General features: G+C 35.8%; 5 protein-coding genes across 11 annotated transcripts in view; 3 read left to right on the top strand and 2 right to left on the bottom strand.

The window, feature by feature from the left end:
- The first annotated feature begins 69,730 nt into the window (after positions 1–69,730).
- Positions 69,731–266,157, top strand: LOC128859051 (uncharacterized). 5 transcript variants are annotated; one of them, XM_054095734.1, is made up of 19 exons: positions 69,731–70,237; positions 72,954–73,059; positions 73,157–73,247; positions 73,335–73,717; positions 73,915–74,816; positions 74,881–74,984; positions 150,712–150,821; positions 154,808–154,973; positions 237,731–237,950; positions 238,303–238,566; positions 238,639–238,750; positions 238,860–239,052; positions 239,157–239,365; positions 239,455–239,585; positions 239,774–239,955; positions 262,868–263,091; positions 263,231–263,537; positions 265,269–265,481; positions 265,544–266,157. In XM_054095734.1, the coding sequence occupies exons 1-19, from the start codon at positions 70,215–70,217 to the stop codon at positions 266,140–266,142; spliced, it is 4,539 nt and encodes a 1,512-aa protein (XP_053951709.1). In that variant the 5' UTR covers positions 69,731–70,214; the 3' UTR covers positions 266,143–266,157. The 5 variants fall into 5 exon arrangements, with proteins under 5 accessions (XP_053951709.1, XP_053951710.1, XP_053951707.1 ...); XM_054095735.1 differs by having other exon boundaries at positions 69,731–70,279; positions 74,143–74,816; XM_054095732.1 differs by having other exon boundaries at positions 69,731–70,279; positions 238,309–238,566.
- LOC128857722 (uncharacterized) lies at positions 266,149–266,481 on the top strand (the record flags this gene model as incomplete). The annotated part of the gene is made up of 1 exon (XM_054093465.1): positions 266,149–266,481. A coding segment is annotated over one exon (333 nt), but the record flags the coding sequence as incomplete, so codon positions are not given.
- Positions 266,482–275,636: 9,155 nt separating this feature from the next.
- On the top strand, positions 275,637–279,591 carry LOC128859050 (zinc finger protein 341-like). Of its 2 annotated transcripts, XR_008454099.1 has the most exons (7): positions 275,637–276,089; positions 276,151–276,201; positions 276,267–276,749; positions 276,815–277,150; positions 277,217–277,279; positions 278,379–279,424; positions 279,497–279,591. XR_008454099.1 is itself a non-coding variant. In XM_054095730.1 (6 exons), the coding sequence occupies exons 1-6, from the start codon at positions 275,931–275,933 to the stop codon at positions 279,240–279,242; spliced, it is 1,956 nt and encodes a 651-aa protein (XP_053951705.1). In that variant the 5' UTR covers positions 275,637–275,930; the 3' UTR covers positions 279,243–279,591. The 2 variants fall into 2 exon arrangements, 1 of the variants encoding a protein (XP_053951705.1); XM_054095730.1 differs by having other exon boundaries at positions 278,379–279,591.
- LOC128857721 (protein starmaker-like) lies at positions 279,582–281,246 on the bottom strand. The gene is made up of 2 exons (XM_054093463.1): positions 280,973–281,246; positions 279,582–280,637 (listed from the first exon to the last, which is right to left on the bottom strand). Exons 1-2 carry the CDS (start codon positions 281,244–281,246, stop codon positions 279,592–279,594), a joined length of 1,320 nt encoding a protein of 439 aa, XP_053949438.1. The 3' UTR covers positions 279,582–279,591.
- A 6,972-nt stretch (positions 281,247–288,218) lies between these two features.
- The window catches only part of LOC128859049 (protein new-glue 1-like), a 6,925-nt gene continuing 6,785 nt past the window's right edge, over positions 288,219–288,358 (bottom strand). For both annotated transcript variants that reach the window (XM_054095729.1, XM_054095728.1), the window contains exon 3: positions 288,219–288,329. In XM_054095729.1, coding sequence (XP_053951704.1) covers positions 288,286–288,329 — 44 coding nt within the window. In that variant the 3' untranslated portion in view covers positions 288,219–288,285. The remainder of the gene's footprint in view (positions 288,330–288,358) is intronic.

The following is a 288,358-nucleotide window of genomic DNA, read 5'->3' as shown; positions in this document are numbered from 1 at the left end:
TTTTCAAGTTGAAGGTCATTAAATTTTATTAAATGTAGCTTAACTAGTTTTAAAATAATTGAATTTAAATGCCCCCCATGCTCGTTGACACAAGTGCGGCATCTTAGTAAAAAGTTGTTCATTGCTGCTTTGAGAGTTGCGACAGGAATAGCCGCAATTGTTGCCCGAATGGATTGTTTTAGTTCATCCAAATTTATTGGCTTTGTTTTATAAACTTCTTGTTTACATAAACCCCACAAGAAAAAGTTAGGTGCAGTAAGGTCAGGCGACCTGGGGGGCCAACGAAATTCGGAGTTTCTTGAAATCAGTTTATTGGGAAATTTTCGTCGCAACTCTGTCATAACAGTCTGGGCTATGTGAGACGTTGCCCCATCTTGTTGAAACCACACAGAGTTGAAAGGAATTCTCTTTCGGCGTAGTTCTGGATAGAAAAATTCTTTCAGCATTTTCAAATAACGGTCTCCAGTAACCGTAACGGTGTGACCATTTTCTTCAAAAAAATAAGGCCCGACAATACAGCGTGAAGAAACCGCACACCACACTGTCACGCGAAGAGGATGCAATTCCGTCTCGTGGAGTATCTGTGGGTTAGAAGTACTCCATATTCGACAATTTTGTTTGTTCACATTGCCGTTTAAATCGAAATGGGCCTCATCAGACATGAAAAGGCAGTTTAACATGTTTTGGTCTTCTTCTACCATTTGCAGGATCTTCTGGCAAAATTCCAAGCGAATCGGCAAGTCTGCTGCATTCACTTTGTTAACCATTTGAATTTTGTAGGGAAATAAGTCTAAATCTTTGTGCATTATTGTTTGCAAAGACTGTCGGCTGACACCAAGTTGAGCAGATAAGCTTCTTGTTGAAACCCTTGGATTGCTTTGTATAGCTGCAGCTACAGCAGCGATCGTTTCCTCCGTCCGAACTGGTGAGTTTCGATGATAAGGCCTTCTTGCGACTGTTCCTTGCTCAGCAAAATTATTCACCAGTCTCATTATGGTCCATCTGCTCGGGGGATCGCCGCCAAACATCCGCCTGTACTCTCTGTACCAAAACTACGGACTCCAGCGCGTGATAGCGGCGGACTATCCAAATTCTTGTCTGCGTGTCCCAGTTATCCATTTTAATAAATTTTAAAGATCAATCTGCAAATCAAAACAAAAATGGAACAGATAACTTAAAAAGAAAAAAAGTTATTCAATTTTTTTTTGGTAGCGGCTTTCATCAGCCACCCTGTAGTTCTGGAATGCCTTGATAAGATGAATATCTTAGATCAGAACAGGAAGGTACCGAAGGGTTACAAGGCACGTACGAATTACTGGGAATGAAATGGAATATTTAAGAGGTTAGAGCCTTTTTGCAGCCAGGAAAGGGTAGGTTCTACTCTCTTATTATGAATTTAGAGAAAGACAAACAAGATTATTTTGAGACAATCTATCGGGTTTATTGTTATCAAAATCAAGATGATTCAAAAATTGTATGGAACTAAACGAGGAGCTCGAGGGTCGTGCCAGGGTAATCTTTTCAAGTAGGCAGGTTGAAAACGAGGAGAAAATACAGACCGATGGTGGATCTCTCCCAGCTGATACCATCTTTCCAAACTGCTTCAAGATGGACTCGAAAGTCGGAGCAGGGGTTTTCCCTACATCAGCCAATTTATCTATTTCCTTAAAAGTGCCGAATGTCGCTAGCGTTTTTCAGGCAGAAGTTTTTGCGATACTGCAGGCATGCAACATGCTTCGGTAACTTTGGGAGCGAGGGAAACATTAACATTTTTTCCGATAGTCAAGCCGCGATCAAGACTCTGACGACGTCATGGTGCAGATCAATACGGGTCAGCTCCTGTAAGGAGGAGATTATATATATGGGATGTGCGGGCAACATTTTTCTGATCGGAGTTTCAGGACATGGGAAAATAGAAGGAAATGAGAAGGGGGTCGACGGAATTGGTCTTGCAGATCTCAAGTCCGGTCACCGGCTTCCCTATATCAGTTGTTAAAGTGGAATTGTACAACTTATTTCTGAGAAAAACGCAGAAATGATCGTGCTCCATTTATTCGTGTGCTATTTTGAAAACCATTAGGCTCCAGTACAATAGACATAGTACTTAGAAAGTCTTGACGATTCCACGCAATTTCCAAACTTAAAGCGGTATTTACCGGTCATTGGACGATTGGTGTACACGCAAAAAACCTTAGTCCCCTTTGTAGCAGCTGTGGGGACCTTGTAGAGAAGGATACTGTTTAGCACTTTCTCTGTTAATGTGGGAATTTGGCTGCTAGACAATTAGGGTCACTGGGTGGTCCTTTCTTCAACAGCAGTGCAGTGCTCCAACCTAAATTCCATCAATCAGCAGCTGTGGCTGGCTATAGATTTTTGGCTGTTGGAAGTCTCACATCTTAGAATGCATTGTAGATTGAATTACCATCTTACGAACCTTGGGAATATGAAATACGAAACCACCGAACATGTGCTGGCATCGTGCAAAGTACTGCTGTAAAAGCGGCGCAAATACCTAAACTATGTAAAGGACTCTCTCTCATATACGATTACTTATTTGCGAAGAGATCAATAGTCGAGTGAAGGTCTGTGGTAATAGATTTATTTTGTGCGCAGTGACTTAGTCACTTCCTCCTCTTCTCAAAATAATGTGATCTAATTTGATTTGATATTCGCAACTATTTCTGATCCAGAAAAATTGTTATTACATTTATTATATTTTATTTATTATAAAAAATAATTCGTAGGAATTATTAGCAGAAATAGAGCAGTGCCAACTCAATATCTATTGCGCTTAAGAATTTTGGTTTTGAGGAATTAAGTATTTTCTTAATCATGTTAATTATTTTTTCCGAGTGAAAAACAATGTGTGGATTTGTTCACGCACCAAGTAAAAGAGGGTACAATGTATTTTCTCAACCTTATTTATAGCATCAAATCTGCAAAGCAGGCACTGTTAGCTTAACGAAAAATACAGATAGAAAAACAAATATGACTACAATATAATATGTATGTACATGAAATGCTTATTTTTGGTATGGTTACAGAGATCGGATGTTTCTACTGTTATTTTATAAAGAATGCCTGTAGGAATAATAAAAAGTATTTTCTATAACTTAAACTAAATGGGGGTTTATGCAGATTCCTGCTGCCTACAAATCTGTTTTATTTATAAAATATTAAAAATTTACTTAATTATTGTAATTTTTCTGTAACTCCGAGAAAAATCTATGTAGAATACACCTAACTGACATGACATGAAAACTGTCCACAGTGAATCACTTCGAACTACATTAATTGAATACAAATAGTTTTATTGTCAGAGATTTTTAAGCACTTCATCCCATCCGTTTTTCCAACCATTTCTACTTTCGAATAAAAAATATATGAAATAAGACATTTAGGCAATGTAATCCATACTCATACACATCCAAAAACCCCTATACGAACTGATGACTTGACTAGAGCTGCCATGTACTTACTATTCAATATGTAAACCCTCATTTACTGCCACATTTAACGGCAATTTTACACACTCGCTTCTAAAGTGTGTCAGTGCCAGCCAATGCGGCTTGTTGATATGCGGGTAAATTCTGTTGACTACGCACATCTTGCTGCCTTGTACACATATGACAACCGTTATTGTTGCCAATTTGTATTCAAATAGGGTAATTTCCGCTGCGTGCGCGTGAGTTTGCCACACTTTGACAGGCGGAAGGGGCAAGGTTGTTAGCCCTAAGGAGTTAGTGAGCTCGAATTTCATACTTGCTCTCAACCTGTTACTCAAATGCCTTTCAGCCGTTATGCTGGCATATGCAAATAATGTTTTTTTATGCGACGAAATAAAATAAAACTACTTTTGGCTACATTTATTTTTAAATATGGCTTTTTCCACTTACGACGACGACAGCTCGTATTGGGGAGTTGTGGATTGTCATTTTCATTAGAGTTGCTTGAGTTTAATTTTAAATATATTTTATACTTGTGCTAATATGTACATACATAGTAAATATTATGACTGCTGTGCGAGTGTGTAGGCGTGGGATTTTTTGTAGTTAATGTTCACATCAACATTCATGGAATGAAATGTTGACTGCAACGAATTGAAGCGCTTGGAAAGAGTAATTATAAGTACACATGCAGCAATTGGAGGGCAATGCTGAAAGGCACATTTGTGTTCGTGTGTACACACACACATGCACAAATAGACGTGTGCGATTTCTATTATTAATATTTTTAAATATGTCATTGCATTTCGAATAAAAGTGATAAAAGTAGCTTTTCGTAACATTATATGAAAAGTGATTTCAAATGACAGAATTTTTAAATATTTAATTAATAATAATTTAAGAAAAATATTATTAAATTATATACGTAAACTAGCAAACCCGGCCCGCTTCGCTGGGCACACTAAAATAGAATAGATATGGTTTTCATATTATTTATTTCTTTATTCTTTATTCAAGCGCTTTGGGATAAACAATATTTTTTGTTTTTCTATTTGTTTTTGAGTAAATATAAAATATAAATTGAAAATCAGGAAAAAAGAAGATTGTTTTTAAATTTCAAATCAACGCAAATGAATAACTAAGAAACAGTCGTCTTTTTTCCTGATCATCCATGAATTTTTCGTTTCAATTTATATGTTTTATTAAGCATTGGAGCTTTTTTAACCCTTATCGATTTAAATTTTTCAAAAAACAAAAAACGAAAATTTTTTTTTTTTCACGAACACATAATTTCATTTGAACATTCGGATTTCACATTAAATTCTCAAATTTCGTAAGAAATTATTCACTGTTCCAAAATCCACTCCAAAAAAATTCACAAAACATTTTTACACTTTGCACTTACGTCTTCTACTTATGGCATCCAAATCAGAAAGAAATATTGACACATTGTAACTCACACTGTCAATTTGACAGTTCAGTTCCGCCCCAAGCGTTAAAAAAGTAAACGACATTATGGCTGGTTCAAAAGAACGCTGTACGCGTTGCCAGTGTTCCGAATTACAACCAAACTTTACGAAACCCATTTTCAATACTTACTTAACAATGTGTGTAAGTTTGGTTTAATTCGGTGCAAAGACACGGCGGGTCCACGTTTTGGTCTCTATCTCGAGACGCTAGTCACGGAGCGGCATGAAAAATACTCTGTACTAATTGTGCATACGAATCCGAAGGTTACCCGGGTCCACGTTTTGACCTATATCTCGAACCCTATCCACCAATAGGTATCCAAACTATACGGAAACCATCTTCAATACCTTCTTAACAATGTGTGTAAGTTTGGTTTAATTCGGTGCAAAGACACGGCCGGTTAGCGAACACACACAAAAAGTTGACATTATTTTATATATAAGATATACAGCACTAAATCTTCCCTTCTTATATATCTGATATGCATGTATCCCTTCAAAGTAAGCATTCATAATATTTTTTATTTTACTCTAAGAATAATGAACCTGGTCGAATATTACTAAGGAAGGTTTCGGCAAAGGAACATGAAAATACTGACTCTGCAGCTCGCTCAGCTCCCCACGGACGATATCAGTGAAAACATTACCTCCGAAAATAAGCTCAGAATTGAATGACAAGGTAAACTGAAGTCCGCCATCATTTTAAAAGAAATTCTAGTAGTGTACCCTGCACTGGTACACAGATGGCTCGAAGACACCAGAGGGTAAAGACGCTGGAATATATGTCCACAGAACCAAGCATTATGTGCCGATGGGTAGCTTTCCAACCGTTTTTCAAACGGAGGTGTATGTCGTCTGTCTATGTGCTGAGATCAACTGAAGCAGGAATGTGCGAATGGCGATTCCAACCGACAGTCAAGTGGCACTCAAGGCTCTAGCATTTTGTGAGAATAAGTTTTCACTAATCCTTGAGTGTGTCGAGAAACTGAATTTGTTAGGAATGTACAATCGCATCCGGCTAATTTGGGTCCCAAAACACAGGGATATAATTGGCAACGAAGTAGTCGATGCATTGGCAAGCGAGGTTGTGGCCTCGCCTTTAATAAGTCCTGATCCCTTCCTTGCCATGGGACAACAGAACAACACACCATCAAGGATTACCTTAGGAGTGAAGAGCTAGGACTAAGGGAGGTTAGCTGGCACTAAACTATGAGACTACGTCAGGTCACATGGTCCAAGTGTAAACCTCATATCAAAGCTAGCTATTCATCTAGTGCAACATGTTGCAGATACATTACTTTTTTTTTTTTTTTTTTTTTTTTTTTTTTTTTTTTATTAGAAAATTGAAAAAGTAATAAATTACAATCACAATGAAATTAAAAAGCATTAGCGACTAGGCCATCAGCTTTACGTAACATACGTATTTATATAATAATATTCGTGTATAATTTAGATTTCAAAATACAAATTAATTTTGTAAATAAAGTGTATAAAACTTTTAATGTTTTCTGCGTTAACTTCGGACAGAAGTTCTTCTATTGTGTGGCTTGATATTGATTGTCTTATTGAATGTAATGCTTCACAATTTGTAACGATGTGTTGGATAGAAAGAGTCTCTTCGTTGCAGAACTGACAAACGTGGTTTTGTAGGTTGTTGTTTTGAAAGAGGTGGCTGTGGGTCAGGCGTGTATGTCCAAGCCGAAAACGGGTATAAATAATCGTGTTTCGCCTTGTGGTTGTTGCTGGGAAGATTGGAGGGTTGAAGCTTGGATTAATGCATTTATAATAATGGTTTATGTTTTGCCATCGTTGTAACATTTGTTGTCGATTTGCTTTGTTAGTTGCGTTTTTTAGGTCGACCTTGTTAAAACTGTATATTGTGTGTAACGGCGACTTAGTGGCAAGTTTTGCTGCTGCGTCTGCTAAGGAGTTACCACGTATTCCAATATGGCTAGGGATCCAAAACAACTTTATTTTTTCAGGATTTGAAATTAGCGTATCTCTGATTTGAAGATACATTTCTTATTAGTATTATTTTCTATAATTTGTTTTTCTGTTTTAATTACATCTAAGGTAATGCCCCGGTTGCCCCTTAGCAGGTTATGGCAAACTTTCGGATAATTTCTGTCATGAAAGTACTCTTCATAAAAACCTTTTATCGTTCCGAGGCGGCATACAATGTGGGTCCTTCCATTTGTGGAAAAACATCCAAGCGCACACCAAAATTTGGGCGAAAAGATCGGCCAAAGACCAAATAAAGGGTCTAAGCGCCAATTATAAATATGTATAAACATATAAAATTACTTTTAAGTACTTTGTAATATTATTTACTTTTACTTGCTGTGTTCTTCACTTGCTAAATTGACTTAACTCTTGCTGATAGCTGCTGTGGGATTATTCCATAATTCCCTAAGCCACTTTATGACATTGCACAACTTTCGTTTCTAACAAAACCAAACACAGAATATGAAAGAAACAGAGACATTTTCACAATTTACTAACTAATATCCCACAACTATTACTGAAACACAAAAAAATCCAAAAAAACCCCTACGAAAGCTTGTTTATGTGCAAATAATTGCAGCTTAAGCATTCAAAGCTCCCAACAGCATTTTAATTCTTCAACAACTTGTTGCAAGGATGTGGCAACATATACCTAACAGCCATTGAAAATCAAACGACAAGCTCTCCTGTGGCAAGGACATTAGGATAGCAATGAAGAAGAGTAATCAAAAGTATATAGCAGTTACTATGCACCAAGGTAAAGAGTTGTTGTTTGCGTTACGCACACACTTACCTATGTAAGCTATTTATTGTATAAACATAAACAATGTCCATGCTGCCCTACATGTGCAGAAATTCACCAGTGTATTATTAAATAACATTGTCAATTACCAAAGTTATGCGTTCTTGCAACCAGCAAGCGGAGGAGCAAACGCAGGAAATGCGTTCAAAGTGTGAGTGCAGGAAAAGTTTGGTGACTATCTGAAAACAGGCAAACACGCACAATTTCCCTTAAACATCGACGTTTTACAACTATTTCAACAATGTTTTTTGCTATTTTCTGGCTTTGTATGCTAAAATATGCTCCATTACAAAAATATGCGGCAAATATTTTTCGCTAAATAAACTCAGAAATAGTGACGTTCTCACACGCTTACCGGTGCAAAAAACATTAAATATTTTATGGAAAAATATTAATAATGGAAGTGTAAGAAGAAAGCCCGAACAACATGTTTGATAGTGTCGCAAACATTCCAAGCAGCCGTACGAAGCAATAGCATTCCTTGCCAGTTTGCCCCTGTGAGGCGTGCGTAGTGCTTTGATGCTTATCCGCCATGCGCTTCTTGCTCGAAAGGCATGCAAGTTTTATTTGTCCTTATCTGCTTTACTGCGTGGATGCATGCGCGTGGCTATTCGCTGCTGGAGTTGCTTCCTAGGTTTTTAGTTGTATCTGCGCTCAGTTCAGGTAAAGGCAAGTCTTACAGACTAGATTACCAATTATTTAACTAACAAGAAAATTAAGTGAGACCCAATGATCCAATGGACGATAAAGAAAACAATGATGATGATGAAGATATTGCTTTGATCTCAGCGGAAGCAACCCACTGTGGATGGCTTATAAAGCTCCATGAATAAATCAATGGAATCTCTATTACTAAACTAGGAAGCAGGTGAGCTAGGCACACAGCAGCTTTATACATCAGACGTGACATAGCAACAGTGCAACGGAGAATAGGTAAACGTAGTGCAAAAGAGGGGCTCAAAAAGAAAAATAAGCAGGGGTTAGAAAAAGGAAAAAAACACTGCTAAGGCTAAGGTTGAGTATGCAATAGTGCTTGCTATGTAGAACTCATACACCCAGCTGCTCTCAATAGGCGTTTATGAAAGTATTTGCTGCCTGACATATTGGATCAACTGTCCCGGTTCGACAGGTTGTGATTGTGGAGGCAGAATGGAAGGATGAAGAGTATATATATACTTAACCTTTTTGAGGGCTTGGCCGAGCTACTCCTTCAATTTATAGTGAACGTGTTGTTCCACAAATCAGGAGGCCTACCTTTTATGCCGCCTCTGAATGACAAATGTTTTTTCATGGCAGAAATTCCTTTGGATGTTTTCCATTACCTTCTGAAAAAACTTTTCTTATCAGACAAAACTTAGTCATTATGCCGGGTGATTCGAGCTCGGACATTACCGAATAGTAGTCTCGCAACAACCCTTTCAGCTACGGCGGCCGCCCAAGAATAGGATATGTAAATTTCTGATGTACTCAGAACTCACCGACTTTAGGGACATTCGCTTGTGAGTTCTTTACACGGGGACGCTTGCGAATAGTTCTATGGGAGCTAAGTAAATAGAGCGTCTATTTATACCTCACCACCGATAAAGCTATTATGAATAGCTTAGAAGATAATTTGGATTGATGTATGTTAAAATATAAATTAGGTGCGTTCTCTCAACCAATCTCAGTACAGAGATTTGAGAGCAGATCACACAAAAATCCTCAAAGGATTGTGGAAGGCACCATGTGTCAAGAAGTGGGGGTAAATGGGCAGATGACCACCTGACTTAACTCTGGTATCATGACGAGCAGTTATTCTTAGAGCTCGCTTCAGCCAGTTGCAGTAAGCAGTTTGTTATAGCTTTAGTTAAACATATAAATATGTGTAGAGTTTGGCTCAACTCAATGTATGTGTGCTTAAATTGCAACGCCCATTGTCGTAAAGCAAATCGTTAGTCTTCGTTCGATCTCAAGCCTTTCTAATGTAGTTTGTATCTTCTTTCCACGCTGCTAGTTGATACCCAAAAATGGTTGCATTTCGTCGTGACAATCAATGCATTGATTTCATCTGCTGTAGTATTGAGCACCGTGTGGTTAAGCTAATGCCAGTAAGTGCGGCTGTAAAACACACTGGATACTGCCTGTTTTATATACCCGTCCCACTCGCCTGTCTTATTTACCCACCCACCTGCATTTTTGACTAGTCTGGTTTGGTCTGCTTATTTATCCAGCCATAATCCTTTTATTCGTTTTCTTATCGACAAATTCCAAACTGGCTTTCATCTTCACCCATTTGCCTGCCTCGTTGCTCTTAGTTTTTAGCCCAGCTCAAATCCTCAAACTCCCTTGGATATTTTGCATATTTGATCCCATGTTGAAATGATGATAGACTTGTTGGCTTCTTCATGTCCCATTGCCTGCTCTGCTACCATCCCTCGCCTGTTTGAGCTAAGCTGATCCTTTGCTTGACTGGAATTCTTTTACTTTTTTCCTATGCATTTTTTCTTTTCATTTTTCGATATCTCAGTTTTGTTTATTTCTTCGAACTTCTACCACTGTTGACTTCCTGCTGCTGCACGCCTTTACTCAATCACATATCTTTGCTATGATTTGCATACCCATACAAGCATACATATCTGCATAGTTGGCGTATTTCTTGTCCTTCCACGCCGGCAAGAGTTAGGCTATTGCAAAGGAATGTCAACAGCTCGCTTGACCCCAGCTCAAAATAGCTTAATCCTTATTTACCTCCTTCTTCCCACAAAGCGTACTAGATATTTACAGTTTTGCCCACCTTTTAGCTTAAAAAGGACAGGCACTTCTCTGCGCAGCCCACATTCTTTCTGTCAACTATTTCAACATTCTGTTTTGCATATGCCAGCGTTTAAATGGAAATAAGTTTTAACAATATTTTCTGTTCTTTTTTTCTTTTCTTTTCCTCTGACCGCATCTCATTGCTGTCGTGCAAAAAGTGTCATTGATAGTCTGTCCACCCCATCGTGGGTACATATGGGTGAGATAGAGCCGGCAAGTAATAGTGCAGCAGGCAGTATTGGCAGTCCCCTGACGCCGCTTATTGTAAACTTATCCCTGGCAGCTCCTCAAGCATTAATACCATTGTCGATGTGGTAAAAAATGCAAAAACGAAAACAAAAAAAAAAACGTAGAAAATGGAAAACGGGATAAAGAGGAGAAAAATTCCTAAGCAACAGAATGAGAGCCATGTGCCATGTGACAAGTGGCTTGCTTGTTGTGCTTGGGCATGCCGATAAATATGGTAAGAAGCGCGCAGCTACAACAACGATTGCCTGGGAAAAAATGCCAAAGTAGCAACAACAAACCAAGCGCAAGTACGGATAATAATTGGAATTTAAACTTTTGACTCAATTTGAGTTTATGCAGTATCTATTTCCTTTTCTTCCTATTCCTCTTCATTTTTTTATTCCAACTGCTCTACACATAATTCGCATTGCTCGGCTGCTTTGGAAAAATGCAAATTTTGCTAGAAAATATAGTTGTAGAGATAGGAAAATATAGTCAGCAGGTTGTGGTGCAACATGAAAAGGGCGTAGTGCACACTTTTTGACGCTTTCAGCAGTGCAAGATGATGCAGTTCGTTAAGGCCTTAAAGCGGCGGCGCAGAAATTGCAGTCAGCCGTTGATAAGAGGGAATGAAGTGTGGCAGAAACTTTTTAGAATAATGTAAAATTATTGAGTTAAGTGTAGCATTCTTTTAGGGTGTTGCTGATGCAGTGAATTATGGCATACTTTTGAGAGTTAACTAACAGCAAATGAATCTAGCAACGCACTGATAGCGCCATACTTTTGGCGAAAGTAATGTTAAAGCGTGAATAATTTTATTGCAATTTGTAGTATACTTTTGTGCGCTACAGAAGTAATGAATAATGATGGAATTTACTGAGCAGACTTTAAGGCTATTGAGGAAATTCTGCTGGAATTTAAGAAAAAATAGATTTCAAAAATGTGTATGTACAGCAGCTTAAGTAAGGAAGGCATATCAAACTCTGGCTATGTGAAATGACTGGATTTTATTTAAGTAGGTCTTAAACGGTTAGCACGAGTAAGAAACGACTAGCGCGTTTTGTTATACTCGGCCAAAATCAAGAAGAAGAAGAAGAAGAAGAGAAGGTCTTAAACTGTCTGCAAAGTCTTAGTTACCTTATAAAATCTTATCGAAGTAAACAGAGGTTTTTATTTTTGTTCTCCAAAGCAAGTGTTTTGTTGCTGAAAAGAGCTCCTTTTACAAAATCTCTGTAATGTATCCACCTTCTTACGCACTTACAGAGTTCAATTTATTTTCTCAAAGCAAAAACTAATTTTTTTATACCAAGAACTCAGTAGCTCAATATTCGCAAGGTTTTGAAGCGAAGAATTTAAAAAAAAAAATGTATTTAATTTCTTTTTTAAATGTATTATCTATTAAAACTAAAATAAAACTAATTTTGTAGTTGCTAAACATGTAATTGAAGTATATTCTTCGCTTTTGTCACATTATTGCCGCTTAGAAAAACTAACCAAGTTTTCCATATAAAAAAATGTTGCCGCTACATGTTGCTATTTATTTTAAAAATTTATTCAATTTTAACTTTGCTACAAAATGTACATAAAGTTACAGCTTGTGGCTTACAAAGCCAGATATTTCTTGTTTCAGCAACATGTTGCTTCAAAAACAGCACTCTGTTCCACGAACATTCTATTAATTTATAATTACTGATGCCTACAAGATGGACATCTATCTATATATAATATATAAAAATTCAGCCGTTTTTCGCGTTGTGATGAACTTTACGGAGAATGGCTCAACCGATTTTAATCAAACTTTGCCACATTGAAGAGACACATGTAGAAAAGGTTTGTGTTTTGAAATTTTAAGAATCGGATACTACCAAAATGTGGACCCGGGTAACCCTAGGATGTGTTTGTACAATATGGGTGGCAAATGGAAGATGTTGATAATTTCTATAGTATATAGTATTTTTCATACCGTTCCGTGACTAGGGTCTCGAGATATAGGCCAAAACGTGGACCCGGGTAACCCTGGGATGTGTTTGTACAATATGGATATCAAATGGAAGCTGTTGGCGAATGCTTTAGTACAGAGTATTTTTCATGCCGCTCCGTGACTGGGGTCTCGAGATATAGGTCAAAACGTGGACCCGGGTAACCTTTGGTTGTGTATGTACAATATGGGTATCAAATGAAAGCTGTTGATAAGTGCTTTAATTTGGGGTAATTTTCATACCTATTGATGACAAGGGTCTCGAAATATATGCCAACACGTGGACCCGCCGTGTCTTTGCACCGAATTAAACCAAACTTACACACATTGTTAAGTAAGTATTGAAAATGGGTTTCGTAAAGTTTGGTTGTAATTCTTAACACCGGCAACGCGGACAGCGTTCTTTTGAACCAGCCATAATGTCGTTTACTTTTTTAACGCTTGGGGCGGAACTGAACTGTCAAATTGACAGTGTGAGTTACAATGTGTCAATATTTCTTTCTGATTTGAACGCCATAAGTAGAAGACGTAAGTGCAAAGTGTAAACATTTTTTGTGATTTTTTTTGGAGTGGATTTTGGAACAGTGAATAATTTCTTACGAAATTTGAGATCTTAATGTGAAATCCGTATGTTCAAATGAAATTATGTTTTGTGGATTTATTTTTTCGGTTCATATGCGATAAGCTACGATACACCATGAGTGAAAAAAATGAAAAAACAAAAGAAATTGTTAAAGGATGCAAAAGAAGAGCAAGAAAAATCCGTAACTTTGTCGAAAAAAGTAATAGTCTTATCATGCAAATTGTCAACAATTTTCAGAAGAAAAGAGATGATTTAAGAAAATCACAACAAAATAAAATAATCCTGACCATGTGGACTTGGGCTTTTAAACACATATGCATCCATAATATAATTCACAAAACTGAAAAAACATGTTTTAAAATCTCAGAATACCATAATTATAATCATGTTTATTACAGTACAAATTCCAAAACAATCACGTAATCATATTGGTCGTTCGACTAATAATAATAGACGCATGAGAAATGCCCGGAATAACGCGACATCAGAAGAACGTCAAGAACAAAATAAAGTAGTCAAACCATTGATGAATAATGTTATCCAAGCAACTATTTTAATTGGCAAATTCAAGAATGAAGACGTTCTAATACCAAGAATTCCAATGAGTCCACCTGAATTGCCATTTGAATTCAAGCGTTTGCAACTGCCCATTCGTTTAGCATTTGCAGTAACTATCAATAAATCACAAGGGCAAACTTTAGAAATATGCGGGATGAATTTAGAAGAACCAGTATTCACCCATGGTCAACTATACGTTGGCTGTTCACGTGTTGGGAGGCCAACAACATTATATATTTTCTCAAAAACAAATAGAAAAACAAAAAATATTAATTATGCCAAAGCGCTTGAATAAAGAAATAAATAATATGAAAATCATATCTTTTCTGTTCTAAACCATATCTATTCTATTTTAGTGTGCCCAGCGAAGCGGGCCGGGTTTGCTAGTTTTTTTATAAAATCTTATATTAGTAATTTCGCGCTTTTATGTTTCTGCAACATGTTGCCGAAACCACATGCTGATTTCTTCTTAAAATCAGGGTGCATGGGCGTACCGGCTTTCATATCTACTATAAACGAGTTAAGCATCACAGATAACAGGGCAGCTTGACCAGGCAAGAAAAATCAAATGCGACATTAGAGATATTACCAGACAGTAAATCAGAAGACCTTTTGAGTACTTTTTGTAATGTGATTTGTGAATTATGCGTGAATTATGCCACGTTTTCGGAAAAACCAAATTTTTGATCAATAGGCCGATGCGAGTGATTCAATCATAATTTTGACGTGATAACGTATTATAATTCGATTTAGCCGGCTGCACGCACGAAAAAATGTGTCGTGACCTTGCTCATTAGTGTTACCTTGCTCATTTGTCGTTACCTTGCTCATTTGTCGTTACCTTGCTCATTGTCTTTACCTTGAATGAACTGCAAGCGAAAGCGCGGAACGAACAAAGCAAACGAACGGCAACGTTCGACATCTTGCTCTCTCCTACTTAAGTGAGCGTATATATGTGTGCATATGCGCATATGTACACATATAAATTCACGTATTTGTATTTGCATATGCCTTCTTATTGATTATTATTAATTTGATTTACTTGAAGAATTTAAAATAAAACCAAGTTTGTTAATAATACCTGTTGTTTTAATGTTATTATTATTAATTTTTTTATTATATATGAAGGAAAAAATGTATGGTAATATTTACCACATACCTTATAAGATATGTTGTATACTAATATATGTATATAAACATGCATATACATATACAATTTCGCGCAATTTTCAAAAAGAAAAAATCTATATGTAAAGATGCATACAAATCATATGGACATATCAAATATACGAATCTATTCCGTACGCAAGCAAATGTAAGCTAATGTGCTTGAACTGCAAGCGAGAGCGCGGAACGAACGACAAAGAGCACAATCGGCCCCCGCGTTCGGCAACGTTCGACATCTGGCTCTGTCCTACTTGAGTGAGCATATATATGTATGTATATGTATGTATATGCGCATTTGTATATAAATTTGTATTTGCATATGTCTTCTTCCTGTGTGCATGGTAATGAACCATTTCTCTGTTGAGAATAAGACGATGTTAGAAAAAGTAGGAAATGAAAGGGAGTGTTTCGAGTGTAATGTGCCTTGAAAAAGTTAAATCGCTGATGGTGCCTCTTAGTGTTGTTGACTTATTAACGTCTGATGCACAACCGAAATTGAAGATATCTTTCATGAATTTGATAAATGTTTCGTCATTTTTCACGTTTGTGTAAATGTAACTTGACCTATTCCATTGCAATTCCATTTACCTCCTCCTCTATATCCATACTAAATATCTATCAAACAAATAAAATTAAAATTTTGTTTTGAAAATTGCAACCCTTACATCAGTATTTTCTTATGACGTTGTCACGTTAAACTATCGTCAGTAAACCGACTTTACAGACAACCTCTTTTTATTTATTTTCAATTTTATTAAAATTCCGGCTATTTAATTGGCTTTTCATTAGTTTTAAACCCATGCCTATATTACAAAATGTTACCGCAGGATGTCGCTAAATTGATAGTATTGATGTCACTAATACTCCCTTAAATAACATCCAAGGCAGGCTTTTGCATGTTAATGACTGCATTTGTATTAAAATATCTTAAGCACCAGTGCAGCCTTGACATGTTGCTTACTTACCTGTCTTAAGCGAATCACATTATGTACACATTTAAATCAAAAGCCGTCGCAACTTTCATTATTTAAACGCGCTTAATGCTCAATTTGGCCAACTTAATCACTATTTCAACGCATCTTCCACCGCAGCTTGCCGCTACTTACTAATTGAACAATTCAATGAACCCTTTTTAATTTGTTTGCTTGGTCGCTTTGCCCTTTCATTTCACTCATTTGCTGTCAGAGGTCGATTTCAATTGAAATTTCATGCTCGCTCTTGCCAAAAGCTGAACTTTGTTTTATTTTCTTGAATTACGGCATTTCTGCTTTTTGGTTTTTTTTGTTTTCTGTTGTCGGTTAACAATATAAAGTCATGTCAGCGCCAGTGACTGGCTGATTGGTTGGTTAGCAGGCTGTCGGCAATGTTCGCGCGCTTAAAACTCTTTTTTGTAGATTTTTTTAATTTGTATAATTCCTTTTCAATTGCATTTTCTTCTGCTGCGCTTGCCGTAAAGAGAATTCAATTATGAATCAATGGAATAGCAATGATGCGGTTTATTTCGGGTGACGGAGGGAAAGCAGGACCAACGGAAAGGTTGAAAGTGAGAATATGGCAATGAGAATTTAAAGGGAATGAGAAACCAACTGCATATGAAGAAGTAATGAGACTCGGCCTGAGCAACTTAACTCAAAAGAAACCTCAAGTCATATGGGAGGAAAATTGCAGAAATTAAGAATGTATGTAGCAACACACACAACACAAAATACACAGCAACCGCGATATAATAATTCTCTGTAGTCAAAAAGTCAACATGCACTCCTACCACTGATATAAGTTGTCTGCGGTAAGTGATAATCAAAATATGCAGAATTGAGAAACGCAAGCTATGGTCAATAAAATGAGGAGAGACACGCCAAAGCCACAACAATGTTTCACAATACAACAAGTTTCAATGTCATAGGAAGTAAGTTGGTTGCAAAAATTTGCTGCTGCAAGCAACTTCAAAGAGTTTATCGCTTTTTGGCTGCTCATACGCCATGCTGATCAGCAAGAATTGTCAATATTCATTCACTTAAACTGGCCCGATATGCTTAGAGAGTTCGAAAGTGACAGATATTTTATTAAAATGTGAACCTTAAGCATCAAAAATACGGTCACGTTCAACACCCAATCCCCAAAACTAGAGTAAGAGCTCGGCCAAAAAACCAATAGGAAGTAAGCACAACAGGATATAAACAGGTGATTTTTTAAGAGCTATAGAAAAGTTTTTCAAAAAAACACAAGGAAAATTCAGAAAAATACATGACTTTTTTATTTAAACCGATAGTACAGTCCATATAATTTAATGTTTGAGGATTATTTCATGCAAATGTTGACCGCGACTGCGCTTTAAATGGTCCATCCGGTTAGTCCAATTTTGACATACTCTTTCCAATGTTTCGGCCGGTATCTCACATATAAATGCTTTAATGTTGTCTTCCAATGCGTTAATTGAAGCAGGCTTGTTTGAATAGGCATAAGCTTTAACATAGCCCCACAAAAAATAATCTAAGGCGTTATATCTCACGATCTAGGTGGCCAATTGACAGGTCCCGAACGTGAAATAAAATGTTTACCGAACTCGCCTCTCAACAAGTCCATTGTTACGCGTGCTGTGTATCATGTGGCACCGTCCTGCTGAAACTACATGTCATGCAAGTAAAGCTCTTGCACTTTGGGCAAAAAAAAGTTGGATATCATTTCACGGTAGCGCTCACCATTCACAGTTACGTTACGATTCGCAGCATCTTTGAAGAAGTACATTGGTAGCTCTTGCAATTCTTTTGGCTAATCTTCCCTCCAAAATCGACAATTCTGCTTATTTACGTACCCATTGATCCAAAACTAAGCTTCGTCGCTGAAAACAATTTTTCGATAAAAAAAGTGGGTCTCGGTCAACTTTCCAAGAGCCCATTCACCAAAAATTCTGCGTTGTGGTAGGACGTTCGGCTTCAGTTCTTGCACCAGCTGTATTTTGAAGGGCTTCACACCTAAATTCTTTCGCAAAATTTTCCACGTTGTTGAGTAACAGAGGCCCAATTGCTGCGAACGGCGACGAATCGATAATTGATGGTCATCATTAACACTGGCCGATATAGCTGCGATGTTTTCTTCAATTCTCACTCTATGTAAGCGTGTTGGTGGTTAAATGTCCAATAATGTAAATTTGGTTCTAAATTTAGTCACAATAGCTCGACTAGCCGCTTCAGTGGATCGATTAAACTGATCATAAAATGGAAGAAGCACTCAATAAACTTTCTAAACAGAACACTCATTTTTATAATAAAATTCAATGGTTTGCAAGCGTTGTTCGTTTGTAAGACGATTCATGGTTAAATTATAGACCAAACTAAAGATGTTTGACAGTGAAACAAAACACGAAACGTGTGTCAGCTGTTTAAAAAGATAATAGTTAATATAAAAAATCACACGTTAGATGAAGTGTACTTTAAAGTTAAGAGTAGTTTGTCGGCATGCTAATAAAACCTTCTTTAGAGATTGTTTGAGAAAATTTAACCGTGATTAAAATTATCTATTACATCGTATTTTTTTATTTATTTTTTCTCCTGGTTACCCTTTGGGGAGCATATGGCCTCTACAACGTACGCGGTTAGATGCTATCGTCTTAGCATTGTCCCTGCTTGTATTTATTGAGGATAAGTTATGCAGGATGAATATTTTCTAGATGTTCTTTGGCCGGCTAAGCTTCCAAGAGCGTGGCCTTTCAAACTCCATTTCCTGCATATTAGCTGGCGTAAAGCATACACGTATTTTTGTAGCTCTTCAAAACTCATAACCATAAATTTAGAAAAAAAAATCTTCTATTTAATTAAGCATTATGGGTGTCTTGGAGTAATTATTTTGGAATTTGTGGCCCGTTTTAGAAATTTCTTTCAATAAAAAGTGTTCTATGTTTTTAATTTTTATTTATACTCATATGACTTCTAACTCTTTTGGAGAATTTCAAATACTAATTGTTCCAAACTACACACAAATCACACCCACCTGTGTACAGCATGAGAAATGCTCTCTTTGCAGTTATAAGATGTAGCATTAAATGCAAAATTTTCTTTTCATCTCAACTTGCGTCCAATTATCAACATATTTGCAAATCAGAAAATTTTCTTTTGTAGAAAATCCACATCCGGTAAAAATCTTTGAAATATAATACGTGAAAATTATTGCATCAGCTAGAAAACAATTTATTTTGTCATGCAAAAATATTTCTATTACTTTCGCATGTGCTAACAAAGCTAACAAAATGAAATCTTAATTGCTTTCTATGCAAATAGTTTCTGTGCTGGAAAATCATTGAAACTTAAAACTTTGTCCATGATTTTATTAATTGACAATTTATTACGGTTTTAACCTCACACAAAATACTTACGAACAAATAACTTGAAATCAAATATCCAAATTTCATATTTAAATAATAAATTCTTCGCATTTAATTTACTTACTTGCTAAAATGCCCTGAGCAATTATGAAATCAAAGTAATCCTGTTTGTTGCATGCAATATTATATTCATGTAAATATTGTTTTAACGATACCGCTTACATGAAGAAATACTTTCATTTAAAGTCGTTTCTCCCAGTAAACATCCAAAATTTTTTTTTTCAAATTATACTTTTCCACTTGGATACAAACACAAATATTTAATTCCCAGATATTTTATACCTCTAAGCAAGTGACTCTCTAAAGAAAGCAGAAAGCCACAGTTATGCCTTGTGAGTGAGCTCTCATTTTTTTACCAAACAAAATGCCTCAACATTTCTCACGTAAAATTTATTGCGCTCTAAGAGTAAAGATGACTGTCCCATTTATAATATCGAAAACAAAGCAGACTGAAAGTATATTTTTTCTATTTTGTACACTTCTTCTAAATTAGTAACGCACACCTTGCATTGTACTTGTATGAAGGAAGCGGTTCAGTGAAGCAAAGTTTTTCCAACTTAAATCCCATCAATCTTCTCTATTACTTCAACAGCTCTGGCTGGCTGTAGATATACACGGCGCTTTAGTGCTACTTGCGGAGTGTCAGTCCAGTACTTCAACCAGTACACCTACCTACCTACCTATACTAAAAGAGCCTTGAAACCCTTGCAAATTTGGAAATAAGCCGGTAGCTCGCGATGTCGTTTTTATTTCCATCACTTATCTATAAAATATGTGATACAAATAACTTTCGAAGCATTTACGAATTGTCCGCAAGGTAACGATTTATTAAAGATTAGCAAGAGTTTATTGGCAAGACCAGAACATTTTTTGGCAAAATAAAGCTTGCTAGCAACCTTATATTCTCTAATGAGAAAAAACGTCAAATTCATGAGCATCTCTTCAGAAACGGTTAGCAAATTTTGGTAAGAAAATTATTTTTTACAAACTAATTTGATATGTGTGGACACAAAAAAATATGAAAAAGATTTACCTACACTTTTTGCTGAGAAATTTCGGTTGAAAATGTCATATTTTCAGGGTATTCGAACTAAGGATATTCTCCCGCGAATGAACTGTTCGTTTTTGCGCAATTTTAAATGAGATGTGCATTTTAAATAGGTGTGAAAAATTTTCCTGCCATCATGTTGCTGTGCGGTGTTTTCTCGGCGTGAACGAAGTACTCCTCTGCCATGAGATACATAGAAAATTTCACGCATATTTCACTGCAATGCAATACGTATGAGTTTTGACAGCCATTTCACGTGAAACGTGAACGTAGTGCTATGATTTACTCAAAAAAATATATACACAAATTAATGGTGTCCTTTTTTGTGTGATAACGGATTGTTTTGGTGTTTCTCCTCACCTATTAAAATATTAATTCAATCCTCTATCGACTCTATTAAATGATTAAATGGTTCACATGGGTGAAAAATAGTGGGATAAGTTGTTGTACAAAAATATGCGCCATTAAATTTTATGATATACGCCTAAAGACAATATTAATGGTAAATGAAGTTTTATGCGAGTTTTTCCCAAATAATTATTTATGATATGATAATTTGATATGAAGTCAGGTTAATAAACTGCAAAAAAAATGCTGATGTTCAGGGATTGAACGGCAGGTGGTTCAATATTCTACATTTCCTTTCCTTCCAAGTTACTATATCACATTCTTGTATTTTTTTTATCCCAGTTTGTCGCAGAATATACTTACAAATACAAAGTGGCGTAAAATTAGTCATCAATTTTGTTTTGGAATATTTGTTTACCAAATAAAAACAAATATTTTGAGCAATGGACATCTTTTTTTATGCTTGTCTATTCGTTTATTGCAGCTGTCTCAAATATGATTGACGTCATTTGCAAAAGTAATAGATCTTCCGATAGGGTGATTGATTTTGCGCCACCGTGTATAAACCATACCGTCAACAACATGTCACTGCATTCTTTTCAAACAGAAATACATTTCAATAGTCTAGGTCGCATTAGCTACCACCTGTGGCGCACTTAGGCCAAAAGTAAAGGAGCTCTTCAACTTTATTGAAAATTAAATTTATTTACGGAGATATTATTATCTTTAAAACTTCTATCCAAAAAATGTTACCAGTATTTAGCCATAACACTTGAGAAGAGGTTTGCAAACTATTGCCTCACGAAAAAAATGCTCTCATACTTATGTATATAAATATGTACATTAAAATCTTCAAATTTCCTTTAGAAAAAAATGTTAGCAACATTTGAAGCGATCCATTATAATACTTTGATGAAATTTTAATGGGAAATAATAAAAAATATTTATTGATATTATTGTAGATATGAAGCAACATTTTAAAACTTGGCATGTTCAGCAACAAATCTTTGCAGCATGTTGCTGCAACATTTTAGCAAAAACTGGAAGTAGACTTTGATGATGTTTTCGTTAACAAAAAAATCAACAGCAGCAGTTTTAGCGAAAGCGTGAAAAATTCACATATTGTGATATTATTCATTACACCCTTAGCAACATGGGGATGAAATATTTTATAAGTAAATCATAACATGATGAGAGAGTTTCAGCTTTGTTTAAAAACTATTCCATTGAAGTAACTACTGAAGTAACTACTCGTAGTGTAAATTCAAATGAAAATTCAAAGTAACAGACATATTTCGTCAAACTGTTTATTAGTTTTTGCTCTAAAGGGTGTCCGAAATCAGGCTATAGCTATCTGTGAGACAAATTTAGCCGCGCTACAATTTCATTTTCATCTTCATTAAGTTAGGTCCCCTCTTTCGGGAAAGAAACGCTTTTTAATTAAACAAATTTACACACTTGTGTACTTTTTCGTATATAAAAACTGAGTAAGTCAAAGGATTAAAAGCGCAAGTGAAAGAAAGAATTTTGTGAGACAAAGTCGACATCAAAGCGGAAAAAGTGTAATGCTTAATACGGCAGTAATACCATCATGAGGAAAGTTTGTGCTAAGTGAGACAGCGAGAAAAAAGGGTTCAAAAAGTTTGTGATTACAAAGTAGTTAGTGAGGATAAAGAGGGAAAAGATGAGCAACAGCAAAAGATTAAGGATAAGTGTGTAAAAACAGAGTGAGTGAAAACGGCAGAAAATGTATAAAAGAACAAATATGAGTGTTAGATGAAGATAATTAGGGAGATTAGGGAGATCACATTAAGCACAGTTTTTATATGCTGAGAGTGTTTATTAGCATTAATTTAATAAAAGTTAACACGAAAGGAACCAGCATTAACACCGATAACAATGTCAGCCTTGAAATCCAACGTAGAATCTCTCTTGCCAACAAGTGCTACTTTGGACTAAGTAGGCAACTGAGCAGTAAAGTCCTCTCTCGACGAACAAAACTAACACTCTACAAGACTATCATCATGCCCGTCCTAACGTATGGCGCAGAAGCTTGGACGATGACAACATCCGATGAAGCGACGCTTGGAGTGTTCGAGAGAAAGATTCTGCGTAAGATTTTTGGACCTTTGCACGTTGGCAACGGCGAATATCGCAGACGATGGAACGATGAGCTGTATGAGCTTTACGACGACATAGACATAGCGCAGCGAATAAAGATCCAGCGGCTACGTTGGCTGGGTCATGTCGTCCGAATGGATACAAACGCTCCGGCTTTGAAAGTATTCGATGCGGTACCAGCTGGTGGTAGCAGAGGAAGAGGGCGGCCTCCTCTGCGTTGGAAAGATCAGGTGCAGAAGGACTTGGCTTCACTTGGTGTGTCCAACTGGCGCCGGTTAGCACGAGAAAGAAACGACTGGCGCGCTTTGTTAAACTCGGCCAAAATCGCGTAAGCGGTTATAGCGCCAATTAAGAAGAAGAACACGAAAGGACTTGTATTTACTACACTGACGTATTTACGAAAGTACCCTATTTAAAAACCAGTAAAATGCGATAAATTGCCATTCAAAGTATACAAGAAAAAAAAAAAATTCACACAAAACACTTTTAACAATTTACGGCGACATAGTCCATCTTTTCCACAACTTAAAATAGAACTCATAAATATTGCCTTAAGTTAAAACATTCTATCACCCACTCAACACCTCGTTAAACTCAAACATCTTACACTTGACTCAAACCGCAATGCCACGAGTTATCTACATATATTACATTTTGAATTTTTCATGAATATATTTCAATATTGACCCTCGCCCTCTTTTCACTCCAGTAGACGTCTCAGTTGTTGCGTGTGCGCTGCTCGCTACTCTCCAGCTCTTTACGCGATATGCAAATTCGTTTCGCAGCGCGTCTCTGCGCTTACTTTTTGCCTTGTTTTGCAATGCCAAGTAGTGGCAAAAATTTGCGGTTGTCAATATTGTATTGACGTTTTTGCGACACGTAAGTGGCACACAGAGAGGTTAATAGGGATAGTCGACAGATGCTAAACGCACACAAACACGCGGAGCAGAAATGCCTAGGAACTTATATATATATATATAGAAAAAGTATGTATATAAAAGAAAAAATAATAATTACAAATGTATAAATTAAGTTTACGTATGCACAGCAAATAATGAAATTACTACTTTTGAATATCATCCACAAAAAGTTTAGGATCAGTGGGTCTATTTTGCATTTAACAACATATTCGAATAGATTACATTCCACATATGTTCCATATAAAACTTTACATTTAACAACGTTAGGCTTGAAAACCTCTTATTTCTGCATATATCGTTAACGCTCCACATACATTCCACATATGCTCCATATATTATATAAAACTTTACATTTAACAACGCTAGGCTTGTAAATTCTTTATTTCTAAAATCTTCTTCTCTGTAACCACCTAAACTTCGCTAACATTTTAAACCGAAGAGATTTTCCTACTGGGCTAATTTTACGCGCCCCTCATCTAGGTAGGTAGACATGCTTCGCTACAGTTACGCAGCTGTAAAACGCGAATTTCAATTATTTTGAGGATTTTTGCATGCCATACACAATACACAGTTACATATTTTGATGTACTTTACAAACATATTAATTCGTAGCACAGAAGTTCGATAGACACATATTTTTCCATTGAAGTGAAAAAGGATAACATTGGCAAGTAAGGGCGGGTAAAGGAAAATTGATGCACAAACATCAGCATGCTGCAGAGTGATCGTCCCGTAGATATTCATATACATATGTATGGTTGTATATGTGAAGATAGAAAATGGGTCTGTTCAAAAAATAAGCTGATGGGAAATTCGTTAAAAAGTGTATCATAAATATTTTTGCATAGCAATAGGTAACATTCAGAGGAGTATAGTCGGGGGCATATTACAATAGTTGAAGTATACGTTTATATATTTATATAGTTTCTAAACTAGCGAATTTAGCACACCCATTTTGTGAATTCAGTTCAGGTAATATTTCCGAAATTTCGCATTTTCTCTTTATTCCGATTGCGCAGATCGAAGTGTTTGTTTTACCCATTTAGCACAAAAAGCACTGCATGAAAAATTTTGCAATTTTTGTTTACGAGCCACATAGGATCCACACTTTTTTCTTGTTAGATCTACGTTTAAGTGTTGTATAGCACTCCAAGACTGTTTATCGAGTTTTACAGTCCCAATCCACACACCATCCACAAATTATTTTATATCAATCTGCCTCAAGTAGTTTTTTTTAATACTTAGCACAGTTAGAAGCACTCATGTGTAAGCTGGATAAAATTTGGTGCTCTTCTTTAATTTCGTTGGTGTGCAAATCATTTCGTGCTTAAAATGGAATAAAAGTTATAAAAAACAAGCAGAATGATGGCTAATATGTATAACTATTTACGCATACATATGCGTACAAAAAGCAGTAACCTTCAAACAAAACTATTTGAATATACAACATACACATATTATATCTATTAAAAAGAGCAGTCAGTCTTCTGTCGAATAAATTATGCCCGAAAAATTGCTAATCCATACAAATTTTTGCTTTGTAAAAACCCGCTTAAACTTAAGCAGCCTGAGTGGTGAAAGTGAAGGGTGCAGTGAACTGCAAATGCTTCCCATTTTAATGCATTTGCTTTTAATTTTTTAAACTGCTCTTATCATTGGTCTCTGCCTCCATCCTTTATGATTTAAGTAAACAAACTTAAAATATGCGATAAATGTATGTACATATGTTTGTATATATGTAAATCAAAGAAACAAAAGGCTACAACCTCGAGGTCGTAAAATGCATATGCATACAGGCAAAACGAAGTTGAAAGGACCATTATAAAAAGGTCGTCAAGGACAGACAACGCAAAAAACTCACATATTGAAAACGTATGCGGATATGGCAAACGAAAAGCAAAAGTGTGTAAGCAACGCATGCATTCAGGCAGGAAGGAAGGAAGGAGAGTAAGTTTTGTGAATGAAAACAAAAATATGCTGCTACTTAATTCAGTTTCATAACTTCCGGCGTTTTAAACTCGATTTTGTGCTACAGCCTGAGGGATGGATGATGAAAAAAGAAAGGTCGAAGAACATAAACCAAGGTGTGCTATATAAATATATTTTAAAGGATTTATATTTTGTATTTTTCGCCTGCGGCATTAAAAGCAAGCAACACAGCTACTTGCGTGGCATACTTGCTTGCCAGTATGCTTTATCCTTTCGAATACCAGTATGTATTTGGCATGCTTTCAACATCACTTAAACGTATACAGAAGTGAGTGAGTTAGTATGTTATATTGTGTATGTAGTGAGGCACGTTTTCGTGGCCGTAAATGTGTCTTGTTTACAAATCGGAAGTGAAGAATTATGTTAAAGCGTAAAGCAGCTGCTTTAGTTTTTATTCATGAACGCATGCAAAATATAAAGAAAATATTATTTTTAACTTACACAAATACATGCACGCATGTGTAAATGCATATACTCGCAGTACAACTCAGCTTTAGAGGGGAGGTAGAATTTCTGCTATTAAATTTTACGTGATCTTCTCTGAGTGCGTACTTGAGCTTTAGCAAGTACTTAACATGTACGAGTATAGTGCATATGTATATGCACAATTTTACAAAAGGAAACAACGGTAAAAATGGGAATTCGACGTACAATTAGCAGCATTAGGTTCCCTTGAAAGGTACTTATGGAGAAAAGTAAGTCAAATATAATAATAATAAATTATGTTCCGCATGCAGTCCACATGCGTTCCACACATGTTGTTATATATTTGAAATCTGTGGCGTACACTCAGTGTCCTCCTACTTTTGACAGGAACTTTTGCGTTCATTCCACATAATTCTAATTGGACAGTTATCGTATTCATAGCATTTAGATTGCGGAAGAAGTGCTTCCGGAACTCTCGTATGTCTCGTTAATATTCCACACCAAAATAAATTCAACTACAACTTACGAAATTGTACCTTGGTTTATTTAACAAAATCTTAATGTACTGGAAGAAGCAATCTAATATAATTAAGCGTGAAAGTTTTTATATTACAATTTTGGAGGTTTTTATTTCTCTGTTTTTTTCAGCACAAGTTTGTTATGCTTTTTACATTGCTTTTTTATAGTTTGCTGGTTTACCTTGCATATTTTTTTATTTTAATTTTTTCCTGTACATACATTTCAGCTGTACAAATAGAAATAAAGTTATAAATTCACTTTCATTTCGACAGATTTCCTATTTCTTTACATTATTCTTCTTTCTTTTATAATAAAGTATTTGGCTGTTATCTATGGCTAAGCGCTCACGGGCGCAAATGCACATCGGATGATTACTTTCTGGGGCAAAATTCGCGCTAAAAGTGTAGAAAAGCAGCGGAAAAGCAAGGAAAAATCAAACGCAGTGTTTTTTGTACCTAATTCAATTTAGTGTATATTTTCAATTAATACTCATTAAATTTTTTTAATTTTCTGTTTTCTTGCTTGAAGATTTCTCGATACTATAAAAAAACCCTTTTTCTATCAAAATGTATCACCTCCATTCCACGTAAAACTCTCAATTTAAGCGATAAACCATGCTACAGAAAGATACAGTTGTTTTGCAAACACAATACACATGCATTCCACATATTTCTAAACCCATTAATTATTTTATATGGTTAAAAACTCAAAAGACGCAGTTTTGAGAAATATTCGCAGCTAATGCCGTTCCACAATTACAAAGTATTTTCTTAATTATAGCCAATATTTATAATTTCTGCCATAAGCTGGGCACCTTAAAATGTTGTGTTATATTATTTATTATTTTTATATTGTACATTCCTTACTATATTCTCTTTTGCTTAACGACATAAAGCATACGAAGGATACGCATGCATTTGCTTAGCAAAACATATGTATACATAACATTGCTTCTCTTTTCGCTAGTCTAATGCAGTTACATATGCACATATATATGTGCATATATTCGCGAATTGACATTAGCAGTTCAACTTTTTGTAAACGCGGCCATGCAAAATTAAAGTAAATTGTAAAATATAAGTTTAAAAAACAAAACCTAGTTTTTCTTACTATTGCGGAACATAGCTACCAAAAAATATTGGAAGCTCAACAAAGCGTATACCTAGCTTTTTGACCCACAGTTGGCGTACCATCCAGTTTCAAAGGAAGTAATTGTTTATACAAATTGCCTACCATCGCGCTTCAAAGTAACTTGGACCCAAGATTAAAAAAATAATGTGATCAATACCTTATTAAATATTGCTTTTACTCAAAATATAGATTTTTTAGTAGCCGCTAATTGGCAAAATCAAAATGCTTACAAGCAAGTATCAGTTTTTTTTGCTGTTTTGTTTCAAATATTTTGTCAGCACTGAAAACTGACTTCTGGCTAAATGCCCTGCTTATGCTGTATTTCATAAAATCAGTCAGCAATAAAAACATTGCGTACTTATTTTCATTTTTTGCTAAGTTACTTTTCCCACTCAACTAACCATTTAATGGGTCAAATAGCGCACAATATTGGCAGCTTACGGTAATGCTGGCGGACGTCTACGAGCAGGTGCAAGGATTAAAGTACACAAGTGGAGGGAGGCGTACATCGACAGAACCCCAGTAATGCACGCTTGTAAGTGCATCAAGCAGAAAACCCAAAACAGCAATATTCTCCATTCTCCCAGCTGCTCAACTACTATTTTATGCGCCTCAAAGTATGCTTACGAAAAGTGTAAAATAAAACGAAAAAGGAAACAAATTTTATGAGCCATAAAATTCTGTTATATTATAAGTTGTAAACATTTTCGATAACCATTAACTTGTCATGAGATTTCTGTTCATTTTCAGTTGGTTTTTTTGTTTTTTGTTTTGATTTCTCAATTGATCCGCCGTTTACTCGCAATTTCATCCGCTCCGTTGTCTACTTATATACGTTTAAAAAGCTTGAAAGCTTCAATTCAGTTTACGACCTCCACCAGCGCTTATTGAACTGTGGAGACTTTCGACTATAAATAGCAATCTTGTTTTACTTTCGTTTATTTAACATTTTAGTAATATTTAGATCACACGCGTATCACATAGTTATTTTAGAGTTAGGATGGATTTCGTAGTCTAGTTCTTGGAACACATAGATTTCTAATTTCACCAGTTTGAAATGTGTCTGTTTCTAGGCAGACCGAGGAGTGTATTTCTACCAGAAAAAAGCTTCTCATAAAAAACAATATGTGTGGTTCGAAGTTAACTTAAAACTGTAGGTCCCACCATTTGCAGGAAAACATCGAGACGAACTCCAGAAATACGAGAAGAAGCTCGGCCAAAAACCCAAAAAAATGTGTTAGCGCCAACGCCAATATATAGTTATACATTGTGTAAAATAAGTACCCGGAATTAAAAAAAAAACACATTTTTTCATATTATTCATCATTATTTGTTGGATCGCCTTCAAAATAGGCTCCTTTTGAGCCGATACAAATATTCCAACGAACAACCCAGTCATCCATGGCCCGCTGGTAGGCCGGCGCCGGGATGGCCTTCAGCTCCTTTAGCGAATTTTTTTTAATGTCTTCAATCGACTCAAAACGCCTTCCCTGAAGACGATTGCTGACTGGTTTGCATATCGTACTCGTAGACCCATGTCTCATCACCAGTTATTATGCATTTCATGAACGTAGGGTCCGTATTAGCTCGGGAAACCATGTCTTCAGAGACCTCCTTCCGATGCTCTTTTTGCAAAAAATTAAGCTCTTTCGGAACAAGCCGAGCGGCGACGCGGCGCATGCCCAACACACCAGTCAAAATGTTCTGAGCGGTCATGTGAGAGATGTTAAGCTCACGACCGATCTCTCTGGTACTCAAACGACGATTTTCAAATATAATTTTCTTAATTTCTTCGACGTTTTCGTCGGTCGTAACGATCGATGGTCGTCCGGAGCGAGGCAAATCTTCTACCACTTCACGGCCCTCTTTGAACGTCTTGTACCACTCGTAGGTTTGTGTTTTGGATAAACACGAGTCACCATAGGCTTCCCGCAACATATTTAATGTATTGGCACACGTAATTTTGTTCGCAACGCAAAATTTAATGCAAACCCTCTGCTCCACAAGTTTATCCATAGTAAAATTCGGCAAGTAAACAAAAGATCAACTCACTTTGACTGCAGAATAAAACACACTAAGTAATAGATCCCGTTCTAATAAGGCTTGTGCATTCAAGGACATGTGTACCAACATGACAAAAACCAAATTTGAAGTGTCAGGTATTCCCGGGAGAGTTTAAATTATAAATTCCGGGTACTTATTTTACACAATGTACAAATGTAGTTTGAAAAATGTAGTCAGATCATAATAAAATCCACATATGTTCCACACAAGTTCCACATACGTTCCCCACCGGTTTTTGCCTCCTATTGAGATTTTCTAAGAATCCTACTTGCACGTTTATATAGTATACACATATACACACTTTCTACACCACTACTTGGATTTTCTATTCCACCTAATTCAGGTAGCATAAGTCTCAGCGCCTGAGTTTTATTATCTACAATGGAACAGTTTATTTAAAATATCTAAAATACTACTTGCAGCCACCTTCGAGCGCCTGCTTTTTACATTGAAGATCACTGTTTCCTCACCACTGCAATAACCACCCCGCCATTTGGCTTCCTTTCTTTCAAAATCACTACTACCTTCCATCACTCTTCCAGACACAAATACTCGCCATTTCTACTCGCCTCCGCCAGCTCACGGAAAAATATGTACCAACAACAAAACTATTGTAGTTTACTTTCATTGCTAACCCGTGTTGTTAACCTCAATTGAACACGTCAGCAAATTAGTTTAAAAAAGGTTAAATAATGAAAATGAAGGTAAGGTTGTGGGCTGATTACGTTTTGTAAATGATTTCAACTCTTTCTCTGCTCAGGTTTCAACAAGTCAAGGTGAGTGTACGTGAAAAGCTTTCTGGCGAACTTAATATGCCAATTTGTTTGCCTAATTTTAGATGCTAGATTTTCTATTAAAAAAGTCGAGAAAGCATTATTTGGTAGGTATTAAAGTAAATAGTAAATTCATAGCAAGGTGGCGATTTCCTTTATTACACGATTAGGCCGAAAAGTGTGCAATGCAAAAGGAAACAAGTGAAAATATTCAATACTAAAAGTGCTAAAGAGAAAAGGCGAGGGAAATAAAAATTTAAGTGATTATAGGGAAATAATAAAGTTGCACGAAACTCAATTTAAATTACTTATACATAAAACTAAATTACCGGTAAGTTTTGCAAACTATGTAATTAAACCGAAAAGTAGTCTTACAAATAATTGCTAAATAGTTTCGTGATTAAGGAATTTTTTAAATTTCAAGTAAGCTGAGAACAAAATATTCACAAAGTAAACTTTAGCAACATAATCTAAGCAAGTAAAACAAATGCAAGTGCATAACAGCCAAAAGTTTATAGCCACCATTAAGATTTTAAAATATGCAATTAAAATCTATAAGCTTCCGTTCACCTTAGACCGAAACTTATACCTGTGTACTGAGTTTGCCGCTAGAAGTCTATTAGCCAAACTTTCTCTTTTATATGACCGAACTTATTATTATTGCTATTTATTAGAGTTATAGTAAATTTAAAGCCTCGTGTAATATAAAAGAGCAGTGCTGGCCATCAGCACGTGGAGAAACTATCTTTTGTGGTAAAGCATTTGAGCGCCTACAACCGAAACGGTTTATGGCTGTTGAACCGGCAGTTATTTATTTCGTTATTTTTGGAGAATTCTGTATCCTCGTTTTTTTTAATAAGCGTCTTCAACTTGATGCTGTGTACACTGATTTCTTGAAAATATTCGACAAAGACAGTCATTCACTTTTAATGTCCAAGCTAAATAGCCTGGGATTTCATTAAGTTCACTTAGACACCTTCGGAGTATCGATTATTTCTTTCCAGAGTGCGTTAGAACTACTAAAGCATCTTTGGATCCTTCAAAATAAATTATATCCTTCTCAATTTATCGGCTTTTGACCTTTCATTCAACAGGCTTAATTTTAAATTACTCTTAAATGAAATTCATGTGAAACTCTTAGCAATACGATGCTTTGTAGTTCTGGGTAGTAATCTGTATACAATTTTGTGCTTTCTGTATTGCTATTTGAATAAAAAAAAAGAGGTTGTCTGTAAAGTCGGTTTACTGACGATAGTTTAACGTGATAACGCCATAAGAAAATACTGATTGAATGGTTGCATTTTTCAAAAGAAAATTTTAATTTTATTTGTTTGATAGATATTTTGTATGGATATAGAGAATGAGTTAACATTAACATAACATAATATGCTTTAACATAACATAACATAACATAACATAACATAACACAACATAACATAACATAACATAACATAACATAACATAACATAACATAACATAACATAACATAACATAACATAACATAACATAACATAACATAACATAACATAACATAACATAACATAACATAACATAACATAACATAACATAACATAACATAACATAACATAACATAACATAACATAACATAACATAACATAACATAACATAACATAACATAACATAACATAACATAACATAACATAACATAACATAACATAACATAACATAACATAACATAACATAACATAACATAACATAACATAACATAACATAACATAACATAACATAACATAACATAACATAACATAACATAACATAACATAACATAACATAACATAACATAACATAACATAACATAACATAACATAACATAACATAACATAACATAACATAACATAACATAACATAACATAACATAACATAACATAACATAACATAACATAACATAACATAACATAACATAACATAACATAACATAACATAACATAACATAACATAACATAACATAACATAACATAACATAACATAACATAACATAACATAACATAACATAACAAAACATAACATAACATAACATAACATAACATAACATAACATAACATAACATAACATAACATAACATAACATAACATAACATAACATAACATAACATAACATAACATAACATAACATAACATAACATAACATAACATAACATAAGATAACATAACATAACATAACATAACATAACATAACATAACATAACATAACATAACATAACATAACATAACATAACATAACATAACATAACATAACATAACATAACATAACATAACATAACATAACATAACATAACATAACATAACATAACATAACATAACATAACATAACATAACATAACATAACATAACATAACATAACATAACATAACATAACATAACATAACATAACATAACATAACATAACATAACATAACATAACATAACATAACATAACATAACATAACATAACATAACATAACATAACATAACATAACATAACATAACATAACATAACATAACATAACATAACATAACATAACATAACATAACATAACATAACATAACATAACATAACATAACATAACATAACATAACATAACATAACATAACATAACATAACATAACATAACATAACATAACATAACATAACATAACATAAAATAACATAACATAACATAACAAATTACCCCGTATTAAAGCACTTATCAGCAGCTTTCATTTGATACCCATATTGTACATACACAACCAAAGGTTACCCGGGTCTACTTTTTGACCTATATCTCGAGACCCCAGTCACGGAGCGGCATGAAAAATACTCTGTACTAAAGTATTCACCAACAGCTTTCATTTGATACCCATATTGTACATACACGTCCGAAGGTTACCCGGGTCCACGTTTTGACCTATATCTTGAGACCCTATCTACCAATAGGTATTCAAACTATACGGAAATCATCTTCAATACCTACTTAACAATGTGTGTAAGTTTGGTTTAATTCGGTGCAAAGACACGGCGGGTCCACGTTTTGGCATATATTTCGAGACCCTAGTCATCAATAGGTATGCAAATTACCCCGTGTTAAAGCACTTATGAACAGCTTTCATTTGATATCCATATTATACAAACACATTCTAGGGTCCACGTTTTGGTCTCTATCTCGAGACCCTAGTCACGGAGCGGATGGAAATACTCTGAACTAAAGCATTCACCAACAGCTTCCATTTGATACCCATATTGTACATACACATCCGAAGGTTACCCGGGTCCACGTTTTGACCTATATCTTCAGACCCTGTCTACCAATAGGTATCCAAACTATGCGGAAATCATCTTCAATACCTCCTTAACAATGTGTGTAAGTTTGGTTTAATTCGGTGCAAAGACACGGCGGGTCCACGTTTTGGCATATATTTCCAGACCCTAGTCATCAATAGGTATGAAAATTACCCCGTATTAAAGCACTTATCAACAGCTTTCATTTGATACCCATATTGTACATACACAGCCAAAGGATACCCGAGTCCACGTTTTGACCTATATCTCGAGACCCCAGTCACGGAGCGGCATGAAAAATACTCTGTACTAAAGCATTCACCAACAGCTTCAATTTGATATCCATATTGTACAAACACATTCTAGGGTCCACGTTTTGGTCTCTATCTCGAGACCCTAGTCACGGAGCGGCATGAAAAATACTCTGGACTAAAACATTCACCAGCAGCTTCCATTTGATACCCATATTGTACATACACATCCGAAGGTTACCCGGGTCCACGTTTTGACCTATATCTCGAGCCCTATTTCCAAAATAAAATATAATCCATGTTACTCGTGGAGGATGTAGCTTTCGAATGGTGAAAGAATTTGCAGTTCATTCAATGCAATGAGCAAGGTAACTACATATGAGCAAGGTAACACTAATGAGCAAGGTAACACTAAAGAGCAAGGTAACTACATATGAGTAAGGTAACACTAAAGTGCAAGGTAACACTAATGAGCAAGGTAACTACATATGAGTAAGGTAACACTAAAGAGCAAGGTAACACTAATGAGCAAGGTAACGACACATTTTTTCGTGCGTGCAGCCTGTTAAATCGAATTATAAGACGTTATCACGTCAAAAATACGAGTGCCAGCAAAAGTGAGCATCCTTTCCTGAGTGATAATTGCTGGTAAAGGCTTTTCAAGATATACTGCTAAACAGCAAGTCAAATTCATCTCAGAAGCAGGAAATCTCAAATTTGAATAAATTAGAAATCGACAGTAATTTTTGAGTCAAAAAGTATGTAGGCGAAGGTAAGTGAAATGGTTGAAGTACCAGGCTGGCACTCCCACAATAACATTAAAGCGACGTTTTAAAACCTCCAGCGGGCAGATACCTACAGACAACCAGAAGAGAAGGTTTTGGTTAGCGCACTGCACAGACTGTTGAAGACAGGGTAGAAAATGGCTTTCGAAGTAGCATACGAAAAAAGTAAAATAAAAAGAGGTTGTCTGTAAGGTCGGTTTACTGACGATAGTTTAACGTGATAACGTCATAAGAAAATACTGATTGAATGGTTGCATTTTTCAAAAGAAAATTTTAATTTTATTTGTTTGATATTTATTTGTTTGATAGATATTTTGTATGGATATAGAGAATGAGTTAACATTAACATAACATAATATACTTTAACATAACATAACATAACATAACATAACATAACATAACATAACATAACATAACACAACATAACACAACATAACACAACACAACACAACACAACACAACACAACACAACACAACACAACACAACACAACACAACACAACATAACATAACATAACATAACATAACATAACATAACATAACATAACATAACATAACATAACATAACATAACATAACATAACATAACATAACATAACATAACATAACATAACATAACATAACATAACATAACATAACATAACATAACATAACATAACATAACATAACATAACATAACATAACATAACATAACATAACATAACATAACATAACATAACATAACATAACATAACATAACATAACAAATTACCCCGTATTAAAGCACTTATCAACAGCTTTCATTTGATACCCATATTGTACATACACGTCCGAAGGTTACCCGGGTCCACGTTTTGACCTATATCTTCAGACCCTATCTACCAATAGGTATTCAAACTATACGGAAATCATCTTCAATACCTACTTAACAATGTGTGTAAGTTTGGTTTAATTCGGTTCAAAGACACGGCGGGTCCACGTTTTGGCATATATTTCGAGACCCTAGTCATCAATAGGTATGAAAATTACCCCGTATTAAAGCACTTATCAACAGCTTTCATTTGATACCCATATTGTACATACACAGCCAAAGGTTACCCGAGTCCACGTTTTGACCTATATCTCGAGACCCCAGTCACGGAGCGGCATAAAAAATACTCTGTACTAAAGCATTCACCAACAGCTTCAATTTGATATCCATATTGTACAAACACATTCTAGGGTCCACGTTTTGGTCTCTATCTCGAGACCCTAGTTACGGAGCGGCATGAAAAATACTCTGGACTAAAGCATTCACCAACAGCTTCCACTTGATACCCATATTGTACATACACATCCGAAGGTTACCCGGGTCCACGTTTTGACCTATATCTCGAGCCCTATTTCCAAAATAAAATATAATCCATGTTACTCGTGGAGGATGTAGCTTTCGAATGGTGAAAGAATTTGCAGTTCATTCAATGCAATGAGCAAGGTAACTACATATGAGCAAGGTAACACTAAAGAGCAAGGTAACACTAATGAGCAAGGTAACACTAAAGAGCAAGGTAACACTAAAGAGCAAGGTAACACTAATGAGCAAGGTAACTACATATGAGCAAGGTAACACTAAAGAGCAAGGTAACACTAATGAGCAAGGTAACTACATATGAGCAAGGTAACACTAATGAGCAAGGTAACGACACATTTTTTCGTGCGTGCAGCCTGTTAAATCGAATTATAAGACGTTATCACGTCAAAAATATTCCTGAATACATTTTTCTTTTTTAAATTTAGACTCAAACTTATATTCTTTTAATATCTGATCTCTTGATCTTCATTTGAATTTTTTCATCGTATCATATCATATTTTTACCACTGTATTGCTCATGTTAAAATCAGTCCCTTTTGAAATGAATTTTTCCAGTACGGAAGCTGGTTTGTAGCAAGTATAAAAAATTGTAGCCCATAAGTTACTATGAAAATTCGACTAACTAAGAACTAATTATAATATTCCTCTACATTTTGTTTATATGCGTCCGTGCTAGTTGAAATTTGCAATCGGAAAAAAATAAAAAGTTACTCTAAGCCAAAGTAGACCGTAATTTTAAACCCAAAACTTGCTATGCTACACTCTTCCACCCGTTTTCTGCTAGAATTTATTATCCATTTTTTTAACAAAAGTTTTATTCTAAATTCTGAAAGCTTCTAGTAATTCAGTTTTAACAAGAACCAATTAAAATTAGATTCGTGGCATCTACAAAGTGAGCACTCATACCAAAGTTACGCTTTTCGATTTTAACGAACCGTTGAGTGAATTATGGCAAAGTAAGCGCCTCATTTGGTGCGCTTACACTAGAGTCCTTCATATTCAAATATTTTTTGAAGTATTTTATTTTTGATTTTTTTATTTCTCCGAATTTATTTTTGTTTACCTTGATTAAAGCAATCAGGTTGTTTAATTTTTCATTCTTTGTTCGATCAAGCGAAAATTTCCCGTCACCCCAAATGCGTACTGCTTTTATTCGTTGTATATGTTGCAGAATCTTTTTTGTGAGTTTTTAATTTTCATCAAATCGAATATTTTTAATTAACCCAAACGTGGCGTACACAAAACGAAACCAATTTTACGCAGGAAACGTGTCGATGGCATCTTGTCGCGACGCATATCCTGCTGTGATGCGAAAGAAAGGATGTTTCAATGTCGAAATATTTTAGAGAATTGCAAATCGCATTGAAATGCGTAGAAGGATACGAGAATAAAAAAAATCGTGGTAAATCAGGCCAAAAATAATTGAAAGCAAAGGGCGAGGCAGCTGTTAGTGAAAGCGTGCGAGCACTGAAACGAGACTTTAAAAAGGTTAAAGGAACAAAAGGGACAAGATACATACTTTTCATTTATTTTATGTTTAAGAAATAGACGTAAAAATATACCTGAATATTTTTATTTAAACGTTAAAACGTTAAAAACAACTACAAAAAATTAAAAAAAAATTCTAAACTCTATGCTTTTGCTTCCAACACAGAGAAGTTAAAATAAATGCGCAAAAAGCAAATGCAAATAAAGATTGGAAAATTGAACAAAGCAAAAATAATTAGAAATAGATGTTTACAAAAATGCTAAAAGTCAGGGATTTTGGCGTGGAAAAAATAAAAATTAAAAAAAAATGTAGATCAAAATGTTTAAAAACACAACTTAAAATACATAACAAAAATTCTAAAAATATAGGTTGTTAAAATAAATAAAATTAAAAAAAAGAAATAAATCTTCAATATTAAAAAAAAATAAATAATTGGCGCGTACACTTCTGTTAGGTGTTTGGCCGAGCTCCTCCTCCTATTTGTGGTGTGCGTCTTGGTGTTGTTCCACACATGGAGGGACCTACAGTTTCAAGCCGACTCCGAACGGCAGATATTTTTATGAGGAGCTTTTTCATGGCAGAAATACACTCGGGGGTTTGCCATTGCCTGCCGAGGGGCGACCGCTATTAGAAAAATGTTTTTTTTTTTTATTAATTTTTCTTTCACCGAGATTCGAACCAACGACCTCTCTGTGAATTCCGAATGGTAATCACGCACCAACCCATTCGGCTACTGCGGCCGCCTCTTCTTCAATATTAGGTTCGCAAATAAGTGCTCGCTGTTTTTAATGAAAATACAACTTTATTCTGAAAAAATGGTTACAAGTGAATCCTTGAAAGTATTGCAAATCGCTGGCTACTACTTTTTTCCACCTTTCTGATAGATCTCGTATGCCGTCGCGGTAAAACTGTTCATCTTTTGAGGCTATCCACGGATCAAGCCATTTTCCGATGTCTTCGTATGAATGGAACTGCTGGTCAGCTAGACCATGTGCCATCGATCGGAACAGGTGATAATCGGACGGCGCAATATCTGCAGAATATGGCGGTCGAGGTAGGTTTTCCCCATTTTAGTATTTCCAGGTAGGTTTTAGGTTTGGCAACGCGAGGCCGAGCGTTGCCATGCTGTAGAATCACTTCTTCATGCCTCTCCGTGTATTGCGGGCGCTTCTCGCGCAGTGCTCGGCTCAATCGCATCAATTGAAGTCGATACCGATCTCCAGTGATGGTTTGGCTTGGTTTTAATAGTTCATAATAAGTAACACCACCACCAAATACATAGCATAACCCACCACATACATAGGATATCATTCGCAGCGTGAATATTCGGCAGAGGCGACGATGTAGAAGCATGACCAGGCAGTCTCCATGACTTTCTTGACTAAATATTAAATACTAAGAAAACTAAAAAATAAATTTAAATAAAATAAAAAAATTGAAACAAATTTTAAGAAGAATAAAAGAAATGTTTACTTCCATCTAATTTTTTAAATTGTTTTATCTTTCTGAATTTTATAAACTTAAAATTTTTTTTATTTTTTTGTATTCTTTATTACGACATTTTCACTTATTCAACTTAATTAAAAAATACTACATCGCTTCAATAAAAATCTAAACCATATATTCTTGAATATAAAAAGCAATTCTTAAAATATGCCTTTTTACGAATAATTTTTTCTAAAAGAAAACAAAAATCTTATTTTTTATAAATATAATCAAATTTTTCACTTTAAATAAATGTAGCCAAATGTGCGAAGGTTATAGAGAAATTAAAAAGAAAACTCGATTTAAGAATAATATTGGGTCAACAGATAGGAACAAGAAAATAAAAATTTAGTTTCCATTTTTTTTTATATTTTTAATATAGCAAATGAATAAATTTAAAAAATCGTTATACTACTTTTTAGTTCTTCCAATATTAGGCATTAGCTATAAAAAATTGTATTTGCCTGTAAAAATGCACGTAACCGAGAAGCGAGTTTCAAGTGTGTTGAAGACAATCTCCTTTGAAGCTGTAAAAAATCAGGAATTTTCACAAAGCCATTAAAAACAATAAGAATGGTTTCACCCCTATTACATGGTTTAACGTTTTCTCATTTTAAATCATTTGGTTTAAGAAAAACACTCAGGTATGAAAGCGGAAAAAGTAAGTTTTTTTTTTAAGAGCAGATGAAGGTTCTGAAAATATTATAATTAGGGAAAATATAAAAAGCAAAAAAATTACTTTTAGAAAATAAATCAATCTCATACATTTAAAGTTTCTTTGGCATAAAGATATCCTAGTCAAAATCCTTCGGTTCAAGTTGTGTACCTCCCCCAGTTTTTCTCTGATTTGCTTGAAATTTGGCCGAACATATAGAAGTATTTAACTTTAGACAAATGTAAGAAAAACAATCAAATTTGAGAAAATAAATCAGCTGCACGTGTGTAAAGTTGCCATATCGTAAAGTTTCTCTGGCTATAGTCGTGTTAGTTTATCTCTCATTTGAAATGAAATTTTACCAGTAGGAAGGAAGTGTATGCTGTAGAGCAATACAAAAAAAAAAAATGTTTACAAATTTTCTATCGCGAGACTCTTCAGACTAAAGTTTTATATCTCCGTGATTTTGTCTCAAATTGGTTTGAAATGTGAAACATGAAAAAAAAAAATAAAATAAAATAAAAAATCGATTTTTAGAAAATTAATTTCCTATGGCCAAACTCTTTCCGTTAAACTTCTAAAACTACGCCAGTTCATCTCAGATTTGCTTGAAATTCGGACACAGTATTAAGTAAAGTAATCCCAATAATCAGTAGGTGGCATAGCTACTTGGGCATAGCGTTTCGTAATCATTTACACGTTTCACAATTTATTTCCTACGCGTATTTTGCCTTACCAAAATAATGCAGAATGTATGCCATGCTCTTTCAGAATAAATGAAAAAATATATTAAGTAACAATTATTTTACACACATCTATGAACTATTTTCCAGCCACAATCCAATCTCTGGCATAAGTCATTACCTTTTGCTTAAGGAACTCTCCGCAAATCATTTTCACGCACATAAAATTGAGGCTGCTCTGATTTTCTAGTACAACAATGATTATTAAAATGAAATGTATCCACATCAACAGAGTAAAATTCAAACACACTTGCGTTGCCCCTAGAAATATGCCAGCTCGTGCATGAATCCTCTTTTGCGCCATTCATTAGCCGTGTGACTGGTTGGGTGACTAGTGTGCAAGTGTGGGTTATCGAGTTTTGAAAATCGCAAAACGACTTAGGCATTTAGTGGTTAGTGCCAATATGACTGACTAATTGCATAATAAAGGATTGGAAGCACAAGGTGGCCAAATGAATGACTAAGTAAGTAGTTTAATTACTAGAACACCAACTCATTTAATGGCTGAAGAACTGAAGTACGGCATAGATTTAATAAATGACTATATGGAAGACTAAGCGAATAGTCTAGCCCAGTGGTCGCCAACCTTTTCAATGTGCTACTTTCAAGATTTTGAAATAAACAGCGAGCTACTTGCACAAGCCAACATAAATTAAATAATACACAGTTATATTCGACATCCAATACATGTATTTATTTTACTAATATACGTTCTATATATAATAAACTTATGACTTATAGTGCTTATACTTAGGCATAACTACATCCATGTTCACACCTATCAATCGTAACAAAATTTTTTGCAGTCATAATGGTAAATCACAAGCGACTTAAAAAAACAACAAAACAGTAATAGTACATTATTATATAAATAAAATATGGGCAGATAAAAAGAGCATATTTAATGAGAAGGTTGACATTCTGACTCATCCATAATTTTTTTAATATTTGCAGTATAATTTGATACAGTCATTCGAATACAGTTATCCAAATGTATATCTGTAAGCCGATTGCGGTATTTATTTTTAATAAATTTCATATTGGAAAAAGAAGATTCACACAAATAAGTTGAACTGAATAACGCTTTCACTTTCAACGCAACACGACATAAAACTGAATACTTATCTTTACTTACTAGAGTCCATATACATTTTGTATTTGAACCTAAAGATTTTAAAGTTAAGTCACTTTGAAAAGCAATCAGTTCCATTTCTGTCACAGCAATGTCTTCACCAAAATTGTTCATAACACAAGTTGCAAACTGTTGTATATCAATGTCCATGAAGGGTGAAACAACAAATTGCGTCACTAAAGCAATTTTGCTGAAATCCTTGAAGCGATTTTTGAAGTTTTCCTTCAAGTTAGAAACTATTTCCATATGATATTTACTGTCATAGGGCTCTAACAGATTTTTGGATATCTTTTCGGAAAGAATAGGAAAATGCTTAGTATCGCGGTTTTTTAGGTTTTGTTCCCAAAATTCAAGTTTTGTAATAAATGCATTTATATCAGAAATCATTTCCGCTAATGCTTTATCCCTGCCTTGAAGCTGCAAGTTAAGCTCATTTAATTTCTCTGTAATGTCCACAAGAATACCAAAATCTCTGAGCCAAGTCGAATTTTCCAGTTCAGGAATCGGTTCATCGCGTTCTTTGAAAAATTGGAGTATAGCAGGCAGGACATCATTCAAACTCTTGAGCACTCCTCCTCTGCTTAATCATCGCACTTCAGAGTGAAGAAGTGACAGTCCGTATTGACAGTCAATTTCATCAGCCAAGGATTTAAATAATCTTCTTTGCAACGCTTGAGCTCTAATCTTGTTCACAATTTTCACCACCAGTTTCATAACGTTGTTCAAGTTTAGAAAATTTCCACATAATGCTTGCTGATGTATAATACAGTGGTAACTAAGAAATTGTGGAAAACTTTCATCCTTATGACATAGCGCCACGAGCCCCTTATCACAACCCGCCATAGCTGGAGCACCGTCAGTTGTCAGGCCTACCATTTTTGATATTGGAATTTTCTCAGAAGAGATGAGATTTTTTAAATGAGAAAACAGCTCTAGCCCAGTAGTATGTCCTTTGAGTGGAATAAACTTCAAAAGATCTTCTTTAATTGTAAAATCACTAAAAGCCATCCTGACAAATATGACCATCTGTGAGGTGTCAACTACATCTGTTGATTCATCCAGTTGCAGTGAAAAATAAATACAGTTATCTAAGTCACTTCTTAACTGTAAAAAAATATCATTGCTCGTTACTTCTACTCGCCTCATTACTGTATTAGCAGAAAGGTGCATAGATTTTATAGCAGACACTATTTCGACTTTATTTCTAAAGTTGGCGAATAAAGAATCTGCAGCTTCCAAAAACGCTTGTTTTATGATTTCCCCGTCTTCATAAGGTTATTTCTTTTGTGCAATTATCTGGGAAACACGATAAGATGCTTCATTTGCAGCCTTATTTTTGTCGATTGGTTTCAAAAATATTGACTGTTGTCCAATTAACTGGATTTTTAAATGTTTCAGTTTTTCTTTTCTGGTGGCATAATTTAACGGGAATGCCTTCTCAAAATTCGAATGTACAGTTTTATGATGCCTCTCAATATTTCTTTTTTAGGAACTGACACAGATGTATTACATAACAAACAAACACTTTTGCCTTTAACTTCTGTGAAGAAGTATTGTTCTTCCCATTCCGAATGGAAATGGTATGTATTCGCCTTCTTACTACTGCTTGCCATAATGTTTCGAACTCTAACCCAACCGCTGCACGCAGAACGTTGATAATGCCGTTCAGTATTAAACTGAGCGCAATGTCGACGTGCATTGCGTATATATAAAGCCAAAAAATTCTCGAACACGCTAATCGGTTCCAGCCGATCCTAGAACGGAGACGCGACTTCGCGTCGTGTTTGTCGGCGCGAAATCGCTTACCGCAGTGTTGCCGCTGTTTATCTATTTATTATGAAAATTTCTGAAATTTGCTAATACTGGTATGATTTTCAGACTTTTGGATTTTTTGCAACGTGAGCACCGCGAGCTACCAGAATTGCCTTTGCGAGCTACCGGTAGCTCGCGATCGACGGGTTGGCGACCACTGGTCTAGCCTATTCACTTATTAATTGAACTAAGAACTATAAATTTCAATATTTAAGAAACAATCATATTAAAAACTCATTCCCTCTTCACACTGAACCCTACTCACACGTTCGAGCCTTTATAAATGAATTGTAGCATAACTGACGGCACACCAGCGCACCCTACTTAGTATACCACTTTCGGTTGCTAGGAAAACTCATCGGCGCTCTGACTACTGGTTGTTTTGTGGCTGCGGAAATTTTATGTATACCTATAATAAACTCTCATTGATTCCCTCCATAAGCTGACAGCTTTTTCATTGCCCTTAGTGTTGCTATATCGTTACGCATCATCGGCAGGTAAACAAATTGTTTTAAATGATAAATTTGTATTTAACTGAGCATTAAAGAATGGGTTGCGTCGGGTAAAGATAGTTGCGAAGGCGTTGGATGGCAAGTGGCACGAAAGTATGCATACACAAATATATTTTTAATATTACATAATAAATATTTTTAACAAATATATCTGTTCTGGTTTACTTGCTGAGAAATTGGTATCAACAGACCTGCCCATTTTTATATTTCTTACCAAGTATTTGCATCCCACACTGTCTACTCGAATTCCACCAGCGTCACGCTTCGTAGGCTACATTTATGAACTGCTTATACAAGCTAAAAAGTTCACACATCTACATACATATATACATATACATGTGTATGTGTATGTATATATGCATACTTATGCTTTGTTCTTCTACGTTCGTTCATTTGCTTGCCTGCCTACTGCGTCACACCTGAAGTGTGTGCAGTATCTGAATTTATTGACACTTGAGCACCTACTTCACTGCTTGACTGTTCATTTGTGCGCTTTTTAATATTCATGAAACATGTCACCAAATCACTTACACATTTTTAATGACCACTTTGGTTCATGTGAGTGATATTTTTGCAATTTTCGCAATGAAAGTTTCATGAGAGCAAAAAGAAACTCAAAAGTAAACACAAATCCAAATATTTCACTTTTCTACTGTAAACAGATCAATTAGCAGATGATTAGCAGTTACTCCATCATCAGGGGCAGCTAAAAAGCTTTAACAAATAATAAAGAAATTTCGAAATTTCTTTATTCTGTAACACATCGGAAAAATTTGAAAATATTACTGGACAAAATATTTTTGACCGAATTTTTTTCCGGCAAATTACCGAATTTTTACACCTTCAAGCAGTTGAAGTGGTTTGAAGTGGACTAGCAGCGCCGTTTTTACCATCATATTTCATATCATATTATCACTGTTCTCGTGTGATGCCTTACTGTTTTGTTTTAGAAAAATTTTATGAAATATAACAAAAATTGCTGCTCTCTCCAATAAAATTAAAAATGTTGTTTTATTTGTTGCCGCTTTTAATTTTTCTGATACCTTTTAAGGGTTAAAAATGTTTTTGGTTGGGTTGTAGCTTTTAATTTTTGTGCTATTTTTTATATCAAACGAGTCCGAAATTTTTTTGAAAAATGTGTAAATTTTTGAAATCACCGTTTCTGGGTTTTTTCTATAAATTATACCAAAACAATTTATTTAAAAAAATTACACATTTTTTTTTTAATTCTCCGACGCCTTTAGTCCACTTTTATTAAAATGTCTAAATAAAAAAAGGAAACAATGTTTTTTGAGAAGGTTTCCGACTATTCTGGTGTAATTCATATCAAAACCCCAGAAACGGGTTAAAAAATTCACTTGAATAATTTGAATATTAAAAAGAAAAAATTGCAAAATTTCTTTCTGGAAGCTTCTATAAAAATTAAGCAAAAAAATATTTATTTTATTACTGTGGGCTTTCGCTGATTTTTTGCAGTTTTTCTGATATATTTTACATCATGAGTCCCGAGAAGCGAACTACTTAATGTTGATGCAATTTATTTATTTTTTCCCAACCATTCATCTTTTACACTTTTCTCCAGTTGATTAAATCATTGAGTTTAAATTCAATGTAACCGACAGCTACAGAAGAGAAGAGTTTTTTTTTTTAATTTTTTCCAATCATTTTCTCTGATAATTTCTATTACTTCTTTCACACGTGGAAACGAATTAAAAGGAATTGTGTAGTAGTTTTCTATGCAGATAAATTAAATTTTCTTTTGTGAAAATACTAAATTCACGGCTGTACCCAACAGGTGCCAGTATTCAAAACAATAAAAAAGAACACCAGCATTCAAAAATTGAAACTAAGATTTACTACACCTGCTCCTTGGCTGCCAGCAGGGAATCATAGCAATTATTTTGAGAAATTCATTTTGCTTTACACTTTTGCGTCCCAAAATGCATGCCTTTTTGCTGTTCAATTGTAGTTAATTAAAGCACATCGGCGACATAGAGATCCTTAGAATTTTTCCAAGCACTACAATTCAGCCTTACACATTCGCCTGTTAATATGTACTGAAATTTGTTTGCCTACTTCTTTGAATAGCATATCAAATTTCATCTACACCATTCGCTTGAATGCAGTCACATAACTCCTCGATACTCAGGCACCCTCAACCGCCTTAGCAACGCTGTAAAGCTGCCGATTTCTCACCTCCACCAAGTCAAAGGCAATGTATTGGATTACTGAATGAAATACTAATGAGTTTTTGCCAATTTCAATTAAAAATTTTCAAAATTTAAGCAAATGAATATGCCAAATAGCAATTCGAAAAGTTGTTTAAAACAGTGCAGTAGCAAACAGATTAAGCCACAGCAATAACAAAGCAAATATTCACATGCAGAGTTTGCTTGTATGAGGAATTTGTATTTCGAATTGTACTATTACTTTATTTGCTTGGAGCTTATTTGTTGCATGCAACATTCACGTTGCTCGTTTATTTATCTTTATGTTTTCCGCTCTACACTCATAAGTTCCAGACACTTTCATGATAGTTTGCACACACACACATGCGTCTGCTTCATGGGCGCAACCCAGAGGGGGAGGCTTTTAATGCCATTCAAGGTACCACTTTTCATTATACTCGTCACGACAATAAAAAAATAAATTCAATCATTGGTGAAAAATTATATAAAAAAATTAAAAATATTAAATAGTGCCATCCAAAACATGAAAGTTATGCAGTTGGGCTTCGTGCTTTTACATCAACGATAGCGATGCCAAAGCGGATGTAAAAGTTTAATTTAAAAAAAAAAGTATACAAAAAAGATGAAAGTCGAAATTAATGGATTTATTAAAAAAAAACAACCAAGCCAATGATTTCACAAATACTAATCGTTAAAGTGCATTATAGTAAAGCGTCTTTCAAACGATGCACCTAGATGTTGTCTTGAAATAAAATAATTAAAGATTTAGATTCTTTCAAATTTGAATATTTGTATTAATGCCACCATGAGGCTAGGCATCTGCAGGCTGTCATACAAGAATTAAAATTTTCAAATACTCGCTCATACATTAACACATTTAGTTCAGCAATCGGGATCCAAATGCAATGTTTCAGCTCTGGAATCATCATTAACATATACTTTCCTTTTCAAACAAATATCCCACCAGCCCAAAAACCATACCAAACAGTATATTTTAATGGATGTAATGGTTTTTCTGAACTAACTCGAGTGTTTGCTTCTCCGCAGATGCGGCAATTTTGTTTGTTGACAATTCCATGCTGTGCGAAAATGAGCTTCATCACTCAAGGTAATTTTGCGTGAAGAAACCGGCATTATGTACAAAAAACCAATTCGATGCTCTTATGCCTTCAATTCATGTGTTCATAAAATTTTGTAAGGATGCCAATGTTTTTGTAAAATCCACCAAGCAGTCGATTCACGAATGCTGAGAATTGACTAATTGTTCAGAGCGTCAAGATATCGATGTTGAAGGTGCTTCAGCAACACTTTGCGCTACGGCAACTATATTCTGAATAGAAAGTTCAATTTTATATCCTATTACTCCTTTTTTAACCGCCGACAGAACCAGTTTACTGAAACGTTTTCATCACCCACTGAATTACCGACGCATTCAGCCGCTTATTTCCACCAAACAAAAACAAAAGTTTTGCTGTTCTAAAGATCGGACGGCTCTGAAAAAAAATGTTGATACAAAAACTAATGAAAAATAGTTTGCCCTAATCAAATGAAAGGAAATATTTTTCAGAAGTACGAACGGTTGAATGAGAAAGGACATCTTCATATCAATAGAGACCCAGGCTTTCCAAGTGGAAAGAATTTTAGAAAAATTTGCTGAAAACAAATCGAAATCTACAGCTATTTATTTATTTTCATGGGACTTAAGATGCTGGCCGAGTGTACGCTTACTTTCCTTGCAATTTTTTTTTTTTTTTTGTTTTGTCTTTTTTGATTTGCTTTACTTAATATTTTTTGTCTCTTTTTGCTTAATTTGTTTGTCTCTTTTTGCTTTGCTTTGCTTAACATTTTTTTGTCCCTTTCGCTTTGCTTTGCTTAACGTTTTTTGTCTCTTTTTGCTTTACTTTACTATGGCCAAATATCAGTTCTGAACGCTGACGGAATAATAGACACAACTAAAGAGACAAGTGCGATTGAAATGCGAAAGGCCGGAAGAGCGCTTCCAAATGAAGATTGAGCTATTCGCAACTTTAAAGCGCTTCAAGCGAGCGAAACAAATGCAGCCAACTTTCATACATTACAGTACACTTCTATTCTTTTTTAACAATTGTCGAAGCAAAGCAGGCAAAAAAAGCGTACTTTGGGCACATTCAATGCATTTGTTTGTACCAATGTGATTCGGATATACATTCTTTTAATCACTTTTTTTTCTCCTATTTATTTTGTTATTAATTGATTAAGCAAAACCCCCCGAAACAAATTTTGTTTGCGCGCCTGATCTACTTGCACACCTGGTGTAAGCACACACCTACAGTCCAGCACTTCGTTTATGGCGTATGCAATTTCTTTGATAAATAAAAATCGAAACTCATTTATACAAGTAAAAATCTCTGCAACTGAACACAAGTAATAAATGCATATCAAAAACAAAAGCAACAAGTTAAGCTAAAAGCTAACAATGGAGTGCATTTTCAAATTTCAGCAATGCCAATGGATTAATAAACGAAATGCATAACAAACTAAACGAAAAGTCAATATGAGATATTTCAGAAATATATATTTCTCTAAGTCTTGCTGATGGCTCAGTGAGCGTAAATGTGTACGGGTGCAAGTGTGTGTGACTGTGACAGAAAAAAGCAACAAGCAAATATCAATACAAGCGGCCAGGCATGGACATTTAAAAATAACTTCTATACCACAATCGGCTTTCGTACGGTGAAAAGCTGAAAAAAAAAACTAAGCAATAAATGTGCGCAAATATTACAAACTAAACAAAGAGCCTTAAAAGTATTGCTGGCATGAAACAGGCCAAAAATCTAAGGAATACTGAATCCTGACAGCAAAAAGATTCAAGTTGTACTAAGCAAATTTTTGCTTTGATCTAAAATACAGTGAGCCCAAATAGCTGCCCTGCAGGCACCAAATTTCTTCACCACAGCCGAAAGCTGAAAACCGAAAGTCAAGAGTGAAATTAACACAAAACAAAGTAGTAATCAACAGGAGTACCAAAGGCAAAAACAAAAACAAAAAAAAACAAAACCGATGAAACCAAATCAAAAGCGCAGCAAATACAAAGAAACACTGGCCTCAAATCAAAAGTAATGGCGGTGTGTCTCTTCCTATACTGACTAGGCATCAAGACAGCCATACCAAGAAGAAAAAAAAAAACAAAAATCACTCAACCAAACTCACGCTTTATAAAGACGTAAAAAACGCGAAAAATATGCTTTTAATCCGAGATGAAAGCGCGCAAGCACGCAGTCTCACTCACACTTATATAAACAAAACGAGTGTAATGAATTTTTGTGCGCAAACAAGTCTATCGGAATTTATGAAGCGTGCATATTTTTAATATCATTTAACTGTGAAAGAACTTCAAGGTCATTTAAGGGTGTTCGAATAAACTATTTGCCTGCTTGCCAAGAGATGTTCGCTGACAGGTCTTGCAGGGTGCCCATATTTTATTGAAAATGTAAAAGAGAAACTATTTTACTGTCAGAATGAACTTTTGGCCTGCGGGGCTAGAAGACTTGTTCGCTGGCAAGTCTTGCGGGGTGTCCATACTTCACCAAAAATATGGAAAAAAATAGCTTTTAGAATCAACTTTTTGCCTGCCATGCAAGACGTGTTAGCTGATAAGTCTTGCAGCGTATCCATACTTAACTGAGAAAAAAAAATTGAATTAAGAAGAGACAATAAAATGTTTCTCTAATCTCATTTGATTTAAATCAAGTACAAGACATGTCTTGCAGGTAGTGCGTAATACTCATTTGGACACGCCTCGCTCTATGCAGGTCGCGTGCTGAACTCGTGAAAAAGAGGAATTGGTAATCCTACGACCAGCAGAGGTAGTGGTTGGAGGCAAATGATGGCCATTTTTTTAACTCACAAGCATGACATATTCACTGACCAGTCCAGCAGTGTGTCTATGTGTTATTCGAAAAACAAGATTGCATATTATAAATATTATACCCATAAATATTTGCAAATCATGAATTCGTGAGCAAAAGAAAACCAAGAGGAGAGCTTAAAGGAAAGTGGATTTTTTTTTTTTTCATTAAAACCACCTAAGTCAGGTTTTCCGACTTATCCATCTAGAAATCTCTCCATTAGAGGAAAATCAGCAATACTTGACAATACCAAGACTTGGTTTTCCACTTCAGCTGATAGCTTCAACCTCTTTCCATCACATACCAGTTTTTATGTCGTTCACTCTTGGCGGTGTAAGACGCGCTGCTGATTATTTCCTAAAGGGTGCATTACGTATAGGCATTTAGCCTGTAAGTATGCAATGAATTTTTGACAGCGCGTAAAACATCGAAAAGTAAAGTGAAAGCAAACAACCCGCAGGCGTGAAATGTACGGAGTAAAAGCAAAGCGGCGGAAGAATAAAATAACAGACGCAGGGAAGAAAATCAGTCGTCAGCAGCAAGAGCGTAAGTGAACGTAAAGCAGATGGCGTTACATAGCTCTGGAGCTGAGGGAAAAACGTGCGAACCCGTAGTGTGGCGCATGAAGAGATTCAACTTAAGCGCATTTTCTGGTGAGGTAAACAATCAACTCCATCAGCACCATTGCTGCCATCACCAACCAACAAACGAGCGAACAAAATGAAAGTAAAGTCAGGCATTCGCAATCAGCAACTGAATCGCATTCACATTTTTACTTCATTATCGCCAACCTCATTGACATGAACGCTGATGTAGTAGGCGACGGTGCCAACGCAATATACTGACTGAGTCGTCGTACTCATCCTTAGCAACAAATTATCCTCTTCTTCATTATACGCCCTTCAGTTGTGGTAGTGGCATTCATGCTGCCATAGCCGTTGGTCGGCTTAGTCATTGCGCCTTGTGGGCAACTTAAGGTCACCATTTCATTTGATCATCCCCAACCATACCTCCTCCCACCCGCCTCATACTTATACTTCACTTTGCTTATCATGCCATTATACCGTTAGTATTATTTCCTTTATGTAAATACATCTCTGCCCTTTTCGCCCCTTAAATTTCCATATGCTGCATCCTGGCGTTGAAGATCATAAAACTTTCGACATGAGAAGTCACTTAGCTACGGCGCGTAGTTATGTGCAAGTGCAGTTGCTCTAATTATTTAGAGAAGTTGTTAGAAAATGTTGCCCCTTCAAGGAGCACGTTTATGTTGAATTGAGATGAAATACTCGTTAATCTTTCGGCTATGATTTGGCTGCCAACATGTTGACTAAGAAGTAAAGTAATTGGCTAAAACACCTAGGCTAAAATTTTGGAGAGGATTTAGAAAAAAATTGTGAAAATAGTTTTCGTTGCATTGGAAGATTCAACACTGGGAAAACTTAATCTTAAATCTTCGAGAAAATCGACTTAAATTAAATACTATGAAAAAATTATTCTAAGAAAATAACTGCTTTCTAATTGCATTACTGCCAAATATAACCTTAAAGTTTTCCCCATAAAGAATTTGAATGTTTGTTTCTATTTTGTGTCCTAATTTTAGAAAATTAGCCATTTGTACGTTTAAAGACATCTTTATAATACATCTATTAGAGAATTTTTTATTTCAATTTCCATGACTTACTGTAAGTCCTGAACTATTTATTTGTTTTTCGGTGGAACTGCGAAATATACATATCTGCACATAACTATCCCACACACGTACACTTACGAGTACATACAAAGCAATAAAGTTTAAACGAAATAAATTCTAATTTGACTGCAATTTACGGGTAATGAAAAAGTAATACCCTAGTAAAGCGAAATGAAAATAAAAAACCCGTAAACTCATATAGCATTGCGTGTGCGTGTGCGTGCGCTTGTCTTTGTTATGGCAATAGCATATGTTGGCTTCGAAGTCAACAAACAACATGTGCACACATACGAAGGGAAACAGGTGCGTGTGCATGCAAACACAACTATTCCTACACATCCACAAATATTTGCTCTCATTGCACGCACTGTAGGTACCACTATAAATAGCGGCTCTCAAAAGGTCACTCAATCTCGCAAATGTTGCTTTTTTCATTTTTTTTTTTTTTCAAACAAGCGTAACGGCTATTTGTTGTTATTGCAGCTGTTGTGCTATATATATTTGTTATTGCGGTGGTTTGCTGTTTATTTATTTGTTCTTCTTTTTTAGTGTTCATTTCTTTTTTGCTTTGAAAAATCGTAATCATTTGTGCGCCGCGCTTGCAACTGCCACTTCCGTGTCGACGCCTGTTTATATGTTGTTATGCTTTGCCGCAATTTCCGGCAGCTTTTGTAGCATTTTTCATTTTATGCTTAGTAGTCAGGCGTTTTAACTGGAATGGGAGAAGTTTATTGGTGCGGTTGGCGATTTCCGGGTGGAAATATTTAAATGAATAAAGCGACGAACGGTTGGGGCAAACAAAATAATTTGCGCGCTCAGTATGGTTCTTTAATACAATTGAAATGATAGCAACAAAAAGAGCAAATAAATATTAAAATGGAGAAATGAACAAACAAATTTATATTTGCTGTGAAGTGTGGCGGTAAATGGATGAGAAAACCAGTGCATAAGAGCGCTGAAAAAAAAAGACAAATAGTAAAAGTATGAAAATAAGGAAATTAACTATGAAAACAACAGAAAAAAACTAACTTGTTAAATTCTATGAAGAATGAAAATTAGCTTAAGAGACCGTTTATTTGCCAACTTATTAAGAGGCAGCAGCCTTTGTTTTCCTAAATGCAAGCATACCCTGGGAAGAATTCAGATTTGGGCAAACAATTCTAGTATAGAAGTAATATTTCCAATATATTCCCAAATGCATTTAACTGGAATAATGTTAGGTACATTGTCCAGGATCACTGACTATTTTCACTGATGGCTCAAAGCCAAATAAGCGTCAGTGGCATTCACTCAGAAGTACTGCAGCTGAACTTAATCCTATGGCTCTCCAACCAATGCAGTGTATTTCAAGACAGACATTAGCTTATGGCTGTAAAAGAGCTGCATTGTGGGTCGAGGACTCATCGAGAGTACCAGTAGCGATCACTTTTTACTCTGATAGTTAAGCAACCATTAAATTTCTGCAGTGCAATAAAACTCTCGCGAAAGTAGCAATTATATCCAGAGGTATTCTAAATGAACCACATAAGCTGTGCGCCATGAATGCTGTCAGAGTTCCAGGACACCGAGACATTCTCGGAAATTGCATCGCAAATGAGTTGGCTAAGAGTGGAATTGATCATAAATCTTTCAGCCCTGGCCAGTATGTGGGCATCTTTTTATCTTCAAGCAAGCTCTGGATTAGATTAGATGGACCACGTAGCCCATTTAATAGACAGGTCTGGTATAAGATGCAAGAGAACAGAACTAATCTCATCAATCTCAACTGATGATCCATTAGTACAGTAATTGGCATCATTATCGGCACTGCTTAATGAGAACACAAGGGAAAGATTTGGGGTTTCCCCTAATGACTTCTGTCGAAGTTGCAAGAACCAGAAGGATGTCGATAATATTGAACACTTTCACTGCTACTTTTCCGTTCTTGCCAGATCGTGAAATCTCTGTCTAAACTATTACTCCTTTGGATATCTGGCAGACTTTAATCTACAGCCATCTTTAGTCTCTTTAGCTTTCTTATTAGTGAGACGAACTAATTTTACCACATAGGAAGTTAGAGGGGGAAGCATGAGTCCAAACTAATGATATCACAATGGGCTTCCAGGTCCAAGTGAGCCACTCCCTCATGGAGAGTGTCCTTGTTGTATATTCAAGGATAATTCTAAATAATATTCTTATGACTGGTTTAAAGAAGCATTTAATTTTAAACTAAAATAAAATTAAGAACAGCAAATTTCCATCGACCTTTAGAGGATTAAAAAAACATTATGTTTAATGATTTAGTACGTGCTAATCCTTTTCCAAATAGGAAGCCGGAAATTACCTATGAGCTCATTGTGGTCCACTATGTGGTTCTGTGGTGCTGTGTTGAGAAAGTTTCAATTATTATTATATTTATATTTCTCAATTTAACGAGATGTTTAGCACACTCAATTAAACTGAAACCATTTTTTTAAAGGGCAAAATGTATACGAAAGTTTCGTGCAGAGTAAAATCGTAACGGTTAGTATATAGAATAAAACTAAAACTTTTATTCGGTCTTTAACTCCATAGCCCACCAATAGTAAGCGCTCTGGTTAAGCGCTGTTGCCGTTTTTAATACTCTTGCTTTATTTATATACCTAAGGGCTCGAAGACTCCGTTTTGTAAATTTTAACTCTTTTATGTTGGTAGAGCAAATTCTTCTCGCTATATACTTTTATACTGATGCCAATTTTAATACCTTGTTCCCAATTTCCTTGAACGTTAAAGCCCCAAATTGAACAGCGGTAGCACAATAAATGGTTATTCTTCTTTTATTTTTGAGATAAATGTTGAATGAATAAGATCGAGTGATCTGCGCCAAATTCTCTGATGATATGCCATATATACTTGGAAGTGAAGTGTTAAGGTTGCCGGCAAAATTTCCAGACATAAATATGTACTCCTGACTGATCTCTTGATGTCGGTGACTAGTACGTAATCGATGTGACTGAATTGAGTTTTATACTCCTGACCACAGCAGCCACATTATTGTCAATATGCACAATGTATATTGTTGCACAAACTCGCTTAAAGTAGCCGCGATATATGATTTATTGCGACTAGAACGTCTTCAAAAAAGCAAAAACAATACGTATTTTTCTCACTACTCACTGTTCATTGTGAAACTGATTTTTGAATATTTCCCAACAGCAGCATTTCCTACCTAGGACACGCATCTCTTAATAATAAACACGCCACAATTTATGTGTTCATAATAGCGCGTAAATGGCAACATGTGGCAAATTAAGTGTTGGATGTTTACCGTGGCAAAACTTTGTTGCTGCTTATTTATGCGTGTGCGTGTGTGTGTGTGTGGTTTATGTTTTGCTTGACCTAACTGCACTTAGCTTGTAGCATGAATGGTAATTTACAAAGTGATTTGTGTTGCATGCAACAAGCCACGTACGCCTGGTTAGCATAGGAAAGCAAACAAATGTGGCATGTGGCAAGCACCGAAGTGTATTGAGGTATTCTAAAACTGTAGTTGGTTGCAACACAAAGCAGCGCGCTATATTCAACACATATTTTACGAAAAATGTAAAATAAAATAGAATTAACACTTCAGCTGTGATTGAAAGCACATTTTAGAGAATTTATTGCCTGCTGGTGTCTGCCTTTGTAAAATCGATTTGAGGTAGTTTTTTATCTACACATATGGAAAAAGTCGAACATATTTAGTCACGTTTTTGTTACCTAAATAGAAAGGAAATTAGTTTTGTCTCGCGCGTACACCTTGCGGTCAAAGTTCTGATAGATGGTGTCGCTACTGGTACAACTATACTTTAGACGTACCTCAATGCAACATGCTTTCCTGCCATCGGTACACAATTTGTTTTTGCGCGCACCTGCTTTTACTATCAAATCCCTTTATAAATACGACTTTCATTATTCTTACCAGCAACGCTTCTTTGTTATTTTCTTGGTTCACTGATATGCTCCCTTTTCGCTTGCTGCTTGTGACTCTTGTTTTGCATAATAATTTCCTTACGGATTTCCGTCCACCACTGATACTCTTGCAGGGCAGATATCTATTCCAATATTTCTTAATGCACTTTCGTACACAGCGCACTGTTGCAGATTTCGTTTAAATTTATTGCGGTATGTGGTATCAATAAGTACAGGCTAATCTGAAAAACTTTTTAAATTTAAATCATAGCTTTGAAATTTCCATCCAAGTACACACTGTTGCCCATTTTCAGAGCATTTTTTTAATTTAAATCATAGCTTTACATTTTTCATCTACGTAAATGCCGTTGACAATTTAATTTAAGTCATAGCTTTAACTTTTCCATATAGGTAAACACTGTTGCCAATTTTCAGACCATTTTCTAAACTTAAATCACGGTTTTATGTTTTCTATTTGCGTAAATACTCTTTCCAATTTTCAGAACATTTAAATTTAATTCGTAACTTTAACTTTTCACTCTAGTTTCGAATCAGGTGCGTTATCAAGATCAAGAGGCAGGCTCAGCTCTCTTAGTGGGGAACACGCTTTTAGCTTGGTTATTGATACTCTTTATGTAAACATACTATTAACATTTAAAATGTAAACTTTTTGCCCTAATGTTTAGTTTGTCTTAGTTCGTAAATTTGAGCGCTGAAAATATGTAGTTGCTATTATTTTTAGCTTAGCTTTTTTATACTACGATGCAATGTTGCCAAATTTCATCTCTTATTTCTGCACATACTTTTTATAACTAATTGAACTTTACTATTTATTCTATAGCACACAATCCTTGCTATTATTTAAGAGCTTTATTCTGCCATGTTGCCTCTCTACTGCTCTGTTGGCATAAATCGCCACACCATTGCCAACAGTTGTAACCTTATAAAAACTTATTAAAATGATATTCAATAACACATCTCAGCTATCGAATGTTTTCCCCTCTAGCATAACCTTCTTACCTGCTCCTGTGCATAGCTACTGCGAAAATGTTTGTGTATTATGTTTCAACAATATATTCCATTTTGCACTACGCATTCCCTTAATGTTGCAGAAATATGTGAAGCAGCAAATATCTATTGCTTAATTTGGATAATATTTTCAACTTCAGCTTTGATGCTGAATATTAAGTTTGTTTGCTACAGTGGGAAGAGGAAAATTAATTTGCATGCGCCTTGAAGTATGCAATGTTGTGCAAATAGTGAAGATTTTAACCCGGTATAGAGTACATAATGGGGGAAATGTAATATTAAATTGAAGCGGTTTAGTGTTTGCTTATTTATGTGGCAATATTGACTTAGGATAGCTTGTGCGCCAGAAAGTATACAACCTTTTTTGGTATCAATTTAATTGCACATCTTACACGATACACGACATCAACTTGAAAATGCTCAAGAGCTTAAAAGTAAACTTGTTGGAAATTAGCATGTGCACCCAAAAGTATGCAAACTTGCTTAAGCGTAATTTATCGCAAATGTATGTATGCGTGCCGTGCCCTGCACTCATTTTTATTGTGCCAAAAAGAATATTAAAAATCGTAAACTTGTTTGCAGTATCAAAATTGCGATACGCCTACGAGTATGCAGCACTTGGCAACTAAAATAAAAACAAAGTTTTTAAACAGCAGCAGTGTTACTCACTGTTATTTACTACTTTCCAACGTTATTTCATAGGTGCCCGGAATACACAGTTTATGCGCCTAAATGTATATGTATATGTATGCCAAATTATGCCGCCCACTACCCCCAGTCTGCCTTTAGCACCCAACAATACACCTTTCTATTTTTTAAATAAGCTCATAATTTACAAACTTGTGCACCAGTAATCTAAAACCATTATTTTGGCATTTAATCATCAGAGTAATTTTAGAAATATTCACAACTGAGCAAGGGCCACGTGCATGAAATATGAGTAGCTGGCATTTGGCCATAATTATGCTCAATATTTGGACTGGCAAATGAGCAACAGTCAAATATCAGCAACTAATTAGTTTAGCAAACGAAATTATGCATCAAATTGAATTCATTTGTGTTTGTATGTGTGGTTGATATGTTTGAATGTAATCCCAAGCTATTCAGAGTTGATGGTATCTGCGTATGTGGGTCGGATATTATTGGCACAAAGTGAATTCTATGACAAAGCGCTAATTGTAAGAACGTGTGACGTTTTTAATAAGGAAAATAAAATTTATTTAAATATTTTTTAGTAAATTAAATGTAAGCACTTTCGTAATATATTTAAAGTACTGGGAAGAGCTTTTACTTGCACTTTCCCAGCTTACACTTTTCGCAATTCTTTCCTAATAGATTCAAGGGTAACTAGTCTTAGCATATCTTCAATTTTTTTGCCATACCCCGCTTCTTTCTCTACTGTGTCAACTTTTAATTAAATTTGTGGCTCTGTCATTTGAGCTGATATTCGATGTTCCGGTTGGCATTTTAATTTGATAACCTAATTGACAGCTGTCAGCAAACATCATTGCCCGCAGCAGCACTTGCAGCCGGCACAACAATAGGCATCTAATAGGTCTATTTATAAGTTCGTGCGGTTTTACAACAGATGGCGTAACTTGATTATTATTCCATCGATCCACATTTCCAAACATTCATTGGAGAGCTACTGTCGTAAGGCACAAACGTCAGTATAAGTTTTTTATTTGAAGCGTAAACAACAATATTTTTACCACACTTGAAAATGTCGAATTTCGTGCCAAATAATGTGTTTTTGCGGGGAATTCTTCTTCATTATTTTAATATGAAGAAAAAAGCAGCCGAAAGTCATCGTATCTTGGTGGAAGTTTATGGTGAGCATGCTCTATCTGAGCGAACGTGCCAGAAGTGGTTTGCACGCTTTAAAAGTGGTGATTTTGGCTTGGAAGACGAAGAACGCGAGGGTGCGCCGCCAAAGTTCATGGATACCGAATTGGAGGAATTGCTCGATCAAGATCCGGCTCAAACGCAAGAAGAGGTTGCAAAAACTTTGGGAGTTGATCAATCAACCATTTCCAAACGTTTAAAAGCCATGGGAATGATCCGAAAGGTAGGCCATTGAGTGCCGTATGAATTGAAGCCAAGAGACGTTGAACGCCGTTTTATGGCATGCGAACAACTGCTTCAACGGCACAAAAGAAAGGGTTTTTTGCATCGAATTGTGACTGGCGATGAAAAGTGGGTCCATTACGACAATCCAAAACGTCGGGCAACGTATGGATACCCTGGCCATGCTTCAACATCGACGTCGGCGCAGAATATTCATGGCCTGAAGGTTATGCTGTGTATCTGGTGGGACCAGCTGGGTGTTGTGTATTATGAGCTACTGAAACCGAATGAAACGATTACGGGGGATGTCTACCGACGACAATTGATGCGTTTGAGCCGAGCACTGCGAGAAAAACGGCCGCAATACGCCGATAGACACGACAAAGTTATTTTGCAACATGACAATGCTCGGCCACATGTTGCACAAGTGGTCAAAACATACTTAGAAACGCTCAAATGGGATGTCCTACCCCACCCGCCGTATAGTCCAGACCTTGCGCCATCCGATTACTATCTCTTCTGATCGATGCAACATGGCCCGGCTGACCAGCACTTCCGTAATTACGATGAAGTCAAAAAATGGATCGATTCGTGGATTGCGGCAAAACCGACCGAATTTTTCACAAAGGGAATCCGTGAATTGCCAGAAAGATGGGAAAAAGTAGTAGTAAGCGATGGACAATATTTTGAATATTAAATTTGTAACCATTTTACGTCAATAAAGTTTCAAATTTCGAAAAAAAACCGCACGAACTTATTCATAGTCCTATTAGTAAAAGACAGCACAGCTCAATTTAACGCCAAGATGCCGAGAGCCTTTAAGAGCGTCTCGCTCAACGCATTTGCCTTCTACGCCTGTCAATACAACACAACTTCTAAGAATGCACAGCATTTTCACATCATTCTACTTGAAGCTATTGCGCGAAACAACTCTACGGCTGTCATGTTAATTATCTAATAACAACTGACGGCGTCCCAGCAGAGTTCCTCAACTCACACTGATGTTCACTTTCTCACTCTCATTTTCCGTTCGTCAGCGCGCTAGACAAAAGTCTTCATATTACATAGTTTCAGGCGCATTGCTGTTTGTCAATCATACTGCAAGCAACTAATATACAGGCCATCTACTTGTCGGCTATGACCCAACGGCTTGCAACTACTTGCAACAAAGCAAACGCGTTATGAAGTGCGCCAATTTGAGACCGCATTTTGTATGTCGTTATGAAGTTTTCATTGAGCAAATTGGCGGCCAGAAACTTGTTGACTTATTGCGGCATTTCATATAGCTGAGGGAGTGGTGATTAAAGTGCATTGTAAGTTAACTGGTTTGTCAGGCTAGCGGTTACCGCGTCTATTTTGTTCATTCGTTTCTTGTTTTGTTTTTTTTTGTTTGCACAGCATGCGGCTTCCTTCAGCTAAATTTATGTTTTGTGTCCTCATCAGAGCAGTTGCTCGCCTTCTATTATTTTGGTGCATAGCAAATTTACAAACCAAGGACTAGCAATTTTCTAGCTCCTTTTCTCGTTGTCCTTCTGCACATCCGCTAGCAGCATTCCCGCAATGCGTTCCCGGTCTCTTGCGGTTTTTTCGCTTCTGTTAGCAAATTTGAGATGTTTGTGTGACGGACACATCGTGCATTGGTTCACCTTGCTAGCCATGATAGTCTGCGAAAAAAGCTCATATGCGTTTGGTAGGTACGCACGTGAGGCCCGATAATTGCCTATTGCGGTTGGCTTCAATTTTGCTTAAATGCAGTTGCGTAAATTGCCTTACTCTACGGATCGCATGGCCTTATCGTCCGCAACTTATTTCAGAGTCTTGATTACTTGGATTACTACTAAGAAATCGTACCGGAAATTAATGACCGATTTTCATTTACATACCTTCATTTCACTGGCAGTTGTAACTATGAGTCAGCATCCAATAATCGAGTTTCTGACTAAAGATAATTCGTAGTCAGTGCTGCTCCCAGTACGCAAACAATTACAATCTTCCTCACCTATCGCTCACCCTGGAACCGCTTTCGCATTACTTCAGAGTGACGTTCCATTTGCCTGTTTGCAAAATATAGGATTGTGTGTTTGCGTCCAATTCCCACTTTTTCCTCCGGAAATTTTTTTCCGCGAAACCCTTCCGAGTTTTCCCGCGTTTCTTCGCTGCTTAGCATCTTGTAGATTACAATTTCGGTTGTTATTTAACCGACTGCATTATCCAATGTTCGATGTTCTTGTTCCCAACGCATGCATTGGAAAAAGGTGTGCTCGGTGTCATCTTCGGCTGGGACCCCGTATATGAATGCGAGGTGTTCGCATTTCCCCATTTTGAACAGGTATTTATGGAAAGCATTTGGGTTGTACAAAAATTTACGACGTCTTGTATTAGCTTAGCCGTTCATCTGCCGCATGTATCGTTTCTCCAGCGGTCTTGCCATAGCCTGGATGATCAAGCGCGCCAGTGACGTAGCAAGCAGTTAATTTGCCTGCCCTGCCTTCAAACTGGGTTCCACGGGGAACTGACAAAAAAGAGTGGTGGGGGTAGTTTTAGTCCGTATATACTTTGCGAAGCGGGCAATCTTTAGAAGATTTAACCTGCAGGTCAGCATACCATAAAACACGTTTTCGGATAGCTTGTCTGTGTTGCTTCTAATTGCATAAGTGTTCTCTTCGAACTAACTTCTCTTGTTGGTAACCATTTACTCCTAGCAAAATTTAGTTTTGATCTGCTTTAACCGACCGCTTTCTGTATCCATCCAAGCTTTACGCTGCTGTTCTGAAGTGCAAGAATTGGCATGAGTATGGAATGAGTGCGATTTTAATTTCGTAAGCTCTTCTATTTTCGTGTTTCTGGTTCCCTTTTCTATTTTGCTCAATTCAAGTCTCAGCAGGTTACTTTTTTGCTAGGTTAGTCTACCGTTGTCCGTTTTCTGATGGTTAGATGCTCTAATGAAGACTTTGAAAATAAATTTTTATCAGTCCTCTTGACAACTAGTTTCCCGTTACTGCATTTGGGTTGCTATTCCCCTGTGTGTTTATTTCCAAACTTTGTTTTTACCCGATTTCCAAAATCATATTTCCTGTGCCTGACTCTCTTAGTTATCACACTTGAATCCGTACATATTTCTACTTCTATTGATTCATTCTTGATACTCTTTAGTTTGCCATAACTGATGCCGTTTTTTCTGATTACATTCGATGATTCATTTTACTTGCATTGCTAACATATCTTGCTTTGCTGAGCTCCTCAACGCAGTTCAACATCCCAAGTCAACTAAACTAAGCCATTGTTACTCTTATTCATTTTTTTTCTTTTGCAGCAATTTTTTTATATTTCACTTTACTCTCTCTGGCTATCTTTTATATATCTTTTTAATTCCTTAACCACACAATCCACTCATTCGCATACAACCACCATTTGTTTCGCTGTCCATCGCTGACATTGACACACTAAGCTCCGTTAGACTAACAGACGGGGAGACGAACCGACGCGCGGACGGGTGGATGAGACGGACGAGTGTACGAATGGTTGGATGAATGGGCAACAGCTGCCGGAATCAATGCAACACTATTATCCTGCATATACCTGCACACATAATCCACTCTATGTGTCTGTATTGGAATGTGTGTGTGTGTGTGTCCAGCGGAAATTTAAAGTAATACTCAGGAAATTGAAATTGAATTATGTGGATTGTTGCCGAGCATCATCGTGGGAAAATATACAGCCACCAATCAGCGAGAGTTGAAAACAGAAGAAAGAATAAAAATAACATAAGTGCAACTATACTTAGTATATGATTTGCTTGAGCGTTTATAAAGTTGAAGCACCTTAAAGAATGCTTTATAAATAAATATATAGCAGCTGAAGGCTGAGTGGGTCATTTAAGGCAGTTGAAACGTCTGAACGCTGTCGAGTATCACTTTAAGATAAAAGCGATTTTCCTTTTATTTGGTATCGGCAAGTACAGGAATTAAAGTAGATATTTAAAGAGGACACAAGCAAGAAGATGTCAGGAAAACGTATACTTTTTTTATATCACTTTACACAAAAATCAGTCTTAAAAAGAAATTTTACATCTCATAGCTGTAAAAGAAGAAAAACAGCGTGATGTTCAATGAACTGAAGAATCGGAGATTCGTGGTGCCTAAAACTATACAATATGAATAGTATACTTTAAAAGATGGCTAGTGAATAAATAGGGATGAAAAAGTCACAAGTGAAAATTTTAGAGAAGAAAATTAATACGTATGTATGTACCCCTGAAAGTATGCAAGCAAAACTAATTTTTAATATTTTTATCATGTAATGAGAGCTCATTAAATCCTTTACCAAATACTTTTGGATTTAAGAAAGAAGTTGAAGCACGTCCGCGCACATTGAGAAGAGAGGAAATGTCATGCTTTGAAGATCACGATTTTTGAACACAAATGTCTAAAAATATACTACAAAAAATAAGCATAATTAAAAATAAAATATGTTAGAAGAACACGCATGCATAGATGGAACTATAGCCAACCATCCATAACTCGAAATTCTAAAATTCGAATTTTCTATAACTCGTACTAAATCGAGTGGCAGTAAGTTTTAGAGGGGGAGCGTGTCATTATTCTGTATTACAAAATTCTGTTTTCAAGTTTTGTGATTTTCGTCATACAAGAAGTAACAAAATAAACATTTATTCCATAAATATACATATGTGTATGTTTAAGTGATAACAATATTTTAGTTTAGCCAATTACAATATTTTTGGAATTCTTTTTAAATATGTAGTGCGACTTAATTCATTTTCTTCGCAGCTGTCGTTTTGTTTAGAAGAGTTCTACGCAAAAATACGGTGGATTGCGTAGCCGTAGTCAGACTGATGAGGGTTATTTTTTTGAAGCGCGGCCGAAGGCCGCCCACGCGAAAAGAAGTTCTACGCAAAAATACTGTAGATTCTATCGAAACTGAAGAAAAAATTATTTTTATTATTATTATTTTTTATTTAATATCTCGAATAATAATAAAAAAAATAGTAATAATAAATTAAATAATTACATTACCTCTTTAACATTGTTAACATTATATTTTAATACAGAATTTTGTAATACAGAATTTTGAAAGCAGAATTTTAGAAAGCAGAATTTTAAAAAAGCAGAATTTTAAAAAAGCAGAATTTTAAAAAGCAGAATTTGTTTTTAGAATTTTGTACATACAGAATTTCGACACCAACCCTTTTAGAGGGTATTATTCCACAACTCGAATTTCTCTACCGCGGATTTCTCGTTGCTTCTGCACTTGATAAGAGCCAAGAAAAAGAAATGAGGTTTCCGTGTCGCACAGTGGCATCACAAAGGACCTGTAAGGCCTGAGTGAGTTGGTCGTACAGACCGACTACCACCATAACCTAACCAAATCTAATCAGTTTTAATAGCAGGTTTGCCGACAGGCGACAAGATTATTAAGGGGTTACATACGCCCAGCAACGCCAAAAATGCGCTAAAATAAAAACTGCTTTTAGAAGGGATAACAATAGAAATAAATATAAAAAAATGTATACGTTGTTTCTAGTACTTAGACTTTATGAAAACAAATTATTTTAATTTTCCTTTACAAAAAACAAATATATATATATGTATATAATTGGCGCGTACTCCCTTTTTGGGTGTATGGCTGAGCTCCTCCCTCTATTTGTGGCGTGCCTCTTGATGTTGTTTCACAAATGGAGGGACCTACAGTTTCAAGCCGACTCCGAACCGCAGATATTTTTATGAGGAACTTTTTCATGCCAGAAATACACTCGGAGGTTTGCCATTGCCTGCTGAGGGGCGACCGCTATTAGAAAAAACTGTTTTCTTCATTTTGCTCTTTCACCGAGATTCGAACCTATGTTCTCACTCTGAAATCCGAATGGTAGTCACGCACCAACCCATTCGGCTACGGGGGCCGCCAAAAATTAATATATAAAAAACCACGCAATCGAAAGTACTATGAAAAAGAGGTGCTCCACGGTCTGCATCATTTCTCCTTCAAAATGTTGATGGATCAGTTAAAAGTAAAAAATAAAATCTTATAAAAAAAAGTTGCAGTTATAGTCTGTTGCGCCAGATTTTTGAGTTTCGAAAAATTTTGCAATTTAAGCCGTTTCTTTATGCGCTTTTTACTTTAGTTATGTTTATAAAAAGTTTTAATAAAAATATCAAAAATAGCACTTTCGAAAATTAAAAACAAAAGCTGTGCCGAAAAAGGTATCAGGTCAGTCTATAAATTCGTGAGAATTTTACCCATAATTTCACTGTTGTACGATTTTTGCATACAAAAAATTATTCGGGGAATATAACGGACCTATTTGTATTTTCTTTGATATATTGTGCATTAACAAGTGATTTTAATCGCGGATAGAAGCACGTGTTGTTAAAAAATAAAATGGAATCTTCGAACGCGTACAAGAGGCATATTTTGTACTTTTTTTTATAAAAGTGGTAAAAAAGCAACAACTGCTGCAGAAATAAACACTGTTCACGGAGAGGATACCATGAGTGTAAGGACTGCGCAAAAGTGGTTTTCCAAACCTTTAAAACCACCTTTAAAATACGCACGAACTTATGGGCTGACCAGATAGTTTAAAAAAAAAAACGGGTTTAAACTTTCAAGTGCATTTCGCTAGAGGTCCCTGCCTCAAACGAAGGACAGCTACTTGCGCCCATCAAACTCTCGTAGGGCAGTTACATTTTCTACCATAACTTTGTATCTATGGGGAATTTTTACAAACGACTTCCACAAAAATACACTTAAAACTACACAGAATAATAAACTGAAAAAAATCGATTTTTCGAAAATTCTGGATTAGCACCTTAAACTCGGTAGATTCGGATTTGAGCGAAATGAAAAGTGGTGTTATCAAATAATATTATAAAACTTTGCTGCACTCAAAAGTTTGTGACACAAAATTGCGAGCGACAAAATTTCTGTGAACGTAGTCTTTCTACCTTTAAGTTGAAATGTATTTGACTTTGCGGATATTTCAAGCACTTAACGCTTGGAGCTAGCGCGAAGAAATTTATTTTAACTTAAATAATATTTTGCGCGCTCAACCTCTAAGAGCAAGGAAAATTAGTCTACAATACAAATATTTTATATCCCGTAAATCATGTATATATCATTTACCTTTTCTTTACCAATATATTGCGTATATTGACAAGGTTTGACTAATTGTGTATCTCTTATTTATTCATACTGCAAAAAAAAACTATATAAACAAAGCTTCAAACTTTGTACAAAATTTGTAAGAATTCTGCAAATTCCCATCAAAAGTCAAACCAAACATTTCAAACGTTTTACTCAGAATTTCCAAAAAAAATTCAAGTATGCAATTTTAAACTCATTCAATTTTGTCATAATAAAGTGAAAGTTTTAAGTAGATCAAAAATCACACCGGTTTTTGAGATTTTTTCACGGTCTTGTGCATTTTCTCTATTTAACGCTTATTTTATAATTTTTTTGATATGGAAGAAAACACCCAATACCGTCAGCAGACAAAATTTTCAAAATTCAACGCCATGAATGAGTACGAAAATTGCGTAACTAACATTTTTCAAATTCTGTGTTAAAAATTTGAAATTTTAATGCAATTTTTTCGAATTTTTACAAATGTTATACAAAGTTCAAAACTTTACTATATATGATTTTCTTTGTATTGTAGTATGGACTATACTTTTTTCAAATTACAAAATAAATAAATAAATAGTCGAAACGTATCAATATCTGATGTACACTTTCTTTTGATGCTGACTGTGTATATATGAAGAATGTCGCCTTCTAGTATGTCACAGAAATTGTGCTTGCCTTAATTCACCGGAATTGAAATTAATCTCTTCAGCGCACATTCGGAAGACATTTTCTAAAGTAATTTCAAAAAGTTCAAATTTAAAAACTTGCTTAAATATTCCGCGTCAATTGTCCCCATTGTTGGCACGGAAATTACAATAAGCATGCTTGCGGTTGAATTTGGTCGCATTTTTTTCTGTTTTTTCTGTGTTAATGGATAACAAATTATCATTTCGCCCCAGTTGACGAGGGCAAGTAAATGCCGATGTGTATGTCAGGCAAGCGCCTTGAATTGTATTTGCACACCCACCACCGTCGCTCACACAGCCTGCGAAGAATCACTTGTGACCTCAGCTTCGGCCAAGGCAACTATCATAACCACCAACGCCAAGTAACAACAGTTGAACGGTTGCTTGGCCGCTTTGCATAAGTGTAATGAGAAGATGCCCTTCTGTGCGCTGGTTGTGCAACGGGTCGGTGTGTGTGTATGCCTATAAATACGCTAAAATAACATTCACGCACTTATAAAACAAAAAACAGAAGGGTCCCTTGCAAAGGGCGACAGGCGCATAAATACTCAGCTTTTCCCCCTTTCCGATTGAGGTTAAGACCTCAGTTGTGTTCGTGGTGCAACTTTCGATTTGTATGTGCGTTTGCTTATTTAAATGATTAGGAGCTCGACGTGTACTCATATCTATATATACATGAATATAGATGTATGTATGTAGGTGCGATACCAACAGCTTCGAAGTAACCGAACAGCCAAACGTTGATATGCGCCCTGAAGGGCAGCTCCGTTTTAGAAATGAAATCTGCATCGTGTAAAATATGAAGGGTGTATTTTAAGCTCCTTTAATTTCCACATTTATCTCTTTATGAAATTCATATTTTTAAACTCAAATTGCTAAAACGCCCAAAAACTAAGTTTGGGAGCTGTTTGAAAAATTAATAGCCTACTTTTAGGCATTCGTCAGGGCTTTTTAATACCTACAGGAATAATAATGAAAAGTAGCTAATGAAAATGCTTAAATGCAGCCTCTTAGCAAATAAACCCAACGTTCAGAATTTAAAGCATACATTCAGGCATTCATCACAGGGTCAGTGTGTCACAATTACATTCCCATGGCCATTTGTGTTCTCATAAGCTCTGTAGAAATACTCAAATACGCTTGTGAGCTATATTGAAAATTAGTAGTTTGATTTTATGCGTTGAAAGGTATTGCTTTTAAACGAACTTCGAAATCAAAAGGAGAGGAAAATTTAAATTAAATTATTTCATATTAAAATTTATTCCTTTCATTTTATCATATAAATTTTTATGTGATTTTAATTTTTACTACGAAAGGAGCTTCGAATAGAAAAGAGAAGGAAAAAGAAAATTAAATTAGTTAACATTAAAATTTAATTTTTGAAAAATTCAAATATTCAATTAAAATGTTTATTTCATTTTCAACAAAAATTTTTTATTTAAATTTTTTTATGAACTTCTTTTTTGTCAATTAGTTGATGCGAAAGTATTAATTAATAAATTAAAAATTTTGACTGCAATTTTTATTTAATTTTATTCTTTACTATGACCTTATTTAAATTTCTTTTTTTGTTTGGAAATTAGTTGGTGCAAAAGTATCAGTAAGTATCAAAATTTAATTTTTCCTAAATTAGGAATTTCGTTTAAATTTGTATTCAATTTTTTTGTATTATTACCTTATTTAAACTTTTTTTTTGGAAATTTGGTGATATGACATTATTAGTTAGTACTAAGACTTAATGTTTCATAAATTAGAAATTTCATTTAAATATTTATTTAATTATATTTTTCATTATTAATTTATTAAAACTTTTATAGTTATTTATTAATTTTTTTTTTTGAAAATTAATTGAAATTTGAAATTAATATTTATGCGAAAGTATTACTTAGTATTAAACTTTGCTGTTTCATAAAATAAAAATTTCAACTAAAATTTATATTAAATTTAATTTTTTAAAATTGCTTTGTTTAAATGTTTGTATCTATTCATTTTTCTTTTTTGAAAATTAGTTGATTAAAAAATTATTTTCTAAATTTTTTCTATAAAAATAATTTTCTAATATATAAATCTGTGATATTTTTAGTTTACAAAATTCAGGAGCTTAAGTATAATTTACAATTTAATTTATCGTAATAAGTTTTAAATAAACATTAATAAACATAAGTATTGTGAAATATTTTGAATATTTTAAAAGTAAATAAAGCTTTTTAAAGTGTTTTATTTCTTTATTTTGTTGTTGTGTTCTTTGTTTTAATTAGTTGATGTGAAAGTATCAGTTAGTATTAAAATTTTATTTTTCATAAATTAGAAATTTCATTTAAACTTCTATCCCATTCTTTTTTTTTTTGTTTTTTGTTATTACTTTATTTGAATTTTTTTATTTAGTTATTTATTTTTGAAAATTAGCCGACGCGAAAAAATTGTTTCCCATTTTATTATATGCAAATTATTTGCTGTGGTCTTGTTTAGCTTACAAAATTCTTATGCACCCTTTCGCAGTACTTTATATACTTTTAGGCGCTCAAAAATGATTTACAATTTAAGTTATCGTAATGAGCCTTAATTAGCCATAAAAGATATGGAAGGAAATATAATATTTGAAAATATTTAAAAATATTTAAAAAATAAATATAACATTAATGAGCAGTTCTCAACTTTATCTTGCATGCGCTTTTATATTCGAATTGTATACGTCCATATATTTAAGGCCCTGCTCCCTGTACAGCCCCAACTTACCTATTATTAGTTTCAATGGATCAAATAATGTGTACATTTTTCAGTGTTGATCCCCACTCCTCCCTTATGAATACTATTCTCTTTATGTCATATGTAGTAGAAACAATTGAAGTATCTACAAAAGCAAAAAAAAACGATGTTTACCCAAAAATATGTTTTCGATTTTTCTTTTCTTTTTCCAGTTTCTCTGTTTGTGTAGTAGCCAACCGACTAAAGTAAAAATATCCACAAAAATACTCCAACTCCCCATAAACCTAAACAAGAAATCCCAAAAAACAAAGTTCCATATCAAACCCCTAATGTGTTTGTATGTATGTGTGTGTTTTATATGTGAAAACTAGAAGAAAACGAAACCAAAAACAAAAGTACTCGCCGAATTTGTATTAAGCTTTGGTACGACTCCAACCTCGGCACCATCAGCGCTAACTAACAACAACGTAACCGCAACAGCCGCCAAAGGATAACTTGATAAGACACACAATCGATCTCATACCAGTTGGCACCTCTATCGGCGCTTTTAAATTTCCTTTGCGTTTCTTTTAACCGCTTCTTGTTTATTTTATCGCCTAAAAACGAAAAACGAAAGACGAAAATTTGTCTACGTCACCAACCAGCGCTGCTGTCGCTGTCGCCGTCTTCGTCCGCCTCGCCACCATCACCGCTGACACCAACAACTATGCGCCATGCCAAAACTGCGGCAATACAGGTCCGTAGATCAGCCCTCCGTGTCGACCAACATACGCAAAAAGTTAGTCAGTTAAATTGAATAAAACAAAATTAAAAAAATATTTATTTTCAAAAATTTATTTAAATCCATTTCGTAGCTTATTACTTGTACTTCGTTTGCTTATTGTGCTTGAATTTATTCTCCTCAGCTATAAAATATCTTTTATCTTGAAACTTTGCTTTAACTATCCTTTGAAAAAGCTCGCAAAAGTTTTCTTACCTCATAAAAGCTGTCATCTATTGGTAAATGACTACTACATTTTATAATATTTTGCTCGCTCAATATAATTTTGATTTTTTTATTATTTTTCTCACTCAATATCACCGCTAATATGCTATACAATTATATAAGTCCAAATCTATTTCTTATGCTTGCCATGGATAGCTTAATATTTAGTATCTGCTCTTGCTCATGAATATTTGATACTACTAGTCAAAATTCTTCCAAATACTTTATATGCACATACTTCTACTGTAAATATTATGACAGCTAGGTTAAGTTACATGGCTGCCCACGCGAGAGGTCCACTTGAACAAAGAATCAAAACACATCCATTTTGACGAGAACCCAACAGATAGAAAAAGGAAGAAGGGACTTTGATTATGGCAGTTTTTTATTATGGATTTATTTTCGGGAGTTAGTATTGAGCTTTGAAAAGTTTGTTTTGTGCCCAAGAAAGCTGAGCTAAGCACACTTTATGGTAGAATAAAGTGCTTTCGTGTGAACTCTCTGAATCTGATTCGCTTAAATTTTTATAGTAGCCCCTTTCGAGATTTTATAATTAGCTTAACAAATGTAACAGAAAAGATTGTGGTGACTACGATTTGGTAGAGCGCCGGTTTCCAAACCCACAGTGGACTTGAAGGACTAAACGATAGAAAAGGTTCTTTTCTACTAGCGGTCGCCCCTCGACAGGCCCCCGCGTGAATTGCTGCCTTGACACCGCTGCTGCTTATAAACCAATCGCCGTTCGGAGGCGGCATGTAAGTAGAAGTTGTGGAAAAACAGCAAAGTTCACATCACAAATTGGAAGAAGAGCTCAGCCAAATACCCAGCAAAGAATCAGCAAGCATTTCTACATATTTGCGTCAATAAAACTTTTTTCAGTTATTTTTTGTTTTTGATTAATATTCATTTTGTTCCGCTCAAAAGCTAGTGACTACCACTGACACGAAGAAGAAGCTATGTTGCCCTTTGCTACCAATGCCGATCTATTTGGTGTTAAATTTAAGGGGAACTTTCAGTTCTTACTTATCACCTCCACATGAGTGCAAATCCTGAAAAGTACCAAGACAATGCTCAGAGCTGAACACATGTGACTTACCAGCACACACCCAGTCAGAAAGTCGTTCGAGTCAGTACTCTGATGATATTTCTGTAGATAAGTGCACACCGTAGGCTCCATGATTTAATAGTTCTGGCTGCCAAGGAGCTTTTAATTCCATGTAGTTTTTTTTCGTGTGGGTTCGAGGTAGGGTTCAAAGTGTCTTCGTACTAACAGTGACCGTCATTTACTGCGTTGAGTGGTGTGGCCACTAAAACTGTCCCCCGTCTACTTCGGGGGAGACACCCTTCTCGGGACAACTTTCTGCATTACTTCGGGAAGGCTCGGAACGGCATCTATAAAGAACCAACTCTATTCACCCATGTATTTGTAGCCACCTTTCATGCTATAGACTCGTCTTCTTGTGCCTCTGTCTGTGAGGCTTCGCTTTGTTGCACTGTAGCTGTCTTCGCGGTCGTGCGTTGTGCTGATTATGTTGCTCGGCACGATGCCACCAATCTGCTTCCTCAGAGCATCTCTTTCCGCGAGTGAGGAATGGAATTATATAGCTAATTACTTATAATTATTAAACGAAACGCTAGCTCCGGAGCTTGCCTTTGAATTTCATTTGCTCTTAAAAGAAAAAGCAACGGCATGCTACTGATAGTTATTGTAAGATGAATTAATAAATTAAGAGCATAACTCTCTTACATAAGGCGACAAATGGATCTACTATCTATAAGTAGCCTACAGCGTTTTAAAGAATATGCATAGTTTTATAGTTAACTTTTTGCCATGGATATTTTAAGTTGAGCCAGACTTATTTCAAAGCCACTCCGTGTGGCAGTAGACTAAGTACCGACGATTTCTATCAAAAAAGGCGCGTCATACCTATTGCTAAGAATCTGTGCATAGCACTACCTGCTTTTAGTCGACAGCTTAAACTCACTACAAAGCTTTAATAAGTTTTTTTTATTTAGTCTGCAGAACTTGGGTGGCCATATGAATTTTCGCAAAAAGTTTTTCTTATTTTATGGAATTATTCAGTATAAATTTTACCATTTTGCATGCCCCATATTTGTTGTCCCGTTTAAATGTTTTAAATATATTTAGCGCATGCTTACGTAAAAAATTTTTTAAATAAGAAAATTGAAATTCAGAGATCATTAATAGGTGTTTCTTTAAACTAACGGTACTATCAACGGCACGTGTTCAAAATGTCTCCTTCCCTTTAAGACGCCCAAAGTTTTGTGCACACTTTTACAATTTGTGCATGCGTCGTTGCCTATTTTCTATCTCCCTCTTTCGCTCTAATTTCATATGCTACTTAAGCGCAAGCTGCTATTACTCATTTCAAGCCATATACACTTTTATCTCATTTCACATTTGTATAAAATTTCCGTCTTTTTTTTTTCTCATTTTCTTTTTTAGGAATATGACAGCGGTATGCTTTGTCTGCAATCTGCCGATTTTGTCACATCAGGTGGGCCTGGTGTGGACGGGCGGAAATGGCTGGGACGATTTGGTCAGAGAGCAGGTAAGTTGAACATCGCCCAGTAATCAAACATAGCTCAAAGGTATACACTTTTGTCAAATGCAAAATTCAAAATTTCTTTGCCATCACCAACTTTTAGCTGGAGGAATCGACAGTACGTCAACGCTTGGGTGGTCGCCGCGATTCCGCTGCACAGATAAACTCGCCTCCTAGTACATCACCGCCATCAGGTAAATTATCTGTAAACATTTTTTTTTTCGATTCTTTACGCACTCATCCACTTTTCTTTGCTTTGTCGTCCTCCATTTCGTTTGTAGGACTGCAGCGTCGTCGTCGCAGTTCACTCGCTCAACTCACCGATATCCTGCGCGAATGGAGCGGCGGTGGTGCCAAACAACAATCTCAAGCCCAACGTCAAAAAGCGCAACTCAATCGTCGCGAAACCTTAGCTGACCTAGCGCGCAGCTTGCCATGGCGCACCTCCACCACCGATGCGTCAACTGGCGCTGGCTCGACCACAACCTACATTATGCCACGCAAGCGCCGCGAGTCCAGTGCCGATTCGGGTATACGCAGCATGCGTTCACGTCGTGACTCGAACACCGCAGAGTTTGTGAAGCATTGGAATAGGCGTGAGAGTACTGCCGGCGAGGAGTCAAATGTGGCGGTGTCGGTTGTGGTCGAAGGTTCAGGACGTATTGTAAGTAGTAATGCATCTAATAAAGAAATTTTAGCCATGACTTTTCTTCCTATTGTTATACAAGCCTTCATGCTTGTGCTCATCCACTCCTTTCTTCTCAGCACTCAACACTCACTTTTCACTCCCATATCATACATTACCTAAACTTTTACCGTTTTCTGTACACTTGTATCTCTTGTGCAATCGCCTTATTGCAGAGTTCGCGTCGCGGTTCGGGTGAAAGTTATCTCTCGAGCCGTCGCGACAGCAACATTGGCCGTGCCCCCACTCCACCTCCGCCACCCAAGATCAGCGGCGCGGCAGCCAAGAAACGTGATTCATTAGCCGCTCCCGATTTTCCCACTTTCCGGCAAGAACAACGTCCCTCTACCAGTTCTTCTGGCTTTGACTCTGTACCGCTAATTTCTACTACCACCTCCAATCAGGTTGATTCGGCTTGTCAAGCGTTGCCGCCGCCTACCATTATCACCAGTTCGGTCACCCCACCGGCCACTAGTCCCACTGCACCGTTAAAGGGACGCCGCGACTCGACAACTCAATGTGGTCGTGTCAATCGACGTGATTCTAAAGCAGGCATATCACCAGAACGTGCACCTCGACTACAACGCCTTCAACGGCAAGCAACCGCATTCGATGAGAGCTGTTTGCCTGGCGGTGGTCGACGTGATTCACAGCCGGCACTTAGCCCCGATCCGGTGGAGGACTGCGAGCGACGTACATCTCGTCGTGATTCACTTAGCCCGGATAGCGCATCACGTGGCGGACGACGTGACTCGCGTGCTCATCTTTCACCCGATCGCAGTCACGATCGTGATGGCAGTCCACGCCGACAGACACTGCGCCGGCAGAGTTCGTCTGCTGCACGCAGCTCACGTTCACCCGATTCAAACAGCTGTTCCTCTTCTCGCGATCCGAGCCCAGGCTCACGACCACCAAATTTGCCATCGGGGGAGCCCAGTTCACGACCTGCGATTAGGAGGCAATCTACGACCGAAGAGATCTTTATAGCACGTGGTTTTCGTCGACAGTCCACCACCGAAGAGATGATACGTTGTAGGAATTTTCGGCGGCAGAGCTCGCAAAGCGACGATGTGTATCGGTGAGTAGACGAACGTTTGTGAAATGGAGGATCCGTGGATTAAATATTTATGTACACTTTTCAGCTATCGCGGGCGACGTGATTCAAGCGCACAAATCACTGATGGCACCATCGGCAGCATGACGGTGGAAACCACCAGTACGTTGTTCGATTCGGGCACACAAACCGGTGAGTAGAAGAGTCAGCATTTGTATACATATTTATACATATAATAGCTTGTAGTTCTCGTGATGAGTTCGCGAATGTATATAAGGCAAAATAAAGTTACAGTTGATCGTCAAGAGATTTATAGATGCAATTGCTTAACCATTCCTAAATTGCATGTCTGAAAAATATATTAATTGGATGAAGTCTTTAGTAGAGAGTTAGTTTACGATTTCTTAGTGCTATTATCTTCATACCACCAGGGCTTCTAAGGAATATTTAGTGACGAGATATCTGTCGTCACATATATTTATTTTTTGTTCTTTTTTACGAGGAGGAAGCATCGAAAGCCTTATCACGTCAGTGTGCGACTTTAACCTGAACTAAACCTCTTACCGACAAAGTACCGATCCCCCTGGTACTACCGGTAAGTATTTCGTCGGGAGGCGGTTGGAGCACTAGACTCTACGTCCGTTACTGATGCCATATGCCACTCCTGCCAGTATCTGTCTTGCCTGCTGCCTTGGTCCGCCGATATTTGCCATTATTTTGGCCAGTACTACCAATGCAACCGCAATTTTGCTGCTAGCGTACTCCAAGTGGTAACGGAAGCTAAGCTAAGCTCCTTTAGCTCACGTTGGTTTACTCCGTTTGGTTTTGCGTTTACACTTAACGAATTTTCTCCACCTTTGCGCAGTGGCTTCCTCACGTATAAGCGCATTCATGCGTGTAGTCACCGCGCTTTGTTTTATTATAACAGCCTCCTCCTCACTTTTTGATTGGTTGGCATATGGTTATTGCTGATTGAGTTTCGCGTCTATTGGTACTTTTTTCCAAATGGAGGCTCATTAATTTTTGGTGCTCTTCTCGTCCACTATCAGGATCAGTAGGGGCTCTTCTTGGGTGTCGGTTGATATCATTTTCAGCTACTTCTGTTCGTTTACTTTTATTGGTGCGCACAGTGGGTAGCTTCGCCCTTCTGTATATGGCTCTCTGAGCCCTCAGCTGCTTATCAATCGCTCTCACCAGATCCCTCATAGGCATATTTATATGTTTCTGCACCTTCATCATACTGATAAGCTTTCTCAGTCGCTCCCCCATCACATATAGCGGATTCTTTCTTCGCCGCTTGTGCGCTCACGCATTCCTTTTGCTGGTGTGTGTCGCTGTTCACTCTGCCGGAGTTATAAGCTGTTGTTGCTACTTCTCAGTACGTTCTTGCTCCGGAGTAAGTAGTTGTTTTCTCACGGATGAGTGAGCGATTCTTCACCGTTATTCTTATCAATTGTTGTCTGATTTGAAGGGGGTTTCCTGCGTGTTTTAACCCTCCCTCCTTGAAATAAAGAGATCTCAATAAAGCTGATCTATAAGCTGAATTTGAACGACTATCCCTGATAAGAAAATGTGTTTATGAGGTCTCTGGAATAAGGAATAAAATTACTGTGTCAGAACATCTTACAAACAGTATTTACAATATCTGAAATGACATTGCTCAATACCAGCTGCGCCGTCAGAATTGGGAAGGGCCTCTCCAAACCGTTTGGTACCAGACGAGTTTTCAGTCAGGGTGACTCTCTGTTGTGTGACTTCTTTCACCTGACGCTGGAAAAGATCGTGCGAGCTTTAGAATATAATCGCTTACGCTCAACTTTTTATAAGAGCATACAAATTGTTGGCGTATCCCGATGATATCCCCGTATCAGCGGCCTTAACACCCGCTCTGTTAGCTCTGTCCTTACAAGCTATATGAAAAAGCGAATGGGTCTGGTGGTGAATGAGGACAAAGCGAAGTACCTCCTGTCAGCAAGCAAACAGCTGGCGCACGCTAGTATTGTCATCCACATAACTGTTGACAGTTATGATTTCGTGGTTGAAGACTTCGTCTATCTAGAATCCAGCATTATCACCGATAACAATGTCAGTCTTCAAATATCTTGACAAAGTAGTGAACTGAGTAGTAAAATTCCCTCTTGACGAACAAAATGTGTGAGTATATGGCTCTCATCATGCTTATCCTAACCTATGGCGCAGAAGCTTGAACGACGGCAATATCGATGAGATGTCCCTTGGAATGTTTGGAAGAAAGATTTTTGAACCGTTGTACATGGGCAACGGCGAATATCGTCGACGATTGAACGATGAGCTGTATGAACTTTACGACGACATTGACATAGCGCAGCGAATAAAGATCCAGCGCCTACATTGGCTGGGTCATGTTGTCCGAATGGACACATACGTTCCGGCTCTGAAAGTATTCAACGCGTTACCAGTTGGGTGTAACAAAGGAAGCAGAGGACATCATCTGCTTTAGAAATATCAGGTGGAGAAGAACTTGGTTCACTTGATGTGTCCAACTGGCGCCGGTTAGCAGGAGAAAGAAACGACTGGCGCTTTGTTTAACCCGGCCAAAATCGCGCCAATGAAGAAGATTTACTGTGCACAGAACCCAACAGACGCTACTTTTGAATTTATATTATATATCCGCCGCTACTTTGTACATAACTGTTGCTGAAAGAGAGCGAGAACTCTCGCTTCGCTAGATAACTTATAGCCTTTAACAACTTGCAACATTGTTGCAAAAGCAATAGAGAAATCAAATGTCAAGAGAAATAAGTCACAAAATTAGATGAAAGCATTCACGCAAATTACTTTCCACAATATTTGCAAGACCTTTCACTGCAATCAGACGATAATAAAGTTGTTGCAAGCTTAAAAGAGCAATGAGCACAGATACAAAAAAATGTTTTGCACGATTTTAGCGTTGTTGGTGTTCAGTTGCATCTGCCGCCTGCCGCATGCCTCCGCATCTCAATGATCTCTATTGAAATTTCTACTGGCTGCTGCGGTAATAAGTAAAATTTCTCTTCTTTGTTGCTATTTCAAATGGCGCTGCTGCTGTGCTACACACACATATGCACGTACGCTGTTTGCCGCATGCAACCGTGCTTTGCAAATAAGTAATAATCAACGCTGTGGCAGCAATGAGTGTCAATGTTAATTGCTCTGTTGCAAACTGGAAAACTGTTCATTAACGCCTCGCTTGCTTGTTCATTGTGGCAGGAAGAATTGTGTACCCAAGTGTGTTTGTGTGTGTATGTTTATGCTGGCAAGCGTCAAAATATTTTTATTTGTGTTACGAGGGGAGTTTCGGTCGAGTTTTTTGCACAAGCCTTAAATGCAATGTGTAGCACATTGCCCTAAAGTACTTTTCAATAGAATTTCTATGTTGCTGCAACATGTTACCGAATGCTTTTGAAGGTTTTTATGAAGGTTGTTACTATTCAAGTGATGAAACACATTTTGGCCATTCAATTGTAGTTATGGGTGTTGTACTATTGTTGTTCTCAATCGCAAAAAATTTCTTCTGATTTCGCTGTTTTCTCTTGTCAGGTTGTGAGCCTGAGTCCGAGCAAGTCTGAGCGCTGCTCAGAGGAATTGGAAATCAGGGTCGCGTCGCGAGGTGAAAGGTTATTTCATTTTGTAAGATGCATAGCCTCACTAGTGAGATTCTCCCCTTTCAAGTTTTTACCCAAAATTTTAGATTCTCAAGCGGCTGCAGCCTACAGATCAGCGCTCTGGAAGTGTAATCTTTTTTGCTTTCTTAACACCTGCATAAGGATGTGCGTTATATTTGGTGCCGCATCATTCCTCATCCTTGATTGATGAGTGGATGCGTAGTTTCTTTTATGCTGCCTTTCGGTTTGTGCAGGTGTCCTTTCGCTACTAGGTATGCCAGTAGCAGCGGTAATTACTATCCTGGTATGTTCGATAATTGAGTGAATCAAAAGAAAGCTTGTACTTCGACTTTAAGATCTTTCGCACCACCAAATTATCATAATAACAAATCCAAAACCAATTACCTCAATAAACCTAGAACTAAGGTAGATTGGGTCAAGTGTATGTGACTACCTTCTGGTCGCACCCAAGGAGAAGGGCTCATTGTTTCATCACCTACGATACTCGCCATCGCCAAAGTGCAAATGTCCAAAAATCTTGCTCAGAATCTACAGTTGTATGAAAGGATGCGTCCGTGTATAGAAGTCCACGAAGGTGGCGAAAGTCCCTGATTGTCATTCACTTGGAAGTGGGCAGGACGTTTATTCTACATGCGGTCCACGCAGCTCACATCTTCCGGGCTTCGTTCACGTATCCCCTTAGTAGCTTCTGAACATCCGTTTGAGAAGGTGAAGCAACCCAGGATATCTGGATGTGCGCTAGGTTTGAGACCCGCCAAGTAAAAATCTTCCCGCAATGGAGAACGAAACAAAGCTTCGATATCCGCCTCCAACTTTATAAATATTATGGAAGCAATATTGCCTTACGTAAACTAGATTTCTGGTACTACCGAATACATAAATAAAATAATGATGAATATTTTTTTATACTCTTTAAAAAATTAGTTTGCGTAGCAATTAACAAAATTGAGAAACATTCTACCTAAATTTTTGAGTTGCAATTGCGCGGGCTTTCATAAATTTTTTATATGTACACTTTTCAAAGCTTCCTCCATTCGATGGAGCTTTTAAGCCTTAAAAGCACAAGCACAAGCTTGCACAGGGTACCAATAAAACTTAATGGGACGATAGGACTTTTCGCTCAATGAACTGCGTATTTAGTTGTCATCAGAAATTTTTGTGTTTTGACTTTCTAGGCACTGACTTTTCTGTGATACACACGCAAACACACTTTGACATTCTCTTTGTGCTTTTGAGTTATTTACTACCCCCGCAAGGGTTGACAAAAAATGCGCGCGCATACCCAGCTCAACAACAAGCATCAAAAAAGGCGCCACAAAATGACAGTTGGACAACAAAAATAAGAGAGCATGAGCAGGAGAGGAATAGAGAGTGGGAGAGTGAATGAGCGAATAAAAGCGTTTATACAGAGTAGTGTACTTTTGGAGTAATTTTATGGGTGGAATCAAAATATAAAAAATACAGGAAAATTTATATAAACTACCGACAAAAAGCGAGTACGATAGAGAGTTGACGCTCCACAATTGTTGCTAGTGCAAAACACGCAAACGTAGTGCTCGCTGTGGGAAGCAGTAAAAAAAGTGTATGTGCAGGAGTGAGAAAGGTGAGCGCGCATGAGAGTATATAGTGAATACGAGTATACGAGCGCTACAATGACAGCTGACGCTAATGAGAGAGCGAATGTTTGACATTTGAAAAAAAAATTTGGGAAAAATATCAACGTATTTGACAGCTAAAATCACTGAGCGTCAAGCATTTGATAGCAAATGTACTGAGCCTTGCGTGAGAACGTGAGAATATGCGAATCGAAAGTGCGACGAGTGTAGGCGTCAACATTTGGCTGTTCTTAGCTCGCACTCGCACTGCCTTCGCACGAGCGGAAAAGCTACATAGATTTATGAGTGCATGATTTCAACGACTTGCTATGCATGTGTGCGTGTCCTTCTCAAGCACACCAAGCGCATTGTTGTTGCTCAAACAAGCTATTGTGGCCAACACTGCTGCCGCTGTGGCTGCTACTGCAGCAAATTTTCAGTTTTCTGCTTGCTGCTCTTGGCACCATTAACACACTTTCCTGCGACAGCGAAAGGATTTGGAATTTCAGTTTACTTTGAAAACGCGAACGCGATGCGTCGGTACTTAACGCAGGTGTAGAGTAGAATATCGCAGCAACCGTTTTAATAAAATAGCAGAAAAAGTTTGTAGGAAAAAAGTGAGAAATTTAACGAATTTTTATGGCACAAATGACAGTGGGAAGGGGAAGAACTATCAGAATTTTAGTTGAAGAAAGTAGAAATTGCAAAGCGCCACAAAGTAGACTGCGTATGGGCGCCAAAAGTGGCAAGCACGACTAGGAGAGTACAACAATTTGCATGCTTTTTTGCGATTTAGACCGATTGTGCGTGTGCATGTGAGACAGTTGGTCTGCCGTTTACCAAACTTGTTGTTGTTGCAATTGTTGCAAGGTGTGCGCTGGCACCTGTGACGTCTATGCAAAGCAGCAGCACCAGCGCTCAAGGCGACGGCATGTTGTCGCAACAACTAGCCGAAAAGTGCGAAAAATCATTGTGCACGCCTGAAAGAATGCAGCGCACAGGTAATATGAATTAAAAAAGTCAATGTGTTACGTGAATAAATTTCGATACAATTTTTTTCCAGTTGCTCCAAAAGAAATAACAAAATAAAAGAGTTCTGTAAAGTTTTTCGCATGTACGAAAACCAAATTGCGGCGCGCATATGTGTGTGTATGTGCCTGTGCGATAGTGTTTGTAAATATAATGTTGTGTTTGATACTGAGTGGCTGCATACGAAGTGTAGAAAAAATTTCATTCTGCGGCTGCACGGCAGCAGCGAAAAATACGCCAAATGTGTAGTCTAACTTAAGGCGCAACACGCCCACACGACTTTCTTTTTTGACATCGAACGAACATGTAAATAAATATTGAAGCAACGAAAGCGACAAGTTTATAAAACAAACACAAAACGTTAGCCTATGTGAGCGTACGAGTGTGGCAAAAATTATAAAAAAAGTATAAAAAATGAAAAATCCTGCTCCAGAGAACTGGTGGCACAGAATTGAAAAAAAATTAAAATAGCGGGAAATTTTTAAACAACTGCTAAATATACGAAACTTGTTAGTAAAATTAGGAAAAAAATTTATGTTACGGCAGTATCCACGTAAACAACAAAAATCACGCTTTATGCCAACAAAAATGAACCGCACGAAAAAGGTGAGCCAAATGCTTGGTGTGCCACAAACTGTTTGATTGCTGGGTGTCAGCTATATTCAGCTACAAAAATTGTTGAATGAACGAGCGTATGAGTGTGCGTGTGTGCATTTATGTATGTGTGTGTTTGAAGACTATTCACAAATCACGAGAAAACGAAGTGAGTGAGAGTGCGAAAAAGCTGTGCGTGTGTGTCTGTGTTAGTGTCAATGAATAAGCAGCGCATTGCCAACGAAAATTGATTGACTAATTCCAGCGCCTCACTTACACACGCCCATACACACATACATGTAAGTGCTACTCTATATGCGTGTGTACACTTGTGGCTGCACACGATTGCGTACTACTGGCGTCCAATGCGACCACCCGTCATGTTGCAGTCAATTAAATGTCGCCTGGCCAAGGCTATTACGGCCGTGGCTGGCTCCGCCTTCGCCGCCTTCGCCGCCACCGCCAAGCGAGTATTAGGCGCCATGCTGTGCACTTTGATTGCGCGCCATCTACGCCAAGCCACTGTGCGCCACAAATGTCATAGCCAAAAAGGCGGCAGTCATGTGCAGACTGCCTTGGCGAGAGCTATGCAAACGTCTACTCCGCCATGGCAGCACTTGGTTCTGCCCCGCTGCTCCGTTGATGTTGTTATTGCTACTTTCCGTCCAAAGTAATAAAATTTTATCCACAGCTGCATAGCTGCGCTTAGGGTTGTGCAATTCGCAATGGTTGTGTGCGAATGTGGAGGAGTGCGCACGCACATGCAACAGTTTGTTGCATGCCACTACTTGTGTACATATGCTTATACCTGCTGTTCACTGCTTTAATGCATGTTGCATTGGTAATTAAACAAATGTCTGTCGGCCGAGATTGTGGTTTCCGTTTTTTATTCACTTATTTATGGGTTATTTTTTGTTCGTAGTATTGGAAAGCATTTGAAAGGCAGTGGGGAAAAGCGATTATGTACATTGGTGAGTGCGATGGTTTGAGGAGAGGAAATGTTTTTGTTCAACGGGCTTACGGTAAAACAAAAGTTTTTTTCCTAGTTTTTGTATTCGGTATTACAATTTTTCTAAATTTAATAGTCCAGCCTGTACCTAAAATTTCGATTATCTTTTGGGTAAACTGGGCTCTCCGAGCACTGAAAATTGTAAGGTTCAGATATCTGAAATTTTCTTTTGGCGTGGCGTCTCATCTTCCTAAACGTAAACTTGTATTATTTTAGTGTTCTTCTGACCATTCGAGATTGGAAGCAGTCAAGAAAGTATCTCAGACTGCCTTAGCTGCATAGGTCGTACATAGATACGGTGGCCATTTGCCCTCTTTTTTCCAGAACCATACAGTTTCTTAGCAGCTTGGACGTGGAAAATATATGCTGAGGCGTTCATTGAGTTGTTTAAAAACAGATTCTGCGAAAGCTTTTTGTATTACAGACGATGGAGCAATGAGTTGCAAGAGCTTTATGAGGCATAAACATAGTGCAGCGTATAAAGATTCATTGTCTACGTTGGCTAGATCTTGTCGTCCGAATGGAAGGGAGCAGAGAAAGAGAAACATCTACGCTGTTCTGGAAAGTTCAGGTGGAGCAGGACTTGATTACACTTGGTGTTTCCAACTTGCGTTGGTTGAAGAAAAAACGATTGACACGCTTTCTTTAACTCCGCCAAAATCGCTTAAGTGGGTAAGTGCCAATCGAATAGAAGAAGTTACTGTTTCTCAAACGTTTGAAAAAAGGGAAAACCCTGAAAATGTAATATCCTTTTTTCAAGTGTCCTGCCTTTTAGTAGCCCGGCCGTCCATATGCTGCGAGCTATGTTTCTGCAGCAGCGTAACCATAGATTTATCGTTCATCGTTTAATTCGCGCGCTGAAAGTTTGTTTACTCCTTCTTCCATCCGCTGGTTATTTTTCCTCTCAAAGGCTAGTAAATCTTTCGGGCATTGAACCGCTCATCACTGATACTGTGCGGTAAGCAGACACAACTCTGAGAGCTACTGTTCATTGGATCGTTGCTAGGAGCTTAAATCGGTGATTTGCCTTTAGCGCATTTACTTCCAGTTCAGCTCCGTTTAAGAGAACGGAGCGCATTGTAACCAGTCGTAGCCATCATTATTTCCCATTTGCGAATTAAAATGTAAGCAGTTATCGATAATAAAAAGCATTCTTATTGAACACATAATTTTATCAGTAACATTTTCTTCAGTGTCATGCAGTGAATAAAGAAAATTTTAATTTGCTAAACAGTCACGCTGATTTTTGATCATTTTTTCCTTGACGGTATAGTGCACTTTCTTCCACATTAAAAAATTAATTGGTCATATAACTGCTTATCAAAAATTTTTATAGAAATTCTTGCCAAAGGCTGAAATTTTTATGCAATTTTGTTATTTGCTTTTTCGAATAAATATAATATTGTAATTTAAAAGATGGTTCCATGTGTAGAAGTCCACGCAAGTGGGGAAAGTTACTGATCGCCATTCACTTGGGAGAGGCCAGGACGATTCTTCTACATATGGTTCAAGCAGCTCACAACGTCCGGGATTAGCCCACGTATCCTCTGGCTAGCTTCCGAACACCCGTTCGGGAGTGAGCTAACGCGAGAAGGCGAAGCATCCCAGGATAGCTGGTTGTGCGCTGGGTTTGGGACCCGCCACTTAAAAATCCCCCCCAATGAAAAGATTAAAAAAGCCTCGGATGAGAACTGCCTTTACTGATGACGACCCCTACAAACGAAATAAGGAATATGATTTGAGGGCATGCACCTGGAATGTCCGGTCCCTTAATGGGGAAGGTGCCTCTGCCCGGCTGGTTGATGTCCTCGTGAGAGTAAAGGCTGACATCACTGCCATTCAAGAGATGCGATGGACGGGGCAAGGAAAGAAAACCATAGGACCTTGCGATGTCTACTACAGCTGCCATGTAAAGGAGCGCAAATTCGGTGTCGGATTTGTTGTGGGAGAGAGACTTCGTCGCCAAGTACTGTCGTTCACTCCGGTGGACGAGCGTCTCGCAATAATCCGCATCAAAGCGCGATTTTTTAACATCTCGCTAATTTGCGCCCACGCCCCGACGGAAGAGAAGGACGATGCGACCAAAGATTCCTTCTATGAGCGCTTGGAACGTTCCTTTGAGCGCTGCCCCCGCCACGACATAAAAATCGTGCTTGGCGACTTCAACGCCAGGGTGGGCAAGGAGGGAATTTTTGGTCCCACAGTCGGAAAATTCAGCCTGCACAACGAAACATCCGGTAACGGACAGAGGCTGATCGACTTCACCGGGGCCCGAAACCTGGTAGTCTGCAGCACCAGATTCCAGCATGAAAAGATACACCAAGCTACCTGGCTGTCTCCTGATCGAAAAACGCGAAACCAGATCGATCATGTTGTGATAGATGGAAGACACGCTTCTAGTGTATTAGATGTACGTACGATCCGAGGACCCAACATCGACTCGGATCATTACCTTGTTGCAGCCAAACTGCGCACCCGCCTCTGTGCAGCAAAAAACGTACATCTACCTACACAAAGAATGTTCGACATCGAAAAGCTGCAATCACAACAGACAGCCAGAAGATTCGCCACTCGACAAATCGGCATGCGCGAGCAATGGAGCAACATTTCTCGTTCCCTACGTACCGCCGCCGAAGAATCGGATTCCGGCGAGCCCGAAAAAACAATTGGTACGACGAGGAATGTCATGCTGCCGCAGAAAGAAAAGATGCCGCCTATAGAGCCACGCTGCGATCGGGCGCAACGCGAGCCATGTGGGATCGCTACAGAGAGCTGAAAAAGGAAGAGAGACGTATTATCCGACAGAAGAAACGAGAGGCCGAACTACGTGAGTGCGAGGAACTTGAGATGCTGGCCAATAGGAACAACGCCCGAAAATTCTACCAGAAAGTTCGGCGGCTTACAGAAGGTTTCAAGGCCGGGGCGTTTTCCTGTAAGAACAAAGACGGCGATCTGGTGACTGACATCAAGAGCATTCTTAAATTATGGAGGGAACACTTCTCGAACCTATTAAATAGGGACAGCTGCGCATGTCACAGAGAATGTGAAGATCCCGATACCCCAATCGATGACGACGGAATTGTAGCTCCGTTACCCGATCATGACGAGGTGAGAATAGCAATATCACGGCTAAAGAACAACAAAGCCGCGGGCGCCGACGGACTGCCGGCTAAGCTATTCAAACATGGCGGCGAGGAGCTGGTAAGGTGCATGCATCAGCTCCTATGCAAAATATGGTCGGATGAAAGCATGCCTGCCGATTGGAATTTAAGTGTGTTCTGCCCAATCCATAAGAAGGGCGATCCTGCAATTTGTGCCAATTACCGCGGGATTAGTCTTCTAAATATCGCCAATAAGGTTCTAGCGAGCGTATTGTGTTAAAGGCTGAAGCCCACCGTCAACCAACTGATTGGACCTTATCAGTGTGGCTTCAGACCTGGAAAGTCTACCATCGACCAAATATTCACAATACGCCAAATCTTGGAAAAGACCCATGAAAGGAGAATCGACACACATCATCTTTTCGTCGACTTCAAAGCTGCATTTGACAGTATGAAAAGGAGTTTCCTGTATGCCGCGATGTCTGAATTTGGCTATGTAAGATGACGTTGCTCAACACCAGCAGCGCCGTCAGAATTGGGAAGGACCTCTCCGAACCGTTTGATACCAAACGAGGTTTCAGACAGGGTGACTCGCTGTCGTGTGACTTCTTTAACCTGATGTTGGAGAGCATCGTACGAGCCGCAGAACTTAATCGCTCAGGCACAATTTTTTATAAGAGCGTACAATTGTTGTCGTATGCCGATGATATTGACATCATCGGCCTTAACAACCGCGCTGTTAGTTCTGCCTTCTCCAAACTGGAAAAAGAGGCAAAGCGAATGGGTCTGGTGGTGAACGAGGACAAAACGAAGTACCTCCTGTCTTCAAACAAACAGTCGGCGCACTCGCGTATCGGCACCCACGTCACTGTAGACAGTTATAATTTCAAGGTTGTAAAAGACTTCGTCTATTTAGGAACCAGCATTAACACCGATAACAATGTCAGCCTTGAAATCCAACGTAGAATCTCTCTTGTCAACAAGTGCTACTTTGGACTAAGTAGGCAACTGAGCAGTAAAGTCCTCTCTCGACGAACAAAACTAACACTCTACAAGACTCTCATCATGCCCGTCCTAACGTATGGCGCAGAAGCTTGGACGATGACAACATCCGATGAAGCGACGCTTGGAGTGTTCGAGAGAAAGATTCTGCGTAAGATTTTTGGACCTTTGCACGTTGGCAATTCCGAATATCGCAGGCGATGGAACGATGAGCTGTATGAGCTTTACGACGGCATAGACATAGCGCAGCGAATAAAGATCCAGCGGCTACGTTGGCTGGGTCATGTCGTCCGAATGGATACAAACGCTCCGGCTTTGAAAGTATTCGATGCGGTACCAGCTGGTGGTAGCAGAGGAAGAGGGCGGCCTCCTCTGCGTTGGAAAGATCAGGGGGAGAAGGGCTTGGCTTCACTTGGTGTGTCCAACTGGCGCCGGTTAGCACGAGAAAGAAACGACTGGCGCGCTTTGCTAAACTCGGCCAAAATCGCGTAAGCGGTTATAGCGCCAATTAAGAAGAAGAAGAATTTAAATATAAAAGTGCTAATAGTAATTAATTAAGATAGGAGGAAATAATATTAAAATTTTTATTTTTTATAGCAATTAATTACTATTGTAGGTTTTGTTTTTTTTATGAATTATTACTGTATTTTTCATTATTTTTTTAAATTATTAGTATTATTATACTCCTATATTTTTTTTAATTATTGGTATTTGGTTATTTCTATAACTTTTTTTTTTAAATAAATATGAACAACTTCTCGTCAAATCACCAGCCTTCGCAAGACTATGGCTAGGACATTCGCATTCTTACTATATCAAAGCATATTGTATTGTCGCCGCTCAGATTATACAGCTGAAATTCTGGTACTGTGCACTTTCCGATAAAAATGCATTCTTTAAGGCGCGGAATATTCTGGCGTACCTGTTGCGGTAGCTTAATGGGTTGTTTAAGTTGAAGGAGTACCAAATTCAGTGCATCTGCTTTTGCGACGCTAAGAATAGGAAAATTACAGCCATATTCCAGTAGCCATATATCTCGCTCAATACTGATACTATTTTAATGACTTAAAAAGCTTTATGAGGCATAATTCATAGGTTTTCATATGCAGTGCCTTCCCAGCTAGGTTAAATACACGGATTGCCTGTCTATCTATTTACAATAGATATCTTGAAATTTCAAATTTCAAATTCAGCCATATCTATAAATAAATAAATAAAAGTAAAAAAAAGATTTTGCTAAAATCGCTCACACAGCTTACCTGATGTCATTTTAACCCACCTATATTGAAAAACCGGTAGGAAGACGAATCATGGACAGGTATTTCTAGATTTGAAACATTTATCGAATTTTTCGCCCTTTTTGTCACCATTTTGGAATGTTGTAACACCCAACTGGGCTTCAGCAAATACAAGACTATCAAAGTACGATACTTTTCATTTCGAAATTTAATGACACCTTTAAAGCACGTTATAGTGAGAGTAGGGTGAAATCCTTCATTAAATCAAAGCCGTACAGAAAATGCTAAATATTCTTAACTGCGATCAAAGTGAGAGTTTAGTTAAGAAACCGTACTTTATTACACATCCATACCTAGAATTGCGGGAAGATAATATTTACGTGAAAATCATCATCATCGGGCAACGTTACAGCTCGAGGTGTGCCTTAGCTTCACCAACTAATCTTTTCCAATTTACACGATTCAAGGCAGCGGACCACCAGTTAGGTATTTTCAGTTTCTTTATATCTTCAACGACAGGTTTCCTGGGTTTTCCTTTACATTTAAGAAGGATTTTTGGGGACACTCCTTACTCATGCGCATGACATCACCTAACCATTAGAGTCGTTGCTATTTGACGAACTCAGCGACATCTTATATATATAAAGGGTGAACGAAATGAAGTGTTACCAACTTCACACTGCTTGTATCTGTAAAACAGCTCATGATATCAACGTCAAAATTATTCTAATGACAGTTCAATATATTGTTTATAAGCCATCAAAAGCATTTGCGTCTCAGTTTTGTTGAATTTTTTTTTTCTGTGATAGAACTCAAACGTAATAGTGTGATTGCGTTATATTTGGCTTAAAAATCACAACCAGCCATTGTTCGCAATTTCCCATCGCAAGTAATGGTTTGCGCCGCAGTGACCGCAGATAGACGCTCTCCAATCGTTTTTATCGAGCCTCGTGTCAAAGTGAAGTCCGATGGACTATTCCATCTGGTCCAGTTTGGAGAGCAAGGTGAGGACTAAAAAATAAGCCAGTATTAATGCGCTGAAAAAAGCGATTATACGAGAATAGGCCAAAATGCCTCACGATCACACTAGTGCAGCATGAAACTCATTTTTTGACCGTTTGAAGGCTATAGTCAAGGCAAGCATATCGAGCTAAAGTGAATATATGTTAAAATTGTAATCATTTTTGTACAATTTTGTCTTGGAAATCAATAAAAACTAATTTCACACAAAAAAGTTTTGATGAATAGGTAGCACTTCATATCGTTCACCCTGTATATATTATTGGCGCCTACACCCTTTTTGGGTGTTTGGCCGAGCTCCTCCTCCTATTTGTGGTGTGCGTCTTGGCGTTGTTCCACAAATGGAGGGACCTACAGTTTCAAGCCGAATCCGAACGGCAAATATTTTTGATGAGGAGCTTTTTCATGAGAGTAATACAATCGGAGGTTTGACATTACCTGCCGAGGGGCGACCGCTATTCGAACCGAGATTCGAACCTACGATCTCTCTGTGAATTCCGAATGGTAGTCACGCACCAACCCATTCGGCTACGACGGCCGCCCATCTTACCCTTTACAAATCCGCAGCAGCTCCTCGTTGTATCTGATTCTATAACAGCCATCCTCAACCCGGGTTGGACCATACACGTTTCGTATGACTCTTTTTACGAAAGTTTGGAGATTTTGTTCATCCTTGATAGACATTACGCATAGCTTACAGCCATACGTCAAAACTGATGTTATTAGTGTTTTGTAAATACTGTATTTACAGCTGCGCGAGAGTTGTCTGGATTTTAGTGGTTTCAAGTAGGTGTAGAAAGCTCTGTTTGCTGCAACAAGTCGATCTTGGAGGCAGTCCTAAGCTCTATGGGCAGGTTTTAGTAGTACCCCCAGGTACTTGAAACTCTCTACGCCTACAAACACGTACGAGCTACATTTTCGATAATTCGAAAAACATAGTCTATACACAGGGGCCAACTCGCATTCTAGCTGCTCAACTTTCATAATATGAAATATATTTTTGTGAATTTTTCTGAGTTATTGCTAAACGCCTGTTAAACTCAGCTGAAAATCCTTACAAAGGAGTGCTTCTTCATAAAAAATTCAATAAAGTGAAAGCGAATTCAAAAAACGAAATTCTTCATAAAGACATTCATTAAAGGTTTATTAGCCCGAAGTGTTGGTGAAATGCCAGTTTGCTTACAAATGGCATGAAACTGATACATTTTTGTATTTACACAAACGAGAACGCAGCATGCCTAATAGACACCTCCGCACACATCTGCTGCTTGCATCAATTTATTTCGCTATATTTTTTGTATCACTACTCACGTTTTCCAATAAAAGAAAACAATAAAGATAGAGTACCAGCGAAATTTAACGTAAAACTCCATATAAAAATTACATAAAAAAAATGCATAGAAGTCGCATACGACGCACTTTGCGCGGATTTGTATTTTGTTATGGTTTTTATGAAACAAAATTCATTGCATATCTCCGGGCGTACATTTGATTTTATTGAATCGCAGTAAGGCGTATTGTTTTAAGTACTAAAGCGACGGTATTGAAACATCAATTATGCATTTTTCTAATCAGATATAGCGGCTGAGCGAGCACAAGGGGAGGATTCGGAGTGGAAATGTGGCTTGAGTAATGTGGCAATATATGGCATATAGACATACAGAAGATGTAAGAAGACGCTTGTGCATGAAACAGCACATGAGACTTGCATGCAAAGTGCGTTGATCGCAATGAAAGGGAAAGAAGAAAATACAAATTGGGTATGCGGAATTGAGTTGTCGATACGAGTTAAGCGATTTATGGAAATCAGGTCAGTGAACACGCGTAGCGAAAATGAAAAATTTTGCTTTGATTTCATGAGTATAAGGATTCCCATAATTTTCATTTTGGCAACAAGTGAAATATTTATTTTTTTCCGTCATTTCATGATGTCCCCAACAAAAAATGTTTATTTCCTTAGTTGGACTTGATTAAACATTTCTTTTTACATATTTGCATTTTTTATTTATTTCCAATAAAGGGAACCAAGGGGTAAGAGCCAATTATACTCGTACGTATAGTCAATCACACTCTATTTGATACAGGTACGATTTTTTTGTTAAGCATTCCATATTTCTTATTTATTATCTTATATCTTATTTTCGGTTTTTCCATTTTCTCAAAATATTGTGAAGTATAAAACGCCTTACAAAAAACTCTTTTCTGTATGAAATAAGATGTGAGTGACTGTTATATAATATATACATATATTTAATAGTCCAGCATTGAAACTACTTTTTTGCTTACCACTTTAATTTTGTTGCAATTTTTTTTCTTGCCCACCACTACTCACTTATCCACCTACGCTATTTGTCTCAGTCTTGCATTTCAAAAAATATTTTATATTCGCTTTTATGCCAAATATTTCTATTTCTATCCTCACTTCTTTATTATCTCATTCACTGGGCCACTCCCCTTCTCAAACATCTAGATTGGCTTAGTTCTATGTCCGAACATTTTTTGGCTTGTCAGTTTTTAATTAATTTTCACATTGTCTGAAGATAATGTCAAAAGCATTGCCATGAAAGGGGCGCGTGTATATGTGATTGCTTAAAAAAGGATGCCAAAATTGTTCAAAAAGTGAGTCTTAACATGCCTTTTGGCTGTCGGAGGATATGCAAGAGGGAGGTGAGTACAAATAATGGAGTGTGAGAAGCGGTGAAATTTTGTGTAGCCTTGAAGAAACATTTGATAATTTGGAGGCGCGCAAATGAGTTACTAATTCCACGAGATCGATTTGAATGCTGGCTTCATAGCTAAATGTGGATACTTAGAAACCACGCGGTATATAGTTTACTATGAAGGCTGAAGTGATGAATAAGGAGGCGAGATGTTTGCCATCTGTTTTTCTGTATGGGGTACCACTTGAGGTGCCTTTGAGCGTCTCTTCTTAGTGAGTTCGTTGTCCTTTTTCAATACTTTGGCCAAACTATTTATCTTAGGTCTTACACGGTTGGCGCCTGAACAACTTTCCTTTGTCAGCTAAAGAAATTTCAGTAGAAACTCTGTTCGAATTAGTCCGGTAGTCCGCGGTTGGAGCTTACAGGGTCGCGGTCTAAACAGATTTCCTTAATCATTTAAAGAAAGTTCAGTAGAAACTCTCTTGGATCCCATGTAACACTGCTGTGGAGTCATCCAGACAATCCGTTGGCTCAGCTAATCCTTTCACCTATTCACCATTTGACATATGCACCCAGGACCGTGAACCCCACAGCTCTATAATTCTACAGGAGTCATTCAATACTCTGGTTTGAAAAATGCGTACCAAATTTCCCATGTGAAAGATTTTATTGAGAGAAAATTTATAAATATTTATAGATAAGTAGGTGGATAGATAGTTAGATCGGCATTCTCACATAAAGACTTGAAGACGTGAATGCGTATTTGAAAACCCTCTTCATTGTTTAGGCTGGCTTCTATGTTTTTTTAGTGTTTTCTTCATGTCCATAAAGCTTCGTTCCTCACATTCATGCCTTACATAAGATCAGTTAGAGGCGAATATGTTTTTGGTGCACTAAACTTGATTACTTTCCACAATTCTACAGATCTTAATGAGGTATGCAGGTTTTAGATATCCTTAAAAGACATGCGTAAATAATTTGTTATACTGAGTGGAGTAAAATCTGAACCTTCTTCGCAGCAACTTATCTCTCTAAGGAGTAAACTTTCCGGGTTCAATTATTGGCCTTAATTGAACCAAATCTCAACTAGATTGCCTACAATTTTGGAGCATAGCTTAATTTTCTATTTACATATTTTCCTCATTTCTGCTTCGTCTTTACATCAGTATGCCAACCACATCGCTCTAAATTAACTAGTCGATAACTTTCAGTTCTCTCTTTTGGCATTCATCAGTCTATTAAATCAACTTCAAACTATTCAGAAGCAATTCATAGTCACCGGATAAAAGCAGACATAACTTGGCAAGCTACAAGCAAGCCAATTATAAGTGCCTAAACAATTTGCTTTGGCACACTGCCTTGCGCAGCCAGCAGTACATCACGCAGACTGCCAGCCAGCCAAGCAGTCAGCCAGTAGGGAAATGCAATGAATTTGGCATAAATTCTGACGAAGCATTTAAGCCGCCCGCCAAGAGTAATTTACATTGGAAACCAAACAACCACAGGAAGAGAGAGAGCTAGGTGCCCTAGCACACACTCATAACTCACATACACACACACACCTCCAGATAAAACTTCTTGGCAATTTACAGCACCGTCGTATCGCACCACAAACTTCCGCACTCCGCACTGTTCATACACAACTACTGCACCACACAACATGGCAACTTTTCAATTACAATTGTGTGGTAAATATAGCGGAAATTTGGCAACGCTTCCCTCACGCCACCTCTTTCGGCATTGCTACGTTGCATGACTTCGCACAAAACGTAAGCACTGTTGCATATCGCCGCCAAGCACTCGGCGCAAGCTCAAGTGGCATCGCTTTCAATTTGAAGAGGCGTCGAAGTGTGGCATTCGAATGCGTTGAGTAGTGCAAGCGTAGTAGTGAATATAGAGAGTGAAATGCTGCAGCTGAGCGTGTCAGACGTGGCAAAGTTAAGAAGTAGGTTCTGTGAAATTTTGCACGCTCTGCTTGAGGTATTTTAAAAATGTAGGCGCAACAAATGACAGATAGGTTGCCACTACCAATTTATACGGTCATAGGCACGAGTTTTTGCTGTTGCAGCATATCTCAAGCGAGTCTTGCTAGCCTGTGTCATACATACATTAATATTTTGATATTATTTTTAATTCTCTGTGGATCTTCAATAAATTTGTCTCTTAGTTAAATTTGAGACCTTTGAAATTACTTTGGAGATAAGCAAACAACTAAAAAGGTGAGGAAATAAATGGCAACAGAGGCATATATCTTACCTTAAAATATGATTGCTAATTGCGGTCGCCATAGCCGAATGGGTTGGTGCAAGACTACCATTCGGGAGTGCGTAGGTTCAGGTCTCCGCGCATGAAACAGCAAAATGATGGAAAAAGTTTCTTCTAGTAGTTGTCGCCCCTCGGCAGGCTATGGCAAACCTGCGAGTGTAGTTCTGTCAAAAAAAATTCCTCATAAGAACCATTTGCTGTTCGGAGCAGGTTTAAAATTGTAGGTCCATCCGTTAGTACGACGAGTACCACAAATAGAAGGAGAAGCTCGGCCAAACACCTAACAGAAGTATGCGCGTCAATTATTTATTTCTTCTATAGATGTCGGTAGTAAATAAGGCAATTTTAGCAAAGCAATGGGTCACTTTGTAATTTATATTTCCCTTCTAAAACTGAATCTGAGAGAAAGAAAAAAGCAAACAATAGCTGACTCAGAGAACGAAAACTCTTATATTTATTTTAAATACCAAAGCTTTGTGTTCAGGCTGCTTCATTTACTTTAAAATCTTTCTGACACATAAAAGTAGGCTTCTATTCATGCTAGATAATTGAGAACCTTTTTGAAACTATAAAAATGAATATTATTTTTACTTTTTATATTTTGATATATATATTATTTAAAATGCAAACATGCGTTCATAATTTTTCAGTGTTTTTTGTTTTGAATTGCATACGCTGGAGCTTAAAGTAAACCTTTTTAAGCGCCAAAAAGTATGCACTTAAATTTTTTTATTAAATTCTCATGTGACTATTTCAAATTTATTGATGCATTTGTGTAAGTTTTAAATGAAATGTAAAAGCTGTACAAAAATTAAATAGCCTTGTGTTAGACTACCTAAAAGTATGCAGCATTATTTCAAATTGGCGCTTATTTGCAGTTTGGTTATACGCTCGAGAAATCAAAAAAAACCTGATTATTGCAGAACCACACAAAGGCTGACATTCAATGTAAAACGCCTGGACATATGCTAACAAAACGCAAAAGATACTTTAACATGTAATGCATATTTACACTAAAGATCACATTCTTTTATTAGAACACACAATTAATTGCTAATTTAAATGCATAATAGAGTGCCCTACGCCTTTAAATATGCTAAGAAATTAAAACTACACCCCAAGGGAGTATCATAGGCATATTTATTTGAATATATACTTCATCGGAAAATTAGAAATTCCCGAAAGTAATTTTCTAATGTTTGAAACTTCCCTCAATCGCCTACAGGTATGCAATCTCTTTTATTTTGATTGCAATCAACTTCAGGCGTAAATCTTAACCTATATATGCAAGAGAAAGCGCATTTATTTCAAAATATAATTATCCAACTGCGCATTCAGCATCCACTGTCAAGAGCTTGAAGTGGGTCGAGGAAATTTCAAGTGGATTTTCGTGCGAAAGTGCTACGTAATTCAATAAATGCGCGGAGTGCAAGAAAGACTTATAAATATTTTACATTAAATACGTGAAATAATCAGATCAAGTACCTGAGAGTAGGCAAGGGTTTTTTAATTATATATCAAAAACACCATTTTGCTCTACATACTTTGAAATTTGTATTTGTATTTGTGGCTTCATTTGAAGCACCTTAAAGTATGCAATTTAACTTCTAAGATATCAACAAATGTCGTAAACTTTACTGTCAAAAAAGCAACCTTTTCGCCATTACATATGATTTGAATAGAAAACAAGTGAAGTAGTGAAAGTGCATTAATTAAAAGAAATAAAACAAAAATATTAATATAAATAAAATAAAGTTCTCTATTACAATTTTCTATTAAAAGAGACCTGGAAATAAACAATAATATTATTTTCCACAAATACGCCAAAGATGATATTAAAGCTCAAATAAGGTTACTAATTCGATGTATCTGAAAACTGTGGTTGAAAGTATGTTACGTATTTTACATTAAGCTTTAAGTTTCAATGAGAAAGAATTTAATTGCGCAATATAGTTCTAGGAAAATAGTGCCAGATGCAGCATATCATATTTTTTTATTATTAAATTTTTCATTATAGGCTTTCGCATGAAATTCACAGTCAAATTTATTGATGTGTCTCAAACACACACGTGTAGTAAATCGACTGGACAGGCTAGTACAAGCAAGAAATTTAATATTTGCCAATATTGCAGTTTTACTTCTGTGAAATCAATCTTTCTACTCGTTGAAACAAAAAAAAATTATATGTATACTCGTTTATCTATACAAATATGTATACATACATACATACCACGCATATTGAATTTTGCAGTCTGTTTGTCCAAAAGTCACACAGAATTCACACTGGAGCATACACAAGTAGCAGCAGTACATTTGAAATGTTATTCGCCGTAAAGTAGGCAACACAAAATTGTTATTACTATAAGCTACATGCACTTGTTAGTAGTTTGTCTGCTAGTGGGCTCAAATTTGTGATTTTCCTAAAATTTTTGATTGAGATTTATATGCTCTTATAACTTTTACGCCTAAAATTGGGCAATCGAATGCAATAGTGAATTTGATTTCTCCACAAAAGTAACGTAATATTTGTTTTTCTAAGAACTTGAAATTTGGTTGTGATGTCTGCTTTGAAAAAATACAAACTGTACCAACGAAAAGAAACGAAACTACTGCGTAATACCGCAAAACTTCCTTCAATTTGGCGTATTCCAATTTCGTTTGGTGCCTGCAAAACGCTAATTGATGAATTTAGGGAAAGTATTGTAATTTCGCACGTCTTACTGTATGCAATATGTGGACACAGAGCAGTTGAAAGATGCTTAGGCAATGGTTTATTTAGATTCAATTCACCAACCTACAACACAGAAATATACTACTGTGGGCAAAAAGTAAGGTGAATTTATTTGTCAAACTTCGCGGGATTAAAATTTCGCTCTAGTTATTTTTTTCATGAGTTGGCAGCATTGTTAATAACATCTGGGCCAACTTTCATGAGAATGTCATTATCAGTAATATATTTACGATTGTGTTTACCAAACGACCAAGAGTGCATTTTTCGATTTTTACAATGTCTGATTTGATTGAGCAGAGAAGTGCCATCAAATTTTGTTTGCGGAATGAAACTTCGGCTGCAGAAACGTTTAGCATGCAGAAGGCATTTGGTGACCATGTCGCAGAAAAATGTTTATAAGTGGTACAAAGACTTGACAGAGGGTCGAGAACGTGTTGATGGCTTGGAGCGCTCCGGACGACCATCGACGTCAACAGATGACCAACACGTCAATAAAGTGAAGGAGCTAGTGCTCAAAAATCGTCGGTTGACTGTTAAAGACCTTACTGATATGATCGGAATATCAGAAAGATCTGTGAAAACCATTTTGAAAGACCATTTGGGCCTACGAAAAGTCAAATCTCGTTTGGTACCGAAAACTCTCAATTTCTTGGAAAAAAGTCGTCGCTTTGATGTGTGTGAAACAAAGCTTTCAGACTATCAGGACAAGCTCAAATGCATCACTACGGGAGATGAGACTTGGATTTATGCTTACGACCCTGAAACAACCGCCCAATCAAGCGAATATCGTGCTAAAGGCGAGGCCAGACCGAAAAGAGCACGTCAAAGTCGTTTAAAAATAAAGGTCATAATGACAGTTTTTTTTCGATTTTCGTGGTGTGGTGCGCTATGAATTCCTTCCACCTGGTCAAACTGTTAATAAGGAATATCATTTGAGCGTTATGCGTAGTTTACGTGAAGCAATTCGTCTAAAAAGACCAAAATTATGGGCCAACAACTCTTGGTTTTTGCATCACGATAATGCACCGTCTCACACTGCACTCGTTCTTCGTGACCATTTCGCCAAAAATTCCACGCATATCGTTCCGCAACCACCGTAGAGACTACTCCGGGGAACGCGTTTCGAGTCGATTGAGGAGATAAAAGCTGAATCGAAGGTGGTGATGGCTATACCGGAAATGGACTATTTGGCATGTTTCGGGGTTAGAAAAACCGTTGGCATAAGTGTATTTCATCGAGAGGGGATTGTTTTGAAGGGGATGAAATTGATTTACAAGAATAAATAAAGATTTTTCATTTTACAACCAAACTCACCGCACGTTTTGCCCACAGTAGTATAAGAAACAGCTCTTATAAAATTTCACAGCCCACAAGCCCATGAAACTTCATGGGACAACCAAAGTCGCCTGAAAGTATACATGTAAAATCTTGGCATATGCCAGTCACTCATTTATGTAGTCGTTGCTTCACTAAATTAAAGAACTAGGTATGTAATTAAGTTAATTGGTAAGTGTCAAACAGTACGTAAATCAAATTGAGCGTTGTTGTATGCCTGTAAGTATACAATGGGTAACGCATTTTACTATATATACACAAATTTTATGCGCTAGTGGGCAAAGGACGAAGACAAGAACTGATAGTTATTCACTAGATAGCCGTGGAAAAAACCGCCCTAGCATAGGCTATGTAGTACTTCTTTACTGAGAATGAGCAAACATACTACGACGTGTATGTACTCGTATATTCGCACTTATTGCAGACCAAATACCAATTTACTATATGTTGTTAGTATTCAATAAAATTTATAAACCGCAGACATCCGGCAGGGAGACGCAGGCACACATGTGTGGCTGTTGCTGTTTTTTGGAGAAATTTATTGCAAAAGCACACACGTGTTCAAGAGATGGGAAAACTCTCTAAAGTAAAATAAAAGCATAAAAAATGTTTATTTTTGTGCATTGGGTAATAGAAATGTGGCATATTTAACAAAAACATGCCTAGAAGTATACAAACATATAACAGATATTTTTATAGAATCGTGCAAATGTTATGCAAATGGCGAAAAACACATTTAAACATTCCTCCGGGTGTAAACATCCAGCTTTATATGCTTGTTAATTGACACCATTGCTACATTGCATACGTTTGGGCGCCTAACGAACTGGACACATTCACACATGCACGCGATGGAAACCGATGAAACCAATAGCTGCGCCCTTGCGGAATTGCGGTGTCATTGAGCAAATGATGCACTTCGTACCGACAGCTGGCTTAAATTTTAAGCGGTCTCGCATTCGTGAAATGTAGCACAAAGTCAGGCACGCAAAACATTATATGCGAGCTGATGGTGCGTTGTGCCGATAGCAATTCGAGTGATTCGAAATTGGGCGTCGTTAAATAGGCGCAACCGATGCGATAAAATGTGAATTTAACAAAATTATTTACACATATGCACTGTGCGTTAATTTGACAAAAGCTCGCAGCATACATTCAGGCACTAACTCATTTCGCTGTATACAATTGTATGCTACAATTCTGGGATGGTTGTGGTAGCCTGTTCACAAATGTGTGGCTGTTGCACCACGCAAAATATGCATATTGCCTAAAAGTATGCAAATTTATATGCACTTATTTGTTTATTGGTTAGGCACTACTTCAGGTAGAGAAAATTGCATAAATGTGTTTATTTTCCATAGTAACCGCCGGCAAACAATTAAAATTAATTGCGTACATATATTTAAATATGATAATGTGCTTTAGTGCCTCCGGCTTAATAAATTAATTATAGGTGGCCTAATGGAATTTAAATTAGCAGCAGGCAGGCTGAGGTTAGAGCAGTAGCCCTTAAAGTGTAAATAATGAGTAGGTGAAGCCACTTAGCAGATAGAAGTAAATTCAAAATTGGCAAAAATAACTTGCACCAAATAATATGTTGGCATATTCACAGGCGCAAAACTAAAATATTGTTTGGGGAAAATAAATGCTTTATTTTTTATTTTCCGCAAATGGTTTAAGTCTGGCTACAACTACTAACTCGCCGTCAATTTCGCTTATTTCTGTAATTTTATTTAACGACGGTTTTAAAAAGAACTAAAGGATTACTATACAAAAACAGCTCTCTGCATTTTTCAGAGAACTCCCATTTGGGATTGTGCGCATCCAAGTTTATCGTGGTTGTCCACTGGACTGGACTCCTTGTCGCATTTTAGCAACATTGTCCATTTTCGTCTTTAGATTTCAAGACTAATTGGGCAGCTATCAGTGAGCACAAGAAGATCAGCATTAGAGACTGTACGTAGCCAAAAAATGCGGCACATAGCCCTAAGGTATTTGTTAATAAACGTTTGAAGGCGTCCGCTTATGACCCTAGAGATGAGCCAGGTTTCAATTCCATATAGGAAAACCGGTTGGTATGGACCTATTCACAGAGTCCCAAGCATAAAATATTACAATAATATGAAAATTGTTTGTTGTATGTTGTGTATTCAGCGCTGTATGCGTAGCCTTGTTAAAAATTATAACTCATAAAATGTGCATGTAGGAACATATTTCCGGGCCCTTTGTATACCTTGAGAGTCGGCTTTAGTACCGTGCACAATTTTTGGCAATATTTCACATTTGTTCAGTTGTCTAAAATTAATTAAAGTGAAACTTTGTAATCGTTTGCCCACTTTTAGGCACATTATAATTAGCGGCCTCGGTAGTGTAGCGTAAGTGCACTACCCTGCCATCCCAGAGGTTGTGTGTTCGAATCCCAAGTAAAGCACGGTCATCGCACTTTTCCAAATTTATCTACTTTCCCTGTTTCTAAAACCAAAATTCCTCAACCCTAAATATTTATCTTTTCCATCCTTACTGCCGCACAATAGTCAGCGCATTATTTGCATTGTTACTGCTAAAACAAGCCGAATCACTAGCATCAGTGGCGTCAGCAAGAAGAAGCGGGTAATCGCGGTAATAGCGTAGGCACACGAAATTTAGCGAAGTCTTCAACCATCTCTGCGATCCTTCTGCCAGAAAAATGTGAAACACAGATGGTGCTCTTAGCAGTAAGAAGGCGTTGTTTCTAAGCAACGACAGGTGGGCATTCCCACTACTTAGGACTGGTAGCGGAAGGCTTATCACCTACCCTGTCAGAAATCAAATCAGATTAACGAAACCAACGCAATACTGAGTCTTGTCGAGGCCCTATGCTCCCGAGAGGACTAAAAAAAGGAAAGAAATAAACAATTAATTTCCAAAGCATATTTCCATCAAGAATGGCAATTTGGAAATGGAAATTTCAAATTTCAGGAATCTTATTCGGTTTATGCATAGCAAAATTCCACAAAAAATTGGTGCATACTTTAAGGCGACATTGCATGAAATTATTATAAAAACCCATGTACTGTAAGCATAAGATTTGTATATCAACTCAATTACTTAATCCAATATTTTTGGTGCATACTTTTAGGCGCTATTGCATGAAATTACTGTAGACACCTTAAGAAGAATAAGAGTGGTTAATACAACAGAATTACTTAAATAAATATTTAATAACAGTTGTTTCAAGTTTTCCTTGCATACTTTCAGGCGCGTTGGGTGCCTAAAATAAATGAATAATGTCCAGTTTAAATTCTTTGTTGATTTTACATGGCACTATATTAACATTAGACTAAACTTTATATTTTATAGCACACTTTTCTGCGCCGCATAAAGCACAATCACTTACATTCAATATAATTGCTTTACGCTGTTTAGTCTCTTAAGAACAGCCAAGTGCTTTGCCAAATTCGAGGTTTCGTGTCAAATGTCAAGACTCCAACTATGTTGGGCAGTGACCGAAAGTGCGCAAACTATTGCCTGTCGCTAACTGTGCAGGTGGCATCTTTCTGCACGTGCATTGCCACCAATTAACGACGGCAGTAAAGATGGCCGCAGGAGTGTGGAAAACCATGCCAGTGGCATCTGTAGAAACTGACCTTTTTTGCAGTTACTTGGCTATTTTTATGTTTGCCTCCACTTGGATAAGCTTACGTCTATTTTGTGTATTTCTATTTTCTACTTTGATTTACTTGCTGCTTTTGTCTTGTAACCCAAACTTTTTTTAGCTTTGTTGTCCATTTTTCGTCCTTGATCCTTGTTATCTGATTACTTTTGGCTTCGGCTAGCAGCATTCACTCCTCACTGATGGTCAACGGCTTATATGCCAGCCGATAAAGTAATCTTTTCAAACCCACGCACATGTCTGTACACCCATTTGTTTTTACTTGTGCGTGAATCGACTTTGCATGGCCCATACACACACACACCAAATGACTTATGAAGCCAACCAACGGAGCACGCCAAGCGGACATTGTAAAATATAGTCTCGGCATAAAATTAACTAATGTCTTGAATTTGCTCAAATTACGCCTGCCTGCATGCAACAAAAAGAATATAAAACATGCAAAAGGCAGCAAAAAAGCGGGCGCTGTCCTTCAGAGAATCTGACACAAAAGGAAGAACAAAAATTGGTAGTAAATTTCAGAAACCTCTTCCACAGGTAAGCCAAACGTCAGACACTGTCTTGAATATACGCCTCTAGTACCCCACAAAATAGACCGCATTGCGGATATACCCCGCAATGTTACGCTGCATAACTTAATTAAATTTCTGGGTTATCCAGCTGACTCACCTAGGCTGACCTGCTAAATCACAAGCGAAAATGTGTAAGAAATTTGCTCTAATGTTATGTGTACTCTACAATTTATAGCCAGTTATATGTGGAATATATTTAGGCGCGTTAGTTACTACAATCACCGCTCTAATCAACTTGCGGTATGGACACACGTAAAAATTTTCGCAGCAATATAGATAATTTACTATTTTTCACTTAATTACATACGGGCAAGTATTGGGGAGAAATTACCCATCAGCACGCCTACGCTTATGCTATAGTTAAGCAAAAACTAGGGGTGACAATCTTATTTTGCGGCAAATACGAAAATGCTAGGTGGTATTAGTGTAGCGTGGAGACTATTTTATGTCCCTCAATCTTTCATGGAAAATAACACGATATTGGAAAAATCAGAATTGTATAGCACTTACGAGTTAAATTTGTAAAGTAATTTCTGCAAAAATTTCAAACTTTCAGTCCAGCCGGCCAATGAGATGCTTCATAGGTACACATTTTGATTTTTAAATGCAAGAAATGTACCGTGAATCCTTAATTCCAAACTACTTCGAGAGCTTTCATCCTGTTTCCTTAATAAAAAACTGAAAAACATATGAGAAACTACATAAAAATTTTAAAACCAGTTAGGGAACATTTTTATATGCATTTAGTAAACCTTTTGTAAGGTTTCTAGTACTAAAATTATTAAGTTTATAAAAAAAAGAGACGCATGTAGATGGACTATAAAATTTTTATATTCTACGTTTTTTACAGATTTGCAGGAAGCGCAAACATTAAAAACACTCCATTCTCCTTCATAAACAGCTTTCTATAAAGTAATATACAATTAAGCAGGTCACAACGAATTCCCATGCGTGTAAGCAGGTTCCTAAATTTTGTAAAGAACTCATTTGTTATAAAAAACTTTTTACAAACTTACAAAAATTAGTCCTCTGACCTCTTTATTTTAATTTCGGACAAATTTCATAAGAATACATTAGTGTTCTTCTTGTTATATTGAGCTGAACAAAATTAGCGCCTCTATGCATGCAATGTTGAATTTCTGCCGCACTCACAATTCGATTTTATGAAAATGTATGCACAGAAAATGGTTTTATAATTAAATTTATCTATATGATTTTATTTTAAGTGCAATGGCAGCAGCGCAAATTGTATGAGCGATTACAAATGCAGCTCAAAACTTGTTCGTCCAAAAAGAAAAGTGGCAGTGATTTTTTTGAATTTATATTACATCTTATAAATGCGTTAAAATGTCCTTAAAAAATTACCATTATTCGCAAAACTCTCGCAGATAGGTAATGATATTTTTTGCTTAGCCGTACTGCCATATTCGCGCGAGATATACCACATATTCAACAATTATTTAAAGATTGATTGCATTTTCGGTAAATTTAAAGCATTTTTTTAAAATGTGGAAATTTTTTTTAGGTAAAGTTTTTTTTTAAACAGTTGAAGAGGTTGCAATGAATTTTTAAATTTATTTTATTACGCATACTTTAAGAAATCTTTATACAGAAGGCACATCAAAATGTTAATGCCGCTAATAAAGCAACACAAGGCTGCATGAGCATAGCGCCTGAGGATATGCAATGCATTTTTTTGTTTCGTGTTTTCTTTTATTTACTTGCACCATCAGATGAGGGAAGTCAGTATTTTAGCTTAAATTTTATAATTCGTTACATTTAAATTTAAATACAGGTAAATACCCTATTACAGTGAAGAGTCGGGCATAGAAAATTTTTTGATATTTTTGACATTTTTATTTTCAACATAGTTAAAAGAGTTTATACGCATCTAGAATATGTGTTAAGTGAAAAGCTTTCAAATTTCTTACCCATGCCGAAACTTTTACTAAAAAGTAACGCAGATTAAATATATTTGCACGCAGAACGCCAGTGGTTAGGCCACTTATTTCAGAAAAGCCGTTTTTTTAAGTAATAAAACCCAGCACGGTATTATTTGTCTCTATAAGTGTCATTTACACGGCATACCAACAATTTTATAAATCACCATTTCAACCGCCAAACGCCTGGATTTGTTGGGTGTCTCTTTATGTGGGCGCCAAAAGAGACTTCTACGTGCTTATGATTTAATACTAACTACTACGTTTAAAGCTTCATTAATACGCTTAATTAATCACTTTACATCCAGACGAATTATAACAACTGGCGTCAACGCACCCACATAGGCACTGCTGAGCTGTCCGTAGTGACTGGCACAGTTAAAGAGCTATAACAAATTTTACGATTTATAATTAAAATTTTCGAAGCAGACATTTGTTCCATGTTTTATAGGCAAAGGAAATTTGTTTAAACGTTATTTTTTTCCTTTTTTTTCTTGTTGTTGTGAATTCAGCACAAATATATATGGCGGTTACTAATACAACTGGAAGATGCACTATAGTGACTGCGAGTATCGCGCTGACATATGCACACACACAAACATATTTCATTTCTGACTTTAATAAGTGGCTACAAAACTCAATGCTCTAGCCACTACAGTCCGGGCACGTGGCTACATTATGCCACCATCGATGCGCAAAGGCAGGTACTCAGAGGCTGCTGCGGCTTTTCGGTTGTCAACGAAGTGGCCGTCACACAAATACATACGCGAGTACGGCATATCTAGCTACACATACACTTAATGCGCTTTGGAGTTGTTTAATGTCACAGTACGCACGCTGAACGGCAGCAAGAAGGCGAGTAAGCCAACATAAGAGTGGAGAGAAAAGAAAAAAAGTTAAGTCTCAGTAAGAGCCGCAGCGAATGCTGACTCAAAATGGCAACAAGGGGCGAACGGCAAATATTGTGCCCGTTGTGCGTCAGCTCTTTTTGCAAAATGTAAGTATAGGTTTGTAGCACAAGCCAATGCCAGCTGTCAATTTTTGAAATTTATTTGGCAGTAAGACAGTGCATTGGTATATTTGTAAACAAAAAAGGAAAGAAAAAACACCCAAAGCACAGCAGAAAAAGTCATAGTCAGATGCTGAAAATATTAAGCCAAAGCGAAAAGTGTGCGAAAAGGTATACAAATAAGAAAAAATGAGTGGAAATGTGCTTGCAGTGGAAATAGTAGAACATAGTAGACACTCACTCGTATATTGATAAGTAACAGAAGCTGTGGTGAAAGTTCAAACGAAAATAAATCAGCTTGCGCACGCCCTTAATCCCTAATAAAATATATGGTATACAAAATCAAAAAGAAAAGTATACAAAACTAGCAAAAATCGAAGACTGTTTTCTCCGTCACTCATCATAGTAAAACTTGCTAAAAAGGGTGATTTTAAAAATTGCAATAATTGGGTTAGTCTCTGTAAGTTTCCCAAGATAACAAATCTCGTAGCGGGGATAACCTAAAATTAAAACGCCATTTAGAAGTATCAATTAGCTCCTTCGCCGGGCGATCTCTTGTGTGACCAAATTAACGCACTCAGAATTATCATCTAGCAGTGCATCCAATTCAATTCAAAACTACACCGGTTATTTATTGACTTTGAAAATGCATTTGATAACATAAAGCGAGAGATCATATGAGCTGCACGGCGTAGAAGAGGTATCAGTGAAAAATTTGATTTACTTATAAATGAAAATAACAGTGGCGCTAGCTACTATGTCCTTCACAAAGGCAAGCTGTCGAAACCTTTCCGAGTACTGAGTGGTGTGCGGCAAGATTGTATGATAAATAATTCCTTTCTCAGGCAGCAAAATACGGCAAAGGAAATGGCTGTGAATCGGCCACACGCTACCAAATAGCAACGATAACGTTCCTAAATAAGCCATGCGCTGGAATCGTGTTCAGGAAGCAAGTTGAGGAATGGGCGGACCGCGTAATACCTAGCGCCTCTATACAGATGTAGAAATGAAATATCTCGGCTTAACGTGGAACGAATTGAGATTGCTGGCACATAACCGTGTTCGGTGGTGAAGTGGGTTAGATGACTCTCTATATACTATCAAATATTTCGTCACGACCAATTAAGATTCCAAAGCAAGGTTACAATTGTTGTCCTTCATACTAACCCTTTTTGGTGTTTGGCCGAAGCTCCTCCCCTTATTTGCGGTATACGTATTTTTCTATCATTTTATTGTTTCATGCACAGAAATATGAACCTACGGACCTAAGACCTGTAGTATGATTATAAGTCGGATATGCCTTAACATTAATATTCATAAACATTTTGTTTTGGTTTTTAATTTATTGTCCACTTATGCATTCACTTTGCTGTGCCGTTTAAATAGTATCATATTTCTTAAAAGGTTCATTACACTTGAAACTAAATGCAAACATAGCTAACGTAATTCTCTTATGTGCGGCGCGTGAATGCTAGAATCATATTACATAAGTAAACACCGAAAAATTGTTATTGGCTTGCATTGACAAAAATTCCTATAAAAACGCTTGTACGTAGTATGTAAGACACAAGAAAGAAAACAATCGTTTTACAAGCTGGATGCCCGGCTTGAAACGATAAATAAATAAATATATTAAAAACAAATAACCAATACTTTCTTTACAGACCTACAAACCGACTACGATGGTAGTCACGCACCAACCTATTCGGCTACGGTGACTGCCTCAACTATAATTCTAGAAAAATATTTTTGTTGTTCTATTCAAAAAATCCTCAGTGCTCGTTCTTAACTCTAGTGGTACAAATCAACCCCAACCCCAAAAGCTTTATACTCTCTAACTAAGTGATGAATTTTTTTCTGATTACTACCGAATTCATTACTCTAAAACTACGTAAATGAATATACAATTCTTTTCAGAATATCGTCATTTATCCATCATATTCCACCATACTCTGCCAAGTATTTTGTTACCTTTTTGAGTGACCAATTGCCCTTTGCGCATTTCACTGCCATTTTGTATTTATTTTATACCAAACTCAAATCCACCACTTCATTTGCTCGCTCTACCCTTTTCGACTTTCTGTTTCCTTCACTCATTCCCCGGCTTTTGCGCTGACGCATTGCTTTCGATTACTTTCGCCTTCACATTTGCTTATACATAATTGTAGTTGCCTGTCATGAATGATCTCCAGATTTGATTGGATTAAAGTGCGTGACTTGCAAGAAAAATTGCCATTTTCCCTGAGATTCGTTACTACCTTTTTACACACTTTTATTGTGCTTCCTTTTTTTCTGTGCTGGATGGTATCCAGTATAAACAGCTTCTAGCGCCCACGCATCTTCGCTTTTAACGGTAATAAAATTGTTGAAAATATTTACTTTTACTTGGATATGTATTAATATCAAGTCTGTTATTCACACGCATGGCGGATAGGTTTGAGTAATTGCTACCGAGGTATGAGAAAGTGAGAAGAAATTAATAATTTGAATGAAAAATGAGAATTGAGTCATAAATGAAATAATAATTTTTTCTCATAAACGGCGCTTGAACGGAGAATCACTGTTATCAAGAAACGTGCGGCAATCAGCAATTAAAAGTGGTAATTATAATTAGATGTATCTTATGCAAATTTATTCTCAAAAAGCAATCAAAATCTGCTACCTCAATACCTGTGGTAATAATCATAATTTATATTTTATATAAATTGTTGGCAGCCTTCGAATGAATGCACACCACTTTCGGTATTTGGTGGAAAATTATAAATATATCTATAATTAGAATTCCACGGAAATTGTTGGTAACTCTGCCTATTAAAAACTATAATAAATGTGCAAAAAGCCAGAATAAGTTTTCGTGACTTTCTTACTACGTGAAGCACTTTAATAAGAATTTAGGTGGCAACTTTGTTCATACGATTTTATGTATACAGTTTAAATAACTCCAGCAAAGAAATTGAAACTACGAACATCCGATTTAGGATAGTCCAATTTAAATTTTAAGCTCCCTGATTTTTATCTTATGGAAACTGTTTACTGCACTGGCAAGTTAACAGTTTTAATTATTCGTACAAAGGTATTGAGAGCAGGAAAGCATTCACTTTTTAAAATTTTTTAAATTCGCATGACAAACCCAAAAAAATTTAACTACAAAGTTAGCCACCCTGTTTATAAATATTAAAATTTTAAAACAATCAACTCAAATTAATTCAGCAAAGGCATTTAAATTTCAATGTTTTGATATAAATTCATTTACGCATTTTTGTTTTATGCAAATTTTTTGTAGCACTGGTAATTATATACATCGTGTCAGTTACTCCAGAGTTACCTTACAGATACTCTACTGGAAGTATTTAAATTACGAAAATATGCATTTTTCCGACTACTTTTAATTTGCACGACAAAAAGAGATTTGGTGGCGGTAACAGTCTTTTCGCTTCATATAAAAAAAAATCGGGCATGTAATTTGTATTGCAGAGAAATCATAGCAGACTTTGATGATACTTTGAATATTCTTTTCATGGTTTTGTACGATTCTGAACTAAGTTTGATACTATGCGTTGTACAGGTTCTAGTAGAATGAGTTGTATTTTCATAAAAAATAAAAGCAAAATAATGCTGTGTTTATATTTTTGCATCAGGGTGCATATGGCAAGAAATCGCAGGAGGATGAATTAATAGTGGTTCGGACGAATATAAGAAATTTTTAACGCCTGTTTATAGTGGCGGTATTAAGATTTGTAGGACCAATTTGGATTTATTTGGTTGAAAAGAAAGGGAATCCTTCTCACAAAAAATTTGACAAATGTCGCAAATCTATTAAACTTTTTAATTAATTTTGAAACACAATTTGTATATTTTTTACCAAAAAAATATGCCTCACCCAACTCCACTTATGCGAGCTATACCCACTGAGTCTGGCAATTTTCGCATTAACTTTAATTTTTAATTATATGGCAACTCGACAAATAAAGAGCGAATTATAAAGAGGAGTTTTTAAAATATTTTCTTTACACTCGCATTATAACTTTTTATTACAACTACTTACAAATATTTTTATTTACAGTATGATTTTTTTTATAAATTGTGTGTAGGGTTACTCTACTCGTATGATGGAAATTATTAAATTTTTTTTTTAAACCTTTTCGGTACACTCAGGGCCGTAGAGAGCATATCCGGGCCCGGGGGAAAATCCGGGCCCCGGTGGAAAATTGCAAATGCGGGCCTTTTCAAATGATGTCTAATTCATATAAATACGTATAATCGCGAGTCCGGGCCCCTCTGAAAACTCCGGGCCCGGGGGAAAAAGTACCCGATCCCCCCCCCCCCCCCCCCCTCCCGTCGGGCCTGGGTACACTTATCGTAATAATTACTTCTAACAGTTTCCAAATTGTTTGTATTTTTTAAGAACTAATTGGCAATCCTACTCAAAAGTATTTAAAGATAAAGTATGTGCTAAAAATATTAAACTTTTGGAGTATGCTAAAGCATTTATTTCATGTTTTCATATTGTTTTAATAACGTTTCTCATAATATATTGTTGTAGGCGGTAACCCTACCCATGTGAAGAAAAACCTTTATTTGGTTATTGTTAGTAAAACACCTGCATGTATTTACACGCTAGTGATTTTATTCGGAAATTCTCGCTTGTGCGGCTAAAACTCATTTGGTAACCCTTTTCAAGCGAAGTTAAAGTGTATAAGTGAAGGTGATTCTTTAACCCTGTGTGATAAAAACTATTAAAGTTAAGCGAAACATTTTCCAATTTATTTTATTATTAAAACGGCGTTTGGTAACCCTGCCTAGTTTTACTATAAGTTCCACTTTGTTTGTTGATTACAGACTACACTTGTTGCAGTTGACTACTTACAAATATAGTACTTAGCTTATGTTTTAAGGGGTAACACCACTGTACACGCGTAAAATAAACACGATTTTTAAAGAATCTGTATAGAAGGAAAGAGAAAACAATCACTCTGATTTGGGAAGTTATTACTTATATACTAAAATACAAAACTACAAAATTTGATCGAAAAATTTTACAAAATGGCGGCATTGGAGACATTTTTTTTTTTTTTTTTTTTTTTTTTTTTTTTCCCCCATTTATTTTATACATCTGTCCTTTGACATTAAGTATGTTGTTTAACAATTTGGTCAGGATTTATATACATCGCTTAATGGCCAGTGTCAAAAAGCGATAAAATTAAAATAAACGAAATAATAGCAATTAAATAATATACAATAATACAATACAAGTTTCACTTTACATGATTACATTTTACAACTATTTTTAATTTTTTTTTTTTTTTTTTTTTTTTTTTTTTTTTACATATTTATGGTTTTTTTAGCATTTATCATAATAGGTCGCTTGGTCGGGTTCTCTTTAAACGCCTTTTCCCGTTTCTTTCCCTTTCAAGAAGTTTGTTGATTTCTGCATTACTGTGTGTGTGTATTTTTTCAAAGTGCCTTGTTGTTATCTTTTTGATTTCTTCGTCTACTCTTGCTATATTAAAAGTCCTGTGGATGTCATCATTTTTCGTGTACCTGTCAGACATAGTCAAAATTCGAAGAATCTTTGATTGCTGTCGTTGGATTTTTTCTATATGAGTTTTTTTAGCCGTTCCCCACACCTGTAGTCCATATAGCCAGATTGGTTTAATCATGGCTTTGTACAATAATAGCTTGTTTTGTATAGTAAGTCTGGATTTTGTGCTGACTAACCAATGAAGTTGTCGAAGTTTTTCTTTTATTTGTTTAACCTTTTGCTTTATGTGGTGATTCCAATTTAGTTTCGAGTCCAAATGTATTCCAAGGTATTTAGTAGTTGGTTTAATTGAAATTGCTTTGCCATTTATTTTTATTGGAACTGCAGTAAATTTTGTTTTGGTAGTAAATATAACCTGTACGGTTTTGTCTTCATTTATTTTTAGGCACCAATTATCAAACCATTCCTTAACTGCGTTTGTATATCGCTGCAGTTTTTCAGTAGCGATAATTAAGCTTTTGTCTGATGCTAATAGTATTGTATCGTCTGCGAACGTAGCAATTGAAGAATTAGTTTCGTCAGGAGGTGGTATATCTGCGGTGAATAAAACATATAGTAGAGGGCCAAGAACGCTTCCTTGCGGAACTCCAGCAGTTATTTGATGAATATCTGAACATTGATTGTCATATTTAATATAGAAGCTTCGGTCGGTTAGATAGCTTTTTATGATGAGATAGTAGTCAAAAGGTAGCATTCTTTTTATTTTGTGGAGTAAGCCTTCATGCCACACTTTGTCAAACGCTTTAGCTACGTCCAAAAATACTGCGGCACAGTATCGATTGTTTTCAAGGTCTGATTGGATTTTATTTGTAATTCTATGGATCTGTTGAATAGTCGAATGTTTTTTTCTAAATCCAAATTGATGATCCGGTATTATACGTGTTTGGTCTAGAAGTTGGCTTATCCGACCATGCAGTAGTTTTTCAGCAATTTTAGATATTGTCGGTAATAAGCTTATTGGTCTATATGATGACACGGTAGTTGGATCTTTACCCGGTTTTGGCAGTGCAATAATCTCTGCCACTTTCCAGAGCTTCGGAAAGTATTGTAAGCGAAACATTGCATTAAAAACGTTTCGCAAGTATACATATGCCTTGGTTGGTAGCTCCGCTAATGCTTTTCCTGTTATCATGTCATATCCGGGAGCTTTTTTATGTTTTATTCCTTTTTTGATGCAAGCTATTATTTCGTGTGTATTCGTCCTTTTTATTTTTGTAAAATCATAGTGGAAGTTGTTTTGGTTGTTGATTTTCTTTTCTTCGTCATTTGATAGAACTTTTTCGAAGTAATTTGCCAATGTTTTCGCTTTTTCCTCTTTTGTAACAGGCCATGACTTGTCATCTTTTTTTAGTGGTGGTTGATGTTTTATTTGAGTTTTTAATTTTTTAGTACATTTCCATAAAGAGTAGTTTGTATCTTGATAGGGAGTCAGATTCTTCAAATAGTTTTCGATTTCTTTGTTATTTCTCTTATTTAAGGTATCCTTAAGAATTTTTGTAGCTAAGTTTAGTTTTCTCTTGTCGTCAGGTGATCTAGTTTTTTGCCATCTTTTTCTTAACTTTCTTTTTTCTAGAGACATTTTTGTAATGTGGTTTCTCTTGAAGGTGCTCCGCGGCACGCAGCACAGAGGGTGCAAATTTTAATCTGGAACAAAGAAACATTTTTTTTCTTAATCTAGATAAGAATAGCTAGAGAAACACGTAGGGGATTTAAAAAATATTTATTTTTGTGGAATTAGCAAGCATTTGAAAGAAAAAACTCTATTTTGGACTAAAAAAACGGCACTTATATTAAATAATTATAACAATCGTTTAAATTAATCTATCGAAAATCCCCTACGCTCTTCTCTTAAGAAGGTTATTATACAAACGTATTGAAAAACCTGATTAAAAATATTTAAAATTGTTTGAGTTATGTTGCGTGCCAATTTCAGAAAACGTGTTTTGAGAAAAACGCGTTTAAAGTTTGGAAATTTGGAGAAGTCGTTAGGTAGCAGTCACTAACGCTTGGCTAAAAGCTTAAAATATTTATGAAATAAACTTCAGTAACGTATACAACTTTTTGTTCTGTATTTTAAAAGGTTCAAAGAATTTTTTAAGCTTAAAAAAAAAATCAATTTTTTGAAATTTCTACAGTGGTGTTACCCCTTAATGGCGTAACACGCTGCGTATGATGAACATTTTAAGTTTACTCCCACGACTTTCAAACTTTCAATTAAAAGCTTGCAATTTCGCTGTAATTTAAATTTGGTTCTAAGCAAAATTATTAATTATAAAAGATAATGGAGAATAAAAAGCACAGCATGCCGCTCGACAACTGACTAATCTGCTCAAAGCCAAAACATGCCAGCTGTGCGTAATTTTACACTGAAATCGATTAATTTGAATAAATTCTAAGCGAAGACATTCACGCACATACACATTATATATTTTAAGACATATTTACTTCAACATTTGTTAGAATTTGTTTTCAATGGCCAAACATCGGAATGCGTTGCCGACGCTGGAATCACTTCCTACGCCTTTTTGCGTTATTAACGAATGCCTTCATCGACTTGCTGCTGGTTTAATAAGTACGTTTTCGGTGCTTTTTGTTTTTTTTTTTTTGTTGTGTGGTTGTGCTCACTGCTATTTTCATAGCGATTCAGCAGCTTGACTTAGCTCTCCGCAGCAATTCGAATACTTTGGCCATTAAAGTCAACTATAAAAATAATTTTTGTGTGCTATAAGTAAAAAAGGTCGCATTTAAAAAATATGTGAGGAGAGCAGGCCAGAGAAAGCTTGTAAAAAAAGGGAGCTTGTGATGAAGGAAGTATTGTATGTAGTCAGCATTACAGAGAAACGGCATTAAAATGGTGATAATGCGAGTCCAATTGAGTTATAAAGAACTTAGCTAATAAGAAACGTAAATGATTTCGTATTGAGTGTAAATGGCTGCGCTCAAAGTTATGAATTTTATGCGGAACATTTCATGCAGAATAACAACTGTGTTCAGAATTGAATTTAGGTATAGATTCACAGGAAAAAATGTTGGGTTGTAAGTCAAAATTTGGAAGCAAATTGCAAGTAACGAAGGCTTACTTGTAGCCATGGAATGTTTTGGAAGTATTATAATTTCACATTTTAATTTTTATTTGAAATTAGTTGAATGCAAATTGAAATGTTCTCAAAACTTATTATTATTGTGTTTTTTAATTAAAAAAATTATTGACTGTTTCTTTGTTTGATTTTACAGAGCATTATTAATTAGAATGTTAAGTAAAAAAATTATTGATATTTTTCTTGAATTTTACAAAGCATTATGAGTTGATATATAAAGTAGAGAAAATTTGTGATTTTTTTAATTTTTACTTTTTAGATTTTATTTATTTTTTAATTTTTATGAATTCAAATGTATAATGTAAAAAATTATTGGTTTTTTTTTCGATTTTACAAAGCATTATGAATTAAAATATAAAGTAGAAAATATTTATGACTTTATTTAATTTTGACTTATAAAACTTTACGAATTAAAAGGAATATATTACATTTAATTTTTTCATAAGACGCGATTTTCAGCAAGTTTAATCGTGCTACAAAAGTTTACCCTCAGGCGCTGTCTAACTCTCGGCATATATTACTTTTTAAGCTTACCACGAAATGCCACGTGAGTATGGTTTAACACAGTTTATGTGACTTATAAAATTCAATGACTTTAAACAATTAGAGCAGCATTTCTACAAAATGTCGGTAAAAAAGTAGAAAAAACGAAACAAATGCTTATTTCTACAACAGAAAATACAACATAATTTTTCTAATTACTTAAAGAAACGTTAAATTAAATACTATAAAATTATAAAATTTGCATAAAAATTTTGCCGAAAAGCTGAAATAATATAAAAGCTATTAAATTTAATTTATTTAAAAAAATACGCTTCTTTGCTTTGAGAAACGGTTTATCATAAATTTTTATTTCTCACAAACTGCAGTTTTACTTAAACGTTTTGTTTTTAACTACGCATTTGCAACACAAGCAAAATAAGGTAGCCTATCCACAGGCGAGCGCTTGTTCTCAGGTTTGATAACTACGATTCGTGTAATTATTTTCAAGCGATTCATCGTACAGATAGCTTAATGAACGTGTGCTAGCATGCAAATTTAAATCAAATCAAAGCAATTGTGCAATTTAAAAACATTGTGGTACCGCGAAATCAAAAAAAAAAATTGCTTAATTAAAATAAATCTCTGAACAAGAAACCGCCAGTGATATAATGGGGAACGCACCATCACGTTTTTGGGTTTTTGTTTTTTTTTTTAAACTGGGCGGCCACCGTAGCCGAATGGGTTGGTGCGTGATTACTATTCGGAATTCACAGAGAGAACGTTGGTTCGAATCTCGGTGAAACACCAAAATTAAGAAAAACATTTTTCTAATAGCGGTCGCCCCCGAGTGTATTCCTGCCATGAAAAACTCCTCATAAAAATATATGCCGTTCGGAGTCGGCTTGAAACTGTAGGTCCCTGCATTTGTGGAACAACATCAACACGCACACCACAAATAGGAGGGGGAGCTCGGCCAAACTGCGCACCAAAAATGGTGAAGCTGAGTATCTTGGGAATTATATCGAAGGGAAGCTAGTTTTAAATCTAAATGTCGTAGCCAAGTAATGCCCATAGACTGCTTCTGGTATTATAAGTCGACGAATACTTGGTGTCACTTTCAAGACTTTCCGTTTTGGATATCTTCATAAAATTCTCAAAATAGATGCCTTTTAGAATCAAACACCATGAAGAATACATATTTAAGCATATTTTAAGAAAAAAATAACAAAGAGAATGATTTTTCAAAATGGCATGAATTTCTGCTTGTTCACCTGCAACTTCATACATGAATTTTAATGAAGTTCTTCACTCCACAACTATCAGTATCCGATACAACCAAAGCGCACGTGTGTACCCACACATACATTCGCAAGCAAAGTATTGAATTTATGCCGCCGCAGGCAGCCAGCAATCATAGCGTGCGCTGTTATTGGCACCATTGCGCTTTAGCTTGCCACAAGTACCAACGACAACAACAACAACAGCATTAAGCAAACATAAATGATCAGCAACGACCAAATGTACGCCATCGAAAATAGCAACCGTGTGTGGCAAGCGATTGAGATTGAGCCGTCGGCTATCAATTTAGCAGCGCGCATATTCGATATTTGCATGACTGCATGTGCCTCTGTATGTGTGCCTGTGTGTGCGTACACGGCTGTCTGTCTACTTTGTAAAGTGTCAGTACACACTCAATGACGCCATCATTAGCAGCAACATATTAACAACAACAACAGCCTTGCACCCTGGTGGGGCTAACTCTCACATTGAGGATGTGCATGTGCGCATTTATGTGTGTGTTTATATGTTTTAAGCCTGCGTCACTTGGGAGCAATATATCAGCGTAATAATAATTAATGAATGCTGCCAAATACATTTACACAAAGTAACTGACATGAAAAGCACCCAAGCGCACATAACTAAACGCACAGACTGAGCCGAGCATACACCTGGGTGCAGAGGTAAGCATGTGGGACGCACTATGAATGTTCATCAACCACTTCATTACGTTGTCTACAGCAGTTAGCCATGCTGAGTTGAAAGCCACTACTATAAACTGCTCGTTTCCATACCCCTAAAAGACTGCTTCCTCAGCACACTTCCTCCTCTCTACCACACATTCAGCACTCAGTTACACTTATTAGCGTGCTAATTTCCGCATGCAGTGCTCCACAGTGTGGTTGTTGTTTATTGTTGCAACATTTTCGGCTTAATTACAAAACTCAACCCAATTGCGGCGTAATGTTGTTGTTGTTGTTGTCAATGTTATTATCGTAGCTATTGTTGATTTTCCTGCTATCGGCAGGCGGAGCTGCACTGCATTCAGCTACACTATAGTTATTATGTTTTGAAGATGCCACTGCGTATGATGAACATTTAATTTGCATACAAATTGCAGTTGTCATATCAATCGCAACTAATTTTATGCCACATATAACCTATAAACTCAGTGTGCATGTGTGCTGTTTTGTGTTTGTTGTAAATATTATATTTGTCAACAAAGTGTCATTGCTCATCACCAGAAATGCAATTATGACAAATGGGCATATTGTGTGCGCCTGGAAATAGGCAACAGGTGTGCGTTAAATGCAAAAAAAAATTGTGGTTATTTTGATGAATTTATGAGCACCGATGATTTGAAAAGCTTGGCATCGAGTGGGTGCTATATTGGTATAGGAGATTTAAAAGGCAGGCAACAAGGGGCGAAGGGTACTATATACAGGTATTAACCCCGAGAGTGAAATATCAAATGATAGAACGTTTTTTTCTATTAACATCGCACTCAACTGGCAACGACAAACCTCTGAGTCTATTTTTGTCATGAAAAAAGCTCCTTCTGCCATACGGAGGTGCCATAAAACAGTAGTTCCGTCCATTTTGCGGCAAATCATCAAGAAATACACCACAAATAGGAGGAGAAGCACTACCGAAACCGTATTTATTACTATAACGAGTATTATTATCTACCTATCTAATTAAACGACGCGCCAATAGCATGATGCTGACTCCAAAACTGACGGTCCTGGGCGCAGAGAGAGTAGAAGAGGCAGTCTTTATAAGAACGCTTACTTACATCTTCCCTGCCTTCGATGAAATGCTACCGTAGTTCCGGGGCAGAGCAAATAGGAGAGATTGACGCAGCAGATGATGGTCGCTCTACGTGCGAAGGAATTACAAACCCTGCTTCACTGCCACAAAAAAAAACAACCAGCAGTCACCACCCTTAGTTCTCGATCCCTACAAGCACTGCTTTTATTTGTTAAACACTTGTAATGTCTAGCTCGCTTTTTCCTAACAAAAGAAAACGAAAACAAATTGGTGTCCAAATATTTAGCGACTTAAGGTACGTTGGGTAACCATTAAAGATCACATGTGTACTCCCTGCAGAGCCAAAAAACCTTACAGAACCTTTTCAGATCTTTCAGCAGTCAGACCAGTCTGCTATGCAATACTAAAATGAGGATTTATAACCAACTGGGGATATTTAACGCAGCAAAATTCTCCAAAACGGGATGCGCAAAGTTTTACAGGTTTGAAAAATTACAATAACAACATCGAGCATTTTATCAATCTCACGTTTCCTTGGAGAGCAGACGGCATGCTGGTTTAGACCATTGGAGAATTATTCATCATACAGAAAGAAATATTTTAATATTATATGACCTAAAAAAATAAAAATAAATAATTGGCGTATACACTTCCGGCCGAGCTCCTGCTACTATTTGTGGTGTGCGTCTTGATTTGGTTCCACAAGTACAGTTATAAGCCGACTCCGAACGGCAAATACTATTTTATAAGAACCTTTTTTATGGCAAAAATGAACTCGGGCGCCATACATAACGTTTATTGTATCACAGAATCTTTCTAAAGTATATCATCAAAGTGTCCCTCTACTTTAGTTCAGCCTACTAGCTTTCTTTCTTCTCAATCTAATCTCTTGTATTATGATCCCCACACGGAGCTCGCGAACACTTTCATTTACTTCTGCTACCTCTAAAATGAAACCACAAACATACGCTTCTATTTTTTCCTAACTTTGAATATCTTTCACAGAATTAGGCTTGCTAACTCCCTTCTTCGTCTCATGACTAACGAAATCGTATGTCTAGTTGACTGTCTTCCACGAGGCTAACTTGGTCTCTACTTCTGTCGCGTTTCTGCAGCTTTTATTTAAATCAGTATACGATCCATCAAAGCTGGCGGTCATGTGTGCCATAAGTATTCCCGTGTCAAGCAGTGTGATAGTATTTGACAACTTCAGATTGCTCTACATGCTGCGCTCAACGTGGGTTGGAGAGAGTAAATGAATACTTTGTGGTCAATCTGCTCTTTTAGGATCTCTGGACCATTAGCCTTTGCTCTGAGTTTCGTTAATTAGACTACTTTGATTAAAATCAAATACCTGTGGAAGAGTTTCTCTAATCTCCTTGAAAATTCTCTATAGCATTAAGGAAAAATTATGGTTTTGAAGAAACTAAAAGACAAAAAGTCGGTGGTTTGAAAATAAGTGCATAAAATTCGTTTAAAGTTTCCTCAGCCGCATATAGCTCGCGCTAGGTGTACTTAAGTAGACACCTCTCAAGGCTAAGCTCAACTGTTGTTAGTGAAATGCTCCTTTCATCAGGATGTTATTGGAACTCTTGCCAACGAACTAATATGAGGTATTCCATATTTTGTAGATGACCCGGTTTACTTCTCTCTTAACATTCAACACATTTTCCAATTTTCTCCTCAAAAATCTCCATTTCTCATTCACTTTTTTTGGCTTTGAGCATTGCGTTTTTCTGCTACTCTCCCTAAGTCTCCTCTAGTTTCAACTGTTCATTCTTTTTAGATTTCTACATTTCTTACTCCTTTTTCGTAATTTGTTTTCGTTTTCTGTGGCTCACATGCCACACTGATTGTTGCTGCCAATTGTTGCCAATTTTCGCCCATCAACTGGGGCCAATAAACAACTGCTGCCAATTTGTGAGCAAATTTGGTGTGAAAGAATGCTTGATTTGTGACTTCGTTGTTGCCAAATGGTCCGTCAGCCAACTACATTTGTAGTTCAGTTCAATGCAACACAAACACATGTCCTATTTGCAACACACTGTTACATGAAAATTCCTACATGTAAACACAATAGTATGGGTGCTATAGAAAAGGTTGATATGCATACATGTTCGCAAACGCAAACAAAAATCTTGAAAAATAAGGCAAAAAAAGTGGCGAAAAAAATTTTGAAAAAAACACGCACAAAATAGGGTGAAATGAAGAGAAAACATGAAAAATTACAAATGTGGTTGAGAGAAAGTTGAAAGCAGAACAAATGGTAATAAAACGAGTTAAAAACCTGTCAGCTAAATATTTTAACAGAAAAAATTTACTACTAGAAGTGACACTTCAGTAACAACTAACTAAGAAGAAAAAACTAAAATTTCGTTAAAGTGAGCAACAATTAGCATACTTCGAGTAAATTTCTGTATAAATTTCGTAAAATTATTTGCTGACATTTTCGCACAATTGCTGTCATTTATCTCCTTTCCAAGCTAATAAGCCCACAAGAAGCTAAACACGTCCGAGCCGATTGCTTAGCATGACAAGGGAAAAGGGACTGATGAAAGGCTTTCTTAAGTTTGGTTTTTAATTTCGAGTTTTTTATTTTTATTTCTAATAGTTTTTTATGGGAAAACGCAAATTTCTTAACTCATTTTTTATTGTTTTTTTTTTCATTTAATTTCAATTTTTCACAGCGCTGCTATCTGCTGCAGTACAAAACAGTAGGAAAATGTACTTCCAATAAAGTATCATATTTTTTATTTATGAAAATTTTTAAACGTAAATGCCTCTTTTAGCGGCCGCCGTAGCCAAATGGTTGGTGTTTAACTACCCTACGGGATTCACAGAGAGAACGTAGGTTCGAATCTCGGTGAAACACTAAAATTTTGAAAAACATTTCTCTAATAGCGGTCGCCGCTCGGCAGGCAATGGCAAACCTCCGATTGTATTTCTGCTATGAAAAAGCTCCTCATAAGAATATATGCCGTTCGGAGTCGGCTTGAAACTGTAGGTCACTCCATATGTGGAACAACGCCAAGACGCACATCACAAATAGGAGGAGGAGCTCGGCCAAACACCCAAAACGGGTGTACGCGCCAATTATATATATATATATATATATATATATACACTCCTAAAAAATTGGAAAATAAAATGATCAAATAAAAAAAAACATATATATATACATATAAATGTTTATATGTGCCTACACTTTTTGTTTTTTTTTTATTTGATCATTTTATTTATATATATATATATATATATATACATATAAATGTTTATATGTGCCTACACTTTTTTTTTTTTTTATTTGATCATTTTATTTTCCAATTTTTTAAGAGTATTTGTCCCTTCACAATGCAAAGAAAATTATCTTCGCTATCTTTGATTTAGTCCTGAAAACCTGAAGAACATTTTGTTAATTAATTTGTAGTTTTTCAGTAGGGTTCCCATAGTTCATTAAAAATTGTAAGTGTAGATTATTAATGTGACCTTCTTCTTAATTCTTAAAAAAATGTATATAAATTTTTAAATTTTTTTAGAACTATTTTTACCGAATTTATTTTAATTTACCTTCCCAATTATTCTTACTTTAGTCAAATGTTTTCTTAAATATTTTTGTCTTACTTCATTATTTTAATTTTCTCAATTCATCAAATAATTGTTAGAAAAAAAAACATTAATTAAAATATTTTTTTTTTGTTTTTAAATTTAAAAAAATATCTGCGTATATTTTTAAAAATTAAAAAAATGTATATTTTAAATTTGTTTTGTTTATTTTGTTCTTGATTTAAAAATTGAAAATAGGATACTTTAAATTTTTTTAATCTAATATATTTTTTAGAATTTTTTTCCTGATTTTATTTTAGTTCGTCTTTTTAATTATTCTTAGTTGTTTAAATATTTTTCTTAAATATTTATGTTTTATTTCATTATTTTAATTGTCTTAAATCTTCAAATAATTTTCATGAATAAATACAATTAAATAATAAATTAGAATATTTTTTTTAAATTTATAATTAAAAAAATGTAATTTAAATTTTTTTAATTAAAAAATAAAAGCAATTATAATTTAAATTTTAAAAATTTTTTTTTCCTGATTTCCTTAGTTTATTGAAACAAAGTTTGTCTTATTTTATCATTTTTATCTTTTGCTTAATTTTTTTTAATTACTCAAATAATTCTCATGAACAAAAATAATTAATTAAAGTATTTTTTTACATAACAAAAATATTACAATACTTTAAGTTTTTTTATTGTTTTTATTTTTTGGAACATGGTGTTCATGTTTTTTTTAATTTGTCTTTTTAATTAATCTTAGTTTGTTTAAATAATTTTCTTCAAATTTTGGTTTTATTTTATTTTCTTTTAATTTTTCAAATACTTTCCATAAATATGCTGGTACTAACATTCGGTTCAATTTCTTCTACTGCACTCAATTATTTTAATTTTACTTTATTTAAGCCAGTTCCAACCACAGATACAAAGCTTTAATTTGGTTTTAAGTGAAAGGACCAGCGGCCAGATGGCCTAGAGCAATCCCCTTTCATTGAATTTTCTCCTTCCTTCTCAAACGCATACTTTCATATTCGACCTGCCATTATATTTGGAGAACTAAAATGAAATTAAATAAAAGCATTAAACAGTGTTTCACTCCAAAATAATTTTTAGTTAATTGCTCCAGGAGCTCTTAAATATTTAGTTACCTCTGTACACAAGTATGTAAGTATGTGCAGCTGCACTTGAACGAGCTAATGGCTGACTTTAGACATACAAAATGGGCATTTAACTGCAAACTTCTAACGAACTGGCCCTGTGAGCAGGAAGGGTATGAAAAGTTCGAAAAACTGTAAGGTCAACTTGACCGCTTAAAAGTAAATAACTACAAAATCCTATGCCACATAAAACTATACGCAAATTGTTGCTTTACTAGGCAATTGAAATTGAAATTGTTGCTGCTACTCCGCAAGTTGTTGCTGCTACTTGCCTGACTTCACCACAGTTCGCTTGCCTTTGTTTCATTTGTTCGTGACTTTGATAAATTACCCACACTAATGACCCAATGTGACTTTCTCATTTCTTAACCATGCTTGCACGCTCCATTTACCAGCACCGAACTTCAAGTCGTTCACTCATTCATTCATTCACTATTTCATTCATTCATTTATTCTTAGCATAAGACAATATGGATTTTTTTATGATTTTTTTTTTGGTGTGGCTTGCGGCTGTACCAATTTCACGCTTTACAAGTATTAGTGTTAGACGTCTGACTTCAGTCTGAAGCAGCGAGTGGGTGGCTCTCTCTGAGTATATATAGGCATGTGTGAGTGTGGGTGCCTGTTTGTCTATGGAAGACGAATAGTGACTTTTGCCTCTCATTCTAAATGCATTAACTTCAATTACGAGTTAATTACACTGAAGCATTGGTCATTTCCAGTACTTAGCAAGGCAGAGGCAAAGTTCGAAGGCAAATCATTAGATATTCGTAGCAGCTGAAGTGCTCGCTTCTAATATTCCTTTTGAGGTAGGTAATTATTTACCTATGGAAATTAATTAAGACTTTTACATCATACTTTTAAATGAAAAGTGACACAAATTATATTTTCTGGGTCAGTAAAACTTAAAATGGTGAAACGATTATTGCTAGCGAAAAATACAAAAAACCTAAGAAAACTTTTTTTGAAACTACTTTTTTGTGCGCATCATCTGGCGGCTGCATGAGACCTTATAATCCATTCGGTACAAGAGGAATTGATGATGATGATGACCCTCTGTTGGACTGCAGTGAGTGCCAAATAAAGTCGGATTCGAAAAAAATAATATAAAATCTGTAATGTCTTGCCGTTAATAAGTTAACAGACTCGAGATTCACTGAAATGGATTAAAGAGGGTTATATTTCTAAAGAAGGGATACTATTGCTCAGTAAACGAAATTGTGAAGGGATTGATTTTAAGTAGTCTTCTCAAATTATGGTTATTCTCGAGATATAGTTTTACTAAAAAATTAACTCTGGGAGAGTTTAACCTCCCTGAAACATACGAAATACCTTTAGTATTCTTCACAACGGTCTCTGCAATTGCAAAGTAGAGCAAGTAGGCAAATATCAGCCACCTAATCGCTGACTGTTCTCCATTTGAGGTGGAGAAGTGAAAAATGGTTGCGTATGTAAATTTTTAACGTTCTGAGTGTGGCGTCGAGGTTGAAGGCAAGGCAGTTTATTTGGTTTGTTGTTACTACGATCTGATCTAAATAGAGATGAGGCAACTACCTTAAGAAAACTTTGAATTATTACTCTAAGTGAGCCGTGATCACTGAAGTCGGCAGCCGACGCGATTCGACCACTAACACCACCAGAGCCTTCGCAAGTGTTGAGTGCTGGCACAAAATCAGAACCGAAAACAAAAAATAAAAATTGAGGCAGTCGCTTAAAAAAGTAAAAGAAAAAAATGGAAACAGCTCAACAGGAGCGCAAAAAAATAACAAATCAATTTAAATTTAGTTATGCCGTGCACCTCAACTTGTGCTATAGGCACACACACAAGCGAAAAATAAGCGATGGCGAACATAAAAATAGTAACAGTGAGCTAAAATGAAAATATTTCAAGCTGTAAGATATAATAAAACTCTAAGTTTTACAAATAACATATTCAAAGTGGCATTTAGTGAATCGTGAAGAATTAAATTTTTTAAATGTTTAGCAAGCTACTGGACCTTTGGAATGGAAGACACATCTTCCTAGGCATAAGCCACAGGTGCTTAAAGGAACCCCAACCCTCTCGTTTTGTAATGAAACTGTGTCCAAAGTCCCTTGCCAAGCCAGCTTATCAGCCCAGCAACTTCCCTTTATGCCACTGTGACCGATAATTGAAAACAAAAAAATAATTAAAAAAATAATATTTGCAAAATTGATGCCATTTAAAAAATTGCTGATCCATTTCGAATGTTTCTTATCTGTATTCAAACATACTTTCGCTCTAAAAATTGGGTTACTTTTGGGAGACTAACAGACGAAGATCAGAAAATGGGATTTTTCAGTTATTTACATTTTTTGGGCCGCCACTTTACCTTATATTTCATATGTAAATAACCACAGTAAAATAAAAAAACCCCAAAACCAGTACTGAAAAACAAAGACAATGAATATGTAACAGAGTGGAAAAAGCAACAACAAAAAATACAACTAAAGAAATAAACGTTACTATAATGAAAACATGAACCTTTCGCCACTCGACAATGCAATCAGTCAGCGGCAGCTGTAAATAAAAATTCAAATGGAAACAAAAATCGAAAATTAAAATTCATGTCCACATATTGAAGGCCACTCAATGGTAGACCAACAGAAGCACTAAACCAAAGGGGGCATTTGAAACTCAAAATTTATTTCTAAAACTGCCACTAGGCGTTCCCTTTCCGTTGCTCACTCATCCACACTCTGACATGCCTTCCTATTCGATTGTATGAATTATTTTGTGTTGGCCGCGCAAGCAACGAATATTTCCAGTAAAGCGGCAATGTTTTGAATTTTAAATTCGTTTTGTACGGGTTTCCGTTATTACTACCCCCACAGCAATAATACTCGTTGTTGTTTTTTTTTTTTTTTTTTTGTTTTTGGTGACAGCCAACACAATAGCAGTTGCGCACAGTGCAATCGCTATGTGTAAAAGTCTCACAGAAAATCTGGTTTGTTTTTATTTTTGTAAACAGTTAACAAGTAGATATAATGGAAAGAGCGGCATGAATGCTAATCACAGTGACTTATTCTTGAACACCGGCAAAAATATACGAGGCTTTCCTTAAACTTTTATTTATCTGTAAAGGTAAGTGGGTCACAACAGTCAACTGTAGTCAGACCCATTATAGAATTGGCATCGACTGGCACAAGAGGTGGCAACCACTACAAATTTCTCGAGAACTGAACAACAGATGAGGCAGCTCATTTGTCAACTAATGAAAAATTCTGCCTCCCACGAATGTTCTCTGGAAAAGTATCGAAAGTTCATAGAGGTTTGCAGATACTAACTCCACAGCCATTCCTACTGACAGCTCTAATTCAGAGAGAAAGGTTCGTAGTGAAATGAGATCACAGGAGCTCTTTACTTAACCTAAAACTTCGACTCTCAGACCATGAGGTCTGCGCTGGCTTAAAATAAACTCCCTCGTGCAGGCAAACAAAATCTGGTATTCTTCTTTGTCTGTTGTTATAAGCTTATTGCCTGTTTTTCTTCACGTAAAATAATAAAATAAAATATAATAAAAACTATTTTCTGTGTCTCCAATTGTAGTAGAAAACCAGCTCTCTTTCCATCGTTTTGGAGGTATTCCTGGTGCACGTCTTCCGTTTGGTTTAGACTCTCTAGCAATCCATATTATTCGATCGCTGGGTGGTCTTGTTATATATATAATTAGTAATTCCAAGCTCGTCTTCTAGTCCTCACAAGTTTAGCCATGTCAGTAGCTTTTGTTTCCTCCCACATTGCTTCATTCTTTATGCAATCTACCCGTGTCTTTCCTGCGATGAATTGGGGTCTATCTTCCGTTCTTAAGTACTTATTCATCCATATTATACCTCTAAGGCATTCTGAACCTTGCCCGCTTGAGCACATCTTTCTCACACTTCCCGAATAATGTTCCGATCACTGAAGATTTTCACCTGGAGGTATTTAACCTTCAACTGATGAGGTGAAATTTTTCAACGTATATGTAGAGGTGGTAGTAAATTTTACACCATTTTATTTATTTTAATAAAATATAATTTTTTATATTAAAATCGCTAAATAACTATATAGGCCGATCTAAATTAATTTCAGCTACTGTAATTTAAAAGAAAAATACAAAAGTTTTTGTTGTTCAGTAAAAGATATTTATTTAATTTCAACAGCCTTTTTTACACAACGAAAATATAGAGGCACTCTTAAAAAGTTTATAAAAAAGTAAAAAAAAACGTAAGAATAAATTAAATGGCATTTTTTCACAGCCCAATATATAAACATTTTTATAAAATAATACACGCTTCGAGTCTTCAATACTTAAAAAAAATAACAATGACTATATTGGTTAAATTTTTATGTCACTCGTCATATTCAGTATTAGTACAGTTAATACACAAGCGTTCGCTACAACCCATACACATTGGTTTTTTACATTCTAGGCACGTGTGTGTTGTTTTTCTTTTTAATTTATTAGGACAAATGTAACATAGTTTGCTCGACTTAGGTTTTCCCTTTAATGTAATTACAGGCTCTGGAAGAGAATCAGAACCCAATATCGTATGAATAATATCCCGTAAAGAGCGAGTTATCCTTTTGTTGTGTTCTCGTCTTTGTAAATGTGGAACAATCAAGTTTCTAGCAAGATCTTTTAAAAAATTGTCTCTAGAAATTTCACGGAAATTACGAGAAGATTGATTCAAAATATATGCATTAACTGCACTTATATCTACCAGCCTGTAAAATACAGCTAAAGGCCAACGTCGTGTACGACGACTACTCGAGTAAATAGAACACTTCTTATCGAGCTCATCGACTCCACCTTTCGTGTTGTTGTAATCGGCAATCATTTCTGGCTTATTTGTTATTGGATCAATTGCTTTGTGATGATGCATCGAAGAAACTAAAATGACTGAACGATTTTTTCTTGGAACATAAGATAAAAGTGTAATATCTTTTGTAAACCCATACATAGAACTTTCGACTGGTCTACTTTTGTTTGGTAAAAATTCTGCAGGAATTTCTTTTTTATTTTTTCTTAGAGTACCCAAATAAGTTAATTTTCGTTCTTTTAATATGTTTACTAATTGAATTGATGAGAACCAATTGTCTGCAGTTATATTTCTGTTAGTTCCTTCTATCGAATTGCATAATCATAATACCGATTGAGTAGGCACTGCAAGTTTTTTTTCGGAATTTGTAAGGTTTATACCATCTGAGTTTTTTCCATAATAAATGTAGGCATTTGAAAGATAGTGAGTGCGAGCATCTGTTAAAGCCATTATTTTTATACCATATTTTGCGGGTTTCTGTGGCATATAAACTTTAAATTTACATCTGCCTCGAAATGGCACTAACATTTCGTCGATACAAGCGTGAGTGCCAATAGAGTAATTCTTTTTACAATTCTCAATAAATTTATAGAAAAGTTCTGAAATTGCTCCTAGTGGGTCGTGTGACAGCCTTTCTTTTCGATTAGAAGAATTATCAAAGCGTAAGCACGAAAGTATGGTGAGAAATCGAAGCCTAGACATAGTAGCCCTGAATATGTCTCTGCCTGTTCCATCAGTTGCAAAAATAAGTTCTGTGGATTCTCTATTAGATTTAAAAACAGCAGAATAAAGTAATAGACCTAAAAATGCCCTCAATTCAATTTTATCCAAAGGTTTCGCTTCAATTGCATTCGTAGACTCAAATTTTGCTGCTAATTTACGGTTGGTGTGCTCAATGATTATATTCTCGATATCTTCATCAAAAATCCGAGACCAATATTGGAAAACATTTTCGGGCTCTTCTTGGCTATGTGAAGCACCCACTGAAGTTGGTAATCTTATGATGTTATGCAAGGGAGCCCTACTAAAACGCTGGGGTTCTTGTGCCGACCATTTAAAACGATTTTTTCCGTAAAAAGCACCTTCAGATCCCAAATTGTCGACTTCTTCTGTAAAAGATGTTCCCATTTCTTCATCGTTATCCCTTTCTGAGTTTGAGTCACCATCACTGCATATTTCAGGGCAAAAATTTGTATCGACGATCTCGTCATCAAATTCGCTTTCATCATCATAAATTTCGTCATCGTAATCCTCATCATCTTCCATTAATAGTCTGGTAATATCCTTTGTGGTCATATTTTTTGAACTTGCCATTATTTACTTATAATTGAAAGTTTACCTAAGAAAATACTAAAATGTGAACAGCTAATTTATAAAAAGACTAGTGGTAAACATTTTTTTAATTAAAATATAACGCTAACGTAGAGGTGTAGTAATTTTTTTTCTATGAATTACTTACGTTAACTAAGATGTGGTAGTAAAAAATTTTCCATGCAAATATTACACTTACGACAACGTGTGGTAAATTTTACACCGACGGTCTAATTTCTCCGCGTTACTCTTCCTTCCGATAAGCGAGATGACACTGATAATAAAAGCGTGCTAAACTATGAGGGTACTGAGAATATGAGGTTATAAAATTGAAATAGAGAGCAGTTCAGAGCGCAAAAAAAAAGAGAGTGTAAAATTTACTACCACGTCGCAAGTTAAAGGTTAAACTTCATCGCTTCTTAAATAACGGTTCACTCTATTTCCAGTTCGCACCTTATCGGATTTTTGATAAGACTGAGCTATTTTTTTCCAGTCGATACCTGTATACCAAAATGTTTGTAGTTACTATAAATTTGTGTAAAATACATTCCAGCTGGTCGGCTGAAGAAACTACAAAACTGATCGGCAAAGTTGACCTATATTCGAAAAGTTCAACCCACCCACTTGCGCCAGTTTTTGCTTCTTCGTTTCCTTAACTGTCAGTGCGTAATATCCCCGTATGTAATGAATACAGCAGAATTGGTTGGCCGGTACCAATAGTTCCGTGCCTCGTTATTTAAAGCAGACGTGAGACTCTTCAAACTATCCCGAGTAGTCCACGTACTAAGCTGAAACCAGCCTCCCATCAATTTTCTTATTTTGCTGCACCTGTATTTTCTTTGATTCAGTACAGATTGAAGGCGCGTTTCATAGAGATTCCAGTTAAATTTTTTCTGGACCTTTCTCGAATCGCGTTAAACCAATATCACCGAATATAACAGCTGATTTTGATCACCAACAATTTGATTTGTGTCTAAAGGGTTGCACAGAAAAGCGCTTGCCACTCAAATAAAAAAAAAATACAACTTGAAACTTACAACTCAAAAAGCAAAAATTACATAAGTTTAGTCACCTTTGTGCAAACCAACACGCTCAGCGTGAAGCATGCTTTTAAGTGTATAAACCCAGGTGGAACAAAAATCAATACAGCACTTATGGCGCGTCACAGCGCGCCCATCAAATAAAACTTAAATTGCACTCGAGCAAGATGAGTGACCGTTGAGGCGTCCTAACTCCAACCAATGCAGTCGACACTCTACACCTAAATCCAATGGTACTCACCGCCCCCGGGCCAACTATTGTCCAACGGCCAATATATTATAATTGTGTGTGTTGTTTTCATTGCCTTGCGTTATTTCCATTTTTTCCATCAACACCATCATCATCAACATCAATTTGGTTGATTTTGGCATGGCGCACTTTACGCTTGCTTGCCTAAAAGTATGCTTTCGGTGTTGTAAAAACGAAATACACTTAGCAATGTATCAGCAATGCAAAGGTTTTTATTTCGCTTTTTTTTTTTTTGTTTCATCTGAAACTGATTTTAAAGTGGTTACCCGTAAAGCCGGCACTCATAGGTATGCGAATACTGGTGATGTGAGTGGAATTGAGTTACGCTGGTGAAGTTTAACCTTTTAATCAAGTTTAATAGAAAAAACTCTGGCATTTAATGTAATTAAGTTATACTTGGCATGGAAAAGTGATACGAGTGCTGCAAAGAGTTTGCAAGTTTCCTTGTTTTTTGTAATATTTTTGGCTGGATTCAAATTCGCACAAATATGGCGCGTTTAAATTGAACATTTGGTTACACATACGAGCGCCCACAGATCCCAAGTTACGTTTATTAAAAGCTTCGTATCATAATTTTGAAACATTCGAAAATGATAAGGTAGGCTTGTACATATCGTTATAGTAACGGTATCGATGAAAGTTTTGAGACCTTTCAAATTTTTTCATAATTTCATAATTTTGACAAACTCTTACAATAATATAAAGAAATCAAAATTTAATAAAAATGCAAATAACCAATTAAGTAATTAAATTTTCAAAATTTAAATACTTTGAAAAACAAATTCGTCGTATAATTGTGAAAAATTCGGGTATTATATAGAAACCAAAAGTAAAAAAAAATATCCGCTTAAATTTTTGAAATGTAAAAAACTCGAATTTAATATTTAATAAAGAAAAACATTTTGGATTAAATTTTAAAACCTAAAAAAATCCGAAAAACAAATTAGTCGCATAATTGCGAAGAACTCCAATATTATAAAGAAATCAAAATTTATTAAAAAAAAAAAATATATCGAATTCAAGTTTTAAAATGTACAAAAATACGGAAAAAAATTGAATCACATGATTTTGAGAAATTCTATATTATAAAGTTAAGTAGCGTCTATATTAGTTCGACAGCAGTGCTGATAACTTTTTGAGAAGCCTCAAAACACACTTTGAAATTAATAAAATTTTGAATTTTATAAGATGTATAATACCTACATATTGGTATAGTAACTGTATTGATAATATACTATTAGTATTTGCTAAGTTTATATTTGCTTAGTATTTGCTAAGTTTGAAATAAAAAACGAACTTAGTCGCATAATTTTCAAAAATTAAATACTATGAAGTTTTGGAACGACTACCTTTGTTCAGCAGCAGTGCTGATATCTTTTTTGTGGAGCTTCAAAAAGCGAAAAGATATTCGAAACACAAAAGTTTCGGGGTTCATAAAATTACAAGTTTTATAAAATTTCGAATTTCATAAAATTTCAAGTTTTATATTAGGTGCGCAACTAAGTTCTTCCTGTTTTTTTTTTTTTTTTTTTTTGATGAAAATACAAAACAATTCATCTGTTGAGGCTATCCACGGATCAAGCCATTTTTTGATGTCTTCATATGAATGGAACTGCTGGTCAGGGTCTAGGATTTCCCATTTCAGTGTTTCCAGGTAGGTTTTAACGAGCTTGGCAACGCAGTGCCAATTGAAGTGTGCCAATCGCATCAATTGAAGTCGATACCGATTACCAGTGATGAGTAGTCCTTATGATTTTCTTTTCTTTGCATGCTGTAATGAATCTATTTTTCATCATCCAGCGCGATGCGATGAAGAAAACCCTACCTTTTTTGCCGCTGGAGCAGTTGTTCACAGGCGACGTTCAATATCCTTTGTTTCAATTTATAAAAAACCCAAATCCTCTGCCTCTGAATCAGTCCCAAAGCATGCAATCGCTTAGAAATGGATTGGCGGGTAACTCCTAATACTGAAGCAAGCTCTTCTTGCGTTTGACACGGGTCCCCATTGAGCAAAGCCTCCAATTCAGCGTCTTCGAAGATTTTTGGCCTTCTTTCACGTGGACGGTCGTCAACCCTAAAATCACCGTTTTTGAAGCGACGGAACCAATCTCTGTACGTTGTTACACTTAAAACAGCATCTCCATAAACTTCTTGTAGCTCTCGATGCACTTCAGCCGCCGCTTTTTTTTTAATGAAAGAGGAAAATCAACACTTCCTGCAAATGACGATTATTCGCCACAAAATCAGACATTTTCACAAAACCAAAAGTATATGATACGAAAACAAAATCACTAATGTGCCGAAGCAGTTTGTTTACCATATGTCTAAGTTTGGTGTCTGACGTTTATGTTGTGTTAGAATCGACTAGCACACACCGCTGGCGGCATCTATTGACAAACAGCGCGAACTTAGTTGCGCACCTATTAAAATTTCGAATTTTATAAGATTATGAATTTCATAAAATTTCAAGTTTCATAAAATTTCGAAGAAAATTTCATTTTAAGATTCTGAAACTCTTAACTTATAAAATTTCGCATAACCGAAAACTTGTGAGTAAGTGCAACCCAAACTTCAATGTCGATAATTTTCGATTCGGATTTTCAAAATTCTTAAATTCTCAATTTTGCATACAAAAATAAGAATGATCAGATCTCAACTTTCGAAGTTCGAAATGGCAGGCACAGTTTTCGATGAAATCTACACAAATATATAAAATTGAGTTTTTTTTAATTACATACTATTGCTTTTTATTCTAATTTCGGCATTTCGAATACTACTCTCAAGAAGCAAATATAATTTAAAATTAGTTTCGTAAGCTTAAATTTAGATTTATTTAAGGTTTGCACTTCGGCCTCATGGTCGTTTGTGCCCTCTGCTCATCACAGTACCGCAACCCTTATTAAACTTAAAATTACCTGCCTAAGTGGCAAGCATGATTTCCAGTCAAATTTTGTACACATATTTCTAAATTTGGGTGTTTAAATTTTTTTCATAATTTCTTTAATTGATGGAAGATTCCCATTCCACATGTTGTAGAAAATTTAGAAAAAAGTTCCAGTTATGGCAGTTAAAGTAGCAGCAGCATCTGCGTATGAACTTCGATGATTTACGTTGGTTACGAAATCCAATTTCGAAGAATGAAAAACTACAGGTTTGATGAATTCCGTAACTTTATTTCAGAAAACATTGAACTTGTTGTTTCAATCCAATGCGACCATAAACTCATCATTTATTATTCCAAAAACACTTTTTTTTTTTTCATTTATTTGTCAACTTACCCCAAAACTTTTAATCGCTTTGCAATATCTTTTATCCAAGAAATTTTGTAATCCAATTTTGTTCAACTAACTACAAATGTAGCAAAAATCGCACGTTCACTTGCTCATGTAGATAAATGCAAAAAAATAGATATACATTCGCAAAACTAATAGCGCTAATAGCGTCGCTAAAGTGAGCCATAAAAAATTCATCATTGGCAAAAGAATTATCGTGGCCATTAATATACGTCACACGATCCTCGTCAGATAACTCCATCAATATTTAACCAAGCACTTGTAACGTTTGATGGATTTGCTGTTTCGGTTTAGCGATAATTATTTTTTATTTGTTTTTTTGAGGGAGTGAATAACGATTGTAGCAAATTAACAGCAATTGAAATTGCATGACAGGCGGCGATAAGCCAGGCAAATAAGGATATGAACAGTGACCGGAAAACTGGGTGAGAAGAAGCGTGAGTACAGCAATTAGTGAGTGCAGATGTGCGAGAGTGAGGTTGAAGGGCAAAAAATTAAATGTTTTAAGTGTCAAGTGACAGAGGTACTGGTATGAGAAAACATAATTTATTAAAAAACTAGCGGCAGAATTATCAGAGCAAACACAACGGAGTGATATGTGAGCGGCACAAAAAAAAGGAAAAACTGGGAAAGCACACGAGCAAAAACTTATATGAGCGAATGAATGAATGGATGAAGAAATGTGAAGAGTGAAAATGCACACCAATTTCACCGGTCAATTCCCAAATATTTATGTAGACTCCAGTTATACCCGATGACCTTCACGCCCAGCTCACACAACTCGCCATTCAGCTCACTTCCTTTGGTTGGCTGCAAAGTGACAGCTGGAAAAACGCAAAGTGAGGCGGGGAGCAGTAAAGGCAAGCGACAGAGCAAAAAGATTGTCATGCTCATTGGCAAAGTTGTACTTTTAATTGTTGGCAATAAATGTCACTATTTATTGCTGGCATGCCAAGCGATACCAACAGCGGCAAAGGCAGGCTTATAAACGATGTATGTGGGCATGGTGAACGATGCGGATAAATAGCTAGATAAGCAGGAAGGGCTGTGTACGCAAATACATGGGCCCATGTAAATACAAATCAGCTGCAGTAGGTAGCGAGACTTGTTAAATTTCCGCAGATACGCCAAATGGTTGTGCGGCAAGGCAGTGCGAATATACAGAATAAAATATGAGCCAACTGAGCGAAGTATGGCTCTTGTTTCAGCATTTAATAAAGAACTCCTTTTCATATAGATTTTATATAAAGGCTTTTCAAACAGTGCTTATATATCTGTTTAATTGTATGCTCATGTCACTAGAATTCAACCGATAGTTTTCACTATTTCATATAGCCCAAGAATGTCCTTCCAAATTATTAAAAAGATTGCCAACAGCTGTGCGATTTTCTTTTTTTCTTTCTTTTCTCGGCACTAAGTGTGAAAAAAGCTTTCAAAGTCGAAAGTTTAAAAAAAGGTATATCCATAGGCACTCACACTTTAAAGGTTATTACAACTGGGATGATTTGAGTATAGAAGAAATTTTTTGTGTACCCAACCTAACGTTAGCGTAATCAAGCCGTGTACCTGCTAATTCTTAAACAAATGTAAGCAAGTATTCAAAACAGGTAAAATTAACTAAATCAGAAAGACAAATTATTTTGTTGCTTTTGGTAATGAAGGAGGCGAGAATTCTCGAAAATCCAGCTAATTCTTGGTACTCATGAATTCTTATAAACTTAAAATTATACTTACCCTCAGAAATTCCTAAAACTTTAAATTCGAAATTAGAAAATGCGAACTTCGAAAATTCGAAAATGAAAATTATCGAATATCGAAATCAAATCAAAGTGCTAGTCACTCTCATACCTATGCTATGTATTTTGAAATTGGAAAATTTAGTGGAAAATTTGCGGACTTAAAACTTTTTTTTAAATTACGCAACTATGCTCCTATTTAAATAGCCATTATCGATTCCTTCAAGAGGTTAGGGGTAGTCATAGGCCCGATAAAATGATGATTTTCAATCATTTTTTTTTTTTTTTTTCAATTGCTTGCGGTAATCATCACAAGTCCTGGGATATTCATCTAAAATCGCCCTTTGTTAATTGATGAATAACTTGAAAAGCATTTGTCGGATTCACTAAATATTTTTAAGATATTATACTTTATGGAAATGCAAACTCCAAAACTCCAATTTTTTTTTAACTTCTGACTAACTCTAAAATTTTGCCTAATTACAAATAAATAATCACACAATACTAATCGTAGCCTGCACAAAGGCGCTGATTTCATTTCCAATGGCACACCAACAGAAATTTCAGAATTTTCGTAATGAAATTTTCTACAATATAAGTTGTAAGCATGAGGAAGTGAGCAGAAGGGGCATCACCTTGAAGAGGCCACTCGGTATAATGAGCGAATATACCCGCATACAAATAAAAGAAATAGCAAACTAGCAGAAAATAGTTGAAAAAATTCACGGCAGTATTAAAAATAAAAGTCGCATTAAGCACGAATCATTACATTTAATTTTCTGAAAAATTTAACTGAGAATATAAAATTCACAAACGCTACATTTACGCACAAAATATTTGCCCAACATGCGGAAATTCTTGTAATGCCACTCTTCATTAAGTGCCAATAAGACAATTGCGATGCGACCGGAAGGAGTGCGAAGGGTGCAGATGACGAAGCATTTAAGTAAAATTGCTGCTTAATGTTGTTGAACAAGTAAAACGATGCCACAAGTGAATGTCAATGATGCATCAAGTGAAAATAGAGAGAAAGAAAAAGAGAGTGAGAAAGAGACAGAAAGAGAAAGAACAGTAAAGATATATAAAAACAGTGCCAGGAGAGTTCAAGAGGGTTGAGTGGAATAAAAGTAATTAAATGCAATTTTCATGCACCAATTGCTGTTGCTTCTGTTGCTGCCAACGCTCATGTTGGTGCATTTAAGTGAAATTCCTTGCTGCGACAGACGCTTGAGTACTTTCGTTTGTGAAAGCAAAGCAATACGCCTGACACTGTTCACCACTTTCAAAATAAGTTTCGGTAGAAGGAGGAGTCAAAGGAGTACTAGACTAAGAAGTTGAGCCATCTAAGCTTTATGCATTCACAGATCAATTATTTTTATAGTCTACTTAGAATAAAATAAAAAATTAAATTCAAAACATTTTTTTTACTTAAGTCCTTCGGAAAAATCACAAAAATGGGCTAATTAGCAAATCTGAGCAAATTATTTTGTTAAACTAACTCTACCGTTTTGAGGAGAGACACATTCTTTATTGGAAAGTTTGAAGACATGACTTTGTCAAATCGCTAGAAGGCTAAAATGTTCGGGCGTACTCTGTCACGTAGAATTTTATTGGGGTTGGACCTTTACTTTTCTTGAACAAAATCGTTATATAAAAAACGTGAAAGTCTAAAAAAACATAACATAAATTATAGCAAGTATTATAATAGAGTAGATTAGCGGCGGGCTAATCACCTACCCTGTCAGAAATCAAGGAGATTAACGAAACCAACGCAAGACAAGTCTTGTCAAAGCCCTATGCTCCCGAGAGGAGTGAATAAGGAAAACAAATTATAATAAAGTAACAGTATCCTTATTTGCCTGTGAATTTTTGGTGCGACTTTACTTTATTTCTAAAATTCTTTTTTTACTTAAAAAAGTGAAAAATTACCTCCACATGAGAGAGGCGAGGGTTTAAAATGCTGTGGTGAAAATTTACAATATTTTTCTATACAGGCTTTTTAGGCTTAAAAAAGGGCAAAATTACCTTCTTGTGAAAAAGTTAATGCCTTCAAATTTTGTAGAAAATTTTTTTCAAACTTTTCTATAAATTGTTTAAGGCTTCAAAAAAGTAAAGTCCCCTCCACGTGGAAGAGCTAAAGGTTTGAGAGTTCTGTAAAAATGTCCCTACATTTTATTGTAATGTTTTTTTAGCGTAAACCAAAAATAGCAAAATTACCTCCTCGTGGGAAAGTTATTGCATTAAAATGTTGTGGAAAAATTTTGAAAATTTTTTCAGACTTGAAAAAGGTCAAAATTACCTCCGAGATAAGGGATTAAAATATTCAGCAGAAATTTCCCTGTATTTTTCTATATATTTTTTTTACTCCAAAAAAGGGCAAAATTACCTCCACATAAGACAGGCAATGTGTTAAAATGTTCTAGAGATATCTCTCTATAAATGACCAAACAAAGTATTTCGCTTCGATAGCCTTTTAACTAATTTTTCAATTTTTCAGGAAAGCACAAAAGTAAGATTTAAGAGGTTAATACAATTTAATAAGACCATAAAAACCGTTTACCTTGCAATGCTAAACCCTATGGCGGTTCTAGTTCTTGCATACTAATCTATAATCAGCATACCCCCAAATTGACTATTGCACTGTGTACAATGAACTGTGTGACAGAAAAGAAGTCTGTGAAGGACGTCCGTCTCCTAGAGACAACAACAGCTAGGCACTTAGCTGCACATACATCACAGCAGCATTGCTGCCGCCAATTGGGAATACAGACGACCAACTTCGGAAGTTGTAAAATGAGGAATGCGCTTTTATTGCGGTTGCTATTGTTGTTGTTGTTACTGCTGCCGCTGTAAAGAAAGTAATCAAAGTGTAAGTAGTCACCAGCCATGACTACACACACACATGCATACAACTATACACACTTACACTCAAATTAGGTTGCATAGTTAAAATTCTGCTGCTTGTCGCATCGCTTCGATGTCATATTAGATCAGTGCAAAAGAGTGTGTCAGAGAGCTAGAGCGGAAAGGGGGAGTGAGTTATGTGTTCTTATTGGTGTGCATTAAGGTTGGCTGCCGCCAGGTAATTGAGCATGAAATTACCCCTACTCACCGCACTCGTCGCTGCTTCGAAGGCAGCTGCAATTCGAAATTGGTTGAGTTGAATTGAAATTAATTGCGAAAATGTGCAACTAATTAATATTGAAATTTGTCATATGGTACAGCGAATGCCAAATCAATGCTTTGCAGAAGGTTGAATGGAAGGCTGCGAGCGCTGGGGAAGCTATGAATTTCAGCTTTCTGTTAAAATGAGTATTTTTGGGAACAAATAATTGTCGAATATGAATTTGGTTTTCATTTGTTAAATAAATATAATGAAACGAAGATGAAACAAAAACTACTTTGAACCAAAATTTCACTGAAAACATACCTCGAGCTAGAAATTTGCTAAGATGTTTAAAGTAAAAATAATACATAGAATACTCTGAACCTTTATTTTTGTCAATTTAACCATTCCAAATCTTCAAGTGAACTAATATCCGAGATAATATCCCTTTATGCTAAGGTTATTGTTATGGAATTTTAACTAGAAGAACAAGTTTTTTCATTCATCATTTCCATCTATTAAATTCTAAACTAAAAAATCTACTTTAATACAAAAAAATGAATAATAATAGCTGGCGCTTACCCTATTAGTCTGGTATTTGGCGGAATCCTCCTCTTAAATGGGGTGAGCGTCCTGATGTTGTTCCACAAATGGAGGGACCTACAATTTTAAGCCGACTCCGAACGGCAGATATTTTTTATGTGGAGCTTTTTTATGGCAAAACTACACTCGGAGGTTTGCCAAGGGGCGACCGCTATTAGAAAAAAAACGTTTTCTATCATTTGGCTGTTTTATGCACTAAGATTCGAACCCACGCACTCCCGAATGGTATTCACGCTCCAACGCATTCGGCTATGACTTATTCTTATAAATATGATGTTTTCAGTTTTACACGTTTCAATTTTTGTCTTTAAAATATCTCAGGAAACAAAGTTTTTCTAATTTTTTTTTTAATTTTTTTTTTTATTTTATTTTAAGTTTTTTTTAATTTTAATTTTTTTATATTATATATATTTCCATTAAGGTTATTTTGTATGTGCTTCGTGGCCAGCAAATTGGATAGCGAACCCTGACTTGCATAGCAGCTGCAATCGAATTACAATCGACGTCGAAATCCGTACGAGCTCGTGGGTCTGTTATGATATACTCTTAGAAAACTAATCCGAGAAATACCAGCGATGGCTTTGGAGAGAGGGGTAGACGCAGTGGTAGACCAAGAGGACGCTGGCGACGCAGTCTGCATGACAAAATATCCCGCAATGATTTTACTTGGACTCAATTGAGGCATAGCGCAAATGATAGAAATAAGTGGAAAGCATTACCTTTGGCACATTATCGGCGCCTAAGCAAACTTTACAAATAATAAACTTAGTTTGTCTCATTTATTTGTGTTTTTTTTTTTTGTTTTACAAAATTTTTTAATTAAGGCGAATGACACTATAACGGTTCAAGCAATATATACAACCTGACGTGAACTCTGTTCTTCAGAAAAGCACGGCTACGGCGGTCGCTTCTCTTTTTTTGTGGATGTTGTTGATGTCACTCCTGTTCTCTTGAAGTTTTTAGCGGCTGCCATTTACCTCAAACATTTAAGCAGTTTTTTGATTACAGCGACTTTTCAAACGACTTGTACTGCCCAACTTTTTGTTTCTATTTCCTTTTTTAGTTTTCGTATTTTTATTTTGTGAAATCAAGGCCGATTTAACAATAAAAAAAATTACATTATTGCTTTATTTCATTTGTCGTATTTTGGTACTCTTTGCTGTGCCTGGTCTACCGGGCTTGAGCGCACAAAATAAAGCTTCGAAAAGTGAATATTTAATGACTACTAAAGCAGCTTAAACCATAATTTAATTTTTTTTAACGAGGTTTACAAAAATCTCATATAACTTTAGCCAGCTTTACTTTTAAAAATTCAGCCTGGAATTCACAATAATTTTGTTAAGTTTTTTTTCCATGGCTTGAAATTTTGACTAATGTTCTCTAGATTATAATGAATTTATTTAAAGAAAAAAAATAAAGAAAAAAAATAGAATGAAATGAAAAGAAAGAATACCTTACCTCACCTCAGTGAGAAATTCTAAGATATTTAGTGTCTGATATTTTTTGTATGTTTGTTTTTTACTATTTTGAACGAAAAACTTTTATGCCGCTTTCGGAATTTATTGCCTTATTTTGTTATGTGTTCTCCCGTTTTCTGAGTATTTTATTAGTGCTTAAATTTTTTTACTACAAAGCATAAAAATACAAAAGACACGCGCCTATACACGCAAGGCCCAAATAAACGCCTCTAAGTCTATGTATTTATGTAAATATTGCATATATATATAATATGTATATATATTTGTATATAGTATTGATATATATATATATATATTATATATATATATGTATGTAGTGGGTACATAAAACAATGAAGACATACATACTTAGCCACATTAAATGACATCAATATGTCTTGGCGCCTTTTATTTAAAAAGCTATAAATTTTCGGCTTACTTTTTGCACCTACTCTGCCGCTCACTAACACTATTGCATTTTTCCGGGCCATATTTATAAAATTTTTTGCCATTTTCGCTTTTATTTTCTTTAAATGTCGTTTAGTATTTATTAGACGCGTTTCCGTTTAGATGAATTTGCCTATGGCATTTATCATTTAGCTCCCAGCTCTCAACCTGTTTGCACTCTTCCCCATGCACCTCATCTAGCGCATAAATATGTAAACTACAATAAATGCCTGTGAATTTATTATCCAAGCATTCATTAACTGTCTGTGCGCGTGCTTCTGTTCGTCAAAAATACCTCAAGTGTAACAGCTCCACCTGAATAAAACTACCAACAAAAAAGAAATATTGAATGAGAGTGAACAAGCAGCTTGTAAAATTGTTCGTCTTGTCCTTTACGAGTATTTTGTCCTGCGTTCACACCGCTTCTCTTTGTGGTGGTAATAATAAGTTTTATATACCTATAGTAAAATATATATTAACACATACATGTACACGATGGGTGTATGTATTTCTAAAAACTCATTCATAAATGTGCTTGGAATTTCGTCGCCCGCTATGTTGTGTGTAGTTGTGCGCATGCAGCTGAATTTTTGATATCCATATATATGGAATTTCGTTTTAGATATTAATTACATTCCCATCTAATTAAATTTTCTGGTGAATGGCAAGCTGAGCTCACAAACAAAAGTGAATATCTTCTGCAGTAAGTTTCAGTTGCTTCGACGTGTCCCGTGTGACCAGGCGGATTGAAAGTTACTTCCTTAGAATTCTGTGCTTAAAAAGTCTATTTAAGATTATAGGAATTAGAAAATTTGATAATGGTTCTGATACCGTTGTGCTTCCGTAACTAGAGCGTCGATAGACCCTTTTGATTGTACGCTAAACTACTTTGATTGGACACCAGCTTTCTTACTATTCGATTGCAAAGCAGCTTGGGCGGGTTGCTAAAAATCTCGATGTCTAGGTTTGAAGAGTTGCAAGGACGTCTGACAACTGCTAACTTAACTCTTTGAGAGTAAAGTAATGGAAATTCTGGTAACCAGCTCTGGAAAGGCGCAAACTATGAAAGTAAAAGAATATATAAATAAAATATAGAAAAAAAATAGTAAAAATATACATAAATAAGTAAAAAATATAGCAAATAAAATAAAATGAATTAAAATTAAATCAAATAATACGTTTTCTTTTTTTTTTGTTTTTGTTTTTGTGAGCCTAGCAATAAAATAACAAATGATTACTTTTTTATATTTGCCGATGTTTCAACCTCAATTAGAAGACTTTTTTAGGAGCTCTGGGCCTGCTTGACTAAATACTATAATATATTTAGAGGGCATTAAACCAGTTTAAGTCATGATAAAATAAATATAACTAAAATTAAAGAAAATTAAAAAATAAATAATAAAAAAACATAAAATGAAATCAAATAAACTAAAGGAAATAAATTTTAATGATTAAAAGTTAAATATGCGTGGTCGATGGATGCAATTTTTTGAACAACCTTGGCCATACCTAGGGCTCATTTCACTACTCTTGTTCACTCAGTTTATCTCAATTACTCTCAACTGCCACAAAATCATGGTGAAAATATTAACAGACCTCTCAGTAGTAAAGATCGGTTAGTCTATTCAGTACTTAGTTCCCCTGCAGAAATTGAACGCTGCTGAGTAATTTCCACCGCAGGTTCTTAAATGTCATGGAGAATCGGCTTATGAGGCTTTTTCAACATGTTCATACTCAATTTCTGACAAAGAGTACTTGGAAACTTATTTCTGAATTTGGGGTAAAAATCGATTTTGGTTATGCGATTTCTGATAGCTAAAGCTTGAACTTATTGTTAGCAGTAGAGTGCATAGAAAATGAGATCAGAATATGAGGCAATTACGAAATTTGCACGATTAGTATTCAAATGTCATGGAAATCGGTCTCTGAAGTCCCTTGCTCAAACTCTTTTTTCGTCCCCAGAAGAAGAAAAACCACTACAAACAGAGATATACACTCCAACCTTAAAAATATTTACGTATAAAAAGCAACCTTTAGAAGTCTACGATAGGCTTGAGCGCTTAAGTTAACTTCATTTCGAGAAACAATCTTCTAATCTTAGTCCTATGGCACCCACGTTGCGTGCGTTTACCACAAGTGACGTAAAACTTCGACATCGAGTTCAATACCGTGACAAAAAGCGTCAACTTGACTATGCAAACTTCATAACCAGTCAGTCGCACACTCAACTAACTTTTATTATTAGCGCCCTTCGATCTGTGATTCAATCTCACTGAGTTTGAAATCTCAATTGGCAAAATATTGAAACACCTTCAAGTGATGGTTGGTATACAGATCTTTTATAAAAGTCACAGCTTGATTATACGAACACCATACCCAGAGTGGCGCTGGAATAGTAGCTTTATTATGATATCCTACTAAAGAGACTCCAAGCTTAGTAAGAACTTGTGGGTTAAGTTAAAAAAGCTAAAAAAATATTTATGCCCTGAAGAGTAGCTTTGACAATATTTATTTAGTGTAGTTCTTTCTAGTCTAACATTTTTAAAGGCAAAGTCCATGAAAAAATCTTAACTGTCAACTTGAATTTTATGCTTAGCGCAAAAAAAAATATAAGCACTCCCCTATATGGACAATTTACTGCTACTATAACCTTCTTCACCAGCAACAGCGCGCAACTTTGCGCAACTCATTCGAAATCGCTCCTTTAATATCACAACGAAATACCCTTTTCGCCAGCTAAGCTCTCCTTTCGGCTGGCTTTCTTATTCCCAACTCTAAGTGGAATATTTTAAAACCACAAGTTTGCATACTATGCAATTTGATAGTGAAAGTAGAAAAATTGCCTAAGGTCTACAGCGATTTGAACGCTTTTCAGCTGAAAACCTAGCAGACAGGCCAAAGAAAGAAGGGGAAAAGGAAAATACTAAAAAACGAATGGAGTCGAAATGGAAATGTATACTAGCCATATATTGCATGCAAATAAAATATATGAGAGAATGTAGTACAAAGTATGCGTGTGTGCGTATGTGTGATGAAAGAACGGTTGGTGGTGAGTGAGTGGAATAAAGGTGTGTATGTATTGACGTATGAACTAGAAACAAATCTTAGAGTGCTATTGGCAAAATTTCAACTCAGCTTCGATTATAGTACCCCAGGTGGCAGGGAGCAGGGTGTGTGAGTGAGTGAGCGAGTGTAGGTGAGCAGAATTGATGAGTTTGCCTAGCCTTTGGCACTTTCTTCGTACCCTCCACTATTTGCTATCTGCTATCAGCTGTCAAAGTGAAAAGTATTTTGTTATTTTAGGCAAGTTGCCAATAAGTTTAGATTTTGAAAAAAAAAAAAAAATTTTCTCTGTTGCATTCTGCGTCTCCATCACAAGCAACCGCTCAGTTTAACGCGCCTTTTGTACTTCTAGAAAACTTTCTGCTACTACAAATATTTTTTTTTAAGTTTTTGTAGCTCAACACATTTCGAATTTTCACTAACTTTTCTTTGCATAGTGGCTCTGAAGACTTATTTGATTATTTTTTTTTGGCGAAGAAAAGTCGCGTGTTTTTTTTACTCTCCTTTGCGGTGGTGTGCGTAATAAGCACACCTTTTGCCACGACCATCTGTTTGGTCGCACACAATGTTTTAACCGCCCAGCAATGCTTTTAATCTAACTTCGCAGACGCTTGTAAATGTGCGTGCTTGTGTGCGTATGTGAAACACAATTTCAGCAGCTGCAATCAAAATAAACTTTTTGGTTGAATTTTATATTGTAAACTTTATTCGTCGAACGCACCTGACAGGACAATGAGCGCTTTGAGCATTTAATTACTGCGTAAAGGTATAATTTAAGGCGTATGCATGCGAAGTATTTCTTATTTTGTATTATAGTAAATTGTCTATTAGATATGCTGATGGGCGATAAAGTAGGTGTGCGACATTGAACGAGTTTTGGTTGGCTTACTTTTGCTTATTTAGAGTCGATTGATTGTTTAGAAAAGTTCAATTTTTTATATAGGGGTTTCCAATAAGATGTGGGATTTTAATATTCAAAGAAAAATGCTATTTTTTAATATAAATGATCGGATGTTTATTTCATTACAAAGAGGAAGGCATGCCGTTAATAGTGGAAAATAACATCAGGCAAATGACCACCACGACCACGCTTACAGGACAATATCCTTTTCATGAAATTTTCCATAACCGTATTGCAAAGTGGCTACCCTATGTCCTCGATAGCCTCCATTAGCCTCCATTATGTAAATTGTGTTCTAACTTTAGTCCCAATAGCTCGAATAGCCGCTTCAGTGGGCCAATCAAACTGACCATAAAATGGAAGAAGCGCGCGATAAACTTTCTAAACAGAACACGCATTTTTATAATAAAATTCAATAATTTGCAAGCGTTCTTCGTTATGGTTAAATTATAGACCAAACTGAAGATGTTTGACAGTGAAATAAAACACGAAACGTACGGAAACTGTTTAAACTAACTCTTTAAAAAGATAATAGCTTAAAAATCACCCGTTATAATCCTTTAAATTCGAATGCGAAGAGCAGTTAAAAAAGAAGAATGTTTTTTGTATAACAAAATCCAATATTCAAGAGGCTACACAATACCGTTAACTTTTGAATTTTTTTTTAATGACTTCCATGCAAAGTACGTTTAGAAATTTTTCAACCATTTTTAAAAATATAAAGTTGGTGATTTTAAAATTTATAAGATAAAAAGAATTTCTGGTTTGGTACGATTTGTCAAAAACAAAAAAAAATTCATAAAAAAATATTTTGTTTTTTGGTGGGTGAGGTAGGGTCAAAAATGCCTTCGCACTTACAGCGGCCGTCTTCTAGTGCATCGAGTGGTGTGGCCACTTGAATACTCTTTCCTGCTCTTCTAGGGAGACTCCTCTCCCAGGACTACTTTCCGCATTACTTCGGAATGGCCCAGAACGACATCCATGAAATGCACCAGTTCTATTCGCCCACATCTGGGCCCACCATACTTGTAGCCAGCATCATGCTACAAGTTCGTCTTCTTATGTCTCTATCTGTAAGGCTTCGCTTTGTTGTATTGTATCGACGTGTATCTTTTTTCTCCATAATACGCCCTCAACTTATATTTTAACCGCATTTCAGTTAACCTCGCACCTAAGCATTTTGCAGATCAGATAGGTCGGCGAGATTTGGCCAATCTGCTTTCTCAGAGCAATCGCTTTCCACGAGCCATCTGCCGCAATTTTCAGAAGTATCCGTGGTTCGAGACGAACTGCGACATGAAATAGCCCACTTCTCCGAAGTTCTTTTCAGCCCATTTATGATACCTATTGTAGGAATCATCTTTGCCGTCCATCTGTCACTCTATTTGGCTTTTCCATATCTGTATGGTTTAGCGTCTCCGTTCCGCGGTGTGTATTTTTTCCTGGAATCCCACACATCCACTCGTTCTTGGATCATGAGGTCGATAAGCATCTCTCCGCTGATCACAAAAACTGCTGCCGCTGAGACAGTGCGGTAGACAGGAGCAACTCTGAGTGCAGCTGTTCGTTGTACAGCCGCAGGTGCTTTGCGGTTTAATTTAAACCATAAAATTTTGTTATCTGATTCCAAAAATAATTTTGATTCAAATTATTATTTAAGCTGCAAATTTAACAGAATTTAGCTCTAGAAATAATAGAAAAAAATAATATTTAAGAATTTTAAATACTTGAATTTTAAAACTCTAATTATTCACCTTATTTATTCTTCCTTTGGCTAAAATAATGAACCAATCGAAATTAACTAATAAATTTACCCTTATCTAAACTGCAATAAAAATTAAACTGCTTAAAATTAAGTATTTATTTTACTATATTACATTTTTCAAATTTCAAAAATTCAAAATTGTTATTTTATAAAATCAAATCACAAATATTTCGATTTGAAAATAAACTCGAATATTCGAAAATCTAAATTTTAAATTTTGCAGCTCTCAATATTGAGTTTTTAGCTTCTTTGTCTAATTTTAATTTCAAAGTTGGTTTTGCTTCAAAAAAGTCGACATTTTTCTGTTTGAAATACTGAAAATTCAAATTTTAGAGACCTTGAAATATTATAACAATTAAATTAAAAGTTTAAAATTCTTGCATTCCAAAAGTATTTTTTTCTCTTTTAGCCTTTGTCTCTTTTATCTCTCTTTACTTTAAATAATGAAACTAAATTCAAAATTTTTAAATTAAAAATACGAAAGTCTATTCTCAATTTTTAGAGCTCAAAATTTATATACTAAGTTTGTTTTTGTTTTTGTATTATAATTTGAAGCTCTTCACTTGCCTCGGTAGCTATGTTTTTAAAATCATCCTCGCACTCTTCGCTTAAACGGTTTTTTGCATGACTCGAATTTTGAATAAACCCCAAGGGAGCTACGAAGGAATAGATGTGATAAGAATTGTTTCACGGCGCTAGCTCTAATTACCAGCCATTATTTATAGAGGTTACATAATGCCTTTAGCTCTATCTATTTATCCTCCTAAACTCATGCAAGCCCTAGCTACTGTACTTTTCTAACTTCGCTCATTTGAGCCACGCCCATGCGCTTAAAAACACACCAGTATTCGTTTCAGCCATTCATCATAATTTGCTGGCCTTTTTTATTTGAATTTTCACTGTTCTGTTATGTCCTTTTATGTTTCGCTGCTTTCGCAATGCTCGACTTGCCTAACTATTTGATTAATTAGAGCAAAGTAGCGAAAAGTGTATTAACCCTGAGTTGAGCTGAAGAACAGAGCATTGCGCTACACTGAACCTTAACCGAAACACTTAATTAGTAAACAAGGCGGAATTTCTTGGAGAAGTCGAAAACAAAAGCGCAAAAGCTGAATGTGCAGCAGCAACGAAAAATGAAAGGGCATTGAATGGGGGAAGTTTATTTACGAAATTAAAGTGTTTCAAGAACATAATTGGAAATGGACAAAAAATTTGAAAGAGTGGAATGATATGTAAGAAAATTTTAAAAATTAATAAAAATAAAATACAAAAGCAAAAAATCTTAAAGGAATATAATGAAATGTAAAATTATGTCGCGAAAAACGCAAAATTATGAGTTGTCTAGCTCCAGGACCATGAAGATCGAAATATACAAGAAAATACGTACTTTTTACTGCCATCAGAAAATTTATTGCAATTACCCATCTTACTACCCTCAAATTTTTTTTTATACTTTTTCATAATTTTTCTTTTTCTGGTCAGATTATTTGTTCCCCAGAGTTTGCCATCGCATACTCTTCGCTTAAGGTTCAATTTTCAAATTAATCAAACCTAATTACTGTTTCTTATTTTTCTGTTACTTTATCTTCTTTTTCGCTCTGCAGCTGCTCCAAGTTCTCACAAATAATAAATAAAAACGTTTGTTAGGAATTTTTTGTAAAAAGTTTTATTTTGATTTCCCTTCCGCATCAAATCATATCCCAAAAGTTACGCATACGCACTGTTACACACGAATCCTGCACGTATGAGAATGAGAAGCTTTTGGGCAACTGTGCTGTGATGGCACTTTAACAATCAGACAAAGAGTACTTAATGGAGCATCTCAAAATATATGTAGGTAGAATGCGACTGGAGAACAACGCAAAGCGATGGAAAAGATAAATATAATTTCGACTTAAGAAACGTAGTTTACGTATGAGTTCCATTGCTGACAGAATACGAATTCGTTCATAGGTACCTCTCGCATGTCCTGCCCACCTAATTTCGCAAACCCTTGCTGAAGGTTTCTAACTTGGTATCATGAGTCCAGCTCTGACATTTAGATCGTTAAGTGAATAGAGCTTTGAGTGATATAATGAACAAACTATGAGGCTCAGCCAGGCGAAATCTTTACTGGGAGGATACAACCAGCAGAGGTTTAAAAGCCTCCTAACCTTCCCCAAGAATAAACTAAGAATACGCACGAGTTTTCTCACAGGCCATCTGCAGACTGCTTTGTCATCTGCACCTGAGCGAGATCTGGTCTACGAACTTTTGTCGTTTCTGCGATCAATCTCAGGATACTCCAGTGGACCTTCTCCTTGAATGTGACGCTATAGTCCGAAGAAAGCTGAAACATATCGACCAACTGCAGACAGCAGAAAGACACATACGCTCAACTCAATCAAGTTTTATCTTGAGTTTAGTAAGGGAACTGGGTGTGGATGAGTAGAGGGCACAAAGTGCCCTTCGGAGTTATCTAAACTTAATACCAAACTACTTCTTGAGTATCTATCATGCATCAGCCTACTCTTCAATCGACGAACAAAACCAACACTTTATAAGCTTCTCATCTTTCCCATACTATCACACGAAACAGATGCTTGGTGTTCTTTGGGTTGTTGGGGGAAAGATTTTGCGGCAGATTTTTTGACCGATTGATCAATGAGCTGTATGAGCTTAACTCTGAAAGAGACTCAGTGCAGCGGATAAAGATCCAGCGGCTGCTTTGGCTAGGTTATGCCATCCGAATCGATTCAACGCTCCAGCTCTGAAACGACACGGTACCTGCTGTTGGGAGCAGAGGAAGAGGAAGGCCTCTTCTGAGTTCAAAAGATCAGGTCCAGAAGGGCTTGACCACCGAAACGACTGACGCGCTTTGTTAAACTCAGGCAAAACCGCTTAAGCGGTTATCGCGTCAATCCAGAAGAAGCGGTTTGCATAGTACTCATATAATATTCTAGTTTAATTGGAAAATCACTTTCACTTTCACAATTTCGTATTGCCATTATTTTTCCTGAAATTCTTCAAATAAGCTCATAATTATTTTTGCCCGTTCTCCTTGACTGATTGTAAGTCCTGATTGATCGAAGCAAACTTTCTGCGTATAATGTGCGCATGTCAATCAATATCTTTATAATATTTTGAGTGAAAACAATAACAGGTATGTGGAAGAGAAATCTATACACGCATTTCCGCAATGGAACAGCTGGTTGACTAATAAAGCGTAGAAAATTAAAGCAGTTTGCAAGAAGAAATAAAACTAAGTGAAAATAATGTGAATGGCTAACAGAAGCTGTAGAAAGAAATGAAGAAATATTGCTAAACACATATGCGCATACATACATACATTGAGCATTGGGGATTGAGCGACTGGTAAAACTTTAAAATTAAAAACATTCGCTAAAGAAAAACTAAGTGGTGGGAAACTGTAGAAATGTGGAGGAAAAATTAACAAACTCAAAACTTACCTAAAAGGGTGGGAGAGGAAATACAACTAGATAAGTAGCACCGGTAGCTAAGAAAGCAATTTTCCCAAAAGTCACGTACACATACGCAGCATGCGAAGCTACCTGTGGTGAAAACATAGATCTAGAGTGAAGAATTCTGCTTAAGAAATCAAATAAAAGAATACGAAATTAATATTTAGCACAGAAATTCCTAAGAAGTCCACCTCCTTAACTCCATTTTCTATACTCATCCATATATGCACTCTTAATATGCATGCACACGTATGTATATGTGTTAAGCTTATTTGCGCTTGTGTACGTGCGTGTGTGCTTTTGCCAGCCGAAATATGAGCTCAACTGATTAAGTAATTGTTTATGACAGCAAATAGCAAATGAAAAAGATGCACGTCATTGTTGGCAGTCTGCGAAAAATTCACTCCTCATCAAATACTCTCTGCACATTTCGACCACCCTCGCGTATGAGTAAAACGCACAAAGACGCAGCTTCATTTCGGACGCTCACAAACGCATACTTATTACTATTATTATGATTATTATTATCCTTGGAGATTATTAATATTATCTTATGTGCCTTATGTGGACTTTTGAAATCGCTTTTGAGTTGCCACACACAAAAGCAAAAATAAATAAATAAATAATAATAAACAGGCAGGGCTAAATCAGGAATGAAGCAGGAAAATCAAAATGAAATTTTTTGTTTCGCAGAAACTACAGCTGGGTATCATTATTTTTTATTTCGCTCCACTCACTCAAGTCTTTTATTTATTGTACTTTTATTTAACAGTTGTAGCAGCCATAGTTGGAAGTATATATTTTTCCTCCATGTATCTTAGCAGGCCATTGCCCACTCCATTCACTCGCTCTACCCAATTAAGGCGCTTTATTATTGTTGTTTGCTTTGTTGTCTTTGGAGATTTATGCTTTATTGATATTTTATTACATGTCCAAATATCTATGCATGTAGTTGTGTGCACGCACATGTGTGAGTGCTGGTGCACATAGTTACAAATGTAGTATTCGGCTAAGTCCTGCTGGCATTTCAGTTATTTCACTTTTGTGCGCATATCCACATGAGCGTCTCACTGAGCTGACTTGGCTGGCAAAGTATGTCAAGGATATGGCAAATAATTGCATATTAGTAATATATATTACTATTTGGAATATCTGTGGCATAATTGCACATAAATATGCGATGATAGAATTGAAAGGATTTTCATAATAAATCTTTTTAAAAAATGCTTAGCAAACCTGTTTGATAAGAATTTGGTATTCATATGGGCTTAGTATAAAAGCTTGAAGTGAAAAGCTGGATTATTAGATTACTGACGCCTTCCTATTTTGAGTGAAAAACTTAATTTCTATAAATTTTTTATATCATTTTTGTCTGCACTCTTTCAGAACCCTCGCCACTTTACGACAACAATCTCTATCACGAGGAATGCCTGCGTTGCAATTCGTGTGGCATAAATTTGACAGGTCCAAATCAGAAACGAGCCAGACGGTTCAAGGTGAGCGCTACAAATGATTAAAATAAAGTATATTTATATTATTATGCCACAGCTTTTAGTACTTCTTTAAATAAAAAAGAAACCATGACGAATAAAATCACATCAATTGCCTCCAAATTAAACAATACTTATAAATATATTGATCCATTTGTGGAACAACATCAAGACGCACACCACAAATAGGAGGAGGAGCTCGGCCAAACACCTAACAGAAGTGTACGCGCCAATTATTTATTTTTTTTTATTTTTTTTATAAATATATTGAGCTGAAAATTATTGCATTAGCTTACGGCATAAGAAGTTACATATATTATGGGAATATTATTGGAGTTAAGTTGAAAAAGAAACAAAGAAAAGCACAGATTCGTTCAAAATTACTATACAGTAGGGGAAAATGGGGAGTTGTGAGACACAGGGAGTTGTGAGACATTGTTACCTTTTGGCATTATTCATTTGTTTACATTCGATTTTAAGTGTCAACAAGTGTTCTCGATGCGATCTCACTTTTCAGCTAGCTTTGGTCATATTTACATGCATTTGACGCGTCTCTCTAGTTACTGTGTTTTGGAATGTCTCGGTAAGTTTTTTTCATCATTTGTTTTGCGATACATTCGATCAGTTGTTGAAGCAAATTGCAAATGTTAATATATACAAATTATTAATTGTCCTATTAGCTTTGAATTTACACATTCACTTGGGCATGAACGCTCGATGTGTTTATGACTACGCGGCCATTTATAAAAAAAAACGATTTGGGGAGTTGTAAGACAACAAATGTGGGGAGTTGTGAGACACCGTTTTTTTCGACGTTTTAACGCATCTTTCATAAGTACCTCGCAATATTCATGCATTGTTTGTATATATATCATCTGCAAAGGTGCAATGCCGAAAGAGTTAAGCAGAAACAACTCCATTCATTGCAATGTATGCGATCGAGCTGTGCACCTAAAGTGTGCCAATTTACGAACTGGTTATTATACATGTTCTCACTGCGAATCATCAGATTGATGGCATTGCAGTTTTTATACACTTTTTTATAGCAATAGTCTTTTATTTTTTATTTTTCATCTTAATAAAGAACTAACAACTAAAATAAGTCATTTTTATTGATTTGAACCATGGTGTCTCACAACTCCCCACATTTTTGTATTTTGTATTATATTTTATATTATTATATACAATTTTAATTTTAAGGAAAATTGTAGTTTTGTTAAATAGGCCATACCAATAGCTTCCAGTATTCATTGACTAAAGATTCCATCGTTGACATATGCAGAATATTAAGATTTTGAGTAATACGGGTCCAAAAACAAAACCCGTCTCACAACTCCCCATTCTCCCTTACTAAAAAAATTGTTTTACAGTACTGGAATACTAAAAATATGCAAATTAAAATTAGAAAGCTTCATCTAAATTCAGTACTAAAAATTTAGCACTAAAAGTTCAGTACTAAAACTTTAGTACTTAAATATGAGTTCTACAAATTTGGTACTAAAAGATGAGTACTAAAAATTTAGTACTAAAATATGAGTACCAAGCGTTAAGTATTTAGTATTAAATATTTTAGTTCTAAAATTTTAGGACTAAATTTTATTTCTAAATTTTAGTTCTCAAATTATAGTACTAAATTTTTAGCACACAATTTTTAGTATTGTATATGATTTTCTGTTTTAATTTTGCATATTTTTAGTAAATGTTTCGTACTTAAAATAACGATTACTAAATTAAATTATATGTATACTTTGTACCAAATAAGCAACTACATCTACTCTCATAAGTCGATTTGCATATGTGTTTACTCGTAGCACTAATGTGGTAGTACTAAATATTGTGGAAAAAGTTATTGAGAAAAAAAACTAATTACATAAGCTTTTAACCATAATCTTAGCAGGAGATATAGTATACGAAAAATTTAGTACTAAAAATTAAAAATAATTTTAGCACTATGCATTGTGTACTAAAAATTTCGCACTAAGACTTTATTTCCCCTAAATATTCATTAGATGAAGTTTGTTCACATTCCTCGCTTGCTGTACTAAAAATATTATTTTTTTTTTAGTTTTCATACTAAATAGATTTTGACGTAAGTGCGGTTTAGTTCTTTTACTAAATTTTTTTTTTACCTTCTCTTATATATCCATATATGAGTATGAACTTAAAATAAATTTATACAGAGCTCTATTTGTGTGATGCTACAGTTTCCATGCCAAGATGTAAAACTAAGGGCAAACCCCGAACGGCCACAAATCACATAATACCAGCGCTATGATTCGCATTCATGCAAAGAAGCGCCAAAGTTCGCACAACTGCCACTCTCACAAATCGGCAATGACAGCTGCGTACAGCTCAAACCACATTGGAACTTGTTACCAAACTATTTACACCAAAAACACAGCGCGGAGTGTAAGTAGACTGCTGGTTAAACTAACATATCCTTTCTTCACGCGATTATTCACTTATTTACGCCAAACACTCGAAAAGCACTCGTTTTGCCATTTTCTAAGCTAAGTAAGCGCTTCACTGGCACGTGTAGAGGGTGAACCCAAGTCCTATGGGTGTGGTAGGAAGGATGTGGAGAAAATGCACAGAAAAGTATCCACATTGGCCACACACACATGTGCGGCTTTACGACGCCTTAACTGTACGAATTTGGAGCTGCCACACTTGAATAAATAAATGGGAAAGCCGCATAAAAGTTTTCACAGAAAATGAACGCGAACTTCACTTGACAACACAAAGTGCTGGCAAAAGTTTAAAACAATTTTTGGATTATGTTTCTTTTTGTTTCTGGAAACATACCCACAACCGCCCACGTCTGCCCCCATAGTCAGGCGCAAGCGACAAATTCAGTTGTCATTTTGTCGTTGAGTGTCATTCCATTGCTTTTGCACTTATAAATTAACGAGCACAAAAACATAAGTGAATAAGTTACAATATTAAAAATTATGAAAAGAACCTGTAAGTGCAAAATGTTTAGTAACTGACTAAGTAAGTACTAAAGTATTTCATTTGCTTTTTTCATGCAGATGTTTTTTCAGTAAGACTTTTGTTTAATGAAATATAGTTTCGTACTAGAAAATGTAGTACTAAAAATGTACTAAAAACGTAGTACTAAATATGTACTAACAAAAATATAGTACTACAAATGCACAAAAAAAATAGTAATAAAAATGTAGTAAAAAATTAATACTAAAAATGTTCTAAAAAATTTTCTACTAAAAATATACTGAAAAATTTATGATTAACATATACTAAATATGCACTAAAAAATTTAGTATTAAAAATATACTATATAATTTACGTATTTTGACACAGAAATTAGAAAGTTTGATTTAGTGTTGGAAGTTTGTGCTAAATATTTCTAAAAAAACAATAATGCTGCAGCGTAACATAAGAATTTAGTATATACATTTAGTACTACATTAAGTAATGTGATACCTAACTTCGTACAAAAATTTAGTACTAAACTGAGTAGTATGATACAGAGCTGAGTACTAAATAAAGTAATATAATAACCAGCTTAGTACAAAAAATTAGTACTAAATTGACCAATATGTTGATTTAGTACTAGTTTTAAATTCAGTACCCAGGTTTAGTACTCTCATTAGGCATTGCATTTAAGTCCATACTCGTATACTTCCATAGTAATAGAACAAAATTTAGTGCTCAACTTTAGCGTACACAGCACTTAATATATATGAAAAGCTTACTGAAATGTTATAAAATTAAAATCTTAATTTTTTACTTCTATTAATCATATTATCGAAATTAATACCACAAAAATGTTTGTTCCATCCAAACTAGCCCTAAGGCTACTTCTTTCACAAACCGCACATCTTAAAAAATATATTAAAAAGGAAACCAAAAAACGCACATTTCTCAGTGCTCCAAAGTATTTCTCTTTACTTTGATTTTTTTTACATTTCTTCTACTCATTTTTTTTTCTCCGACTCTTTGATAATTCTCTCCCCCTACTCCACTTACAGAACCAAATTCTCTGCGACCTGCACTTCGCAGACGTTTCCCTAATGGAGACCTCCGATTTTATGCAACAGCTGAGAAGCTTCAAGCCACAATCACTGGGTTGCGCTGTTGCGAGGCGAAAAAGTTCAACAACGTTAATTTTCCCTCTGCCGCCGCAGGCATGTTCAGGTATGTACGAGCGGGTGTATGTATATTGGTTAAGTATGTGGCACAAAGCGAAAGTAGTGCATCATCCACTGCTCTAAGTCTGCTGGAATATTTAATTTAAAATCTTAGGCGAGGTTTTTCCAACCAACTCTCATAGAGTGGGATAGAAATTTTAGCGGCGCGTTTCTTGCAAGAGCAGTAGGTGAAGTAAAACAACTTCTGCTAAAAAAAAAATTATTTAAGAAGTTATGAAAAATTGGCCAGCCATATTGTGGCAAAGGCAAAAGAAGAAGCAACGTCAAATAACTGTGGTTCAACAAGGAAAAGTGTAGTGATGTGGCGCAATGAAGGGTATGCTTTTTATGTTGGCGTTTGCGGCGCACAAACGATCCCAAGTTATGCGCGATGTTTGAAGCAAATTCTAAAATTTCTTATGAACTTGAGTATAAAGAAATATTTATTACTTGCAGACTGTCATGTGTTAATATACTATAAATAAATCTATATATCATATATACATTGTGGCGCAAAATTAATCACCCTGTCTGGCATCGTACGTCAATCATATTTAGCACTTGTGAAGTAGACAGACAAGCTATGGTGCGCGTAAAGTTCACAACAAACATTTCCACCACTCAAAATCATTTACTTTAAATTAGTAAAAAAGTTAGTGGAAAACCAAATTGATGATTAATTTTGCGCTACTCTTTTCTTATCTACGTATGTGTATAAAAAATAAATCTATTGGATTATACTTTCATAGTAATATCTACCTGAAATACTAGGATTCAAGTGGAGCAATTATAAAGGCTCCCGTATTGTTTTTTTGTTTCACTAATATAAAATATGTACAAAAGAAAACCAGTGACGATAAAATTTCTCCAATTAAATATCGCAGTAAGGATGTAGCAACCAAATTGTGCGGAAGCGCTAGTTGGATTCTGGATGAAACACCCCTTTAACCAACCGACCAACCATTGCTATGACAAATATTCAAATATTAAAAAAACAAATATGTATTATTGTGTCATTTGTCAATGGCAGTACTTCATTTCTAAGCTTTAAGTTTTGAAATGTAGAGTGTGCTAAATTTTAATTTTCCAATTTAAAGTAATTTTTTTAAGCAATATTTATTTCGAGTTTATTTTCATTGAAGCTGTGTTTAATGGCAGACAAACGGCGCTTTAGTGCTACTTGGGGAGTGCCAGGGTGGTACTTCAACCATTTCACCTACCTACCTACCTACCTAGGTTAAATAATTCTAGAACTAGAAGTAAATTTTAGGCATCAAAAATTCAGTGGTAAACAGCTCGGGAATGTTTACATAAAACAAAACAGATTTAAATTTCAGGCAAATTTATTTTATCTACTTCAAAATATGACCCGTTCAAAGCAACACACATGTGCCACCGTTTAACCCAGTGCACCCCTGGTAGGCCGATGAAGGGATGGCTTTCAGCTCATTCGTCGCATTCTCTTTGATCTCCTCTATCGACTGAAATCTTCTTCCACGAAGTCGTAACTTCAACTTGGGAAACAAAAAGAAGTCACACGGGGCCATATCAGGTAAATACGGTACTTGCACGATGGTATTTAATTGGGGTTTGGTCAAATAATCCAGCAAAATTTGGGTTCGGTACGATGGCGCGTTATCATCATGCAAAATTCCAGAATTGTTTGCACACATTTCTGGCCGGCCAGGTAGACACTAATGATCTTGTGGTGCTAAAAAGTGACGAATGAGTGTCTTGCAGTCCTATCAACATAAGAAAATAATATGGACCGATTCCCACGTGTGCGGTTCGGTTAAATTAAACATTCCCGGTAGTTTCTGATCATAGGGTATATATAGAAAAAGTTCATTATCATTATAAAAAGCTTGAACTTTAATTTAAGTACTAAAATTTTGATATTTCATTTGAATTTTAGTACTAAAATTGTGTACTAAATTTTTGATAATGAATTTTAGGAATCTGTCTAGCTCCTATATAAGTTTTTACTTTTAGTACTAAAATTTGTACTAAATTTTTTTTATTGAATTTAAATTTTAATAGCAAAGTTTTGTACTAAATTTTTGGTAATACACTTAAAGCAATCTCTGTAACACGTGTTTTGGTTTGAAATTTTAGTACTCAAATTTGTACTACATCTTTTTATTGAATTCAAAATGTAGTACTACATATTTTAGTGTAATAAAAAATTTTGAGCAGTCTTTCTGACCCATCTTTAAGTTTCGAATTTTAGTACTAAATTTGTACTAATTTTTTTATATTGAATTTAAATTTTAGTACTAATATAAAATTGTGTGCTTAATTTTTTTTATGAATTCTTAGGAATATTCCTAACTCTTGTTTACGTTTTCAATTTTAATACTAAAATTTGTACTATATAATAGGCAATTTGAGCAATTTTCTTTAACTCATAATTAAGTTAACTTTCATTGAAAAATTGCATACACAATCCCAAATACTTATCTTTTTAGTACTAAATTTGGTGCACGGAAATTTCAATGGTGGATAAGTTACAAAATATACAGTATTAGTTTGTAATGTATTGATACCACAATTCGCGTATTAAATTCTGTACTAAATTTCTAATAATTCTTTTTCAAACTTATACCGCTGGTTTCACCACCTCGGAATGATACTCGTAAATTATTAACATGCTACAGCGTAATTACAAAAAAATATCTTCTCTCCTGAAACTCAGATACGCTACTAACCTTCAATTGTTCTCCCATGCACCCATATACTTTTATTTAAATTTCTTGCTGATTCTTTTATTTTTATTATTTTCTGTCTGCGCCATTCCTTGGCATCCTCATTGGCAGGCATTACACCGCTCTAATTCTCACCCTCATTCAGCTTATGCCTTTTCGATTCTTTTTTTGCATTTATTTCCGCACTTTTGGTGAGCTCAAGCGGTCAGCCACGATTGCCACTTAAACAGCCGCCAATGAGCAATAGAAAATGGCAAATAAGGGGCCGTGTCAGAAAAAACTGAAATGCAATGCATGAAATGCATAAAACAATTTTAGTATTAAAAGAATGGGTGAAGAAATGATGTAGAATTTCCGCAGAAAAATCATATACCGCAACAAAGTGTGAAGTAAATGAGGAAATAATTTCGGAACTGTATTAAGAGGAAGTTCTTAAAACTAGCGAGTAGTGAGTAGCTGCTCTTGTTGAAAAAAAAACAAATTAAATGTACTTTGAGTTGTATGAAATATTACAAATAGAAGAAAATCATTGTAAGTTATATGCTGTTTTATGCATTACTAAATACGAAAACCGCCTTGACGTATGGGCCACTTTTTGACGCATATTGCATTTAATATTATTAGAACGGCAATGAAGACGAGCATACAACACAAATAGAACATAAAACCAATCACAACTTCAATTTACTGCATTTACGTCTTACCTGTAAACGTTTCCACAAAAAATTGCCATGACGTATGAGTAATATTTTATGCCAAATTGACGTCTATTGCTTTAAATCAACAGAAACCTGCAGCCGCCGCCAGTGTGCGGAGGAACCAGCTAGTTCAAAGTGGTGAGGGCATTAATTATGAAAGCAACTATGCGTTTGCGATGCTGGACTGCACCGTCTACTTGACAAGCGCTTACGAGGCCAGCTTACGTCAAATTAAAAACAATGCAAAACAAATATGCAACACGTTAACGAATGAAAATGGTACCAGGAGCACAATTTAAATATGATGAAAAGTAAACACAATTCAAGCGAGAATAATAGAGGGGAAAGTTTCATATCCAGGGTCAGAGAAAAATACACACTAAAATAAAAGAATCAGTCAAATGCAGGAGCTTAGTGCAAGTGTGCGCAAATTAATGGCTGGCACTGTTGTGTATTTATTTATACTGCAATGTATATTGCTAATTTTTTTTTTCATACTTGACCCTTTATATGAGAGCAGGGTATTTTTAGTTGCATGGCTGCCAACTGCTATTTAGAATGGAACATGTTAACTAAGCGGCATTTGCAACATAATGAGCCCTAATGCATTTAGCACACTCACATTATCGCATTTGCGCACATACATCAAATTCCATACTGTTATCAGCTGCCAACCACATTTTTTTTAATGCATGCATTTGTCTGCGAGTCCACTAGTGTTTGCAGACGCTAATGCTCCGTTAGTTGGGAATGTAATTGCGCGCGCAAGCGAGCGTGAAAAATGGAAAGGGAGTTGAAAAATGAAACGACATAACAGAAAGCAGCAGTTCACTGCATGCGGTGAGGGCAATTAAATGAAGTAAATGGTGCAAAAAGGCTTCTCATTGTATTATTTTGTTACTTGTGTGTATACAAATATGGCCAAGTACATGCAGACTAGGCTATCAAATGCAGATGAAAAGGCATAACGTTGCTTGTTTAATAGATCCATGACCTCAATTAAAAATAACACTTACATAGATGCATATATACGTCAAATTGTATAATAAAAATATAAAATTACGCTTTAAATAAAAGTAACAAAACTTTATGATAAAATTTGTTGAAATATGAGTACCAAGATTCGGTACTAATTATATGCAGCTCTCTTCCCTTGTGATCCTTAGTCAATCGCGGGATATAGAGCATCAAGTTATATGTGTGTAGATATTTAATGCACATATTTTAACATTGAAATTCATTATTAACAAAATTATTAGAAAGAATTAGTACAAAAAATTACAATATGTACTTGAAATTTTGTACTAACTAAACTTATACTAAATATTTAGCTAATCAATTGAATACTACAAATTTACTATAATTCCAGAAATGTATCACTATCAAAAAAATTAGCGTTAGTCAAACTGTGTGCTGGTCAAAAACCTATGTACAAGGTCCCACATTTCGGGCATATAACTCCAAAAAGATGGAAAACGGTTAATTTTGTATCTTGCAGTACCAAAACTTTACAAGCAATTTAATACTAAAAGTCAAATATGACTGCTCTTGGCTATTAGTCTTTAATTTGCTGGATTTTGTGCCAAATTCAAGTAATTCAGACGGTACTCCTACATCTGAAACACTTAGGAGTATATATCTTTCATATGGTAGGAAATGACAAACTTCTAAGTTATGATATTTAAAAAGTGAGCACCAAAAATTCGCACTAAAAAATTACAATGGGTAAGAATTTGCAATAATAAAAAGAAGTACTAAAATTATTGTATAAAAATTTTAATAATCAAATTTTTTTAAATATTTAATAAATATTATTAAGTTACTGAATATTTAATAATGAAAATTTAGTATTAAAATTTCACGAACCCCCTTAAAATTTTAATGTATGCTAACATCGAATTACAAATTTTTCCTTAAAGATAGTAGGAAATTTCTACATTAAAACGTTTTTTCTTGATTATCTATAATGTAATAAAATATTGTTAAAAATTTAGTACACAAATTTTGTGATTGCTTTGAACCTCGATATTAAATTGCACAAATAAAAGCAAAGCAGAAGATCTCTAAATTATAAGTAGAAAAAAATAGTACTAAGATCTGTGTATTAAAATTACAATTATAAAGGAAGTTGTTCAAATTTAGTACTCCAATAAATACTTATTTTTTTATTGTTATGAATGTTTGTAATACTATAGTGTATTAGTAGTAATTTTTTAAGAATACCTGTAATATGCTATTAATAAGAATCTACATTACAAACTTATTTAGTCAACATAAAGGCATTAGTTATAAAAATTGGAGCATTTGAATTGCATTATAAAAATTAAGAAAATTTCAGCACTAGCGAATGAGTACTTAAACCTACACATTTTAGATAATTCTTTTCTTAAATGGAACTTATATATAAACCCAAATACATTTCCATACATGTTTTTAGCACTTGAGCTCAACAACTTAAACTAGTTTACCAAGAAGTTAGCATCATCTCAAACTGCTCATGCATTCCTTTTGAGTATCCATGCCTGACCTCACTAGAACATCGTCATTCACAACTTTTACACCACACGTACATAAGCATATTTGTATATGTATGCATGCATGCAGCTGCTTTTTATTTGCCTACCCTCATTTTTTATCGCTGCCTCTATGCCCGGAATGGCTAGTCATTTATTTTATATGTAGGTCGGCTATGCCGCCAAGTGGCTCAGGCAAACAATATGTGTAGTAGCGCCCGGTCTTTCTCACATTCCTACAGCAACTGCCCCGTCAGTATATAATTATAATGACGTTGGCAACACTGCAGCTGATTGCACCATCACCGCCATAGCAGCAAACCGGGCTTGCAGCGACAACTGAAAAATTAGTACTTAATCTAGATAAATATGTGAATACTGCAATGGGCAAACAAATAATATCAGATAGAAGGCATTAAGGAAAATAAGTGGCGTAATTTGATGGTGGATAAAAAGGAAAATGTATGCAAAAGGGAAAGTGAGAATAGCAAATTTTTAATGAATAGAAAGGAGAAATTGTTTAAATAACCAGAAACGCTAAGAATACTGGCGAGTGCCAAAAGCTGTAATAATTTGCGGAGGGATGCGTCTGATAGTATTTTTTTATGACATATGAAGTGAAATTTTAACTTGCTTTGCCTTTGAAACGGCAGGGAATTTTATTACGAAGCAAGGGAAGCATTTAATTTATTACAGGAAGGATTTAATATTGAATGTCTGGTAACAGAAAGAAAAAGTATTTAATTTTCCATCAAAAAAATATTTTCTCAAGGCGCTAGGTTTATTCTAAAAAATAAATAAAAATATAATAAAATCGTAATGATTTTTTATGTCATTCTTGCGCAGAAAAATTTGTTCTAGAGTTCTAAGAATTTAGCGTACTAAAATATGTGTAATAATTTCTCGTACTGAAAGTAGTGTACTAGAATTTAGCGCACCAAAATATGTTGTACTAAATCCCTTATACTAATAAAAAATAGTTTAAAAAACTAAAAAACACGCTTTTATTGCTAATCGAACTAAAAAGTAGAAAATAAATTTTAATGACAAAGGGACCTATAATGAAGTAATAGCAAATCGAACGATCAGTCATAGTCAACTACCTCAGAACAGAATTATAACAAAAATTAAGATACAAATAGAATAACTCAAATTAGAGTTAAAAGCATGGAATGCTTGATATAGTAAATATTACAATCATTCTATTGACAACTACCTATGTACAGAGGGATATGAAAGTGAAGCAAAATGCATCCCACGCTTTTAACTCTAATTTGAATTACTCTATTTGTATCTTAATTTTTGTTATAATTCTGTTCTGGGGTAGTTGACTATGACTGATCGTTCGATTTGCTATTACTTCATTATAGGTCCCTTTGTCATTAAAATTTATTTTCTACCTTTTAGTTCGATTAGCAATAAAAGCGTGTTTTTTAGTTCTTTTAAACTATTTCTTATTTTCTACTTTTTAGTTCGATTAGCAAAAAAGCGTGTTTTTTAGTTTCTCTAAACAATTTTTTTTTATTATGAATGAAAATTATTGTTATCATTGCAGTCAGTGAATAAATGATTCGATATATTCGTGTTATATTTAATTCCTTTCTTATCGACTGTGAGTCTAAAGCTATGCAGTTATCGGCCGTGATAAAGAAGTAATCGGGATGAAGAACTTATTTCGTGGAGGGAGCCTGAGAAACTGATTTACAAGAATAAATAAAGATTTTTCATTTTACAATCAAATTCACCTTACTTTTTGCCCACAGTAAAAAAAAGAAAATATTAATCCTGGCAATCCTAATAAGGATAATGGAAAACTTTTATCAAGTTATTGCATTGTCATCGGTCCATGATAGGTGTGCAAAATTTCAAGTCGATCAGATTTTTAGAAGCCAGTGAAAATTAAGCTTACAGATTCCGTTACATACCTACATACATACATACATACATACAACCCGACCTAATAAAAGTGTGTTAAAAATAGTGTACTAAAAATTTATCGTTCTAAAATCTTTTGCGCTAAATTTCTTGTACTAATGGAAGTGTACTAAAAGTAGTCTACTAAAAATTTAGCGTATTAAAATCGTTTGCCGTAAGTTTTTGCACACAAAATTTAGTAAAAGAGATTTGTACTAAACTCCTTGTATTAAAATTGGCTTACCAAAAATCCGAAGCATAAACTTCCTCACTAAAAATTAGTTTGACTATAAATTGCGTGATAACAATTTTGAAAAAAGGAGAAATTAAACAATAAATGCAGCCCTCACAATTTTTTAATAAAAATTTAGTACTGTAATTTTTGAGCTTAAATTAAAGTAGGTGAAATTTTGCGCAAAGCATTTCTTCCTTAACTTTTTTATTAAAAACGTGTTTTTTTTTGTATGCTAAGGCATTCCTCACAAAACTTTCTTGCCAAAATTGTTAGCTGAAAATTATTTGAGCACACAAACTTTTTAGAAAATATTCAAAAGTTTACGTCAATAATAATTTAGCACCGGAAGTTGCTGACGCTAACAAGGATTTAATATCCAAGAAGTGCAAAGCATCGATAGATGTTTACACAAGCGCAGCTGTATAAATTTTAAGTTTTATTGAAATAAGCACCCCGTTGGTTAAGATTCGAGCAAAGATACACCTTTGCGAAATAACTGCACTCAATTTAAGGCAATGCTTCGATTTTCATGTGCCTTTCACTTGAATGTATATTTTTTTCTCCTTTTGTTGTCACTCGAATTCCACATTCACAACCTGCATTTGCACAGCTGTGCGCTCATAAATCGTAATTTCTTTTTCCCTCCCACCGTGCACTTAACCGCTACTTGCCCTTCACAAATACATATACGCTTCGGTAAAAGCATACATTCCCCGCTGCATGGATTGCAAAACACATTGCTGCAATAATAAGTAAATAAATAAATAAATACATGAAATGTAGCGAAAGGGAGTGGACCAGAATGGAAAAGGTAACTGCAGTGAACAATTCTATGTGTATGTGTGAGTGTTGGTACACTGTGCTGAACAAGTTAAACACCGCACTTGGCGCAAAGATAGAGAGCACCTTCCCCCACTTCTAAGCATCTGCCCCGTGCTATTCGTACAATTGTACATATATGGCAACGCCTTTGGGGCTGGAAAATTAATTTGTTAGCGCGGGACAGGTCCGCAAAAGTTTCGTAGCTGTCTACTTGTGCTGCTGGTGGGCGCCACAGGCATAGCTTTATGTTCTTTGATTTCTCAGCTGCTTTGTTTTGTGTTTTTTTATTTTTATTTTTATTTTGTTTGTCATAGCATTCGCATTCCGAATGGCTGGACGAGTGATATTGTTAGTTTATAGTCCGTACGTGATAGGAACAATAAGTACATATCTACGCTGTGCGTATGGGTGTGCTCATACAGGTGACACATACCCTTTCACATGTACAACCTACTCGTACTGTACCATTGTGGCTGCTGTTGTTGTGCTGGGCACAGCCTTTGTCATCTACTCGAGCAATAAAGTTAGCATTTTACGTTACCTTTCTAGTGCGATTTCTATTCTATTTCCCCTTTTCGCTGTCCCATAAAGCGATTCCCATACTCATTTTAAATGATTGCTGTTTGCAGCTAAGGCATTTGTTTCTGTATTTTCTATTTGTGAAAAAGTTATGAAGTTAAACATCAAAAAGGACTTGAAAAAATCGCTGGCAAAATATCATAAATTTAATGGGCACAAAAAATTAAAACTTTCTCCAATTGAAAAAAATTGCTAATTTAGTAAACAAAAACAGGTGTCCGCTTGAGAGAGAGATATGCATTAGGAGGGAGTTCACTGTACTTCATTCGTATCAGTACTAAAAAGTAATGGAGACGTTTTATGTGCATTTGTATAGTACAAATGTCAATTAATTTAGTGTACTAAAATGTTCTAGTACTAGTGCTACATTTTTGTAAGCCCTTTGTGTGCATTATTCAATTGGGAAATTCATATGTAAATAAATTTATTATGCCACATCAAAGTAATTTCTTATGTAAAACTGTTTGACACTAAATTTCTGTTAATACTAAAACTTCCTCAGTTGGTAGTTCTTGTGCAAAAATATTTTTTATGGTGTACAGGAATAAATTTCTGTGTAAACAATTTTGTTCTAAAATTGCTACGAAATATATTTTGCAAACGAAATTGAGTATGCCAAATGTGCGTCATTTTAGACACAATTATTTTTAGTACGAAATTTTTTAAGTGCTGAATTTTGTTATACATGTTTCGTAAATGTGCATAGGTCGAGATCCAAAAAACATTTAGTGCTAAAATTTTAGTACTCAATTTTTTTAGTACTAAATTTTTATTACTAATTTTGTCTATACATATTTTGTAAATATTGTTGTAGATGTAAAAAGAGTTTAGTACAAAACTGTTTAAGTATTAAACTTTTAATACTAAGTTTTTTTAGTACTAAATGTTTCTATAAATGATTCTAAGAATTTTTTACTTAATTTGTAGCTCACATGCGAACAAATTAATTACTCTACGCGAGCGGAGTTTTCGACATGAAAAATGTTTAGTACTAAATTTTAATTTCAGTGAATGCTTTTTACTTACACTAAAATAATAAATAACATTTCTTAGATAAATTAAATATTTGGTGTTCAAAATTTATCACTAAACACCAGTATCATTCAAGAATATATAAACCTACTGGCATGCCACGCAGTACAGTGACAGAGAAGTTGTATGACAGAGTTCTCTCATTCTTGAAGTTTCTGCATCAGTCAATCTTTCAGCATCTTGACCTAGGAGACAGTAGCCTGTAATCAAAGCAGCTAATATAGAAATGTTTTTCCTTGACTGATTAAGTAGCGCCCATTTTGGCCAAATTCTTTGCAACCCATCTCATGTTGGCTGAAGTGACCAGCCTACTTGTGCCACGCTATTTCTAGGTTGAGACGGGTATACTTGCAATATCCATACCAAAGGTCAAACGAGTGGTTTCCTGTGGTGTCCTCTCTCGTTAATTTCTCTGTCCGACAATTCAGTGGTATGGTCCAAATGTAGTTAAAAGTTTGGTTTTTAAGGATGTGTACTAAAAAATTTAGTACTAAAAAGTTTAGTACTAAAAATTTAGTACAAAAAATTAGTTCTTACATTTAGTACTCAACATCATTTAATTACTTTTTCATCAAAGTAACTGTTTTAAAATGTATTTTCGAAATATGATTCCTTCTTTTCAACATAAATATTTATTTTTTCCTTTCGGTATATTATCGTGCTCCCTTCAAAAGTTACTCTTACATATTTTACATACATACCAAGTCAGTCCAATTAAGTTCGTTGTGTGCACTCATTCACTAACAATCAATTTCAATCAAGGAGCTACAGTGACCAGTTATTAGCTGCAAAAAATATGAGGCAACCTTTGCGTCAACTCACAAGCACAATGTACGAGCACTTGCCCAGAGTCCTATGAGTGTATGGTCACCATCGAAGGTCAATCAGACGCCACGTCATGTCACGTCACTTCAGGTCACATAGCGACCACATAATCAAGGGCTCCTCTAATGACAATAATAGTCAGCAATCTTCGTGCTGTATCAATAATCACAGCTCATTTTTCAATTATTTTGCCAGTTATGAACGAGACAGAGGCAACTATCATTAAGAAAAGTAGCCTGGGGCAGTCTCATGCGCCTAGTTGTATGCTACAGCAACGAGCTGAATATCAGTTTTTATTTTCATTTCTTTTTTTGCTTCAGTACTCCTCCACTGTGGAGGAGTGAATTCAATTCGTAAAGGATGGCGCCTGTTGACAGTTGCCTTAAGTTGAGTTACCTCGCGTTCATTTCCTTGTCCGCAACTTTAACTCAATCAAGACATTCCAAAGCGTGAATACCAGACATGACATCCCACGCCGTCAAAGCAGGAAAAATATTCCTTTGGTATAGTGGTGTAGCGGCAGGATGTCTTCGTTTGAATGAAAAGGATGTACAGCAAAATATGTGCGGCGAAAACTACGCCACGCCATGTCACCAACACATAAGCACTCCCAGTGAGTTGTGGGTAGTCGATATAGTCGTACACGCAATTGACTTTGCTGACTAGCAGATTGAACTGGCTGGCTCTTCATTTGACTGCCTTCTAAGCTAAAATTAAAACAAAGTGAGCGCTTGAGAGCATGCAAATGTACCTTTTGATTTCGCTGTCCGCTTCTCCTTCTACTCACCATCCACCATCAGCGACTGCCTGTTGCTTTCATGACCCACACACTCATTCATTGGCACCCCCAGCGACATTTCTGCCCGTAGACATATAATGAGTTTTCTCTGCCTGCATGTGACGTAATTAGTGCACAACTGCGCTGCAAAATATGCTACACTGGTATTTCACAATTTACGCTGAAATGAAGAGAACCAAAACTATGGTGTATGTTTAGTGAAGGCAAAACTCGTCTACTAAATGCCATCCGCTGTGGCAATGTCAAAGCCATATCAACTTCCGAAGTCAGGCACAAATGTAGTTCATAGGAATGTAATATAGCTTGGCAGCCTCTAAGTATGCAATATGAATAAATGCCTAAGCAGTCACAGCACGCACGTGCTTATACCCATCTTACTTGAGCCGCTATAGAGTACACGACGCAAAGTTGTGAAAGCAACAAAAACCACTAGTCTAGCAAATCCCAGAAAGCCCCATTTATGCTGGTGTGTATGTTGTAGTAATTTAGGCGCCTTGCCATTTCAAGTATATGCCTACAGTATATGAAGTTTATATAGCATATACTCAGCAGTTGGTAGACACTCGGCTACGCACAGCGCTTGAGTATCAGAATGGGCGTATGAAAAGTATTTCCACGAGTTGGGATTGTGGCCGTGGAACGCCGTAGCGGCACTTGCAATCCTCCTAAGCGGGAATTGCGATAAGCAATCATCGCATTCCAAGAACAATCTTCTTGGAAATTCTACGCGCTTAGAATTCTAAATTTTCTGGAATTTCTTCAGTTACACAAAATCCATTCACATTTATGCGCCTTTGCTTGGCTTTGTTAAGAGAATTAAATTTTTAATTTGATTGTTGTTTCTGCATTTGATGTTCTGTAGTAAGCCTTTTTTGTTATCCTGCTTAATCGTATCTAATATAGCTCAGCTTTTTATTCATTCTTACATAAATACATTTCTTTTCCAACTTTTGATTGTTCTCAGTTGAGCGGCCGCCGTAGGTGCGTACCTAACATACGGAAGTGCATAGGTTCGATTGACCATGCAATGATATACGGCAAATGATATACAAAGTTGTATCAAACAAAGGACAAACCTCCGAGTGCATTTCTGCCATGAAAAAGGTTCTCAAATAAATAAAAAAATTAAGTGCCGTTCGGAGCCGGCTTAAAACTGCAGGTCCCCATTGATGGAACAACATCACGACGCACACCAGAAATAAAAGGAAGAGCTCGGACAAAATCCAAAAAAGGGTGTAAGCGCCAATTAAATACTTCAAAAAAATCACATGTCAGAACATAAGCCAAAAGCATGTTTTTTTATTTTTTTGAAATTTAACAAAAAAAAAATTATGAAACAAAAACAACAAAAAATTTTTTTTTCGAATTTAAAACAGAAGTTTACTTTATTTTACTTTTAAAGAACAACAAAATTAACAAATTAACAACAAGTAACACACAAACCTTTAATTAAAAAACATTTTAAAAGAAAGTAATTGTTTTTTTAAGCAACAACAATTTTTTTCGAATTAAAAAAAACCTTTTAATAAACAAAAATTTTAAAATTGTAAAATTTTAAAATTTAAAAATAGAGTAAATTTTATTTTTAAACAGCAATTTTTTTTCGATTTAAAAAAAAAATTTGAATTAAAAATATTTAAAAATTTAAAAATAAAGTAAATTTCCTTTTACCAACAGTATTTTTTTTGAATTTAAAAAACGACTTTTAATTAAAAAAAAATTACTTAATTTGTTTTTTTTTGCATTTTGCTCAAACATTTTTTAATAATTAAATTTTTAAGGTATTAAATATGTAACATATTATTAATTTTTAACTTTTCAAACTTTATTATTTTGTTACTGAATTCTATTCCTGTGTATACAGGGTGGCGCAAAGTAAATCACCCTATCGGAGGGTTTATAATTTCTTTTTGCTGTACGCAAACGTACAAGCAACAGAACGCGTAAACTTCAGAATAAAGATTTGCACTGCTCAAAATCACTTTTCTTATTTAGTGAAAAAGTTATGCAAAAATGAAAGTGAATAAATATAAAACTAAACATTTTGAATTCAAAGTTAATAATTTTTTGTTTTTTATTTAAAACTTTGAACATATATTTTTCATATTGTTTTACGAAAAAAAATCCAAGTGATAATTATTTTTACAGTGTCCTGCTAGTAGTTCAGTGTAAAGTTTTATGCCCTTTCTGATTAGGTTAAGGATTTCTTCTACCTTTATCCGTTCTAGATCTATGTATAAGTATTTTCGATTGCCGCATGCCCGATTGGGCTCTCCAGTAATTGATTAGGCCTCGTTGTTCCTGCTCACATATGAAGGCACTTTTGAAACTATTATTTACACCACAGAAAGGTTCAGGACCTATGAAGGGAGTGTTTGTTTCGCTAAAGTGTCCGCAATTTCATTCCCTTCGTGCCCCTCATGTACCAGAACCGACATCAAGGTAACAAAGTTTCAAGTCGATTGTTTATATTGGCACCGCGCGTGCCTCTCCGTATACCATCTCTGCCTCTCCGTATACTATCTCTGGCACACAGCTCTAAGGCGTGTACCTTCACCTGGAAAATGGAAGTGGTTTTTCCCATTGCAATTACTTTTTTTGAAATGTGGTCCAACAATTCCAGCCCCAGCTCTACCGTCTTCCATTTTGGACCGATAAGTAAACCACACCTCTGCGCCCTGTTTTAGGAATATTTCATTATTTCTCCACGCTGAGCGGTCACTAATGACCCCTTTGAATTTTTTGGATAATTCTAGTTTCCTTTCCATCTTGTCGTGAACTGCCAGGCACGGAGAGTTCAGGATTGAACCCAAAATCCTTACATGCCCTGAAAGAATGCCTTTTTTGAGATGGAATAGATTAGGAAGCCTTAGAGCTGCACTGATTGCCATCTCTTTGGCTACAAGATATAGTGGAATGAGTCCAGTGACCATTTCTAAAGCCGCTGTGGGGCATGTGCGCATTGCTCCCGTAACGCTCAGACAGGCTATTCTGTATACCTTTCTAAGGTAGATAACGGCTATTATTTCTATATATTTTTTCACAAATACTAGATAAAAAACAAAACATACCTCGGGATAGAGAAATCTTTAATTCATTTAAAAGTTCATTTTTTTGTACTGTTTTAGTCAAAACCAATGGCAAAAAATTTTAATGTATGTAATAATTTTGTGAAAAAAGCAAATTGAAAGGAATTCGCTCAAAAAATTCTAATATTAGCTACGAATCTGAAGTGAAGGCCTTTTATTTTTATTAAAAGCAAAACGTTATTAAATTTTTCAAAATTTTAAATTTTAAACTTAATTATTTTGTTAATGAAATCTTTCTTCAAATAGAAAACAAATGCAAAAATTCTGTCCTACATCTTAAGAAAGAAAACCAGTTCGTAACTTTTGAAAAAAAGAGAAGCCTTTTTTATAAAACTTTAATAATCGATTCTCTTCTGGAATTTGAATTACTTACACAAAAATTTTAAATTTATAAATCAAATGCATAAATATAAATTTTAAAAACAAAAATTTAAATATTTAAAATTTTTAACAAATGTCTATTTTCTTAAAAAAAAAATTAAAATTTTTCACACTATCTGCCGAACTTAAAAAATGTTTGGGAAGTTTTGAAAAAGTTTGCTAATTGGTAAGTTTTCCTTTTTAGTAATTTTTGTGACCTAATAATTTTTAATTTTATGCTACAATATTTCCCTGCACTGGCAATTCAAAGAATCCAAACATGCGCTGTATTTTTCATCATGTTTCTTTCATAAATATTTGTCGCCTTTGGCATTTCCATTTTTGAGCTCATCAAATGACTTCTGCTTTTATGCATTTTCGCAATTGCAAACATTCGATGATGAACTTTTGCTATCAGTGCTGGCAATCTCTGTTGGTGTAATTAATAGTGTACTGAATGTACGAAGCCCAAAAGGACAAGGAGAAGAGAAACCAACAGAAAAAATAACAAGAACGTGTGGAGAAAGCGCGCTGTAAAAAAGAACGTTTGCGTGTACACTGCAATATTATTTTCTTCATTAAAGAAGAGGGAGGAACCCTCACTCCACACTCACACCAATAAAGTGGCCTTTATGCGGCTTTGTTTGTAAAACTGCCACAGTCAAACACACAAACGGTCCAATTTTAATTAAACACTAACTAACCTAAAGTCCCATATATGCATCCATATGCACATATATACAAGCATGTATATGTATATGTGGATGTGTTTGTGCATGTCAAAGCATGTGTATTAGTTGAATGTGTAAACGAAATTATATTTCGTACTTTAATATATGTAAGCATACAAGGTGCATTTACATGTAGTTGCCTGTGTGCGTGTGGCACACACATTTGCGCGCATCGTTGCGTCGCATGACTCTATTGCTTTTATGAACAAATAGCGGTAATAACTCGCAACGTTGGCATATGTTTTGTGGTGTGTTTTTTCGCTTCATTTTATTAACAACATTTATTACGTAACACGTACTTATACGTACTTAAACATACATATTTACATGTATATGCATGGGTATGCAGACACTTATTTATGTATCTGCTCGTGATGCTGGTTTGCTGTGCCATTTTTGCTGTATAGTAATCTATTGGCTAGATTGCCAAACAAATTATGGTTATCATGCGGCTTTGAGCCTCACTGTTGATCAAATGTATGCGATGGCCTTATTAAATTTTCTATGCACACAAATTACAAGCTGAGAGATAAAATTGTGTATTACTTTTTTGTTTTATTTTTTCGCTCGCAAAAAATCCGCTAAGATGTAGCTTTAAAATAAAAAATTTTAAAATTTAGATGCTTTCAGGTGTCGCTATTTTTATTCAAAATACATCTCTTAATAATTATATGGGAAAAATTACATCTACAATGTCGGCAGGTAAAATCTACCAAACAGTCGATTCGTGAATGCTGAGAATTGTCTAATGGTAGAGGACGTCGAGGTCGAGACATCGTTGTTGAAGGTACTTCAGCAACACTATGAGCCAGCAGCAATATTCTCAAAAGAACATTCGTCGTCTGCCAGTTTTTTTTTTTATCCTCGACAGAACCAATTTCTTAACATTTTTTCACCAATATTTGAATTGTCGACTCATTTGTTAATTTTTTGATCTGCCAGTACTTTTTTTATCCTCAACAGAACTAGTTTCTTAAAACTTTTCCACAAACCTTTGCATTGTGGACTAGAACAGTTATTTCCACCAAAAATGTAAGGAGTTTTGTGATATGTCATTCTTAAGGTCGGCTCATTTTCATAATAAGTTTCAATACTTTTAATGCGTAATTCTTGTAGAAGTACAACTGTCAGCTACACAAATTTTAAAGAGGTACCGTCTAAAAATTATTCACTACTGAGATGTAGGCGTCACTTTGAAAGGCCCTTCATTAAATACACATCGAAGCATAACCTTCGAGACGATTGTACATATATATAATTGGCGCGTACACCCTTTTTGGGTGTTTGGACAGCTCCTCCCCCTATTTGTGGCGTGCGTCTTGATGTTGTTCCACAAATGGAGGGACCTACAGTTTCAAGCCGACTCCAAAGGCCGAGGTCCGACCGCTATTAGAGAAATGTTTTTCTTAATTTTGGTGTTTCACCGAGATTCAAACCTACGTTCTATCTGTGAATTCCGAATGGTAGTCACGCGCCAACCCATTCGGCTACGGCGAGACGATTAGATTTGGCAATTTGACGCACATATTGAGAGCAAAGCCAATTATCTGGGCATAAGCTAGAGGAACACTACAAATAAATTTGTGGAAGAGTAACTATCTTTTCAGACAATCAAGCTGCGATCAAGCCCTCAGATTCCTACGCCATTTCATCCAAAGTAGTCTTAGAGTGTAGAGAGGAACTAGAGTTGTTGGCCTTTGCTTCAAATTACTTTGATATGGGTTCTCATTCATAGGAATATAGAGGTAATGAGAGAGCGGATGAGCTAGCAAGAAAAGGTTCGGCAGTAGACATAACAGAGGTGGTGGCAATTTCTACACCCATTATTTATTTACTCTGCTGACGGAGTTGAGTGTTTTCTTCCATATGAAAACAAAATGTGGAGTAGGCGTTAAGCAGTTAGGGGTAGTTAGAGGCCCGAAAAAATTATGATTTTCAATGAGCAATTGATGCTTTATTTTACAATAATAAAAACATAGCATTAAGAAATCATGTTTCGACTTGACTTCATCAAAATTTCAAAAACAAAAGTAATAATTGTAAAAGTTATCGCTATTTGTGTGGCGCCCGTTTCTCCAGAAGTCCCTTGCGGTGATCATCACAAGTCCTTGGAGGTTCATCTAAAAGCAATCGGACAAGTGAAATTAGTTTTACTAAAAGATAATCTTGAGCTTGATCGGAGCTTTTTTCAAATTTAACAATATGGAAATATTTTTCAGATTTTCGAGGAAAAAAACCGAGAATTAATTGTTAAAAAACTCGAAATTTAAAAAAAAAAATCCTTCGATCAGGCACTAGTTTTTTTATGTTTTTCAAAAGCAGTATACATGTTATTGAAAACTACCAAGCGGTTTTTATGTTACAGTGATCACTAGTTCAAAAAACATAGTTTTGAGAAAAATGCATTTAAAGCTTTGATATTTGCTCTCGAACGCTCCAGAGCGCCCGAACGCTCTTTGATAATTATTGAATAACTCGAAAAGTATTTGTCGGATTCCCTTCATATTTTTACACAATATTTTTACGATATTATACTTTAAGAAAATGTAAACAAAAAAATATAATTTTTGGAAATTTCTGACCACCCCTAGCCCCTTAAATGGAGACAATGCACAAGACCACGTCCGAAAAAATTCTCAAAAATCTGTGTGATTTTTAACTTACTTGAAACTTGCACTTTAATAGACAAAAATTCTATGGTCTATAAAGATTAGGTTAGGTTAGCCTAGCTGGCAATAAGCCACGCATAGACCTTTTGGTCCCTAGCGATACCAGATGGAGACCGACCTCTATGAATACCGAAAGTAGACATCATGTAGGATGTCAGCGCTTTTGGCGAATTTAAGCAGGACTGGGAGATCCGCTTTTGAGACGTCCTCCAGACCCTCAAACAATGGGTCTCCCAAGCATTTTAAACTCGTTTTTAATAATGCCGGACAGACACACAGAATGTGTTCTAAAGTTTCCTTAACCTCCTCTCTACATTTCCTGCATTTGTCCGTTTTAGCAATACCTATCTTGTACGCATGTGCACCCAATAGATTATGACCTTTATGACCTGTTAGCATACCTATAATAGTTCTGCAGTCTTTTCGCGAGAGCGTATGTACGAATTGAGTCAGTTTTTTGTCGTTAGTTCTACACATAACTTTTGCTGTTTTGCATGTGGTCAAAGTAGTCCACCCAGTTTCCACTAGTTTTTTCATGTAGTCGTCCATTTCGTTGTATATAGTATATAGCGGTGTTGGTATGACGTTATCTTGTTCAAATGGTAGTCTAACAGCGATTTTTGCTATCTCATCTACTATATATTTCGTTCCCCATAATGTCTTTATGACCAAGTACCCAATAGATATGTAGCCTTTCTATAGCCTCCCTGCTCCGTTGAACATTTTTGGGCTTAATACAATATGAGCTTCTTGCTGCTTGACTGTCCACGTATATATTAATTGTTGAGTTCGTTCTTGCTCTGCTGTAGGCTATGGTCTATAAAACTGCGTACTCAAAAATTTTCTAACAACAAAAAAAAAATCGAAAAATATTGAGTAAAAGATTTGAAATTTTGTTGAACATTTGCCGAACTTTTACAAATTCTGTACAAAGCTCGAAACTGTATGTGAAATATATTCAAATTATTTTATTTTAATAAATCTTTTTCTCTTTTTGTGCTTAATTCAGCTTACTTTAATTTCCTTCTTTTGGTTTAGCTTTATTTTATTTTACTTTTTTTATTTGATTTGATTTTATTTTATGATTCTTTTTTTACTTTTTTTTTGCTTTTTTTCTTGTTGTATTTCATTTAATTTCATTTTAGTTTACCTTCTTATTTGCTATTTTTATTTATTTTTAATTTTAAAATTTACGTTAATAAAATTAAATTTAGTTTAAGTTCATTTTCTTCTGGCCTATTTCCTTTCACTTTAATTATTTTTAATTCTTTGTTTAATTTTGTTTTATTTTATTAATTTTTTTTTCTATTTACATATTTACCTATTGCATATTTCTCTTTTGTATTCAATTTAATGGTGCTTTAGTTTACATTTTTTTTTTTACTTTTTCCTTTTTTTCCTGGGATCTTTTACGATTTATATTTTTTTTGTATTTCGTCCCCACGACAGTCTGTTCTACGTATCCGAACAACCCGGATTTATATTCGGCCAAGGAATGTCACTTCAGCAGCATTCCCCATATACATATGTATGGGGAATGGTTGTGCTGCTACAACAACAACAACGATTTACATTTGATTCAATTTTTTACTTTTGTTGTATTTTGTTACTTTTTCTATTTCATTTTATGTTTTTCTTATTTAATTTTTTGTTAGTTTTTTTCTGGTTCGTGAACTAACATATCTTATTTCTTTTTCTTTCTATCTGTATTTCTTTTTATATTTTTAACTCTCTATATATTTTATTTTATTTTATTTCACTCTATTGTATTTTTGGGCTTTTTTAATTTTTTTTCTCTATTTTTAATGTTTCATATTTTATTCTATTTTTTTACTTCAAACTACCCCAAACAGATAAAATAAAGCAAACAGTTTTTTCTCGCGCATTTTAAATTTGTCTTACTTAAAATTTTCTATATTTTATATTATTTTGGTTTATTTGTATGCCTTTTTTACTTTTGATTTACAATTCAGCATTCTTAACTTTTCATATTTAATTATATTTTTATAACTCCAAACTATGTAAAACCAGCGCCTTGTCAATAATTCATTTAATTAATTTATATAAAAGGTGATTTTTTAGCTATTATCTTTTTAAACATTTGGTTTAAACAGGTGACGCACGTTTCGTGTTTTGTTTCACTGAATCACTTTGTAATAGTGTTGATTTTCACGCATCATTTGAATGCCCGTTAGCTTCGCCAATGTGTGGATATATGCAAGTAACACGCACGAACGCAGCCAAAGTGAGAAAAAGTGTACACAAATACACGTAAACGCTTTTGTATGAATGTAAGTAAATAAATATTAAGCGCCACTCTCAAATATACACGAAAGCAAATACCGACAAATGACTGTTCATGCATACGGAAGCATACAAATTGGAAAATAATATACAAATGTAGGTAGGCAGGTAGGATAGAGATACAATTTACTGCACGCGTAAGCACGCAAACGGTAAACAGCAGCCAGACTGAACGCCACAGGAAGCAACAGGGATTTTGATTATTCCACCTAAAAACATAGCCACAATTCAACAAAAATATATTATCGCTCTAGCCAGCATTGAAAATTGTGTGGAATAGCAAAAAAATAAATAAATTAAAATTGCTAACTTCGATTAGTGAGCTTTGTTTTTAAAAACCATAGCTTTATTTAAATATTTCAAACCCATATATGTAAAAGGTGGCGCAAAATTAGTCACGCTATCGGAAGATTTTTGCAAGAGGCATCGTGCGACACTTGCGAACTTGACAGCTGTTGTATACAAATAAAGGCCTTCCAATGGTCGAAATAAAGGTTTTCATCACTCAAAATCATTTTTTTATTTAGTAAAAAATTTATTCCAAAACAAAATTGTTTTAAATGATTAACTTTGCGCCACCTTGCCTATTAGGGTACCATAAAAACAAATTTTCTTGGCATGGTGCTACTGCCGAAATTTGTTCTATACCAAATAGAAATACTTTTTAATATCTGCTCGAGCCGCTTTGAAAATTATTATTGAATTTTCATTAAAAATATGTACATTTTTGTGAGTTTCATATAGAATGTTTAATAATCGATGTAATTTAAAATGCACCTTTAATACTATTCACAAATGTCACAAAAAAGTATACTAAAAAACAGATAAACACAATTTTTTTTTGTTAATTAAAAACTAATTTTTTTATTCAAATTTTGTACTCATTTTTTAATACAGCGAATTGGAGTCTAATTTTTTTGGGTCGCCGAAATATATGTTTGTGCATATATGTAGAATAAATTAATGTACCTTCACGAAAAACAAATATAGAATAGGAAAACTAGCAGATTATGTCAAAAAATTCAATAATTTATAGTCTATCCACAGGCGCAATCGTAGCAGATTTATTTATAGTTCTATAAATTGGCACTTGCAAACTTTTTGGGTGTTTGACAAGCTCTCCCCCTCTCACTTGAGGTATTCATCTTTATATTTTTACCCAAAAGGAGAGGCCTGCAGTTTTATGCCACTTCCGAATGGCAGTTGGTTTTTTATGAGAAGCTTTTAGATGGCCGAAATTATCTCGGAGGCTTGCCTTTGCCTGCCGGTTTGACGGCTATTAGAAAAACCTTCCATGGCTTGGATTTCATGCCCATATTTGAATGAAATTTTAAGTGAAATTAAATTTGTATTTTCCATGCAAGAAAGGCAAAATGTGTCACATAATGACAACCCTTCGTTTTCGAATTTTCAAAATTTTTTAGAAATGTTAACTGAAAAATTTGGCATATGCTTTAATTTTCGCTATTTCTTCTGCAATAAGATTTTAAATTAAACATAGGTTAGGTGCACCTGGCTGGCTGAAAGCCATTACATAGACCTATTGTTCCTTAGTGATACCAGATGGAGCTTGACCTTTACGTTTCCTTTTAGTAGGCTACTTTTAATTGGTCTGCGTCTTTTGTGAATCTAAGTAAGCTCTGAAGCTCTAACCCCGGGAGACACAATCTAAGATCTCATTCCTAAATATTTTATTCGGGTTCTAGCTAAAACAGGGCAAGAACATATAAGGTGTTCTATAGTTTCCCTCTCTTCTAGTTCATTGCAAAATCTTAAGCTATCATTGTTTGTAATTCCTATCTTGTATGCACGCGTCGCTAGCAAATTGTGGCCGAAATACTTACGATGGTTCTGCTTTCCTTTCTAGACAGGGCTAGTACGAATCTGGCGTTTTTGTCTGCATTCTGTGTACATATGATTTTCGCGGTTTTACAAGTGGCTAGATTATTCCACTTGCTATCTATCTATATTTGCATATCCGCAGCAATGCCATTGTATACCATATTTAAAGGTTCCAATATGTCGTTTTCTGGAATTTCGAAATGTATGTAAACACCGCTTTTGGCAATCTCATCTACAATTTTGTTTCCGGCAATGCCCTTATGTCCGGGTACCCAATAAATGTGTAACCGTCTGTCAGCGGCGAGTCTCTCTATGACTTCCCTGGTCCTAAGACCGTTTACGCGTAAGAAAATTTTAAACATTTTTTTCCTATGACATATAAAGAAAAGGCACAACTTCTTAAAGAAATTGAATTTAACTTTATTTATATCTACTTAAATTTAGTAAATTAAATTTTCTATAAAATGCATTTGGCTTAAGCCTTATTCTCTCTTGCGAGTTTTTAATCAACCATGGCATATTTAACCCCACCTTAATTCCTTACATCCAAATATTGACAAACAATGTTTTTTCAATATTTATTGAAAAATTTCTAAAACAAACTTTTTAATAAATTTACTTTGATAAGTCGGGTTTAATTTGCAAAGAGCATTGATGGAAACATTTTAGAAATATTAAAAATTTTTTTTAAATTTATTTTAAACAAACTTGGCCTAATTTTTGAAATTTTTTTTAAACCGAAAATTTTTTTGAATCCGGTTTTTTTTAATTTTTATTTTATTTATTTTTTTGGAGTTATATCTATATTAATTCCACATTATTTTAATGCATCTTAGAACATAAACAGAAAGGAAAGCTAAAATGCGTAAATGTTTATAAGCTGAAAATGAATGTATAAACATTGAAAGTGCAGCACCTACTACTGGTTGCCTATCTGGCCAACGCACGCATAGCGGCAATAAGGCTGAGTAAGTGGTGAAACACGGATTATGGTCACGGTAAAATCCTGGCTGGCACTTTGGGACTTCCCGGACTGGTGGGCTGTGCACTCCCGCCTATACTTGCCCTTACAGCGTGTACGACCCTCCAACCCTCAAGGGAAGAGTGGGGACGGGACAATGTAAGGCAGGGCGAGTCCATCCATGGCTCAAAGCTCGAGGGCAGGGTGGGCGGAGGTGTATACTCCGAACATCTGGGGATCTCCTTCAGTTTTCGGCTCCCCCACTACTGAAGTGTCTTTCAGGCTACACTGATGGCAATAATGAAAGCCGCGACACTGATACAGTGTGATGCGATATCCAGAAATGATATCTACATTTTCACTGATAGCCAAGCGGCGATAAAATCCCTCACAAAACAGTCGACAACCTCCAAGGTAGCTATGAAATGCCGCACATCTCTTAACGAGATGGCTAAGTCATTTCACCTAAAGGTAACATGGGTTCCTGGCCATCGCAACATTGACATACAGTTACCCTGTGGAGCCGATGAACTAGCGAGACTCGGCACCAAATTGACCGATGAGTACATCGACATATCTTTTTGGTTGTTTTTTTTTTTGTTTGTTGAATTGTTTGACTTCCCTTGTTTTTAGTTAAACTAAATAATTCCCCATTTAATTCAATTAATAGATTTTCAACAAATTCGAAACTTATTTGAGAGTCAGTTTTTTACTTCTTTTATTATATAAACAATTTTGTTTTAATACTTTTAAACTTGAAAACTTGTTTTAATACTTTAAACTTGAACTTTAATAATATTTAGTTATATTTTGTTTTTCTAAGTCAATTAAACTAACACAATTTATTGTTTACAAAGTTTTCCTAAATAAATATGAATATATTAAAATGAATATGTTTTGTGATTTTGTTTTTTTGTAATACAAGTTATATTTCCTTTCTTTTTTTTAATAGAAATTATATTTCATTATTTTTCATCTTCTATCGCATATTTTTTAAACTCTTTAAGTTGTAAACCTAACAATTTTTTCATTCTCTTTAGCAACATCTAACATTTTATTCGACGCACACACACATACATACATTAACTTCTAAGTGTGTGCGACTTTCTAGAACACACAATCAATTTTCGATAAACTGTAATTGAAATTAACGATTTCTCTGTGATTGATTGAGCAGAATGATACAAAATTCTGCAGCATCCCAAAGCAAAAGAAATGCCTAGCTCACCTACTCATACATTCACATCGATATGTGCGCAAATGTGCGTATTTGCATGCATATGAAGCGAGAAAAAGAATAAAATCATTTATAATCAGTCAGTCACGCATACGTGGCTTTTTGGTTTCACACCTCCAGCTAAGTAACTGACGTATGCGCTAGATCGGCAATTGTCTCATCCATGCACCCAAAAGTGTTTGGATGTGTTGCGTGCTTGGAGGTGTAAGAGGCACATAAAAATTCACCAAAGACATTATGTGACTGATAAATTTCTTCCACAAGCCAACATCGACAATTAAATACCAAAAAACAACCGCAATAAGTGTCTAAACGCTACGAAAAGGAGAAGAGCAAATGGGAATTTCGTAAGGAGACAAGTAACAACATTGCGATAGCTACAAACAACAAATGTTTGGCTCCAACAATAAAACATAAAAAATAGACACAATTTTTCACTGCGCCAAAGTGGTTAGAGGAAATTGGGAAAGTTTCGCTTTCAGCATTTATGCGCCTTAAAATATGTGTTTGAAAAGAAAACCACTTAAATTTATTAACGTATTTTTATACTTTTTTCTGATATATTTTCTCGAATGCTTACAAATCAATCGATACTAGAAGAAGCTGAATAATGCGTAATATTGAAAAAGTAGACCAAACGAGTATGCATACCTTTAGGCGCGTAAAATGTGGATGTGCTTGCACGAAAAGCGTAAATATTCCAAGAATTTGAAAGCATCTGCTAGTGGGATATACGCAGGACATATTTAAAGCGAAGGTTTGAAAACACTTTTCCGCCTAAAAGTATGGAATGCTATATTTTTATTGAATAAATATTTACTGGATAGACACTATTCAAAAGACTCCATTCAATTTGTTTAAAGTAAGCAAAATGTAGCCAGTGCATGCTTTTAAACTAATTGAATTGAAGATGACTATTGAATATTTTAGAAGGCCCGCCAGTTATGCGAAAAAAATTGTAAGTCAATATTGGCTAAACTATAACACAGGCTTATTTCTGACCTCAATTCTTGCCACGCTGTCCAGTCTAGCAAGTAGGCTATAACACGCTGGTGCCTCAATAACACTTACCAAGGTTGTTAGCAGTAAATGAACGCAAATGCCGCACATTTTTCACTCAACAAACACCCGCATCACCACCGGCTTACTTCATTCGTTTGCCATTTGTAATGCTGATCGCTTCGAAACAAGTTGTTTGGCAAAATTTATGATTATGCCCCCCACCCCTACACCGCTGGCATTCTTGAAGATCTACTCTACTTTTGTGCGCTTTCACTCTGACTGTCCATCATTCATTGCCTTGTTACAGGCACCAACACCCCGCTACCCCACACATCTTTCACTTTCGCCTTAACAGCAGCGTTTCTCGTTTTGCTTTTTATTATTGCTGTCATTGAAATGCCATACCAAATGAATGAGCTGAAACGCACTCATGCCCAGCGCGTGGACAAACGCATTCGACGCCTAAAAAGATGCCATGATTTATGAGACACTCCAGTTGATTGTATTGTTTTTTGGTTTTTTCGTTTTCCTTTGTGTGTGTCCGGGACACTACGCCCTCACTCGTGCCTTTTGCACAACGCCTTGGCCTCAAATGAATGAAACATGAATTAATAAATCCTGTCCGTACAAGCACAATATCCAAACTCAAAATATCAAGAGAAGACAATGCGAAAATAAATTGCTATCAAATACCGGCTCCCAAAATTCCGTTACATTCTTTTATTATGCTCTTTAGTAGAATCGCCCGAAAATATGCAACACATCATTGAGCGATTTGCTACATGATTTATATGGCAATAGCTTTTTGACAAATACTTATTCGTTACGTGTGGACACCTCAAGAAGCGACACAGATTGCCAAAATATTAGGTACTTAAAACGATGCGCCCGAAAGTTACAGAACTGAAGTCAGCTATAAACAACTAATAAAATTTGAAAGATTTTGATATAAACAAATAGGCGTTTCTCAGTTTCAAATATTTCTTTTAACATAAACGTTCGCACTTATGCAAATTAATTTTACTGAAAGTCGATCATGATTTTAAAATAAAAAAATGATTGTACATACATTAAAAAATAAATGAAAACAATTAATAAAATGGGAGTAAACAGTTCAAATAAAAAACATTACAAAAAAAATTTAAAGAAAAACAAGCGTACCCAAAAAATAAAATCAAGTTTAAGAAAATTGAAGCAAATAAAACTATCAATATAAAATGAAACTAAATTTAAAAAAAGAATCAATAAAAAAATTTCAAATACATTTAATTAAATAAAATAAAAAATTCAATATATTAATATTTAAATATACTATATTAGGTGCGCAATTAAGTTCTCGCTGTTTTTTGATGAAAATACAACTTTATTACAGGTGAATCATTGAAAGTATTGCCCATCACTGGCTACTACTTTTTCCCATCTTTCTGGCCGATCTCGTATACCGTCGCAGTAAAACTGTTCATCTCCTCATCCTTTTGTCACGGATGTCTTTATATGAATGGAACTGTCAGCTAGACCATGTGCCATCGATCGGAACAGGTGATAATCGGATGACGCAATATCTGGAGAATATGGCGGGTGGGATAGGAAATCCCATTTCAGTGTTTCCAGGTAGATTTTAATGGGTTTGGCAACGTGAGGCCGAACGTTGACATGCTGTAGAATCACTTTTTTATGCCTCTCCGTGTATTGCGGCCGCTTCTCGCGCAGTGCTCGGCTCAATCGCATCAATTGAAGTCGATACCGATCTCCAGTGATGGTTTCACTTGGTTTTAACAGTTCATAATAAATAACACCAACTTGGTCCCACCAGATACATAACCTTCGCTGCATGAATATTCGGCCGAGGCGACGACGTAGAAGCATGACCGGGCAGCCCCCATGACTTTCGACTTTCTTTTCTTTGGATTGCTGTAATGAATCTATTTTTCATCACCCGTCACGATGCGATGAAGAAAACCCTTCCTTTTTTGCTCCGTTTTGCCGCTGGACCAGTTGTTCACAGACGAAAAAAGCGACGTTCAACATCCCTTGGTTTTAACTCATAAGAAACCCAAGTCCCCTGTTTCTAAATCATGCGTCTGATGCGGATCCTTATTGATCAATGCCTCCAATGTAGCGTCTTCGAAGGTGCATTAAAATCACCGTTTTTGAAGCGACAGAACCAATCTCGGCGCGTTGTTTCACGTAAAGCTGCATCTTCATAAACTTTTTATAGCTCTCGATGCGCCTCAGCAGCCATTTTTTTCGAATGAAAGAGGAAAATCAACACTTCCTGCAAACGACGATTATTCGGCACAAAATAAGACATTTTCACAAAACCGAAAGTATATGATACCAAAACAAAATCACTAATGTGTCGAAGAAGTTTGCTCACCATATGTCTAAGTTTGGTTTATGACGTTTAGGTTATGTTAGAATCGACTAGCGCACACTGCGGACGGCATCTATTGACAAACAGCGGGAACTTAGTTGCGCACCTAGTTAAAAGAAGAACAATTTAAAAAATATTGAATTAAATGAAATCAAATTAATAAAAAGAATAAATTAAAAAAACATTAAGTTAAATTAATCAAAATGGTAATTAAAAATAAAAATTTTAATAAAATAGAAATAAAAGTTTTAAATAAAACAAAATTCAAGGAACGAACACTTTTTTGTATAATTATACTCAAAAATAAAAATAAATTATATGAAATTTAGAAAACTAAATCTAAAACAATAAAATAAAATTAAAATAGAATAAATAAAAAAAATTAAGTAATGACATACAAATTTCAAAGTACAGAATTAAGTAAAGTATAAGAAATCATTTTAAACAAAACAATGTTAAAAAAACAAAAATTTAAAAATAAATTAAGCAAATAAAAATTAATTAAATATAGAAAGAATAAAAAAAAATCAAAACATTAAATTATCTAAAATTACAGTTGAAACAAAGTAAATAAATAAATAAAATACAACTAAATATTTTAAGTGAAACAAAGCTAAATGAAAAAAAAAATTTATTGAAATAATTAAATTAAACAAATTTAAGCAAAATGACTCTAAAAAATTGAATCCACTTAAATTCAAAAAAAGAATAAAAAAGATGATAGTATTACAAATTCCAAAAAATTAATTTAAACAAATTTAAGCAAAATGAAACTAAAATTAGAATCAAATATATTTAAAAAAAATAAATAAAAAAATATTAAATAAAATACAAATTTCAAAAAAAATTAAATTGAATAAAAACAACATTTAAAAACAAACAAAAATATATTAAAAAAAAAAATTATTAAAAACAAATTTCGAGAAAACCTAATCAAAAATTATGTACATACTTGAAAAATTATTACTACGAAATTAAAAAATCAAAAAAGTAGACAAAAAACGTTTGAATAAATAGCTCTGTAAGCCAAATATACCAAAAAATTATAAAAGTACAAAATACAAAAAAGTACGCAGCATTTTATAAAGCCTGGCTACTACTTACCAAGCCAGATTTTAGAGCCGCTTTTCTTACCTACTTTGCCTCACCGTTAGTAACTGCTTTAGGTCCGTATAATTTGTGTGTTGTATTTTATTTTTGTGTATACTTTTAGGCATTCCTGCTAGTTTCCTCTGCAATACGTACGTCAATTATATGCCATTACCAAATTTATGTCTTGTTTTGCCTGCTTTTACTGTCAATTTAGTCATAGCTGAATTTGAGAGGCATGCAAATTTTGTTGACTAAATTTATTTTGCAGTAGATTTCAGTAACTAAGTATTTTCTGTGCATACTTTTTGCCCCGCGAGAATACTTATAAATATGAGCATCACAGTTAGTTAAAGTTTTCGAGTTTTTCTATATTTAATTTACTACTTTTTTTTAATTTCTCAATATTATATTTCTGGCATACTTTTAGGCGCATTTGTGAATTTTTTCTAGATTCATTTTCTCAACATATCCTACAAATAAATTCTTTTTCGTCTCAAAAATTTATTGTTGCATACCTTCGGTTGTTTCGGTAATGTTTTCTGTGATTTTTATTCTTTCATTAACTTTCAATCATGCCTAATCTTTTTTTTACTTTTATATCTTTAAATTCTAAATTTATACTGTTTGCATACATTTAGGCGCCTTACAAATGTTTGTGATTATTTTTTCCAGTTTGTGTTTTCTTGACATGGTCTTAAAAATTAATATTTTTTCGTCTCAAATAAGTGCATATTTTTTTAAATTTTTCTATATTTAATTACCAACAAATTTATTGTTGTATAGCTTCGGCTACATCGGTAAGTTTTTCTGTGATTTATATTCTTTCATACTACTGTTTAATTTTGCTTTTACTTTTATTTGCCTTAATTCTAATAGCTATACTGTTTGCCTACTTTTGGGCGCATTATAGATATTTATGTGTCACTATTTTATCAGGATTTCTTTTTCCCCCTTTCTTAACAAACTCCGTGCTACTGTTCGGCTTTTCAAATGAGTGTACATTGTTTTCAAATCGTTGGTAATAAATTTGCTCACTTTTTTAGATTAGCCTGCCAACTGAATCCCATTTCAAATAGTTTCTTTCCCATTCACCTACGGCGCTCCACATTAGCGGCAGAAAGCGGCTTCAGTTATTTGCATCGCTTAATACCTTTTATGCGTTTTATAGTTTTAATTAATTCCGCGCAAATTTGCTTGCATCACTCACACACACACATACCATATTCACACATCTACAGATTCCAGTTATTTTTTTCAGCACTTGCTGTTGCTCAACAAATCCACTTAAAAGCACACCTGGTTGCATAATTTTCCGAGCGCCAAGCGCCGAAAAGTATACAAAGTGAAATGTAATGAACTGAAGCGACAAGAGAAGAAGTAAGCAGTAATGTAACATGTGTTCTTTATACATCTGCATGTGTATGTGTGAGTATGCATGTATATATGTACACAGTCTTGTTTGCACACATGCATTTGCATAACATCTGACTTTAAATGATGTTGCGATAAAGGAAGGAAGGCCGTTCGGCAGTTAAGCAGTAGACGGCACACAAGCGCAATTTTGCTTATGGTGTGTGTATGTGTGCGGGCTAACCGCAACTCGTAATCGAAGCGCACTGCCACACTGCTGCTGCTTGCTAACCATGAAATGTTGCTGATTTCCTACTTCCCATTGCCGCTGCCTTCATTTTTCCCTCCCAGCTACCACCATTTGTGCTCGTCTGCTTTATCTCATTCTCCTCTTTCTCTGCACTGAGCTGCTCACTTCTTCTTATCTTCTTATTTTTGCGCTCTGTTAAATGATTCTTCTCCGCCTACACTCCGCTCTTTGTGGGCACAATGACCTATTATTTCGCTGCTGCTCAATTGCCTCGTCTCAGTGTCCGCTCGTGACATTACCTGCTCGTTAATGGCTGTGCCAACCGTTAGCAGCCACACCACTGAGCAGATTCACCCGCCATTAGAGCGCCCATAATTTGTTTGTTTTTAATTAATTATGCGGTCGGAATTTTTTCCGCCAACGTTGTCGGCATCTCGTGCTCGTCGCATCACGCCATCATATTTGTCTCTGCACAACGGCATTTCCCGGGTTGTTGTATTATTATTGTACTGTGACGTAAAATGAAACATGGAAAAGTGAGAAGCAAGAAAAAAATTATGAGCGAAAGAGAGAAACGAAGCAAATTGACTAGGACACCAAGTGGCGTTGAATGAGAGAGTTTGGGTGAAGTCGAACCAAATATAAGAGACTGTAAAAATTGAACTATGTTTTGTTATCGTTGGCCCTGTAAAGGCGAGACAAGTTTCAAAAAAAAATCGCTAGCCTAGGAGCGACAACTGGTCCGTCACGACCGGTGCGCGCTTAAGTTCTATGCGACGTAGCACCTACATAATTAGGCGTGAAAATAAACAGCACGCAGCCAACGGGTGTTGGGTCGGCAGCACAAATAAGCAGAAAAAGAAAAAAATTATAATAATAAAAATATACAACCGCCATGCATTGTTTAAAAATATGCCAAAATGTGTAAAAAACTATAAATGAAGCGCAAGCAAACAGATCCTTTGAGTAATTTGAGATGCCAGCGATAAGCAACGACAAGCCGCAACACACCACGCAGCCCAACCCATCACCACACCTTTACATGTAGCTCCACTTTGATAGGGAAACCCCATGCGTTATTTGACTTTTTAATTTTATGCAAGCATTTATTTTTTATGACAACATTTTGCGGCTAAATTACCTTCTCTTTTTTGCTACCAGCGGCTAAAGCACTTTTCTGCTGAGTTTGCTGCTTTGTGGCAGAGGTTTTAAAGTTTCTATTTTGTAATAATTATTTTTGCTCGTAACTTTAATTTAGTTAACTAGCATTAAATTTCGTGGCAATCGTGGGCGATAGTAGTCCAAAAATTTGCATTTAAAGTGGCTTGTTTTCAGGCGTATCACAGATGTCAGATAAGTAACTTAAAATTTGCATATTTAGATACACATAAGGTGGAAATTGAATCAAGTTCTATCAAATGAAAGACTGCACAGGAAATTACAAAAAATTAAAGCATAATTTTAGGCGTTTTTTAATTTATTGCCAAACATGATTGATTATGTCCGCGGTTAACGCGTAGCTCATAAGGAAGCTTATATTTATGATTGAAACAATACAGTTTAGTCCACCTCCCATATTTATATAGAAAACTAATTTCCTTTACTACTTCGGTTAATCATTAAAGCATACTTTTGAGCGATTTTTTTTCGAACTTGAACAAACAACTGAAGTGCGCTAATTTACTTAGGTTATGAATATAATATGCACCGTTTCAAGTATGTTTAAATTTCCGTTGCATAGTTTTAGGTGCTAACTATTTTATATAATACTATATTTTTCACTAAAATTCCTCAACTAAATATGTATTTCAATTCAATTTTTGAATATTTGCGCCTCTCCAGGATTTAATCAATCTTTTGTATCTACGCATTTTTAAGTGCCAAACTTTTCCGATATTAAAATTTTCAATTAAACAAGCAGATGCAAGCGTTCATTTCAAACCGGTTGCAAATAACCTGCCTTCCTTATACTGACACAAAGTGAGCTACCTTTATTTTGTAACTTTTTCACTGCCTACTTTTAGGCGCGCATTTCCATCAAATTTATTAAAAATTTCTAATATATTGTATAATACAAAAATTCTCATTCAAATTCCCTCCCTCTTTTAGTACTACGTACCCATTTTGTTGAATAACTCAAGGCGCACTCATGGCTCCTACCCATTTATGTCACATAGCCTCGATTAAGATACTTTTGTATTACTCATTTTCAATGTTTAAGGCTAAACCATATTCAGCTTGATGGGGTGGGGAACCAATTTTGTCAAATATGGTATATACAAATTTCATTGCGTACTTGGAGTAGGCGCTGGTTAGCAATGTTTTTTTAGAACACAGAAGCCAGCTTTGATGTCAGTTTGCTTCCATTTTTTGATAAGATTTTATACGATTGTAATGCGAATTTTATCTTAAACATTTGCGTAGCCTACCTATAGGCGTTTTTATTATGAAAAACAAATACATTCAGTACAAATTATGTTAAAGTTTCGGAGTTTACTCGTCATAAGAGTAATCAAATGTGCACTCACTTCCTTCCGCTGTAGTATATTTTTAGCTGCACTCTTGTTGTCATCAACAAAATTAGGTCTTTTCGGTATTTCAAATCCCTGCATACGAGCATTATGCTAATTTTGTGAGTAAACATAAAACAGCACTCTCGCACACACGAAATGGCTGCTCAGCAAGCAAGCTCGGCGAACGATGACCTTTTGCATAATTTAAAAGCACATTAGAGCTTGTAAGCAGGATACTTTTAGGTGCTTATATTAAGCATAAAAGCATTCACTTTAAACAACGCAAGAAATGTGTGTTTAAAAAGATTTTTTATGGATGCCATATTAACTACACATATTCCTATGTTTTAAGGGAACAAACAAAATTTCACATACTTTTAGGCACTTTAAATTTTTTTTAAATAGCACCTAGGGCATGGAAAATATGCGCCTTCAAATTGACCCATAATCGTGCATAAATCAAAGCACTGAGCTCGTTTAGTCTGGTGTGAGTTTGGTGGCAATGCGTGATTTATTGCTACCATTGCCCACACTAAAGCGCATTTGCACTTTCCACATACACATGCAAACATTCATTTGACTTGTAGCTTTATTTACAGGCACTGCATGCGCCTAAAAACATGTTTTAATAATCATATATAAAATACTTCCAAATAGCCATTTAACGTTAACCCTTTTAACACTTCATAAAAATCCAAAAAGGATTCCATGAGGGGCAAGAGAAAGTGTATATGCTGAGTGAATAACTTTTTGTATATGTATTGAACAGAATAGCAAAACTTTCTAATAGCAAATGAAGTGAAGATACTAAGCTTGGAACAACCTAACAAGAGCATAGGAACTAGAACGAAGTCATGTGCTGAAGGAAGTAGGGCGAGAAGTCCTTAACTTTCCTTTTTGAGCTTTATTGGTACTACAATTTGAATAGTTTACCACTTCGGTTATTTCAATGCATGCAGGCCTTAAATTATACCCTTTCGTAGTCAACAAAACCCAAAAAAACAAAAACAAAAAAAAAAAAAAAAAAAAAAAAAACAGCAACAACTCAACGTACTCCAATACTCAATAACGATAACAATAACTTTGATCGCCACGCCGAGACAGGCGGCTGTAAAGCAGGCGAATTGATTTTGTGGTGGGTTGGTCGAAAATTTGTGCGCCTAGGTTGCTAACAAACTAAAGTACATAGCTTCTGATTTATACTCCAACAAATAGTCACGCTACATATAAAGCACAGCCTTTACGCCTCTACGCGCGCGACCACTGCTGTGTATAGCCTAATTTTCGGGGTGCTCATCTAGATAATATAGCAATGATAATGGCCAGGCGAATACAATGATATGATTTATATATGTTTGCAAATTTTGTGTGCTTGTATACGTGACTACATACATAAAACCTCACCTCTGCGTGGATGAAGGAAGCCAAATGCTCCCACAAATTTCCTTAAGGGCAGACGTCCAACGTAGACGCCGCAAGTTATTCAAAAGTACAATATGGCAATGTGATAATATAGGCAGAGGATGTAAAGCACTCTAACTACTACTATGTAGGAATATATTCATGAATATATGAGTATGTGGGTACTCATGGGACATTATACCGCATCGATAGCAATCGGGGTTGGGAGCTTAAACAGCCTTTTTCTTCGCATTTCACAGAAAGTTGCGCTATAAAAAAATGTAAAGAGTTTTCTCAAAAATGTGTAATAATATGATGTAAGGATGGCTCATGAAATTTTGTGAGGTTTATGATGAGCTTCTGCGCTAAGTACTGTAACTCCCTCACCAGTAGGCCTATTCACAAATATTGTACTAAGTAAATCCTTCAATTTACTAACCAACGGCTGATATGAAAATATTAAAGAAGCTCTCTAATTATAGACGAAAATCAGTGTCATAGTTATTAAATAAAACTTTATTACTATATCAGAAAGCCGAATGATTCTCTTCCACATCTTGACAAATTCTGCAAAAATCAGTTATGGGCGTAGGTAGACATAAAGATGAGCTACGCACTTCAGAGTATTACTTGTGCGTCGCTTGCAGGCTTGCGATGGCTTGTAGTCCCACAATACTCTATTGTGTACCCTGTCAGTACACTTATTGCGGTTTTATTGAATCTCAAAAGGCCTTATGAGTTTCTCTCTACCTTACCTTCGCCATGGTGACTCTGAAGCCACACAATAGATTCAGTTAGTTCATAAATGGATAATTCAATCAACTGGGTTACGAATGGTAAATCAGAACACATCAGCTATAATCCCATTAAACATTGCATAGTCCCATTAACTATTGACAATACCTTACAGCGTTCGAGTAACGCCAGTTCAACAAGAAAAGGCTTTGTATTTACATATTTTTATTCAGATTACGAATCCTAAGTATCTGCTTGCCTTTTGCCAGAAGTCCATGGTTAAGGTATTCCCCAAATTTTCTCATAATCCTTTTTACAGATCACAACGATGTTGTTATATGAACTGCAACGGTTTAAGCTCACCTCTTCACTGCTTAAGCTCAAGTCCACGTAAGCGATATTTCCTTTCTTCGGTCCTTCCTCCCTTGCCTTCCAAAGCACTACTGGTGTCAGATTAGTTGAGAAAAGGGGGAATGCGAAGTGGTGGAACACGCTAGATGATCCATCTATTTTGCTCTGTCTATTAAATTTTGACATATTTACTTATAGGGTTGCCACCTAAGTAAAAAAAAAAAATTAAATGTGAATCTCAAATAAAATATCACAGTACGAGTATCAAAGAACATTCAGAACACTTTAATTATAATTTTTTTAAATGCGTTGCCACCTATTTAAAAAGTGTTTGGAAATTAATTGTGTATATTAAATAAAATTTCAGAACACAAGTATCAGCTAATTAGTATTTATTATATTACTTTTATCGAAAGAAAGATATTTGGAAAAACTTTACTCCGAACTTATTTTTTAAAGTGTTGCCACCTATTTAAAAACGGAAATTAAATATGTATGTTGAATAAAATTTCAGAATACGAGTATCAAACATTTTTACCAAAGAACGTTTTAGTGCGCAGATATTTTTAAACAGCGTTGCCACCTATTTAAATATTTAGATTATTTGAATATGGTTGTTAAATAATTTACTGTAATACTCTTATCGATAGAAAGCTGTTGGTAAAGCTTTCATCTGAACTTATTTTTTGAAAGCGTTGCCACCTATTTAAAAAATTTTAGGAAATTAAATGTGTATGTTAAATAAAATATTTCAATACGAGTATCAAATAATTGCTTATTTAGGGCACACTTTGCGTAAATATTTTGTTGAAAATATTATTTTTAGAAAAAAAGATTTCAGTAGAGTTGCCACTTAAATAAAAAAAAATTTGTTATCGTTTTAAAACAAATTATTTCAGGGCAATGTCATTAGGTCACAAACTACAAATTGGTTAGATGCAAAAAGAGTTGCCATCTATCTAAGAATAATAAAAAGGAAACATCTCATTAGGAGAAAACTTGAATTAGAAAAGGAAGGATTTCATTCAAAACAATATTTAAGCAGAGTTGCCACCTAATTTAATAAACAAATTACATACTCGCTTTTTATTATTTTATAAATTTATTTCAGGCCAATGTGATTAGGTCACAAATTATAAATTTATTAAACTAAAATAAGGGTTGTCATCCATGTAAAAAACTAAAAGTAGGATATTTCCAGTGCCAGTTGCTAGGGAAGGCTTTAATTCAAAACCGGAATTTTAGTGGGGTTGCCACTTACTTTAATAAACAAGTTTTTTAAACGTTTCTTTTTTTTTAATTTGAAAAACTTATTTCAAGACACAAATCGCTAAGACACAAATCACAAATTATTCATGGGTTACTATTCTATTAAAAACAATATTAAGTAGGAATTTTAATAAACAAATTTCATTATTAATTTTTTTTAATGTTAAGCAAGGTTACTCACAAAACCTTTAACAGCAGCTTTTAAACTCCTTTTTTAATGAAAATATGAAGTAATAAACAAAAAGTTTATAAATTCAAATGATGAGCGCATCAAATAGAACGCAAATGAAAAATGATAATTAAAGCGCAAAAGGAGTATGCGCACTTAAGGCCCAGCACAATATGGCAACCGAAAATACGCATGCCAATTATCATATACTTGTATGTAGCTAAATATGTATGTACATCCTTCGTTACGTGTCCAAGCCTCATTGTCCGCCGATCGTGGCGTTCGCTATTAGGAAAATTTTTGTTATCATTTCAAATTTCATTCCACTGTGGGTTTCGCGCCCGCTGCAATCGAATTGTGGTCACTCATTTTGATGAGAGTAAAAAATTAGTGAGCAAAGTTATGGAAATAAAAATCTTGGCGGAACCTTTCACGCTTCTCACATTACGACGACTTCACTGGGGGAGATTGCAATTCCCCAGTCGTCCGCCGTTTGCAAACTCCACCACAAAAGCTATGGTTAGTATTTTGAATTGCGCAATTTGTTTCTGCAGTAATAGAGCAATACTAATGGCTTCTCAGATGGACAATTACGTGCAGCTAATGGAACAACAACAACAAAAAAGCCATTGTGAAATTAAACACATTAGGAAAGCGAACTTTCTCGTTTTTTGTATTTTTTTATTTAAATCCCTTTTATTTTTTTTTTTGTTTCTGTTTAACCAGTTTGAGTCCCCAACGCGTGCTCAGATATTCAATAAAAAAAAAACTACACATCTAACAGGTGGCGCTAAAGTAATCCCTTCTATCAGAAAATGCTATAAATTTTGCGATTGACCCCTAATGTCAGTTCTGTTTTGACATTTGTGTAGTAAACACGAAATACACGTTAATAAACAATGTTACGCTACACTGCTCCAGAACGCGGAATATTGCTGACTATTTATTTGACCAATAATCGGTCAGTGACTTTGGCACAACGTGAATTTCGTCGCAGATTTCCTCGCCGTCCAACGCCTACTGGTGAAACACTGCGACATTTAGCCGCTCGCCTCGAAGAGACTGGCACAACACGAGATGCTGCCAGGCGTGGCAGACCCCGGAGTTTTGCAGAGAATATTGCTGCTCTAGCCGAGGATGTCATGCAAGCGCCGTCGACATCGACCAGACGACGTGCCACGCAAATGGGTATCAGTCGACGGTCTTTACAGCGAATTTTGGTACAAAATTTGAAGATGTTTCCGTACAAAGTCCAGACGGTACATCAGCTGTTAGCTGCTGACCGCCAATCGCGTCTAACATACGCTCAAGCCATCCTTAATCACCACCAAGAGGAAGATTATTTTTCATCAAAAATAATCATGCGTGATGAGGCCTATTTCCATCTTAGCGGGTAAGTAAATAAGCAAAATTTACGCTTCTGGGGCACTGAAAATCCGCGTGTAACCCACGAAGAGCCATTACACCCGCTCAAAGTCACTGTATGGGGTGCTGTTTTCGCTGGAGGAGTCATCGGACCTTTTTCTTCGAAGACGTCGCGGGCCAAACGGTTACTGTGAATGGTGAGCGCTACAGAGCAATGATCGACGAGTCCTTTTTGCCGCAACTTAATGAATTGGGATTGGAAAACATGTGGTTCTAACAGGACGGTGCAACGGCACACACTGCACGTGCCACAACCGATATGCTGAAGGATTCATTTCCCGGGCGCCTAATCTCCCGTTTTGGCGATTTGCACTGGTCAGCAAGATCGCTTGATTCGACCGCTCCAGACTTCTTTTTGTGGGGCTTTTTGAAGTCGCGGGTTTATGTCAACAAGCCTCAGCTCTCTTGCAGCTCTTAAAGACAATATCCGTCAAGAATGTGAGGACCTATCGCCGGAAGTTTTGTCCAAAGTGATGAAAAATGCCGTAAAAAGGACTCAAATGGCAATCAACGGCGGCCACTTACACGACATCATATTCTCGACTTGATGTAAAAAAAACTAAAAGACCAAATAAAAATAATCCACAAGAAGAATCAAAGTTTTTAATTTTTTTTTTTAAATTACAGCCAAAAAACATCGGAAGGTTACTTTTGCGCCACCTTGTACATGTAATGGTATTGTATTGCATAAATTTTGAATTTCGTTTTTTCATAAATACCAAACCAAATCCATTGCCATTCGCTGTAAGTTGCTAACAACAGAGCTGTCGATTTGCAAACGCTTGGTGTTACTTCTTACAGTGATTGTTGATGGATAGACAACGCTGGCAAAAGACAATAACGAAAAACTCGAAATTTAATTTGCAAAAAATAAAAAAAAAAATTCATGAAATTGTGTAAGCAAAAGTGAATTTTCGAAGTAAATACTAAATGAAAAAAAATTAAAAAAAAAATGTTCCGCGCCTTCACGCTTTTTTATTAAGTATTTACTTTGTAAGCTCATTTCTGCGTACGCAGGCCAAAAGTGTATGAAAGCTTAATCAGTTAAGCGCCAAAGAAGAGGAAAACGAAATTAAAGGATTTCAATTGGGGTGTGCAATTGAGGAAGACTTTCAAAAGGACACGTGTGCGCAGCATAAAAAATAGTAATCTATTGACATACTACACATACGCATATGCATATGGAAATTAATATGTACACTTGTATCTGTGTCTACTAGCCGCAACCGCCAGCGAAGCAGCCATCCGCACTCATTGTGTTGCAAGCCTTTTGTGTGGCGCGTGTTTGTTGCTTTTGTCTGCTCGGTTTGTTTTTTTTTTTTTTGTTTTACTTTTGGAATTTCTCTTTCTTAGTTGTTTGTGTTTTGTTTTTCTCCTTTTGTTTTGCCATTCCACTCACTTTGGTTGTCACATTAAATTAATCATTTTGTTTAGCCAAAATGTCAATCAATCACAGCAATAAAGTACAATGTCAGCGCAACAGACAATGGAGCAGACCAGAAAAAATGGGCAAAATAGACAGCACAAAGCATTGTAAAGTCAAAGTGGATAACCTCTTTCGTGTTGTATACCCGAGCAGAGCCATGAGGGAGCGAGGGGTTAGACTGTGTAAAAAAGTGTGGAAGAGTGAGAGAGCATGAAAAATATTCTAATTTAATTACACCCCAAGCCTATACGAGGGCTGATATTCATTACCGGACTCACTTTGAGTCATTTGTGTTCCCACAGGGGATTACGCATGCAAGTAGCCGCCGTGGTTCAAGTTTTTTATATCATTAGTGGTTGATACAATTCTAATTAGGTCAAACATGTCACCACTTGGCATGTAAGTAATCCTGGTTAAGTCTACTAGATGCTCAGTGGTAGAGGCGTTGAAGTCAGTTTCATGCTGTAGAAATGTTCAAATTATATTTTTTTTCACTTTTACTATCGAGGCTCACTACTCTTTCTATGGTAGACTTGAAACATATATTCGACACCAGATTAAGTTTGATTAATTTGAGCGAACTGCTTGTGAAAATACTTCGCTGGGTTGTCAAATTCGAAAGCGCAGAAGAGATATCTCAAACGAAGTCCCAATCCTACACCTTAGTTTATCCAGATTTTAAGCGGAGACGGATGTTTCCAAAAATAACTCCATCGCCTAGACTTGGCTGACAGTCCTTATTTCCCAGAATACTTGGAAGAAGGGGGAGACAAATAAGTGGTCTTTTATTGCACTCGGTGCGCTAAGGAACGCGACGTCCTAGCAAACAAAAATGGTGTATTTCTAATGTCGCGTAACCTAGTCCCACAAATGCTTGAGTCGCATGAAAATTGGAGTGATGCACAAGCTTTTGCAACACAAATTATCTTGGAACTTCCCAACCATGATTGGAGGCGAGGAATTGATGCTTGACGAACGCAACAGCAAGACCAACTGCCCTAACAAGAAGAATAGTAGATGAATGTAACTGACGATTGAGCTTACTACTCACGACGCCCTCTAGACGTAATAACCAAATAGGTATACCTGTAGGATGAACCGTCGGCAGGTGTTTTTCGTGGCCTTGAAGTCCCACACTGGCTAAGAGTTTCGATAGCTTTTACGTCTCGTAAAAAAATAAATATAAAAAAAAATAAGTTATATAGTTTATCAAAGGAGCTACTCAAGCTACTCAAAGATTGTGCGTACCTCATTTTGACTATTGCAAAAGCTACGAGAATGAAGAGGAGGAAGAATGTGAGGAGATATCTTCTTAGTGACTGCCCTCCGTGGCATGCCAGTTGGCTTAGTTACTTTGGCTCACCGTTCTTCATCGCTCCTGAATGATACCGATGACCTTAAGGATATAAGTGTCAGTCAATTCAATGGCTGCGGACTTAAAACAAAATGTTTTAATGAGGAGTAGCAGTTAAACTGCTACTATGGTATCTACAATTTTTGCCTACCTACCCTCTAAAGAAAAGGGGAATGATACAACATTTCGACGCATCCAGTTCGACGTATCTGTACTCTCACTGTATGGTGGGTGCGAGAATCTCTTCTACGGAACAACACATTGAGAAACCTAAGCGGTTACTATTGTCAGCGAGCGGCTTTCAGTCGAAAGTTTTTACGAGCTTTTAAAATTTTCTATCAGTGTCCAAAATAGCGCAGCCTCGGAATAATCGCGAAATTATACGCCTTTTCTTACAGACAGCTACATAGCAACACAAAAGGAGTTCTAAATGTGAATTTATAAGTATAAAACAGAGCAGGCAACAGGGTTAAGAGTATAACCTATTTCGTCGACAGAGTGTAATGAAAAGAAAGAGGCAAGAGGTTCTTGTGCCTCTGACTTCCATTAGAGATTCTCGTGCTTCTCTGCACAGTGTTCCCCCAAACTTTACTGCCCCAACACCGTACCCTTGACGGTAGTGAGAATATTAATCAGTTGGACTCTCATGGTTGATTTCTAGATATCTCAAAGACTGGTAAGCTTAATTGATTTTAGATAAATGAGTATACAACTTTTCAATTCTGGAGGAGTTTACTTCTGTAGGAGTACTCCGAAAAGTGATCTTGAACCGTCAGTAAAATAAACAAGGATTCGTTCCCACAAATCGCCAAATCCACAGCGCACGAATCACTGAATATAAGCAAAGCCCATTTTATGTTTCAAGTTCCAACGATACTTGAGCCTATATCCCTATGAGGCAATATTACCCCATGCGACCTTTAAGTAAGCACCAGAAGAGAGACGTATAAGCAAATCTTATTTTGTATTATAGGTACTGGAACTTTGTCGCAAGTCCATGCTCTACTGTCAAAAAATCTAGATCGGATTCTAATGCAGCGTACGATTAATTTCACAAGCGGAGGAATGACGAAATCCGACTGAATGCAATTCACTTCAAAGATTTCAAAGGGTCCTTGACAGGGTAACTCACTTGATGGAAGTACTCCTCCCAGTAAAATTATTGGCTTCTGAAACAGATGGCGGATGCCCGGAAAAATAACCAAGCTCGAATTGAGGGTATTGTTGGATTCCATAGCGGATGGCCTACCACTTGCCAAATACAAAAAAACTAAGTAAAAAATTTGAGACGTCTAAATGAGTTGCCTACTTTCATTGTGAATAGCTCTGCAAAAAAATTTGTCAGGCAAGCAAATCAGAATCGAACTGAGCCAGTTGCCTGTTGAGTGCATAAGTATCTGATGATTGCTTCATTATCACTACTACCCGTAGATACCAGGCAACCTATTCTCATCAGTGAAAGTAAGTCCCTAAGAAGAAGTTTTCAATTACAAATCACTCAATCATTTTATGGAAAAGTCTCCTTGTACTTCTGGCGAAATCCCTTCTCAAACAATTGTACTCCCCACACCACCACCGTATTTGTCATCCTCTTTCACTCAGCGCTCAAATTTCCGCATGTAAAATGTCAATCACTTCCGTATCACTCCGCTCAAAAAGTCATGGAAGAAACCTTTTCACTTCACGCTTTGCAGCCACAGGTACCCAGTGATGTCATGCTTTTTTCACGAAATTAACTTTTAGATCCGTAGCTCATTCTACAATTATGCCCTTAGCCGCTGTGTCTACTACATATCTTCTTCTTACCCCGCTTTTGAAGCCTCCACTATTTCGAGACATAAATTATGAAGATATAACATCCGTCAATAGAAATGCAACGTCATCTGTTGTTATTTTTGCCACATCAGCATTAATCGACAAGCGTGACGCAATCCGCAGCGCCTAAGTGTAGGCAGCCCATTTTGAAATGCTGCGCACGTCTTCATACAAGCGGAAAGTGATGAATAAACTTATATTCTTTATTGTTTTCCATAGGATTTCGAAGTGAAACGAAAGATAAGGGGAGGATAAGAGTGTAAATGATTAAAGCAAGTACGTGCAAAGCCCTTTTTGGTGTTGATGGAATGTCGGGTTATATTTTAATTGAAAATTTTTAAATAACGATTCTACGGCTCCTCATGCTAGCAGAGCAAATTTATTATAACGGATAGAAGAGCAATAAATTATTGTATGCGTGAAGAAGGAATTACTTTAAGATTTGTATGCTTTTTTAGAACTCCTTTTGCTACCCTTTTGGTGTCAAATATATTTAGAAATATATCTGAAGGAGTATTTTTGGTTTGCTTATAGTAGTAAAAGCACCAGATTTTAATATTAAATAGGAAAAATTATAATAATTTTTTATTTTTTTTTAAATTTTGTACAAGAATATCATGTCGATAGTGCCGTCGTTCTAAAATGCGTTGCGCCTTGTGGGTAGGTAACGAGTTTTATATTACCGTAAATTATAGGCTTTGTGGTTATATCGAATGTGATTATGGAAATAAAGGCTAAACGCTGAAACTCATGGTTTACATAGAAGATATTTCTAAATTTTAAAATTTTGCCGTTTTAAATTTTATTAGATTAGCTTTATTTTGTTTATTATTAAGAATTTAAACGGGATACATAACTGTTTAATTAAATTTTTGGGATTTGCTAAGCTGTTATTGTCCCAGAAAATATTGCGCCTTATAGGTAGGCTACCAAGATATTTTTAGATAAAAATAGGCTTTTTGCAGTTATGTCAAGTAGTTAAGGGGGCAGGCTTGTATTATAATATTTAAAGTAAAAAAAGATTAAAAATCAGAGATCTGCTTTCCTGCGGATATACTCGGATAGGTAACATTTATGGCAAAAAATATTTTTAAAATTACTTTTTTGTAATTTTGATATATACGGAGGAAATTTTTTTAAAATTACTGCAAATCAGAGGATAACTGTAAACGTACGGCTGACGTCGTCTATAGTCAAAATTGAACGTTTCGATTCCGCACTGTGTAAACTTGTATTTGAGCACAAATCATTATATATATATATATATATATAATTGGGGTGTACACCCTTTTTGGGTGTTTGGCCGAGCTCCTCCTCCTATTTGGGGTGTGCGTCTTGATATTGTTCCACGAATGAAGGGATCTACAGTTTCAAGCCGACTCCGAACGGCAGATATTTTTAACCTTCATGTGCCCGGGATATAAAACTTACGTACCCGGTCGGCTTACTACATTTGTAGTAACTACGTAATTGCATGCAAAACCAATGTAATGTTAAGAAAAAAAGACTTGTATGGTTTTTTTTTTTTACTTGTACGTGTGTAATAACCTTTTTATTTAAAAATATTGAATTCAGGTGATAATTTTAATACAAAAAATGTGTTAATTTTCAGGAGTTGAACAGCATTTTCCCAAAATATATGTTTCGGCTTGTGCATTACACTCTGCTTTTTTGCACCATCTACAGATTTTTCGTGTGTTGTTACGACTTCCTATTTCACAGTATTGACAAGGTACAGGATATTTTGGTTGTTTATCGTTGGAAATATCAGGTTAAATAGATGAATCAACATTAGATGTAGCAGAAAGGGATCGATCCAGTGCCATTTCGATAGCTTTACGTGTTTGATGGAATCCCAGCACCCGGGGAACTTGAGAGCGCTGTTTAATTGCTGGCATAAAAAGCTGCTTAGACAAGACATTTGTCAAAGGTGTGCTGCCAAGTATTATAACTGATCTGCCTCTTTTTGGAACATAAGATACCAAAGAAAACTTTCCATCGAGAAACCCGAAAATGGAAGATTCTTCAGCACGATTGCAGTCAGCCTTCATTTCATATGGTACAAACGTTTTATTTTGACGAACAGTACCAAGGATAGCTAGACCTTTGGCCATTAAATACTTGCCTAAGTTTAGCGATGTCAAAAAACTATCACAAATAATAGTCTTCTGTTGTTCTCCCAATGGCATACTAACCTTTGCACAACACCTTCACCTACGTTATTTGCTCGACCAGCGTTTGGGGTTTTTCCAGTATATATTTCACTTTTGAGTGGATAGAACGACTTAGCATCGCATGCAAACCAAACCTTTATCCCATACTTGGCAGGCTTAGAGGGTATGTACTGAGTTAACCTAGTTCGACCGCGATAAGCAAATAATTGTTCATCCACAGTAATTTCTCCAGATGGTTGGTAATATTTGCGCAGATTTGCGTTCATTTGTGTCCACAATTCAGATATTGGAGCAGCCTTATCGGCTTCTAGCCTAACTGCTCTTGTACGCTCGCCTAACTGCTCTTGTACGCTCGCTGTCAAATCTAATGAATCGAACAATTTCTTTGAAGCGTGACTTAGGCATTACTGCTCGATAAAAGCTTGGCCACATAGCACATCCACATCTTCGTCATTTGATTTATTTACACCTGCTAGTAACACAAGACCTATAAGTGCTTTTAGTTTAATTACGGTTAATTTCTCCCAGATTCTTTTATCTCCAGTGCAGTTTTTCTCGTTCCAAGTCTCATAGGCTTTTCGTGCTTTTTCATTCGTATCTACTAGAATTTGTTGAAGCATTGATGGAGTGAATATCAACTCAAAGACGTCAGACTCAATTAGACCCTGGGTAGCCCGAGTTGGGCCCACAACAGTGCTCCGAAATACATTATGGCTACTTACGCGAACAGCTTGGCTAGGAAAGTTCTTAAGCCATGCAGTTTGATCTTTAGCGATCAACGCATCATGTCGTTGTGTAATGGGCGGTTCGCCTGAATCAAAATTATCCTCGAAATCTGCTTCGAATATTGCACCCTCTTCCTGCTCATCATTGCGAATGTCATCCTCTTCAATAATTAATTCACTTTCAGCGTCGGAATTTTCTGTATTGATACCAATCAAACCACCAGCGCCAATATCGTTCGGGTTGGAACTCTCATCATTGCCGGCATTGCTATCATCCTCCAAGTCGAAATGCTCTTCCTCCTCATCAAGCTCGGGCAATATGTTTTGCACATGATCCTGAAGTTCTTCGTACCTTATTCGGTAACTAAGCTGATGTTTTTTTCAAGTAGGGTCTAGAGGTCAGGCAAATAATAGGTCGAGTGTTATTATACTCTTAATTGACTTTGATTTGATAATCAGGAAGCTACTAAAAAAATCGGGCATTGTTGTTTCGGAAAATTTTTTTTTATCTCACTTTTTTTCACAATTTACTACAAATGTAGTAAGCCGGGCACATGAAGGTTAAGAGGAGTTTTTTCATGGCAGAAATACACTCGGAGGTTTGCCATTGCCTGCCGAGGGGCGGCCGCTATTAGAAAAATGTTTTTCTTAATGTTAGTGTTTCACCGAGATTCGAACCAACGTTCTCTCTGTGAATTCCGACTGGTAATCACGTACCAACCCAAATAATTACTTTTTCAAAATTGTATTCAACAACTTTTAATAGAATTTCTTAAGTTCTTTTAATTTTGGTATTTTTTATATCATTTGCTGACATTAAGATTTCCAGATCTCAAATTTTATTATAATAAAATAGGCCAAGTGGTGAAATTTTTGAATAATATAAAATTGTGGCGCCTGTTGGATAGACTTTTTCCCCTAAGTTTTTTCAAAAGAAATAAATGTTAAATATTTTTAGACGGTTTAAGTGAAACATTGGATATATAAAGCACTCAAAGCAATTTAAATTTAATTTGATTAATTTTATTTTATTTTATTCATTTTTAAATTAAATTTTAAAAGTGACTTCACCAAACACTCGAATATATAATTATATTTTGAATAAACTTTTTTTAATTTAAAATTTTAATTCTAGTTTAATTTTAATTTAATTTTATATATTTGAGTTCTTGGTAAAACCAATTTTTTACATAAAACCGTGGAAAAATATTTAATACTTATTTCTTTCGATAACGTTAGGGAAAATAGTCTATCCAAGCGGCGCCAGAATTTTATTATAAGCAACAATTTTACCACTTGGCAATTAATTTTAATTTAAAAAGCATAAAATTAAATTAAATTTATTAAATTAATAGGACTATGAATAAGCTCGTGCGGTTTTACAACAGATGGCGTAACTTGATTATTATTCCATCGATCCACATTTCCAAATATTCATTGGAGAGCTACTGTCGTAAGGCACAAACGTCAGTATAAGTTTTTTATTTGAAGCGTAAACAACAATATTTTTACCACACTTGAAAATGTCGAATTTCGTGCCAAATAATGTGTTTTTGCGGGGAATTCTTCTTCATTATTTTAATATGAAGAAAAAAGCAGCCGAAAGTCATCGTATCTTGGTGGAAGTTTATGGTGAGCATGCTCTATCTGAGCGAACGTGCCAGAAGTGGTTTGCACGCTTTAAAAGTGGTGATTTTGGCTTGGAAGACGAAGAACGCGAGGGTGCGCCGCCAAAGTTCATGGATACCGAATTGGAGGAATTGCTCGATCAAGATCCGGCTCAAACGCAAGAAGAGGTTGCAAAAACTTTGGGAGTTGATCAATCAACCATTTCCAAACGTTTAAAAGCCATGGGAATGATCCGAAAGGTAGGCCATTGGGTGCCGTATGAATTGAAGCCAAGGGACGTTGAACGCCGTTTTATGGCATGCGAACAACTGCTTCAACGGCACAAAAGAAAGGGTTTTTTGCATCGAATTGTGACTGGCGATGAAAAGTGGGTCCATTACGACAATCCAAAACGTCGGGCAACGTATGGATACCCTGGCCATGCTTCAACATCGACGTCGGCGCAGAATATTCATGGCCTGAAGGTTATGCTGTGTATCTGGTGGGACCAGCTGGGTGTTGTGTATTATGAGCTACTGAAACCGAATGAAACGATTACGGGGGATGTCTACCGACGACAATTGATGCGTTTGAGCCGAGCACTGCGAGAAAAACGGCCGCAATACGCCGATAGACACGACAAAGTTATTTTGCAACATGACAATGCTCGGCCACATGTTGCACAAGTGGTCAAAACATACTTAGAAACGCTCAAATGGGATGTCCTACCCCACCCGCCGTATAGTCCAGACCTTGCGCCATCCGATTACTATCTCTTCCGATCGATGCAACATGGCCTGGCTGACCAGCACTTCCGTAATTACGATGAAGTCAAAAAATGGATCGATTCGTGGATTGCGGCAAAACCGACCGAATTTTTCACAAAGGGAATCCGTGAATTGCCAGAAAGATGGGAAAAAGTAGTAGTAAGCGATGGACAATATTTTGAATATTAAATTTGTAACCATTTTACGTCAATAAAGTTTCAAATTTCGAAAAAAAACCGCACGAATTATTCATAATTTAATTTTATTCTTTTTTAAATTTCATTTAATTTTATTCTTTTTTAAGTTGAATTTAATTTATTTAAATTTAATTTAATTAAAAATAATAATTAAAAAAGGAGAAAAAACTTAGTTATAAATTTAAATTTTGATTTTAATTGAACCTAGCTAAAATTTTTAATTTTATTTGCCTTTTACTTGATTCAAGGTGAAATTTCCCATCATGATTTTTTTTTTTTCAATTAGTGAAGAAAGGATTTTTCATCTCTTAAATTAAAGCAAAAGCAGTTTTGTTGCAGATTGAATTAGAATTGCAATAAAAGCGTCTTAATAGTCACTAAATGCAGATATAAGTGATTTATGATTTCACTTTTTTAGCAATTAAAAATATATTTTGTATTTTTACTCCTTTTTCAATTTTATATTTAAATTTTTTATTCGAATTTTTATTTTATACATATTTTTTTAAAATTGTTTTCATATACATTGCAAATTTAATTGACATATTATAAAACAACAGCCACTTATTAAAACGCATTTCTATCATTTTTCTGCCTCATTAATGCTTATCAAGGGCCGCATGTGGCATAAATTTTAATTATCGCTTGCGTAAGCAAACAAAAGCGCAAAAATTAAGCTACAACTGTATATTTTCATTAAAATAAAATTAAGCGTAATTAAATCAACATAAAATAATAAATACAATTCCGTAATTGAAGTGAGTAAATATATTTGTCCACAATTCGCAACAAAAAACCAATAAAATTAGTTTATTTAAAGCCAACCGAATGGGTCATGTTTACAAGCATCACAAAGCTGGCCAACTACCATGCACAATACACATACGTGTGGATAAATATATTTATATGCACTTAAAATCAACAAAGAGTAAAAGTTACTCATACGCCGATGTGTCCTTTTTCAACTTTCCCTACACAACGGCCGACGACCGGCATCGCAACGTAGCGGCATAATAACGCTTAACGGCCACATTATACAACAGGAAAATAGACACAAGTAAACAATAATGAAGTGGAACGTGAGTAGTGGTGAGGGCAAATGCGAAAATAATAATAATAACGGACAAAGGGTGGTCGCACAGTGGTTTCAAATTCAAGAGAAGTGGGCCAAAACTTATAATGTACTTTAATTTTTAGTTTTTTAATTGCACAGATGAAGTTGTTTGATACTAGTAAAGAGTATGCGAGTACTTATTAAGGCATTAAAGAAAACATAATTGCTACATACTTTTAAGTAAGCAGAGAAAAATGAGGCAACTCTTTCGCTAATTCGCAGCACAAATTTATTTGTTTTATATTTTATTAATTTACTTTTTGAAAGTCAATAATTGCGATACTGAATTTACCTTTTTGAAAGCTACTGATTACGTTGCTGAACTTAGATTTTCGGAATTCAAATGGCGGATCCGATATGACAAACAGCTTTCGAAAAAAGATGTTCAAATTTTTGAATATCCATATGTTTGAATATCTAAGAATTTTTGAAAGGGATTTTTCAATATTTTTGAATTTCTGTTCATTTACCCTTTGAAAGCCACTAAACAGGAAACTGAATTTAGTTTTTCGAAATACAAAATGGCGCATTTTAAATGCCGAAGAGTTTTCGAAAAAAACTTCAATAATTTTCAATATCCATATACATATTAGGAAATTTAGCAATTTTCGAAAGAGGTTTTTCAATATTTTTGAAATTCTGCACATTTACCTTTTAAAGGGCACTGATTACGACGCTGAATTTAAGTTTTTACAATGCCTTTTGAAGGTCATTGAATAGAACGCTGAGTTTAGATCCTTGAAATTCGCAATGGCGGATGAATTTCGAAAAAACTAAATATTTTACTCAAATTCACTTTGGTAAATGAATTAAAAAAAAATGTATTCTTCTAAAAAGCTGGTTGACTTCGCATCCAGTTAATTTCCTCACACAAAATTTCTTATTACACCAACCAACTAATAAATGCGTCCCTTCCAAAATCGGAAACGAACACTTCAGAAAACTCTGAAATGAAAGGCAAAAATAAAAATAAAGGCAAGCACAACTTTCGCCAACCGACGGTATCACACGCCGCTAAGGACGACACTCCAACTCTTCGAACAAACAGTTCAATAAAAAATTCAACGAAAAAACTTCACTTTGGTACTATGGGCCAGCCTTTTGCATTTTAAACCACTGTAAAGTGTTCGACATGAAGAAATAGTTTTGGCTTATGAAAGCCATAAAAAACTACTGAAGAATCCAGAAATTGAATGCCAAAAAAATTCAACGAAAATATGAATGAAAAACTAAGCGCAAAGAAGTTCAACAAACAATGAAAAAATTGAAAATCGTAGTATAGCAAAAACTGACGAAAAAAGAAGAAAACCTAGAAAAACACACACTCTCCCTCCCCCCAAATTGCTCTGTTCGTTCATTCTATTTACTTTGATTGCTTCGCTTATCGTTGCTTAGGTTTGTTTGCTCACATTGCATTTAATTCTCTAAACATTTATGTGATTTCCGCTAAGTCTGCCGGCCATTCGAAACGTGCATAGCAACAACAAGCAATGAAAGCAATGACAATAACAGCAAAATAAATAGATAGCAATTGCTGGGCGTGTAACAAAAATAAAAGAAATAAAGCTTTTGTGTGGGTGCGTCCACATTGGCGTTGAAAGTTACGCAACAGCAACTGAGTTGGCCTAAAGGTACAAAAATTACACAAGAATGAAGTATTTCTGTTATCTTTTTTCCGTACCTATGAAACTGGATTTTTTTTTAATAAAGCATGCACGTTTCTTATACTAAGATGTTATATTCGTGAATGCTTCTACAAAATAAAAAAATGTCTCCCCTTTTGGGCCAAGTAAGTCAACGAGATATTTTTAAACATTTTTATAAGCCACAAAGGGCTGCAGCAATATTCAGCTATAGCTAAATCTAGCCAATTAGCGTCTGTCATCATCTCAACAAGCCCTGCGCGTTAATTTAGTGTACCTCCTTCAAAGAAAATCGCTTTCCGTCACCTATTTCGGTAATTTGATTGTTAAAGATTATTTTGCTTCTACTCGTATGGCATCGAGCAGGTCACAATTGACCATGAGGTCGATGCACAAACCTCATAAAGAATGTCATCGAGCTTTTTCGTGAGACCAACTTAATGAAAATGGTTCTGGCCTAATGTATAGTTTCATTGCAAATTAATAAACGCTCACTTACTAATTCAACTCCATTATTTTAATGATTTCCATTTCCTTATTGGCATTTTCGACAGTTTCTCTTCCTTACTTAGTGCTCGCATGGTAGACTCATCGAGCACAGCGCCTGAACAATATATCTAAATATCACTCTGTTGGGTGTCGCAAATGCCATACCAGTTTGCAGCGCCGAGTTCTCTATCAATGGTTCTGCGCCAAGTGTGCGCCCCAGCGTCTTCTAAAACCCTGGGGACTCCATCGCAGCGCCTGTTTTACAATTCACAAGTTTGCGGTGTGTGTGACCACTCCAGCGACAGTGACATATTCTACCACCACTTCGAAACGCTCGAACACATAACAGCGAACGAACATTTTTTGAAGCTTAATGTCACCTTGGACTTTACGTAAAATAAGACTCGCTTCTATGTATGTGTCATGAGATATAGCTGAGTAAAGACATCTAGCATAGAATATTCAAAGCTCCCTACTTCGTCTAATATAAATTTAAAATTACTTGCAAAGTTTAGCTTAACACTTGACACCATTTAGTTCTAAAAAAATCCCATTATTTTGTTTAAATTCTTTCAGCCTTTTCATGTGCGCTCTCTGTCAATCAGTAAAGGCATGCAGCTCCCACAAAATTTTTCATCTTCTCCCTCAATTCCCAGCTGGTTATCTATCCGCATACCTTTTCTGTCCCACCACAGCACAGCCTTTCCGCTAACTTAGCATAACGCCAGCATTTCATGCAATTAAACATTTCGAAAGCGCGCGCAAATGTGAGTGAGACAGCGCACCAACATAGCGGATAGCCATGGCTTAGTGCAAAATTGTAGCTAAAGCAACAAAAATGTTAGGAAAAAAGAAAGCAAGAGAGCAGCACTGGTTATTTATGCTAAAGCGGATGATAAATACAGTTGAATTACATAAGCGAAAAAAGAAAACAAAAAAATAGAAAAAAACATAAAAAATAAATCCCAAAGCAAATGTTTATCCTTTCGCGCTCTCTCCATTCACTCTAAATGACATGACAAGTCATAGGAAAGGATTAGTGCCGACAAACTAAATGAATGCAAACAAGGAATTGCAGCGTGCCTTGCGCAAACATATGAGCAAACACACACACATACATATGGATATGTAATATTATACTCCCATTAGCAACAGTGAAATTCTCTTTAGTCATTACCAGGAGACATGGAAGGATCCGCATTAGAAAACAGCTTAAATATTTTACCGTTTTATTTGCGCTATTTGAGATTTGGGAACGAGTTCTTTGTTTCCTTTAAGCACACGACGGAAATATGAATATGAATGTAGCAGCTTTTTATGCACCCAAAGGCAAAGACAACAAGCAAACATACGTAGCGATAAGCAACGATTGAAATGAAACTTTGCGTTGCTGAAAATATTAGAATGTGCCTGAATTTTTAAAGAAAATAAATATTTGAATATCAGATTTTTAATATACTTTAGATGCAGTCGTGGAAGCTCTTGAGCTGGGCAAGTTTCAGTCGTACAAGTTTTATTGAATGAAAGGTGATAAGCAGGTGAAGGTGAAAGCTGAACATTGAGTAGTGGAAATGTGGAAAATCCGCTCGTGAAAATTTTGGTGGCTCTAGGCCACTAACAAGAAATATCATTTCAGCATAGAATATCTAATATCCAAGAATGTGAAAGACTTAAAGGATGAGTAGCTAAATAGTCTTATGCCTGCGTAATTTTAAAATTAAAGATAATAAAAAGAGAAAATTAATAAATAAAAAATACCAAAAATAAAAATCAATTTAAAAAATTTAAAAAAAATAACAAAAAAAAAAAATAAAAATATTAAACATAATGAATAAAAAATAAATAAACAAAAAAATAGGAAATTAAAAAATATAAAAAAACACAAAAAAATAAACAAATTAAACAGAACAAAACTAAGAAAATTAATAAATAAAAAATTTCAATACCTCAGTTTTTTTTCATCTTAAATATTAAAAAAAATTATAAAAATTACAAAAATAAAAACAAATTCTTGAAGAAAAATAGTCAGTAGAAGACCTATAGCTCATAGTAAGCAATAATATGATAATTTGCAAGAAAATCAAATCCTGATACCCAACGAATTTGAAAGTTTGGGTATCTATCAGCATGCAATATTTCATCAATGTACTTGAGAATTGGGCCTAACTTACCTTTATTAACACATAATAAGATAGTCTAGTCTGTTAAAACAATTTCAGAACGAGATTTCTGGCGATCTATGCCACTTTTAAGAGATTTCTATTGTTGTTGTTGTTGTAGTTGCTGTTATAGCAGCAAAAACATGTAAGGGAAATGTTGCTGCAGTGACAGTCCTTAGCCGAATATAAACCCGACTCGTTCCAGTAACGTAACACCGACTGTCGGGTGAAACATTGTTTTAAGGAGCTTTTGACCTCGAAATCTAACACCGAATTACTGATGAATGCGAATCCATCCAATGTGGCAAGTGAAATTCACAGAAGGAAATGGCAATGGCACGGCCATACCATGTAGGCGGACCACGAACCAACTGGCGTCGTTCAATTTTAGCGGAAATGAGGTCTTTGAATAAAATTTGAAATTAACCCGGAGCACTTGCACAATCGCGAAGGGGTGTTGTGTGCGCCCCATGGCTCCAACTAGGAGTTAGAGGTGTTTATAAATATAGTCTGACTCATAGTGCGTTGTAGCGAATTGGGTTTGTACTATTCGACTGATGATGGGTTTGATTCTCAATGTAGTCGTAAAACCTCAAACTGAACCAAAGAAGTAATTCCTAGTAACGGTCAGCTCTTGCCAGACAATAGTATTCTCTAAGTGTATTTTTGTCACTTAAAAGCTTCTTATAAAAAACCAACAACTATTAGAGTCATCCGTTTGAAGACTACCATCAAGCATCGCACAGCTTATTAGAAAATAAAATCGAACAAATACTTGCTGGGCCTCATGTTGGTGACTGCCAAGTCTCTGCTCACGGTCTGCACTCAAATACTCTTGACTCCTCTTATGCTGTTGGTATCCCTTACTTTGAGCAACGCTCCATACATACTCCTTATTGCGTCCTTATTTTAACAAACAGTGGAGCAAATGTAACTTAATCTTCGCAATTATTCCTTTACAGATCCAACTAATTTTGCTACTGGCATGCTGCTTGTTCCCAATCATACCTATCTTACACTCCTTCGGTTTATTTGTTCTTTTGATTTTTTCTGCTCACGATACTCTGCTCTTAATTGTATACGAATGAGTGACTAGTCCACAGCACCACAACTGAAACACCTGACAGCTATTAGAGCTTCATCGGCTGTATGTCTGTCCTCACTGTGGGTGTTTGAAATAGTCTTGCACAGTATTTTTGGTCTATTTGTCACCAGTAAAGCAATAATGAATGCTTTTCCATTTTCCATTTCCAAACTCTTGCTTGCATATCCAACTACTTTTTATTGTGAGTCAGTTACCGTTTCCTGCTTTTGTTGCCAGTGGTGGGCAAAGCATTATTGCAAAGCCTCATGCGCATGTGTGATGACTGATAACTGAGGCAGAGTTTGCAAAAAGAAAAAGTGAGTTCGTGATTGTCTTACGGCGAGCCGAAATTGGAAGAAATCATGGAAAGTTTGGCGTAGTGTAAATTTTACTAAGGCGCATGAATACTATGTATCCATTGAGAATTCAGCTTGAATGGAATCGCACAATTTTATTAATGAAGCGTATGGGAAGAATTTTTCTTTATCAGACCGGGGAACTCAAAAAAGCTGTTGTTTGCGCTTGGTCGATTAGACTCATCTTAATCGACCGTCTTTTGACTATAAAACCATCGGTTTCTCGATTTCTTTGCGTGCATCAAAATTAAATGGAGAAAATTCATCTCACTCAGACGACTTTTGCATATCTGATACCGAAGTTCATGAAATCTCTGTTTCCGTATAGAGGAAACTCGTCAAAGGCAACCGAGTTGTGCCAATTTAGAGAGGTACTCGCTTTTCCTTCATGTATCGGAATTAAGAGGATGTAAGATCCGGGGACATATAACAAAACAAGCCATTTGGTTGAAGAAATGGGTCCGTAAATCGGATTAAGTTGGGATAAACTCACTTAATCAATTTGTATGTTCTACATCGCAGCCCCTGAAACTGTTTTCTTTCTACGCATCGAGATTAGTGGAGGGAAGATCATGACGCTTTTGTTGTTTGATTATACATCTAGAAAGTTCATGGAGTCAATTTCCTTCCATATAGGGGATTTATTCAAGTTAAGCTACGTTGACCGTACAAATCTTTGCATATCTAACCCCGGAGCTCGAGAAGCTGGCGTTCTTACGGGGATTCGGTTGTTTTTTCTTAGCCAGCCTCAAATGTCATAAGATCGATTTATTTCTGGTCAGTGTGCTTATTTCAGTTAAATTTATCCCATTTATCTTCTCGACAAAGTAAACTCATTGATTGTAATGGTTTATACATCTTGAGTGGCGCGATAACTGCTTAAGAGATTTTGGTCGAGCATTACAAAGCGCGCCAGTCGTTTCTTTCCCGTGCTTCTCGGCGCCCTTATAATCTACCCTCATTTTCCAACAGAGAGCCTCAACTTTTGTAGTTAGCGCTTTGTCGTCTTATTCTAGTCAAGTTTGGACCGAAGTCCCGCTCAAGACTGCCTTTACCTTTGCTCCACCCGCAGAAAGTCACGACTACTCGCGCCTTCCTTCTCCTTTTACTATTTCCTACTTTTGCGGGAGACGTCCGCGCCTTCATTATTTTCTTAGGGAGCTTCGTGGTATCTTCGTAGCTGAGCATAGTGAGCGTAGTTGCGTCTTCATAGTCTAAGCTTACTGAAACAGTGGTACTGCCTCTACGTGTGGCCCACCCACCATTATTGTATTCATTCGTGATATCCTCTGGCCAAGTTGCGTATCATTCGAACTTACGCAACGCTCCTTGAGCCAAGGAGTCCACCCACTTATTACTTATTGTTGATCATATATAATCTGCTGGTTATTAAAGTTCGCTGTGGTGGTTTTTGGCAAAAGAAGTAGACATGAAGCTTGTGGAAGATTAGGAAAATCTATAGGATTAAATAAATGTCGGCAGTACATAGCAGTGGCGTCTGTTTCGTGTATTGTAACTATGAAGCGGTGCTGTGCTTCGCAGCTATGGAAAATTTTGTTTTAATTCCACACAACTTAGCGCAGTATCCTTGTTTTTCCACCATTCCCCAACGCCGTACGATGTTCGCTTCCTTCGCACTACCGCTCTACGTAACGCATTGTCTGGCAATCGGAAATCCTTTGGATTTACAAACGGCAATCCCAGTCGAGTGGTGAAGGAAGAGCGCGCAGGAAACACTACACAGCCGGACACATAAAATATATAAGTGCGCCACGGAAGTGCACACAAGTGCACGTATCCGCCTTAGGGATATACAAACGCAACAACAACAATACATCAAATGCGTCAAAGCGTCCTCCAACCGTCACAAGCTTAGAATTTATATGTGGGAATGTGCAGCCTTGTTGGTATAAATTTGATATCATTCAAGTGTTGATTTGATTTATTGATTTGTATTAAAGCGAACATTTTGAATGGCTTTTGTACATCAAAGTGCCTGTACATAAATACCGCTCATTTGAGGTCAGCGCAATATGACAAATTTCAAATTTAACGCGTCGAGATTGAAGCCCTCAGGAATAACAATGTTGTTCTAAAAGCTTAAAAATTTCATAATGACACGAATTTCATAGCAGTCGCCTCTCGGTAGGCAATGGCAAGCCTCCGTGTGTATTTCTGCCATGAAAGAGCTCCTCATGAAAACCATCTACCGTTCGTAGTCGGCTTAAGGGGTTAGTCTACTTTGTCACTTTAAAATTTTTCATTTTTTTTTTTTGCATAATTTGAAAGTATATATATCCAGAAATATTGTGTAAAAATTTTAAGAAAATCCGAGCACTCTAACTATTTTTTTTTTACCTGAACATCAGTACCTTATTTCGTCTACCTGCGCGTATAGCGTGCATCGATGAACCTTCAGCCTTTTAATCTCGTCTGTTGTTTTTGTTCGTGAAACAACTGCTTCGCATCACAAATTGCATAAGCTCCTTATATTTTTGAGTGTATTTAGTCTTTCTTGAAATAGAAGTATAGTTTTAGGTAAGACTTTAGAGTAAAAACTAACGCTAAAAAAACTGTATCGTCATTTGAGCATTAGTATTCGTTTTAACTGCGTACGAGTAGCATCGGTGTGAATCATGGGTAAAAAGACAACAGCTCATCCAGGTCGAAGCAAAAAGCGAAAGTTTACTGGTAATCAACACTCGGATAAAGTTGAAACTACCAAAGTAACCAGTAAATCAGCAGAAAAATTGAAAAATGCGACGGACCAGAGGTTCGATGTGCACACAGATCCAGCTAGCAGTTACTGCATTTTAAGTTTTCTTGTGTTTTCAACGTTAACGAATTATATACAGTGCAAAGTTTGCAACGGAGGAATTTCTTTTTCTAAATATGGAGAACGTGGCTTAGGTTTTAAGTTGTGTGTGAGTTGTGCGTGTGGCGAAAAATACATCGATTCGTGCCCGATGATCAATACTGGTCATGAAGTGAATCGTCGTCTCGTATTTGTGATGCGCTTAATGGGCATTGGTCTAGCTGGAATCAATATGTTTTGTGGACTGATGGACATAGGCAAAGGTTTGAACAAGAAGGTTTACTATGAAATCGTTGACAGCACTGTCATTGCAGTTAACGACATTTTCGATTTAGTGACGCGCAAAGCTATCAACGAAGAGAAAGAAATACAAAAGGAGAAAGGGCTGCCTGAGGACGTTTTAACAGTTTCTGGTGATGGATCATGGGAGAAAAGAGGTTTTTCTTCTCTAATTGGTATAATTTCCCTCATTCTCAAATTCACTGGAAAAGTCGCCGATGTTGAAATACGATCAATTTACTGTAAAGGGTGTGAACAATGGAAAGGTAAAGAAAATACATTAGATTTCCAAGCCTGGTCTGTGAAGCATAAAATTAATTGCACAGCAAATCACATCGGTAGTTCAGGGAAGATGGAGGTGGATGGCATAGTGGAAATGTTTTTAAGGTCCATAGAAAAATTTGCTGTGCGATATGGTTTCTACATAGGCGACGGTGATAGCAAAACCTTCAAAATGCTGTTGGATTGTGCTCCCTATGGTGAAGAATTCGTAGTGAAAAAATTAGAATGTGTTTTACACGTAGCTAAGCGTATTTTTAAACGTGCGAATGAAGCGAGAAAATCTTTGATACAGAAAAAAAAGGCCTTAAAGCAAGCAAAAGAAAAAAAAATCGCACCGAAGAAAACTGTAATTACGAAAAAAAAGACAATTATCGTAAAAAAAGTGCCAGAAGTGAAAACGCAATCTTTGACGATTAAATTGATGAAAGAGATGTCAGAAAATTACGGCTTAGCTGTCAGAAGAAATTTGAATAGTGTTGAAGGTATGCGAAGTGAGATATGGGCTGGGTACTTCCATAAAATTTCTACTGATACCAAGCCGCAACATCAAAAGTGCTCGATCGAGTGGTGCAAGTATCTCAAGGCGAAGGCACTCAAAACAGTATACAGACATCCTCCTGCTCTTTCTTCAGAAGTCCAAGAAGTGCTCAAGCCGATTTACGAGGATCTTACGAAAACCGATCTGCTGGAACGATGTTTAGGTGGCCATACTCAAAATAGCAACGAGTGCTACAACAACTGTGTGTGGAACATAGCGCCGAAACACAAGTTCAATGGCAAAAAAATAGTTGAAATTGCCTGCAAAGTTTCGGCGTGTATTTTTAATGAAGGATTTCGTCCCATTTTAAAAATAATGGAGACGATGGGCGTCAAAATCGGTCCGACCGCCATTATTTTCGCAGAAAATCGCGATGACGCGCGTATTAAAGTTGCGAACCGGCGCAGTTCTGATTGTTCAAAAGAGGCCAGAACAAAAAGAAAGCAAGCAAGACTTGAAGAAATTGATGATTTTGAGCAAGAAGAAGGCCTCCTTTACGGTGCAGGCATCGCAGACTAAGTTTAGGTAAAATTTTTCCATACTTTTTCACTTTTAAAAACTTTAAACGCGTTTTTCTGAAAACAACGTTTTCAAAATCTAGCTCCACTGTATCTCAAAAACTAATCAACCGATTTTCATAAAATTTGGATCACCTATTCTAGACATAATTTGCACCAAATTGACGCTCGGGGGTTTTGAAATTTTAAATTTTTACTATATATTTTTTTTAAATATGCGAAAAAAAAACCGTTCTATCAAAAATTTTCCATTTTTATCAGCCATTTTTTTTGTCTTCATTAAAACCTAATATCCGAGGGTCATTTTGTAGCCAGTATCTTACTGAATCTGAAACATTTTGATTTTTTTGTTTCAGACAAGCCGTTCTTGAGTTCTGATGGAGCTGCCTCACCAACCCATGTTTGAGACGTTACGCTTCACTGCTATTTTTTTACTAAAAATACTATAAAATTGAATAAAAAAAAATTTATTTCTGAATTTTAAGACTTTATTTAATAAATCAAACAAATTTTATATTACTATCATTTATAGTTTTCTCAAAAAAAAAATCACGAATATAGCCTTTTTTTCGAGTCTCCAAAGTAGACTGACCCCTTGAAGCTGTAGGTCTCTTCATTTTGGTATGATAGACCCGATTGCCGCGGAAACATCGTTGCGCAGTCGTCTGCGACAAGACTTCAAACCTTAAGGATATGCCGGATAGTGACAAAATAACTCGTCCTGACCACTCCCAACACTTGGCTTCTCTTGGTGTGCTCAAGTAGTTTTGTTAGACTCGACCAAAATCGCTTAAGTGGTTATCGCGCCAATGAAGAAGAAGAAGACACGAGACACAGCCCACGAGGCTATTGCAGCATCTTTCAGACTCAGTGGGCAGCCTACGGTAGCTGCCTTTTGGCTAAGATTCTTGTACAGCAAAATAATCTTTTAGAATTCACTGTGAGAGTCAAGCTTGGTTTACTAAATGTCTTTAATCAAATACAGTATAACCTCTCCTAAAGGGCACTTCTACTAGTCGGACAACTACCTTGAGTGCAAACTGTTTTCTATACCAAATCATATGTATCGGAAGCAATTACTCTCTTTTGAGTGGGCATCTCTCTTGGACAGACAAAAGTTGACTGAAGGTGAGTGTCTGACCAAGAGAGGTTTCACTGTAGTGCCTGCCCGAAAGTGGAAATTGATTATAGGAAGACTTTGCATGAGCTACCCGCGAAGAACGAGCATAACTATGAACAAAATAGAGATAGTCACATGAAATTCGGCACAGACTTCGCCATAGCCACTACTGGCTCATAACGCACCATATGCTTAAATTCAGCACTGAGACTGGATAAGAACTCCAAAGTTGTGCCTGCATATCACAAACCCTCTAACAAACGCGAGAAACTTAAAAATTTTTACTCACTCCAAAAGCACAAAATAAACCCAGCGCATTAGTGTATGCGTAGCGATTCCATAAATTTGAACCGCCCTTAAATTCACGCAATAAACTCAAAAATTCCGCATATTTGCATAGTCAGCAGATTCACTGCTCCAAATGCTGCTGGCAAATTGCAAAACACAAAACCAAATTACAATAGTTCGCATTTGTATGCGGCAACCTCGCATCGTCGAATTACATGAAAAATGGAAATGCGATTACCCACACACATACGTACGTACTGTCATCATGCATTATATGCACAAGACCCCCATGTAAATAGATCTACTCATATTTAAATTTCTACACGCACAGAACACAACAACAACAAACAAGCATCTAACTGCAGGCACCCTCGCGCACTGGCAACTATGGCGTGTAAGCAGCATTCATCTGCGTATGTATTGCGGCCATTGATATGCTGACAAGGCGTCGTGGTAGCGTTTCTGTCAAAACGCTAGCGCCTGTAAGTGGCACCAAAGCGTAGCTGCAAAAACAAATATAAATACGAAGGGCACCCGCAAACTGCAAATGCATTGCTATTAGGTTGTATGTCAGAGTGTACGCCCTGCTGCCGCTCACTAAACTGCAATATTGCATTTCTCGCCACATTGGCATTGGCGGGTATCCAATTTGTGGTGGCAGCAGCATTGTGTTTGCATGCTGCTACATGCCGCTGTCTCTGTGATTGTATGTGTGCTGAATGCTGTGGCAAAATTTATGAAATCGCTTCGACTTTTAGCGGAGCTATAATGCTTAGGTCTCGGGCGGTGGGCGGTGTGTGCCAGTTATGTGGCAGCATATTGTTTATTTGTAGCTTTCGGTGCGAACTTCGAAAAGTAGCTTATGTACTTTTACTGTTTGCTAATGCTGCTGCTGTTGCTACAGTTGTTATTGTTCATTTTATGCTCATCTCATCTTATGCACGATACGTTTGCGGTGTAGCAAGCATCACTTTGAGCTGGAACGCTTGAATTGCGATATTTTTGATTGATGTGTGGCAGCTAGGGAAAGTAATGTGCAAAAACAAAGTCACCAAAAACAAAAGAAAACAACAAAAACCATAAAAACACAAATACTTGCTACTGAGTGTATCATAGTTTTGCGCGTTTACATCGGAAACTGCACGGCATGGATCTGGAGTACAGAAGAAACTTGCAAAATTTTAAAAAGAGCTTAAGAGCAGAAATTAAATAACAAAAACAAAAGAAATAGTTAAATAGAAGAAAGAAGGGAAAAATAATTACAAAAGATGAATGAAAAAAATATATTTTAAGTAGAGGAGAATACTTTTTTTCGAGCGCAAGACAAATTAATACCCTTTATTATAATTTTACGTGCAAAGGGAGTGTCAAAAACAAGTTTCTAATAAAAAGTGATGGAATAAAATTATTGGAATTATTGAAATAATTTGAATAAAAAAATAAAGGTTATAAAAAATATGTCATAAATAAATTTTTAATAGAAGTAGGAAGTATTTTAAATAGAGAAAAAAAATTAAAAGAGATATTGCAAATATAGGGAAATACTTTCCCCGAAAACAAAACCTATTAATAGCTAATTCATGCTTGAAGGAATATTAAAAAAAAAAACAGAGGGAAACACTTTTTCCGAAGATAAAACCAATTAATAAAACCAATAACCAATAATAATAATTTTTAATTGAATGAACATTTCGAAAAACCAATTTAAATAGTTCCCTCTATTTCACATATAGGGCATTATTTTCTCTGAAGGCAAAACCAATAAATAACCAAACTTAAATAGAGGAAATTTTTTCACATATGGGGAAATATTTTCTCCGAAGACAAACCAATAAAGTTTCGAAAAACATACTTAAATAGAGGGAATTTTCTTCGAATATAGGGAAATACTTTCTCCGAAGGCGAAACCAATTAACAGTTAATTCATGCTAGAAGGAACACTTCGAAAAAAAATTTAGAGAAATTTTTTCCCCAAAGAGAGGAAAATACTTTTTCCGAAGATAAAAACAATTAACAACTAATTTGTAATTGAATGAACATTTCGAAAAATAAACTTAAAAAGAGGGATTTTTTTTTTCAAATACAGGGAATAATTAATAATTATTTTATGTTTGAATGAACTTTTCGAAAAACAAACTTAAATAGAGGGAACTTTTTTGGCGAACAAACGAAAATACATTTCCGAAGATAAAACACAGTTATAATTAATTTTTAATTGAATAAACATTTTCAAAAACAAACTTAAAAACTGGGGAATTTTTTTCACATACAGGGAATTATTAATAATTATTTTATATTTCATTGAACGTTTCAAAAAAAAAATAAATAAATAAAAGGAAATATTTTCTGCGAAGACAAAATCAATAAATAACCCTACTTAAAATGAGGGAGTTTTTTTTCGAATGCAGGGAAATACTTCGAAGATAAAAACAATTAAGAACTAATTATTAATTGAATGAACATTTCGAAAAATAAACTTCAAAAGAAGGATTTTTTTTCCAAATATAGAGAGTAATTAATAGTTAGTTTATGTTTGAATGAACATTTCGAAAAACAACAAACCACTATGGAGGGATGTTTTTTTTTTGAGTTTGCTTTGTAGATTTTTGGAATTTTTTCGTTTGTTTTGAAAATCTTCACACCTTTTCTGACTAAATAAGCAAATCCTTAATTTACAGTTTAAGTTTCATTTTCTTTTATTTCTTTTATTTTATTTTGAAACCCTCTCTGGCAAGTATTTAATCTACAGCTGCCATATTTTTTTGTACTTTTAGTAATCACTTATTTTGTTTACACTGCAGTAGATCTCTAACATCCCACTAAAGGCCGCACATGTCGTATTAGTAACATTATTTTCGAGGAGGCTATAAAGCTCAAGTACAAATATTACATTATGCTGAAGCGATCATATGGAAGTGGCAAAGCAGATGACATTCACTGCAAGCAGGCATCACTTTCACGTCGGTTGATACCACCTTTAAGTGCTTGCAGAGGAAACTAAATTGAAGCTGCCCTTTTAGATTTAAGCAAGGCGGCCACCACTAAATGCCCACACAAATTGAAAATATTTTGCATCTCATTAGGCGTACTTTTGTGCTCTTTAGCCATCCGTACCTATGCGCCATGCAAGAGTCAACCGTCAAAAAGGCGTTAAACAGTAATTCAAACCTAATAAGATTCAAATTTTAATTGGTTCTTTAGCAAAGTTGCTCCTTTAACTGTTGAAATTTATTTAATTTGAGTTTCTCTTTACGTTTCCTTTGCTTTCTTTTTCTTTCGCTTTTTAGTTGAAAGCAAATATAATTTCTGTCCACAAATTCGTTTCTTTAATTAATACTCAGGGAGAAAGAAGTAAATAGAAAAGAAGCGTATGAAAGGCAGAGAATATGCAGATGAAATGTAAAGAAAATTACATTACATTAGGCACGTAAGGATGTCGCGCTGTTGTAAGCGGTATTTAAAGGTTTAAAACTAAAAGCATATTATGGGCAATAAAAATGCTTGGAACGTGAAACAGATGCATCTGAATAGAGACCTATAAGCTAAATACGGCTAATGTTTCACCAATTATCTTCCTTTTACGCTGCATATACAGGGTTGGCCATATTAAACTGACCCATTGAGTAACCCTATAACTTTTTACTGTAATTTCAGATCAGCTAATGACATACCGCGTTGGAAGCGTCAGTCGAAGGAGATTTATACCATGAAACAGTACACCCCAATAGAACGCGCTGAAATTGTTCAGCTGTACATTCAAAATTCCTTCTCGATTGTAAAAACGCAACGTGCGTGGAGAAAAAAAAATAAAGTGAAAAGTGCGCCGTCAAAGAACGCAATCAAGCAAATGCACAAAAGATTTTTGTCTTCCGGCACTGTGGCTAATACCCGACGTCCAAATAAAAAGCGGCCAAGACGATCTAACGAAAATATCGCGGCCGTACGAGCCAGTATCGAGTCATCGGCGCGAACGTCAGGTAATCGTCGTTCTGCTCAGTTGGACATTCCTCGGACCACTCTACGACGTATCATTCGTTTGGATTTGGGGATATTCCCGTACAAAATACAACTAAATCAACAACTGTTGCCGGCCGATAAGCCTCGTCGCTTGGAATATGCCAATTTTTGTTCCCTGGCCGTTTGATATCAAAAAGCGGCGATTTTGACTGGCCGCCACGATCACCGGATTTGACGCCACCGGACTTTTTTCTTTGGGGCTATTTGAAATCTAAGGATTACGTCAACAAGCCAAAGACACTAGGCGCACTTAAGGCCAATATCCGACGGGAAATAGCCGCCATATCGGCCGAGACGCTGGCCAAAACTATGGAAAACGCCGAAAAACGGGCACATTACGCTATACGAGCTAAGGGCGACCACTTGCGCGATATCATATTCAAAAAGTGATGTAAACGAATCTCCTTGAACTAAATTAAATGTTTTTCACAATGAAACACAAAAAAATGTTTCTTTTTCCATATGAGCAATCCATTTGTATGGAAGATATAAGCTACAGCCTGCCAATATTAGTGAATTACACAAATTATATTTCTTAATTATTTAGTAACCTGTGAGTGTATATTCAGCTTGGTAGCTACAAAAGTGAGAGATATATTTGAAGAAATCCCCTAGCTGAACAATTCCCTGGCAGCTATAAGCTAGAGTCGGTCGGTATCAACGATTTTCACAAGTTATAGCCTCTTATGATGGAGTAAGATACTGATATAATTTGAGCCTTTTCGCTTTTCAATTGTAGCAGATAGCAAACCAAACCCCATATCTGTATAATCATTTTGTATGGAAGCCTTTGGATATAGTAGACCGATCTCAGCATTTATGACAATTCAATAAATCCGCATCACAGCTTAATAAGCGCAGCACGTTATTTTGCTCGCTTTCTTATAAAAATATGCAATTCATTATAAATGTATTATCCCTTACCTTTGGATCTTCCATAGTTACTTTTTGATTCTTATAAAAGCTATAAAATTACTTACATATTCGCGTGGCAACTGCAACAGCATCAGGGCACAAAAGTGCTTAACTTAAAGCAGTGAATTGAAAACTTCTGTCAGCCAGGAAGCTAAGACGACAAGGTTGCCGTTGCAGTCCTTCGAAGTTGCCGTTGTGCCCGCTGCTGGCCTTCCTTTCAATTGTGGCGCACGCTACACTACACGGTCGTAGCTTCCTTCGTAGATATTTTTCGGTATGCTGCAACCCTTTTCTCTACTCCAATTCATGCCTTCTCGTCTACTTTTTGCTTTTCGCGGAAGTGCACACTTTAAAATTTATGAGCTGCTATAGATTAATGCATTTCATGCTTTTCCTGTCCCAGTACTTTGCCATCTTCTTAGCGCCTCACGCGCCGCTTTCCACATGCATTCATTCATTTTTACTTTTTTTTTGTGTTCTTTTTTTTGCATTCGCCCATTTGTTTGTTTGCTTTGGCATTTTGCTGTTGCTCGTGTGTGTCCTTGTCATTGCGCTAGTTGCTGCTGTCTATCTGCTGCACTGTCGATTACTTCTTGCGGTCGTCGTCGCTGGCGTCGCCTTTACCTTGATATTTCAAGCAGGTGTAAACCACTCCGTGTTGTCAACGAGCAATTCTCCACTGCTTAAATAAAGTCAACAAATTGGTGAAGTGTCGTCAGTAAGGAAATGAGGCAGGGTATGAGCAACAGTTTGTTGTAGAATGCAGTGCGAAGACTAAGTGCCACTTTGTTTTATGTTGCCATTGCAAGTTTGTTTGAAAGACGGGTATGAAAAACAACAAAGGAAAATGAAATGTTACTCATACACCGTGGAGGCAAGCTAGCGAGTGTTTAGAATCTTAGAATCTTTTTGAACTGAATTTTCTGTTTTCAGTTTTATTATTCCATGTTTATATTAATTATATTTATAGTCTTCTCTAATTCACTTAAGTACTTTCTTCACATATGCATGAGTAACTTGAGTATGAGTGCTTTAATGGGTTCACATAACGTAAATTTTGTTAATGGCTGCAGAGTGGCACATTAGGGGAGAGCTGCACATTGCACTTTTGGCGGGAATTATAGCCACTGACGAGTACTTGTTTCACAAAAAAAATTAAATAGTTTAAAACGAACTCATAATTTTTAGTCGAAAAGAATTTAGTGGCAACCCTACCAAAATAATTTTATTTTTTTCAGTTTTTGTTACCATACAGTCAAATATTACATACATTCAAATTTAATTTCAGTTAGGTGGCAACCCTGCTGGAAAAGTAATTGTAAAAAATTTACCAAGATTAGAAAAATTTCCATATAATACCTTTGCTCAATTGGCATAAATTTTTGAAGTGAATTTATTTAATTACATTTCGTTAATATGTGGCAACCGTAATTCTGAATTTAAGTTATGTTCTCTTTCTGACTTTCAACTAAAATGCTTTCTAGTAATTTCTATTTAATGTACTGTAATATTTAATATCTACAGTGGAATGGAAAAATTCGTATATGTATGAATGTATTTGTATAAAGAAAGTATTAAAAATAAAGGGTGTGGGCATCTTCCATTTGCAAGATGGAAGATTTGAATTTATCTGATAAAATGAGTAAAAATAAATTATTTGCTTCCATTTTGTAATATTCACCTCAAAAATGAAATCACAACGTTATTAGAAAGTGAGATGGCAACTCTTCGGAAAAATTTCCGTAACAAATCGATTTAAATGTTGCTTATATTTTTTTCTTTTTTATAATTACTACAAACAAATATGTTTCCTCTAAGTACAACAACTGTTTTCAAAATACGTTTTGAATAAAAATCGAAATGTGTAAAACTCATATAAAAAAGTTATTGGGCAACACTGCTAACAAAACATTTTTCCCCACCTCTTATTTAAACGAATTTTAGTTATTACTAATAACAAGATAAAGAATTTTTTTTATTTCTCGAAAAATGTACTAAAAACTGCTACGCCAATAATTTCTGCTATGCCTATTGGCAATACTAATAGGACTATGAATAAGTTCGTGCGGTTTTACAACAGATGGCGTAACTTGATTATTATTCCATCGATCCACATTTCCAAACATTCATTGGAGAGCTACTGTCGTAAGGCACAAACGTCAGTATAAGTTTTTTATTTGAAGCGTAAACAACAATATTTTTACCACACTTGAAAATGTCGAATTTCGTGCCAAATAATGTGTTTTTGCGGGGAATTCTTCTTCATTATTTTAATATGAAGAAAAAAGCAGCCGAAAGTCATCGTATCTTGGTGGAAGTTTATGGTGAGCATGCTCTATCTGAGCGAACGTGCCAGAAGTGGTTTGCACGCTTTAAAAGTGGTGATTTTGGCTTGGAAGACGAAGAACGCGAGGGTGCGCCGCCAAAGTTCATGGATACCGAATTGGAGGAATTGCTCGATCAAGATCCGGCTCAAACGCAAGAAGAGGTTGCAAAAACTTTGGGAGTTGATCAATCAACCATTTCCAAACGTTTAAAAGCCATGGGAATGATCCGAAAGGTATGCCATTGGGTGCCGTATGAATTGAAGCCAAGAGACGTTGAACGCCGTTTTATGGCATGCGAACAACTGCTTCAACGGCACAAAAGAAAGGGTTTTTTGCATCGAATTGTGACTGGCGATGAAAAGTGGGTCCATTACGACAATCCAAAACGTCGGGCAACGTATGGATACCCTGGCCATGCTTCAACATCGACGTCGGCGCAGAATATTCATGGCCTGAAGGTTATGCTGTGTATCTGGTGGGACCAGCTGGGTGTTGTGTATTATGAGCTACTGAAACCGAATGAAACGATTACGGGGGATGTCTACCGACGACAATTGATGCGTTTGAGCCGAGCACTGCGAGAAAAACGGCCGCAATACGCCGATAGACACGACAAAGTTATTTTGCAACATGACAATGCTCGGCCACATGTTGCACAAGTGGTCAAAACATACTTAGAAACGCTCAAATGGGATGTCCTACCCCACCCGCCGTATAGTCCAGACCTTGCGCCATCCGATTACTATCTCTTCCGATCGATGCAACATGGCCTGGCTGACCAGCACTTCCGTAATTACGATGAAGTCAAAAAATGGATCGATTCGTGGATTGCGGCAAAACCGACCGAATTTTTCACAAAGGGAATCCGTGAATTGCCAGAAAGATGGGAAAAAGTAGTAGTAAACCGCACGAACTTATTCATAGTCCTATTAACATAATAATAAAATTTATAAAACTTCTTTTGATTTAAGTCCGTACTATTTTCTTTTTATTATCCAATTAAAACAAATACTTTCTACTCTTCGCCGTGAAATATGTATGTATGGCAACCCTGATAACATTTTCATTTATTTTAAAAACTAAGTCAGTTTGCTCAAAAATTAAAAAAAAAAACAGTTACAATAAAATTAAAGTAGCTATTCATAGAGCAAATAAGCAGCACACAACTAAGTCAAATCATTGAGATTTTCCACTGCATTTTCTGTCATACCTGAAGCAATCGCAAGCAGTTTCGTAAAACACCAAAAGCAAAAACTTCGATTGAAAGGGCGAATCCTCCCAATTTACGGAAGTTGTTTAAGACAAAATACATTACGAACAAATTAGTTGATGACAAGCAAATGACAATTGATAAGCGTAGGCCAGATACAGCACATATCAGCAGAGAGTAGAAGTGAGAAAGTGAAGAAAAGAGAAGAATACCAAAACAAAACCTGCAATATGGCAAGCGATGCTAACTCAGTAGCTCTCAACAGTCAGTCGATGGCTTGGCAAAAGTTTGAAATTTTTTCCACATCTCCCACTTCATTTAAGGGCTGCTAGCTGATTTGAAAACTTTTACACCCCTTTTATACTACAGCTACCTACACATAAGATACTGTAAGCAGCCTGATCGAGCGCGGCAGCATACTTTTTCTTCTTCCCTTTTTTTATTGCAGCAAAAGTTTTGATACCACAAACTTTTTACATGACCTCCAGCGGTTGTGCCTTACATTGCCGCAAATAATTTTAGCTCTTCTTGATTTTTCTTTTTTTTCTTCTTGTTCTTGATTGAATGGTTCTGTTGGCCTTAACTACGTCGTCATGGTTTTGCTGCTTCAATTATATCTAAATTTAATGCCAAACATTAGCGCTGATATCCCAATTAATAGAGAAATCATGACGGTTATTAGGTTTCGTGTGGTTTTTTTTTTTGCTTGTTTTTGTTTTTGTGGTAAAGACATTGTGCATAAAGCGGATATAAGATTGAGAGGCCTGAAAGTTTGTTGAAATATAATATAATATTAAAGGTAGCAATCACTATTGGGTTGAAGCGGGAAAGATAAAGATGTTGCGAGTTGTAAACTCACTAGATTGAGTAAATATGTGAAATGGAGGTTGCATTTTCGTGCATACATACAATTTCGACGGGTACTCAAATTTTGTTCAACCACCATACATGGCGTTATAACCATGTTCGTGTACTCAAACTCAAGCAGAGCGTTTTCTGTCAGGTTTCTGCTAATCTATTAGTTATACCAGTTTATACCAGTTTTTGGAAGTTGTACATATCACGAAATCACTGTGTTCGTGTGTTCAAATTAAAGCAAAGCCTGTCAGGTTTCTTTTAATCTATTAGTTATACCAGTTTTTGGAAGTAAAATTCCCAAAACCACCATTTTCGTGTGTTTAAATTCAATCAAAACCTTTTTGCCATGTTTCTGGTAATCTTGAAAATTATACCAGTTTATACCATTTTTTGGAAGTTGCAAAAATCACTGAATCGTCATGTTCATGTGTTCAAATTCAAACAATGTTTTTTGCCAGATTTCTGGCAATATTTTTAATTATACCAGTTTATAGCCTTTATAGCAGTTTATACCAATTGTTTTAAGTTTTAAAAACGGCGCATTTAGTTGAAAAAGACGTACTTTTGAATCGTAGCCAAGCACTTACATTGTGACTCATATTTAGAAGAATATATGTATGTAATTTCGACCAATTGTATTAAATTCTTTTCAAATATTTTAAAATTGCATATTTATGCTCTTATACTGTATACGAACTTTAAGGGGCAACTGTATTCGTATTTGCTGAATTTCAATTGTACCAGTTTACCGGGACTTATACTTGCTTATGGGCAATACACACTATAGTAAATTTTTCCAACTGATAATAATTTTACTCACCTTATTCATGTACTTTTTAGTTTAATACCTTTAGCTACTGGGAAGAAAATTGAAAAAAACTTAAGTTTAAAGACTTAGAATTCTGGAGATTTTAATTTTTGACCAGTTTGTAGCAGCTTTCTGTATAGCTCGGTAGATGTACGCCACTGTGCGTACAAAAACATGACCTTTTTCGGGCAAACTCAATTTATACCAGTTCCGCCCAAATTTATTTTGACAGAAATTCAACAAAATTGGCCCAAAAAATTTAAATACCGTATAGTTAAAATAAGCATGTTTGAATTTTGGCGTTCAGTAACAAGTGAAGTATTTCGACCAGCTGTTATTTTACTCATTAAATACAAAGAAAGAAATATTAATGTCTACCAATGATCAGAAATTTGTGTCAATCTGTTTGGACAAGTTGAAATAAGAGTAGGCGCTTACTAAATAAATTGTTGGCATGATTGGTACAGATCTCTTTAATGATTACATTCATTTCATTCATTTATTTAATAAACTTTTTTTTTTGCTTTCTTCTTATTAAGACTTCCAAACACATTTGCCAAAATATTTTACCTAATCCCTCTGTTATTTGCTTCAGATTGCAACATTTTCGTCAAAAATTGCACTATAACAGCGCTTTCTAAATTATCGCAATTTTCTACACTTATCTAACAAAAATATGATATCAAAATGATTCCCTTTCGGCTAAGTTAACCCCCAGCTCCCTCGCCATAAAAAAAAACATGCAAATAACTGCGACATCACAAGCGATCTGAAGTCGACAAAGAAGAAGCAGCACAAACGAGTTCAGAAAAAAATAAGAAAACCCCCTCTGGTTGGGTCTGTTATAAATGCAATAAGCAATAAATGCTAAAAAGCAAAAAACGCAGTAAACGATAGTGGAATATGAGACGAAATATGAGGAGAACTGCCAGCGCGCAGTGGGAAGCAAAACATGCACCAAAAAAAGCGATTATATTCACCCGCACATTGGCTGTTGCCTTCTTACAGTGTTTTGTTTTTTATTAACTTTTTGTTTTTATTTTTAAATGTTGTTGTTGTTGCATCATAGTGTCATGTGCCAGTGGCATACGGTACTCGTATATAATAAAATTGATTATTTATGGCTGTCGGGTGCACCAATATGCCAATAGAGGTGAGCGCACACCTACACATGCACTCACATCAACACATACACACGCATGCATGTGGAGGAAAATATACGAAAGTCCAGGCAATCTGCTAAAAAAAAATATTCTTGAGTAATTCGTTTCAGCTTTGTCGAAAGCAAATTTATCTTTCACACTTTTTATTTGCACCTTTTCTTAGTTTGGAAAGGTAATAATTTAATGGATGAATTTTTGAAGTGGGCCTGGAATTTTCTCTTTATGGTGTGTAGGAAATTTTTTGATACCAAAAAGCCAGTTTCACTACTAAACTTTCCAGATAAAAGTTTTATAATATTTATTAGTCTCGAGTGTCAACAAAACATCAGGAAAAATTGAAACCATCGCTTTATTCTTTCACACAATTCGTATTTCCTGTACAAAATTTTCCGTTTTAGAGAAATATTTACGCCCTTAACACCAATTTTAAGAAAATCGTTTGAAATGTGTTCGATTAATTAGAAAGGATTAATGCCCAAATTCAATACGTATACCAATTTCGATACAATTTATACCAGTTTGTATTTATTTAAAATAATAAGAACAGACATATTATTATTTTTATTTGGTTCGCAAAATGAACTTTCGAGGCCTATTTACTTGCTTTCAATGCTCCATAAGAGCTGAGCAAAGAGTTCTTACACCTTTCCTAAATAGAGTTCACTACTAATATTAATCTTTTATGGCTGTTATTTGCATATACCTACATACGTACCTATTTTTTAGTTACTATTGTAATTTATACCAGTTTGAAATAATTTGTGTGACTTAGTTTAAAAACAAGTGTACAGATCAAGCAAAAAACGTCGTTTTAAGAAAATAAATTCCATTTTAACATAATTTTGTGTTTCTACCAGTTTTCTAAGTTAACCTTTTAAGCCTCTCAACCCTTTAAAACATCTTAAAATCATGTCAAACTACCATATCTTTATTTTCTCACTTAAACCAGTTCAATTTATAACAGTTTTCTAAGTCAACTTATGAAATCTTTTAAACTATCTTTAAAAAATGAGGTTATTTAACTTTTTTTTTTATTTTTACCAGGTCAATTTATACCAGTTTCAGCCAGTCTTCTAAATCAAAATATTAAACCTTTTAAAGCATCTTTAAAAAGTAAGGTTAATTAACATTTTTTAATTTATACTAGTTCAATTTATACCAGTTTCTGCTAGTCTTCTTAATCAACCTATTAACCCTTTTAAACCATCTTTAAAAAGTGAGGTTTATTATTCATTTCTTTACCAGTTTCTCTTAAAACATCTTTAAAAAGTAAAGTTAATTAAGCATTTCTTTATTCTTCAATTTATACCAGTCCAATTTATACCAGTTAAAACCAGTTTTTCACCAACATTTAATTCTACTTTTGTGCTTGTTAATACAAAACATTTAAAAAAATTACTTAAGCACAATTTTTGGTTTTATACCAGTTTATACCAATTTAAGTGTAAGTGCTTTTCGGTTTCTACCATAGTAAAATAATGTAAATGATTAGTAGCAGTATCTGCATTCAAAATGGAAATTTTGGCCACCATTATTATTTCGACACATGAAAATCTCTCTATAGTACATTGGTGCGATTCAAATAACTGCAAAACACCTAAGCGATTAATTAAAAGGTTATTTCAAAGGGCCAAACAAACTTGCAGTAAAATATATTTTCCTTTTGAGAAGAATAAACTCCATATGATACTTGATAGGATTGACGACAGAGAATCCATGGAAACGATATAAGAATATCGAAGTTATCACCACAGTTATGTATCTGTGTGTCCGTGACCCCATGTATCAAATCACTCACATTTTGCCTAGATAAGCAGTCCGCAAAATTTTTAAAAGAATACTAGGCTGCTGGCTTAGAAGGGGTATTTTACGAGTATTTACAACAATTCCAACTAAAGTGCAACTGGATTTCTCGTCCTATTTCTGTTATTGTAGAAGTGAACCGCTGATGCTAGCCTATGTATGCACAATAAATTATCAATGTATTTACCACATAGAGGAAAAATGTTATGTAGTCTATCGATCATCGGCCACAGCGCTTTTCACTTCGAAACATCTCACTACGTATCAGTGAATGCCCCTGCCCTTCTTCTTTTCTTCTTAGTAGCACATGCCGACTTAAGTTATGCTACAACCTAAAATTGTTTACTACTTAATTTTCTGTTTTTCTGAACCTTCACTCCTTTTAGTGCTGCGTAACCATTCTTCTTCGCCATCTGCTGTCGTTGTCCATCACTAAACGAAAGCTGCCTTTTTCTCTTTTTTATTTTCGAATTCTTTCGCATTGCCTTTTTTATTTCTGTATTCACATTTTCGGCTACTCATTTAACCACTTTTTCTCTATAACTTTTATCCATTGTCACATAGATGAATCTACGTATATTTTTCCGTGCACACCGTACACAATCACACATACTTTAATGCAAACTTTTGTCCTCAAACCAATTGACAAAGTTCCTGAAGCTTACGGTATTCTTAATATAAATAATATGGAAAAATTGCTGTTGCAAAAAGTTGTGAGTTTTTTTAAGCGTTCCATCTATTCAAACTTTAATAATATAACAACAGCTTTTCGCTGAACAAAAATTATTCTTTAAGAAAAATACGTAGATAATAATGGGAAGTGAAATATGTGTTCTAAATAAGTAGTGAAAAAAAGAAAGGGCGCAAAAAGCTGCAATAAAATGTTTTTATGTGTAAACAAGCAATGCCATATTGAAATGAAAAATTCACGGCCTGCGAGGGTACACGGCATATGAGTAACCAACTACTGAGGCTCTTGAAAAATGTGTGCGTGCATATTACATAAATGCATAGACACATAAGTATTTACTTATAAAAACAAAAGTTCTTTTTAAAAATTACGCACATATTTATTCGTAAAAATTTTCATTTCGATAAATGTATAACAACTTCAACTTAACTAAGCAATCAGCAATATTTCATCCCAGTTTTCAATATACTTTACATTGGTACATTTTCTATATCGTTCTTTAGTTCTTCTTAAGAATGTCATCTAGAAATATTAAAGAATAAAAGAAAGAAAGTGTTAATAAATAAATAAACTGTTTATTTCTGACCTTCAGTTTTCACCAGTTCTATGATTTATACCAGTTTTCAAAATAAAGTCTCGCAATACCGTAGCACGGTTAAATTATTCAGGTTTTGCCTTCCTATTTTTACTAAACTTTTGTAGATCCGTTAGAATTTCCTTTGAAAGAAGTGCTAATAAATTATGTAGGATATTTAAATGGAAGAAAAACGTTATTAAATTAAGCCTTTAATTTCTTTCGCTGAACCTAGAACATTAAGCTTTAAATTTGTTTTAATAGGACTATGAATAAGTTCGTGCGGTTTTTTTTCGAAATTTGAAACTTTATTGACGTAAAATGGTTACAAATTTAATATTCAAAATATTGTCCATCGCTTACTACTACTTTTTCCCATCTTTCTGGCAATTCACGGATTCCCTTTGTGAAAAATTCGGTCGGTTTTGCCGCAATCCACGAATCGATCCATTTTTTGACTTCATCGTAATTACGGAAGTGCTGGTCAGCCAGGCCATGTTGCATCGATCGGAAGAGATAGTAATCGGATGGCGCAAGGTCTGGACTATACAGCGGGTGGGGTAGGACATCCCATTTGAGCGTTTCTAAGTATGTTTTGACCACTTGTGCAACATGTGGCCGAGCATTGTCATGTTGCAAAATAACTTTGTCGTGTCTATCGGCGTATTGCGGCCGTTTTTCTCGCAGTGCTCGGCTCAAACGCATCAATTGTCGTCGGTAGACATCCCCCGTAATCGTTTCATTCGGTTTCAGTAGCTCATAATACACAACACCCAGCTGGTCCCACCAGATACACAGCATAACCTTCAGGCCATGAATATTCTGCGCCGACGTCGATGTTGAAGCATGGCCAGGGTATCCATACGTTGCCCGACGTTTTGGATTGTCGTAATGGACCCACTTTTCATCGCCAGTCACAATTCGATGCAAAAAACCCTTTCTTTTGTGCCGTTGAAGCAGTTGTTCGCATGCCATAAAACGGCGTTCAACGTCTCTTGGCTTCAATTCATACGGCACCCAATGGCCTACCTTTCGGATCATTCCCATGGCTTTTAAACGTTTGGAAATGGTTGATTGATCAACTCCCAAAGTTTTTGCAACCTCTTCTTGCGTTTGAGCCGGATCTTGATCGAGCAATTCCTCCAATTCGGTATCCATGAACTTTGGCGGCGCACCCTCGCGTTCTTCGTCTTCCAAGCCAAAATCACCACTTTTAAAGCGTGCAAACCACTTCTGGCACGTTCGCTCAGATAGAGCATGCTCACCATAAACTTCCACCAAGATACGATGACTTTCGGCTGCTTTTTTCTTCATATTAAAATAATGAAGAAGAATTCCCCGCAAAAACACATTATTTGGCACGAAATTCGACATTTTCAAGTGTGGTAAAAATATTGTTGTTTACGCTTCAAATAAAAAACTTATACTGACGTTTGTGCCTTACGACAGTAGCTCTCCAATGAATGTTTGGAAATGTGGATCGATGGAATAATAATCAAGTTACGCCATCTGTTGTAAAACCGCACGAACTTATAAATAGACCTATTATTAAAGCTGATGATTTTCTGATTTATATTTTTTAATTGGGATCTTATATAAACCGGTCGAATATTTTCAATTTATTTAAAGTACCAGGGTATTTTTGAAATTTGTATAGAAAATCATATTTTACATTAATTTCAACATAAATTCGAGCCAATCGGAGTAAAAGCAAACGTAAGCAATTTTCGTGAGATTAAGACTTAAGGCCAGTTTTAGAATGGTGGCCTATGTAAAGTAAGTAAGAATCTACAAAACCAGCTAATCTGTGATTAAATTATTTCTAAAGAATTTCATAGATATCCGAGTTGGTGTAGCAAAACTGAAACAGCATAACCGATGAAATTTCTTTCCCAAATACTAATTTAAAAATTCGACCAGTTTATACCAGTTTGAATTTAATTGGGAAACATTAAATTTGCATTACATAAACACTTTAAAACCAAAACATTAGCATAGTCAATGAAAATACCTGTGAAAACTACGATGAAAACTTTCGACCATTTTTCTTTTAACAAAAAAAAATGTTATTTTGCGTTACTTTGAAAACATTTAAGACTAAAACATTAAAAAAATCAATGAAAAGATCTAAAAAATATGTTCGACCAGATCAACTAAAAGGAAATGTAAATTTGCATTACAGAAACACATTTGAAACTAAGCATTAGCATAGGCAATGCAAATACCTGTGAACATTCTGATAATTATTTTCGACTAATTTAAATATTCGACCAATTTATACCAGTTCCATTTAACTTGAAAACATTAAATTTGCCTTTTAAGACCAAATCATTAGCATAAACATTTTCGACCAGTTGTCTTTTAACGAAAAAATTGTTAATTTGCGCTACTTTAAAACCATTTAAGACTAAAACATTAAAAAGTCTGAAAATAAACTAAAAATATATAGATTTGCATTGCATAAACATTTAAAGCTAAACATTAGCATAGCCACTAAAAATACTCCAATAAGTATTTTCGACCAGTTTTCATTTAACTAGAAAATCGTTAATTTGCGTTACATAAAAATATTTAAGACTAAAATATTAAACAAGCCAAGAAATCGATCTAGAAAATAGTAATAAATATTTTCGACCAGTTTTCATTTAACTAAAAAAAATTTAAACTTACGTTAAATAAAAACATTTAAAATCAAAACATTATACTATGTATACAATGAAAACAGCATAAAAAATACTAATAAATATTTCCGACGAGTTTTCATTCAACTAAAAAACTTTAAATTTGCATTACAAAATACACTTAATTTTCGCTGCATAAATACTTTTAAAGCTAAGCATTAGCATAGCCACTGAAAATACTTATAAAAACTCCAATAAAAATGTTCGACCAGTTTTCATTTAACTAGAAACCCGTTAATTTGCGTTACATAAAAACATTTAAGACTAAAATATTAAACCAGCCAATGAAACGATCTAAAAAATAGTAATCAATATTTTCGACCAGTTTTTATTTAACTAAAAAACTTTACATTTGCACTACATAAACCATTTAAGACCAAAACATTATACTAAGCAATGAAAAGAACGAAAAAATTCTAATAAATATTTTCGACCAGTTTTCAAATAATGATGAAATCGTTAATTTGCAGTTCATAAAAACATTTAAGATTAAAACATTCAACAAGCCAATGAAAGGATCTGGAAAATAGTAATAACTATTTTCGACCAGTTTTCATTTAACTAAAAAAAAATTTTAACCTCCTTTACATAAACACATTTAAGGTTAAAATATTGTACTAGTTAATGAAAAGATCTAAAAAATGCCAATAAACATTTTCGACTAGTTTGCATTTGACTAAAAAATCTGATTGTAGTATTGGCACGATCAATGAAAATATCGAAACAGTTACTGAATTAATAAAAAAATCTTAAATTTCTATTAAACCAAGAAATGAAAAAACTGTCAAATAATGGCGAGACTCTAAAATTATTCTAAAATTATGCAATTAATATAATATATTTTTCAATTGTAAAGGTTACAAAACAGCAAATTAAATATACAAAAATCCTTTCTACCTCACGATCCTCTCAACGGCGTGTTTACTGATTACCAGTCAACCTACACAAAAATCTCTTGTATAACTTTATTACCCCCAACACTTTTGTTAAACACGTGATGATGGTTTGAACACGTACATTGACGTCAAACTCTTGTCAGTCTTTTGTAACCTTTGTGAGCTCCTCGCATTCTCCAACATACCCAGACAAAAGTCGTCTTTGGTTTCGCAATAGTAATATCTTTAGACACATACTTTGGGGCGTAGCAGCGAAGGCATGAATACCTCACAAAATATCATTTAATTAGGCAACGGAAAAATAACAACAAATATTAGTGAAAGACTGAGCACAATTACATAAATATGTATAATAACATAAATAAATATGTTTAAGTAATTTGCGTACGTCTTTTGGCTTCATCTATCAAAGTAAAGAGGAAGGTTGAAGTAAAAAATTGTTGTAGCAAGCAACGCACAGTGGCTGGCATGCCATGCATACATATTTTAAGCAGTAGCGGAGCTCATTAATTTTTTTCACCATTGTTGCAACTAGCGAAGATCTTTTTCTTTTTTGTCTTCGTTTAATTTACGCCATTCACTTCCCTTGAGTCGTCCGCTTTTTACCCACTGCACATGATTAATTTTCATTTTGAATCATTCTAATTAGGTTGTCTACTTTAAGGCCGCCTATTACGCACAGACCTTTTATGTATTTGTGTGTTTGTGACGTAACCCTTGACAAGCTACACAATGACAACATATGTGACAGGCTTATAGAATTTTTGTACGCGGCCTAAGCGTTCTTCTAAATTGTATTTTAATTATACTGTCTAATTGGTTATCGTGATGGCGTGCCCAAAAGTATGCAACGCTTTATTAAAAGTAGCTAATGTAGCTTTGCGAATGCTCAAATTGGAAGTGCCTTTCAACATATTGTAGTAAGTTAAAATTAAGAAGCTTAGAAAGAAAGGTCGTATGGCAATATTTGTCTTACTCTTTATTTAGCGCTCCGTCTTTAGATGCTTTTCTTCTACATGTGGGGTCTGCGAAGACCGCCAATTTATGTCTTTCGCGCGTTCTTTTCAGGCTATAAATTCAACCAACTGCTTAGCGTAGTGCGGTTCAACTACTCAATTTACCACTATAGTAGCCTGCTTAACAGGTGGGGGTATCCATTTCAAAAGCTCCCCTTGCAGCTCTACACGTTTCATTCGTTTAAAGGATTCGAAAGCCCGTGCTGACGTTACTCAAGTACATTGTTGATCTACTTAAGACAGCCAACCAAATGCATACTTATTTGAACAGCTTAAGAAGCGCGTTTGCTTTTCCTTCAGCTTCTCTTTTCACATATGTAGGTATGTATGTATATGAGTTTAAGTGTTTACTCCCTTTCTTCTTACCTATCCTTTGACCGCATTACTGTGGCATTTGATGTGTTCTCATTCGCCTCGCTGCTCATAAGTTTTGTTTGCTTTCTTGCATACTCGCCAATTTGGCTTTTTAGTATTTTCAGCTTGCCATACCCTCAGGCTTTCAGGCACGGCATATGCCAAATGTGCCAATAGCCAAATTGTGTAAGTTCTTTTTTTTGCCGCTAATCAGCCAATTTTTGCGGCACATCGTTGGTTTTTCACGGTTGATTGGATTTTGTAGTCTCGTGCGGACGATTGTTAGTGGTTAGTTGATAGGCTTGTGCGCCAGAATGTAGGGAACGGATTTTATGAAAGAAGAAAATTTAATTTTCAGTAACCGAGCGCAGATATTCGCTCTGAAAATTTTTTGCACTTAACAAATGTTTAAAGTTTAATATTTCACTAAAATATTTTTAGACGAGTTTATAAAAAACCACTTGGTTTGGGCAAATTTAAATAGCAAGAAATCTATAAATCTGTAAAATTGAATATAAATGTCGATTTCTGACACCAGCCGGCAACACACTTACTTGTACACTTTTTTTATAATAACCTTTTTACTAAATAAAAATATTATAAATGATTTCGAGTGATGGAAATCTTTATTTTCAGCTTAACGCGCTTCAGCTTAAAGTTGCGAAATTCGAGCAATTATTAAAATTTTAAGCCAAAATATAGTTTATACCAGTTTGTGCCATTACGTTAAAATCAAAATTTTTTCCACTACTGATATTTGCTTTTGTAATTTTTTCAGTGAATTCTCGGAAAATAAATTTTAAAAGCTTTAGACCAGTTTCAGCACACCAAATTTTTGGAAAAATTTTAAAATTAATAAAGGGGGTATATTAAATTAAAATCTAAATTTTTGGCGAAATTCGAGCAATTATGAAAATTGTAAACTAAACATAGTTTATACCAGTTTGTATTGTAATATTAAGTTAAAATTTAAGTTGTTGACGAAATTTCCACTACTCATATTTGCTTTTTTTTATTTTTTAGGGGCTTGTCTGAAAATAATAGATGAAAAACTAAATTTAGACCAGTTTAAACACATCAAATTTTTGGAAAAATTTTAAAATTAATAAAAAGGGCAATTGTAAAAATCTCAAACGAAAATATTGCTTATAGCAATTTGTGCTTTTAAATTAGAATCTACATTTTCTACATTACGGATATTATAGCAGTTTCTGGTATAAAAAAGTTGTTTATTTTCAAAACTGTTCTTCCACGCTTCTTAGAAAATCTTACCCGAATTATGATTAGCAATTTCAGAAAAAGATTGGTTTTAAAAATTCAGAATGAAAAACATGCTTATACCAGCCTCTGCTATAAAAGAGAAGTTTGAATTAAATTAAACTTCACAGAAATTTGGGAATTCCACAAAAAAACATGTAAAAATTCACACAATTTCTTTGCTCCTCCCATTTTAGATGAAATTTGCGAGGAGTATCCACACAGCCTCATGCCCACGCCTGGCTATTGGATCGAATGTTCACGTCAAAAGATCAGTGGGCACCTGCAACATACCATTTGGGATGAGAGCGATTCGGAGCACGAAGATGTGCGAGCGGGCAGCTCCAGCGATGCGTATCTCGAGCGCGAATGTAGCGATCTCTACGAGGATGATGAGGACTCGGAAGCAACACCAAGGTGAGCTCGTGAAGAAAAAGAGAATGTGGCTTAAAGTAGCACCCCGTAGTTACAACAACGCAAAAGACAAACAACAGACTAACTAATAGAATATTAGACCAGTTTTTAATTGGCGCTACTTTTTGATTTTTGCTGCTAAATAAAACAAAGAAACCGATTTTTAATAATTCCAACATTTTGTTTCCCTTCCCTCACCGAAAATCCGCTCTAATGCTACAAAACCCCACACAAACATACACAAACACTATTTCGATTCCAACTTCCGCTCGTCAAAACAACGCTTGCGCACACACACATGCATACACCGACACACCACACACATTCGTTGAACAATTTTATACGAATGTTTAAGTCCTAGGAAAAAGACAACAATCGAAGAGCAATGGGATCAAAACGGCGCATTCGAACTCATCTCCGTCGAACAGGAGACGTACGAAAAATATTTTTACAGCACCGAGCATTGGAATTATTTTACGAGCGATGATGACCTCGGACCGGTCATACTCTCTATCAAACAGGAAACATTGAAAGGGCGCGATCAATTTCGAATATTGGTGCGCGCCGGCTCGTATACGGTGCACGGACTGATACCGGCCTCGTGCGTATTCGCCGATAGGTAAGCGAAGCGAGAAGAATGTTAAGGAGAAAGTATAGTTTTTAAATGGAAATTGTATTTATTTTTTTTCAGATATAACCGGGAAGAAGTAGTTAGATCGTTAGGTAAAGAAGTAAATTTAAATCCACCATTAACATTAGGACAACTACCCGACACGCCCGAAGAGCTACTCAAATTAGATCAGGTAGGACAAAAGAACAAGAGAGATAGAAATAGAGAGAGAGAAATAAACGCTCTGTTGTAAATCCGACACTCTGGAGCATATCTTAATGCGCTTACCTTCAATCCAACAGGTTTTTATAAAATCCGAGCTGAAGGTTGGTGTCATCTATGTTAAAGAAGATCAATACTCGGAAGAGCAAATTTTAGACAATAACGAAAATTCGATACTCTTCGATGAATTTCTAACGCTACTCGGCGATCGTGTGCGTTTACGTGGTTTCGACAAATACAAAGGTGGCCTTGATGCGGTGCATGATTTGACTGGTGAGTTTTTGTGTGCCAGAGATGAATGAATAATGAATTTCGAAATTTATAGAAAATAATTGACAAAACATTTTTCACGCAAATGCCTTTTTCCATGCTTACAGGTCTCTATTCGGTTTACACCAATTGGCGTAACATTGAGATTATGTTCCATGTATCCACGCTCTTACCCTACGAGAAGCATGACCCGCAAAAGTTGCAACGCAAACGTCATATCGGCAACGATATCGTCTGTGTTGTATTTCTGGAAGCGGACAATACGCGCTTTAGTCCTGCCTGCATTAAATCTCATTTCCTGCACACATTTATACTGGTAAGGCAACCGCAGCTGTAAGATACATGCGCCCATTTCATTCTTGCATTCATTTTAAACTCTCTGCTCACCCCAATTTCATACACCAGGTGCGCGTCTCGGCTCGCATTAAGCACAAACCCACTCGTTATGAGGTTTCGGTGGTGACACGCGACGAAGTCGGCGCCTATAAACCCTACCTCTGGGAACAGTCCGTGTTCGAAAAGGGTCCAATGTTTCGGTGAGTACGTTATTGTAACACATTGACTACTCACTCACTCACTGGCTCACTCATTTGCTCGTTCATCTGCTCACTCATTCACTCCCTCATTTACTCACTCTTTTTTTTTTCTCATTACACAAATTTTGCTTTTTTCACCTCATTTGTTTCTGCATTCACTTCTGCTCACACACCTTGTCTCTTTTCAGTGAATGGCTACTCACGAAAATCGTCAACGGTGAGCGTGCCTCATATTCGGCGCCTAAATTTGCACGCATGCAAGAGCGTACACGCTCGCAAATGCTCGAGGATTTGGTGATGAATTTGTCGAATCATGCTGAGACTGGCCAGATACCGAAACCGTACCGTAGGGGCTCGTGGCGACCCATCGGTGAGGATGAATATAACAAAATGTTGCATGCAAGAGTTTTAGCCCAAGGGGCGGGCACACCGCAATCGTCGTCAGTGGGCGTTGATGTGTGCTGTGTTAATCTCGGTTCCAAGCATAGTATGTAGGCGTTGAGTTGAGCCTTATTTTGCGAGACCCACCTCGTTCAAATACAAAACCTACAATTACAAAAAACAAAAAACATAAAAAAATTATAAAAATTTAACTTCCAAATTAATTTTTTTCAGCGAAAATTTTTCTGAAAACCATTAATCAATATGAATATCAAAATTAGTATGTTTTTCAATATAAAAATTGGCATTTAGGTCCTCGGACCAGTAACCAGCCCATTCTTTTCAGTTCAACCAACGTACTTCGCTATCCCAAATATTGATTGAATGTGTAGTATTTTGAAAGAAATCAATCACTTTTTTGTTAAATTGGCAAAAGCAATTTTCGACCAGTTCAAATCCATACGCTCAAAATGCTTGAAACCAACCGATTTTACATGTTAATATAATACAAATTAGTTGTGCTTGAACTTTGCTTTTATGATATCAACTAATAACCTCATAAGCCATTTATACCAGTTCAAAGTATTTAGTGTAAAGCTTAAAAGTAATTAAAAACCAATGGTAATGCTTCCTTTCCTCTAAAAATCCGCAAGCTTTCCCTTCCATGTCCAACTAACTAAACTTTTAAATATTTTGGAAAACATGTTTGTGATGTTATTGCTTTTTAGCATGCAGGAAATCAGTAGTTTAGCTCCAAACAAACACACTTTCATTCCTAAAATCCGTTAAATTACTTATACAGCAAACTCCGTCATACATTTTGGCGCTAATAATTTTTAAAATTTTAATTTTATCATTATAGAAGTACAATGCTTCACCTCATTAACCATAGTTGGTTTTTTCATGCACAGATTTACAGTTATCACCTTAACATAGCTTAAACTATCGTATTCCAGCACTTTATGTTAGGTTTAAATTTAGACCAATTTTCAAGATTTTTACACAGCTTAATTTTTGTTTTCAAGCAGAGTGCAAAACGCCTAATATCATGAGAACTAATTCTGTGTTTTTCTGCTAACTGCTTTATTTGCTTAATTTTCTAACTTTATACCAGTTTTAAAAAGTTTTTTGTTTTATTTTCTGCGTACGAATTACGCGAATTTTTTGCTAACTTCTTGGGTGGGTACTAATTGTGTTTTTCTTTGCTAACTGCTTAATTTTCTTAAATGTTTTATTTTATGGCAGTTTTAAAAATAGTTGTTTTTTACATTGTCCCTACCAATTGTGTGTTTTTGTGCTAACTGCGTCATTTTCTCAAATTTTTAGCTTTAGGCCAGTTAATGCCAGTTATAAAAAGTGTTATTTTTTACTTGGTGTGTACTTTTGTAAGCTTTTCTGCTTACTGCTTCATTTGCTTAGATTTCTAGCTATAGACCAGTTTATACCAATTTCGTTTTCAATCACTTTTATGCTCGGAGCGGCAATTTTACTTAATTGTCACATTTTATTTACCACTAATTTATCGCACCCACTATTGTTGCCACAAATCACTAAATCCCTGTGTTTGCACACTAACCAATGCGAACTCGTTTGGTCTTCTGCAGCCTCAAGCAATTTTTTAGTTATGGACTCGCTTTAAAATTAAATCTATACCATCAAGAAAATTTATGCCATCACAAAAATGTTGTCTTATCGTTACGACTCTGCATGGTTGCTAGCACACTAATTGCCGTTGTCTTCTAATCGGCTTAGTGTGTGGCATCCGAGCAGCAGGACAAGTCAAACGTCGATATTTCACATTTAATCCTAGTAGATGCAAAATAGAAAAAAAGGAATAACATGTCTTCTATACAAAGGTATATGTATGTAGTTATATATACGTAACCATGTGTAATTACACATACATACGCATATAACACAGATAAATCAAGGCATGTTCAACAATTTGTGCGTAGATTGCCTACAATGATTAATAGTTGTATGCGTCACTTGTCCAAGTATTCGTTTTCTGCTGCGTTTAGTAGTTTAAGGTGTTACACATCACAACCGATTTGTAGCAGTTAAACAACTCTAATAATACTCTGCTGTGAAAGAAAAGTGTGCTTGCACAAATTAACTCGAGACAAGAAAACCCATTCAATTCATTCGTAAATTAAACAAAGACTCAAAAGGGTATTGCTATCTACTTTTATGCGTTTTAGTAATTTCATATACATATGTATCGGGTTCAAACAAAATCTTATCAATTACAAGCAATCTAAGTGCGGTGCTTGAGGCTTTCCGAAAAAAGGCCATGACAGATATAATAATTTTTGTCTACAACAAACGTATGCCGGAATTAAACCAACGCCTATCTTCATGAGTGTGAGTGAACGTGCGTGTGTATGTGCATATTAGACATAGGAAGTGTGCGTATGAGTATTGCGTTAAGTTCATACGCACATATGGCTGTTGCATTAAGCCTATCAACAGTTCAGCATCTACATAAACTCACCCCTCTCCACATTGCCCGCACACGCATATCGTATTTATTTATGCATTTAAGTATTTTCTGAAACACTTATGTAGGTCTAGGTAGGTATACATATACATATACACATAGGTGTGTGTACTTGTGAATGACTGACTGGCAACTGAAATGCAAGTAAGTGCTCCTACTACTTATATGTTTTATGTATGCAATAACAATAACAAATTATTATCATTTATTATGCTGTGATTTGTTTATTCCATTCATCTGGCAATTTGTATTCATACATACATGCCTTTGTTACTAACACGTCTGATATCCGCCTGATACGCTTACGATACCTGCCGGCATCTGCTTCTTTGTTAGTGTGATTTTTGCCACTTCCACTTATATTCTTAATCGTGGCTTAGCTATGAATCGAAAGATGCGTGCGAAGGCGCTGACAAGTCTACACTGGTGTATGGATGTGTAAATACGCCGTAATATTAGTGTGTATGTACGCCTAAGTATGTATGCACGCCCTCTTACAAGCATCGCAACAACGTATTTGGATACTTTAATGTAAAAATATATGCATAAACATATATTTGTTAAGCTGCGTAATGTGCGGCCTTGCTGATTATTTGTCATCTAAAGCACAAAATAAATATTGTCACGAAAATTACGAACCCCCGTTTGCACTTACAATTACCTGTAGGAACGGCCTGACAAACATTTATTCTTTCTCTCACTCGTCTGGTAATCAATACCTTTTGGGACATAGGCCATCAATTGTTATGGTAGTGGTTATTGAGATGTTGTCTGAGTGACACAGTCCTGACCCAATCAGCACAAAAGATGCCATTTTGATGCACCTCTTACAGAACCATTTTGATTTGACTGTGAACCTGCCTATGTCGTCTATTTTCTTTTCTGCAATTTGAGACTTGAGCACTCACACAGACTGTTTCCTTAGATTTCTCTTGATTGCAGCTTCTACATCTATCTACAGCCATCCCATCTTCCTGGCATGGTCTGCCAAAGGCCAGTGGCCGGTTATTGTTCACGTAATTCTGAAGATGTCTGCTCGTGGCTTTCTTAACAATTGCGGGAAGTTTGTTTAATTATTTTGCAGGTATACGTGTTAGTCCAACTGTCAAAGGCCTGCTTCTGCAATACCGAGAAGATCTTTCTTTGGCGCACGCTTTGGGAACAGTCCATTTCTACCGCTTCGAATTTATTATAGGATGCTTTCTCATTTTCTTTTAGGTTCATATGGCCAGGTACCCAGATAAAAGTGATTTCTGTTGTGCACACTAAAGTTTTTCTTTGCATTGTCTGACGATTTCGGAATTGTTTATATGTGACTTTAAAGCTAAGATGGCTGCTTGACTATCTTAAAAGATACATTGAAATGGAACTTTGAATAGGTCGAGCCAAGAAGCACCAAGAGATTTGGCAAAACTGTAGATATCCTCCAGTTTTAGAGAACAAATATTACTCATTCTCAAGACATCAGAACCCAAAACTTGTAGCAGCGCTCTAGCAAAGTCAGGACACTCACAGAGAAAGTACTCAGTGCTATCCGCCTCCTCCAAGCACGACAGGCACATTGGGTCCTCAATGATTCCAATAGTGGTCATATGCTGACCCCATGGGTTGTGCCTGTAATGATACCGACCATCAATCGAACGTCTCTCCTTCCAAGTTTTAGTAGAAAGCTTGACAGTTTTCTGTTCGGACTTGTCACAAAACACTTTGCAGTTCTGCAACGTTCTAGACCGGACTATCGCTCTTTATGTAGATTGCCTACATAATCGCTGATCCAATTCATGATTCCTGCGGAACTGATTCCGAATATTGGCTCTGGCCCTTGTGGGGGAACCGCTGATCCACGGTTGGCCAATTCATCCTTGCTTAGCCCTGACGGTGACTAGTTCATCATTGTTCTCACCAGCGGTTAACAGCCTCTCAGAGAGCATGGAATATATCCATTTTGCAATGGTTTGATTAACTCGGTCGTGTCGTTCAGCAGAAGTACATATTGAGCCGAAAGTGACATTATCAAAAGCCTCATGTCCACGAACACGCCCATTGTGTTTTCGTCAGTTTCCAGCCCGGCTTCAATCTTGCTAATGAGATCGTGTTAGGCTGATTCACATGATTTTCCACTGTGGTAAGTGTGTTGATTTCTATTAAGATACATACTTCTGATGGTTGTTGTAGCTGGTTTCTAAATATCCTGCAAGCTTCCCTTATCTCGAGAACTTCTGCTTGAAAAATACTATTCCGATTTCACAGGCGGAAAGACTTGATAGTCTCGAGGTCTTTCGATCTTTCGAATATTCACTTTACCGTCAGTGCAAATTGCAGTTGTATTCTCTTTGACCACTGAATTCAAATCCCATTTATTTCGCGTGAGAAACTTCGCCTTAAACCCTATTCTAAAATCCAGGGTAGCGCAAAAAAATTTGTTGAGTTGAGAAATTTTAAATCCATGAGTCCCCTCATAAAATCATAATAATAGGCATATGGCGGAATTTGGGTTCAATTGGTAATTTCGCACTTATTTGGAGTTAGCCTCACAGTAATGTCCCGCGGTGACCGCCGTAGCCGAATGGGTTGGTGCGTGACTACCATTCGGAATTCACAGAGAAAACGTTGGTTCGAATCTCAATGAAACACCAAAATTAAGAAAAACATTTTTCTAATAGCAGTCGCTCCGCGGCAGGCAATGGCAAACCTCCGAGTGTATTTCTGCCATGAAAAAGCTTCTTATAAAAATATCTGCCGTTCGGAGTCGGCTTGAGACTGTAGGTCCCTCCATTTGTGGAACAACATCAAGACGCACACCACAAATAGGAGGAGGAGCTCGGCCAAACACCCAAAAAGGGTGTACGCACCAATTATATATATATATATAGTCTCGCGGTGGCAGGCATGCTCGAAAGACGTAATGAATTGACCGTCACACCAAACGTGCAATGTTTAAGGTCCCTGCAAATAATACATTTAACAAAAATTTCATGATTTACTCCATTAGGAGGTCGTATTAATTTTCCATTTGTTGGTTATTTAAAGGCAGAAAATCGTCAAATAAAGCGCTCTTAATTCCCCCTCACATATGAGTCTTGTGACATAAATGAGATGAGAATTGCGGTTTCACCTTTGAAAGAAAATCGATGAGTTGAGCGTCGCTTAGACGATCTGCTTCAGTAGCAGTCTCAAAGCATTACAATCTTGTGATAACACTTCCCAAAAGCCCACGCAATTTATCTCCCACGGAAACGCGCAGAAAAAACAATATTTCCGCTGACTTTTGACGCCCAAAACTTTAACAAATAACTTAAAACAATTCAAACTAAACCGAACAAATTCTCGCTCGTTTTTGACATGCCACAAGCACACACTTGGAGCCATTGTAGTAATTTATAGCCACACATATTGCGTCAAAAAGTGGCACTCAGTCCACACGGCGGTTTGGGATCGTAAAAAATTTCGTTAAGCTCATGCACAAATACAAAACAGTTCTCTCACACACACACTCGCAACAACAAATTTGTTTGATGAGCATCAACATGCCACTTTAGTGTTATTCCCGCTCCACTTCACGCTGCCCCTTCTCACACTTAATACATATTTATATTACAATCACTCCACCCAGCTTCTCTTACCGCTTTTACCCGCCCCATCATTTTGTCTTGCACAAAATATTTGCGTGCGAAAATATCATCAATCATGCAGAGATTCTGTTAGATTTTGGCGGCGCTAAGCTTGATGATGTTTTGAAGCGAGTGCGGCAGTTAGCAAGTGAATGGGTGAGTGGACGATAACAAAAGCCAGGCATATGTTGATGAAAGAACGTAAGTGAAAAACAGCAGTGGAAACAAAAACGAAAAAAATAAAAATAAAAACAGAAACAGAAACAGAAAACGGCATAAAAGGAAAAAGTGTTTGAAGTACCAAATGGAATAAAAAAAAATTAAGGAGCCAAGTATACAAGGCGGTATACAAAAAAGATAAGAAGCATGTGTGAATATGTACGTGAGTGAGTGATACAATCTACTGTTACATCAGGGTATGACTAAGTTAGTAGCTGGGAAAGTCGCTGAAGTGGCTCTGAAAACGGCACCAATTTGTTCGCTATATATTGACCTAATAAAAAATTCATAAAAATCATTGAACATGCACACATTTGCAGAGGGCTTACCCACATTCACACTTACTTTTGGATTGAGAAAACTTTGTACGCTTTACATTTGCTTGAGCAGACAAGTTTCTACATTTTAATTTCGGCATAACTTTTACTGATAGCGTAAAAGTAGATGAATTTAGTGAAGGAAATGCGGTAGAATGGACACAATACAAACACCTGCCGAAGACAAAAAGCTAAAAGTAGATAACCTGAGTTCGCGCATTCTCTTATCTCCTCTTATTTCCGCTTATTTGTGACGTGCGTCTTGAAGTTTCTCCACAAATGGAGAGACCTATAGTTTTAAGCCAACTCTGAAAGGCAGATACATTTTTATGAGGAGTTGTTTCATGACAGAAATACACGCAGAGGTTTGTCATTGCCCGCCGAGCGACGATCGCTACTACATAGAAAAAACTGTGTTTATCATGTGATGTTTCATGCGCAGAGATTTTAATCCGCGTTCTTCGTAATGGTTCGATTAGATAAGATTTTTGGGGGGTCGGGCAAGTGCAAGCACCCTGCTCTTGAATTCATTGATAAATTTAAGAGATAAAAAGAGGAAGCGTGTGAACTTTATCCATTTTCAGAACATCGCACTTCAACAGCTATAGAGCAAATGCTCTGTAGTGTCCTCATTCGCATGACATGATAGGCATATTGGGTCGTCAATGATTCCCATGGTAGGCATATACTGACCACAGGTGTTGTGCCCTGTGATTACACCTACCAGTACTCTTAGGCCCTTTCTACTAGGAGAAATGTACTTAGCTACTCTGCAGGAGCCCAACTCAGACCAACGTCTTCTATGGGTAGACCTCATTAAGCCGTCAATCCATAGTTTAATCGGTGCAGAATTGACTGCTAGAAAGGATTCAGGGCCCCGTGGTGTGCTTGCAGAGCCCTCATTAGCCAGTTTATCAGCCAACTCGTTTCCTGTAACACCGCAGTACCCAGGTACCCAAATAAGACAAACTTTTTTGTATTCTGCAACACTATTCAGTTTTATGTTACATTCACCGACTAATTCCGCTTAACTGTCACTGCAAGTTTCAATAATACTACCCCGCTCACGAATGCTTAGCAGTTTCATGTGAAAAACAATGGAAAAGAATTTTGTGGAATATTTTAACCCTCTAACTCCACTAGAGAAGGGTCTTCTTTGCCAGTTGGCATGGAAACGAGCTTAAAATACTTATAACAGTGGAATATAACGGTTTAAAACGATTTAAAACGTACCACAAAAATATTTGTCTTATATTACAATTTTACTATAAGCCTCTAAATACGCCAAAGCTCAAGATTCAACTAAAATTCTAGAAATGATACATAATTTTTTTTAATTATATTAATATATAATTTTTTTTAAGTAATTTTGTTAGCACGTATGGAAAAAATTGTTTTGGTTTTGGTATTTAAAAATTTTTTTTTTTTGTTTTTAATATTTACATTTTTTACATTTTTTTTTATTTTATTAAGTTTTTTATAATATTATTTTTTTTATTTTTTGGTTTAAATACAAAGCTTTATAAAAAACAAATAAGCTGACAAAGTTTCTAAGCTATTGTATATAAAAAATATTTTTTTATTATTTAATTTTTTTTTTAATATTTCAATTTTTTTTTATTATTATTTTTTAATTTATAATTTTTTTGGTTATTAACATTTAAATTTTTTTATTTTTTTTTTCATTTTATTATTGGCTTAAATACAAAGCTTTATAAAAAATAAGCGAAATAAGCTGACGAAGTGTCTAAGCTTTTCTTTTTTATATATTTTTTTATAATTTAATTTTTTTTTAACCTTTTAATTTTTTTTTTTTATTAATACTTTTTTTTTTTGTTTTTAATATTTACATTTTTTTACTTTATTTTTTTATTTAAATTTTTTTTATTTTTATTTTTTTAATTTTATTAAGTTTTTTTTAATATTATTTTTTGGCTTAAATACAAAGCTTTACAAAAATAAGCGACATAAGCTGACTAAGTTTCTAAGCTTTTCTTTTTTATATATTTTTTTACAATTTAATTTTTTTTTAACTTCTCAATTTTTTTTATTTTTTTTTTTAATAATAAATTTTTTTTTATTGTTTTGATTTTGGTTGGTTGGTTGGTTTAAGGGTGACCCCGCATCGGAGTGCCACATAGACCGCAAGTTGGGTCCGTTGTGTTGCCCTAGAGCTCATTATTTTAAATGATTTCCCCACCTAACCGAGATTTTTATTGTAGATTTTGGTCAAAGATATTAATTCGTTTCGAAAATTTGATGAGAGATTCGATTTTCAGGTTCGAGAGTACTGAAAGATTGTCAATTGTTGGAGAGCCTAGAAGAGCGAGTCGACTTCTGGCTAGACCCGGACAACTGCACAGCAAATGTCTGCTCGATACTTCCTCATCTTCGTCCTCGCAGTATCTGCACAGGTCGTTTTGAGGAACCCCGAGCCGACGTGCGTGAGTGCCCAAAAGGCAGTGGCCGGTGATAAGAGATGTTATATGCCTTAGTTCGTGTTTCGAAAGACTTATAAGGGTTTTTGCCTGTTTCAGATTGTAGGATGGCCAGATTTGTCTGGTCATAACGCAAGTAGTTTCCACTCGCCACCTCCGATCAGCAATGCTGTGAAATTCTCGATCGATGAGCATTTTACATGTTGAGAGCGGAATGTGGATTGTGGGTAAGTTACTAGCATTTGATTGCGCAGCTCCAGCTCTTGCGAGCTCATCAGCTTTGCAGTTACCTTCGAATCCACTGTGACCCGGTATCCAGATAACTTGGACAGAATTCTGAACACTTATCTCGTTAAGAGATAAGAGACAGGATCGAACCACGTCTGAGTGGGTATAAGAGGAGCTGAGTGCTCGAACGGCCGCTTGACTATCGGTGAAAAAGCGGATATCCTCTAGTGATATTCTATTTTCTAAGAGAGTTTTCGCAGCATACCAGATAGCGCATACTTCCGCTTGGAATACGCTACAGTAGTCGTGTAATCTAAATGATAGATTGATATGAGGGGAATTGGAAAAGATTCCAAATCCCACTTTGCCGTCTTGTTTTGAACCATCTGTATATATAATCAGAGGGCCATCGATTTCGGTAAGATTTGTCTTCCATTCTTCCCTAGTTGGGAGTGAACAGGAGAATAGCAAGGGTGGTGATGGAAGACTTTCATGATAGTCTATGTCGGAAGAGATAACAGTGTTCCTGTTCAGTATGGCCGAATGGCCAAGATACTTATTCCATTTCGATATAGCATTCATGCGTGTCGCTGCTTTCGCTGCAATCGCTTTGCCAGCCAGATCGATAGGGAACAAGTGAAGCAACGTGTTTAGAGCCTTAGTCGGTGTTGTACTTAAGCATCCTGTTATCAGGAGGCAGGCTGTTCTTTGAACTCGATCGTTTGTGGCTTAGCCGAAACGAAATTAAAATCCAACCGAAAGAAACAACACATTACACAAAAATAATAGACTTACTAAAACAAAAAAAAAACAAAATTTTATACATTTAGACCAAAAGAGCAACAAGGGTTTAGAGTATTTTTACGGCAGATGCATCACTCGACTCCTATCGAAGACATAAAAAATGAACTTTTTGAACTAGGTCATGAAACAACAAATATTCACAACGTACAAATTAAAAACGCTTCGGGAATAAAACAACCTCTGTCACTATTTTCAATTGAACTAAAATTAAACGAAAACAATAAAGACATATACAGTATAACTCATCTACTCCACTGTAAAATTAGTTTTGAGCCACCGCGTCAAAAAAGAACAATTCCTCAAGGTACAAACTGTCAGAGATACGGACATACAAAAAACTACTGTATGGTAGATCCAGTCTGCGTTAAATGTGCTGGTAAACACAAGACAAATATGTGTAAAATTAAGAACAAAGCGGAAACAGACCAAATTAAATGTGCTCATGGTGGCGAAAACCATACAGCTAATTATAGAGGCTGCGAAATCTACAAAAAACTCCAAATACAAAGATATCCGACACTACGCAAAAAAGAAATTCACGCCGCACAAGAACAAGGCAATAATGAACATCACCAGGAAAATCTCGGCACTAATACAAATCAAACCCTTATACCAGGCGTTTCTTATGCACAAGCAGCATCAACGAAAACATTAACAAAAGAATTTAACAACCCTAATAGTACCACATCAAGTATAGATGATTTAACTGAACTTAAAACTATGATGAAACAATTGATAACACGAATGGCCACCATGATGAACATTGTAACCATACTGGTATCGAAGCTAGATGGTCGCACTAAGTAAAATAAAAATAGCAATTTGGAACGCAAACGGACTTACGCGCCACGAACTAGAACTCAAGACTTTTATTCTAGACAAAGCAATTGATATTATGCTAATATCCGAAACTCATGCAACTCATAAAACTTTTGTAAATATACCCAATTACAACATACACTACACAAATCACCCAGATAACAAGGCTCACGGAGGAACTGCAATAATCATCAAAAAAACATTTAAATACCACGAACTTGATGGTTATAGAAAAAATAACATACAAGCAACGACAGTTTCAGTAAATAGCTCAAATGGACCAATAACAATATCAGCAGTATACTGTCCGCCAAAATTCAATAACACAAAAGATCAATACCTGGAATATTTAAACGGACTAGGAAGTCGATATATCGCTGGAGGTGACTACAATGCAAAAAATTCTATTTGGGGATCAAGGTTAACAACTTCGAAAGGCCGAAAATTACTAGACGCTATAAGAGAAAATAATGGACACTTCATAAGCACCGGAGAGCCGACATACTGGCCTACAGATATCAGAAAACAACCAGATTTAATTGATTTATGTATTGTTAAAAATATTCCACAATCCCATATCACCATTAAGTCATGTTTGGAGCTATCATCGGATCATTCCCCACTTCTAATGACAATTCTTGGATCTCTGCACCAACAAACTTTTAGAGGACTATATAATAATAAAACAGACTGGAATTATTTCCGACAAAGTGTGGAAGCACAATTGACTATAAATATTTCATTAAAAACGGAAAACGAGATTGACTCAGCAATAGCTTTTTTCAACGATTCCATCATCAAAGCCCTCACCCTTTCGACACCAAATATAAAAATTCAACAAAAAGAGTCTATTCCAATACATATCAAACAAAAAATTCAACAAAAAAGGAAACTCCGTAAAAAGTGGCAAACTACTAAACATCCCGAAGATAAGGCAAAACTTAACAAATCAACAACTGAATTAAAAACAATATTAAAACAACACCAAGATAAAAAGCTTGAGAATTACATACATAACTTGGGGGCAACGGCAGTTAACAATTATGCTCTATGGAAAGCAACTAAAAACTTAGTCAAAGCAGTTCAACATAAACCTTCCATCAAAACACATAACGGAACTTGGGCAAAGACCAATAAAGAGAAGGCAAACGCACTAGCTGAACCCAGAAAAGAGAATGAAAATGACAACCTCAGCAGAAATCAAATATCATTTGAAAAATCTGAACAGTAAAAAAGCACCGGGCTTCGATCTAATAAATGGTAAAATACTAAAAGAACTACCTGATGTAGCAATTACATATATACGACAAATATTCAACAGCATATTAAGGACACAATGCTTCCCACGCCTCTGGAAAGTTGCACAAATAACGGCAATCCCCAAACCAGGTAAAAGTGCATCAGAAACGACGTCATATCGCCCTATCAGTCTCTTGCCCATTCTTTCAAAAGTGTTTGAAAAAATACTCTTTGCCAGATTAGACAAAATTCTGATAGAAAAAAATATAATACCAAGCCATCAATTTGGATTTAGTGGCAAACTACTAAACATCCCGAAGATAAGGCAAAACTTAACAAATCAACAACTGAATTAAAAACAATATTAAAACAACACCAAGATAAAAAGCTTGAGAATTACATACATAACTTGGGGGCCACGGCAGTTAACAATTATTCTCTATGGAAAGCAACTAAAAACTTAGTCAAAGCAGTTCAACATAAACCTTCCATCAAAACACATAACGGAACTTGGGCAAAGACCAATAAAGAGAAGGCAAACGCACTAGCTGAACCCAGAAAAGAGAATGAAAATGACAACCTCAGCAGAAATCAGATATCATTTGAAAAATCTGAACAGTAAAAAAGCACCGGGCTTCGATCTAATAAATGGTAAAATACTAAAAGAACTACCTGATGTAGCAATTACATATATACGACAAATATTCAACAGCATATTAAGGACACAATGCTTCCCACGCCTCTGGAAAGTTGCACAAATAACGGCAATCCCCAAACCAGGTAAAAGTGCATCAGAAACGACGTCATATCGCCCTATCAGTCTCTTGCCCATTCTTTCAAAAGTGTTTGAAAAAATACTCTTTGCCAGATTAGACAAAATTCTGATAGAAAAAAATATAATACCAAGCCATCAATTTGGATTTAGTGGCAAACTACTAAACATCCCGAAGATAAGGCAAAACTTAACAAATCAACAACTGAATTAAAAACAATATTAAAACAACACCAAGATAAAAAGCTTGAGAATGACATACATAACTTGGGGGCCACGGCAGTTAACAATTATTCTCTATGGAAAGCAACTAAAAACTTAGTCAAAGCAGTTCAACATAAACCTCCCATCAAAACACATAACGGAACTTGGGCAAAGACCAATAAAGAGAAGGCAAACGCACTAGCTGAACCCAGAAAAGAGAATGAAAATGACAACCTCAGCAGAAATCAGATATCATTTGAAAAATCTGAACAGTAAAAAAGCACCGGGCTTCGATCTAATAAATGGTAAAATACTAAAAGAACTACCTGATGTAGCAATTACATATATACGACAAATATTCAACAGCATATTAAGGACACAATGCTTCCCACGCCTCTGGAAAGTTGCACAAATAACGGCAATCCCCAAACCAGGTAAAAGTGCATCAGAAACGACGTCATATCGCCCTATCAGTCTCTTGCCCATTCTTTCAAAAGTGTTTGAAAAAATACTCTTTGCCAGATTAGACAAAATTCTGATAGAAAAAAATATAATACCAAGCCATCAATTTGGATTTAGACGACAGCATTCAACTGTGCAACAAGTCCACAGAGTTATAAACAAAATATTAAATGATATGGAAAATAAAAGGTTCTGCATAGCTGTCTACCTGGATATTGCAAAAGCTTTTGACAGGGTGTGGCATAAAGGACTACTGCATAAGCTCAGCCAAATATTACCACAGAATCACTTCACCATTCTCAAAAGCTATCTGGAAAACCGACATTTTTTTATAAAGTTCGAAGACGAATGCTCAAGCATGATGCAAATGACAGCAGGTGTACCCCAAGGTAGTGTCCTAGGGCCTCTATTGTACCTGATATTTACAGCAGATATACCGATCCCAACAACAAAAAATTGCATGATAGCCACATTCGCGGATGACACGGTTTTAATGGCATCAGATAAAATAGAAAAAAACGCGACTGACATTCTTCAACAAACAATAAATAACACCGTATCGTGGTTCGATAATTGGGGAACAGAAGTCAAAAAAGATAAAACGGTGCAAGTAATATATACAATCAGAAAGCCTAAGAAACATAAATTAACAATAAAAAACAATGAAATAAAAATCCTTCCTAGTGCAAAGTACCTTGGCATAACTATTCAAAATCAAAACTAAGCCTTAACAACAAAGTAGTGATATATAAATCTGTAATCTCACCCATTTGGAAATATGGCATTGAAATCTGGGGCACAGCAAAAAAACCAATATCAAAATAATTCAAAGGACGCAATCTAAAATACTTCGAACAATAACAAAAGCAGGCTGGTATATACCAAACGACGTGATCCACAGCGACCTCAATATCGACACAATAGATGACACAATTAGAAAATACAGCATCAAGCATATACATAGACTAACAAATCATCAAAATGAACAAATGCGCAAACTACCACAATCGGAGAAAGCGGGAAAACGAAGATTAAAACGATTAACTCCAACAGAACTCACAATTTAACAAAACAATAAAGAAAAACAAAAATAATAATAATAATAATAATTATAACACAGAAAATAATATAATGTAGCATAATCTGAAGCAAAATTGAATGTTTATCTAGCATTGGTTAGAGAACAAAGAATTCCAACACTACTTTAAAAATAATTACTTATTGTTAAAATTTAACAGATTGTAATTTAAAAAGGGAAATAATAAAAAAAAAAAAAAAAAATTGTGGCTACTCTACACCGCTTTTCGAGTGCTGTCCACCATACAACCACACCGTAGAAGAGTATCGGTTTGATGATCGAGGTATATATCCAATAAATGATCCGAGGTGAAAAACCCCAGGTTTTGCCTATAGCTTTCTTACAAGTATAAAGAGCTATGAAAGCTTTTTTACATCTGTTTTCGATGTTCAATTTCCAACTCAGCTTCCTATCTAGAATAACTCCTAGATATTTAGCTGAATCAGATAGGAGTAATGATTCCCCTTTTAAGGTTATTGTTTGCAGTGGAGGAGATTGTTGTTTCCTATTGAAGAGAACAAGATCTGTCTTTGCTGGATTCGCATTTAGTCCGCATTCGGTGCACCATTTTGACAGAATATTGATTGAGCGTTGCATGAGCTCAGTGAGGGTATTCAGGTGTTTGCCTGACACGCAGAGAGCAATATCATCTGCATAGGCTACAACCTTGCAGCCTGCTTTTTCGAGATTTAGAAGCAAACTGTTTACAGCGAGATTCCAGAGAAGGGGTGAAAGCACTCCGCCTTGAGGAGTGCCTTTGACGGCGTACATTCTCATGCGGCTTAACCCAAGCTCTGAAGTGATTATTCTATTTTGGAGCATTTGTTCGATCATCTTTCGGATGGAGTAATTAATACCCAATTTGGCAATTTCAGACAAAATAGCGTTGGGTTCAATATTATTAAAAGCACCTTCTATGTCCATAAATGCGACAAGAGAGTACTCCTTATTCTGAAGGGAAGTTTCCACTGTTTGCACCAGTGAATAAAGTGCCGTTTCAGTCGATTTCCCTTTAGTGTAGGCATGTTGTGCCTCAGAGATAAACTTAGTATCAAGTTGGGTTTTGATTTGCTCATCTCAGACTTTTTCAAAAGCCTTTAAGCAAAAAGAGGTTAGGCTAATGGGCCTGAGGTCGTTTGGTTTGCATTGTGAAGGCTTCCCCGTTTTCGGAATGAATACTACCTTCGATTTCTTCCAAATTGTCGGAAGGTAGGAGAGATTTAAACACTTGTTAAAGATCCTTGTTAACCAAGGCAGTAGAATTTCCAGTCCTTCTTGAAGTTCTGCTGGAATGATGTTGTCAGAACCTGGTGATTTAAATTTTTTAAAACTTAGTATTGCTGTAGAGATGCTATTAGAGCTGATTAGATCTGATCTATTCCCATAATTACTCTGAAGAGTGCTGGGAAGTGCAGATAAGTTGGCAACACAGCCTGGAAAGTGAGATTCTAGAAGTATTCTAAGAGTGTGGTCAGTTGAAGTAGTCCAAGTTCCATCTTGAGTCATGATAAAACTGGGAGAGACTGGGTTTGATGCAAGAATCTTGCGTAGTCTGCTTACTTCTGAAGTGTTCTCTAATTCTTGAGTGTATGATCGCCAGGATGTGCATTTTGCACTTCTGACAGCTTTCTTAAAGTCTTTGAGACATTGTCGATATTCTTCCCATTCGTCTGTTATTTTAGATTGGTTAAAGAGTTTCCGAGTTCGATTGCGAAGCTCTGAGATTTCTGGAGTCCACCAAAAAGGTTTATGCTTACCTCCTGTTTTTGTCAGGGGACAAGATTGTCGTGCTGCGCTTTGACACGTCTTCGTTATCATGTTGACAGCGTTTTCGATATCGTTTTTATTTGCCATTTCAAACTTCCTGATATCAGGAAGTCCATTGGCAAGATGTTCTTTATATTTGATCCAATTCATACGTTTTTTGTTAAGGTACTTCATGGGTTTTGCCGTTTCGGCTTTTAAAGTGAATGTTATATATTGGTGGTCGGAAAAAGAGTGTTGTTTATCAACGCTCCAGTCCTGCACCAGTTGTGTACATGATTCGCTAGCAAGAGTAATATCGAGTACCTCTCTTCTAGACGAGTTAAGAAATGTAGGGACATCACCTCTATTACATATGTCAAGCTTATTCGCTAGAATATAATCAAAGAGTTGCTCACCTCGTGTGTTGTTGTTTGTACTGCCCCAAAATATATTATGTGCATTAGCGTCTGCTCCAATAATTATGCGTTTCTGGTTCAGATGCGCCGTATTGACGAGCCTTCTCACTGCTTCAGGAGGAGGCGCCTCCGCTGCGTCGTAGGGCATATAAGCCGACACAATCCAAATCGGGCCGTGGACAGCTTCAACCTCTATGCCAGTGGTGTCAGCATTGCTAAGGGGAAGAAGAAAAGCATTAATATGTTTTCGAATGAGAATACAAGAGCGCGATCTGACGTTAGCCTCACCTTGAAACAAGGTGTAGTGCCTATCTTTCAGGCCGCATATCTTGTCGTTTGATATCCAAGGTTCTTGGATGAGAATGATGTCTTCTCTGAGGTCAGAAAGACGAAGAATGAGGTTAATCTGCATCACCGTTAGATGAGCATTCAATGACTGTGGCGTTCGCGTCATCACCGCTATCTAAAAGTCTATCCTCGTCCTCGAGTTGGATGTTGAATAAGTTTCCCATCGTCGAAGCTTGTGAGAGAGGCTTATCGACATCCATCTCGGGGCCGCCGTACTCTCTTCGCTGGGTGCGAGGAGATTTTTCGGCTGATAGGTCCAGATGGTAGCGGTAGTGAACCCGAACGCCACAATCCCCTTGCGGTCGTCCAGTGCTTTAACGCTTTCCTGGTCCAGGAGCAGCGTGACATATCTGGAGTTTCCTGAAGGCTCTTCCACCTTAACTACCCTCCAGTTTTCGGTGGGTAGGTTCGGGTTTCCGATCTTCAGTAGCTCCAGGATGGTTTCCGGATCGGATGGCTCTACAGGTATTCTTCCTCTGCCGCGAGGTTTGTTGGGAATTTCGCTCTTCTTGATTAGTTGGAGATTCGCTCCGGGCCATACCTCGCCGAGTCGGTCGAGGGCCTTGCCGTACAGGCTGACAGAGCGTTGATCTGAGCACGCGATCAACTTGACCCTTGCTTGGAACCAACCCGCGTCAGAGCAGAAAGGAGGGGGTCCTGGGTTCTGCTTCAGAACGTCCAGGTAGCCCAACTGAAGTTTTCTCTCCACAATCTTCCAGTTTTGATTTTAATATCTAAAGTTTTTTATTTATTTTTTTTTTAATTTTTTTTATTTTTTTTTTTTATATTTTTATTAAGTTTCTTAATATTATTATTTTTCCAATCTTTCTTCTATTTAATTTCTTTTATTTTTTATTTTAAGCAAATTCTACCCCCAACTGCCGGCACACCCAAACACCAGCTACTTCAAATTCCGAAATTCCGGGCATGTACAACAAATAAGTTAACCGCATAATTTATTAGAACACAATTAAGTCGAAAATTTGTAAATTTCCTTGCTAAATCTCAAACTGCCAATCGATTTGAGTACTTGAGCTTAAGGGCCAAAGCAAGTGGTACTCGATCAAAGTGTAAAGCCAGACAATTAACCCTTTCTACTCTTAGCTGTGGTCGTTAGGGGCAAGTGCAATGGCAAAATGAATATGTGGAACGTAAGAATATATGAATGGGATAATGAGCAACGAGCAATCAGAAGGGCCACTAAAGCTTGTAACATAACTTAGACAGCAAACGAGTAACCGCAGAGAAGGAAAAAATGAGAGAGAGAGAGAGGTCTGCACGGTGTTAGAAGGAACTACTTAGCTAATGCAAAACATTTAATAAGAGACATCGAAAGACTGGCTGCACTAAGATGCAGAAATACAGCAAATGCTGAAGCGCATTGAGATATTTACTCTACCCTCTGCTAATATGTAGCAGCGAGTACGGCTTGTAGTGGAGTGAAGTGGAGCGAAGTGCGTACGGGTTAGTTACTGAATTTTACGATTTGCTGATGCAGGTGATTGTAGGCCCACTCTAAACAACATTTGTTGGTATTCCGTTTATTGCCAACAATAAATATCACAAGCAGAAGAGCACCAGCTGGTGATTACTAAGCTACAGTAGATGTGTTATAAAATGTATATGTGCGTGCGTGTGTATGGGTGCGGCAAAAATAGATATGTAAATATGTTTGTGGCAAGAAAACAAGCTATTTGTATGGCAAACAAGCAAGTGAACAGCGTAATAACAGTTATACATTTGAGTTAATAAATTTGGTTCAAAGTGCAATATTTACTTGTATGTGTGTGCGCCGTCCCCCCCGCTTATGCCTTTATTTACCTGCTCATTTGTTTAGATGCTTGAAAAATAAATTCACTTTGTCTTCTAAACTTTGCGAAACTGCTGCCGCCCTATTTGCCCAACTTAATACAAATATTTTTGCCGCCAGCACGCATGTATACTTTTAGGCACTTTGATATTTTCAGCGGTGATTACTTTCCTAATATGCGTGCGCAAATGTGCATATGTGGATGTGGTTGTTAGCTTCGTTCGCATGTCACGTGCCCTTCCACGTTCAGATTGCTTTGTTATTTAAGTTGTCTCTGAAGTTCAAATCACTACCCACCTCTCCTGCTTTCGTCGCTGCGCGTAGTTTTTGTTATATCACAAATTTGTGTTTTTGTTTTTTGGCAGTGAGAGCTTGAAGGTAAATACCGTGGATAATTGTGTTAAGGCCATATTTGCTCGCGATTTCGCTTTGTGCTTAGTGCTACGAAATTGTAGCAGTACTTCGTTGCTTTAAATTTTGAGAATAAGGGAATGAGAAATCTACAGATTTAATATCTGAAAATTTTACACAGTTTTTTAATTTCTGTTTTGGCATTTTAAGAAAGCCTTCAAAAATTTGATGAATCCTAAAACTTTTCAAACTTGTAGGTATATGTTAGCATTTGAATATAAATATTAAATAATAAAATTTTGACAGTTTCAGAAAAAAATTTAAAATTCTAAAAAAAGATTTTATGAATTCTAAAATTTTTCAAATTTGTGTATGTTGACATTTAAATAACTTTGGCTAGGAGTTCTGAAAGTTTTCCAATTTCTATATAAAGTTAGAAAAAGTTTCGAAACAGTTTCTTACAAAGATTTAAATTCCGAATTTTTTCAAAAAATTAAAATTTCTGAAATTATAATGTTTTAAAAAATTCCAACGTTTCAAATAAATTAAAAAATCCTAGGAATTCTTAAATTTGTGCATGTTGACATTTGAATAACTTTGGAAAAAGTTTCGAAAATTCTCAAAATTCATAATTACAAAGGTTTAAATTGAAAAAATTGCAAAAGTTTTAAAATTTCTTAAATTTAGACGTTTTAAGAGAGTTTGGAATAGTTTCAAAAATTTTATTGTGGAGAAAGTTTCGAAAATTTTCAATACTCATAATTACAAAGATTTAAATTCCTATTCTTTTCAAAAATCTTAAAATTTCTCAAATTTAGACGTTTCAAGAGAGTTTAAAATAATTTAAAAAATTTAATGAATTCAAAGATTTTGGAAAAAGTTTCGAAAATTTTCAAAACTCTTAATTACAAAGATTTAAATTCCGATTCTTTTCAAAACTTTTAAAATTTCTTAATATAAATTTAGACGTTTGAAGAGAGTTTAAAACAATTTAAAAAATTTTATAAATTCAAAGATTTAGAAAAAAAATTCGAAAATTTTCAAAACTCTTTATTTAAATTCCGATTCTTTTCTGTTAAAACGTCTAAATTTAAGAAATTTTGAAATAATTTCACAAAATTTATGAACTAAAATATTTTATAATTTTCGCGAAGCGTTGTAGGATGAGAAAAAAAACAATTAGCCAAATGAAGTTTTGGGGATAGTTTAATATATATTTGAACTAAAAAAAAAAAATTTGTACAATCTCCAACAATATATTGTAAGCCGAGTTATCAATAGATTCCCAAAGCGCCTTGCCACTGAAGTATCCAACTTCTGTAAAAGATACAACTTGCAATTTTCATCTGAAAACAAAAAAAAAAGATTATTACAATAATTTGATGTAATTATCTTCGATGTGAACTAAGAAAATTGGGAGAAGGTAGAAAAAAAAAGTGGGTTTTCAAGGAAAAAAAAACTCTTCAACTGGGTAAAAAAGTCGCTTAAAAAAAGTTTTTGGATGTTTTTTTTAATTCACTTAGAAGAGAAAACAATACTGAAGATAACGCATTTTGAATGAAATGGATAGCTCGTTTAGTTTTTTTGCAATCGTGTACATAAATTAGGTAAAATCGTGAAAATGAAAAGCCGAGAAAACGCGCTTGAAAGTAAACGGTCAATGGGCGGAGCACTACAACAATAAGCGCACGGTTGCTCGACGCCGCACTACGCTCGGCTCTGTAGCTCTGCAAATACTTGGAATTTAACTCTGAAAATTTGTGCCTCATGTTCTTGAATATCTAAGCTATTGATTTCAGGAACAAAAAAAATCGATTTTTTTGACCTTTTAATTGGTCCGCCGGCCTTAAATTCCGATTCTTTTTAAAAAATTTTAAATTTTGACGTTATGAGAAAGCTTAAATAATTTCGAACATTTTATGACATCTAAAATCTTTAAAACTTTTATATGGTCTTTTAATTAATTTCAAAAATTTTAGGAATTTTAAAATTTTGAAAAAGTTTTGAAAATTCTCAAAATTTTTCACTACAAAGACTTCAGTTGCCAATTTTTCCGAATTATTTTCGAAAATTTTCAAAATACTCAATTGCAAGGATTTAAAGGAATTTAAAAATTTTTTAAGTTTTGACATTTTAAGAGAGCTTGAAATAATTTCAAAATTTTATGGATTCATAAGTTTTTAAAACTGTAATATATTCACATTCGAATAACTTTGAAATAAGTTTCGAAAATTAAACTTAATTACAAAGATTTCTAAAAAACTCACAAAATTTTTCAAACATTTTAAAACTTCTTAAATATTGAAACTTTAAGACAACTTCGAATAGTTTCAAAGATTTTGTGAGTTCTAAAACATAGGAAAAAGTTTCAAAACTCTTAATTATGAAGATTTAAATTCCGAAATTTATCAAAGATTTTAAAATTTCTAAATTTTGATGTTTTAAGAGAGCTTGGAATAATTTCGAACATTTTATAACTTCTACAATTTTTAAAATTTTTGTCAATTAATAAAATTAAAAATTTTTTTGAATTCTAAACTTTTGGAAGAAGTTTCGTAAATTTTCAAAATTTTTAATTACAAAGATTTATATTCCGCATTTTTACGAATTATTTTCGAAAATTTTCAAAACACTTCTTTTAAAAATTTAAATCCCAACATTTTTCAAACATTTCAAAAATTTTTAAGTTTTGACGTTTTAAGAGAGATTGAGATAATTTCGAAAATAATTTGAATACACAAATAATTTATATTTTTATAAAGTTGTTTAAAATTTTAATATATTGAGATTTAAATAACTTTGGTAAAAGTTTCAAAAATGCTCAAAACCCTTATTTATTGATATTTTAAGAACATTGAGAATTTTTTTTTAATACGTCTTTGGAATACTAAAATTTTAAACATTTTTAAACAATTATGTTTGAACCTTAATTATTGGCACTTTAAAACGATTGCGAACAATTTTTCCGAGATTCGTAAAACTTTTCGTATTTCAATTTTCAGAATGCGTGACACGCATTTTGTAGTCTTAAAACACATTTATTTACTTATAGCCAATAAATTCGTACCACATTTGAGGTTAATTCACCCTTTTTCAACAGCCTGCATGCGTTGCTTGAAGTTTTTTATATCAACTAACTTTTTAATGGGTGCCATAAAAATCAGCTTGGTTTGTCGAGAAATATATTTTATTTTAATTTAAAATATTCGTTTTTTAAATCCCTATAATCCCTGCTTTAAATGTTTCCATTCTCCGCCCTTAGCTTTCGTATATTAAATTGAAACTTTTGTATGTAAGCTTGCTGAAACTCCATGCTGAAAGTTTTGTTGATTTTTCCACAAAAATATTTCATCTACTTTTCCGCCCAAAATAAAAACCAGATTTTGAATCCTTTTTCCAAAAAACTCACTAATTGCGTTGCCTCATTCCTTTAGAAACCTCCTCCATTTTATCCTCATTCTCATTTCCATCGATAGCAGCCTGTTGTGATAAATTACCTATTAATTTTCCTCTCATTTTATTGCTCTTCCCCTACACAGGTCACATGCGCCCCTCATCGCCGCTGCTCGACTCGGTGCGCGATCAATTCGAGGACTACGATCAGTTGGCGAAAGATTTCACGCGTGTGTTCCTAAACGAAGAACCGTCGTGCCTGCAAAATGCGCATCTATTCGATGTGGTCTTCCTGGTGGGGCAATCGAAGCAGAAAGCGCGATTCATAGGCGTGCGCGCGATATTGGGTGTGCGCAGTCGCGTCTTTCAGGTGAGTAAAGACATTTGCTGGAAGCTAAAGAGAAAATTTAAGGTGTTCACTAGAATCTCCTGTAGCACTCTGTTTCTCTTGTTAGTCTTTAGTCTGTGTACTCTCAAATAAGTTTGCCCCGCTTCATTTTCGATTGCAGGAAATGCTCTATGGCATACAGACTGGCTTCGGTTCACCGCAAATTCCTGTCGCCGAAATTTTTGCACGTCCAGCACCATCATTGGTTTCACCACAGAACCAAAAGCCGAAAAGCAACAACTATCTCACAGTGCCCGACTCCGATTCGATAAGGCCGAAGAGTGTGCCATCATCGCCAATGGTGAAGCGCGCCTTCAGCCGTTTGGGCACCATAACCGCCGGCTGGGGTCGTTCGATACGGAATAAGAATACGAATCAACTGAATCCGGAGGATAAAAAGAAATGGATTTCTTCAACGGATTGTTCCAGTAAGAGTTTCAATCCACATCAAAACAAATATATCGATGTGTGTTTTTTCTTTCTTTTTATTCCTTGCTCTTTCGCTCTGTACGTGTGTTGAACCAAAATACATATGTAACGTGTCTTCCCTGTCTGCCGTGTAAAATATACACCTTGAACGTTCGTTGGTTATTTGTGATGGTGCCTCCAATACCATGGAACTCATGTTTTGTGAACTTTTTATATATAAAAATATATGATCTAATGCTTGTTTAATCGATATCTAAACTCACCACTAATGCGTCACAATGTGTCCAATATGATGCGATGTGATGCTATTTCTTAACAAATTTCGTTGTTTTATTTTATTTAAAAAATATTTGTTTTTCTTTTACATGAATGCTCCTTAATTTTTTCCATTGTATTGCTTTATTCACCACAAATATATATATATTATCCGATTCTTTCATCACCACGAATGCGATTTTATCAAAATTATATATATGAAATATATGCTTAATTTCACATTTGCTAAAATATATGTTTGAATATTATTTGTATATATTTTATATTTCACCACACCTTGGAAATCAATTTTCATTACAATATTTGATGTTTGTATGTAAAATCACAATAACTATGCTGAGCAACATTCTTTTCTGAACTCGTAATTGGTTAATTTGATATGCCCGTATTCACCACCACGACAACTTGAAATAAAAACAATCAAATTGAATAACCAAAAAAATAAAAATAAAATGTCCTCGCATCACGCGGCTTGATTTTCTGCCGAAATAAATTCACCACTACATTCACCATACTTTGGTACATTTTTTTTTTACATGAAAACTGGCGTATGATACAAACTTGACTTCAAAATAAACATTCGTGGTGAAATCTACAAATACATATCAACCACACTTTTCCAAACATCACTATTTATGGAATATTCACCCAATATGCTCAACCTTTACAAACCCACCCTTGAGTTTCTTTCTGATTTTCAAACAAAAATACTCACCACACTCCACCCTGAGAAAAAATAACTGTGCAATGCGTACAAATATAAATTTCATTAATAAAAAATAACGCACAACTTGTATTGCTCAAATCATAAAACTCCCCACACTTCGTCGAGTGCAATTATCATTTATTTATCCAAATGTGAATCAATATATTGTAACAAATTAAATGCACCTTAACTGAACTACAAACACAAAACTTTAAAACTCATGAACTGCTTAAAACAAAATCCAAATTTCGAGCTAACTATCATTAATTGCCTTACCAAAATCTGCGCTAATTACATAAATCATCCTGCTTATACACCAAACCACTTTTTTTGCACTCACCTCTTTGTGACGCTCATTTCACTTTATTTGCTGTCAATATTTACTCCCACCATTTTTTTCGTCGTTATTACATATTCACCTCACTTTTCATGTTGTAATTTGTGCGTCAATTTGTGATCTTTACCTTTCTAAAATAACAAATAAAAACTCGTACAAAAACTAACAAAAACTCGTCTCAATGCATATATTTGCATTCCATTTCTTTTATCTCCCTCTCAATAATTTCTCATTTCTAACAACCACTCCATTCCTCACGCGATCCACATTCTCGCCATATTTGTTCATTAATTTGTACTTCTTTTTGCTGTTAATCGATTGCTATTGCTTCACTTTTTCAATTTTATTTCGTCTTTCGTTCCTTGCGCTTTTTTGTTTGGTTTTTCGCCTCTTTCCTTTTACATCCTGCAGATCGAGACAGCAAAGACAAGGACAAGGATAAGTCCGCCAACAATCAGTTGGCTGTGCCGCGACTTTCCGTGTGCGCTGACGCTCAAAAAGTGGATCGCGCGAAAATGGCGCAGACCGAATTCAATATTATCGAATTCGATCCTGACACCTTCCGCGTGCTGTTGGATTATCTACATACCGGCACTTGTCCGCTAACGTGCGTGTCCATACCAGGTGAGTTATTGAGATGGAACTACTATGCCTAAATTACTTATTTCTCAAAATTTTTCTTGCAGGTCTGCTGTGTGCTGCGGAGCACTACGATCTACCCGAGCTGTTGCAGGCTTGCTTCCATCATTGCAAACAGTTTCTGCGTATCGAGGTTGTCTGCCCGATGCTGATTTCGCTGGAGAACTACTACTGGCGCTACACGTCCGCCTCCGAGCTAGTTAACATGATACTCTCCTTTATCGAGAACAAAGTGCATGTGCTTTTCAAAAGTCCTGATTACCTTACCCTCTCCGAGTCGATAGTGCAGATGATTATGAATCGCGAATTGCAAATGCCCGAGATACGCAAATTCGAGGCGATGCTTATGTGGGCAAAACACAAGGTCTCGAAATCAAAGAATCATCCAAATAAGGATACACAATTTGAATTTGAATGTATTATGGAACGATTAACACGTGATTTGAATCTATGTCGCATATCGCCCAGTGAGCTGCTGACGGTGGTATTGCCTTCGAAGGCACTAAAGAATGAACGTATTATGGAGACGCTCATGATGCAAGTGAACCTGGGCACGTACCGAATGCAGGAGCTGGACGAGTACCGACAGCAGTTGCGCAGCCAAGAATCAGCAGAGGCGACGGTACAAGTGCATCGGGGTGGATGAGATAGTAAGAATGTTAGTTTCGATTTCGATCATGATGGTGGTTCTGGCGGTGCCAGAAGACGGAAAAGTGATGACCGTGACAAAGAGGATGGCGACGTCGAGGTGGGAGTGGAAGTGGAACAGGGTGCACGTGCCATAGCGATATCTGTGCGTTGTGCCTCCACGGAATCTTCCGAGGCCCTGGATAACGAAGTGGAAATGTACGCCAGCTTTGAGGTGGCGCCGAGCACAAGTCGTGTCGCCGCACAAATGCAGAAAGTGCGACGCAAACGTTGGGCCGCTGATGGCGCTTCGGGCAGTAGCGACGGTGGTGGCAGCACAAGCGGCCATAGACACTAAGACATAGATACAAGCGTTTAGGAAGAGTGTGGAATGTTGATAGTGGAGATGTGGCTTGCGGCTTAGTGGGCAGATGCAAATATATATAAATAAAATCGCAGATTCCTTAAAAATTAGCTGTGCGAAATTCGAACATAAAACAAAAATATTTTAGAAATTTCCTCAAATGTTTCGTTTATTTTTAGTTCATTTGAGCGAATCAATAAAAGCATATCTTTTTATTTATGTAACCATTACGTACTTCTTGGCAAACTCTGACGTGATATTGAAACACGCACAATTTTGAAATATAGACAAATAAAAATTTATGATTTCCAAAGCGTTCCACTGCCACAATTTGGGTTCTGTTCACACTAAAAAAAATAGTTTGAAAACAATGCGCCTGCTGTGCCTTTCAAAGCTTATATAGCCGCCTTCAATATGTTTCGTTTTTATTTGGCCCTGCTGAAGGGCCCTCTACGGAATTCATTGCTGTTCTCGAGTTGAGTTGAAAGTGCTATTAAATTCTACTTTGGCCTATATCATCATATGCTGTGAATTTTAAAAGTACAACACAATCTCTGGTTTCATCCCATTACAGTTATTTTTTTAGTTTTTAACGCACATTGCTACTAAATCTGTGTGAAGACCATTTTGTTTCAAGCTGCATTTCATTGGTGATTTGTACTAATCGCACAGCTGATATATTTATGCATATATTGGCACTTACCGTCACTTTTTTCTACTTATATCATTTCTAATATTCCACTAGACTTGCATTTTGTTTCATTCCTCGTTTCACTGCACTGCTCCCATTACTTAGCACTTTTCTCAGTACAATTCGCCTCATGTACACAGTGCGGCTCTCAAAAATCTTTTACTTTAAATATATTTTAAGTGGCCCTGAAATTCCACTTGGTTGCGTTCCAGTTCCGTTTCGTCTGGCAATATATTTTGCCTATATTAAAACGCTAATTCGTCCCATGAAAACATTTTACATGTTCTTCAAAACACTGGTAGCTAACTTTTTAATATCCCGCTTAAATTATGCCTCGGTTCCCTTTCCATTTCATTCCATACAGAATTCTTCCATGTTTACTGCACTAACAGAGATGTTTATATTTTTCCTCGCAACTAATTGCGTAATTAGGAATGCACCACACTTTTACAGATATTTAGTGCCAACTCCATTTCGTTCCATGCCATAATTTTTAAATATGCGTTAAGGCAACCGTGGTCGGGTAGCTTATTTTTTACTATTCACTTTCCGTTCCAGTTCCATCTCATTCCATATTGCATTTCCCCATTTTTACTGCAATAACAGAGATATTTACTCGTGTATTATTACTCGCAATTGATCGCTTAATTAGCAATGCATCACATTTTTAAAGATATTTAGTCCCAATGCCATTTCGTTCCATGTAATAATTTTTAAACATATATCCAATGCTGGTATTGTAGCTTGCTTTTTATGTTCCACTTAAATTTCACTTTGCTGCGTTTCATTTTCATTTCGTCTCACTTAACATTTGTTAACACAGTCCCACTCTAACAATGTTTACCTTGTTCAGCATGTTTCTTTCACATTTTTACAGATATTTAGTGCCTATGCCATTTCGTTCCGTGTTATAATTTTCAAATATTTTTCAAAGTGGCCGTGGTTTGTTAGCTTACTTTTTATCATTCACTTTCCGTTCTAGTTCCATGTCGTTCGATATTCCATTTCACTCCCTATTGAATTTCCACATTGCAGTAATATTTTTTCTCGCAATGTGTCACACTACAGATATTTAGTGCCAATTCCATTTCGTACCATGTTACATTTTTTATAAAAGCGACAGTGGTTTTTTGGCTTATTTTTTCATGTTCCTCTTAAATTCCATTTCGTTCTGTTCCATTTCCTTTTCGTTTCACTTAATAGTTGTTAACACAGTTCCACCCTCAAAATGCTTACCATGCCACCATACTTTCGTAAGCATTACACTTATTCCATTGATTACTATTTGAACTACCATTTGATCTGCCTATTTGACCTGCTCACTAACGCCCTCGCTCGCCTTCTCAAGCAATAAACCTGCTCTTTTACCACATGTCGCACCCAACAAGCTAACCACGCTCATATTTCTACCCACCTAAATGTGTGGCATGTACATAGGTACGCTATAGGTGACTAATTACCGAACAGTATTTGTTTAACCACCTGGAAGTATGCTTTAATACTCAACATATAAGTATGTATGTGTGTATCGAAATTGAAACTAACATGCCTTCAACTGTCACATTCACCCCCAAGAAACCATAAAATATAAGTATATACATGTATGTGTAAGAAAATATTTGCAAATTTGCGGCCTTAGCGCCACTAAGAATGATATTGAAAAAACCTGTGTTTGGTTAACGCTGAGAAAACACGCTTGCTTGAAGTGAAATGATCTGCTGAAATGAGAACAAAAATGAACCTAAAACGCTTACTGAAAAACAAAGACTAATGGAAATATTTTTTTTTAATTAACGGTATATTGCTTAAAAAAAATGAACTATGCAAAGAATTTTGCAAAAAATGTATAAATTTATTTCGCAATTATTTTCAAGGCCAAAAAACGTGGTTGAAAATTAAGAAAAAAATATTGAAAAATTTTATTATTATATTATATATAAAGAGATACAGAAAATTAATAAAAGTTGTATTGTAAATTGCAAAAAAGTTCTAATCGTTTAATATTAAAAACAAAAACGCGCATTTTTGTGTAAGTAATTGTGAAAAGTAAATATAGTATTTACATAGGAAAATTTATATGTGAAATGTTAATGCGTATGGCAGATTGTGAAACACTCACACATGTTTAGCTATATGTATGCATATATATTTATATGTATGTGTGTGTATATATATATATAAACCGTTATTCACGCAAGCACAGCTATCTTGCAGATAAAGTTCATTATACCTTATATACTTATACTAAATATGTATGTATATGTACATATGTTCAATGTATATTATGTGTGTATGTATGTACATAGCCTCGATTTACAAGTGTAGGTGTGTATTTATTGCAAACAAAGCAGTAATAAGAAATTAAGTAAGCTGATTTTTTCAAAGCAGAACTTTTTGCAACTACAAATAGAAATTATGAAAATAAAACTAAAATTAAAAAAAAAAATTTAAATAAAAATTGTATATGAAAGTCTAAGAAATTAGTATACGTATGTACTATATGTACATTGGCAAGGCGTACCTTTATAGACAAGATAATGTGAATAAAATAATTTATATGTATATAAATTTAATTGTATATTTAACAGTGTGGCAAATACAACAAATAGCTAAATATTTATATATACAAACAAATAAAAGGAGAATACAAACTGAGGCAACAGCTAAAGGAAGGCGTGCGTTTCCAGCGGGAAATGAATTAGAAGTGTATTAAAGTAAATATAAAATTATAAAAATAAACAGTTATTGGCTACAATAATTTTATGATTTTACATACACACATTTCCTATACAGCTAGGCAATAGAAATTAAAGTAAAAAATATTTACTTGAAATTAATGTAACTTCAAAACCAAATTCGTTAAACCGGCAAAAGAAATATTTTATGTATGCTCCCGAAAAAAAATAATAATCTGCAGAAAGTAAAAACACTTATAACAAAAAATAATGAGGTAATGCGAATACTAATATAAATACAAAAATAAAAATACAAAAAGAAGAAATTCGAAATTCAGTTAAAAGAAAAGGAAAACAAAATTCAAAATAAATTTTGATACCATTTTAGTATTTAGGCAAAAAGCAAAACGCTCGAGATTTACTACAGCCGTGTAAGATAAACATAAGAAATACTTACTTGTAAAGTAAATAGCAAACACAAATTTAATACAAATATGCATATATGTATGTATGTAAATGTATAAGACTATAAGTATGTACATATGTATACAAATATATTCAAGCGTCAAAAGTCCAGAATAGTAAATATAAAAATTTATTTTTTACAAAAAATTAGTGGCGACGACGTGGTAGTGATTTTTGGTATATCACGCCAACTCACGCTAAGCTTTCTAAAGCACTCACCCGCGCTCATTTAATTTTTTCAAATCAGGTTAAAACCGAAAATGTCAGAAACATCATCAAAGGTGCCGCCACACCAGTGGTATGTGGGGGCATCCTGCCTCTCAGCTGACCCACCCTGGAACTGCTAAAAGCATTTCATCAATATGAAGCCGCGTTTTTTTTTTTGCTTTTTAGACACACCAGGTACTTGAGTCCAGTTTCCTCTCCTATGCGCGGGTTATACGCTATCAATAACCACTTTGTGGCCAATGGAGCATCGGAAAGTTGCATTTTTATTACTCGATATGGGCTTGCTGTCTGTTTGGGCTCCTCTTAAGGCTCAACTCAGGCATTCGTGTCTTGTCGTCTGTTCGTAAATACAGCCACCCCCACAGGAGATCTGCTTCAGCATGGCTTCTTTGTATGACGCGCATCTGTTGGATGTTCTAGCTCGATCGCATTCACCTTTCTTCCGCTATGCGCTCCCATTCGAAGTTACGAAGTTTCATTTCAATCCTTGCTGCGAACTTTTTTACTGCTTCCCACTTCTCTTTCGAGTTCAGCATTTGCCATCCTGACCATACTGGTGCGGCGTATAGGAGAATAGAGCCAATAACTGTTGAAAGGGTTTTTCGTTGAGATTCTCCAACATTTGGTGGCATGCGAATGAGTGCGTTATTTACTCTCATTTCCTAGGAACTGGATATTTTTAGATGCTCCTTGAATGTCAGCTTCTCCTCGTTATGTACTCCGAAATACTTTAACAATGCTTGGGATTTGATATCATGCCCTCCATTCGAAATAGTGAATCTCTCCCTCCGCCTACACTTACTGATAAGGACCAGCTAAATTTTTTGCTCCACCAGCTCCAGATTAGCGTTGCTCAACCACTTTGGCCTCTCGCAATGGTATCGGTGCACATTTGCTACAGGCAGTCTCTACGTTTATCAGTTACCACCAAAGCAATAAAATAACCCACCATTGTTATCTTTGCTGGCATAGAAACCTTAAGATAGCCATCGTATATTGCATTACACAATATATCAATTCGCTTCCTTTCATAGTTCTTGAATTCATAATAATTTTTCCGCTTTCTTCTCCCTCTGATTGCATTTTGATTTTAATAAGTTCTGTAAGTCTTTTTATTTCACATAGTTCCAATTCCATTACGTTTCTTTTAACGTTAAGATATTAATTTGTTTAAGTATTTTACTGAGAACTCATGGCCGCTGCTGAATGTATTTTTCCAAATTTATTTCGATTCCGCTACGTTCCGCTGCGCATCGTTCCTAATACCTTATGATTTTCATTTTATTTTATAGTAAATGAAGTGCATATTTCTTATATCATGCGTTTTGTGGTGTCTTTAATTCATAATTGCTTTGGGCTATCGGGTCGATTTTCTAGGCTATCGGGTCCGGTTTTCTTAACAATCGTTTCAATTTTATTTACGTACATATGTATGTATTTCCTAATGCCAGTTTCATTATATTTACTTTCAATTTGAACTCGTTTTTTTCCAAAATTTGGCCATTTAAATTGTTCAATTGTTCAGCTAAACATGTTTTTTAATTTTTTTCGATTCCTCCCTGTTCCAATTTTTTCATGCCAACATTACTGCACTTCATACGAGTTCTAAGTACATATTTCTTATGTCAGATATGATTTTTTTTAATTCGTTTCGATTCCACCTCGTTCCACTTAGTTTTTGCCAATATTATTGCCCTTCATACGAATTTTAAGTGCATATCTCTTATATTAGACTTGATTTTAATTTGTTTCGGTTCCTCCTTGTTCCACTTTTTCCATGTCAATATTATTCCACTTCATACGAGTTTTAGTTGCATATTTCTCATATTAAACATAATTTTTTAAATTTAGCTTCAATTCCACCTTGTTACACTTTTTTCATGTCAATATTATTACACTTCTTACGAGTTTTAAGTGCATATTTCTTATATCAAAAAAGATTTTTTAAATTTGGTTTCAATTTCACTTTGTTCCACCTTTTTCATACCAGTATCATTTCACTTCGCAGCAATTCTGAGCTCAAATTTTATTATATCAGATATCATTTTCAAAATATTCTTTCAGTTTTTTTTAGTTCATAGATATTTTAAGTGCATACTTGCCGTTGATTTCATTTAATGTTTTCCAACCAATTTTTTTCAAATTTTGTTCCATTTCTTCTAACTTCTAATTTTTCCTTTGAATTTCCTGAAAACAAGCTTTTCTATTTCTACTACCCACCGTCGCTACTAATTCAGTTTTCTGTACAAAACGTTATGTTGAAAAATCAATTTATTTGATTAACAGTGGCCACAACTCAACTGGAGAATAGCTCATCAAAATGTTTGTGCTGTTAAATGCTAATTCATAAAAATATACCTAAATAAATAAATAGATTGTCTATAAAATGTGTATATCAATGAATATTATGAATACATATATACCTACATACCCACGAGTACATAAATTTACGAAAAAAAAACATCCATACACACATACGCATACACACACATTCACATATGAAGAGAAATAACAGATAGCGGAAAGAAACATATGCATTCGAAATAAATGTAACCCACCAATGTATAAAACGAGAAGTACATATAAATAAATAATATAATTCAAAATAAGTATCAAAACGAAGCTAAATAAAGTGAAAGGAGTTATAAGAATTAATAAATAAATAAAAATAAATAAATATTTAATTACTCTAAAACCGACCTGAAGCAAAACAAACAAATAAACAATCCCCAAATGAACAATAAACAAAATTTTAAATTGTTTAAGCCAATCAGAAGAAAACAAAAAACAAAAACTCAGTATCTACTCAGATACTCATTTTTTCATAACTGTCATAAGAATCAGGCTTTATTGGAGCTAAAAAAAAATTAAAAAGCAAATAAACTAATTTCGTTTTAACTACTCAGACTCTAAAGCCAAACAAGAAGCTACTAAATGTTTTTTCCTAATTCAGTAAAAATATGTATCTCATGCCACTCGATTGTTTTAAGTAAAGAAAAATTATATATATGGAAAAGTCCATGAAACAAAAATTAGCTACAAATTATGAAGCAGAATTATGACCTGAGGTAAAAAACAAAAACAAAAAACAGACTCCAATTCATGTGCCCCACTTATGATGTTATACAAAATCAATGTAAATGGTATCAAATAAAAAATGTAACTAAGCCGTAACAAACTAGTCCTTGAAAACCCCCTAAAAACGCATACATATTCACACTATCCCACACATATACATACATACATGTTTACACTTATACAAACAAACAATTGTAATAAAGCTGCAAAAAATGCTTAGGCACTAAAAAATAAAGTGCGCTGAATATGAAAATATTTGAAAGAATAAGCTGTTGTTTTTGTAACAGGAAGTATAAACTGTGTGGTAGGCGCAAAGAAGTGGAAGACTGTGAAGAGCATAGTAAGTAATATGTATTATATCTTACGGATATGTAACAAATATTACATATTTGTAAACAAATGTGCAGCGAAACCTCTCTTGAGCGGACACTAACCTTCAGTCAGCTTTTGTCCGCCCAAGAGATGTGTCCACTCAAAAGAGGAAAGCTTTCTCCAATACATAAGATTTGGTATAGAAAAAAGTGCATGCTCAAGGGAGTTCCGGTGTCACCTGTTATAGTTTTTACTCAAGGCGGTGAGGCTATTCCTGTTTTGTTCCACCAGCTTAAAGGTTGTTGTAGCCAAATTAAGTGCCTGCATTGCAGCTTTGCTATCCGAAAGAATAGCGATATTGCCCTTAAAAAATAAGTCTGAAATTAGCAGCCCAAAAGCTTCCCCAATTGCCAGCACCTCCGCCTGAAAAACAGCGCAGGCATTAGGAAGACGGACAGATTTTCCAATTTTAAGTCAATGAGAACGTATACCTGCTCCAACACCACAATCTATTTTGGAGCCATCTGTATGGACTGTAGTAGCACAGTTGTTTAGTGATAGTCCCTTACTCCATTCCTCCTGAGATGCAAAGAAAGTGATAAAATCCCTATTGAATGTTATCGTCGGGGCGATGTAATCAGTCCTCCCCGAGGTATACTGAGTTTATCGCAATAATAGACTGGCACGACCATACGTCATCTGGTAGACTCTGCTCATCACTTTCATCGCTTGATATAAGCGGATATCATCACTTATATCCCCTGATTAGCGTTCTTCCCTCTCACCGCTTCTACTTACATCATCACCCATGTCCCTTGAGTAGCGTTCCTCATTTTCATCGCTTCCGCCCGCTTCATGTAACCCAAATAAACTTATGAGCGTCCTCTTACCAAAGCACTTTCGGCGCAGTTGAATATCAGTATATTTTTATATACTGGGGCTTTAAGAGTTTCCCATTATTTTTCAGTTTTTTTTTACTTTTTCCCTCTCGTTCCATTTCCATTTCGTTCCTCATGCATTTTATTTGTTATTTCTGTTTTATTCCATGTTTCGCCAGTGCACTTCATCGTGTTCATATTTTCTGTGTGCCGTTCGAATTCCATTTCGTTCCGCATTAGGATGTTATTACTTTATTATACAATGTACTTTATTATGAGCTCGTGCACTTCCTCGTGTTCAGTCATATTTTCTCTGCGTTCCGTTTGAATTTCATTTGGTTCCGCATTCGGTTTTTATTAACTTATTATTATTAATTTCTTTATTCCCCAACTCAATATTTTATTTTCTTAAGCTATTGAGAAAACTGTTTTGATTTAAGCTCATTTTAATATTCATCCTTAGAGCATACCTTTTTTTATTTACCTTACATAATAAAATTATAGCGTACTTACATAACAAACTGTTATTAATATAGAAGACAATTAATATCACTTGGCTTTATTCTTTCACTAATCGTAGGCCTTTACAAATTTTTTCAACCGCGCATCCATTAGGACTTTTTTAGTTAAGCTCTTTTACACTCCCGCTTCCACGTACTTCACACCGCTCTTACAAATTGAACTTAGAGTTTTCCACTCCCGCTTCAACGTACTTCACACCGCCCTTCCAAGCCTTCACTTCTATTATTTCAATCTCAATGGCACATCCGCACTACTTTCTCGGTAAACAAAAATTGTCGAGCTATCATGGCCCCATCAATCAACATTCTTCATCAAAAAAGCCATTTGAAAACTAAAATTTATTTTATAAATTCAATTTCGAGCAAAAAATTTCGAACAATTTTTTCCACAAAAAAATTCAGTTCATATATACGCCAGTTTTAATGTTTAATTTCTGCCACAGACAAGTGAAATCTCAAAATTAAACGTCTGTTTAAATTCAAATTTCACCAGCAACCCAACCATATTTACGAATCAACAAAAAAGTGCTTTAATAATTGCAAATCTCAACTAGCTCAAGCTCGGAAAAATTTAAATTTGTATACAGGCATAAGTATGGAATTAGAAGCTACTCCCAAGCAAGTAGGCATCAATTCGATAGAGCCAGGTGCATACAATCTTGTTGGCAACAAACGTATATTGGCGCCACAACTCGACCAGTTCGATGACTTTTTGCTTGACAGCTACGCACAGCATGGACCCACAGTGGGCCGTGTGGGTAACAGAGTAACTAAGCATTCATTAAGTTGCTCACAATATTCTTATTCTTCTACAGAGCGCTCTCTCAATCATACCGGACGACCTGCTCACCACGACAGGCGACAGTGTAAGTTTTGCACCTAAAACAACAAATCCCTTTAAACCCTCCCTCTTTCCCGCTCTCTTTTACAGATTTCTCAACTAAGTACGCCCAGTAAGGGTATCAGCATAAGCAACGCCTTAACCGGCTCCTCACTGTCCAACAATGCCTCTACCTTCAATACCAATGAGTTCGATTTGCGCACACTGAAGCATCAATGTTTGCTAGACATCACAGATCTGTTGAACAAATGCTTCTGTATTTGGCACCGTCCAACGCGCGAGTCTGTGCCGCGTAGCGAACGATTGCATGCCTACCAATTGGTGTTATTGAAATTGCGCAAGCATACACCTTTTGTCACATTTCGCGACGCCCGCAGCATTGTGCGGCAGATGATTCGAAGCTATGTGTGTAAGCAAAGACTAGGCGAAGGCGATAACGCATCGCGCAGGTCACATGCAGATGAGGGCACTAATGATCGGCTAGAAGTGGATCAGCTGGCCACCATTAAATCAAAAGCAATTTTGAATAGGTTAAGCTTTTTACAGGGATGCGATGAAAGTGATGTGGAGGAGGTCTGTATAGAACTTATAAAAACACTAAACTCTTTGTGTAGTGAATGTGATTTTATCAAGCACAGCTCGTCCCCGATAAACGATGTGCCTTCTGCAACTTTGGCTTCCACAACACCGAAACCCTTTGGACACATATGGTAAGCGCGCATCTGCCTACACGGACACAGCAAAGTAGTGGCTGTATTACTATCGACACTGTGACTACCGATTCTAAAATGAAAAGACTATCTTCGAGTCGCAAACGCACACATAAACGCACGTCGCGCTTTACATTCGATAACGGAACGGCTAGCACGCAGCAATCAGATTCGGGCCTAGAGCCTTCTTGCGTAAGACGGAGTCGCCAAAAGCGACGTAGTACGTGTCCTACCGGACAACACGCACGTGGAAAGAAGAAAGTAGTGAGTTTGAAGAGAATAAGTGCGGTGATTTCCTATGTCTGAGTATTATCGTCTTTTGAATTTCAGGGTCAACAATGCCACCGGAGGCGAAGTAAGAGCAGCGGAGAAGATACAAGCGTGGATTCTCGGGTGAGTGGAAGTTAAGTGGTTTTATTAGCCGGAAGCAGCAATTTATGTCACTTGGATACTGGAAGCAACCTGAAATCGCAGGCATCTAAATGATTGCTCATTGCACCTCAACGAAAAGCTTCTCTCTTGCTTTGCAAACAACCAAGTCGACCTCGATTGATATATATAATCACAGAGATTATAATTTACAGAGAATGCAGACAAGCACACTCAATTCTCAATTTCTAAATCTTCTGCAACATTACAACAGATGTAAACCCAATTTACTAGATTTTCCAAATACACTGGGGACTGTCTTAACGCAGTCACTTTAGTAGTAGAATCACTGTACTGAGCACAAATGCCAGCTTCGCGCAAAAGGTGAGCATTAATCGTTGCATCTTCCCAGCACTTGTCGCACAAAGATCAGTACGGAACTTTAATTATAAGGAGGTTCTCGTTCAAGAAAATAAATTCGGCATAGCGCTCGTGGGTAGCTCACAAGCATCAGAGAGTCCCGCTGACAATTTTTGAGTTTACCTGCATGGCTGGCCCCCAGCTACCGCGGCTATGGCGAATACATCCACTTGAAAGGCAACAATTAGAACTGCTTGTTGTCTGGAAAAATCCAGCTCATAACTGAAGTCCATAAAATAACTCTCCACACATATAGCAACGATATCATCTTTTAAATATAAGTCCAGAATCTCTGGCATCCCTGCTAAACTTCTGCTGTCATCTCTTCTCATTTCCACGCAGAGCACACGGCGGATTCATAGCAACATATTAAAATTAGATTCCACGGTTGGAACCCCATTCTCTGCAGCCAGGTAGTAAAGTAGCGATTCCATTGTAGCTGTCAGAACTCCCCGCATAGCTCTATAATCAAAACGTAAATTTGACAGAGCCCAGTCTTTGAAGTTTGGGGTTTAAATCTTCTCTGCATTTCGTTATTTTTAGCCAAATTGTATCATTCGAAACTCTGCCACCTTCCCACGATTTTGTGGGGAAATATATTCAAAAGTTCTATCGACTCCTAATTCTAAGAATTTTTCCAATCTTTTCTCAAAAGTAATCCTCAACCTAATTCCCTAGTCTTTCCACTTTTCTCTTTCCACAGGTCTTCGACCTCTACCTCTGCGACTACAGCGATAAGTTTCTCGAGGAATTCATCGATCTCTACCGTCAGCAGGAATGTCTCTGGCGACGCAACTTGGGTACATATCACAAACGTAAACTTAAAGAAGCTTCTTACGATGTGCTCCTTAAAAAGTATTGCCAATCGCGCAAAGTTTCCTCTGTAAGCATCAATAAGATTAAATTACTAATTCGTCGCATGCGCAGCTACTATAATCGACTCAAAAATCCGAATGCTAACCAGTTTCGCAGCCACATCTGGAAACGGTTATCCTTCATCGATCAAGGTCGTACGACGCCTAAGCGCAAACGTAGTCGCAGTAATGACACTGGGAACACCGACTATGAGTGCAGCACATGCAGGCGCAAATTTAAGATCGCCAAGTCATACGCTGCGCATATGCTAAAAATGCATCCACCCACCGAATGTCCGACCTGCAGAGAGAAATTCAACAACGCCGATGAGCTGGTGCATCATCTGTTCTTCCAACATCACAAAGATGCGGACTGTCCACTGTGTAAGGAGGGCAAAGATATATGGAAATCTTCAACGCATCTCAAAAAGCACTTCTTCGAGCATCACTGTACCACCTGTACGTCTATCTTTCGTGATGTCAACAACTTGCGGCGCCACAGACCCAAGTGTCGCAAAATAAATAGATTGCGTTGTAGACAATGTACGTCGAAGTTTACCAGCACCTTGGACTTCCGGCGACACGCAAAGGCTATGCATCAAGACAATCAACCATTCAAGTGTGACCACTGTGAAACCAGCTTCAAATGTTTAGCGCCTTGGACCAGGCACCGCAAAGTGCACAAACAACCGAAGAACTACCATTCATCGTAGTAGCAAGAAGTGTATGCAACTCGAGTAACGGGATGTAGGGAGCTAATTTGAATGGTTACATATGGTTTTTCCATGTGTCAAAGAATTGTTGTAAAATGGAATATTTTAAGTACAATTAAAATTGACTATTCCTTAAAGGAGTATGCCACGACTTATGCCGCATAAAGTGGGTAGGAAAATGGGTAATATTTTTTGAAGATAAAACTAATGCGGGCTGCATTTAAAAATTTTTATATTCATATCTTTCTTGGCAGATCAAACTTAACAATGGGTACTTTATACAAAACTAAACAACACAAAATGTAACAAATAAAATAATGGGCTCCCTATCTCCTCCTTGTCAGCTGAATTATATGATTTTCTTTTCAGAATCTACTTCTCCACCAGTGTCCTCATGGCTGTAATCTCTTTCATCTGCTTTTTCGGAATTTTTGTCTGCGATATTTGCTGCGTGATAATTACTTTGTGCGTGTTTACCAACTTCGCTGCTATAACCCCAAATATCTTCGCCACTTTCCTCATCATTGCTATCATCGCTTTCAGCACTTTCTTTCATATCAGCTATCATTTCATCTGAGTCACCCTCCTCATCACTTTCATCAGTTTCACCGCTTCCATAATAATATTTATTCTTATCATCTGAGACGCTATTCTCATCGCTTCCGCTAATACCGGTAATCATTTCATCTGAGTCATTCTCCTCATCACTTTCATCAGTTTCACCGCTTCTATAATAATATTTATTCTTATCATCTGAGACGCTATTCTCATCGCTCTCATCGCTTCCGCTAATACCGGTAATCATTCCATCTGAGTCGCCCTCGTTATCACTTTCATCGCTTCCGCTAATATCATCACTTATATCCCCTGCGTAGTGTTCCTCGCTCTCACCGCTTCTGCTAATATCATCACTCATATCATCTGGGAGACTCTGCTCATCACTTTCATCGCTTCCACTTAAATCATCACTTATATCCCCTGGGTAGCGTTCCTCGCTCTCACCGCTTCTGCCAACATCATCTCTCTTATCATCTGAGAGACTCTGCTCATCACTTTCATCGCTTCCGCTTATATCATCACTTATATCCCCTGAGTAGCGTTCCTTTCTCTCACCGCTTCCGCTTACATCATCACCCATGTCCCTTGAGTAGCGTTCCTCATTTTCATCGCTTCCGCTTATATCATCCATTATATCCCTTAAGTAGCTTTCCTCACTTTCATCACTACCGTTCATTTCACGAGAGTTACTTTCCTCATTACTTTCGGCATCGTTCAAAGAATTTTGATTGATATCTCTACCCTCATCGGGCTCATCTCTTCCCATTCGCACAACATTACTTCGATCACGTTCCTGTGAGCAGGGGCCGTAGTGTAGGAAACGAATATTTTGAACTCCTGCAGACAGATGAAAGAAAAAAGTTTAAATTGGATACACTTGGTCAAGATAATGGACGGATTCATTGGTAACACCATCAAAGCATTTCTAGGGATACCTCATTAGATCTACAGCATGAGAATGAACATGCAGTGAGCTCTCCCTTTATAATTTTATGGACCAATTGCCGCCAAAATTGAGTGTAGTTTGCGTCTCGATATTATTAAAACTTCACAAATTTCCTAAACTTGGCTTCAAGACTCAAGCGTACCAAGATCGCCGTACACTCACTTCAATTTTATAATATCACAACTCCACCTGTCAAACTTTAAGTGACAATGTCACTTTCACTTACTTCTTCCTAATTTTTTGCGCAAAACTGGTGCACATCTGATCTTATTTTTGAGAACGCAGAGCGAGGGCGCAGTCATTTGTACTCCATCCACTAATGAACAAACTGGCTGATAGATTCGTGGACATGGACGTTCTTTGCACAACGGTTTCGGGGTGGTTGGCAAAGTCATTGTCGCCGGCTCGGTACTCTCCTCCGTGGATTCATCGTAATTCGCCGAAACGAGAGCTTTCACGCTTATAACGGCAAGAAATATTAGATAGCAGAAAGCACGCATATTTCGAAGCCTTAAATCTCCTGTTTAGAATTATTTAGTATACAATAAAAAAATTAGAAAACGTAAAGTTACTAGTCACTGAAACACTCATGGAATTATGATAAAACATTAGCCGCACTCAGCCACTTTTAAGTTATTTACTTGAAGGTTACCTGAGACATTTTTTTGAGTGCCCCAAACTGTAAAGTGGGACACCAACTGTGTAACTAACGCGTGTTTTAGAGAATTTATGGATAATAGAAGTACTGCGCTTTATTCGCTTGATAAGTGACAACAAATAAGTACAAGGTTTATTTATTTATTTGAATTAGAGAAGTTTTTCATATTATGAATTACTGGCACACATGAAAATTGACCTTCAAAAGTTCAAGTTACCTAAAGCAGGCGAATGATCTTCAAAATGGGAAGAATTTTACTTATTTAGTAAAAATAATAAGAGAAAAGACAACAGCATTCAGTCAGAGATCTTATTTTTATAGTGAGAAAGATAAAGCAGGTATTAGTGGAAGTCAACATCGCTTGGTGGCTATACAAAATTTGATTGTGTCTTAGTCTCTCTTAGGGCTATAATATCACTAAGCTGGGCAGAGGGCAAAGGACCGCCTGTATTGGCATCACCGGAGCATGTAGAACTTGTTCCAGTGCATCCCTGAATGTCGTTTTGCATTTACTGCCCATCGACTTTCGCGTTATTTCCATCGCAGCTCAAAGTGCAATCAGAATAAAGGAGGTTGGCCTGTGGAGGCAATATTTCAAGGGAAATTTTAGCACTTCAAGAATTTCTCTGAACTTCGTACTCGTAATCGAACTCTCTATCCGTAAGCTGGAGTTTGAGGGTTATGCAAATCAATCTTTCCAAGTACGCAGGATTGAAACAAGGAAAATCTGTACCTAAGCTGGTTATTCTGTCTTCACTGACGGTTTCAAGATAGAATCGAGAGTCAAAGCAGGGGTTTTTTTCCTAATCAGCCTAAATTTATTTATTGGCTTTAAGCTGCTGAATACTGCTAGTGGTTTTCAGGCCGAAGTCTTTGCGATCCAGAATGTTTAACGCGGGAGCGAGGGAGTTACTAACATTTTTTCTTATAGTCAACTCGCGATCAAGACATGACGACTCCATGGTGCAGATCTGAACTGGACAATTCCTGTAAGAAGAAGATCAATTCTCTTGGGTGTGTAGGTAACATTTCTCTGATCTTGATTCCAGGATATAGGAACATAGAGGGAAATGAAATTGCTGAAGAGCTTGCCAGGACCCCGAATTGGTTCCAGCGAACTCCTACCCAGACACCGGCATCGCCCTGACTGTTGTTAAAGGAGAATTGCAGAATTTATTTCTCAGAAAAGCGCAGAATAAATGAAGCTCTATTTTTCCGTGTGCTATTTTGAAAATCCTTTGGCTCCCTTACAGTAGATGCAAGGCGCAGATAGTTCAGGGGACTACACGCCATTCAGTTTCCAAACTCGTATCTGTATTTACCGGGCAGTGGACAATCGGCACACACGCAATGAATACTTAGGTATATGAACTTTGTAAACAAATTATTTTTGCTCTGAGTCAGAGATCTCAAACGCGCTGAGTTCATCTGAGTACCTGCTTTATTTGCTTGGCGAAGCGTTAGTCAATTCTAAGTAATCGAACTCGAGTTCATGAAACGCTAAGATTGTTTTCACACACGAACTCTTTCGCTTCGGCTACTCGTATCTTTTGGCAGAGAGGGCGACGGGGAAGGGAGTGACGTACCGGGTTGCTGGTTTGAGACAACAAGCTTTAGGTTCGGTAGACTAATTTTTTTAATTCTGCTGTGGGTGGCCAAACCTTGTTATCTATCATCCTTGCTTTCGTTTAGTTTGTAGCCTACAGCCAACAGCAAAATTGAAAGGAGAAAACAGACAACGCATATTGACCGAGCATGAGCAGCTCGGTGCCTTTCTCTCACTCTTACTCAAGTTGCAAATTCAAATATTAAAAATTGCCCTGTGTGAACGCGGTCACAGTGAATTTTTCTGATCTCAGTAGCTGAGAAGCGCACTTACTATTAGCGATCAGCCAAACTGCGACATGGTGGGCAAAGCAAATCTATACCAGATGATGTCGAATCTACAAATACAACAATTTGGTGGACTATTGTCAAATATCAGTTGAAGGAAGTAAAGGGAAAAAAGAGACAAATATTCTAACTTTGACAAGCAATCACTAATAAGCTGATGAAAAAACTTCTCCCTCTATAAATGCGCTTGATGGTAGGCAACCTGAAGATAGCATTAAAAGCTCAGCATCCAACGTACCCGAGTGAGTTGAGATGGATGCTATTCAGTTGGACTCAGATTCAAAGTCGTCATGAAATGTCCGAAGATGATGTTGTTGTGAAAGCAATTTTTTATAGCTTTTGCTCTTCGGTAGGTAATGCCGAAGCTCCGAGTGCGTTTCTGCTATGAAAAGGCTTCCCTTACTTCCAAGCTACTGCCAAGCCCGCCATTTGCGCGTTAGTCAACATCAAGAGGCACAAATTGGAGCAGGAGCTCGGCTACAAAAAACCAAACAGTAACCCAATCTTATATATAAAATAAAGTCAACTTTTTGTGTGTGTTCGCTAACCGGCCGTGTCTTTGCACCGAATTAAACCAAACTTACACACATTGTTAAGTAGGTATTGAAGATGGTTTACGTATAGTTTGGATGCCTATTGGTGGATAGGGCTCGAGATATAGGTCAAAACGTGGACCCGGGTAACCCTCGGATGTGTATGTACAATATGGGTATCAAATGGAAGCTGTTGGTGAATGCTTTAGTTCAGAGTATTTTGTATTCCCCTCCGTGACTAGGGTCTAGAGATAGAGACCAAAACGTGGAGCCTAGAATGTGTTTGTACAATATGGATATCAAATTAAAGCTGTTGGTGAATGCTTTAGTACAGAGTATTTTTCATGCCGCTCCGTGACTGGGGTCTCGAGATATAGGTCAAAACGTGGACCCGGGTAACCTTCGGATGTGTATGTACAATATGGGTATCAAATGGAAGCTGTTGGTGAATGCTTTAGTTCAGAGTATTTTTCATGCCGCTCCGTGACGAGGGTCTCGAGATAGAGACCAAAACGTGGACCCGCCGTGTCTTTGCACCGAATCAAACCAAACTTACACACTTTGTTAAGAAGGTATTGAAGACGGTTTTCGTATAGTTTGGATACCTATTGGTGGATAGGGTTCGAGATATAGGTCAAAACGTGGACCCGGGTAACCCTCGGATGTGTATGTACAATATGGGTATCAAATGAAAGCTGTTGGTGAATGCTTTAATACGGGGTAACTTGACTGATTTTCAATTTATATTTTATATTTACTCAAAAACAAATAGAAAAACAAAAACTATTGCTTATGCCAAAGCGCTTGAATAAAGAATAAAGAAATAAATAATATGAAAACCATATATTTTCTGTTCTAAACCATATCTATTCTATTTTAGTGTGCCCAGCGAAGCGGGCCGGGTTTGCTAGTTTTCTATAATAAAATCAATAAAAAGTAGATCAAGTCTTTTTACGAATTAATTTTATGAAAATTAAAGAGGAAATAATTAAAATAAAAATAAAAATATGACAAAATGCTCTGACTTGTTCTTCCCTTTCAGATGTGAGCCGCTTATTAAGCTGTCAATGATAACTTGCTGACTTTTTCTTCCATTTTTTCGCCTGTTAATTATTATATTTTCAATTCAATTTAAGTTAAGTTTCATCTCAGCGAGCCTAGCGATTTGGTGACTATTTCATTCGCCCAGCGCTCATCTCTACAATTCTCCACAGACTTAGCAAGTAACTAATTGGAAGCGTATACGGCTTGTAGGCTATAAGCACAATGTAGAGATTATATTAGCGTGATGCCACCCAAACCGTCCGTACAAAGCCTAAAGAAACATTTGAGCTCACTATTTATTCTATCATTCTTAGACTATAACCAGCCTCATGTCGTAGAACACACGAGCCATAGTTTAATAATTTTTGTTTATTTGACTGTCTTTTTTATTTTTGCTTGTTTGCTTTTAGTCATTTATTTATTTCTATTGGAATGCAGTAATTAAACTACAAATTTCAAATTCAAACACACGCGTTCGAAATAGGTAAATAATTTATTTAGTATGCATCGAGCAACAACAAGTGTCTTATTGTTTAGAGAGTCTAAAATTCACAGCTGTTCATACCAACTTAATATAGATAAAAACTGATTGGCTACATGATTTTTGAACTGATACTCGTCAAAAAATTCCATACATTATTAAACTCTAAGGCCTTTTCTGCAATTTGTCTCAACATGAATATGGCATCTATCTTCGGCCGGTTTTTCCTAAATCGTTAATCTATCTTGCTTCGAAATTCCATTGAGATTTCTTGCAGTATCCAAATGTCAGTCGATTACAAAAGCCTCCCATTTTTCGCCGAGATTAATTTTCAAAGTCACTGTAAACAATACTTGTATGACTCACACACCAAAACCATCGGAGTATAGAGTCCGGCACTGAAAGTGTAACCAACGACTAAACGACAGTCCAGAGTATTGATTACCAGCGCGCGAAAGCATTTTACCGCGAGAAAAGAAAATCAGTAATATATTTCAAACGTAGTAGTGTGATTGCATTATATTTGGCTGAAAAATCACAACCAGTGATTGTTCGTGAGCTCGAGCACCTTAAAATAAACAAAGTTTTTATTTTATCGCACCACTTCTCGTTACAATGATCTGGTAGCATTGCAAAACGTCATGGAGGTGGTCATCAAAAAGCTGCAATGTCCCGTGCAATGGTTCAAAAAGCGAAAAAGCGACTCGAGCGAAATCCCCGACGAAGTGCCAATCAAATGGCCAAAGAACTGAAAATATCTGATCGTGGCATCCGCCACATACAGAAAAATAATCTCAAAGTCAAGCCTTACAAGATCCAAAAGGCGTATGATCTCACACCAAAGCAACAACAAGTCAGGCTTGAGAGAGCGAAGGAGTTACTTCGCTTGGCCAAAAGGGGTCAATTTTCGAATATTGTGTTTTCTGGCAAGCAAATTTTTCAAATTGTGCAAATCGTAAACTCGCAAAATGACAGGGTTTATTTGACCGACCGTTCATACGAGAATTTAAGTCATCGATTGGCCACCAGGGGGCAGCATCCGTCACAGGTAATGGTTCGGGCTGCTGTAACCGCAGATGGACGCTCTTCAATCGTTTTCATCGAGCCTGGCGCCAAGGTAAATGTGAAATATTATCGGGAAAGTATTCTGGAGATTGCTTTGAATCCGTGGGCAGACAAACATTTCGGTTGCAGACCATGGACGTTTTGAACAGGATTCGGTACCGTCTCACAAGGCTCGAGAATGGTTAAAAAAACAACGTTCCGAACTTCACAACGTCCACACAATGGCTTTCCAGTTCACCAGACGGGAATCCGATGAGTTATTCTCTTTGGGCCATTTTGGAGCGCAAGATCCGAACTAAAAGATTCACCAGTCCTGAGGTACTGAATAAAGCCATTGTCCGCGAGTGGGACAAAATACCTGCAAGCGGCATTCGGGAGGCTTGCGATTCATTTCTGGACCATCTCAGGCCAAAGTCAAGGCAAAAGGTGGCCATATCGCGCAAAAGTAAATTAATTCTGAACTTTGTATTATTTTACAAATATTACAGTAGTTACAAACGTTACAATAGTTTACGGTTATGGTTTACTCAACGAACGAATTAATGGAGCTTGAGAAAGTGTTTGTAAAATTTATTCCAGCTGAGTTATCTATGGTGGTTTCAGGTAGCATTCGTAAAGCGTGGGATGCTTGATATAGTAAATATTACAATCATTATATTGGCAACTACCTATGTACAGAGGGTTATGAAAGTGAAGCAAAATGCATCCCACGCTTTTAACTCTAATTTGAATTACTCTATTTGTATCTTAATTTTTGATATAATTCTGTTCTGAGGTAGTTGACTATGACTGATCGTTCGATTTGCTATTACTTCATTATAGGTCTCTTTGTCATTAAAATTTATTTTCTACTTTTTAGTTCGATTAGCAATAAAAGCGTGTTTTTTAGTTTTTTTAAACTATTTTTTATTGCGTAGAACTTCTTCCGCGTAGACGAAGTTTGATTAGTTTTGTTTCGTTTCAATTCTAAAATATAAGTACAGTCTTTACAAAGCGAGCTAATAGGAGCTCAAGTTACTGCAGATAGTTAATTAAATAAGTTTAAAAAAGAGTTTAGGAATTCATAAAATGCATGCTTCAATATCGAAAAGTCAAGCGGAACAGAACTCGAGTTCTCATTGAATTATCTTATAGCGCGGACAATTGAAGCCTTTCGCGCATTTCGTGTTTATCAATTCAAGATGAAATGATGTGTGAAGTGTTGCGTATAGGTCTAGCAGGTACACGAAAAGTAAATGCGCAGGATCAACAATCAATTCCTCCTTTAACTACACTAAAAACAAAAAACGGTGCGAGCGTAGCAACAGGCTAATCACCTACCATGTCAGAAATCAAAATAGATTAACGAAGCCAACGCAAGACTGAGTCTTATCGAGGCCCAATGCTCCCGAGAGGAGTGTACAAGGAAAAAAATAGACTTTCCACTCTCTAGAGAGTTTACTTTTTTTTTTTTTTTATATTTAATTAAAAAGAAAATGATATATGAAAAATGAATAAAAATTATTTCCTTTTTAATTTATGCTTATAGAACCTCTTAATTTTATAAAAGAAAAGTTATTATCTAAAAAAAAATATTTTGCCCAGAAAATTTCTAAAGGTGAGCAGAGTATCTAAATTATCTAATCCAGCAAATGAAATCTGAAAACAGAGCTAGAGAATTAAAAGGAGTCGTAACGGAATGCCACCTTGCGAGCACCACTTGCCTTATCCCAATCATGTCCCAGATCCCCTTCTACAAGAGTTATTGAAGCGATTAAATACAAATATTTTTTTTTTGTTTTATAATCAAATTTTTATTGTATTAAGGAAAGATGCTTTGGAAGCCCAACATGGAGCTTTTTTTATTATGTACGCAACCATAATAATCATGGGCATCTACCTGTATGTAAGAATCGGATGCCGAGAGTGCCTAAAAACAAGAAACATGATTTTAATTGT

This window comes from Anastrepha ludens, chromosome 3 (assembly GCF_028408465.1).
Source record: "Anastrepha ludens isolate Willacy chromosome 3, idAnaLude1.1, whole genome shotgun sequence".
NCBI classification, from domain to species: Eukaryota; Metazoa; Arthropoda; class Insecta; order Diptera; family Tephritidae; genus Anastrepha; species Anastrepha ludens.
This window is presented reverse-complemented; position numbering and strand designations above follow the sequence as displayed.

Excerpts from the sequence above, each read along its gene's own strand:
- LOC128859051 (XM_054095731.1), top strand. The coding sequence starts at position 70,215 with ATGCCAAAACTGCGGCAATACAGGTCCGTAGATCAGCCCTCCGTGTCG. Across the intron at positions 73,060-73,156 it reads ACGATTTGGTCAGAGAGCAG|CTGGAGGAATCGACAGTACG; the intron begins GTAAGTTGAACA and ends ACCAACTTTTAG. Across the intron at positions 239,586-239,773 it reads GAAAAGGGTCCAATGTTTCG|TGAATGGCTACTCACGAAAA; the intron begins GTGAGTACGTTA and ends GTCTCTTTTCAG.
- LOC128859050 (XM_054095730.1), top strand. The coding sequence starts at position 275,931 with ATGGAATTAGAAGCTACTCCCAAGCAAGTAGGCATCAATTCGATAGAG. Across the intron at positions 276,202-276,266 it reads TCACCACGACAGGCGACAGT|ATTTCTCAACTAAGTACGCC; the intron begins GTAAGTTTTGCA and ends TCTCTTTTACAG. Across the intron at positions 277,280-278,378 it reads ATACAAGCGTGGATTCTCGG|GTCTTCGACCTCTACCTCTG; the intron begins GTGAGTGGAAGT and ends CTCTTTCCACAG.
- LOC128857721 (XM_054093463.1), bottom strand. The coding sequence starts at position 281,246 with ATGCGTGCTTTCTGCTATCTAATATTTCTTGCCGTTATAAGCGTGAAA. Across the intron at positions 280,638-280,972 it reads GCGCAAAAAATTAGGAAGAA|GAGTTCAAAATATTCGTTTC; the intron begins GTAAGTGAAAGT and ends ATCTGTCTGCAG.